Consider the following 211,082-nt stretch of genomic DNA (forward strand, 5'->3'; position numbering starts at 1 on the left):
CTCTGTTTCTTATTTGGGTCTCCCCTTACAGCATCTCCAGCGCTCTGCTTGAGGAAACAGGGTAGCTCAGCTCCCCTGAGAAACAGCTTCAACTTCTAGAGGCCATCCAGAAGTAGGGCATCCAGCTTTAGTATAACCAGGAGGCTATTTCTGTGAATTATAAAAGCACATGTCATAACATACAGCTGTAGGTACGTGATATAGGTGAACTGGGTGTGGAAGGTGATCTCTGGTAAGACACCTGTTGCACCCTATCAGTGAGCCTGTCAGGTTAAGTTTCAGCCATTTTTTTTAAGTAACATCCTGTGATCCATTTACTCTGACAGTTTTGCAAGAACAGTGCTAAACACTTCCATCACAACAGCTTCTCCTGAGAGGAAACTGGCGTCTTTGTGCCAGAGGTGGAGATCAAGTCTTCCTGCCAGCCTGATCTGATCCCTATCCTCTTCTATTATTATGTTAAAGCAAATAATGCTGTATTTTTTCCCCTCTGTTTAAGGGATTTACATTAAATTAATTTTCTCTGCGAGTCAACGAGGTACAGTATGGGCCCAGGTGAGAGAAGAACCTGCGCATGCCTATCCTGATGTAAGGCTTTAAATTAATCCTACACTTGCATGATAAATGAGCACCACGTCTATGATGCTGTACTCCCACTACTCCATCACAGCCACTCACACATGCATCAAATCTTGTCCTATTTCTAAAGGTGTTGACACATGTAAAACATGCAGAGGTATTACACTTTATTATATATTGATATATATTATTCTGCCCTTATCCAATATTAAAATGGAAGTGAATATATAGGATGGTTAAGACATCATAGCAATTTAGGGATTCTATAAAATACAGATTGTCACCACAGGCATCTTAAAATGGATATTGTCATCAAGCATGTGAGGGAAAAAATAATGTTGGTCAGGCATCTGCAGTACTGTAAGTAACAATTTATGGACAATGCAATCAGTGCGTCATGTTGTTCCTCTTATGTAACACAGAATATAATACAGTTTTGTGGATTCCAATCTTACTTATTGTTCATCATTCATCATCTTTCTTTACTCAAAAAGATATCAAACAAACATTGGTAACTTCCCAATTACAGTGTTGATTGTTGGGACATCTTGAATGAGAATTAATTGTATACCTGTACACTTTTAGCATCCTACATCTCTTGCACAAGCTCTTATTTATTATGGTCCTTCACTTGTATAGTGCCTTTCTAGTCTCCCAACTACTCAAAGTGCATTTTACACTACGAGTCACATTCACCCATTCACACACACATTCATTCATTGGTGACCAAGGCTACCACACAAGGTGCCACCTGCTACTGCTCACTTTTTAATACACTCACACACCAATGAAACAGCCATCAGGAGCAATATGGGGTTCAGTATCTTGCTCAAGGATACTTCAACATGCAGACTGGAGGAGCCGGGGATGGCACCACTGACCTTCCGATTAGTGGACAGCCCACTCTACCTTCTGAGCCACAGCTGCTCTTGTTTACTATGGATTTGAGTGTATCTGAGGTAAACTTGACCAAGAATCTTTGTGTATTTAAAATACATTTTATAATAATTTTAAATGCCCCATATTGTGAAAAGTCAGATTTATTTATTTATTTAAGTAAAGCAGGCAGGGGCTATATAAATACTGTGAAAATATCCAAATGCTCAGTCTGCAGAGAAATGCACACAGTTTGTATTGAGAAGCTGCATCTCAGCCTCTGCTAGGCCAATAACAAGGAAAATGAAAGTGCATATTGACATAAAAACAAACAAACAAAAACCATCAGCAAGTATAATGTACGTGTTTTTTTGATCTGGTGGAAGGATTTTTCAAAGGTGAAACAACAATGATATGATGGGTTAAAGTGTGACTTGTAGTACCTGCCCCATTCACTCCAATAGACCTGACACCAAAGTCTGGTTCCTTGAACACTGTCTCTGTCAGCATGAGCGTTTCTTCTTTTATACTTTCCTTGTCAGCTGACAGGAAGTAAACATGGACCCAAGCTTCTTTCTGGCAATGTTAGGCAAGAGCTTTGGTTTTGTTTGTTTGTTTATTTGTTTGTTTTTGAATGTTGTTTTGTAGTTTTCCTGTTTTTTGTTTGTATTTTGTTTCTTTTTGCCTTGGATTTTTAATTATATATTTGTTTTACTCTATGATGTAATCTTTGCTTGTGTAGACCCCAGGAAGAGTAGTTGCTGCCTTGGTAGTGACTAATGGGGATCCAAATTAACAAATAATTAAATAAATGCAGTTCCAGTGAGACAGCCTACAAAGATAGAAAAATGGAGCGTTTCAGACAAGGGGTGATAACAGCTATTTTCAGGCAGACAGTGTGAGAAAAATAATGTGCTTTTTGAACATTAGAGCACGTAAACATGTTCTTGTAGAGGCCCAAAATACAAGTATGAAGCTGAATATGAGAATTATATGGGAACTTTAATGTACAAATAAGTAAATAGAAAAAGTGAATACATATTAAACTGTAGTAAAAGTATCAATAGTAAAAAACAAAAAAATAGCACCTATTATGAAAATTTAAACAATGTTATATGGCGTGGGATAGTGTGATCTAAAACAATGCATCCTTTTTAATAAGATGATCATATGTTTCACATGTAAAGTCGTTATTTACAAAGATAACAAAGATGTACTTTTTGCCAGCTGAAATGCAGTACAGTAGAGCATTACAATTACAGCATAAAAATACAAATACTTCAAATTATAGTTACAGTTACATTCCACCATAAAGTATTACATAGTAAACCAAGAAAATCAATATCAGACAAGAGAAAACATCTGTACAAACTGGAACAGCTGCTGTGTCACTGTCTCTTTAAATATCCCTTCCAGTCCGTTGCCCCGGTAACCCGGAAGCTTCACGCTCTCCATGCTCCGCACTGCTCAGAGTCCTTCCTGTTTTAGAAATTTCAAGGAAGCAGCAGCAACTGGACAGTCGCAAATACTGATGGTGCGTGAGTCGAACAAAAAGCATGCATGCATCTACCGTAAACAGCTGTTCCTCTCCGAAACGTTTTGTTTCGTTCGGTTGACACGACTGTGAAATAAAAGCACGAGTGTTGTACTGTACCTGCTCGCAGTGACTCCATGTACAGCGACATGTCACACATTCCGGGAGTTGTTTGTGAGAGCACGAAACATTAAACAGATGTTGACTGTTGTTGGGAGAGTGACAGAGCAGTGTGAGGTAGCTAAGCGTGTGGAAATTAATGTGTTTTACTGCCTGCAGCGTGGGTTTGGAGCTAGAATAACTTTGCTGTGTTTGCATAATTAATTCAGTTGACGCACGTGTGCAAAGTTGGGGGACTACACGACTGCAGCCGTACCAGCAGTTACATGTTTCATAGCCATAACGTTGACAAATACTTGAACTTAGTTGGTAATGCAGTGTGTTATTGCATTGTGCATTATCACTGCCCCGCTTTATACAGTTAGCTATAAGCGTGTAGCCTGTGCAGGAGTGCAGGATTCAACGCTATGTTATAATATTTGGCTCACTGCCATCTTGCAGGTGCAACAAGCTTTGAGGCAGTTACCTTTATGGTCTGTGATAAATAAGGAAGGGACTCATTCTCTGACAGGTACAGGCATGTTAGAGTGTGATATAAGACAGCATATGTGCTGTATGTGTGATGATTTGTAGTCCTTATTGTCTCCTTTTCAATTAACCCATGTGACAGGATGCATGTCAGTGATCTTTGGGAGGGGAGGACCCATGCTCTCTCATCTTCGCACTGCCACACCAGCCCTGTACATATTGTGGATCACTATGGCCCAGATAGCTGGCCAGGAGGACAGAGAGAAAACAACTGCACTCAAAGGTAAATATAGCTAGAACAATACCCTGAAAATGTATTTTCAAAAAGGAGGGGGCAACTATACTGCAAGGGGAGAAAAGGTACTCAAAGGGCATGACATAAAATTATGATTACAGCTTACATGGCCTTATATCGTTACATGTTTCTAGTTTTAATTTAATGTATTTTTCAGTTTAACTTACCGTCTCCTATGTCGAAACTGTTGCTTGGATCATCTCCAGCAAAAAGTCTCCTAGTCTGCTGCTTTACCCCCTTCTTAAGTCTCTTATCTCAACCTGTAGGCAAACACACCAACATGCCTGTCTTGCCTAATAAGACACAGAAATAAATACGGATTTAATCTTATATCACTGACGATGTCCAGTCTACTTGTCCCTGTAGGAAAACTTTTCCGACTGTCTTGAAAACTACAGCAAAGAATGTGTAGTTCCTGCGAGATTACACCATCCTAGAATTAAAATGATAGATAGCATTATGAAAATGTGAAATCACACAATATTGTGCATAAGTCACAATTCAGTAAATGTGCCAGAAACACTAATTTTGTCTCACATTGTTACAAAGGAATGTGCAGTCCTTCTCACTCTGATGTGTGGCTGTATGCCTTTAAAGTTAATGTGGCCTATCTGATGCTAAATTATTTTTTTTTCTTTTGAATTATTTCCCACAAACTGAAAACTTTATTACCAGTTCATATTTAACTTGCCCCAATAATGGATGACATATGAGAGGAAATGTTGTACTTAACCTTGAGTCCAACATATTTATCAGCCATTTTTGCAGATCAATGTATGTGATTTTTTTCCCCCCACATTTTTTAATTAAGTGATATTTTTGCAAAAAAAAAAAAACATTGTTAATATGCATTATGTTGTGGTACTTATTTGATAGTAATATCATCTTTTCCATCTGCTATGCCACCTTAGGATAAGTGTAAGCATGTAGGAGGACTTTGGCGCAGCACTTGCTTGCTAAGTTAACCAAATGTGGGGACATAATTAAAATTTTAATGTAGGTGATGTTGCCAGGTTATGATGTCATGATTGAGGTCGTGTCATGGCATTTTGACTCTTGACATTCTTTGAAGAGAAGCAGCTGTGACTGTTGTCGCTAATGTCTGCTAACTGTTGATCTTCTGTGTTCTCCCATTCCTCAGATTTGCTGTCAAGAATAGACTTAGATGAACTGATGAAGAAAGATGAGCCTCCTTTCACTTTCCCCAAAACACTGGAGGAGTTTGAATATGCCTTCAATGAATGTAAGTACATATTTTAGTCTTCAAAGCACACAGCCTTCTGCTTTAACAAAGACAAAACAAAACTGAAAAGAAACAACAATAGAGAGCAGAACAACACTGTTGACAGTTCAGGCATAATAACTCAGCTTAGGTGAATAGAGAGTTAAATCTTGGCGCTGAGTTGTCGAAACCTCATGGGGTCTAGATATATACTGTAGGACGAATAACTTAAAGAAATGGGTTTGTTCTTACTACATAGCATATCATCCGTAGCGGTCTTTCTTAGTGTTTTTGGCTTGCCACCCCTTTAGTTCGAATATGTCCACCAAAAAGTGATTTTCCCTCTTGAAAGGTCTTTGATTGTTTGATTCAAATTGTTCATGACCTAAAGAGTTAAAACTCTCCTGTATTTAAAAAAAGCAAAGATTGAGGGAGTAGCAGAACTTTTTTTCCATCTCTGTCAGACATAAGCTTGGAGGGGATCATGTGTTTCTTTGTTTGTGCGTGAGTGTGTTTGTGTGTATCTGTCTGTTCGCAGGTAATCTGGCAAACTACTAGACCAGTCAGTCTAATATTTTGCATACACATGTATGACTTTATGCTCAAGGATCTCTCATGGTTGTGGTGATTCACAATTGTTGATAAGGTTTGTTTTATACTGCCATCCACTGCTCACTCCTCCTCTTAACCATTCGGTAGTTTTTTTTATACTTGTCTTGGCTAACCACAACAAGTCTTACCAAGTCTGTTGCAGGTCACATTTTGGCCTTCATCGTGACTGACAAAACTGGCATCCATAGGAAAGTTTGGTCTCATTTTGAACTGCAGCATCTGCAGATTGTTCCATACCAAATATGTTAGGCACATTATGAGATGAACTAGTCCCTGCTGCTATTATCTTCACTGATGTCTTAACTGTAAGAGAGCCAAGAGGGACATTTTCATTAGGTGCAGCTCTCTGCAGTGTTTCAGAAATGGAACGTTTTGTCTGCCAAATTTTGTTAACTTGCAGATTTTTTCATTGATATTTGTGCTCCTACCATCAGTATGTAAACAAGTTATGTAGTTAAATGGTTTCTTTTGTGTCTGTTTCAATTGTGTTAATTGTTATTATTTCCTACCATGTTGTGCTGTAGCCTACAGACAAAGTTAATACTAGTACAAGTCCAGTTACGAATTACATGGATCAAAGATTGGTGGCTGTGCTTTATCCATTTAAAATACATTCAACCTCATACTTACAGTGGTATCTATATTCCAAATACAGTGCCTGTTAGCAGGAAAACTTGATCTGCGCCGTGCAACGCACAGGGCTGTCAAAAACAGACAAACTGCATATTTTTATTAGCTTCTGAAAAACATTGCGGCGCGTCTGCTGAAATTAAAAGAGCCCGGGCGGCTGCCTGGTGGAGACGTTTTCTCCAGTGAGTGCATTTTTCTAGTTTTCTTCCTTTATTGACCTCTTATCATCTTGTGACCCCTCAGCTGAACTTTCAACTCACCCCACATTTCTGTTACTGGGTGAAGTAACTTCGAAGAATATACACTGATACTCTGTGGTAACAGGGGATAACTATTGATAGCTACTGGGGAAAACAAAAGTGCTGTCCTCTTCCTGTTTTGGTTGCAAAATAGTTGATGTACTTCCTTTGTGATGTAAATTGAGCTCTTTTTTTACCCGTAAGATCATACACATAGCAGACACAATTGCATAGTGAAAGCAAGGCTTATAGAGTGTGCCAGGGCTGACGTCAAAACCCGGAAGTTTAGCATCGCGCTGGTTCCCGGAAGAGAAAGTGAATGTGATTTTTGCATTGCGTTTTGGATTATGACAGAAAATAAGCTCTGTGGCTAACACAAGTTTATGATACTTACAGGTTTTGTTCAGCGAGATAATCTTCACATATGAACACTTTTCATACTGCATTTGAAGCTTAAATGTGATCGCCAGAAGTAAAAAGCTAACGTTAGGCTTTAACGGACTACATGACTACTCCACGGTCGCATGACTCTTTACGTCACCGCCACTAAGCTTTCAACTGATTTCGGCCGCTTTATTTTAAAAACATTGTATAATGGTGAAATCGGACTGTTTAAGCTAAATAAGAAGCCGTAATGGAAGTTTCACATTCATTAATCTAGAATCACTCAGACTAAACCTAATATAAATTTATTTCGTATCAAATTACAATATCTCTTTGCCTCTGTCTCCAAAATAACTAAAAACAAGAAAGCTTTTAAGACCTCTCAAATAATTGGTAAAATCCTATGTATTGAATGATCTAAATGTGTGATATATAACAAAACTGATCAGGCTGTTCAGCATATGGCATAGTTTTTCCCTCGAACACCTTATTGTTGGTACATGTTTTATTTCCTTCTTATGTTCTTAGCATGTTAGTTATTTTCTGTTCTTTTTCGTCCATTTTATGTTCCTTTTGGTTATGTAATTTTACGTGTTATTAATGTCTTTTTGAAGGCTGTTGCAGAGCAGCAACATGTTAATCAACAATATGTTGTTATAAATACACATCCAATGTTCTGTAACATGTTGTTATAATTGCACTTAATGTAATGCAATGCCAACTCTTTTAATAAAGGATTACAGAAAACAAAAAGGAAAAAAAAGAAGTTGTAATGGCGGACTGCCAGCACTCTCGCCTGTTCGGGGGTGATGACGTTTAATGTCCCCGACAAGGTTTGTAGTCATATTAAGCAACTTGTTAGCAACTGCCTTTTTTACGATACGTAAAAGCTTCAAAATTCACAAGTAGGGTATTTACTGACATGTTTTATGTCGTAGAACAAAACCTGAAACTCACTTAAGCTTTTGTTAACCACAGACCTTATTTTAGGCATTTTACCAAAATCCCATTCAAAAAACGTATTGACTTTTAGACGAGAGAATCGGAAGTGCTAAAAGCGCTAACGGAGTTCCGGGTTTACTGGCACACTCTATAGGGAACCAATCTAAACACTGGTGATGTCATTATTTGATAGCCATTACATTATGCAATCAATCATAATGATAAGTTAAAGCAAAAAAACGTGCCTATTTCCACTTTAATATTGTGACCTCAGGGTGGGTTCTGACACCTACTGGCCTACAGAGTTGGCTGCTTCCACTCGATTCATGTTAAAGCTTCTGTGTAGCTGACATGAAAACAAAATTACCATAATCCCTTATGAAACTAAGACAGCTTTAACATAAACCGTCTGTGTGTAATTACTGTTCTGCTCAGTGTAATGTCACTGTTTTGGAATTAATGACCTGAAACTGTCTCTGGTGTCACCTGGGACATTTTGGGTGTAAAGGTGTGTGTGTGTGTGAGTGTGTGTGTGTATGTGTGTATGTCAATTATTAGTGACAGAAAAGAGCAGAGCTGACCCAGCGTGGTGCGGGTCCAGATGATCTAAAAGTCTCTTTAGAATTCACTTGGCTCGCTTTAATCCAACCAGGTGGAGAGAAGGAGGAAGAGTTGGAAAGAGGGTGGTGATTTTGACTCTTAATATTCCCCTGTAGCCCCTCTCTCTCTCTCTCTCCCTCTCCCTCTCTTTCTCTGCGCCACCCCCTCTGTTCTCTGTCAGTGTCTCTGCTGGCTGTCTGGCTGGCTGAGTGGGGGACATGTTGTGTACTCTACGGCCCGTCAGTAACCTACTCAGCCTTGCCCTCCGCCTGACGGAGCATTTGCATAACCTCGCTGTGCCTAAGAACAGAGACACGGAGACTTACCCCCCACCCGCCACAGTGCCAACACCCGCCACCCCCCCTCCTCTACCCCAGCCTCAAGTCCCAGCTCAGTCTCCCATGGAGGGATGAACACATTCAGAGACCCTCCATCTCTTCTCCCTCACCTTGCTGTCTCCCCTGTTCTCCTCTCTCTCTCTCTCTCTCTGTATCTCTCTATTTCTGCCCCTGCCCTGCTTAAAATCCCCGACCGAAACACAGCTCACCCACACACACACACACACACACACACACACACACACTCTCTCTCTCTCTCTCTCTCTCTCTCTCTCTCTCTCTCTCTCTATCAATACACACCCATACCCATCTGTATGTCTTGTCAATTTCCACTCAGGCCTCTTTTTGAAGGATAGCATTTCACAGTAGCTCTGGCTGGCAGGCATTTCTATAGCTACACCCAGGCTACCTTTGCCCGAGACAGGTGGAACAAAAATGTTAATTTGACCATGTAATGATGTGAATACAGACGAGGCTGTGTACAATAGTTTGCAGGTATCTTAATCACTGAAGATGATGGCTTCATCTCGCTAGCCCTCCAGTTTTCCATTACTGGAAATCCAAGGTTATGTACACCTAATTAAGCGGCCAAATTGAGAACAGAATGCTAATTATGACAGAAAAGAGGAGAAAAGTTGAGAAAACGTTATTCCTCTGAGAGGATGTGTTGGGGGAGGCGATGGAGCTGATCACCCCTCTAGCTCACACACACACACACACACACACACACATGCATACACACACACTCCTTCTCTCCCTCCCTTCATGCACACACACACCCCTTTCCTACAGTAGGATTTCATTATAGCTCCTCTCTTCCTTCTCTTAGGCAGTAGTGTTTAGATCCTCACCCCTCCATGAATGCATAATTGATTTTCTTCAAGGTACTTTTTGTGCACACTGCTTTATCCTAACTTCTCACTCGTCTCCTGCTCTACCTCTCAGGCACACACGTCTGCTTCTTAATGCAACATGATGACAAACCTAGATTCAGGATTACATGTTGTCTAACGACAAACCATGAAAGCAAAGTGCTGCAATACACAGTGTGTTAGCAACGTAAGATTTATCACGTTGATAGAAGGGGTGAAAATGGTGGCAATTTAGAAGGAGATGAAAAAAGTGCTTATGCATTCTTTTATCTTGCAAAGATATTTTATTTATTTATATCTTAGATGGGTTTCTTCACATTGTGCAATAATTGAGAAAGTATGAGAGCCCCCTGGCTATTTGGGTTAAGTATGTGTACTTTTCAGTGGTTTAGCTCTTACAAATTTTGCAGTTATAAAGGTCAAAATTAAATTTAACACTGTTTAGTGTTTTATTGTGTTGTAGTGTCAACCACAGGATCGATGGGCTCATCGCTAAGGTATAAACGTGGTGGTTCCACAGCCACACAAGGGTAATTGTTTATTAAGAAAAAAAAGTAGCACCATTTCTTTACATCATTTTTCTGTCTTATGACTGTTTTATATCAAATAAAACCTGGATGTGTTGAAAACTCCTCTGTTTCCCCTGAATTATTATAAATCACTTAAACATTTCCCCAAAAAGCTTTTGTTTCTCCTCAGTCAACTCGTGTGTGTTGTAGTGGCGATGGGGCTCTCCTGCCACACGTATTCTTAAGCCTTGTGACACTTACTGTATGACCACACCTGGTCCTCCTGGCTGTGGCTGGAGCTGCTGGTGTGTATTTGTGTGTGTGTGTGTGTGTGTGTGTGTGTGTGTGTGTGTGTGTGTGTGTGTGTTTGGTATGTGTAAGCTGTGCTGGTTAGGGTGATTGGCTGATGCCCAGACAGCGTCCTCAAAGGAATTGCAAGGAGCAGTTGTTGTCGCGGCTAATGCGTGCCAGGCCACCTTTCTCTCTCGCACAAAACCACCCTGAGAACCTTTTTCACACCTCCTTTGGTCTTTGCTGTTGGAGATTTCAGGTGGAAAAGGCAGGGACAGACCTGTGGCCTGTGGCCAGAGCGAGCAGGGAAGGAAGGAGAGAGAGAGATTGACACAGTTAAAGAGGAAGGGGAGAGGCTTTTAGACGGATGAAAAGAGGGAGAGAGGGAAAGAGAATGTTTTGCCATACCAGCTGTCCAGCCCTGGCCTGCCAGACTACCCAGAAGGCCGTTGGAGTCGTGACTGGAAGAACGCTGCTGCATCCACAGGCCTTGTACTTGCCAGATGGGGGCGGTGGTGGGAGGGAGGGTTAGGAGGCGAAAAGACCACTAGAGGAAAAAACTGAGAAAATAAAAATAGGCAATATATAACTAAGAGGTCAAGCTTGATTTGCTTTATTTGGCAGATGTACTTTTGGATGTCTGGTCAGAAGTAGTAATCCACCCACTTCTTGTACACACACATGTACAAATATCCATTTTCATCACAGATGTGTTTACCTTCTATTATTCTTTCTCCCTAGATGGCCAGCTCAGGCATATAAAAACAGGAGAGCCCTTTGTCTTCAATGCCAGAGAGGATCTCCACCGCTGGAATCAGAAACGCTATGAAGCTCTTGGAGAGGTAACACACACGTTATTGTTTTTAAAGCTTCATGCAGGCCATCCATGTTCAGCAACTCAGTCTGTTAGGGTTTGCTGTCCTGACCAGTTTTTGTGACATATTTTTTGGAGAGTAAGGGGACATGGCGACACACATGCTTTAATTATGTAGGTGTAAGGCAGTATTCATTTGTACTCACATATACAGTTAGTTTCATGTCAACCCTTATTTTTTTTACTAACTATGTTGACAGCACTGTTGTGGAAGAGAGGTGAATAAGAAAATATGAACGCCTAAAATGAAGAGCTCAAACTTGATAAAGTCATGTTATATTGCCCCACCCCTTACTCAGGGAACTTTGTATATAAAAGGGGCTTTGGAGCTCTTGCAGATTTTTACCTCCGCCAAGGAGGTTATGTTTTTTCCAATATGAAATGGATAAAATGGGCCTTTTTTTTTTACAGCAGACATTTTGACATGTCATTGTAGGAAAAGCGTAGCTGAAATTGATGACAGTGGGGCGTCGGTGGCTTAGTGGTAGAGCAGGCGCCCCATGTACAAGGCTGTTGTCGCAGCGGCCCAGGTTCAAATCCAGCCTGTGGCCCTTTGCTGCATGTCATCCCCCCTTCTCTCTCTCCCCCTTCACGCTTACCAGGTCCTGTCCATTAAAGGCAAAATTCCCTAAAAAAAATCTTAAAAAAAAAAGAAAAGAAATTGATGACATTAACGATGGCTCACTTCCATTAAATGTCCCTGTAGTTATTCCGCTAAGCCAGCATGCACAATACCAGGGTCTCCCCTAAATGGAATGTAGCCATCATTTAGGTTGGTAAATACACCTGTGCTTGTCCTACTATGACATGTCAAAATGTCTTCTGTAAAAAGGTCTATCCCATTGTTACTTGATTTTAAAGCCAGTGCCACAGAACTGCTTCAACAGGAGTGTGTCTTCAAGTTTACAAGTATTTTAAAGGCCATAGCCCACTGAGGCATATGAGAACAGTGGATTCCCCCCTTAACATTTTCTTGTCAGCTTAGCTGAGGTATGAGTTGCGTTTGAGGTCGAAATATGAAATCCGAACTGGATAGTGGCACACCTACTGACTGAGCATCAGCCTCAATCAGATGTGAAGTCCGCACCAGAACCTGAGCATGGGTCTGACATTGAGCCTGCTGCTAGGATCCCCAACCTTCTCACCATAAAAAGGCCTTAACCAATTAATATTACATTAAAAAGATACAAGATGACACAGTGTAGATAAAACATTCTGCCTGTGATGCACATAATACTGGAGACTGTCTACATTGTCCTGACAGAGACTATAAGCCTGACACAGCATGTGCAGAAGAGAAATAACAACTGTCTTGACAGTTTTCAAACTGGTGTGAATGGGACATGACAGCATGGACACTGAAAGCTACTTTTTGTCTTTCATTTAGAGGATTTTATGCCACAAAATACCTTTGGCTTTAAAATGCTGTCGACACATTTTTGCGTAGTTCCTTGATGCGCTTATGAAGTTTTGTGATCGTCCAACTGCACCGCCATATATCCAAACATACACCATCCTAAGGTTCACCTTTAATTCACTCCCTCAGTACCACCACATGCAATATGCATTAAGATAATGAGACAAATGTTCTTTTGTAATCTGTTTTTTTATTTGCATCCCCTGCTATGTTGCTTTTAATTGTGTGTGTTCTTTGAAGTTCAAAGCAAAGTGATAGACCCGTTTGTGGGATTACCTGGGTGTTTTTATTATTTCTAATGCAGGTATACAGTCGCTCCTTTGAGAGCCAGCCTTCTGTGAAGGCTTTTTTCCCCTCTTTTCTTCTGCCTGCTCAGGCACTATCCACCAGCATCTAAAAAGGCTGCAGAAACAAACATTTGGTAGCATGCAAGCAGAGGCCCTGAAAGAACACACAGACATTTAAACTAACTGAACTCAGGCATCGGAGGGGGGCCAAACATTTGGAGAAAACAAATAATCATCAAGCAGGAAGTATGCAAATTTTATTCATCCTGTGATTAAAAAATTGACAGAAGCATCTTCTTTAGAGGAGAAAAAAGGAGAGCGTGTCAATCAGTGTTGATACAAGCTTGTGTAATAAGAACAGATACTGTATGAGTTGTGCTGCAGGAGATTAACTGGCTGAGAAGAAAGCAGCACTACCTGAATAAGCAGTATTATCTGTCTGTTGTTTTTAGGCCACAGATGATTCAAGAAAATGAATATTGTACCTCTCTCATACAGCTTTGCAAGTACAAATGCATTGTTTTTGCTGGTAAGAAATATGCTCCATTATAAATAGACACGGCTACTGAATTGTATGCCTTTGGTTGTAAAGTGGGTTATGCTGCTTAGTCAGCCTCTGTATGTGTGAGTTTATGAGTGTGTGTCACACGGGCTGATCTGCATGCTTATTTCTGTTTCTGTCTGGCCGACACATCCAGATGTATTTGTGCTTGAACTCATCTCTCTATGCCATTGTTTGTCAGATGTCAAGAAGGTAAATGTATGTCTGAAGTCTTTATTTATTTGTCTTTTGCACAACAATTACAGTCGAGCAGTCGCTGGCAATGAAATCCTTGTTCTCAGACTCCCTCCAACAAGGCTATTGCAAAATATATCAAAGAAAAATGCATGTAGTAAAAATGAGAAATCAAAATATGGACATAAAACACAAAATAGTGTACAAGTTAAAATAAGAATTAAACAAATATATATAAGACATAATGAAACAAAATAGATACAATAGGACATATAATGTAGAATTTACAATAAGCTTCTATGCAGACAGGGCTGTTATTGGCCAACACCATTCCACAACACACCCCAGTGCCCTCTATCAACTTGCCACCTGAGACAGTCTGAGAACTATCCACAGCTCAGCCTGAGAGCTGTGTGAGATGGCACAAGGATGTGGATGCATGTGTTTGCCCCCGGCAGTATGAATGGAAGGGTATCGTTATTGCCCCCTAATGTCCACTTGCATTCCTTTCTGTCCCTCTTTTCCTTCCTTCATACCTCTGGAGGACTGATGGCTACTTCTTGTTTTGCTACAGTGCAGACGCTCTTCTCACTTGCTGTCTAATTAGCTATTATTTTTTCAACTTTTTCATACTTTTTCCTGTTTGTCTCAAACTGCAAACACCTAAATCACTTGGAGGATAATTTATCACAACTCTGCATTGCAATTATGTACTTTGAACTACATTCTGCTACGCACAATGTTAATGTGACCCAAACAGAATTGAAGTGCACAGACGTGTCATTAATTGTTCAACGAATACTCATGAAACCATTTCTATGATTGTGTAACGGTTTGTACGCTGTTTTACAAATAAGCACTTCTACCAGTTAGGTTGAAGAAAAGAATCATGGTTTGGCGTTGTCACGTTACATACTTAAGGTAACACAACAATGTCGTGTTATGTATGTACGTAACTGAAAATCACTCAAAGTTGACCTTTAGTTTGAACAGCGGCCTATTTTAGTTGCATCAATTGAAAACTAATGTTTCAAAAAACTTTGATGTCAAAAACTTGCCTAAGGTCACATGATCACAACCTCCTGGCTCCTGATTACATGGTTTATTTGCAAATTATAGTGCATTACTTTTGATAGGTATAAATACCAACAGTGAATGAGACCAGCCTCAATTGTTACGCAAGATTGTCATAGTAAAGACAAGGGTATACACACTGGAGAAATCTTCTGAACTCCACTACATTCTGCCAGTGTCTTTGGTCCGTGAGTTAGCTCATCAGAGCTCAATTTGACAAGCTATCTCTCAATGATATTGTAACTTTCCCAAGACTCACCAAAACAAAACCAGTGAGTTCATGTGCTGCGAATGAGTGCTTGAGATGTGCACAATCTAAAGATAAGTGCAAGACTGTAATTTATGGATTTAGGTCAGCCAACTTTGACCTTGAACATCTGGCAGACAACCAAAGACATAGGCATAAAGGCATAAACACAAGACAACTGGAGAACAGGTTGAACCATTAATAAATGTCCCTGAGACAGAAGTGGAAATGGCTGCTGATAAGTTTAGACATGGGATTATTATGAAGAGTTCCAGCCAGCTGAAAAAGGCAAAGAGTGTCATGTGGAGCAAAGGCAACAAAACATCTGAAAAGACAATTGTAGTTGTGGGAGACACCTCTATCAGGAACATAGGCAGTTAACACACTGCACTCCAGATGTCATGGTTTGTAACGCAAAAGAGCAAGTTCTCAAATGATTTACACCCCAATTAATTGTTATCAATAATTGCTCCACATGTGATAGCCAATGATGTTTGCATAGAGCAATCAGAAGGGCTAAAGCAGGATTTCATTGAACTGTTTAATTGTCTGGACATTTTTTTATTGGGCAACGGTTGACAGACTAGTCAACAGGTTCAGCAGACTCTCTGCGCATGGCTTAGCAAAGCCACCAGACAGAAAGGGATCAACTGAATTGAGGACCTCAGTCTGTTTTGTGGACGTGGGCACCTTTTCAGGGCGGATGGCCTTCACCCAAGCAGGTCCCGAGTTAAAGTATTGATGGAGAATTTTCAGACCGAAAAGCTCATGGATCAGTCTCGTAATTCCTCCTCCCTTCGCTCTCCTCTGCCTCACCTCTTCTGGGACCCACTGATAAAAAATGAAGTGCTGATTAACGCTGGTATTAAATTCAGCCCCCGATCACTGCCATGCTGTCTGCCTCTTCCTCAACCAAGCACATTCTTCAACACCAACTTTGCTGATAATGAAGATGACAAAATGAGTCTGCCCAGGCTGATGAAGCCTGCAGAGTCACCAAAAGTTTGCCTCATCCATCTCCCTCACCTCACTTCTTCAGGATATCTCTAACAAACTGAGATCAGAGATTTAGCAACTTGTTGTGATGATGATGAATGCCACTAAGTTGCACTGCTGCATCTCAATTCCCCACCACTAAAATGTAAGGAAATCCGGAGAGATGGGCGAGAAGGAGGAGAGAAGATGCCCAGGACAGGCAGAGTCCCTGCCCCAGAAGCAGGCTGTTCCTCTGGACTTCATGTCCCTATTCCTGCTTTGATAAATAGTATAGAGGGAACAAAATGTACTTTACTAAATCTGTAGATTTATCAAATTGGATATCAGTTACTCATCAGCCACAGTCTGTCTTTATAAAAAAAACTTTAAATTGGCGAAGAATTCTTTCACTAGGGCAGGCTATGGGCAGAAACAAAATAGTTTACTATTATTATGCAGATGACACACAGATTTATAGGATTTATAGAACAATATCACCAGGTCTCACACAAGCACCGAGTCCTGTAAGCGCATCAAACAAATCAAAGATCGGATGTTTTCCAGTTAAAAAAGACATATCTTAAATCATAGTCTTTGAACCAAAAGAAGAAAAATTAAAAGTCATTGCGTAGCTTCAGTTGTTAATGTTAGATCACAAACCAGGCTAGAAATCTTGGTTATGGACTCAGACTCAAATTTTAACATCAACATGAAGACAGTTACACAATCAGCCTCCTGTCACCTTGCGAATAGATCAGATATTAAAGGACTTATGTCTCAGCAGGATTTAAAAAAAACTTGGATTCGTGCGTTATTTACAGCAGGCACTACTGTAATGCTGTCTTTTCAGGTTTCTCTAAAATATGATCAGAACTACAAGCAGAGAAGTCTGCTGCTCATGTCCTCACTAAGACCAGGAGAGTGGATAACATTAGTCTCGCCACCAGACAGTCAGAGATCTCCGCCTTCTGATAGTCTGGGGACACTCCTTTCTAAAGTGTGTTTAACACACCGGCGAAAAGGCCGGCAACAAAGCAACGCTTCTTGCATTTTTGAAAAGGACACAAACACACAGAGAGTTTGAAAATGGATGCTGAGAGATTAAACTTTTATCAAAAACTGAATAAATACCACACACAGCAACACAAAACTGCTTTGCTAGCTCAGTCATGTTGTAACTAAGATATCCACTGCAAAAGATATTTTTTTCACGGACCGTTTAATGAGTTATTACCTATTACAGACACCGCTAACGGCTAACAGGGCTAACAGCTAACGGTTAGCCCAGCTAAACATGCACACAGAAATAGTAATGTTTGTTCAATCATTGTGTTTATAGACTTTACAAACATCGGATTAGTCTTAACGGTGATACAGTGATGTGAAAAATGTGATTTTATATATATATATCTATATATATATATAGATATATATATGTATAGCTAAAAGCCCTGCTGGTTTTCTACCCGGACTATAGAGGGAATCACCTTGTTGTTTACAAGGCGATTCCCTCTATAGTCCGGCCGGACGGATGAGTCATGGCCTTGTAAAAGATTATGTTTGTTTCTTTTAGTTGCTGAGAATGTGTCGCCACAAACGCGACAAACACCCACTAACTTTGATGGTGTTTTCTGCAAGCACGACTGAGCCGTTTTGTACCGCTACAGGTGTTTCTAGTCAGACTATGTTTATGAGCACAAGAGTTCAGCGAGCCACCGAAGGACCGCCCTGCAGATTTACTATTGGTTCTGCAACGTAGGGAGTTTTTTTAAACTCTGAAATTGTATCCGCCCATCTAAACACAAAATCAGGGAGAAAGTCATCAGTCTTTAGTTAAGCAAAGCATCTAAAGACTGACTTGTGAGTCTAGGATAACATTACTTTAGTTCTCAGATCTTTTCACTGTCATCCTGTATGCCAAGGATTTTACTTTGAATTTCTACTGTTGGCTCATAAAGCACAGGATAGTTCAGGGCCAAAATACATTTGTGACATGCTGCTCCATTATGAGCCATTCAGACCTCTCAGATCATCTTACAGGGACAGGTCTGTTAAGTGTCAAAAAGCACCATTCAGTTTTTATGAGCCACATGTGCAACAAACTCCCAGAAAATGTAAAATCTGCTCCCAATCTCAGTTCTTTAAAACCGGGTTTTGCCACTGCAGTTTATCAACTTACTGTAAATTTGGGACTATTTATTCATATCTTGCACTGCATTGTAGCTGCCCCGTAATTTTTATTCTGCTGTTTCCTGTCTTGGTCTGTTTCATCTTCTATTTTACCTTGTTTTAATCCTTTTAAATCCTATTTATGTATGTCTTTTTATATTGTCTTTTTACTCATGTTTCTTTTATAGTTTGTCTTAATGCCGTTATGTCTTATGTAAAACACTTTGAATTCCCTTGTTGTTGAAAGTTGCTGTACAAATAAATTTGCCTTGCCTCTGTCCATCCCTGCTTCCTTTCTTCCTCTCTGTGTCTTTATATCGTCACTGTCCTGTATTTTGTGTGGAGGACTCTGTGTGTGTGCGAGTGTGTGTGTGTGTGTGTCTGTGTACATGTGTGAGAGGGCTGGGGGGTGGCGGCTGTATTGTCAGACACATCACAGCACCAGATGTCCAATTTGCACTTCAGCCTCGTCTGAATGGAGGGACAGATAGAAAGAGGGAGAACGAGGATGTTGGTGTGATGGCCTCCAAGCAAAAGAAAGGGATGGGAACAAAATTTGGGTTGAGCACAAGAGCAGTGAACACATTTTTCTCTCTTTTTTTTTTCTTATTTAAAAAATGATTTTAATTTTTTCCCCATATTTTTATGTTATAATGAGAGATTTGAAGATGCTATGTCTAAGAAGCTGCACCGGGCCACTTTGTTTGTATACCCTGGGCCAAGTGTACATACAGGTGAAGGGCCAAAGTGTGTGTGTGTGTGTGTGTGTGTGTGTGGACACCTGGGCTGCAGTTCACCTGAAATTACCTTTTACTCACAAAGTTACCACAGCCTAATCTGAAGGCTTCTTTATATTAGTAACATAGTAACAATTGTTAAACAAACTCAATTTAATACAAATTGAGATGGAATAACATAAGGTGCACAAAAGAAAAAACATAGCTCACAAAGTGTGCAACCATTAGAAAGAGACACCAAGAAAAGAGAGGAGAAGAGTGCGTTATCTGTTAAAAGTTGAACTGGAAGAGTGTTGTGCATACATAAACATGACAACTCATATACATCTGTTTGATCGCATAAATCAAACAAAAAATACATGAGATCATTTGCTAAATGGAGCAAACTTAATGTGTTCTTAAGAGTTGTACAAAATCATGGTGGAAAATGTAGGAAATCACTTGTTAGGGAAGAATTGCACAAGGCAGGTTGAGGAAAAGGAAAAAGCAGATCATAAAACAAAAAGTCTATTACATGAATTGAACTGTTTCAGTGTACTGTTTGAGTACAGTGTACTGACTCCATGGCAGATATACAGTAGGAGAATGATGTTCCTCAGAACCATAAGCTCTGGCATGAGAACCTTTGAATGTTGTCTGGGAAAGCTAGGTTATTTGGACAATAGACCTATATTTTCTTTTTACCCAGAGTCAGCCCACTCACTGATGCAATTTTATGTCTCTCTGTGTAGTCTGAATGTATAGCAATGGCATAAGAAAGGGCATCTGTGGTTATCTGTCTCTGGATAAGTAGGACATATACGAAGTCTGCAACTGAAATATCCTTTTATGTTCTGAGTGCACTCTATAAAGAGTTTAAGCACCGACTTAGAGGATCTTATTCTCTGTTATTTCCAGTTATCCCAGTTTGTAAATTGTTGTATTGATCTAATGTATTCTTTATTGTGTTCTTTTCTTCTTTTGTATTATGTTGTGTCATTCTCAAACTAAAACGCTACATGAGCCGAGACTGAAGAACCCCCAGACTGCTGGTGTTGTGACATTTTCCATCCTTGGCTCTGACTGTTATCATAATGGCTGTATTACAGCTGTAATATAGTGCACGCTATCTGCGCAGTGTTGCTCAGTGCAGCAGGGTCACCTCAGCCTGTGTAGGTGTCAGTTGTAGTCTAATTCCTGTGATTCAGTGATGAATCTCTCTGATAGAAGACAAGCATAGGGTCTGGCCCAGATGGAGCTCTATTAAGCTGTTAATAAATGAGGATTCTTCTCTGCTCTGCCTGCATCTGTGGAATGGAAGGCACTCACAAATTTGTAAACACACACACACACACACACACACACACACACACACACACACACACACACAGTCAGAATATTATAATGAAGTAAAGCTAGCCAGATGGCTGAATTAGAAAGCCGTCTCTCTCTCTCTCTCTCTCTCTCTCTCTCTCTCTCTCTCTCTCTCTCCCTGTTTCTTACCATCACTGCTGTCTCTCTGTTATCTTTTTTCTCTTCCTGTCTCCCTCTGTTTCCACATTATGGATGCTGGGCGTTGTCATAGTGGTGACCAGCTGGCCACGATTTAAGGCCCTACTGAAGTGCCCTTGAGCAAAACACTGAGGAGAATGGCAAAAGAAATTTGTGTGGTAAAGATAAATTATGACAAGCTTCATCTATTCTATTGTATTCTATTCTACTCTATTTCATAAGAAGCTGAGTTTCTTGTACTGAATGGTAACTTATGTTATACCTTTGCCATTGCATAAATTACAATATCATCTGCATACAGGTCAACACCGGTAAACTTTATTATCCCACAAGGAGAAATTCATTTGGTTATAAATGTACTGTGTAAAACACCAAAGTACACTGCATGTGCACTATCAAACACACACTCTGCAGTGCTGACAGTATAAAATACATATACTGTCTTGAGATACACAATGCCACTCTGAGCTAGTAATATAGGTGCACATGTTTCTTATTTAGTAGTCTAATTGTTGAAGGAACAAGCGATATGCTGTACCTTGTTGATGTGATCTTCTGCTGCAGGATTCTGCTGTGACTCTCTCAGAATTTCAGGTGTTTGAATTCTGATGATCCGACTGTTCTCACTGTCTTGATCATTCGCTGCCATTTGGCATGATGTTGAACATGCATATTTCCAAAGGTGCAGATCAGGCCAAGGGACAGAATGCTTTGCAAGACAGATTTGTAGAACATCTGGAGGTTATGGCGATTTATCCTGAAGTGATTCAATTTCCCATGAAAGAACAGCTTCTGTTGTAGTTTCTTCGGATGCTTTCATACCTAACTTGTTGGGGTTGATTAGAATGAACTCAGGCCAATTTGCCCAGTTTATACGGTTTGTTTGGGCTGGTGTGAAAGCTGTCAGCGAAACCGCGGTGAGGACCAAACAATCAAGACCACTTGAAAAGGCAGGTGTGAGACCATAGAAGTTATGACAGCAGATATGTGAGCAGAATTCAAAAGTTAAAAGACGAAATCCATCTGCTGGTCATGAAACCTGTCCACAATATTAAATATTGAATATTATAACTAATTCATGTAAAGGCCATGTATAGCCATATAACACATATAATAATACTTACGTGTAGCCATGGTACTATGGATGCACATCAGTGTGGGTATATCCCTTGATTAAAAAGCTGTCAAACCTCTGTGCTCATATCTGACACTGTGTACTTTGACAGTTCATTAAGTCCATTGAAAAGAGTGGGACAGTTGTCCCATAGTTAGTCTGAGTGGGCGGAAATTTGCTGCATAGATCAGCTTCTCATCCCGCCCTACCACCTTCGGTTGTGTAGCAGTTTTCAACTGTTTTCAACACGCCCTTTACTAACTCTTGCGGTGTTTGATCTTGCAGGGATGTAGCCTTTTTTCTGCATGGTTGGCGTCCTCTAGGCGATATTTTTGTGGGTGTGTTACACCAAAACCTGTTTCCCCCCGGCACTATTTTTGCAAGCGCACCATTGCTGTGGCACCGGTCAGAATGATTGTGATTGGTTGAAAGAAATACAAGCAGTCGGGGTTTTTTTTCTCCAATCTTAAAGTGAGAGTCAGCGCAGCCAGACCTTTCTTTTCTTGAGAAAGGTCTGGTGAGCGAGACTATCCCATAGTTAAAAGCCTCAGAGCATTACTGTTAAAGACGCAGGCTTTTTGTTGTGTTTTTATGTTAGTCATTTTTCATTATAACGATTGATTTGCAGTCTGATTATTACCAACCAATAATGCTTACAATCTGTTTTGTCTCTTTGAGCTCTTTGTGATACCAAAGAGCATAAGTATACACATCAGAAGCATTTTAGTACTGCCTACACTTTTGTCAGTCAATGGAATTTGATTTCGCGAGTTACCTGCAGGTCAGTGTAAGTTCATGTTTAGTCCTCTTTGTTGAAAGTCAATGTGAGAAGGAACTGGACAAGGGGCCTAGTTTATAAAACTCTGTGGATAATCTACACTAAATGTTTGCATATGTACAAATGAGGAAATTTCCGTACACCAAAAAATATTCCGATTTATAAAACCATGCATACGCCTGCCAGTACGCAATTTCCTTTTACAAACCCTAAATCAACTAGGAATTCTCTGCACGTGGATCAGCCTCATACCCCGCCCCCTACACAGCCACAATCAACCATAAACGGTCAAAGCAAGGCACCTCATGAATGTTCAGTGGTTTGAGAGGAAGACCAAGAAAACTTTTTTTTTTCTGACACAGAAACCAAGGTGCTCGTGGGTGAGGTGGAGGTGAGAAAGCACATACTGTTTGGTGATCAGTGGGGTCACAAACAAAAGGAATGGCAGGAAGTGGCAACATGCTGCTGCTGTGGTTAATGCAGTGAGTGCATCAAACAGGATAGTACCTGGACTTTAAAAAAAAAAAAAAATAGTTTGACCTAAAGGAGGAGGTAAAAAAAAATAAAAAATTGCACCCTGTCATCTGTGAAAAATGTAGATAATCTATATGTGCAGGTGGTGAGGATGTGCTGGGTGAGGTGCCTGGAGAAGTGGAATGTGTGTGGCAGCAGCACAGTGTCTCCAGGGCGCTCTGTGTACACACAGGCTTGCTCACTGTAGCGACTTTACACACAAAAACAGTCTTCAAACTAAAATTATACTTGGTGATATAAGGACAGTATTAAGACATGTTATTAAAAACTGTTCACACTGTGTACTGCAGTTCTTTAATTCAGTTTGAAGTTATTTTGGATTTCTTCAACCGACAAAGATCATTTCATCAGTTAGCCTAGTTGAGGTGAAAATCAATCAATCACCACCTGCCACATCCTGGCATCGTCCAGCTGACCATGAGTGTCAGCAGCATACAGTCCGGCCCAGACCCTTTCCTTTGCACCCCAGTGGTGGGGAACGTGGTGCTGAGACAACGCTAATGGATTATTCAGCAATATTTGATTTAAGATTTGAGTTTACTTCTATGTTTTACAATCTAAAGGTGCTTATGGACAAGTTATGGCTCACTGGCACAAGCACAAAAAAAAAACACTATTGCATTTGAATGTTTATGAAGTGGATCTATAAGTAATGTGTGATATTAGGTTAATTTGAATGTGTTAGAGACATCATTACACGTATAATGATTCCTCTCACATTTAATTTCTACAATCTGGCTTCAAATCACCACCTCACCATCTGTGTCGTCAATTTCCCCCATCTCCAAAATGTGTCTACACATGGGTCAAAGTTTCCCTAAATGTACGCACATTCCCCTGTCTTTTTTCTTGTTTTTTAAATAAATCCCAATTTATTCTTGGAAAGTGGCATATGCATATTACAAGCCCTTTTTTGTGTGTACACAATGGTGTTGAATTAGGCCCCAGAACTAAAGTGCAACAATGTATATATATTTATATGTTTTTTCCCAAGTCTGGACTAAATGAACCAACTACAGGTGTGAAAGCACCCATAGACTTAATCCCTGCCAGTTCCTTGAATCTTAGGTGGTAGGTAAGGTATTGAAAATGTGCAGATACCATGTCGCCTCTAGCACACGCCCCACAGAGGTTCATAGCTACATGCATTTGCATACTAGTCTCAGGACACAAATCATATGCAGTAAAAGATGTAGCATCAAATACAAAGCTGTAGAGATTCAGTGGCCAGCTTGTTAATGATTGTGTACTTGTTAATAGTTAACTTACAGTGACATCCATTAAGCTGAAATCATTCATTTGTTCACAGCGTTGCAATGCAAATTTCATCATCTGCCAATGTCTGTCTTGTAGTTTTTTGCATGTGCAGGTGCATGTGCAGCCATAAGACTGTTCCATTAGATGTGTTTGTGTGCTTTTCCACAGGAAGCAAGTATGTAGTATAGTGTTCAGCCCTTTAGATAATCCACATTAACCAAAAGGAGATGGATTATAGTTGTAAGTTGTGGAGGTCTTATGAATCACCTTTAAAGAGTCACTGTGCAGTCGTGAAGTGTTGTGTCAGGCCCACAGTGGGAACCCCGGAGACAGGCCTCCATACTGTACTTAAAGCACGAGGAGGCCCCATACCAGTCATGGAACATTTTGTTAGGAAGCTAATGGGATCTCTCTAAAGAGGAACTATAAATGACAGCTGTCTGCCCAGATTCACTGACTGCCATCACGTCTCCATTCCCAAAACACTTAAACACTGCTGCTGCAACTACTGCTGAGAGCACGAAGGAGGAAGCAGACACAGTCACACAAAAATGGTTGCAGGGAGTGGGTGAGGTGGATTAGAGTTGATGAAAGAGAAGGGAATTGGACAGGGGGTGGAGGTTTGAGGGGGGGTGTTAGAGAAAAGACAGGAAGGCTGGTAGTTACAGCGCTGGCATCTGTCGCTACCGCCGGCACCCAGGGTGGCATACAGTACTTTTCTTTGAATTAGACCTCTGCCGGCTTCTCAGTTAACACCTGAGGAGGTCATTATGATGCCATTAGGATGAGTAGTGCTGGGAGGGCGGAGTGGGAGTGAGAGAGAGGGATATCTACACTAAGTGTAAACAGTCTGTCTGTCAGTCTGTGTCTGAGAACTTTCTCTTCCCCTGGAGAGCCCTCTCTCCTCTGACAGAAGAATGACAGAGGCCTCATGGGAATTACACCAGTCTCTCTCTCTCTCTTTGTTTCCCACACGGACTGACAGATCACAAATTCACAACAATAGGCTCTATTTTAATACCACTTTTTGTTGGTACACAAGGCTGACTTAAAATAAACAACCTTTCTATTGCCTCATGCTCTCTCTCATTTTCGCAGTCTCTCTTTCTGAGTATGCTTTGCTGTTGTTGCCGCTGTTGTTGTGCTGCATTGTTCGGGGGGATTTTCTTCTTTTTTTCCCTTTTTCTTCCTCTCCTCTATTCTCTGGAGAAGAAGGAATGCTTTCCTGGGTGCAGTCAGTGATACGGCATGGAACAGCTCTTTCAGTTTCATTATATAAACAGCTTTGATGCCTCTTCTTGCTCTCTGGTTTCTATGGCTAAGTGGCTTTTGGAGAGGGCTCTGGACTACAAAGACAAGAGGTGTCTGTGTGTGTGTGTGTGTGTGTGTGTGTGTGTGTGTGTGTGTGTGTGTGTGTGTACACATGGGTTTCTTGTCTGTACATGAGTTTCTTGAGTATACTAGTGCAAATGGTGGACACTGACATACTGTAGTTTCATCAGATAAACCAGTGTGACTTCATCAGCCCCAGTAGGTGTTGGAAATGTCCCCAGTTACATAATGCAAACTGGACGCCTCACAAGGCCTTAAAACTGCTCTGTAACTATGACTTCTGATAAGGGATGTCCAAATCAAGGGTTTTTTTGTCCCTGATGCCACTCTGAGTCATTTAATGTCAAGTATCTGCAAATACTGACTCCAGATACCAATACAGCTGCACAATGCACACTTCAAGTACTTAGAAGTTATTGAAATCAGTCCTATGTAGTTTTAGTCTACACCTATGGTGTTTCACAAATTAAAATATAAAATAACAAACTCTTTAATCTTGAATCTTTTTGGCCTTGTCTCAAGGGAATTTCCCTCTCCTTTTAAGAGAGTATTGTCCAGTGTGTGCTGCTTGAATACATTCTTGCATGAGTCCGCCTACCTGAATGAACTGTATTTCACTGAGTGTTTATTTTCGTTCTTGTAGCTGTTGTGCGGATTAGGCTACAATAATAGATTACTCTTATTGGCTTTTTGCTCATGGGGTTTTGGTTGCACTTGCAATGGTGTGGTGAGAGTGGTTGTCATTAGTTCAGCACCGTTGTCTGGCTCTCCTCCTAGCAGGGTGGTGAAACACATGCGCCATGAACGGGAGCAAAATGCCAGAGACTAATACTGAGCGAAAATGACACAAGTGCTCATAACTTCGGTGAAAAACATAAAAGAGTTTCATACTGCATTTTGGTGTTTTGGTGTTTTGCCGTGGGAGAGGCTCAGCCACTGCTCTTACACACATGGGAGCTCAGCGGACTGGAGGACAGACAGACAGAAAAGAGTTGAGAGAGTGCTTCACAAGTAAAAACATGGGCAGACATGGAACAATTTAGCTGGTCTGGATCAGATAAAAAACACCTTGATTGGGCCTGATACTGATTTATCAGATCAGTTTGGGTCATCCCAACTAGTGTGTTTTCACAATTATTATATTATTTAATTCTGTTATTTTTATGTTTATTTTCATTTATAAATTAATTGTATATTTCACAGTGACTGGCATTAATTTGGTCTTAAAGAGGCTTTAATCTGCCTCGATGAAACTCGATTACATCAGGTCATGTTTCACGATCATCTCAGAGGGCAGGTTTCAGATCATTGCTCTCTCTTCCTCCTCTGTAATTACTCCAGATTCTCCATTGCCATTGACCATCCCAACCTTTTCCCTCCCTGCCTCCTCCTTATCATCCTCTGATCCTATCCTCCTGTTCTTTTCATATTCTGTATTCCCTTACTCCTGTTTCTCATCTCCTCATCTTCCCCACCTGTCTTCCTGTCCTGGCTCTCTTCCTCCTCACGTTTGGTTCTGTGCGTGCCTGGGAAAGATCATCTCCTCATCGCCTTGGGTGCGGTCAGCCAAACCAGGCGTGACTGTTGCAATCAGTGCGAGAACACACACACGCACGCACATGAACTGATACATGTGCACACATAATGTGGGAGGTCTCTCTCTGTAGTTAGTTTAAAAACATATCGGCTTGCAGCCACAATGGTCTTCATTAAGACATTGGCTTGCTGTGTGAGTGATGGTGATGAAGAGATTGTTATGGGGATGACCAGAGGTTTGCAAGGAGTTGATGTCACAGCCCACCCAGTTAAAGGCCTCTTATCGAGGACACATACTGTACTATTCTCTCCCCACCCATCCCTCCTTCCAGCGCTCCTTCTCCTCTCAGCTGTTCGCTGCAGTGGGAGCTGGCACAAACTTCTGGCTCCTGGGGATTACTTCTCCATGTCTCTCTTCTTGTCTTCTTTCTTTCCTCCCACTGAGCTCTCCTCTAAGTCCCTTCCTTCCTCCCTGATCCTGCTCCTCTTGCTTCATCGCCACAATGCTTCCTCTACACAAACAAACCACAGACACAGAGGTGACCTCAGCCGCACAAGGTCTGTTTCAGACTCTCCCACGACCGCTCTCACGGTCATGTAGAAAGCTCGCTGTTGTTCCAAGGATGCATCATCAGTCTGCTGTCTTAGCCGACAATTGAAACCCCACTTTTAACCGTTTTCGCTGTTTTACGTTATTGAAGGCTGACACTCTCTATCACAAGTGGAGTGAGGTTTACAATGGTTAACACTGTTCTGTAAACTGTCACTCATGGCCACTGCTCTGTTTTTTTGGAGGTGAAAATTGTACAGTCTGGGACTTCAGTCGCCACTCTTTATGATAGATAGAGAGAATCTAAGCTTACATCGACATTTCAGATAATGTTGGAACCACATCTTGTCAGCCTGAATGATATTACATATTTGTAGCAGATAAGAAGGACGTTGTAAGCATGTGTACGGCCATGAAACCTATTGATTTGAATTGATTTAGGTTGCTTTTATCTCTCTCTCTCTCTCTCTCTCTCTCTCTGGCTCTCTGGCTCTGTCTCCTCTCTCACCACCCTCCCTTCCCTTCTCTTTGTGTGCCTTAATATTATTTGCCAAATCCACTCCTCATGCTTCTCCTACCGTCCGATGCCGACAATGCAGGCACTCAGCGTTGCTTCCTGCAGGCATTTCATTAAAGCACTAATAACACATTGGTAATTAGGTGACAAAGAGGCTTTTCTTATTGTACTGATCAGCTGCTGAGACGTAGTCCTTAGAGGCCCACACAGAAGGAGGCTGGCTGTGTGTGTGTGTGCGTGCGCACATTTATGTGTGTGTGTCTGTGTTGTTGCTGAGTTTCTGAGATGTATGCATCTGCTCTGGGTGTATCCTTTTTTTTTTGTTTTGTTATGTTTTTTTTTTTTTATCCAGTGGAATGCTGGTGCTGTCCCTATTTCAACTCTTACTTTTGATCTTGTTTACTGAAAAGGTAATCCGGCTGCAGGTTTCATTACGAACTAAAGCATACAGATGACCACACAGCCTGTATACAAGATATATATTAGATTCTTATTTATGATCTACAATATTGTTTTATCAGGGGGAATGCATTTACACTGGGAAACTTGCATTCTTTCCACTTTTTTCCCCCTTCTCTTGTTCCCTATTAGTCTCTCTCCTTATTCTATATCAGATGGTTCTTGAGCCACCTGAGGCACTGAACAAATAACATAGTGCAAATGAAATTTCCTGTGAGGCTTATTGATGTCATTAAACACTAGCATACTGAGGCCCGGAATCATTTTAGTCTTCATCAGACCGCCTGACATTTTAGTGAATTAGCTGTTGGGAGGTTTGGTGGGTTGGGGTGAGGTAGGGTTGTTTTAGCTCCTCTAGCACCCCCCCCCCCCTTCACAGGGTCAAATGGTAGAATCGATCATCTCATTTGGTCCGTCTGCTGGCCTTTGATTGGCTGTCATAAGGCCAATATGTGTCCGCTGCGTAATGTTATTCTTGCATGTTGTTCTTTTAAGCAGTAAATCAAGTTAGCATTGAGTTTCTTTTCGGCATAAAAGAGCAAGGCAATATTGTGATTATCATGAGAATTCACGTTTACCTTAAAAGCAAACAACCCCCCTTTTTTTCTCGAGTAGTCTTAAGTTGCATTTGACCTTTTATTGTCTTTTTCTCTCTGTGTCAAAATGCCAATTCGTGCCATTTAAAAAGTGTTTGGGAATTTGGAACATGTAATTTAGGGATATGCATAATTCCATTGTCCCCCGGTTGACATTTCAGAGCGTGGTTTAAAAAAAAGAAGAAAAACATTTTGTTTAGTGTATGCCAAAAATTACAAAAGCTGAGCAGATCAGGGCCCAAAAGAATCTTTTTTTCATATTTTGTTACAAATCCTTACATTTTTGTTCAAGTCACATCAGCAGTGAGTTTCACTTCTCCTAGGAACTTGGAGAAATGTCATGTGATTTGAACTGGGTCCCCAGTCAATCAGTAAAGCAACATGCCAGCTGTTTTCTGAGAAAAACAAAGTTTTCTTCACAAATTCAAAGTAACACAGCATGACTAGTTCATTTATAAATGGTCATTTTGTGGGTGAAATATTCCTTTAACAATGTAGTCATATCACATAATCATTACTTACCTGCGTTACATTACAGATGTAGTTATTTTAACCCAAATTATGACAAAACCTAACCAACTACCAAGTAGTTTGGGTGACAAAACCTATGTTTCCTGTAAAAATGGAAGTTTATTTTGAAAAGATACTCTGAATTTAAGCAGCAGAAATTGAGAGATCATCCCTGAACATCCAAAACTGAGGCTAGAGGGGTACCTAGAGCGTCATAGTTGAAGCGTAGGGCTGCTGACCATTTGTATTTGACGAGTTTGAAGTGAGTACAGGTTGTTATTGTCATGTAGCTGTAGTACTGTTCTGTTCTACATACTGTAGCCAGAGCAAGTTTGCTTTTGATTAGCTCCAAAAACACAGCAGTGGCTTGTGAATGTCTCTGGTTTGTACTCAAGACTGCATATTTTTGTACAGTTTTACAGTTTTGCAGAGCTTTATATCAACTTTTAAAAGAAATCTGTTATTAGCCTTTTTACAAACATTGCATTTCTTTTTTTGGTGCAGATGTCTTTCATGACCCATCTGTATTATTTAATATGTAAATGACCTGTTATTAATCAATCTCAGTACAGTTTCCCCTCCTTTCCACACATTCATGAGATCTGAGCGTCATGCCACTCTGTGCAGTGAGACTGAAGGTCTTTGGTTAATCCTTGTTTGTGTTTGGGGTCAGCCAGTTGGTCAGTCTCGCTTTATAGCTGTGGCGCCACTGCGGACCTTTGGTTTCCTGAATTGGTAAGCCTAATTCCTCAAAAGCTAACCAAAGTGAGACTTCACTGCAAAGCAGGACAGCATGTTGCTCAGCTCCCCCTGTGGTCCACCCGCCCGTGGTTGTATTGGTATGACATGAACAGGACAGGGAGTCTGTCATCGCACGTGTTTGTGAAACATCATCAGAGCGGCAATAGCTCCAACACAGCTCACTGCCAGCAGCCGTGTGCCCTGTCATCTGTTATCACCCCTCCTATGTCTTTCTCTCACAACTGATCAAAGATCGAAATCTGCTCCACAAAACGCCCCTCTCTGTTCTCGGCTGAGCAGGACGTGGGGAGAAAGAAAAGAAGGAAAGAAGAAATAAGGAAAATGGAAAAGAAAGTTGTTAATGTCACTGAACCATGAAAGGCTTGGCCTGGGGTTGGAATGATTCGGTATACAAGGTTCTTTAGTGCTGTGGCTGCGGGGATAAACATAACTTACATCAGCCCTTCGCTTGTACAGGAGATTTCCTCTCCTGGCACTTACAACCTCAACACTCTAACTGCACTGTGATTCACACGCACGTCGCACACAGTACGATCCAGACCCTTTCAAGTAGCTCATGTACACACACATATACACACACACACACCAGAGGGCAAACGAGGGTTTTGAATAGTATTTTTTATTCTGTTTGCAAGCATGACAGTGGTTGCTATTACTTGTTCACACATACACTTAGAGTTTACTTGGCTTTTGTTGGATGGATTTGTATCAACAGCAATATGAATATATTAATTGCATTAGAGTGTATTGTTAATGTTTGATTGCATGTGTGTTCTGTGTGTGTTTTTTCTCTCTCCAGATCATCACTCAGTATGTTTATGAGCTGTTGGAGAAAAAGTGCAACATGACTAAAGCAATCCTGCCAGTAAGTACCCAGAGTGAAAAGAGGCATTTTCCTCTTTGATTTATGCCCTTGAAGATTAAAGGGAGCATTAAATATGAAAATTGACGTAAATGCTCAGGCTTCAGAGTGTGATTATGATATTGAGTGTCCTGTTTAAAAAAAATAAAGAAAGGGGGATTGTGAGGCGTCAGCTCTCCTCATTCTCTATCAGTCTTTGTCTTTCTCTTTCTATCTCACTCACTTTCTCTCTTACTCCCTCTCTTTCTTGTACCCCCTCCTCTGCCCGCATCCTTTGTGCAAAAGTGTCTCCTCAACAAATTAACTGTATTGTGACGTGTCATTTCAAAGGCGCAGAGGCACAGCATGCTGATGCTTAATCTGTTTTGCATTCATTTGCGCTGAAGGGGACTTTCTACTCTGCCATCATGGAGTTATTCTCTGCCCAGCTCATCCAGGCTCAGAGCACACACTTGATCCCTTTTATTTGTTGTTGGAAGCATGTTTGTCTCTTTTTGCCCCCCTTTACCCCTCCATCCCTGCTCTTTTGCTGTTTATAAAAGTTGGGATCATTTTTCAGGCTGCGTTTATAGGGATGTTAGGCAGCGCTGGTGTTTAGAAGCATAGCAGAGTTAGCTCCAGCTCTAACAGTGTCCATAAATCACCTAGCCAGGGACTCAGCGCCTTTCATTAGCCCCCATACACTTTTACTGGTTTATCTGCCTGGCCTATTTATCTCATTATTCCTCTGGAAAATTGCTCTGTTCTGCTTTTCTGCCGCCCACCCGCCTGCGTGTATACGGCATGTGTGTGTATGTGTATTTGTGTATTAGTGGTGGGTCCGTCCACCTGCGTGGCATTGAACTTGTGACCACAGATTTTAAGAAGATTAACCACAGCCAAGTATAGGGAGAGGGAATGAGGGAGCACAAGAGAATAAAGGGTAAGATTTTCTCCCCCACTCGGCTCTCTTTGTCTGCTTGGATTAAGTTTTTGCAGCTGCCACCCATGGCTTTTATGGACAGTGTTTGTCTCCTTAGAGATTCTTCCAGGCATACTTGGGAGGGATGCAAAGACGCATGGGATGTGGACAGAGCGCATGCATGCACACAAACACTCACTAACTCGCTTAGCCTCTCTTTCTTTCTCTATTACTTTCTGCTTCAGTTTTAATCACACAAAGGCTGTTTTCTAATCATGATTATTGATGATTAGTGTACTGATGCATGTGAGCTTCTTTAATTACAAAGGCCACAGAGGAGAAGACTGTTTGTCCTCAAACTTATACATGTTACATAAGAAAATTTCTCTCTTCATATTCATTATCAGGCGATTCTTTGAAGCAGCGCAAATCACAATTTGATCTTTTGCATTTGCTGATGTTGCATGGAAACATCAAAGATTTATTTTGATTGAGTTAACTGTCCCAAAAGTCTATGAATTCACATCAAAAACATGTAGAGCAGTTTCAAAAACAAATAAACATCATTGGGAAAGTCAAAATTTTTCTATATATGAGAGATTTGGGGATTTGACTGCAAAAATAATGTCCTGAAGTGACATGTGGTAACCTGTGTTTTCCTGAACGTTTAGGTGGATGCTACAGACGATGAACCCACCAGTTTTATCTACCTGAGCCCAGATGCCTTGTCCAACCCGTCTAAGCTGCTGGTGCTGATCCAGGGCAGTGGCGTGGTGCGGGCCGGTCAGTGGGCCCGCAGACTCATCATCAACCAGGACCTGGAGTCAGGGACACAGATCCCCTTCATCACCAGAGCCATGGAGGTAGGGGACACAACAAAAGGAGTTCAAGCTATTCTGTCAGATGTTGAACTGATTTTCTGATCTTTGATCCAAGATGTTCTGTTTTGATGTTTCACCAAGAGGGATGGGTGGGCTGAGTGCACTGAGGACACTGCACGTAAGATGTTTGTAAGATTTATTGTGCACCTAGTTCTAAATACTTTACCTTCTCTACTTTTTTATGCCTCCATGCTGGGGATAGCCATAGTACGAGGCATCATGTTTTTGGGTTGTCCATTCGTCCCATTCTTGTGAACATGATATCTCAAGAACGCCTTTAGGGAGTTTCTTCTAATTTGGCATAAATGTCTACTTGAACTCAGTGATGAAGAAATTTGATTTTGTTGCTCAAAGGTCAAAGGTCACTGTGACCTTGTCCTTGTCTCATTCTAGTAAATGTGATATCTCAAGAACACTTTGAGTAAATTTCCTCAGATTTGACACAAACGTCCACTTGGACTTAATGATGAACTGATCACGTTTTGGTGGTGAAAGCTAAAGGTCAGTGTGACCTCATATACAGTACAGGCCAAAAGTTTGGACACACCTTCTCATTCAATGCATTTTCTTTATTTTCATGACTATTTACATTGTAGATTCTCACTGAAGGCATCAAAACTATGAATGAACACATGTGGAGTTATGTACTTAACAAAAAAAGGTGAAATAACTGAAAACATGTTTTATATTCTAGTTTCTTCAAAATAGCCACCCTTTGCTCTGATTACTGCTTTGCACACTCTTGGCATTCTCTCCATGAGCTTCAAGAGGTAGTCACCTGAAATGGTTTTCCAACAGTCTTGAAGGAGTTCCCAGAGGTGTTTAGCATTTGTTGGCCCCTTTGCCTTCACTCTGCGGTCCAGCTCACCCCAAACCATCTCGATTGGGTTCAGGTCCGGTGACTGTGGAGGCCAGGTCATCTGCCGCAGCACTCCATCACTCTCCTTCTTGGTCAAATAGCCCTTACACAGCCTGGAGGTGTGTTTGGGGTCATTGTCCTGTTGAAAAATAAATGATCGTCCCAACTAAACGCAAACCGGATGGGATGGCATGTCGCTGCAGGATGCTGTGGTAGCCATGCTGGTTCAGTGTGCCTTCAATTTTGAATAAATCCCCAACAGTGTCACCAGCAAAACACCCCCACACCATCACACCTCCTCCTCCATGCTTCACAGTGGGAACCAGGCATGTGGAATCCATCCGTTCACCTTTTCTGCGTCTCACAAAGACACGGCGGTTGGAACCAAAGATCTCAAATTTGGACTCATCAGACCAAAGCACAGATTTCCACTGGTCTGATGTCCATTCCTTGTGTTTCTTGGCCCAAACAAATCTCTTCTGCTTGTTGCCTCTCCTTAGCAGTGGTTTCCTAGCAGCTATTTGACCATGAAGGCCTGATTCGCGCAGTCTCCTCTTAACAGTTGTTCTAGAGATGGGTCTGCTGCTAGAACTCTGTGTGGCATTCATCTGGTCTCTGATCTGAGCTGCTGTTAACTTGCGATTTCTGAGGCTGGTGACTCGGATGAACTTATCCTCAGAAGCAGAGGTGACTCTTGGTCTTCCTTTCCTGAGTCGGTCCTCATGTGTGCCAGTTTCGTTATAGCGCTTGATGGTTTTTGCGACTCCACTTGGGGACACATTTAAAGTTTTTGCAATTTTCCAGACTGACTGACCTTCATTTCTTAAAGTAATGATGGCCACTCGTTTTTCTTTAGTTAGCTGATTGGTTCTTGCCATAATATGAATTTTAACAGTTGTCCAATAGGGCTGTCAGCTGTGTATTAACCTGACTTCTGCACAACACAACTGATGGTCCCAACCCCATTGATAAAGCAAGAAATTCCACTAATTAACCCTGATAAGGCACACCTGTGAAGTGGAAACCATTTCAGGTGACTACCTCTTGAAGCTCATGGAGAGAATGCCAAGAGTGTGCAAAGCAGTAATCAGAGCAAAGGGTGGCTATTTTGAAGAAACTAGAATATAAAACATGTTTTCAGTTATTTCACCTTTTTTTGTTAAGTACATAACTCCACATGTGTTCATTCATAGTTTTGATGCCTTCAGTGAGAATCTACAATGTAAATAGTCATGAAAATAAAGAAAATGCATTGAATGAGAAGGTGTGTCCAAACTTTTGGCCTGTACTGTATATATCAAAAGTTTGTATGCTAAACATGACAAAAGCTCACAAAATGTCTGATAGGATGAAATGATGAAGCAAACCAATTTATATCCAGAAGGTCAAGATCCTCTGGGCTACCACGGTGAAGATGTGTGTGAAGCATCTATGTTTTGTAATAAGTAGCTTCTTTACAGTAATATCCATATTTGAAGCACTGTCAACTGCCATGACTACATTTGGGTCTGGGCGCACATGGATGTAAACCGTGACTGCAACTTGACTGGTTTGCGGAGGCACACAACCACAAGGGGGTAATTCTAGTTTTTCTTATAATTCTTCCCTTTGCATGGATTATAAATTGTGACATATCTTTGGTATGTAGATTTGTATGGGTCTGTGAGTGAGAAGGTCAAGCACTGTGTTCTTCTTGTGGTCGTTGGTACCAGCACTACCACAGTGGTTAGCCTGATGGGCTCTTGGTGTGACACACTGTTTATTTGAAAAGCAGGCTTGAATATTTGGGGCTTTGGAAGGTGCTGTGGCACAGTCAGAAGCAGAGTGTCATGGTATTTTGTTTTCTTGTATTTGAATGAAGGTTTGAATTGTGATTGTGGGTAATTTGTTGTTGCTTTCATAGGTCAGACTCTGAATGTACAACATCGACTTAATTCAGTTGGACATCCTTGTAATGTTTACAAGTGTGGAGTACAAGGAAACTTTGTCATGAGGTCGTATGAGAAATTATATGATTCTAAACAGTTTCTGTGCTCCATAGCATCTTGTAATCACAGAGGCAAATAATAACAAGCATACATTCATTAACAGATGTAAATATAGACTCTTAAATGATAATATTATTGTCCAGTCCTCAACCCATAATTAAGGCTTATATTGCTGTTGTTAGTGAAATGAAGCATATTCTTCAACATTATCATCATTATACAATCTCTTATCATGCATGATTCCTATATAGTCCTGTGTTGTCATGGGTGACTGAGCTGAAAGAGAAGAAGATATAATTTAATGTAAAATATATATTAGTTTTTCTTTCCCCACCATATGATCACACACAAGTGTATACATCTGTGTGTCAGCAAGCAAAAGGTGGCTCTGCCTGTCTTATTATTTTCAGCCCCATCTCTGTGCTCATTTGTCAGCCTGGCCACGACTACCTGTGTAATTTCATCGGCCCGCTGTTCAAATTGACTTAGGGGAGATCCTGCTCTCCCTCTCCCCTTGTTCCCTTGTTTCGTCCATCTGAATGCCATAAAGACTTTCACTGCTGTGTAAAGCCCGCTCCTGCTGTGTACAACAACGGGAGAGGTTTGGGTTGCGTGCGCGTGTGCACACGTGTGTGCTAACAGATGATTCGGCTACCCCGAGACTGTCTTTGAATTACAGTTACCCCGGCTGGTAGTGCAGTTGGAGAAGGCAGCGGTTGTGCTGCAGAAAGCCAAAGTGACAGCTTAGATATAGAGAACACGGTGTGTGTAGTGCAAGTGTTGCTCATTCATCATAGTAAACAAGAAATCGTGTTCTTACACCCTGACAAATCATCATCCAGGCATTTACCACACACAGGCCATGTACTCTGTGCGTGCACTGGCAAGACAGGCGCACACATTTACAGTCAGTTCATGCTGTCTGCATCTGTTCTGGGCATGTTTGTGGTTTATTATGTCATACCATGAAATTTGTGTGGATGCATTTTTTAAGTGCATGTACAGAAGTTACGCCTATTATATAGACTGAAGAGAGAAGCTAATCTAGTGATTCAGCACTAATATAAACAGATATAAAAGAGAGGAGACAGCTCTGTGACACAGCAAATACAGACTGCAAAATCCACAGTCAGTACAAGTTAGTGAATAGACCACCTCGAGGACCAACATCTAACGTTAATACAGTGTCGGTGCAAAAAGCCTCAGCCCTAATGTGGCATTTGCAGGTAATAATTTGCTTGTTTCCCTCTCAGTCTAACACACCATCGGCTGATTTTGATGATCGGTTCCAGATCATGTGGAGAGGGATGAGCTTACCAGTGAAATCAACAGTTTAGTCAGTAGGACTGGGGTGAGCTGCTTTGTCAGCATGCAGGTTGCACTTGAGCCATAATAGCTTGAAAATATGTGTACTTTGTGAGCTAGGTAAACTGTTATTTTGTGTTGACGCTACGAGCAACATAGCAACAGGCTTAAAGTTATTTTCAATGGAAGCCAGTGACATGAAGCTACAAATACCCGACACTGGGTGTGATGCACAACAAATCACAGCTGAGCTGGCCATAACTTTTTTTCAGTGCTCCAATGACACGGTAAAGCGTCAACCAATCATATGTTTTTTTTCTAGCTGTGGTTTTGTGTTGTTTAGGTTAGTAAGATGTTGCTACGCCAGCTTTCTTTGCATTGCAGTGCATAAAGGGATGCAGTTGGGTAGTGAAATGTGACACTAAAATTGGGCTCAGACATTAATAAATGATATATTTTTGACCAAATAGCAGACAAACACAAGCTTCTGACAAAATAACTACGTGAATGAGCACTTGAGCAACACTTAGCTTGACACACTTCTGTGTTGTTGCTTGTAGTGCGAACACAGCAATACTTACAGTTTTCAATACTTGCAGTTTTCAGGTGATTTGCCAAGCTTGTTGCTGATTTGTGACATACCAGTTTCCCTTTGCTTATCTGGCACTCAACTTTCAGGGGATCAGCTTCACACGTTTTGACACTATTTAAGATGCTCAGCCTTTTAGACAACTTGCTAGCGTATCTGTAAGCCTGTCACATGTGTTCAAACTGTCACAGTTGCAGCACTGGTGGACTGTTAGTGACTGGGTTAGATGAGAGTGAGACAAAACTGTGACTGAATTTAAATGTTCTTGTCTGAGAATAACTAAAATAATTAATGCTGCTGCATACTGAATAATGCTAGATAACTGTTTATTTAATTTATGAGCTATTTGGGATGTTCTGGGGTAATGCTCTAAATTTGAATACTCATTTTGACATTGATTACCACAGCAGCAATCAGTGCTACGAAGCTTCGAAGCATTCAGGTCAGCTTTACTAGTCAGCCCTATAAAACAATGAAAATTAAAATGGTAAGCCAACATATATCATGTAACTTTCCATATTTCTATTAGCGTAGTTATTTTGGCTGGTTTGTATCATGTGTTTGACATGTAATTGCCACAGGTTTCTGATGTTTGATGATCAGTAACACATTCTTTAAGTCATATACTTGCACAAGCTGCTAATTCATCACTCTGACAGAGAAATCCAATCTTGCTTTTTAAAGATACTGTCTTCTACCTGCAATACAGCACTAAGACAAACATGCACGGCAGCATGGCATGAGTTATGCATTCATTTAAATGTATCGCCAAAGTAAATGTTTACAGTGAGTGCCTGACTGGTCAGCCAAGTGGGTAGCTGACATCCAGCACATTATCTTTAATCTCCTTGTAGAAAGAAAGGTGCAGCAGAAATGGTGATGACTAGGTGAGGTCTGGCTACCTTGCGAAGAACTGGAAAGACACGGCTGATATCCAGCAGTGTGGAATCAGTCGTAGTCGTCAAGTTTGGTACAGAAGGTATATGTAAATTTTTCATTATAACAGTCCGATGCTGTTGGACTGTGTAAGAGCAACTCTGGCACCACGACAATTACACTTTATTTCTGATTTACAAATTTCGTTAAGTGGAGTTGTGGGTCAAATGTTGACATTTTGAGTGTACTTTATATTATATTTAAATTAGGCTCTATTTTCCCCAAATGTTTCATGGCAAGAATGCGTTGCCTCGAGTGCAGCTCATGTGAAGTTACTCATGGGAAGTTGATTGGAAATTCAAAGCCTGCAGCAAAGGGTCAACTGGAGTGCGTTCGGCAAATATGGGGGGGGGCTTGTGGCTTTGCAAAACACATGAGCTAGCACACACACATACACACATACACAGATAAAACAGTTCATTTGACTCCCTGCTAATGTAGTGTGTATGTGTGTTTGCATGCACATGCAGTACACTTCTATGGTGTGTATGGGCTTGCAAATACCTGCACTAAAGCACCACTCTAAAATTCTTAGCCATGTTCCTGGGAACTTCGAGTCAGCCTTTCCGCTCTTCCGATGGGAGAAATAGCTGATTGCACTAGTTAAGCACACACATAAACAATCACAGGGTGAATCTCGGGGCAGCCTTTCTCCTACACACCACACCCAATCGCCTGCCTTTTCCTCCCATATCCACCATACTCCCTACAGATATGAAAGTCTTTGTCATGTTGCTATATAATGATGACGCATAAGTAAAATGGCACAATGTACTGTTAAAAATAAGTCTAAAATATGCACGCACAGATCAGTGGGGTAGCAGAAGTTTATGGGGTCGATGGGTTACTGGGGAGATGCTCGTATGCTCTCCAATGTATTCTAAGGGCTTTTTAGCCGATAGGTTGGCGTACTATAAACGGTCAGATAAAGAAGTGGGTATACCCTCCAGTAGACCACTGTCAGATATGTGCACACAGAGAAATCATACACACACACACACACACACACACACACAGAAATGCATTTCATGGGGCAGAGGGTGCACTTGTGGCATTTGGCACAGTGTGCACAGTGACACCAGGTTAAGGGGAATCTTTGTGCTGTGTTTGCAGATCTCATGCATGTTGTTGTTATGCGCATGTGTGTGTGTGCACATGGAAGTGGTGCTATTCCCATAGCCTAGAGGTAGAATGACAGGTGAGAAGAGGATGCTCCAGCAACAACCAGAGAGTGGGGGGGGGTTGAGGGGAATTCTGAGAGGGAGAGGGGTTATGATTGGTTGGGAGAGGACAGAAGAGGGAAAGAAGGAGAGGGGTACAGAGAGGATTGAAGCAGGAAGAGAGAAATGAGAGGAGGACGAGGGAGTGACTGCAAATGGGGTGGGACTGGCAGAGGAGAGACGGGAGTATAGAGAAAGAGAGAGAGTAGGCAGAAGGCAGGCATCTGACAGCTCCACTACTGGGAGAGGGCCTCTTAATGACAGCTTATTCCTTCATGATTTCAATTCCTGACAGTCGACAGGTCTGCTTGTTGCATCATGGCAGCTGTATCATTACCTTCTGGCCCTGTCACTGCTCTGCATCCTGAGACTGAGATGGTGGAGGTGGAGGGTGGGCGCCATGGGGTTTGGAGGGGATGGGGGGATGGGAAAGAGAGAAAAAGAGAGTGTGAGAGAGAGAGAGAGATTGTGAGGGTACCGTCATAATAATTGAGGAAAGAGGGACTATGGAAAGGCGGGATCATTAGTTGTTGGAGTTAAGAGTAGGACTGTCGACTTGTGTAAGTTTGCGTCTAAACTGAAAGAAAACACACACATGCTTTTGTGAGGTTGAAGTTCTTCTTTATTACTTATATGGTCATGACACAACATAGTTGAGGAGCAAAAAGCCAAAATTGTGTGTGACTTCTTTTCTTTTTCTTCACTTTACATCACTTCTAAACCTGTCTCCCTCGACGTCTCCTTCAGTTTCCATCCTCCAGGTTTTGCACACGTTACTTATCGGCTACTATGTGGTTAGAAAAACTATATTTCAAAATACCTTGAATTCATATGTACAAATTCATCCACAATATCAAGCTTGACAACAACTTGTTAACTGCGTATACATTTGCACACTCCACACAGTCACACACAAGCCACAAGAATTATACGCTGTCCTCAAGAACTACTTAATTTAATTTGGAAGTTGCAAATACAAAAACAGATCTATACCCCCTCGTAATGCCTCCCCTCCTTCTCACCCTCCTTCTCTCCATCTTGCTCCATCTCTCTCTCCCCCTCTCTCTCGACAGTGAGTCAGGCTCGACACTGGAGACCCACTGGTAAGAAAGAGGGGGTGTGGTGTTTTCAAAAGTGTGTCAAAAGCCTAGGGGTTTGTATCTGCCCAGAATTTCAATGGGAGGCTGAAAGGGGGCAGTGAAGCAGACAAACTCAAACACAGAAATCCTCTTTTAATTTCTGTCATGCTGCCCACCCTCTTTCTTTTCTTTTTCTTTTTCTTTTTTTTTTTTTTAGCTGGATGATGTCCTCTTCAACATCGGCTGCACACTCTGGCATCTGCCTGTTGTGTCATGGCCCTGCGTGCTGTGAGGATATCTCTCTCTCTGTCTCTCCAATCACCATTCTTCCTCCTCCTCCTTTCTCATTAGTTCCTCTAATTCCCCCGGAGCTGTGAGTTAACCTGTTTGTATGTGTGTGGGTGTGTGTGCATGTGCGTGTGTAGCCCAGTGATAACATTGTACGTACAGTTTGTGTACAGCCTATCTTGGGGCATCAGGTGGCTACAGAGGCCAAACAGGTATCATTCTGTCCAGCCAGGGAGGTTTAGCCAGAGGACAGTTTGTGCGCATGTGTGTGTGTGTGTGTGTGTGTGTGTGTGTAGGGGTCAAAATATGCACCTTCTTGCCATGGCCTTGTAATAGCAGCCCTGCAAGCAACACACACACACACACACACACACACACACACACACACACACACCTCCAGGTGGGAAGGTCCCAGCACATCCCGCAGCTCAGATCAATGCACTTGACACCTTCAAAGGCGGGTGTGGGGCCTGGACTTGCTCTGGGGTTAAACCTCTTTTAAATAGCATCCCGCGGGAAGGCAGCTGTCAATAACCCACCATAATTACCGGGGCCAGGCCCGCCAAGGGCTCGGCTGCACAGGCCAAATTAAAAATTGATCAGAGGGAGAGAAAACATTATTTTGTGGTGGTATTCCCTGTCCTAACAGCACTGCTGCTGCCGTATGTGAAATCTCATCAATTGAGGTCCGAGCTAGATATCCAGAGAGCTATTTATCTATCTTTCTGCCCCCCTACGACCAGATGAACAATGGAGTGCTGTCCCTGTTGTAAAAAAAAATATATTTGCATATTAAGTGTCTTTCAGTGTGCGCGTCTGTGTGCATGCAGTAGGTGAGTGTGTGCGTGTGCATACTGTATGAGCATGCAGCTGATTGTTATGTGCTCCAGGTAATCGTACATCATCCCCTATCTGTGTAGTGTGTGTGTGTGTGTGTGTGTGTGTGTGTGTGTGTGTGTGTGCACCTTGTAGCAGTATATTGATTGTGGTCTCATTGAGTTTGTCTTGGCAGGGAGCCTTTATTTGTCAGTCAGAGAACGATATGAAGAAGATATGTTCATCCTCAGGCTTCCTCTAGGAAAACACACAGGCTATTGTTTCACAAGACACTGATAAATGAGAACGACAGTTTACACTGGGTTTGAGGTATTTTCTAAACACACACTGTAGGTAAAAGGTCATAGCACATGGTCATTATCATTGTTTCTGTATGTCATTGGCGTAGGACACGTTCTTCGCATTCCGCATTAGGCCCTGTTTAAAATAGATTTTCTTTTGGGAGGTCCTGTCATTATCGTAATTACCAGTGGCATCTGTAATTTGCATCAGCTGCAAATCTGCCAGATACATAATTCACATAAGTGTTTAAGGGGGAGCATGCGTTACGACATTTCACATTTGGGCTAAGAGCAGAGATTCAGGGCAAAACATAGCAAATTCTGTAGTGTTAATTAGTGTTGATTGACCTCCATAGACACAGGAAGTGTTGATTTTAACACTTTCAGAGTTACCGTAAATTAACTTTGGCAATGTTACTGTGCAGATATCATTTATTTTGTATGAACTTCCTCTGGATTTACACACATAGCACATGCAAATTGCATTAGAGGATTCCTCCTCTCAAAGTAATCCAATTTGAATAGTGTGACTTTAAACATAGCGCTTCAGATCAGTTGTTCCCAAAGTGGCTGCTGCGAAACCCCGGGGTGCCATTAAAACTGGCCAGGGATGTGGCAAGATTTGTTTCCAATTGTTTCTTTTCTTTTCTTTTGATAGCATTTTATCACAATTTTGTCACAGTAAATAGACCTAAAATAAATGCAGATAATAGATATTTACTACGACAGTCTCAGCTTTAAGGGGTGCATGAGGGTGTTGGTTTGTCACTGGGGCGCCATGGTTTAAAAAAGTTTGGGAACTACTGCTATAGATCCAAAAAGAGTTCAGATGTCGCAGTTAGTTTATACACACTCAGAGGGAAAAATAAACATTTACTTTTTGAATGTGCAGTATTTACACACACATTTATTTTGTTTTAATTGTACTCTTGACATCATTGTAAATGAGGGCATGTCCATCATATTGCTTGAGATTTAAATAAAGGTTGAATGAAAGGATGTTCAAGTATACTGTATATATACAGTACATAGTTGAAAAAGCTGCTGGAAGTTGTTTGGTGTGTCAGTTTCCAGGCTGCTCATGCCACCATGCTGCTTGGGGAAGGAGAGGATGGCAAAAAAAACAAGAGGATGAAAAACAAAAGAAAATGAGAGAGGAAGACTTTGATCTAATTGTGAAACATTATTCGGGAGTGTACATTTTTTAGCCCACGTGTGATAATTGACTTTATTTTTTCTCTTGAAATTAACAAATTATACCATCAAAAAGGCTTTGTCTCCATGAGGGTGTGTGTGTGTGTGTGTGTGTGTGTGTGTGTGTGTGTGTGTGTCTATGTGTGTGAGGTGGGTAGTAGGTCATTTGCAGCTGCAGGCTGTGTGTGCGCGTCCCAATGGGAAGGTCTTGTTTAGTCTCTCTTCCAGAGGGCCCCAGGCAGTGTGTGGTGGATACCTCTTCACTCTCTCACTGGGAACACTTCTCTATGGCCAATACACACGCACATAAATGACATGCACACACGCACAGAAAAATCCTCCACAATCTTTTGCACAATTCGTCAATTTGTGCGACGGAAACTTTTTTTGGTTACAGGTGGGCGTTTGTACCGTATATATTTGAGTCAGCTGATATTACACGCGGACACACACATGCAAAGGCTCCGTCCTCCACTGCAGCAGGTTTACAGAGGTTAAAAGTGCTTAGCTGTGGACGTTCCAGGAGGAAATTGAGTTTTGCGAGAGGCTAGTGGCGAGCAGATAGGTGACCCACCGTGAATTTACACTAGGCTGCAAACACACAGACACTCACTCACACACACAAGCACACACACACAATCAGCCACGGAGCATCTCTTAGGGTCAAAGTTGAAACCTGCTGTAAGCTTTCCAGTGCCAGTGTCATGCTCCTGGACTGTGTGCGCCACACTTTGATCGATGAGAGGAAACTCAGTGCTTAAATAGGGGTTACCAGGGTTCTGGGGGGTACACTAGGGTTAGAGGCAAACAACAACAAATCTTCCCGCTAATAGTTTTAGTGCCGACTCTGTGGTTAGAAATGAAAATAGATGCTGGAGGGCTGCTCTGGTTTTCCTGTAGACATTTGAAATGAAGTTTTGGAGACAGATTTTCTTTTGTAGCGTTTTATGGTAACAGCATGACGCCATTCAGACATCTAAACAAGCTTTTTATTATTATTTGTCATATACACATGATTAGTAATATGCCATACATTTATTTGAGGCTGCGCTTTTATCTGTGTTTACCCGTATGTGCTAGTGTCTTGTAGCTGTCTGCTTTTGTGTTTTCCCTTTCTCTGTATGTGACCAGACATCAAAGATGGAATCTGTATATGAAGGCTTATCTGTCATTTGAGACTGATATTGTCCTGCATTCGCCGTGGATGTGAAATGTACATTTCAGTACATCAGATCATGTTCAGCGATGGCAGTGTCTCAGCGTTTCAAGATATGTGTGCTTTTGTGTCGGCGCAAAAGAAGACAGACAATGAGGAGAGATGACATCGGTGATCAGATTTGTTCTGCAGCTCTTTTGTCTTCTGCAGCTCAGTGGGTCAGTGGATAACTGTTTGTGTCTGTGTATCTGTGCTACAATAGGCATCAGCATGCATCCTGGGTTGAACTTTAGCACAGAAATGCATTAAATCCACATGTGTAAATGATGCCATGTGGATGGTGGACAGCATTGTCAACTATAGACTTCTCCTATGAGGATACAGTTTATAGTACACCTGTGATTTATTATATTGTCTTTAATTAATAGCAGCAGCCTCCAGTTATAGATGCCCACAGAAGGAGGTGATGACAAATACATTAATAAACATTTAAATCTGCTTCTGACATCACAGTGCTTCATAAACCATGTATTCCATATTTATGTGCTGTTTTTAAATGCTAAATAGGAGGACCTAAAGTAAATGGCTATTGATATAGACACATGATGATGTGAGACCCACATTAATGTCAAGTGGGAAGCACTCTTACTTTTCTGCTCAGTATAATGCTACAAAATGCTGAGATCAGGATCTGAACTCTGTCACCACATAGCAACTATACAACACGTGTTTAGATCAGTTATAGTTCATCCATTACTTTTTTTTTTCAATGGTTTCATCTGAGTCAACACCAACCTGTGTATCTGGTCTGGTATTATGGTGCTCATGATAGGTGTTATTATCCCGCTGTATGCTGACAGCCTATCCCTTAACCCTCTTAGGAGCACACTATGCCACGCTTGGCTGACTTGTTTGCGCTGATGTCAAGTTTTAGCGGTTAGCAGGCGGTTACCATATGCCACTGTGCTGCTGTCGCCCCCGATGTCAGTCAAACGAATGTCAACCTGAGCTCAGAAACACAGTACGCCACGGCGCACACCCAGAAACACAGCGACAGCAACAAAAACACACACACACACACACACACACACACACACACACACACACACAGTCCCCTCATAGACGCATACTGTACACACCCAAATAAACTTGCCATAAAGTAAATGTGAGAGTACGAATAAAGGAATCACATCGTGCTTGGGAATGCCATGAGAGGACAGTGTAGGTTGTCACCTGACATGCTCTTTGTCAGCTGACTGAAAGTTGCTGCAACATCTGCAGTGGTCCTTGAAGTGAGTTAAGCCTGTAAAACATAAACATTGTTGTTTCAGAGTCTAATTTTGTTTGCTAATATTCTATCATTGTGATTTACCAAGCAAAAAGTTGACCCATTAATTGATTGAAGTGATTGACTTTATCATGACTTTCCAATAACAGTGGCTCAGTAAATCCACAACTTCAGCACAATTCTGATTGACCGTAGTCCCAATTATAAAAAAAAATAATAATTTAATCTCAGTGTGTGGACAACTGAGGTGTTGACTGACACACATGAACACTGCCATCTGTGTTTGTAACAGTGCACAACAAAGCCAGAGGTGCTGCTGCTGGGCACATAACCCCAGTCTCTGCCTCCAGTGGTGCGTATAGAAGTATCATGATTTGTGTCTGATAGATCAGCACATTTGATGATCATATCACCATCAGGATGCTCTGCTGACTGCGTCCATCAACTAAAACCTAAACCTCTTTTATCCTTCCTCCCCATCTGATCTCAATGGTCCAAATATTAGAGATGTAGGCGACATTCAGTATCTGTAATTCAGAGTCTGAGGTGGCTGAGCTGCCTAGCAGCTAACAGCTGTAACAGTACAAACAGTGGTGACTATGACAACAGTGCTGACAGAGTTAATGGTGTTAATGTGAGTGTGTATGTGGTGGTGTTATCAGCAGCCATATGAGTGCACCAACATGCACACATGGCAAGACCGTCTACCACAACGAAGAACAGGAAAACCGGGAATACAATACACAGAGGGAGCATGATTTCTTTCTCGGCTCAGGATGCAAATGTTTGCTACCATATTGATGCTCTGTATGTTGTTTATAGCACCTTTAAATACATTTCATTTCTATTTTTTTTATGCATCGTTGGTGATTGGTGGTTGCATCGCGTTTATAGTCTTAAAACAGAGTTCAGTATTACCTATTAGGAGCAGTTGTAGATAACTTAGTGGGTAGAAAATCCCACCATCATGTTTCAGCTTTTAAAGGAGATTGTCCTTTGTGCATAAATACACTTTGCTGTAAAGGCTAATAGAACAGTTTGTTTAGACATTGAAAGTTTTTTTCCTCTGCTGGCACTGTGTAAATCCTGTTAACAAATAAGTCTGTCAATGTAAGACCTCAATCAACATTTACTGTAACTTTAACGCTGTATAGGACCAGACTTTGTAAGATAACTGCCAGCTGCTGCAGGATAGCGGTTTGCTGCTTCCAACCTGGTCTTTGCTCAGTCAAAGAAATCCTGCTTCAGTTCACTACATTGCAAATGTGGTAAATTCTGCCCTTCAGTGAAGATTAATGCAGTGCAAAGAGAGTATATGTAGTGTTTGCATTAACATAAGAGAACACACATAAACACCACCTCTAGAGGCCACACAGCTGGATGTGCAGACACAAACATTTTTGCCCAAAACGCAAACATAGAGTTCATCTGTGCACAAAAGCAGACACACAGTGATACAAACTAACATTCATACAGTACACTCACATCTGCCCATAAGTGAAAGCTCTTTTATCATTCTCTAATATGTTTTCATATGCGTACTCCCATCACCAGAGAACATGATATAAGTCTGTGTGTGTGTGTGTGATGAAAGTGTACCTCCTCTGCCTTCCTGCCCCCTCCCCTGTATCCATCCTAAGATGTTGGTGGCTGTTTTCTGGTGTTAAGTGTTGTTGTGTTTTGCTCGGTGTTCAGAGAGGCAGCGTGGCCCCGCAGCTCTCTGTTCATTTTGACCTTGTTCAAACTTGCCCTTCCCTCTCCCTCCTGAGTTTTTTCATTCTTCCTTCCTCTCTATCCTTTCTCTTCTCTTTTTAAGGTTCTTGTTTCCTGTTCATCTCTCAAGGTGCCTCTGTGGCTGTTTTATCCAAAGTGTGGTGCAGTAGCCTTTGGAGTCACTGTCTCTTTGGCCTTTGACAGATCAGGATGGCAGTGTGTGACCATGGAGGATTTGGCTGTTTCTGCATTCTTCTTCTTGGTGTCTCTGCCTCTGCCTCCTCTCACTGCCTCGCTCCCTCTCTCTCTCTTTCGCCTCCCGTTCCTCTCACTCTGTGTCTAAATTAAACATTAGTTAAACTGCTGAGCACCAGCTTCGATGGACACTGATAAAGAAGTAACATTATAGTAACAGTAACATGACATGGTGCTGTACAACCCCAGGGAACGACAAGAGAGAAAGGCGCCATAATCCATTTTAATTTCACTGATATCATTGTATTGAGAGAGAGAGTGAGAGCGAGAGAGAGAGAGAGAGAGGCAGCGGCTGGCAGAGCGCGAGGGAGAGGGAAGGAGAGAGAAGTGAGATGTCTCAGACCAGAGACTGTGCTCTAGCTGACTGCAGTGTCTTGTGGTGACCTAGTTGCAACCCCTTTGAAGTCCACAGGCTGATCTCTCTCTATAGGCTGCAGAGGAGATCTGCTGCATACAGCTTTATTAGACTGGGATAGAAAAAGAGGGAGAGGTGAATCAAATTCATGGGGTCTTGAACCTGCCCTTCCTTGCCACAGATAGATGCATGTATATGTGTCACTTTGTACATGCTTTCAAGTGTGTTGTATGTGTGATTACGTGTTTTAAGATATGTTTCTGCAAGCTCTGTGTATGTGTCTCTCTGCGTATCTCTGTATGTAGCAGGTATTCCTTTTGGAACATGTTGCTGTAATGTCAGGCCAAACACAGCCTTTATCCTTTAGCCCACCACATTAGGAGACAGTGGTGCATTGTCAGGAGAGCTGACCTAGAATAGTCCAATCACTCTACATCCAGCCCCCTGTCTGCCCTCTCCTGTGATCACCATGCTGCCAATGCCGCAGTCTATACTGTGTGTGTGTGTGTGTGTGTGTGTGTGTATGCGTGTGTGTGTGTGTGTGACCCAGTTCAGTCGCTGGTGTCGCCAGGCTTGCCCCTGGTGAGGGCATGCGTGTTAGGGCACAAAACCCTCAGATGTGTGTGTTCTGTTCAAGCACAGCTGTAGATTTCTTATATCATCGGGGGTTTGGAAATCGAGCAAAATTACAATCCATATTCTCTCACTGGATTAGCAGCTTCTCAGTTTAACCCCTGCTTCTCTCCGTCTGTATGAAACTGGCTGCTGCTCTCATCAGTACTTTTTAATTAAATGTGCGACTAGAAAGTGCCCATTTTAAGTTCAGTGTCTGTCTAAGAAGGGACAGAGCAAGTACACACAGGTGTGTGTTTGTGCAGAGTTTGCCGTTGAGGGATATGGAGTTCATGGATACACACATGCATGCCGTATGACATGGCCGCTCAGTGAACTCTCTCAATTATTATCTGGAGCCTTTCTCCTGCACCCCTCCACCCCTCCATCCCTGCATCTTCCCACCTGCTCCCCATTGAGGAGCCTGTGTGTGCAGACCTACGCTGCTGGGGGCATGCTTAACCTTTTTGCTGCCGCACAACACGAGGAGACACAGACGCACATGCTCTTCTTCAAGTTGGGCTTCAATTAAAAAATCCACTTCACTTTTTTTTCTCCTTCTTTCTCCTTTTCCTCCTGTCTTTCATTCTCTTCCTTTGCCTTCTTTTTGAAGTTAGCCCGGGGCCTCACAGAGCCTCATCAACCCTTTGCCTTGGCGAGATTGCATACAGGTACCCTCTGTGGCTATTTCAAATGACTTAATTAGCTTCTGAGTGCAGCGGGTTGGTAGAAGCCTTCTCTCTCTCTTTCCCCTATTCCTCTCTCTCTCTGTCTCTGTCTCTCTCTCTCTGTCTTCAGAGAGAGAAAATGATTGAGCCCATGTGACACATTTAGTCCCTTGCCGTGTGGTTTCACTTTCTAGGTCATGCTCTGGCTGTGAAGCTGACTGCCTATTACCTCGTAGAATAAGACAGCACACACTGAGACATGCGGAGAGACATTGTGAACTGTGCGCACATATTCATGCACACACACATACACGCACACACACACACACACACACACACACACACACACACACACACTCCCCCATGCATGCACAAACACACATGCCTCATATGTTTAGTTTGATTGTCACTCTGCAATCTTTAGCTTAAGGCTACATCCACCCACCGTCATTTGTAATTGATCTACTTTTCATTGATGCAATATTTATTAATTCCATAGCCAAACAGCATACAAGCCAGACAAGTGAAATTTTGGTTGCTATTTGCTTAGCTAGTTTGGCACATGTTTGTTTGTTTGGAGGCTGAGACACAATCCAACACTGTTTTGTTGTGTTCAGTCCCCAGGCTTGAATTCCCAAACACACCAGTGATCAAGGTGTGTGCTTGTGTTCAGACTGTTGCTGCGTCTGTGTTTTTATCAGTGACAACAACGTCAAGGGCATGCCCCACTGCACTACAAAAATTCCATGTTGCCACATCCATCTCAGCCCCGATGCCACACGTGCACCACATATACATTACACATGGGTACTGCACACGCTCATATACACAGAGTAGCATGTCTTTTCTGCTCCCCTTCCAGGGGACATAGAGAAAACAGAAATATGTTGGATGTTTCCACCTTTGTTGTCCTCTGTTGTTGTTCATGGCTTAAAAGCAGAGTCTGTCATGCTGAATGCAGCAATGCAAGTGGTAGCAGTCTTCCAAAATGTCACTTCCCAAACAATCACAAACCATGTCAGAAGTTTTGTCAATGACAGCAGGATGGTCTCCGTACCTCTGTTAGCACTGTCAACTGTCAAGGTCTTGAAAGTCGGAGGGGAAAAGTTTTTGCTCCATAAAGCTTTATTGTAATGAAGTGCCTGACGGAAAGATATGACCACAAGGATGTGATCAGTGATGGTCATCAATGACTAAATGAGTTCTCTGGCCCCTCAGGCTGGGAGCGAGATCTCAGGGGGTTTAGGAGAGCAATGTGCCTGTTAACTTCTGGCTCTCTGGTCTAGCTATAGCTTGCTGGCTAGCTTCAGGCCTGTGTTAAAAACCCGGGCCTGCTAAATTAAGTTTGGCTGTGTGCACAGCCTGTGGCACCACACACATACACACATGCACACACAAGAGCAAGTGCACTTGCAGCCGCTTGAAGTCAGGCATTCACCCATACTGGTGTGCACGAGCACACACACATTCTCACATTCACTCTCCCATTACCCAATCTTAATTGGCTACCTTCCGTCTCCCTGTCTTCCTTGCTATCTCTCTCTTGGACAGGCCTACAGGCCTGTTGGTACGCTGGCACACAGCAGCGCAGTTTGGGCGTGCAAGCAGGTTTGGGGGCATGGATGAAATTGGAGAGAGAGGAGCGATACAGATGGGTGCTAGGATGAGGTTTAGATCAGGATCAGAGATGAGATGAGAGAGGGCAAATTATAGCCATGCCTCGATACAGAGTGATATTTCACACTAAATATCCTGAAAATATTAGTGTTACTGTATTTTCACCACCATATATTGAGGCCACTTGTTAAAGCCACAGTTAGAAAGTAGAGAAGGTAGGAGATGCCTTTCTCCTTTTTCACTAGCTGAGGAGTTGTCATGTGCTGTCAGCCAGCTTGTTCTCCATGTGCCTGTCACTGCTCTGGATAGGAGCTCTGGGTCCCAGCATCCTGCCAATTGGTGAACTGTGTGTGATTGTGTGGGTGTGTGCGCATGTATGTGTGCATGTTGCCCTCAGAGCACTTTGTTGATTCTGCTCTGCAGTGTCAGTGACACATTGAGCGGGTTCGGTGGGAGTCCCCTGGTTTCCCTCGTGCTGTGTTTACTCCATCTGTTTACTCCCCAAAAACACTCTCAAATCTATTACCCCTCTCTCTCTCTCTTTCCCTCTTTTTTTCTCCACTCTCTATATATCTCTCTTATTTACTCCTGACTTCTCTTGACTTGTCGTTTCAAATCAGTAGCTGTGTGGTAGTCAGGTGGTGTGCCTGTCGACAGCCAGCACTCGTCTCTCCCTCAGCAGGAGGCAGGATTGAGTTTCTCTCTCAGCCATCCAGCCAGCTATCTTTTTGCTTGAGGAGCCGAAGAACAATCTTTTTCTGGATGGATATTTTCACTTTTGTTTTTTTGATTAATAAAACAGTTGACTGAAAGACTGGATAAAATAAAATTAAATCAAGCACGCAGAAAGCCATAACAACAGGTGCCTAATTATAGGACTGTTGCTGATTACTTTAAATGTATTGTTTAGTCTATAAGATATCAGAAAATTGTGAAAACAAAACATCACAGCGTGTCAGAGCCAAGGTCATATCTTTAGATTCCTTGTTTTGTCCAACCAGTTCTCAACTTCAGGGATACCACTGATTATTTTTAATAAGTTTGTCCAATTGTTTACTCTGTAAAATATCAGAAAATTGCAGTCCAGAATCCAGATATTCAGTTTCCAATGATTTACAAATTTGAAAACAGCAAATCCTCGTATTTGACAAGCAGGACCCAATGAATGTTTGGTAATTCTTGATGAATGACCAGTTATCTAAAAAAATATCTAATATATGTACTGTAATATACACTATATGTACTATTGTCTTTCATGTCGAGTACTGTATTGTATTTATTCCAAAAGTAAATCCGTCTCTTTGTATTCTAGGAGTTACACAGTCCTGAAATCTGTTTTTCTGTAAATCAGAAGTAAAGATAACAAGGAGAAGACATGGCATGGTGTTATTTATTTGAGCTGGATTGGAGCCTGTGACCAGTGGTGCTGGTTAAACCAGTGTGCTGCAATTCACTTTTCAAGTCTTTCTCCAAAAGTGTGACCACAGGAAGTGGTCGCCATGTGGGCTTGGATTCAGAGTAACTGGGACTACTGAGCGTTTGAGTGTTGCCATATGATGACAGAGATAATGACTGAATAAATGATTTAGAGAGGAATGCTTATGCAGTTTACTTTATTCTAAGGAAACATAACAGTCTCCAAAGGTTATATTTGAAGTAACATCCAGAAAACTGCATTTAAATTCACATTAAATAAAATATGTCTCAGGATTGTGAAATAATCATTGATTTTTCTTTTCCACACAGCATCACCTCTGAAACAACTTCATTAAGCTGTGTGCTCATTATGCAACCTGTGCTACGGTTTTATAATGCCAGCCCTGAGTCTGTGTGTGATGGTATGAATTGATAGTTTACATACCCAATGCCAAGGGCACCACCAAGGGCTCATGAATGAGAGATGAAAAGAAGTAAAATTGGAGCAGGGGAGGAAGAGAGAGATATCTTTTTTTTCTTCTCATCCCTGCGACCGGCTAATTAGCCTGCTACACTACCAAGCCTCAGCTGCAGGGACAGGGTTCAATAGTTCACCTATCTACCACTGAGCTACAACGATGGTAAACCTGGATTACCTGCTCTACCGGCTACCGAACCCCAGTATTACAAGTACCTGTCTTGTTCAGCAGCCTGGAAATCAAATCAGTCCAAAGTGCTGGCCAGGTGGACTTACACTAAATCTGTTGTCCTGAGAAGAGACGTAGTTGCTTCCTCTCTAATCTCTGTGATTCATGGGAAAAAAAGAAGTTTGAGTGGCCTGGAAATTGAAGAGCTTGCATATTCAGCAGTAGGGACACTTTGGGAATGAAAGACACCCAAAGATTTGTTAATGGGATCAGATTTATGACTATTGTCATTTAAAATGGGATGTTATAAATGCTTTGTCCTAGATGTGTCAGCTCCGCCTGTAAATGATTAAAGGCTATTGATGATATGGACCGTCAATCAGTTTTTGTTGTGACAAGCTGAAGCATTTGAGATGAGCTCTCATCTCGATATTTGATATCTCAAGAATAAGTGAGGCTTCAGTCCGTCAGCCATTGATTGAGATTGGTTAAAGATTCTTTTTAATATATTTACTTTATATTCACATATGAAGCATTTAGCAAGCGAACAGTTTTCAGTTTTGAGTAGATCAAGACAATAATTGACACTTTTTCTGTCTATACCTTTAATTAGGTCTTAGTATTCTTTTAAAGTTCTACTGCAACGTAAACAAAAAAAGTAAATACATTACCACAGTGTCCCTATACATGTGCACCTAAAGTGCATCAACCAACCGTCTTCAAGGTTCAGTAAAAAAATGAAGAGGAGTAGGGATTAAAGCATATTCTGTGAGAAAGGAAACACAGGCTTTTAGTCTAACTAAGAGCAAAAATGCGCACACATCACATGCTGTAGCCGACACCTCCACTCTCACAACTTCATTTCAGTCTCAAACAGTGCACAATGTATGCTAATGTGTAGAGAAGAGGCAGCACTATATTTTTCATGAGTACAGGCTTGTGTGTGTATGTGTGTGTTTTTGTGAGAGGGAGAAGAAGAGACAGACTGATTGACAGAGACAGAGATGCCTTTAATGTATTCGAATAGCCATATAATAGAGGACAGCGAATTAAAATTCCATTCGTCTTTCTTCCTCATGTTCATTCCGCCTTATTCATCAGATAAAAAAATCATCAATTATTAGATAATAAAGGGATAGTATACCTCAGTGAATGCAGCATTAGGGCATATAGATCATAATATACTTTAAAAAAAAAAAGCCTTTGAGAATTTTTTACCATCATGATTTTTTTTTTTTTTTTTGAGAATCAGGAAAAGACTAATCATTACATGCAACCAAATGTGTTTGTTTTTCTTTGTGTTGTCTTCCTTCTTATCGCACTACTTGTTTTGTGCAGCTGTACCAGCGCTAGCTTCCTGTTGCTGGCAGAGCAGAGTATAGCAGAGTAGACTCGGAGGGTCGAGTCGGGCTAATGAAGTTGTCAGAGGCGTGTAGCATCGAGGCTGATGGGAGGGCCTGCCAGGCAGCCAATAGTGAGGCTGCGTCTGTGATCAGCCGAGCATGATGGGAGACCACCCTGCGCAGCGAGTGCTGAGGCCCGGCACAGTCCCCAGATCAAAGAGCTGGCCCTCTAATACACCAACAATTAGAGAGATGCTGCAGCCTAACGCGCACACACAAGCAGAAATGTGTTTCATACATGCGTACGTAGAAAATAACAAATACAGCAGCATGTGTAAATAGACTGAGAGAATATAACGAACAGTGAGGTAAAAAAAAAAAAAAAAGGAAGGACATGTCAGTTGTGTAGATATCTTCAGCCTGTCATTCACCTCTTCAGCCCCTTTTGCGCTCTCTACCAAAAAGTTCTGCTTCCCACTTCCAGGTCCATGCCTCTCCCCTCTCTTCCTCCATCGCCTCTCCTTCTCCCTGTTGCCCTCCTTTAGTTAAGATATCTCATTAATAACCACTTCTCTTGCCTGCCTCCTGTTAGCCTCCAGTGTTAGCTCGTTGCTCGTTCTCTCGCCCCGCCGCCTCTCTGTCTTCCCTCCTTTTCCTCTCCTCTGCTCTCTCCTCTGCTCTCTGCTCTGCCCAGGGTTCTTGTTTGAAATTCAAGAGTGGTGCAGTGAGACTGCAATAACCTACATACAGATCTCTCTCTCTCTTTCTCGTTTTCTTTCTCTCCATCTTTCTCCCTCTTTTCTCTCACTCTCTCATTTATTCCACCATCAGTCCTTTTCTTTTTAACCACTAATATCCTCCCCCCCCGCCACGCTCCAGTGTATTTTTGAAATAAATATCATTAAAGGTGTAATGTATGTGCATATATAAAAACGCTAATGAATATCTTTATCTTTTTTTTTCTTTGCTTCATCTTTTTTTACAAACATCTTTGTCAGTCTGGCAGAATGCTGCACTTTTTCCATGCTTTGTTCTTTTATTTTTCTCACCGCTACGGGAAGACATGCGGGGGGTTCTTGATGTCAAATCGTTCTCTGTTTACCATTGGTTAATTTAAAATGCTGATGCGTCCTACCTCCACCTCGCCTTGTTCCTCATTCCGCACCATCCCGCTCGGTGTCCCTCTAGCTCTGCGTGTACACGTGTGTATGTGTGTGCGTGTATGCGAGTGTTTGACGCTGGAGGCGCAACTCCTGTATGCCCCGCTGACTTCTTGGTGAACTCCTCTCCTGCAGATTAGAATAAAGACAAGGAGAGGAGGAGGCCAGATGAGAAGAACAAAGTTTGTGTGTGTGCATAAACAGCGTGGGGATGTCTGTGTGTTTATTAGAGGGATAGCGGTGTTAGCATGTATATTAATTTTCATATGTGCTTGTGTCTGTGTGTGTGTGTGTGTGTGTGTGTGTGTGTGTGTGTGCGCTTGTGTGTTGTTTGTGTACAGAGTCCTGGTGGTTTTACTTGTGTATGGATGTGGCATATGTTGGCAGTGGGTGGCAGTGCAGGAAAAGCAAGCTGGCTCGCTGGTGGGGAAACCTGAGTTGCAGCGTTCGGTTAAAAAAACAAAAGAAAAACATGTCCACCTTGTGCTGTGTATGAGATGCTGATGTTCATCATTCCTGTCTTTAAAGAACTTAAGTTGCCCTTTAATGACAGCAGCGACATTCTCTTTTTTCTTTTCTTTCTTAGTTGATTATATGCCAATTAATACAAATCAAAAGAAGTTTACTTAAAGTTATGCAAACTTTATTTTCTAACTGCTATAGACGATGCTTTGCACATTTTTAGGATTATATGTTTTAAAACAAAAATAAGTGAAACACGTAGAGAGTGGAGAGTCATGATCTCTGCACTGATTTTGTGGTTGTCATAAATATTGGATAACTCCAACCATAGCTAGCAGATGCAATCCAGTATAAACTCCACTTGATCGACTATCTGTGTGTGTGTGTGTGTGTGTGTGTGTGTGTGTGTGTGTGTGTGTGTGCATGCATGTGTGCGTGTGTGCGTGTGCGTGTGTGTGCCCACCTGATTAACCCTGATTAATACGTAGTAAAAACCACTTTGTATTACTTGGGGCAAGGGATGCCTATTCCCTTGCTCATATTTGTCTGTTTTATGTCCAGGAATTAATAATACACAAAGTACTTCTACAGATGTTGGCACATTTAAATATGCACGCTTAACTTTGCAGCAAGATCCTCAAAGTTAGTCAAATTGGCTGGTTAAAGGTTCAAAGCTTAGGGCAGTGTGCTTTTTTGTAGCTGGGGAGGCGCTGCAAAATGAGAGCGAAAGGCGAATGATTACTTGGCATGGATCTACACATAGGGTCAGAACATGGGTTTAAATGCTGCGGCGCTAACTCTCTGAGGGAGTTTTGTTAGTGTGTGTGTGTGCCTGTGTGTGTGTGTAAAAGAAAAAAGAGAGACAGGGAGGGAGGGAGAAGGGCAGATGTTATATTGATGGCACGCCACGCTTCTCTTCTCTGTCCTGAATAATCATGATCCTGAGCTGATGGGATGCTGCTTCAAAAAGATGAGAGTATGCGTGAACTGTGGATGAACTGGAACCTGCATATGAACCAAGGCTGGTGGTTGCCCAGCCCAGCAGCCATCCCTGTTCCCCAGCCGGGGAATTCCTAAACCGGATTTATGCTGATATCGACGAGAGGTGGAGTTGTGGTGGGGGGTGTGGAGGGGTGTGGAGGGGTGTGCACGTTTATATCTTCTTAGACGGGTGCACATGTTATGAAATTGTTGGTTTGATGTCAATTAAATGAAAAATGATAATTTGCTTTCGTGTGCATTTGGGTGTTTTTATGTGTGTGATGTGGGCGAGAGAGTGAGAGAGAGAGCGGGGGGGGGGGGGTTGGGTCCGACTGGGCTGGCAGGTGAGCAGACGTTTGCTCCAGGCTTCTATGCTACCTTTTGATACAACAGGCTTTGTGGAACAGACATGATTTTGCTCTTTTTTCCTCTCTCTATCTCTCTGTCCTCCTCTCTCTAAAACTGTCACTGTCTGCATGTAATCTCTTTAGGGCTTTCATCATTTCCCTGCCTCAGATCTTGCCTTTCTTATGGTTGTGTTTTTCTGAATAATATGAAACTTGAGCGACAGATCCTAGGACAGATGTGTGAAGAGCAGGGACTGTTGTACCAGATCAGACAGATGGGTGGCAGTATACTGTCAGGCTAGATCAACACTCTCTTTCCCTCTCTCCCCAGTGCTCCCCCCTCTCCCTCTGACTTAATTGGGCCCCATTCGGTGTCTATCTATCTATGTATCTATCTATCTATCTATCTAGGCTTGTATTATAATATGTACATATGTATGCATTCATGTCCATCTCTGAAAAAAATTCCACATTTTCACATTATCATATCAAGTCATGGATTGAACTGGATTTCTGCCATCATGGTCATCTCCAGCTCCTCACTATCACACTGTTTTCATCATTCATCTTTTGTTACATCTCGGCTCTCAATCTCCCTCCAGGCTATCTCTCCATTTCTGCGGACTCTTCCCTCATCACTGCCCGAGGTTACTCCCCTGCTTAAATGCTAAAATGCAGTGATGTTAGCACTTGTTAGCGCCGCCGCGGCTATTCATTCCCCTCCGTCCGATATAAGGTTTATAAAAGAGCGGATGGATAAGAAATTGTAGCGCTGCATACCAGCTGTGACTCAGTATCATCAACTTAGAAATGATGTGAGCAGATAAATGCCGACCCCCACACACACACACACACACACACACGCGCACACACACACACACACATGCACACACTGTTTGCCCAGATCAAGGCCGTGGCTCTGAGGGACTAGAGGGAGATCAGGCACGGAGAGCCTATGGAAATAGACAGCTTTGTCATCGAAACACCCACCACTCTTCCCCGGAGATGCGCTACTGTGGTGGTATCCTCAACTCATAGACTTTCTTCTTCTCTTTTTCTCTCCTCTTGTTCTCTAACCGGCATCTGACACGCACACACACACACACACACACACACACACACACACACACACACACACACACACACACACACAGAGGTCTCTCATCTTTTCAGTCTACCTTTTATTGTCCTTAAGCTCAGCAGCATTTACTCAGTGTTTGTACTAGTTTGTGTCCACTAACTTTAAGTCAGAATGAACTTTGCAATTTACAAATGAATCATTCATTTGTTTATGGACATTATGACATTTTACCAAAAAATATAAATGCTGACTAAGCAGAAATTGGCTTATATTAGCTGTTGTTAGCCAGTTATTGGATTTTGATAGTCACGGATTTAATTCTCAAAAATACCCACAAAGTCTGGGAATGTCAATTTTTTAACACTGTGGACTGTACAGTTTCTGATTTTACTTTATTTCTGGACCTATCCATTCCCTCCTTTTGTAACCATCCATATCTCCCTCCTCTTTTCTTTTGCTAAGCAACGTACTGTGGCGAGCACTCAGAGAATCCCTGTATTGTGAGTCTGCAGCAAAAGGGAGGATTACTAGCCAACTGTTTGCTGTGTCACTCTGAAAATTGCCCAGGATTCGATACTACTTAGAGTAAACGTACTGACTGCCTTGCCATTGTGTTATATTTTTTTTCCCCAACGTGTTTCTTTTTGTGTGCTTTTTGGATATGCTGCCAAAACACTCAAACAAAGATATATTATATCTGGTTATCAGGTTATTGTATGTTAGGCCTTGTAGAAATGAAAGTTTTTCTCCACTGAGATTTTCCGATACACAACATTTCACAATACAATAAAAAGATCTGGTGAAATTTCGATCCATCTATCAACAGGTCAGGGTTCCTTTCCAAACGTATTCATCCATCCTGCAGCTGAACAGGCAAGAAAACAGAAGCTCAACTTTTTATTTATCCTTTCCTTTTTGTTTACTCTTCTTTACACATCTGCTTTAGTCTGGCCCTCTTATTCTGTAAATGCTGGAGATTCTTTTCATTTATCCACCCTGTCTTTATTTCTTCCTGATATCCCTTGAAGCAGTTGTGTGAAACGTTAAAGCCTCAGTGTGTGGTGGATGAAAACAGGACAAAGTAAAACACACTACTATTACAGGACACCTGGAGACTGTCCTTTTTGTCTTTCAATCTCTCTCTCGTACTCGAGTCTCTTTCTCACTCTGGTGATGTTAGCAAACCCACCGTCGGCCAGCATCATAAGCAGATTATCAGTAATTGTAAGTGTGTATGTTTTTTGAAGGAGGGGTGGTGCGTAGGTGAATGGAGCGTCCCTCCCCCCATCAAGTGGCTTTGCCTTGCCTACCCGCCGCCCCACTGAGCTGGGGTTTGATTCTGGCAGTGGCAGCTCTGTCAGAGATCAACATGGGCACTCCCCCTATTGCATTCTCTCCCTCTGAGGGAAACCTATGTTGGTGAGTGGATGGGTCCTGTGCTTGCACACATGCTGGTAATTGTAAGCACATATGCATAAACACACACAGCAGCTTCCTACCTTTCACAGTGGTACCAAGCAGAGAGTAGTATTCATATTAAAACTCAATGCGGCAGGAGGCAGTGATGCAGCTTGCTTATTTATTATTTGTATTTGTGTTTTTACAGCACAAAATTCGTATTGTTTTTAAGTAAAAGTAAGGTGTTGAGGCAGCCCAAAGTCCTGTTTCTCCTCATTCCTCTCCCTCTGTTTTTCCATCCATTCCTAACCCACACCTGAGAGAGTCGAGGTTCTGCCGTGCCCAACTTGACCACATGTTTGCAGGGTCAGCCAGAGTATCTGGGTGAGAGCCAGCCCGCTGAGAGCCAGAGTCAGGGCAGGCCAGGGTTTGGTTTGACCAGCAACGAGACCTGGAGTGTGGGCAGACTGAGATGGAGGTGGGGGCGGGGACTGCTGCTCTTGTATCCTGCAGATTAGAGCGATACACCATCTATACACACAGGATGGGCTTTTCAACATACCGCACTACCCTGGCCATGACTGCTTGAACTGGGGAAGTGTGTGTTACAAGTGTGCAAGTGTGCGAGTGTGTGCGTGTGTGTGAAGGGGAGGGACGACGTCAGAAAGAGGCTTGCCCACTTTTTTCTGATATGTAATGGCAGCGTAAACTTTTCACCCCACTTTCTCATGTGATCTGACTAAAACAGCATTCCACAGAAAACGCATGCGCCTTGCACCTGTGTGAATGTGTGTGTGTGTGTGTGTGTGTGTGTGTGTGTGTGTGTGAGCAGCTTATGTGTGTTTCTGAGCTAATAGCAATAAGAGCGGTGGACTGTGGATTACCTCTAGTTCAGACAATTATCTTTCCACCAGTCAATTCAAGGTCAGTTTTACAAACCCATTTACTTGCCATCAAATATGCGTCAGTCGAGTGTCTCTGAATGAAAGTGCTGTTTCAAACATCTCTTTATATGACGTTTTATTGTATATCGTTTTTCTTACTCCATCATTTCCTACCTATGTATGTTTTTCTGTTTTTGTAATGGCTGGTATCATATATATTTTTTCTAGTGAAGAGAAGTTGGTTGCTTCTCACTTTTTGTACGCCAACCGCTGCAGTCACATGGGCTCTTCACATGTGTGTGTGTCTTCTTTGAGTTTGTTGCTCTGCCTAATAGCTCTGGCAAGTGAATGAGGCCTGATGTTTGGAGCTTATTTAATAGGCAGTGCGCGTGCATGTGTGGGCGCTTCTGTGTGCTCAGTCTTTAGCAGTGTGCCACGTCTCAAGCCCCTTATTCTTGGATAATTGTGCTGCAAGTCCTCAGCCTCCCCTTTAGCCTGAAAACCAAGCTCATTGCGGCCCCCAAAGAGCCCCCCGACAAGGTAGAGAAAAAAAAAAATCCCAAGTTGTCCTTGTGCATAAAAGTAGATTCTACTCTCCAACACCTTTTCAAATTAATATTTGTGATGGGCGCCATTCTGCCAGCCCCAGTTTCTGTTCCCCGCCTTTGTTCCTGCGTTTGATGTAATGGAGGCAAGGACAAAGAGGAGAGCAGGCAGAGTGTGTGAAAATGGTAGTTAAGTGGGCTTAAGGGCTCCTTCAGTACCTTCTGAAAGGCCTGGACCCTGAATAGGACCCTCGCACTGCTAAGCTGTAGTGCAGTAAACAAGACAGGTCCAGCACAAAGGTGCGTCTCAAATGAGCACAGACACCCTCCTCCTCTTTCGCCTCACCCCGTCTCACCCCGACCTCCCACCCGACTCTGACATCTGGCCAATCCCAAGATCTGTCTTGAGTCCTCGCGCATTCCCCTCCCCTTTTATTCCCCCTTCATTTTTTTGCTCTCCTTCATATCTTTTCTCTTGTTCTTTAGTGTTTCTCTGCACTCTCTTCTGGTGTTTGTGTTTTGTTGTGCTGGTCCCGGCTGGACGGCTTGCTCCCCCTAGCCAGCCTTGTCCCCAGTGCTTGGGCGGTTCGGCTCTTTTGTTTAGTTAATTGCAATGAGTATAATGTACTAGTCTCTCGGAGGTCCACGAAAGACAATTAGACAATCCCAAGAATTTAATGAGACACCACCAGCCCCAATCCCCCATACTCTCCTTTGAGAAACACCCTGCTCTCCGTTGGCACCGACTGTGATGTAGTGAGGAGGGGGTTGCCATGCAGGTCGCCTGTCTGTGTCTGTTTGTGTGTTTACCAGATTGTTGGTCTGCCCATCAGAGAAATCGCCAGAGAGAAAAGACCCAATGAGATGAAATAGAAAGAAAAAAAAAAACCAAAACAAAATAAAGTATTCCGTCTAGATTTTAATTCTGCATTTATATGGCACATTTCCAGGCCTGTTGCACCATGGGATTCTCATCTGAAGAATTGCTCTTCCCGGACAGGACAGACTTCCCGGGAATGTCCGTGTAATTATTAAGAGCGATTATCCTGTTCACCCAGTGAAGGGACAGAACACTTGACAGTGTCATCCCCGAAAGGAAGAGGGATTGCTGGGGGGCCTGGGTGATAGACGAAACCCTGGGTGGCCCTTTAAGGACTTCTCCCCACTCTTTTTCTCACTCTCTCCCTCTCTGTCTTTTTTCTGTCTCTATTATTTCTCCTAATGTATTCCCTTTCTCTGTCTCTCTTTCTGTCATACATTCCATCGTCAACTCTATCTAAGACCTCTCTCTGGATCATGCCAAGATAAAGCCGGCCTTTAAAACAGAGGAAATATCCATAAGTGATTCATTATATGTCTCTTCACCTCACATGGAGATTAATTAATAATATCGCAGTGCCATTGTCAAGTACCTGTAATTCACAACCTTAAAACCTACACTTGTACCACGTCATGAAGGAGAGACTTTTTTCTTATATTCCTTTTGTTTTCCCCTTCTCTCCTCCGTTCTTTCTCTTATTCTGTCATTCCTGTGCTTTTTTTCTCCCTGGCTAATCATGGTGTTACAACAAAAGACGGAGCTCCATTATTGCATGTGTGCGTCCCAGAAGAAAGGAAATGAGAACGGGACAGAGGGTGGCCATGGCCTGACACCGCACTATTAATCTTCCAGTAAAGCCTTGTCAGGCAGAAACGGACACAAATGGATCACTCCCATTAACTGGGGGAGTGTAGGTAAGGGCTTTAACAAGCGTTTACCAGAGTCCATTTTCTCACTAATGAAGAGGGGGAATACGCGACCTCCCAGCCAAAGCTGCCAGACCGCACTTAAAGGTCTGGATGGAGGAGAAAAGGAGGGAGGAAGAAGAGCCGGAGGAGGACAGAAGAAGAGAATATGTGAGCATGGATAAAAAGCTCTGTTCTCAGTGCTGACATGTCGGATCAGGCATGGTGAGAGGTTAAGGCTTACTCTTCATCCTCCATCCACTTGGTAGAGAAAGACCCTAGCCATGGGACAGCCGCATTCGTTTCTCCAAGACCTGTGAACTTCAGTCTGGGCTTTTATAGCAGACGAAGTTACATACCCTGAAAATCCTAACTCTCATCTAACCCCTTCCTTCTAGCACAACAACATGCAAGCCAAGTTGTGAACACCCATATGAGGCCATAGTAGATTCACACACACACACACACACACACACACACACACACACATGCACAGTTTGTGCTATGTGCTTTTTTTCCAATTCCTGTAATAGATATTCATGCACAAGGGCGCACAGTTGTCGCATTCTTTGACACCCCAATCTTTTGGGAGAAAGACAGAGGGCCACTATGGTAGGTGTCATCTCATAAGGGGTTTGCATTTATGCGCTATGTTTTAAACATGTGTCTGTCATCCTCCCGAGCTGTCTCCTGAGCTGTCATGTCTGTGGCCAGAGTTCTGTCCACACAGCTCTGAAACCTGCTGGTACCGTGGCACGGCTCTCCGGGATGTCTCGCCATCACAACCGCACTCCCAGAGGGGTTTGCGTCTGTGTGGTTTTGTATAAATGCGTATGTGTGTGCTGGATGTGTGTTTTTGTATCTGCGAGTTAGCAGGGGAGACTTGGACGCTGAATTTCTTATGCATGATGTCCCTTGTCCCTTGACGCGAGCTGGATGGGCAAGTGATGGTTTTTGAAAAAGCCACATGATAATAAGAGATGTGCTGGAAACATATCAAGGATCAAGCTGTGGTGGCACAGTGTAATTCATCACCGCCCCTCCAGATGTCAAAGTGTTTTAGTTTAAGCCAGTGAACAAACACATACTTAAAGAATCGTTGAATATCAGTTGTACTAAATGTGTCATTAACAGATCTTCTGATTTTTTTTTTTTTTTAATTTACTAACAATGTCTCTCTCCAAAATGATGTCAATGCATGTCATGTTACTGAATGATTGTCTTTGAGCTTATCCTTCCCCCCAGCCATGACACCCAAGTGTGAAACCCTCTGGATAGGTCAGTTGTGCATCCAATTGTTGATAAGGCAGTTATATCACTAGATGGTTGCATTTGGCTGTTGTTTTCCTCTGTGTCAAGTGGCTATTAACAATGGGACCAGTTTCCTGACTACAGCCACATCAGTGGAGCTCGCGTCATTAAAGAGATAGCAGCACACGCTGACCCGAGTGATACCGGGAAGTGAGCAAAAGAGGCAGAGGAAAGGGAGGCGCGGCCCAGCCCGTTTGTCTGTTATCACTGGCTCTGTGTTCCACAGGCTCCCAGGGGAAACTACCAGACGAGAGGAAGACTTCACCTTCCTCCTTCCAGACATCCCCCCCACCCTCCCCTCGCCCCGTCTTTCCTAGCACTCCCGCTCCTCAGCAGCCCTCCCCTCCCGCCCCCCACGCCCCAAACATTTTTAATTATATCTTCTCCCAAGTAGTGCGGCTCAGTAACCAAGGAGCTGACATTGATGCATGTGCTGATAAATCCGCAAACACTGGAAACAAGATTAACAAAGATTTTGAGGAAAGGGTGACAGCTAATTTTGCGCAATGGTCGGCGCCTCATTCAAGAGTGATGTTTTTGATAGAGCGAGCCACGCCTGAGAATTCATGCTCCACGCAGGGGAGGGGGACGCGAACGTAGCACGAGGAGTTCCGCGGCATTTGCACTTTTTAAATTGTTCTCTTTTTTTTTTTAATCTTATCCTCTCTCCGTCACTCCAGGGACTGTCCCAGTCTTTCATCCCCCCTATTGAGCATTTAGCTTCTTTGTTTATTTGTTTTTTTCATCCTGTTTGATTGTGCACACATAACTTCACATAACATATTCACACTCAACAGAATGAGATAATTCACTTTACTCGATTGTCAACACATTTTGCCACACATGCCATTCTATATATTACAAACTGAATCAGGAAGACATAAGAAAACATTAACCTGTTATTAACCTAATTTAATTATATTTATTTATTTATTATAATTTTTGAAAATGTACGAAATAGAATAACTTGCCCAGTGATGGCCAAAAAATAACTTGAGAATAGGCAGCTCATTCGTTCAGCTGCTCTGTCTGTCTGTGGGCATTTATTCGTGTGTGTGTGTGCGTGTGTGTGTGAGTGCGAGTGTGTGTATCTGTGCCAGTCTAATCAGTGGGATCTAATCAGCAGTGTGTATTGTGGAGTCGGTGACATGCCACTCCAGGCCCATGGTCCTGTCTCTGAACTGGCTCTTAACCCACTGAGACACCGATACACACTCCTCTGAGAGAGATATCAGTCTGCCTCATCACCCACACACACACACACACACACACACACACACACACACGCACACGCACACCAGGAGAGAGAACGAGATAACAATCATACTTCCACAGCTGATTCCCTATTTTCCCATCGAAGAAGCCACAGCACCCTACCTCCTTCTGTCCTCTTTCTCCTCTCTGCACCCAATTTCAGGTCTATACAGTAGAAACATCTTGTAGATTTCTTTTGTTCTTTTTTCATGCCTCTCTCTTTTTTCTCTTCCCTTTTTTCCACCTCTTTATGTGATGTCTCCCTTCTCAGAATCGCCTCCCCTGTCTTCATCTGAAGGCAGCTGACAGCTTCTTTCACTTTTCTTTGTCAATTTCTCCTTCTCCCTCTCTCTCTGTCTCTCTAGCTCTCTTTTTCATCTGTGTACCCCCCCCACCCCCACCCCCCCTCCTCCATCTGCTTTCGCTTTTGTTTGCCCGGCCCCTCTCCCATCCCAACTTGATAATGAGGAATGCGGTGTGACCCTGACCTCCATCGGCCCTGCAACCACCTCCGACCCCTCCAGGTGACCTCCGGTCCCTGTTTTGACAGCTTGATTAATTACAGAGTGTTATGATTTATGAGAAAAGCAGTATGTAAAAATAATAGACAACAGGTGGTCTTAAAAAAAAAAGTGGTAGATTTGAAAGAGCTTCTAGTGAGGATTGTGGTGGCGGTGGGGTTGAGGGGGTCTGTGTGTGTGTGTGTGCGCATGAGAGAGAGGATGTGTTTTACAGCCGCTTTCCATGGTAAATTGCTTTTCAACCGTTTTTGAGGGCTACATCGGGTTAATAGGAAAATGTCTATTGCTCCATGCATGGTTTCCTTAGTTGCCACAGCATGGCTTTCTCCACGTGTATTTGGCCGTATGGTGAGAGGATGAAGGGGATTCCAACATACATGCGTAGCTCCATGTGTGTGCTGTGAAGCATAAACCCAGCCATGTGGTAATGACACTATGGAAAATGTGCTGGAACACACAGACATACATGCATACCCACACACAGATACACTTTATTCTCCGTCACCTCTTTTCTAGGTTACATCCTGTGAAAATAAGCAGAGTAAATGGCAGGACAGAGCAGCCATAGTGTTTACCCTTCACACTTCAAACACAGCTTGTGATTGGCTGTGGCGACCTCCCCTGACTCATGGACCTGTGGTGCAGCTCCACTTAGAGAGGGGTCAGAGTCTCGGACTGTTGAAGTGTGTGTGTGTGTGTGTGTGTGTGTGTGTCTGCGTGTGTCATTGTGTTAGGGTGTCTGTGTGCTGATACTGTGGCATTCTGATTTATTGCCAGTTGCATGATGGTAGCCTGTTACACTCTGACAGTGTATGATACCACAGCAAGTTGAAATGAATATTTTACATGTAAGATAGCAAATTTCATCTCATGAAAGGTCACACTTGACATTACATATCAAACACACGCTCACACACACACCTCACATAGCAACAGTCAGCAACATCAGCAGGACCACCAGTTCTCTCTGTGGCCCCCCCTTCTTAGGTCACAATAACAGGGCAGGGGTGAAGGGATTCCTCTTTGACCTTTGACTCTTGGAGGTCATAGTGGTCCTGTGATGTTCAGTAAGATTAATACCCTGGGCGCAACAGCATGGTCTCATTATTTACCAACACAGTGCCATTTACTGGTAGATGACACCCAGCGCAGCACACCTACACATATTTCATCACGACAGTCAAAATCTGAATTTGGAAGTCATTTTTAAGCGTACATAAAATATAACAATCTACATAATGCATCAAATGTACTATAATATTTTTCTTTGTAATACACACATGTGCTTGTGTATTGAGTGTATGTGCCGAGGTCCGTGCATACACATGCATACATACAAATGCTCATGTGTCGACAATGTTTAGGTGTGTCCTGCCATTGACCCCGACCACCTCAGTCTGTACATATGGCCATGCGTCTCACACCCACTGTGTGTGTGTTCATGTGTGTTAACGCACTAACTACCTGTCCAGATGGTGAAGTAGAAACATTCATCGACAGCGCTCTTTAAGAATTTCACATGGTGGAGGAATTTCTCCACTTCAGTCGAACTGAAAGGCCCACTCACTTTTTTGGTGCCATTGTGAGTCATTGTTATCATCAGAGATGGATTTTGTACTGTCATTGTGGAGGTCAGATTTCTTATTTTTGTTCAGTTTTGCTCAGAAATGAGATGTTGAATAGCAGCCAAATATGCCTTTATAACCACCATCATTATAATCATCATCTTCATTTAGCAGTGAATTCCTTCCTTCCTAGGCCCATTGAACTCAGGCTTTGCCTTTCCTCCTTCCTTCCGCGCACAGTTATTAGTGGCCTTCAGGACAGGGTTGCTCCTGGGAAGCCTCCACTCCTCCTGTCTTCCCTATTTTTGTAGCTTCCCTGCCTCCCCCTCTGCTCTCACCTCTCTCCCTGATTTATACATTAAATAGTTAGGCAGGAGGGCAGGGAGGCACCTATCATTCCATGATCTATATCTCTCTGTGCCCTCATTAAAAATACATGTGTATGCTTAGGGGAGACAATATAGAATATATAAATCAAAATGCTAACGGCATCAGAATAAGCCTCCTGTATTTATTTCCCCATAGCTTTCCCTCTGTGGGCTGAGGACTCTTCCTGCTTACTGTATTTCCTTTGCTGCGTATGTGGCAACCGCATGTTTGATACTCTAATATTAAAGTATACTAGAAATATTGTTCATTTATTATGCAAGTGATTTAATAGTGTGCCGAAGAAACACTGCCGGCTGAGACGTGTGTTAGTATGATATTCCAGTTTTGAGTTTTTGTAATTGTTAAAGGTCAATAAAAAGATGTAATATCACTTTGAGAGACATTCAGATTTTTGGATGTGTGCTGAGCGGCCCTAAAATATCAGTGTTTGTGAGTTTACATTCACAGTTGCTTCTTTGTGAATGACATGCTGGTCTTCTGTAGAAAAAAAATTTGACAAATGACTTGTGTAACATTTACTTGCACAATCGATAGCTCTGACAATTTCCACCTGGACGGTGATTAATGCTACATCCACCCCCAATCTAGCAACCCCCACCCGCAACCCTGCACCTCCCTCTGCGTGTGTCGTGCTGAGAGCAGATGAAGCAGGCCTCCGAACTATGTGTGCGTTTCAGCGTACGTGTTTGTGTTTATGTGGCGCTGCCTGTCCAGACACTCGGATGCTTGATCAACCATCGAGCACGGATAGTGACTGAACAAATTCACAGATTCACAGACGTCGAGCACGGTAAATAATTGACGCATAAAGTGGCTTTGGCATTGCGCTGAGTGAGTTACTCAACAGTGCCTGTGTCTTTATGTCTATCCTTTCACTAAGGTGCTGAAAATAGACAGGTCGGGAGGAGCGAGACAGGAAGAGAGAAATAGAAAGTGTAACAGAGAGAAAGAAATGTAAATGCGAGCATGAAAAGAAGCTGAGGCATCAGGGATCAGAAGCTGTGCTATTCTCTTCACTTCCTCCACCCCACTGCTCCACTTTGAACTCATTTATAAATATTCAGCTCCACATATAAACAATATCCAAATGAGCCCAGACATTCATGCCAAGGTTAAAAACTCTGCTGCTTATTACAGACACAACTACTTGACTAGCTCAAAAGGTTAGCCTCTTATTCTGACCTAAACTATTTGTGCTCATTAAGATCAAGAAAAAGATAATCATTACCACAGAGTCTTATTTACTTTGACCAAATTAGTGTACGACTACATTAGTGGAAGCGAACGCAGAATGCAGTCTTTGAACTTGAAGTGAAAAGTTGAATTTAGAGAAACTTAATTAAATGTGTACTCTTTATTAGAGGAGAAACCCATGCAGTGGGCGATTTGTTTAAAATTAACTCAGAGGGCAGATGGGGAGATGAAGCTCCAGTTTGTCTTACTTTTCCTATGTAAACATTTGTGTTGGCTGTTCAATTGATTGCTTAAACATACATGGATGTGGGGTTAAGCACTGGATCCAAAAAAAGCAAGTTAAGCTCACGTATCTCATGTATGTAATGCAGTTTATGCCACCTAATTTAGATGTTATTTTAGTCCATTTTCTTGTTATTTTTTCTATATCAGCCGTTATGTTTGCTGTTTTTTAAAAGACACTGTGAGATAATAATGTTTAGTAACATTTAGGTCTTCTCCGCAAGCACTTGCATGGCCCCCTGGGTATCGCCAGTTATCAAGAGGATGATTGATTTTGTGCTGACAGGCTGATGACAATCCCGTCTCATCCCCTCTCACATCACCCCTAAGATCCACACATGTCTTTTCATAGCCCCAGTGGTACAGTAAGAACTCTCCCACCCTTCTGCTCTCAGAGCAACATAGCTGTGTGTTTGGTCGGGTATTTGGGGGGGGGGGATCTCAGACTGGTGCTGTGTTAAAATGAGAAAGGGGGCACCGTGACTTAATCTGACATTACTGTGCGATCTGTGTGGTATCTCAGCCTCAGGGAGAGGGGGAGTGGGAAAAAAAAGAGAGAAAGAGAGAGAAAAAAGGGGGATCGGATGGATAAAGGGGCCCTGCATGCAAAAAAAGCTCACGTAGAGAAGGAGACAGACAAGGTCACACAGAGCAGGGTGGCCCTGACAGAGAGGGAGAGTGAGAGTATACTTGTTATTACAGTATTTACCTTCCCTCCCAGCCCCTTCATACCTCTTCATTGAGGGACAGTCTGTGTTTTTTCTATCTCCCTCTTCCCTGTAAAGAGTTTTGTACTTATATTTGGTGTCGCTTCAGCCACAAGTAACTGGATTGCAAACAAACTGCAACGCCCATGCTTTGCTCTCGCTTATTTTCCAACTTAGCTTTTCTTCTCGGTCAGCCATTGTGCCTCGTTCAGATCTCAAACCAGACTGTAGCCTGCAGACATCCCTCCCCTCCTCCTCATCTTATTGGGTATGCCACGCAGGGTGACCCTTTCCCCCTTGTCAGTCAAGCCTGAGCAGCGAATCGGGAGCTGCGTTTTGCTGAAACAAGGAAGTGGAGCGAAGGCTGTTGAGAAAAAGGAGCGCCGTTTGCCCCGATCCTAACAGCCCCCCGACAGCAAACTAATAAAGTAAGCTGCCCGGGATCCAATTTCAGTGTAAACCTACAGACCGCACGCTGATTCTCAAGATGTAAGATGCATGTGCACAGATACATGAATGCACTAAAATCCGAGTGCGATGCGAAGAAGAGCATTTATATGCTAACAGCCACACACAACCTCAAATTCACGCAACCATACCATCCACTTTCCTCACTGCATGCACCCGTGACCGCTATCAGCCATGCTTTGTACCTGTCAAGTGCTGTCCTTTTCCCTGTGCCCAAAGCCCTGCTCACTACATGAGAGCTCTCACATCAAAGCTTCGCTGAGCTCCACACGCACAGATGAAACACCCTCTCACTCCGGCCGCCTCTCTCCCCGCTCCCGCACATTAGACACATTTCATTTCATTACAACGCCACTGGAAAAATAGAGGTGCTGCTGTCTTAAAGGGACATCTTATTTACTCTCTCTCTAACACTTGTGTACTCACGAACGTGGACACACACTCAGACACACACCCACACACACGCTCTCTGCTTTCTTTTCAAATAATGCGACTGGAAGGGAAAATAATGATCTGTTAGCATCAAAGTTCTAGTGGACAAGCGGCATCTAATTTGACCATAAAGAGGGCGCATCATCGTCATCAAAGAGTATTGACAGTATTGTTAAGACGGCGCAGTATGGCTCCAGCTCCGTCATCATGAATCACAAACAATGGTTAATATCACGATATTTATAATGCAGCTTCATATATGTTTTCTGTTTTTATACATTCATTTTCTCGGCATCTTGCAGATTGTAAGGAGATTTTGGGTTTTCACAGAACTTCACAATGCTGCATGTGGGGAGATTGGGCGATGACGGAGGAAGGGTTTCATCACGATGATGAGACAAGCCCTGGTTTCCTTAGCAGCGGCAGCCTTTGTTGTGCTATCTGGTATGGGACAGGCCGACAAAGGAGCGCTAAGGAGCGTCCGTAGCGGGGTGATAGGGGTCGGGGTGCCCCCCCTCGGAGGGGTCGGGGCGACCCTCTTGACCGCTGGCCCCGGGGCAGGGACTCAGTGTGGTGGTGGCACAGGGGCACCCACAGGGCATGGGAAGAGACTTAGCCTGCATACTGCAGCAGAAAGACGAGACTGACCCAACGCTAGAGGACCGTGTGTGTGTGTGTTTCGTTTGAGGCGGTGTGTGTGCGTATAGGACAAAGGCAAAGTGACCCAATGTTAGCAAAGTGTGAGAGAGAGATTTAGTGGTATAAAAAGCAGGGTGACCCAAGGTTTGCAGTGTGCATTTGTGTAAGATTCAGACTTTGACAGCACATCACAACACAAAGATCAGATTTAGCAGGTGTATCCAGTGTGTGTGTGTGTGCGTATGTGGGAGAGACTTAACAGTTAGCTGGAAACACAAAGAACAAATGACCTAACTCTACAAGGGAGTATGGCGAGATGTATGGAGAGATTTAGCTGTCACAAAACAACGCAGAGACTAGGATGGTGAACATTAGCTCTGTGGGAGAAATTAGTTCTGTGGGATTTTGGGTAAGCGCTGACACTGTGCTGTTCACTTTGAATATCGTTGGGGTTCTTCTAAAACGCTAGTTATATTTTATAAATTTGGTGTATACACAGTTAGACAATCATTATAGAAATTTATAATCTTGATTTTTTTTTCTTAACATAAGAAAAAATATAATAATTACATTCATAAAAGAGCCTTATTTCAGTTTAGGGTAAAATCATATTTAAAGAACATTTTTATATATATATATATTTTTTTTTTCCCACTTGCTTTGTTGTGCTCAGTCCATCAGCACCAGACACATTGTTACACATTTGCTTGATGGAGGGAAGAATAAGAGGAGGAAGTGTCTGGACAGGGAGAGCAGTGTTGCCCTGACACCAACACAGACCTCTCAGTGTTCAAATAAATGATGGTTTCCGACATGGAGGTGAACTCGGCGGCACTGCTCCTCCAGACTAAGTATGCCGACGACACTGGTCGCCTTTACAGCAATGTCCTTCTGGGTGACTGGACAGCTGAAAGGGTTAGCACTGTTAGCTCGGTTAGGTGTGTTAGCCTCTCTAAAGGAAAGGCCATAGGCTATAGGCCACTCAGGGTTAGCATAAAGACGCTAAAGGCTAGGAGCCGGGCCACTTGAGGTGACCGATAGTATGCTTAAGGCCAGGAAGGGTTACGGACCAGTAAAGGGTTAGGCAAAGAGCACTGAAGATGGACACGGCTGTAGGCCACTCAGGGTTAGCGTCAGAACACGTGGGTCAGTGTTGCTAAACCATTAACTTTTGGCCTTGTGAACCAGGATTAGGGGAAAGGAGAAATGCACACACAGTGATGTGATGGTGGGTAAGTGCAAGAGGCTTTTCCTGTTTTCTTTTCCTGTCACTCTTTCCTTTCTGTGGGAAATCTGTCGACAGCTCAGTGTGTTTTTCAGTCTGTCATTGTTTCGTTTTTTTGCATACATTTTATTTATCAGTATTGGATTTAATCATCCAAAGGTTGAAAATTGTATCTAGTTCATATGGTGTTGCTGCCATGGGCTGAACTGGTCCTGTCAGTTATTTTATCAGGCTGCCACCAGTGGGCAGTGGCACAAAGCTGGTGTGGATCTGGTTAGACTACATCTCTCTGTCTCCCCTTCACTCTCTATCTATCTTTGTCTTATCATTTGATCTATCTATCTATCCTTCTGTCTATTTATCTATATCTCTCCTCTCTGCTTCACGCTCTTTCTTCCCTCTCTGTCTCCCTCTGTCTCTTCCGCTCTCCTCTCTCCTCACCCGCTCCTATTTCTTTTTTAATCCAGCGATCCATCTGTCTGAATGTGCGCTTGTGTGTCTGAACTTCTGTATTTGTGTGCAAATGTCTCTGTGATGTCTGTTGGCTGAATTAAGTCTCCCTAATAGATCCTCATCCATTACCTCTTCAACTTTACTTTTTCTTCTGTACCTACACACACAGACTAATAAAAAATACAGGAGAAACATTATCTACCTAGAATTTGCATGCAAACTATGACGTGGACATGCAGTTTTTTTAAGTCATAAATCAATGGCTAAATTACCATTAGACTCACTGCGCCTTGGAGTAAAGTACAAAATGTTATTTTAAAGCAGATGCCATTAAGTAGCAGAACATTCTTTAAAGCTGAAATTTCAAAATACATCTGTTGAATTTTCAGTAAAAGCTGATGTAATAGTGAAATCATTTTTAAAACACACACTCTAAGTGTAATAAATAGGTATTTGATCATGTCCAATTTTTCTCACTTGAAAATGACATCTTGAGTTTATTATCTTTATATTATTAATAAGTTTTACGTTACAAATATGTCCAGCGAGGGAAGGAGAGCCTTGTCTGGGTTTGAAAGGGAGTGAGAATCAAACTAATTTCATAATCTGAATAAGTGAGAAAGTGTCATTTTGCCGTTGTCAACACACTGCAGGTGCTAAGGGAAGGGGTGTGTGGCAGGTTTGATGTCGATGGGCACAGGAGGGACACACACTCATGCTGCGTCAACGGAAGACAAGCACATTGTGTTAACACTTATTAAGGAAGAGGAGACGTGCTGCCTGGAGAAGACAGTGTGTGTGATGGCGATTTGCAGGGGAAGCTGAGCAACGCTGCCTCCCTTAACTCCCTCTCACATCTCCTAAAGGTCTTTTTGTCAGTGCTGATGTCTCATACTCCTTACTCTGTGCTGTGCGTATGTGTGTACAGGCGCATACCCATAAGTTTGAGTCTTGGTGTGTGTGTGTGTGTCACAATGGGGGTTATGTGTGAAGGCACAACCAAAGTGAAACAGGAATCCATCCATTTCCTGCTTTAGTTTCAGAGTGCTTGGGACAATAAACACAGTTAATTAAAATGGCTTCAAAGTTGAAGAAGTCACCAAAGGCTACAAGAAAACTTCCTTTTCTCCACAATAAGTTTCCTTTCTGTCATTTTTTCTTATTACAACCACTTGAGTTTCTTTTCTCTCTCTCTTTTGAACACTTCTTTGGCATTTTTAAGGAGTGCAGCGATTATTATTAATATTAATTCTGATATAATTTTCATGCCAAAACTTTGTTGGGCTTTTTTAAAAAAAAAAAAAAAAAAAGTCAGGCCTTTATCTGTAGAAGTTTGAAGTCCCGCATACACAGCAACATGCACATACACAGATACGTATGCAGTTGCGGCTAACTCTTTTGCTGAATGATGGTGGGATCGATTGGGTTTGATATTAAGTGACACATGGCCTTTGGAGTCACTAAATGCTACTCACTGACTGAAACCACCGGCGCTGAATTCCAATCCCCCAGTTACTTCTCAGGCTTGTCCCTTCAGTAACACTCTTTCCTCTGTCTCTTTCTCTGCCATTTCTTTCAGGCTAGATTTGCGTCATTCCCCCCAGTCATCTCACAATCTGTTGTTACGGTGTTATTTGCTCCTAGGCATCCACCACAGAGCTCTTTCTTAAACACCATGATCCCCGACCAGACATAGACTGAAAAGGGATAGTTTCTTATCTTAGCAGAGATTATCATGCAGACTTGTATCAACTTTCCTCGGTAACTCCGACAAAGTTAATATTGTTTTTTTCCGAAAGTAAAAAATAGCAACTAAGAGACAACAAAAACTGTTCTGTCAACATTGTGTTTTAGACTTAATCGTGTTTGTAAAGGCATTTTCAAAAGTTACAGAAAATAAATTGGGAAGTAAAATGAAAAAAAGATGCACAAGGAAACACAGTCTCATTTGGTGCTTGTTTAATATGTATTTTTAAGCATCTCTTTGTCACACACACATATCTGTCACACATTTATTTTATTGATAAACTATAAATATGAAGTCTTTTTTATGCACCTTTTCCTTTTGTTTTGCATTATAATGCACTTTGTTATAAAAAGCTCCACACAAATACATTTTTATATTATTCTACTTGGATAAAGAGAAATAAATAAACATATTAAATATGAAAAGTGTCTGATGTAGATGATGGCGATGCCATGGCTCTCTAACAAACAATGTTTCTTATCTGTTTTAGGAGGGCTACGGTGTGATGGTGCTCAACCCCAATGAGAACTACCTGGAGGTGGAGAAGCCCGCCATGTCCTCTCCCCTGCCCTCCCCCACTGAACCCTCGGACGAACCCGCAGAAAAGAGGGAGCGCAAAGATGACAAGGAGGGCAAGAAGAAGAGAGAATTTTATGAGAAGTACCGTAACCCACAGAAGGAGACAGAGACCGAACGGATCCCTATACGGGTAAGTCGGGGAGGGAGGGAGGGACGGAAGGATGGAGAGAGGGAGGAGAGACAGAAAAGGAAGGCAGGAAGGAAGTGTTCAGAGAACCAGGGCGGAGGGACAGAAGGATGGATGTTCATCAAAAGCAGACATGATGGGGGAGGTGGATGGAGTGACAGTTTAGGGTCGTGGGAGGAGGTAGGAGAAGAGACATAGGTGAGAAAATGGGAGGGAGGAATTTGGGCAAATTTGGAAGAGACAAAAGTGGCAAGAAGGTGCGGGGAGGAGGAAGGTGGGAGGCGGCTAGCGGAGAGGAAGCAAGGGAAGGAAATGTTAGGTAACAAGGGATGAAGGGAGGATGGGAGGCAGAGGGAGAAAGAGAGGCTCTTGTGTGGTCAGCCTGTGTGTGAAGAGGTTGGCCGGGCTCCAGTCGCCTCTCAGTGAGCAAGTGTTAACCACATGGCTACCTCCCTCTCTCCCTCTTCCTCTCCCTCTTTCCCTCTCTCTGTTTTTCTCTCTCAGATGGTGGGCTGGTCAGTGCAGCTCTGGCCCTTCACTCTTGTTGACCGCTGGGATTATTATCTCCCTAACACACACTCTGCAAACACACTGCAACATTCTTATCATGCTACACTGGCCGTACACCCCCTAATCATACACACACATACACATACACTTAGCTCAGCCAGTTTACGTCGTGGTCAAACAAAGGAAGCGACCCTTTGAATTAATCTAGTTCCATTGTAGAAACAAATATGGGCAAAGTGATGAGAAATTAAAACAATGTCGTCCTCTTCATAGATGCCTTTTGTTTCAACCCTGCCGACAAAATTCATAATTCACCTCCTCATTAGGGTTCAGCCATTTTTTTTAACTTTCTTTAAAGCTCTCATTCAGTAAGATTTTGAAGATGAAGGGCATGCGGAGGTAGGCTTTTTCCCCTCACAGGGTTTCATAGGAGAAGAGTGTCCCCATCGATTATCTATGTCTTACTTTGGTTGATGGCAGAAGCGTCACAGCAATGCGCGTACGTTTGTGTGCGTGGGTGTGTGTGTGAAATACGTCAGTCTCTGGTGTCTGACAAGAGTTAGGGCTGCTGTGGGACTAGCAGGCGGTGTGTGAGCTGTCAACGCAGGCTTTTTTGTTTTTTTTCTCACCCCCCTGGCAGTACCTTTACACACACTCTAATAAGGGATAATTAGCCGCAGTTCTATCTTACTCTATCACACTTCTTTACATGTGTGCTGGCTTCCCCAGCATACAGTTGATGAACTTGCTTTACACTATCTGACATGAAGGTCTCATGGTAAACAATCCATCATGACTAACTTGAATCTGTCACTTATGTGTATGTTTTATTTTAAATTAACACAAAAAATCCATTGTTTATTGCAGGTGAGTGTTATAGCATATCCCAGGAGTGTGTGTACAGAGAAATGCATGTGTTGCCTATACATTTTGTTTAACTTTAATAGGATAGACTGTCATTTTTTCTGAAGATGTAATTTCTATGGATCTCATATCACATAACTAGATAATTTTCTCCATTTCTCCTTTTCTCCATATAATATGTGTCTATCTTCTCCTCTTACTCCTCTCCTCTTGCTTTAAATCTTTAACACTCAGTAACGTTAGCAGTGCAAGATCGTTAACACAGTCCCAACCAAGGTTCCCCTATCCTACGAGGTAGCATGCAATGTAATTCACATCTCGATATTGGGCTCAGCTTGCTTTCCCCGTGCCTGCATAATGCATGCCGGACAGGGTCAGATGCATTGAGACAAGGGCGGTATGCAGCAGTGGTGTGTTTTTTTTGAGACTGCAGTGTCTTGGAAATACTGTCTTGGCTTTTTACAGCTCCGTGAGATGGAAGTCAGGACAGACATCGTAATGAGCAACTGAAGAAAATACCACACCGGCCCAGTGTCACGTCATGTCACTTTTCTTTTTAATATAAGCTAGCGCATTGATAATTGATTTAACAGCCCATACCAGCGCAGTATCCAGCGTTGTGCCATTTTAGGCCGGAGAGATGGATTAAAAAAAAAAAAAAGCTTTCTATGTGTGTTTTTTCAGACCAGCAGGCTAATACAAAATTATCCTCATTAACCAGAAAAGTAGGGGTCATGTAGAAGGTTTAGATTTTCCAGCCAAATACACTTGTCCTTAGATGCTGGGATTGCAAGACTCGGGATAAAGATTAACGAGTGAGCAGGTTGGCTCTGTGTTGGTGCCCCTTGAATTTTGACCTTTGACCCAGAAGTCAGCAGGATGTTAGTGTGTATGACCTCGCCTCTATCCTCCACGCCTCCTCCTGCACCGCTTTACTCTCCACTGCTCTGCCTCTGTCCGCCCAAGAGTAAGCTGTCACGCACACACACACATACACGCACGCACGTAAACACACGTGCAGATATGCAAAGGCACACACAAACTGACAGACAAAAGAGTAAAGGAGGTGGAAAAAGAACTAAGGTTTTGACATTCGTGTGTGTGTGTGTGTGTGTGTGTGTGTGTGTGTGTGTGTAGCCTTCTCCTTCACCTCCTCTAGTCGGGGTGGGTGGTGGATCAAATCAAACCTCTTTAGCAGGGCTGTTTTCATCTTTTTCAACAGCACCCACCCAAGACACGGGCACACACTCACACAAACCTTTTTTATTCACTACACCTCGCACTCTAACTCCCGCTGAGCTGCCAGACCACCTGCACACAGCCATTCAGAAACACACACACTCAAATATATACCCCCAACTCCACGTAATTTAATAAAATCCAATATTACACAAAAAATACTGTAAGCTTGAATTACGGCCTGTCTTTCTCTCCATTTGTACTTATGAGACTCATAAAATTACATTGTACATTTTCGTTTTTACCACATTTACTCACAAAGACTGACACACACACACACACACATATACACACACGGGCCCCCTGATAGAGTTGAGTTGATTAATACGCTTCCTTACACACATTAATAAGCTCTTAACTGCTTTTAGGATTCTTACTTTTTAGCCTTGGGTTCATAGTGTGCAACCTCTCAACCTTATCTAATCCCTCTCCTCTCTTCTCTTCTCCTCCGGATCACACAGCACTGGGCCATGTTTAGGGGGATGTCGGTGGAGGAGGGAGAGAGAAAGAGAGGACAGAGGGAATGATGGAAGGATAGAAAGTCTGATCGAAGGGATGCTGATGAGGATAGTGGAGGGGTGGGGAAGCGGAGGTGGGGGGGCGCTCTCTTAGCACTTTGCCATATAGAAGTTTGGGAGTTCACTTTACTCTGAATTTTAGCAGTAATCCAGTTAGCTATTTTCTGTCAGCCAAGCGGAGGAATGGCAGGAACAAAAGGCACATTCATGGGCTTAAGAAGCTTCCAAAGAGTTCACCCAAGGCTGGCTGGCTGGGATTAGGCCAGCAGGCCCTGGAAAGAAGAAGGGGAAAAAAAGAGCAAAGGGGACAAAAAACAGAGCTTCGCCTTTCTTTAAGCACCACTTATTTTTATAAATGACTGGAATACTTTTCTCTCTTTCTCTCTTAGTTTTTTTTATGCTTTTCCCTTTTAGCATCTCACATTATACATTGTTCAGAAGGAGAGAGATACAGAGAGGCCCTCTCTCCTATAGCATTTTGAAGCAGCAGATTCGGGCTGTTTCTTCTGTTCTTTTTCTTCCACTATATTTAGTTTCGGTTCAACTTTAAGAATGAGAGATCCATATGATTGAGACCGGACGTCAAATGATCTCACTATGATGCCACTTTGATTCTCTCTACAATTTTTCATTTGTTACAATTATACCGCAACGGAGGAAAAATCGGGGCTCTCCAGTGTGCTTGTGTTTCCACTCAAGGCATTGTTTAATTCCCCTGTGTTAAACCATTTGTTACCCCTCACTGTGGTTAGAGTCGATGTGAGACCCTCTCCTTAGGGTAGGGAATAAGATTATTGTTTTTGTTTTGCATATCATACCTTTAGTTTTTCTGTCTTCATTGCACATGCAGGACTCTGGAGTATTCTGGTCTCCAATTTCTTAGTGACAAATCTTTTGTACTGCCTTGTACTGATCTGACTGTTGTGGATTACAGTGTGTGTTTCCTAAAGGAAGGAGCATCCATTATTTAGGCCCTGCCTCTCCAAGACCCATTATTCCCAGCTGCAGCTGTCCACAGGGGCTGGCTGAGATCCTTGTCCTTGTCTGTGTTTAGCAGATGATGTCCTGTTTCCCCATGTTCGAGCTGTACTACAAAACGTCCTGAGGATTCACTAACGTACATGAACACACACTCACACACACACACACCAAAACTTGATTATAAACATTAAGACATGGACACAAAAGCACACACACTGGTAATTGTATTTGACATGGCGCTACAGTGTTTCTCTATGGGACTGGGTTTTTGCTCTTTGTCACCTTCACCCCTTTGCCCCAGTCTGTGGCCCACAAGCAATTATACAGACAGGGTTTATTTGACCTTTGACCTGTGGTCGTGCCAAGAAGTAAGCCTCAGCATATCTAAGGACAGGTAGGGACTTGATTAACCTCTGAACTTGGTCAGAGGAGAGGTCAATAAGCAGGGCTAGAGGGCAGCTCACCTGCTTGCTGCAGAGAACAAATTGGCTGGATGCCATCGTTGTATTTGGGTGTGTATTTCTGAGAGTGTGTGGTAGAGAAAACGCTTTGACCTGTGTGCATGTGTATCTGTCTTTATGAGCTAAGTTCTCATGTTTAGGGCCACAGTACAAGCACACTGTGGTGTGTGGCACATTTTAACTTAAGGTTTACCTTCCTGTGTTTGAATTTAGTGTAACTGATAATGCGTCTGACTTCTCAAAGTTTAAAGGAGGAGTGAGACTGTTAGATTTTGTGCTTGTTAGTGTGCGCGAGCATTTCTGGATGTGTTAGGTGCACTACATAACATCTGTGTGTGTACACATACCTGTGTGTTTGTGTGTTTGCTCAAGGCAGAACCCGTGTAGCTGGTCTCAGATCCCTGCTCCCAATCTTCTAGTCAGGTCAACCATCAAACACATCCATCCTGCCCTCCCTCGTACCTCCCCACCCACCCAGGTCCCTCTCTCTCTCTCTCGCTGTCTCTCCTTCCCTTTCTCTCTCTGCACACAACCCTGTTGTGGATACAGGCTGACCCGAATAAAGACATACACAGACACACACACGCACATACACACAAACACAGCACCTCAGGGTCATCCTGGAACAAACACAGCCTTGTCTGCCTGCCTGCTCTCCTTTGCCTTATGTCAATTAATGGCTCGCAGTAATTTCACCTGACAATCCGGGCGGCAGCGCGAGGCTAGCCGAGATGTCACAGCGATGACCTTTCTGGCCCGCAGCCGCTCTTTTCTAATAAAGAATCTCACAAACCCACAGCAACTTCCTTTGTACTTTGTTAATGAGTTATTGATTTGAAACAATGCCCTGGCAAATATTGTCAGAGCAGACTGACCCCGCCAAGGTCATGCTATTTCATTGTATACAGTCTGAGCACGCTAATCTGCACGTGGGATGACATGGACGCTATAGTTTTTCTCCTTCCTCTGGCTCCGGCTCTCTCTCCCCCTCTCTCTTTCTCTCTCTTCTACTTCCCCTCCACTTATACTGTATATCCCTTCATTGCAAAGTCGAATAACACACCTACACATTCATTTCTCCCTCTCGCTCTCACTCTCTTACACACACACGCGCACACAGTCACCCCCCCCCCCCCCTTGTTAGTCTTGCACACGTTTTTCACCTCGTTCTCCCTTTTCTCTGTCTCTTTCTCACATCATTATATTCCCAACTCTCCATAGGTACTATACCTGCTAATTACCCACAATGCCACAGTCATTATTTTCCCATCTCTGCCGCTAATTTGCTCCATACCTTCCTTTTCCCCCACTCTAGCAAGACCCATCAGCTCCCAGACAGCTTCTAGCTAACTTCAGCTCTCTGTCGGCCTTAAAAGAGAGTAAAGAAAGAAACAAAGACGAGAGGGGAAGGAAAAAAAGGAAAAGGGATGGCGAAGGAGTACACGTCCCAGACATTGATTAGAATGCAATTGCAAACAGGTGTCGTTGAGGTCCACTTTTTAATTGTGTGCACAGAGACCTGTACGCAGTCGCGCACGCACACACAAGCACAAACTAACTTACTCTAATAACCTCTTTGCTAACATCAAACATATAATTATGTACATTGCTTATTTAATTTCTAATCATTAGGCCAAATGAAAACAACCCTGTTCTGTGCTCATCAGGACATATTAAAGAGTATAATGACTGCGGCTGCAGTTTGGTTCACCTGGTGTGTGGCCCAAGAGCAGGAGAGGACTGAGAGGCTGAATGAGATCCATCAGTCAGTCAGACTTAGTGTGTGAGAAAACACCGGAGTAATTTGAGTAATTTGTTTCTACCCCTTCCTTTGCGAGAAGGAACTCTCGAATAATATTGTTTTGTGATGTGTGTTTGTAATACTTGTAACTTTACTTCGGCTCTCACTCTAACCCCTCGGAACACGTATTGACATTTTTGCAAGATTAAAACCAGCACTGCCCAAGCAAAAGAGTCCAAACTCAATAAAGTTGTTTAGGGATCCCGTGACACTGTCCTGACACTTCTGGCTCCCTCTGAAAAGTTTTTGAGCGTAAAAAGTATAATGGCTCCTATCCACTAGATTCCTTCCGGTCCACACTGCTCACCATCTCCCGACTTGCAATTCCAGCTCCCTCAGAAGTTTTCTGAAGTCCTGTATGTTTTGGATAAGGAGGAGGAGCAGAAGGGAGGTGCAGGGAGGTCTGAAGTGGTTGTTTGTCAGAGTGTGTTGATGTTGTTAGATTCATTGTTTCCTGTGTTGGTCAGACACTGGGTTTGTGTTGGCGTTGGGGCTGTTATTCTGGCTGCAGTGCACTCCTTTCCTCCACTCTCCTTTCCCTGCTTCTCATTACAGTGAATAAACACAGGGCAAGTATTGGACCGGACAACTTTTGAAGAAACAAGAGAAAGTGTGTGTGTGTGTGTGTGTGTGTGTGTGTGTGTGTGTGTGTGTGTGTGTGTGTGTACGAGTTTGCATCTGTGTGCATGCACTGGAGCATGTCTGTCGGTGTGTGTATGTGTGTGCGTGTGTGTGTGTGTGTGCAATTATGTGTGGTTTTGGAAAGGAGTGTGGGTTGTTATTGGGTAAGTAATGGAAAGAGCTAAATTGAACAAATTCTTGAAACTAGACAATTGGAAGGCAAACACTTTCAACAAAGGGGTAACAGTTGGAACCATTTATGGGCTAAAAGTGGGGTAGATAGTCATGCTTAATGTCATGTAACAGGTTGTCTAGCAGTTTAATGGTGACGTAGGGTTTAACACATAATCATAGTTCTGCTGATTGGAAAGCAGGAACTTGGAAAACCACATTTTGGTTAGTTGACTCACCGCAGCCTTTAGGGGGGTGTGTGTGTGTGTGTGTGTGTGTGTGTGTGTGTGTGTGGGGAGCCGTCTGCACTGAAGCCCATCATGACTGACAGTAAATGCACATTTGTTCTGTTAGCATGTACATAGCTATGTATATGTGCGCGTCTGTGTATGTGTACTATACATGGCAACATGTTTATGAATTCCAAGTCGATAGCTGAGAGAATCTGTCAGCCTTCTCCCATAGACTTCTGTCTTAGAGGACACATAGTGATATATTCTATACCTTCCATAGTATAGTATGTATGGCTCTCCCTCTCACTATCTCTGTCTTTTCTGTCTCCTTTTCTCAAGCTCACTCTTCCATTTTTATTTCTTTTTGATAATAGTTAGCTTTCAGCATCTGGAGACTGTCGGGTCCTGAGACTGTCTAGGGTGCAGATTTGTATTTTATATTCTCCGAGGGGACCGTATGGATCACTATATATTCAGTAAACACACAAACAGCACACACCCTCAAATGTCCCTTGACAGTCATGGCTGAAGGATGTTGGCAACAGGTGTGCAGTTGGGACGCTGTTCTGACAGTGCTGGCAGATGCACACACAACACAGACACAGACACACACACACACACACACACACACAATCAGAGAGAGGCACACACACACACACACACACACACACACACAGTGTAGAGAAACTGTGGAAAATAAATAAATAAACTAAGATACTGTGTGAGAGCTGGTGACAGGAATCCGGTCTCGCAGGGCGGTGTGCTCCACTGCAGCTAATTAACCCCAGGAAATAATTGCAACAATATGCAAATGCTGTTTAGATAATTCACTACACTGCCATGCCAGGTAGTCAGTCACTCTGTCGTCTGCCGCAGAGGGTGTAGGCAAAGAACGCGTGTTGTTGTGTGTGAGCTTGGGTGATGGAGTCAGGAGCACGGGGAGACTCATTTGCCACCATGAAGACATCAACTGTGCAGCGTGTGTCTTTAAATTATTGTTATTATTCATTATACGGAAACGAACAAAAATGTTCATCTTGTCTTCATGATGACTAAAAAGTGATAATTTGTCAGTTGTCACACACAGGAATGTTTTGTCTGCTGTCAGTTGATATCAGCAATATCAGAATTATTGATTAAGTTAATGTCACAGACACTCACACAGACATACAAGGGTGGTATGTACAGTTGCAAACCCTGCTTAATGTCTCCATGTCAGGCCAGGTATTGTCATGGGTGGGTGGAGAGGTGGACAAAACAGGAGACGGAGGAGTGTGAAGAAGAACAGGTGGCATCAGCAGAGGAGAAAAAGAAGGTAGAAGAGTGGGAAGGAGTGAGGGAGGGAGCCAGGCTAATGAAATGGGCTTCACAGATGAAGGGTGACACGGCGGAGGAGAGAGGAGGGAGACTTCAAAGGACTTTGATGTCACAGCCTTTCAGACAGACAACTCTGCTCCAGCCAGCCCCTCCGTGCACACAGGATAGCGCACACACACATGCACACACATGCACACAAGCACACGCAGAGCCCTGATGGCAGAAGGGCAGGGCAGAGCGGAGTTGCCTGCTCTTGCATCACACTCTGTGAATGGAGGTGGGTGCTGACACTACAACCCCCTCATGCTAATCTACCAGTAAACACAAACACTCTGACAGGTTAATTTACCTCTAGACAAACACAGCAACAAAAACGCACAGCGGCACATCATCAAATAGTGGAGGCACGCACGCACACACTGGCACACAAACTTGTACACACAGACATGCACGAGCGAAAACACCTCATCAAATCACAGGCTACTTTGCTTTCTTCTAAAGGTAAAGTTTAAACCACATTTTCTGCAGAGTGTGTGTGTGTGTGTGTGTGTGTGTGTGTGTGTGTGTGTGTGTGTGTGTGTGTGTTCTTCACTATCTCCTCAATTACCACCTTTAGGAGAGCGAGCGTTGAAGTAATTATCTTTCTGTGATAATATACTGTCTTACTTTGTAAAATGCAAACACATTTATGGAAACTAACAGCCAGAGAGTCTCTTAAGACACCTCCTCTGTCCTTTACCTCATATCTCTAATTATTTGTTTTGGAGTCACATGGAACATTTTGACACTCAATTAACAGATGAGTTTCCATTCTCTGTAGGCCATGTGTTTGTTTATTTTGAGATATTCTTTTCAATATACATCTGTACGCTAATTAAAAGGAAAGTGTGTGTATGTTTGTGTGCGTTCAGTATTGTGCTGTATCTTAAATACAGTGTGGTGTTGCGAGCTGGATACAGGTGTTTGTAGGCAACAAAGCTGCATGTGTACTGCAGCCTCTTGTGGGAATGTATTGTTGATTTCTATTGTGAACCAGACAGTTTGATAGGAAATCAAAGTCTAGAATCAATGTCACAAGTTCATTAATGGATGCCCTTTTCTCGCCTGTACTTTTACTATTGTTCTTTCCAGCCCTGGATAAGCGCTTACATCTCTGGTTAATTAAACATGTCTTCTGGTTGCATGTGCGTAAATCCTGCACGTGCGTGCGTGCGTGCGTGCGTGTGTGTGTGTGTGTGTGTGTGTGTGTGTTTGACCGTGTGCATGCAGATGAGAGTGAGAACATTCGTACTTCTGATTGTGTGCGTAGGTGCAGAACTGTGCTATTTTGTATATGCATGTGTATATCTCCTCTCTGTTGTTTTTTCCTTTGACCTTCCTCTAGTGTCTTCCCATTATGCCTCTACTGGTGTATGGATGGGCCATCGATTCAGCAACGGGGTACAAATTAAGATTTAAACGTTACGTCACCCAGCCTATTGAGTTTTACATTTAGGGCATTTGCAATATGCAAGACTTATTGATCTACTGAAGTGTGGCTCTTTATAGAATCCCCTCTGGCCACCACCACTTTTTTGTTTCTCTTTTAAACGTCTCTTTTTGGCTGGCCCCAAGGTGTACGTTTTGATGCTGTAGCAATAAATTAAGAGTTTGATGACTCTATTGATGCTTCAGTCTCATTGGATGGACACATATCTTAAATGTTTTGTAACTGTGCAACTGAGTTTGTTGACAGCCTTTGAGCTCATAAGATTTACATCAGTTTTCTTTGTTACGGGTGTAACATCAGAGCTTTTGCGTTGCAGGAAAACGGTTCCTCCGAGGAACACGTGCTGTACGTGTGGGACCACTTTGTGTCCAGAGCCGCAGCCAAGAATGTCTTCATCATGGCCCACAGCTACGGAGGGCTGTCTTTCGTCGAGCTGGTGAGTGTTTTAGTTTTCCGCTTATCCTTCCTACCTCCCACCGACAAAGAGACACACTGAGACGCACAATACACTCCTGTCAGCACAATCACTCACTTACATGTTTGTGTTGGAGAGGCTGCATAATAAAACTCTTATATGAACTAAAATTTAACTTTGCAATCCTACAGTACTTACAAACATCAGTACATGCACACAAACATGTTGGTATGCAAAAAAACTACATATTCTCAAACACACACACACGTACTTTATACACAAACATGCAGAGGAGTACAAGCACCGGTCACCTCAGGGAGACAGGCAGCAGAGTGATAGGGTGTGAAACATGGTGGAACGATTAAAAATAAATAGCATTTAGTTTCTTTAAAAAAGTACTGCTTCTGCAAACAATCTGGTTCATCCTTGTCCTTGGGCACTATCCACCTCCTCTACACATCACGAACAGAGGAAAAAAAAAACCAGGGGAAAACAGAAGGCTGGATAAAGAAATGTAGCGATGGCAATGCAACAACAGTTGTACTGTTAAACCAGATCTGCTGCAGAGCATGCAGATCTCCCAGCCTTGAGAGAGACAGAGGATAGGTTGAAAGATGGTGGGAGGGAAGTGGATTTGAAGGAATTAATGGTGCACAGGGGAGGGTGAAAGTAAAAGTTTGGCCAGTCTCTTGGCTTTATAACCGCACCCTTCAGCTAAATGGGCCTACAGTGTGTCTTTTGCGGGTTTTTGAAGGCTTCTGAGGTTAATGCTTTATTTTCTAGTCTTTGGTTTACTGTGATGTCCTAGTGGGCATCACATATTGATCATCACTTTCTCCACTGTTTGTGTTTTAATGACTAGAGATATCTAATAATAAAGCTCCAGTGTGCAGATAGCCAGTGCCATCATGACGAGTTATCCTTTTCCCTAGAAGTCTTGGCTGATGGAGGTTAAGTTTATGTTTATTTATGAAAAGACCATCTTTCCATCAGTGAAATATTTCTTTAATTCAATGTTTTTATCCTAAGTTCATGCCACAGTAACTTTAAGTTGAGCACACATAAATTACTTGCAAGCAGAGATGAGACCAAATCATTGTTTTGCAGGTCACAAGTGTCTCAAGCCTTTGCACTAAAGTCTCATGTCAAGTCCCTATAAGTTCCAAGTCAAGACAGACAAGTCTCAAGTGGAGTCTCCAGTTCTTAACTTTGAGTTCCGATTTCTTAACAAGTCATAATACGCCCTTCACCAAATGTGAGGCCATTTTAACAACAGTGAAAAATACATGAAATCATTAAAACAATCATGAATGCTTTTAAAAATTGTAGTTTGTTGAAAGTTTCTGTGCCTCTGTCTGTAATTTCCAACCCACACATTTTGCAAACTGCAAATTTTTTTTTGTTGAGCGCCACATAGGTTTGTATGGTTAGTAATGTATGGTCGTTCAGTAATGAAATGTTAGTTCTTCATGGTTCTCTTACGCAACTCGAGTGGATGCTATCAGATTGATTCAAACAAAGTGGATCTGGAGAATTAAGTGTTGATTTGCTGAGAATGAATAGTTTTAATGTTAGCTGATTCAGGGAAAGAAGGTAAATAAACTGATGTGTGGCATACATTTTAAATACCATATTTTAAATATTTGGGGTTCGGGGCAAGGTCTAGGGCCGGCCCTAGACTTTTGGGGCCCTTCCTCAATGTAATGTGTTGCCAATTCACATGGCTTTCACATTTTACTTTAAGCACTATTAATGCACAATTAAGTATATAACAACTAAAGCGGGACCTATTACAGTGGCAGCAACACCATATTTAAGCAGACTACAGTAAGTATTTGTCCATTACCCCCTGACCCAATGCATGGTCCTTCTCAGAGACTGGATCTTGTTAAAGTTTGACATACATGGTAAAGACGTGCATTTATTACAAATATCTAATAATATTGGGTGTAAGGAGCACTGTTTAAATCAAATATTAACACCAAATTGCCCAAAATTTTTAGTAACAGATAAAATATAAACATTTTAACAGTGACAGTATTTGTTGAAGCCAGCTGTACGCGGTCACTGTTAGTACTAATTCAGGCTGGATGTGGGTCTGCTAAATCTGTGATTGCACTGGCTGATGATTCAGAGTCTCCTCTGACAAACTTCAGCTTGTAGCTCCTGTAAATTATAGATCACAATCCCCCCAGATTTCCTTTTTTACATTTTCAAACATAAAATACTGTGTATACTATGGCTTGGCTGAATACTTATTATATACAGAGAGATGTGCAGTTTAAATTAAATATTTAAGAGATAATCTGTGTCAATTTATTGCTTTCCATCCCGCATTAGTCCAGAGTTGTAACTAAACCTTGACTGAGAGACTAGATAATTATTGTCTTGTTTTAAAATGTGTGCCATCACTCTCATATTAGTCTAGACTGGCCACAGAGGTTGCTGCTGAAGAGCACAAGTTTCTTTTCGTGCACATGCATGTGAATGCATGTTCACATGTGATGCAGTCATCTCTTTGGAACTCAGAGTTTATAACCACTGTTGCCCATTTGGCATTTATCAAATGCAATCAATGGATGTATTTCACTCTCACTTCTGTCATGTACAAAGCCACAGAACACAGCCTGGAGATGACTTGCAAACAAGTGAGCAAGATACAACCATACTGAGACATTCACTGCTGAGCTAAGTTTGCAAGACAGACTGACAGGCTAGAAAGAGATGTACTGCAAGCTAACACATCAACTTAACATTACTGTAATTTGCTAGCACCAAACTTTGGGACAGGAGAACACACCTGTTTGCTGTTCCAGTTCACTCTCATGGTGTTTTTGTCCCATTCCATGACCAGAAGGACACTTCCTCGCACACAAGTTGTAAACATTGACACCCACTTTCATACGAGGGGGGCCTTGCATTATTTGCGGAGCCTCAGCACCTTGCATAGTGAATGTATGGCCAGGCTCTGTTTGTGTGACATTTTAAGCACTCTTGGGAGCCCTTCGCTTACCATGGGGCCCTAAGCAGCCGCCTAGTTCGCTTATGCATCCGGCCGGCTCTGATCAAGTCAAAAGGCTCAAGTCTAAGTGAAGTCATGAGTCATTGGTGTTAAGTCCAGTTGCAAGTCTTTTTTGATTTTGTCAAGTCGAGTGTGAAGTCATCAAATTTGTGATCTGAGTCTGACTCGAGTTCACGTCACAGACTAAAGTCAACACCTCGGCTGGAAAGTAGTTAAGATTCAAGCTAGAGGGTTGTGATGTTTAGATTCCAGCATACAATAGCTCACTACAGTTTGATTAAAAAGGAAAAGAGCAACTAAAAGTCAAGTTCTGTTGTGTCTGCGGCTTCTGAAATTCCAAAACGATGTGTATGTAGTAATTTTGGCTCAATACCAGATGTATTGCAAAGATGCTTCGCTAGCTGCGTTAGCATTTAAAATACTTCACTGTATTAAGCTCTGCTAGCTAACATACGGTACTAGTTGTGTTTGCAAGCCTCTCTATGATCTGAGAGCTGGGTTACATTGCCAGTCTTCTGGTTTCTTGATCTGACGGATTTACTGCTAGACTCACCACATCCCATATTATTCAGGACATATCTCTTCTCTTTTCTTAGGAAGGGGAAGAGGAGGGAGGCGGCACAATGAGTATACGGCTAGTGGGGGATTAAAGGTGGGCACTTGTCCCACTGGTGTTTTCAGGAATATTTTATTTTCTTTCTTTCTCTTTCACCTACTCTTTTTTGTTTAGTATTTTGTAATTTTAATTTGGCTGCTAAATATTCATGCAGTGTTTTGTCCGTGACAGCCTCACAATCTCCTGGGCTTTCTCGCTGTGTGACGAAGACTTGCTATTCTCTCTATTTGTCTCTCTCTGTCTCTCTATGTTTCCTTCAGTCAGACTCCCTCTCTCTCTCTCTCTCTCTCTCTCTGTGTAAAGGCCTCAATGAGGTTCTAACTGCGTTCTTTTATGTGATGTCCTTGTCATGTGAAAAACCATCTTAAAAACACTCATATACAGTATGTGCATATATAAATCCATACCATATAGCAGATGCAGTATGGGGAAGGTAACATCAAAACAGAGACTTGAAAGATCTCTGTGTTCACTTTAAGTGACAAGGTGTTTGAATATGCCATTGTCAAGTTTCCCTGGAGGCCATTGCAGCTTCTGTTGTCTATCAGTGTAGAAACTCCTTCACCTCTTTCAATCTGACACAAACATGTACACATTCATAGTTTTTATAACTATCCTTAATGCATACCTGTATCAGCAATTTTGTCTACAGAGGGCAGTGTGTGGACTTCTCCAAGCCAATCATGGCCTCTCTTGTGTTTTTGTATCCGACTAAGTCAAATCAGATTTGGATGTGAGAGTTTGAACAGGGTTAGATTGGATATTCAGTGTAAATGGTAAATGGACTGCACTTGTATAGCGCCTGTCTAGTCTTCCAACCACTCAAAGTGCTTTTACACTATGTCACATTCAAACACTGATGGCCGCTACCATACATGATGCCACCTGCTACTCAGTAACCTTTCACACACTCTCACACACCGATGTAACAACCACCAGGAGCACTTTGGGGTTCAGTATATTGCCAAAGGATACTTAAACATGCAGACTGGAAGAGCTGGGGATCGAACCACTGGTTTTCTAATTAGTGGACAACCTGCTCTACCTCTGAGCCACAGCCGCCCCACAGCGACGTTCATGTAATGTAGTAAACAAGACAAGTTAGCCCTCTGAGCTATTGCAGGCTAACTATGCTGACAAAAGGTGGGAAATGTGCAACAACATTTCTTGCCTACATTAGACATCAAGCAAAAGCCAGACATTGTATTGTATTGAGTTGACGTAAGCCTTGAATTCACCACATCTAAGCAGTAGGCAGAAGATAACATTATCTCAGAGCCTGACTGGGCAAAGCCTCTCTTCCTCCAGGCAGCTGCCTCCGTCTCACTCAGGCTCACCCTGGGTCTGGGTCTGCAGATGCCTGTACTGAGAAGAAGCATCCTCAGAAGAACACTGCACTCAGACTGACCAAAAAACGAGACGAATCTCAGTTGATGGAGATGTCTCTGGCCAGTAATTCGAATATTCGACTTTGGGGGGGCAGCACTGATCTTTTAATACATGTTTTTTTAGGTGCATTGTTCCTAAAGTATTCCAGGCTGTTTGGCTTTTTATCCAAATACACTAAAACTACTTGCACAGGAGGACCGTATACACATGGGAGTTAAAGCAGCCACTATGCATTTCCTACTTGTTATTGCACTCCCTCACGCATAAGCATGCACACACTTAATGCACATACAAGCACACACACATACTGTACACGCACACATACATACATACATACATGCACACACCATCTACTTAATTGAGGAGAAAGTGGTCCAGCGGGACGGGATGGGAGGTGCGTGCGCATGAGCAGGCGAGTGGAGAGTGGAGCCTTGCGGGATGAGCCGTTTGACACATGAGAAGACCCAGAGAAAACAAGCTGTCTCTGGGTTAATTACTACTCCCCTTTGCAGTTAATAAATACATTTCTGATCAAGCACATCAAAAAGGCCCGCCATTAATTTCTCCTGCTCGCTCCCCTTGCTCCGGAGCATGTTAGCCCCTGTTTGGAGCGCTCAAGTGTTTCATTGCAATTTGATTTCTTTTAAAACACTTCACAGTGTGTACTGGCTAATTATAGATACATCAAAGAGTAGCTAACTGCCTTTGAATGAGAGTGTGAGAGAGGGAGAGAGACTTGCGCTGCAGGGGGAAGGCTGCTCGCTCTTTCTCGGCTGCGCCCCCACCTCTCTCACCCTTTTCCCCTCTCTATCATTCTTTAGCTATCACAGAATCCATCCATCCATCTCAGTTCACTGTTTTGCAGTTCTCTCTCCTTCTCTCTCTCGTGCTCCCTTAGAGTCTCTAGTCTCCTCTGACATCTGCTTTCATGCTTGGCCAGCCTGCTCCTCCCTGCTCCTCCTTCTCTGTCTCTCTCAGCTGTATAGTTTTAAAGAAAGCTGGGTCATGTTACCCCAGTCGTGCAACTTTGTTTTGAACCCAGTATTCCTATATTCCTTTCAAAGTCTAAGGGGTTTTTAGCCTGGCTGTGGACTATGTCTCACACACACAAAAACTGGCCATGCTCCTCTAGGTTCCATGTCTGCATTATCCTTTCTCCACCTGAGGACAAACTCTCACCCCACAACGTACCACAGAGAGCGTAAGGGGCCAGGGGGATGGAGCCATACAGAGAGAGGGCCCTGCCTCCATCTCTCCCTCTGCTCAGCCTGTCTTTTCATCTTCCTCCGTTGCCAGTAGTGTAGGGGGGGATGGACGTGTAAATGTAAGTGGTAGTGGTGGTTGTGTTGAGGAAGGGTTGTCTAACCTGCACTAACCTTCCCGCTCACAGAGCTAAAAAGGAGCACTCTTATTGGATAGGACAGGGCAGCATTATATAAGGTCTTATGTAAGAATGCATCTGTCTCCCAGTACACAAATGTGTGGGTGCCAACCAGACAACCAGCCAGCCGCCACAACGGCCCCTCAAGAACATGATTACAGATTTTAAGTGTCCTCTATGAACACGCCACATATATACAGTACATGCTTGCCTTCCTGTACACTTTCTGTATAGTGCCATCTGTTTCAATCTATAATGAATATAGCTAGTTTTCTCTCTGTCGTCCTTGAATTCATGTGTGTGTAAGTGTCTCTGTGTGTGTGTGTGTGTTGTGGCTAGGTGTCAGATGTGGGAAGAGATGCTTGAGGTGAGACAGATAGATATGGAGGATTTCTTCACTCCTTGTGGACTTCATTGCTATACCGGTGTGTGGAGGATGAGAAAGATGAAACACTGCCGGGTGAATCAGTCTGAGTTGGAGAAGTTAGTTTTACATAGCTCAGAGTTTAAAAAGTGATTGAGTTTCCTCGCCATGATATGGCATCCTCAGACTAAATGAGTGTTTTTTTATGTTGTATGGTATGGAGGATGCATAAAGAACAATAAGCATATATAACACTGTGCTTTGTTTGTGCCTCATCAGATTCACAAGTAGAATCACAAGTTAGGAAAAGTAGTTGCACTTATATTGTCTGTGCCTCTTTAAGATTTTCTGTTTATTTATCACAGTTTTCCAAACAAGCTCATTGCCATTTCTCTGTGGAATCCACCGAGCCCTTTCACCACAATATCTACCATTCCAAAATGGACTCTGCTTTATGTCCTGCTCTGTGTCCTCATTTCCTTCGTCCTCCTAATTCCCCCTCTCCCAGTCGCGGTGACCCTCAGGGCAGCAGCGGTGCCAACTATGCCCTCTGTGCAGGACTTTGGCTCTGGCAGTGGTCCGTACAGCTCCATGACTGGCATGGTAACAGCCCACTGAACACATGGCGCTGTGCAAACACTTCTGTTTCCAGTCCTCACCCTTTTTACAGCATGCCTCTGGAAAATCAAAAAAATGTACATATGTAAATATTAGAATACATTATTTGAAGTGCTGGCATTGTACCTGATCTTCGTTCTTACCTACACCATCAATATCTGGTGTTTTTGACACTTAAACACATGTAAAGCTCAGGCATACACATTCATAGCTGCACTGTAGTTCTGTAATGGCATACAGCTTTTTTCTTGTCTTGAGATTTTATGATGTCATGTCATGTTAATTGTCAACTTCCATGATTTTAAAGGAATACTATACTTTTTGGAAATATGCTTTTTTGCTTTCACCCTATAATTTTGTTTTCATGTTTCTTCTTGCGTATTTAATGTGCAGAAACAGAAAATCAGACACTGTGGTTTAAGGTGTTTCAGTTTTATGCATTAGAACTATTTAATGACCAACTGCAGTGAGAAATGACTGCAGTCCTTGCCCCATTGTAAAGTTGCTGGTGTTTCAGTATCTCCTACATCCTAACAGGATGCCAGGAAACACAGCACAAAATGTAAAAAAAAAGTTTTGTCGTTTCTCGGAAGTTAGCCTTTCCGTCCTGCCTCCAGTGTTTGTGCTCTCCCAGACTCAACACGTCCCAAACCAATCCCTCTCCTGCATGCACCGGCATGAAATTGATATTGATCTTCTTACAGTATCTAGATCCCAGTCAGATGGCAAACAGGTTTATTTCTCCTAAAATGTTGGAGTATTCCTTTAAACTGTGTCAAACTAAGTTCCACATTTTTATCTATCTGAAATTCTCTTCAAGGACCACTGCAACCTTCACCTGAGTTCATCACCACACAAGCAAAAAAAAAAAAAAATCACTTTAATTTGTTGACAAAATCATCCCAGCTGTGAAGACGTCCGTACACAGGCTCTGAAAATCCCCTCGTCTAATGCTGTATGCACGTCTCGGCTGCCTTCGAACTCTGAGTGCTAGCCTGTCTATTGCTTCTGGAGGGGATGAAGAGAAGGTTTGTTTTTATCTCAAGGTTCTCCATAGCTGGCGGGCTTGCAAGCGGTGCAGTAGTAGTGCAGTTTCCTGTGTGTATGTCTGTCTGCGTGTGCATGTGTGCGTATGTCTGCAAGTGGGTGCACGCATATTGTATGGGTGCAGTGTATGTGTGTGTGCACGTATGCATATGTGATCGCCTGTGTGTGTCAGCCCTAGCCTGGAGAAGCCTGTATCGTCCTGAGCAGAACAGCTTGGTGGAGAGCAGCTATCAGAGCCACGTTAGGGGAGGAGAGGAGGAGAGGGTGAGAGGCGATGATAAATGGCTGGGGCACACTAGCAGAAATTAGTGGAGCCGTATGCAAAGCTGTGGCGTTTTGTTTGATGTGAAACAAAAGGACCACCATGACAAAAGTGCCTGCCAGCCTGCACAGCAGGACAGCAGCCCTCAGGACATACACCATCGCCACTGAGAAAGTGTGTATGTGCGTTTGCGTGTGTGCACGTGTGTTGGTACGCACTCTCGCGTGTGCATGTGCGTGGTAATGCATGCATATCATGCATGGTGCTGTTTTCCAGTCCTGTCTATATTATGTATATTATCCCACTCTGTGTTTTTGTGCTGTGCTCGTAATGACAGACAATGCCTAGCCCTTTGTACACCATGAAAAGACATGGTTTCTTCCTCAGTACAGCTACAGCATATTTGCTCTATTAAGCGGCTGAAATATAGACGTCTAATTTTGTGAATGAATAGGCATCTTAGAGAGCGGCTCTCCTCTTAACATAAGGATGTAAATTGAACTGTTTAAATGTCACGGCTAGCAAGCTGATTTGATTTGAATTGATTTGCTTGTTTCTGGAAAAAAAGACCTCCCTTGCCAAACCTTAGCTGCGCTGGCTGCCACAGATAGACCAAGGTCTTTCTTTCCACCTCAACAACACATTGTAGGGCTTCTGAATTCTTCTATCTGCTGTGATTATGTACAAATGGCCTTCATTTGCCATCCATTTCAAAGCTGTAGTGCTGCATTGTGACTAGAGGCAGATGACGCAGACCAAATTACAGCGGGTTTGCTGTCTGAAAAGGATACTCGCACAATAGGCTTTGTGAAGTATTCCCTTCAATACGTCGCCATTATTCTCACCTTTGTTGGTGTTTCTCTCTATGTTTCAGGAGCATCTTTGGTTTCTAGATTACATTTGTGGTGTTGGTAAGGAGCGGGGTTTACTCACCTCTTGTCTCTCTTGTGCTGTTCCTTCAATATCGAGGGAGATTGATTTTGTGTGAGATTCGCTTTTTTTTTTTTTGTTTGCTGTCTTTTTTTGATTTCCTTCATTATTAATTCCGTCTTGTTTCATTGTTGCACCGTGGCAAGACAGTCGAGCTCCTGGAACATAAACACTATCTGTTGATGTTTTTGCTTTATTTGTCATAAATTCCCCTTTCCATTATACATAAACTGCATTCCTCTTTTTAGCCCGGTTGTTCCATTATGTCTCAGTTAACTGAAGGGAAGCAGCAAAAGGCAGCACAAAATTGTTACAGTTGGCAGGAATCTGTCGTGCTGTGGTAGAATATAGGCTGGGTCCCATTTATCTACCGAGTTACCCTCCTTCGTCATGTGTCCTTTTTGCTGCTAGCATCTTCCTGCCATCAGATTTTCTCATGCGCAGCAACAACAACCAACTAGCTTGCTTATTAGTCAGGAGTTGTTATCTTATCAATTAACAAAATGGGGTTTCAAGAGGATCTACAGTGTATATATATTATAAAGGACCATTCAGTCTCTTTCTCCAAAATGTGCAGTACGCAGTGGTGGAAAGTAACTAAATACATTTACTGAAGTACTGCACTGAAGTAAAATTTTGAGTTACTTGTACTTTACTGCTTTATACTTCCACTCACTACATATTTGAAGCAAAAATTGTACTTTTTACACCACTACATTTATTTGGTAAATTAGTTACTAGGTACTTTAGAGATTCAGATAATCAATTCAGATATTATCATGTATTAAGCAACCCAGCAGTGTATTAAGAGATCAAAACTAGCTCTAACTTCACCAGCTGCAGTGTTAAAGTGAAATGTACATTCATCTATCAATAATTGAAATCCAATAATGTAATATAAATTATTTTGGGCCATTCTGCATATTCAGTATTTCTACACTGTGGTACTGCTACTTTACTTATGTAAAGTATCTGAATACTTCTCTCACCTCTGCATGTAAGTCCCTGTGTTTTCCTACAGCTTTGGTAGCATCCACACTACTACACCCACAACCTGCTAACTTACAACTCCATGGACGCTACTCTGATCACTTGCCTTGTATATTCAGTCAGTGGATTAAGACAGACACTCCTGCAGGGCTCTTACAACACAGGAAAGGCAGACTGTCAAGACAGGTTCTGAGGGAAGTGATTCACCTAGTGTTCGGTGTTTTAACTGCTGTTTCCCTGAACTTTATTTCAGGAGTACTGCAGGTATAGCTGGATAAAGCACATATATGTCTCAAAACGTTTTTTTTTTCCTTGTTTCCCTAACTTTTTTATGGTCCGGGGTTAGACAGGTCATCAGAGACACTGCCAATAACCACAGGCAATTCAAGGCATCACTTTCATTTTCACACTATTTAAAAATCTTGGGGATATACGTGTCTTGTTTTGATCAAACTCTTCCTATAGTGTACTCAACAGCCCAGAGGCAGACATGGAGCTGTTGCTCCCACCTTAGGCTCTGGCGCAGGAACGGTCAATACGCTTCAGGATCACTTCCATACATCTTGGTTTCCATCGTCAGTTGAAGAATTCCTCTTTGTCTCTGTCTGTGTCTTTGACTGCCTTCAGAGTATCTCTATCTTTCTCTTTCTCTTTGTCTGTGGTAGTCAATAGTTTAAGTACACAGCTGACATTTTTCGTGAATAGTTCAGTAAGTTGCTGTTGATTATTTTCTGCTCACAGAGAGAAAGTTATCAGTCTGTGGATTGCCATGGTTACCTTGTACACAATTAAGCCGTGCACCACTTCTAATTGGTCTGTGATAGCTTTTGATTGATACGAGTTTCAGACTCCGTTATATGAGGACATTGGTAAATGTCAGCCATTCGTTTTGAATAGTTTGTCTTATCCAGTCCTTGGTCCGACCATCCATGGTTTTAAACGGTTGAGCATGCTTTCACCAGGTCGTCACGGTTACCCACTCGTCTCTTTCGTTCCTCAAAACACACACGTTGCCATGGTGATGTAATTGAAAATCATTACACCTCAAACAAGTATTGAGGTGACTATTCATAAGTCTCCTCTCACCTTTTTGTCTTCCTGGTTTTTTTCCCCTCCCTGGTGAAAAGGAAGTGAAAAATCCATCTGTCCTCAGTGCATCATTGTGCAACGGCTCTTTTTAATCTCTCTTGTCCTGCCCCACCCACCCCACACCCCACCTCTTCAACACGGGGTCTTTCTTGCCACTTTGTGATATAAGAAGCCAAGCTAGTTGAAGTTCATTTGAGTTCAGTTAAATCTTGAGGGATTCATCATTACATATTTACTGGCTGAGGCTGATCTTGCTGTAAGGTTCTACCCTCGTCCCATTGATCTAGTGCGCATGTTCACTCCCGAGGTTACGGGACGTGCTTCCATTTGCATAAGGCCCTGGGCAAGGTTCTTTCCACCATTGATTGGCCTGTCCATGAGCGCCCCGTGCCTTCTCACATTGATCACTTTGTTTTTTTCCCGGAGACAGTGCTACTCAGAGTTCAGCTGCAGCTCCGGCATATCAGACCTGCCGGAGGAAGAGAGACCGACAGGGAGAGAAGAGGGAGAGGAAAAAGAAAGAGAGAGCACAAGAGAGGGAGAAGTAGGAGTCAGAGGGGGTAGATAGAGAAACTTTAGAGCCAATATCTTAATAATTTTGCATACTTTTCCTTTGAATTTGACACTTAAGCTGAGAAAGTGAAACACAGTTTCACCCTGCCACCCTTGTCGACTCCTCCAGCCTCAGCTAGCTGCCTGAGTTGTATACACTGCTTTTACAGGAGTAAACACATGCATATATGCACCTAATCAGATTTACAATGAAACACACAGAACACTCAACACACAGACATTAGCATTTCCACTCATACCTGAATTGCGGCTAAAATTGAATAGCCCTCCTCCCTTCCTGTTTATCCTCACCCTCTGCTTCAACCCTGGTCTGCTTGTATCAGTGTGCTACGGAGAAGGCTCTCCTCTCCCTACACTGTCTTTCACTAAGTTTTTTTTTTTTTCCTCCTCTCGCCTGTTTCCACTCTTTTACCAACACTGTCTGCCTTGTAGCTGCTCGGACAGTCTTCCCTCTCTCCACCTACTCACTTGGTCAGTGAGGATGCTGTCTTGATTTACTCTGGGTTTCCTAGCTCTCTACCATATTTTAGCAGCATGTTATGCTATTGTAAGTTTTCTGTTTTGTTCTGAAGACAAACTTTAATGAAATTCCATATGCATCTATGTGGTATGCTTGTATATGATATGCACAATAGCTGATATGTGGTTGTGTTAGTTTTGCAAATTCTTGTATACATGTGTAGTTTTATAAAGGTTGAGGAGGCGCAGCACTAAAAGTAGGAAGCTGGCCGTCATGATTTTGCGTTTTGATTGTGCATATGTGCTATCGTGTGTTTATCCAGCATGGCGTCAGTGGCGGCGCAAGGCTCAGACTCCCATGATGCACCTCCTCTCTTTGTTCTGCTGTGTGAGAGCAGTGTGCAGCTTTGTCTGCCTCTCTCGTTCCTCTCGGCTCGTTGCCTCAGAGGCAAGGTCTCGCTCTCTTCCCTCTCCTCTGCTTCAGACCCCTCTCGCTCTTTCATTCACTCTTTAATACCCATTGGGCACTGCCGTCCACTTCTTTCGCTACTCTCTGTGGCGTTGGTTGTCTGTTACCCTCCTTCTTAATTCGCAACGAAACTCTGTCCTTCAGTCGCACATTCTTCCTTTGCCACTTGCCCTTGTTTTTTAAAAATGTCAAACCACTCCCTGTTTCCGTTTTTTTTTTTTTTTTTTTTTTTTTTGGTGACTCTTTTGTCATTCGTGAGCTTCTTCCGTCACCCTCCTACTCTCTCTTACCACTTATCTGTAAACTTACCTCTTGTTGTTTCCTTCCTTTTATCTCGTGTCCCGGTGTATACGGTCTTTGCTCTTCGTTTTTGCTTCCAAATTACTCACTTTCCTTTTCCCTTCTCTCTCTTAACCTCAACTTCACATCGGCCTTGCACCTTTATTCTTGCCGTCTTACTCCCATCCTACACTTGAGACTGACCTCACTTCTTTCTGTCTCCTTCACACTGTTTTTTATATTTTAACATCTCTGTCCAAGAACAGCACTTTTTTCCCACTGTTTCCTACCTTCTCACAGTCACTGCCTACTGTATTGAAAATACATTTGAAGCGCTGCTTATTTATTGTGTAAAAGTGCTGAACTTAATCATAATCTGAACTTTTTATTTCAATATAATCTTAAATGTCAAATTATCTGTAAAAGGCTTTTCTTTCCTTACCTGAAAATGCAAGATGCTCTCAGTTTACTTTGAAAAAGTATCCTCATTAGTTTCCTTTTTCTGAGCTGATGTCACAGTTTGCCACTTTTTGCTGTTTGTCCTCTTGCTCTGACTAACTTGCTTTTCATTCATGCATCTCCGCACTCGCTGTTCCCACTGTGGTATTTCCACGCATTCACCTGCTGTGTCTGGGTGTGTCAGCTGGTTACGACCTAGGTCACCTTCACCAGAGAGGGGATACGAGCGGTTGACGTGAGGTTTGAATGTGGTGAAGATGACATGTTGACAGCTCAAATGAATCGCTTGTCACATGTCATTTTTTTTTCCTCCCCCCGCCTTGCTAATTCTTCCATGAGAATGCATACAATATACGAGAGGAATCTTGAGGACATATGGGGCTGCAAATTGTCACTTGAATTCAATACATTGAATCCAGTTTGCTTTCCTATGTTTTTTTCCCCTTTCTCTCCCCCCAAGACTGTGAAAGGTCTCATTCTGCGGTGAATGTAGGAAGAATAAGTCTTAGGAACTGAAAGGAGAGTGTCGTTTCTGAAAAGCTGTGAGGAACAGCTAGGCGGATCCTGGTGCAAATGTCAGTGAACTCGGTGACTCTGAGGTTGAAGTTTAAATCCTCTCTCCTTCCTCTGCTTCATTTCTCTCATTTTCTCTCTCCTTTTTGCTTTTTCCTTCAAACTCTGCATCTCTATCCACGCCCGCCTCCTTCACTCTCAGCTCTCTGTCTTTCACTGCTTTTAAAGTTCATTGAATGCAGTGTTGGTATTCTCTGGTGTTTTTGCCTTGCCTACTCCAAACCCTCAGCACCAGGGTCACAGCATTCTTTTAGTGTATTTGTAAAGAATGTTTCAGTGTCAGTGCATCACCTGCAGACTGTGCTGTTTATTTCCTGCACATATCTCCAGTGTTTAAACGGCCGGGGTTGGTGGCAAAGGAAAGAAACAGGCAATTCCGCGGTTTCTCAGATACTTCATATTTCCTGCGCTTTAAGCTTGAAATACCGCATATTGGCTGTTCAGCTGATCTATACCCAACTATATAGCCTCCGATACTTATGGAAAGCTGAGTTTGAATCCTTTATGGCAATTTTTTTTTCCATGGGTGTGTTTTAGTTATGTACCTGCAGTAAAACATATTTAATTTTTTAAGCCTGGAAAGCTGACAGTGAAAAGAGATGAACTGTTTTATGTGCCATTTTAAGGCTTTATGTGCTGTGAAATACGATGGGGGTTATGAAAGAGCAAAAGGAAGGGAGAGAGAGGAAGGGAGAAGGAGAGCGAGCGAGAGACTCCTGGTGTGGAGCAGCCTTTGATGTCTTAGCTGGCTTGGAGCTGAATGCGGAACTCACTGAAGGGTAGGCCTTGTTTCATGGTGGGAATATGAGGCTGGATGTGCTGTCCGAGTAAAAAAAAAACAAACAAAAAAAACGCACGCATTTGCACAGATTTAAACGCATACATGTTTGTGTACACATTTTTATCTTTAAGCATGAGTGTGCATTTTGCTCCAAAGGCTTGTTTGTTGTCGTAGTAAGCTCGCATTTCTGTGCCCGTCATGTCACTCATTAGTTTGTGGTTCATGTTCAGATCAGTTATCAGGCCACATTGGGTGGCTCAGTAATTCACAGTCAGTGTGTGTGTGTGTGTGTGTGTGTGTGTGTGTGTGTGTGTCTGCGTGTGTGTGTCTGCGTGTGTGTGTCTGCGTGTGTGTGTCCCTGTCTCATATATATTCCGCTTTCCTATTAGATGGCTTCACACCCGACGATTCCTCTGGACTCCTCTGACATCGGCTTTCATGCATGGCCTGCCTGCCTCTCTCCCTTTCCTTCTCCCCCTCTCACTTTCTCGCTCTCTCGGCCTCGAACATTAAAAACATCTTGGTCGTGTCAAGACATCTTTTAACCCCCCACCCCACCACCACCACCCACCTACCACCACCACCAACCAGCTAACATGCACAATACACCCCCACCCCCCATACTCGCTCCCTAACTTCCTTTCCCTCCATCCCTCTCTTTCCTTTCCCCAGCATCTCGCTCCCTCCACCTTACTCACCCACCCCCACCCCCGTGCCTTCGACATGTGATGCCACTTCTCCCAGCCTATTCACCTCTTGCTTCTCCCCGTCCTCTCTCTCTCTTGCTCCCCTCCTGTATCTGTATTTGTCGCTTTGCTTGGGGGTGATGGTTAGTTGATTTGGTCTGATTTCTCTTTGATGAAAACACTAGGGGGCACTGCCTGTCCTTTGTTACCCCTCTCTTTCCCTGAGCAGGCTTCGATGCATGTGTATTTTTGTGTGCGTGTGTTTTGTCTGTGCTTGTGTGCCTGCGCATGTGCTTCTGTTTGTGTTTGTATTTTGTTAAAAAGCAGTCCCTTGTCTGTAATGGATGACACAGATCTGCATTCAGACAGACAGGAAGGCAGGCAGGCAGCAGGTCTCTGGTGGTCACCAGGGCTAGTGCACTGCACCCGTCCGCATCCCCCTCCCTCTCTGTCCCCACTTCCACCCCCTGTTTCTGTTTGGTGAACCCAGGGGTGTAGGTTAATGAAAAGGGCTTGGACCACCGAGAGGAGCGACAGTCATCTCCCAGACACCTCTGCTCACCTCCGGCCCTCTGAGACCCTTTCTCCATGACAGGCCCCCCTCTCCGCTCCTCTCTCCCCACATCAGCCCTCCTTCCCCTGGGTCACACCACATCGTCTGGCTGCCCGGTGGCCGCCACACCACAGTGTGGAATTAGACAAAGGTAGATCAACTAAAAGAAAGAGTGGGGCATTTCTTGAGTGTTTGAGAGTTTCTGTGTGTGAGGAAAAAGACAATGCATGAGAGCGACTAACCTCTTCATACAAAAGGACAGGGATTTAGACAAGTGACATTCGGTTTGGGTCAAGACAGAGTCGGCCCTGAAATAAAGATCAGCTCCAGACACCAGAGTGGAAAGGAGGAGACGGAGAGGACGCAGACCTTTGTCTCTACTCCACTGGTTGAAACCTTCTCATGCAATCCACCTCATGGTCACATCAGCAGGACTCTGTGCATCTTTTCTATACACACAATCCATACCATACAAGTAGTCATCAAGCGTACTTCTCTCACGTATCCTTAAGTCCGCTGATGAATGTGATTGTTTTTGAAGGAAACTCTGAATTATTGATTTGTTTTGGGATTTTTTTTCCTTTTTGTGGTAAGCAGACAGCTGATGAGGGGTGTTTGATAGTGCTAATTGGCAGCTCCCGTCCATGCAGTGTGTGGTTGGTGGTGGGTTGGGGCTGGGCGAAGTGAAGCGCTGCTATTGTTTAGAGGTGTCAAACCCAACACAGAACAAAGAGGACGGGAGAAATGTGCTGTGCTCGCCTATCAGTGTGCTGAAAGCAGCTAAAGTACACACATACACACTCATACACACACACACACACACACACACACACACGTATAAATATATATTGCATATATGTATGAATGCACATGTGTACGTCCGTCCACACACGTACACAAGCGCCACAGCACATTACCTGGAGTCACACACACCAGCTCTCACTCACACCGCCATGCACACACTCATACACACACAAACACCCACTAACGCACACATGCACACTCTTAGACAAACAGCCTGAAAATGACAAGATAATCACCACATTCAAACTTACCTTCAGCTCTGGGTAAATGCCTTTCTCTGAGATAAACTAATAAATATACTGTTTTCTTTTCAAATGTTCTCCACTGAAGGCCCTAATTACCATACGCTGACAAAGACCTGACAGAGGTGTAATAGTTAAAAAGGTAATTTGACTACAAGTAGGAGTTTGGGTGGGGAAAAGGGTCAGCGTGCTTTCCCCCCACCCCCACCATCCGCCTCTCTCTTTAATGGTTTATTCACGCTTTTTCGAGGACTTTTTGCATGATTGACTGACAAGGTCTTTTTCCGAAATAGCATCTTCAGTAATGAGAAATAATTGACTCCCTAATCAAAAAAAGGGTTCATGGAATCCACAAACCCAACTGTAATCTTCTGTGGCATTTCCAGCAGAATTGACAGTCCTCATAGCTTCAGGCTCTATACCACTTTGATTTAATTGCTTTTTTTTTTACAAGATTAATAATATACTTTATACTGAATTGCGTGTGTGTGTGTGTGTGTACACCCTGTATGTGCTTGTGTGTTTGTGTGTGTGTGTGTGTTCCTCACTCTTCTCTCAGGCTTTGTTTTTAATCAATAATATCACTTGAAAAGCACTTCAACTGGTGGACTACTTTTTACAGATTTTACATTTAATTCATTAAGGGATTCGCTGTGGTGATTTCATTATGTACTTTAAAGTATATTGTGGTTGTTGGGCACATTATTTTAATAAACTACAAAATAAAATGTTAGAATAACAAAAGTAAATTATTACTACGTACACATGGAAATGTTCTTATGTTTTATTCAAAATACAGCGTCTGCTTTACACAACAGCATAATAAGTATTATAATGATAACAATTCATTAGAAATGTTATTTTATCTATTTGAACGTCAATGTGCGGTATCTCATTAATTTAGATATTATTTTATTACTTTTTTACACTTTTTTCTCTTTCTTGAATAAAAGCCAGAGTTTTAATTTTTGTTTTTAACTTCGGACTATCTTTTACTATTTAAATTTGTGTTTAAAGTTAGAAGGGAAAGTGTTTTGCTGTTAAATCTGGTCCATCGGAACATTGTGATACAATTCAGGTACATGGTGTGGGTTTATTTTTTCCTTCTACCCTGCCAGTCTCACTGGCTAATTGAATTGCTTTGTGTTTTCTTACACTCTTCATTAGTATTATTTTTTAATCCTTTAGTCTTCTGTCTTGATTAATTTGGACATAAAAATAATAATTTAAGTGAGTGTGCCTTGAGAACTGCAAAGTTTTTACATGATGGGGCAAATTAACTTGTAGCTTCCTCCAGCCTGTCCAATTTGTAATATGGCCTCAACCCCTTCTCCCTCTCTTTCTTTTCTGACTCATCTTTCCTCTCGTTAAAAAGCTGTTTTAAATCATGGCTAGTGGCAATGAGAAGTTAATTTCAGATTGTTATATATTTCCATTAATTTCAGTTGGCCTTCTGTAGTTTCCCCTCCCTTACTCTCTCCTTCCTTTGAGTGCAGGGGGATCACAGAGCCTGCTTTTTCTTTTTTCTATTCTTTTTTTTTTTTTTTTTTTGCCCATTTCTGGGGCTCTCTCTTTCCCCCTTGCCCCACAGCACAGGAGACGAGCAAATATGAAGGAGCAGAGGATGATAACTGAAAGGAGGGACACTCTCTTTGTCACTTTCATTAGCACTGTCTTTTACCTCTCCTCCCCCCCAGATCCCCTAATTTTTTTTTTTTTTTTTTTTTTTTTTGGTTTGTCCATGAGCGGATTCTCACTCAGAGATGGGTCGAGTGGCCCTGGAAGTTTAAACAAAACAGAATCCAACTCCTGCAGCCCTGAAGGGACACACACACGCACACACACACACAGACACACACACACACACACACACCAAACACATACACACACTCGCTCACACACCTGATTTGCCAGTAATGTGCAGAGCAGCAGGCGCCTCCAGATTTGTTGTTTTTGTTTCATTTTCCTTCTCTTCTCCTCCCCCATTCACAGCTAAGGTGAAAAACAGTCCACCGAGATATTTGGTAGATTTCGCTATTAGCAGACTCCACCTTTTCAAAACACTTTCAGTAGCTGGACTTCACGTGTTGATTTGTGTAGTATGAAATTGAATTTGTCCACAACAGTGATGTATTAAAAGAAAAAAACAACAACAACATCAAGAAACGGGAATTTCTTGATAACAACAAGAAATGTGGAAAAAGTCACACAATAGTTAAAATTTAGCTCTACTTAAACCTCCTCACAACAAATTTAGAAGAACTGAGTGAAAATTCCACATCATAGCTTGTTGAAATTTTCTCACTGCACCCCAATTTAGAAATTTTGGCTTGGATACCAACTGTGGGCTCAGTTAGTACAAGGAATCAGTGTTTATCAGCCCCTAAGGCTGTGTGTGTGTGTGTGTGTGTGTGTGTGTGTGTGTGTGTGTGTGTGTGTGTGTGTGTGTGCGCGCGTGTGTGTGCGCGTGTGTGTGCGCGTGTGTGTGCGCATGTGTGTGCGCATGTGTGTGTGTGTGTGTGTGTCTCAGAAATGGACAGCAGTACCCAATGGATATTTAACACATTAGCTTTGGCAGAGCTGAGAGTGGTGTGAAAACACACTGATTTCCTAAGTGGCAATCATATCAGCCTCGCCGTCAGAGAGGCAGCAGAGAGCAAACATCTGTGTGTGTGTGTGTGTGTGTGTGTGTGTGTGTGTGTGTGCCCCAGAACATGCACGCAAACTGTTTGTGCACATCATTTAGACATTGACTCCAGCAGTGCTTTACAGTAAACTTTGTCTGTTTATTAGTGTGTGTTTATTGAATAGAATCTGTTTTCTTTGTCTCATTATATTCTGCTGTCTGTGTTTCTTCATGATTTATTTTATCCAACTACAGTTTCATCTGATGCTCAGAGTTGCTTTCTGTCTCTTTATACCTGTGTCTTTCTTGCCTTTCACTCCGCCAGCTCAGGGTTTACGTCTTCCTGTCAGTCTCTAAGTCTCTCCCTGTTGCTGTATTTGCCTGCTCTGCATGCGTGTGTCTTTCCCTGTCTGTCAGTGGTAAGCTGTCTCCTCCCTGCCAGGGTTCAGGGAGCCCTTGGTTCTCCTCGATGTCAGTATCACCCTGAGTTACGACACAAAGGTCTCAGCCTCCTCCTCCACCCACCCTTGTTAGGCCCTCTCGCTTGCTCCCTCCCTCCGTCACTCCCATTCTCCCTCGCCCTATCCATCCTCGTCTCCAGCCGAGAGTCACCCATCCGAAACTATGTTAAAACAGGGTCATCCCCCGGCGTGCACTTAAAGGCTGTCCCTTTAACCTGCTCTGAAATACTTACGGCTATTATTATAGCTTATAAATCATTAAGAAAGTTTAATTATACGAAAATTTCATGGTGGAAATGTGCAAGCTGACACATGGGAAGGGGAATTTAATGGGCCAGCAAGTCCCAGCACCGTGAGGGAAAATATTGAGGTTAGGTTTCTATTTTACAGCATTGCCGGAGGGTTGGGAGACAGGGAGAAAGACAAGAAAGAAGCACTTTCAGAGGGAGAGAGAGGGAGAGGAAAAGGCGAGTGGTGACAATGAGGCCTAGCCTGTATCCAATGCGCAAAAGTAACTTTCTCAATTCACTCTGTAGACCAAAGCCGCTAATATGGCCAGTTGATTTGGGAATGATGAAGATGTTGCCCACCGTACCTTGTGCTGGTTTTCTTAACTAAGATGTATTCCAATTAACACAAGACTTTAATTAGTCGCCATGCCGTAATTTCACTTCGTTAAGGAATGCTGCCTAATTAGAAATTACCATTTGGAGAATTTCTGTAATTGCTGTCGCCAAACAATATATGAACATCCCTAACTACTAATGTTACAAAACTTCCCCTGTCCACTTTCTTAATTGTGTCAATATCATTTCAATGTGAACATTATAGGGATATTATTGATATAGCTCGAGCAACAGCCTTTAATTGTGACAGAAATGTAAATTGATCAAACTGTTGGGAGTTAATATCATTAACACTTACCACTGTGCAGATGATGTTAATTAGAAATTAATTGAATTCTGTTGTGGTAACTATAAAATATAAAATGCTGCTACACATTGGAGCATCTGCTCGGGTGTGCGAGTCTGAGTGATTTGACTGTAATGTCTTTGCAATAAAAGAGTTGTCTGTCAAGTGAAAACCGATAGGAATTCAAGTGTTTTTTCAGGGACTCGTTATTATTTTATGGAAATATATATATCACTAGCAGGAAGGAAAAGATTTACATGGGAAATTGCGTCTGATTATGTGGACAAATGTGAAGAGAGATTCACTGAGCTACATACAGGAAAGCAGGGTAAGTTGAGATAGTAATGTAAATTTTTACATTTTGAAATAATAAATAAATGTATGATTGCACAAACCAACGCCCTCACTCTGTAAAACTCTTACTCAACTTCGTCTTGAAGAAACAACAGTTGCTTTGCACCAGACTGCTGTTTATGAGCACTCCCTTACCCACAACCCCATTCGTCCCTCCCCAATTCCCTCCCTCCATCCCATCCTCCTTGCCCTCTCTGTCTCTCCTTCATCCTCCCTTCCTGTCTTCCTCTTGTTTTCCATGTGGGCACAAGCAGGGCGCAGCGCCCGCAGCCGGCAGGTTTCCTGGCACGCCGCTCCTCATCCTCTGCCTTTTGTTTCCACCAGTGGACACCCCTTCTCCACTTCTGCTGTGTCAGTAAATATTTATTGGCCTTCCTTTTCCTCACCGCCCCCACTTGTTGGTGTGTATCTGTAGCTGTACACACACACACACACACACACACACACACACACACACACACACACACACATGGAGTCCTCCCCAACACGTACACAGCCATACACCACCTCCCACTACCCTGTGTCCGGTGCTGTCACTCACACAATCCAGCAATGCCCCCTCCTCACCCTTTAAAGTCTCACCCTGTCTCTCCACCCACCATCCTCCCTTTCTCTCTCTGTCTCTCCCTCTTCTTCCCTCCATCATGCATGTGGAGAACAGCCGTGACAGGAAAAAGGAAAGAGAGGAGGAAGTTATTGCAGTTTTCTCCTCTCTCTCGCCCTCCCTCTCTACACCCTCACCATGACCAGAGTTCATGCGCTGGAGAGTCAGAGGGGGGGAAAAAAACCCTGTAAATGCATGTGACCTCAGTGAGCAAAACCTCTGCACACTCCCACACCACTGAAAGATGCACACACACACACACACACACACACACACACACACAAACACACTCCCTCTCGCTCCCTAGGGCCCTGTGGCCTCGTGCTAGAGAGGGCTTCCTTCCTGCGGTTAAGACAAAGGAAACTGGGGACCGACAGGGGACCTGGGACCGCTGCTTCAAAGCCACAGGAAGCGCTGGTGTTGTCTCTTCCTGTGGAGGGTGTCGGAGCGTGGGGGGCCAGCTGCCTGTGTTTTCACAGCCAGGGACGAACAGGGATGAGTGTGTTTGTGTGTGTGTGTCATAGGCAGTGTAGGTAGAGTAGCTGAACACGTTGCACTCCCACTCCGATCCATCCTGTATGACCCAAGATCAGCTGCAAGCAACATGCAGTCATACACACATGCTGTAGGAATAAGAGACAACGCACACTGACATCATCTCTGTGGTGAATCCCGCAGTCGTTAAAAGCCAAATCCAGATGAGGATCATGAACTTAACCACTGTTGATCCACGAGTCTATTGTCCTTATTGATTTATGATAGAAAGAAAATCACTGCCAGAGCATCAGTCAGCCTTTATGTTTGTTTTTCCAGCCCTTGCCACTGTCTTTGCCGACTCTACACATGCTCGCAATGTGTACATGTCTGTGTGTGTTTGTGTTTGTGCTCCTGTTCCAATGTTGGCGTGTAGGGATTTATGGGGGTGTATGTGTTAGTGTGTCTGCGCCATGTGTTTTCCAACCTTCCGGTGTGCACCCGCATACATGTTTGTTTGTTTTTTCTGTGTTCGCCCTGGCTTCTCTGATGCTCTCCTCTTACTCTCTGGCAGCAACAGGACAGTTAATCAATCAAATATTTAAGCAGTGCTTCAGTGCTCAGTGGGTAGTCCTAGATTATCTGTGGCTGTTGGCAGTGCATGGCGCAGCCACATTATAAGCCTCGTCTCTGACTGGCATCGTCACGGGGCGCTTCGCTCGCTCTCTCTCTCTCTCCTCCTTCCCCTTGGCCTCTGCTCAGTCTTTGCTCACTCCCACTAGCGCTCAACATTTTGTCCTCTTCCTCATTCTCACTCATTTTCTGTCATTCTCTCTCTATCCCTTGTTTTCCTTCCTCTTGTTTGCTTCTCTCTATTCGCACTCTCTCTCTATGTATAATTGTGGCTTTTCACATTGACTATCTGACAGTGAGCAAGGCCCCTTAAAGAGCTCTCATCTTTATGTCTTTGGCTGTTTCTCTCTTTTCTCTCGCTCTGCATTCTTTCTAGGGATAAGTCTGCCTGTCTCCCCACGGGGATCTCCATTGTGGATTACCATTCAGTTTTCTCCCAATTATCTAGTGGCTTTCGCTGCCTTTGACACATAATTATCAAAGGCCTAAATAATTGTCTTTATTATTGCCGGTGTTTAGATGTAGCGTCAGCGGAGCAGTCGCGAGCAAGGGAGCGTCACGGGGAGAGGAGAGAAATGAAGTATTTATCTCGACCAGAGATTAGCTTAGCATGCTGTTAAATGATGTCTCGTCGCTTATTTCAACTCCTCGTCCAGATAAATAAACATGATTAATATGCTCCCCCTTCCCTCCTTCATGCGCACACCCTCACTTACATACACACACACACACACACACACACACACCCATCGCATATCACATTCTTCGTCAGTGGTGAAAATAAGATTATGCACAACAAAAAGTCTAGCAATTAGCTGGCTTTGTAGCAGGAAACAGCTTAAAGAGCTAAACACTGTACTTTGCTGAGGGCCATGTGAGAGGTCAGGTACAAGATACAGAGGTTAGAGGAAAGTCTCCGTGTGTGCGTGTGTTTGAGTGGCTCCAAATGCGGAGGGGATGGCTATTTCATAGAGCTTGTGAAAAGCTGGATTTAGTAGAATTGTGCCAACCGGGGGGTCAGAAATCTGTGATGTTTGCGGGTCTCTATAGCAACCAGACCCTCTGCAGAGAAGTCAGAAAAGAAATGGTTTATGAGGAAGAAACAGAGAGGAAGGGGGGGAAAGAGGGAGAAGGATTTCATAGTTCATCCAGAGTTTGAATGTATATTGGTTGGAGGGTGAACTCAAAGTCTGCATCATCAGTTGTGACTCAGCTTTGTTATCATGGCTCAGAGGAATGTGAGCGTGATGTGTAGCTGCGGTCAAATTAAATCCAAATCACAGTGAGGGAATGTGTTTAAAAACAGCGTGTTAGAAATGGGTTAAGAAATTTCTTTTACACCTTTCTTTTTGTGGCGCTAAATTATGAAAATGGCCTTGGTAATTTCATTGAATTCGATTTTTATAAGCCTCTAGTGGTACAGAAGATAGATGAAATGCATCAGACTTGTAATAAACATTTCATCAAGGTGCTCCAGTGAGTAAGGACGCCGCCCTTGAGACTGAGGACTTCGGTTCAGACCCCTGTGATGGGACGCATCATTTCCACTTAAGCTTAAGCTTCTACTTATGTTTTAGAGACAGTGAAAGCCCACTCGCTTCAGGGATGCTGTTCTGAAGCCGACCCTGTGGTCTGATCTCGCTGTGAAGTGGGCCAAGGGAAAAGAGAATTTTCCTCATGGGGATCAATAAAGCATTCATAAATATTCTTTGTTGTGCACATATGCCTGTCTGTCTCTCATCTGTCTTCTTTCTCTTCTCATTCCCTCCTTTTTCCTCCTAGTATACTACTCTTGATATCCACTCACCTTCCTCGTATAATCCTCTGCCTCTTTGCTCCCCTTTTCTTCAAAAATTTTTACACACAAGCCTCCCATGTCCAACCCCCACCCGAGCTTAACTTAGCATATCCAGCTGCTTTAGCGTTAAAGGAAAGGCCAGCAGAGAGGCGGCAAATGTCTCAACATCTGTGTGCTGGTTTTAACTCAACAAGTATTTCCACATGTTTCTCTTCCTATTTTCCCTGTCCGATACAAGACTGATCACAACAGCTGGCCTGTTTCCTTGTTAAAGCTGCAGTCTGCGGTTACATAGTGGATTAGCACATTTAACATTCTGGATAAAGATGGCTAACACTAACACACAAGCTAACATGGTGTAAAAAATTATAACATGATGAGTCATGATGAGACGGCTTAACATGACTACCCACTTGGGAGCATGTGGCTTTATGGTAACTGGTTTCTAAAGTTAACCATGAGTATCACCCACCTAGCAGAAGACATGGACATGCTTAGATCTAGCTTTCATCATGCAGCTAACCACAGTTGTCATTGTGGCTTGTGAAACATGGGACCCAGTGGTGTCAAAATCATTGTGGTTGAAGGCCACACTGCAGAGAGCACTCTCTCCTGGAGTCATTATTTGTCAACCTATTACCCCAACTGTTACCACAGCCTACCATATGTGTGTAGGCATTGCGGCAATGAGAGCTGTCAGAAGGGGTGATTGATATAGCCAGTGGTGGGAGATGGAGTTCTTTGGTCTTTAATCTCTGGTTAAGACGTCATCAGGAAAACAGACTTTGTTTGGTGAAAGTTGCTGATTTATTTCCGCCCTTCCTCATTTCAGAAAAAATAAAACACTGTCTTTGAATAGAAAATCACAGCGAAACTTGAGCAGAGAAGTTTGTTAAAGGAGGGCAGGGACAAAGTAGTTTTTTGTTGTATTTCAAACCAGTAAAATGTAGCGAGGGAGAACTTGGTTTTAACTCCGAAAAAGCATTCAGAGGTGCTGAATGTAATCAGTTTGAATGGCTGTGTTAGGATTTCCAAAGGTCTTGTTATCCCGTTTCTTGAAAAACATTTTCTCCCGTCACTCGTCTGCTTGATGAGACAGTCTGTCTACGCAAGATTAATCATGCACTGTCTAAATACTTAAGTCCGGTATTTAAGTTCCAGACGTATCCATCCAGCATCATCCACAACCTAGCTTCACTCCCACCTTACCAGCTGTGCCTCTTTCTTTGTACATCCCTTTATGTTTTTCTAACCGCTGTCTGTCATACACTTGCATCTACGGCAAACTGCCCCTCTGTTGAGCAGTGCTCTCATATCTGCGCACAGTCATTCCTGCTAACAAATGCACACAATGAAGTGCGTACCCACACACAAAAATAGTTTATTTTGGCATCAGTTACCAATTTTATTAAAGTTCAGTTCCACTTTTAATGTAGCAGTGATATCCAGTGAACCATTCTCATGTAAAGTACATTTTCCATTAAAAAAATGCAAAAAAAAAGTTGGACCCAGATGTTTTAAGGGGCATCCAATAGGAGCAAGTGGAGGCCTATTTATCCACTCGGAAAGTGAAAAAAAAAAATTCAGCTTTCTGCCCAGACTTGGGTGATGTTTTTGACTGGTCTGAAGTCATGTGCTTAGCGTTTTCCATGGGCAGTCAGTCCACTGTCTCCTGTTTCCTGGCCTCTGCTAGCAGCCCCTATACTCAGGGACTGGCCCGTTTGGCTAGCGCCAGAAAACAGGACCTTGACTGACACCTCCAGTTTTAAAAGGTTGACTTTGCTACTCCCACGGGCCCAGTTCTGCCAGAGGAAAGCTTTTCAACCAAGCGTGGATGAGGAGGGAGTACAGAGAGGAGTGTGTTTCCGTGTGTGTGTGTGTGAGTCTGTAGGATTTTGTGTGAGCGATCGAATGTGTCTGTGCATACATGTGCAGCGTCTGTCTTCTTTTGTTGTCTATCTCTACAGTTGTGCACTTTTTTTTTTTTATGCTTATGGTCGTACCTCCCCTCTCAGTCTGCTCTATCCTCCATCCCGGTGAAGACGCTCCAGTGGAAGCCTTATCAGCTGTATGATGTATGAGTCCTTAGCGCCTTAATAGATTCAATTTATCTCTATACACTCCCACTTTAATTTGGCTGGGCAAGGGAAGATGTATTCAAATGCCCACCGTCATTTTGATGCACAGCCAACCTACAGCCAATCTCGCTGGCTGTAGATGGCCGGCGTTACTTGTCTGTGAACGTGTATAAGATGAGTAATTTCTCCAGCCTCAGCCCCCTGTCTGAGTGTCAGGCTCAGATCTATATTAGCAGCAGCTTAAACCCTCCCAAACCATAGCTTTGGACTCCAGTCACAGCTCTATTTTGTTTTATTACAGTTGGACTTTTATAGCCCAATATTTATCCTGTCTTTACATGCAAGCACCACCTAAGCTCTGATATTCCAGTCCCTGCCTTGGCTTTAACATTACCTCGATCTCCCACTGAAGTGCTGGTCTTATTCTCAAGCTCCAAGCCATAAACACCATCATCATTTTAAGCCCCACACAAGTCCAGTAGTCCACGACAACGCCAAGTTTTTTCTTCCCCTAGATGACACTTAAGATGAAGCTTTAATGTAGTTAAAATTTGGTCTGTGTGGCCTTAGTGCCTTGTGTAGTTGATTAGTGTATCACCAAACTTAGGGCTATTGTGCAGCTCTGTGCCTTTACCCAGTCCACCAGTCTCTTTCCCAGCTTCACGAAACCTATACAGTAAGTGATTGTTAACCTATTGTTGCAAGTCCTGTTCTCTTTTCTTCCCGTTTTATCTTAAAGCAAAGCAGAGTGAAACGGCTCGTTCCCAGGGCCTGGCTTACGGTACTCCTTGGGGTGGGACCAGCGGTGTGGGAAGTCTATTGTAGTGCGGTAACAAGTCCTTTGCGTGACATTTTCCTTGGCGTTGACATTCAGAGGGGAATAGGAAGACGGGCCCGCCGAAGCCACATTCTCTGTGACATGTGAAGGGAAAGGGTATTACGAATGGGGACAGAGGTATTTGAACGTGCACAGGGAAGGACATTTGCACAGAACGTGACAAGGACACGCTATGGTGGAGCAGCTCTTTCATATTTCACTTTATAACATTATGCTATACACCAGGTTGAATCTGTATTCGCTGTCCACTGGGCCAGTGCTATCGTGGTCCGGGGAGTAGGCTGACAGTGTGATGGACAGGGAATACATTTTTTATTAGGCAAGTATCTACTGACACAGTGGGTATGCCATATTAAATAATTTTACTCACGTATATGCAATCAAATAGAAGATTTTTTTTTCCTCTAAAGAGGCTATTGTATGTCTTTAAGCTTAAGGTCTCTCTTTTGTCTGAAACAAATTGTTGTCATTAATTGTGATTGTGTCATTAACATGCTGCAAGGCTGACTAACACAAATTTGTTTGCTTTTTTGTGGCAGATGAATCAGAGGGAAATGCAGGTGAAGAATAGAGTGTGTGCCGTGGCTCTGACTGACTCTGCTCACAACATCTGGCTACAGGAGACCAGCAAAGGCACGCAGGACTGGATGCAGCAGGTGAAACAACCACATATGCGCAAACAACACACAAATGGAAGGCAAACAAAGACGCTGTAAACTGCACAGGGGTCCATTCCTGAGCTCCCATCTTATCATGTATATTCACCCAGCCGTGAGCTGAGGTCTTTCAGATTTCGCTCCTCTCTGATTTCTTCCCGCACAACCCCTCTGACCTTCACAGGTACCCCTGACCAACACCGAGCCTTAGAAGTCATAGAGAACCATTGTTTGCATGTTTTCCCTCCCTGTCTTTTTTTTTTTTTTTTTTTTTTTTTTTAAAACTTGCCCCCGCTTTTTTCTTCCTGGGTGCATGTCAATGAATAACTAAGACAGTCAACCCTCGCTTGTGCGTGTGTACGCGGCTGGGCATGCATATGTGCATGCATGCATGTGTTTATATGTGCTCGTGGGTAAGCGTGTGAGATAGAATGCACGTGCACATGTGCATTTGTGTTAGCTTCATTTTAGCACTTGCCCTTTCTGGTGTGACCTCTGCGCCATACGCAGCACCTGGGCTCACTCAGTATGCACATACAGATGAGGACCATCCAAGACCAGAGCTGCTTGAGAGCCAGGGATGCAAATGTCATGCACTCACACACACACACATACACACACACACACACACACACACACACACACCATACCTTTATTTGTCTTACATCCTCTTTTATATCCCTTGCCTTTTGTTTTTGCTATTTCTGTCATCTCCAATTTCGTGTGTGTGTTTAGTTTGTGCGCTCGAGTGTGTGTTACTTGTCTGTGAATGTGTATGTATGCTAGTTTGAGTGGTGGGGATTCAAGGTTGCACTGGCCCCCTTCTCCTTGTCTGGCATTTCCTATTTTTGATTCATCTAAGGGATGTTCGGGACACAGCATAATTGGAATGTTAAGTGATTTTCTATTTGTGATGATTACCCAGAACAATAAATCTGAAATAACCTTCTTTGTCCAGTCAGAGTAAGGGGACAGGCAAGGATTCACTCTCTCTCGTACTCATTAACCCATGGTCCTTTTTTGGCTGAATTAAGAGAGGAGCCCACCTAATTAAAGGGCATTTTTCTAGAGGGAAACAGTAACACACCTATGCTATGCTATGCCCTTCTCAATGATACAACAAAAGCAAATTTAAAAGGAAATGTGTAGATTTATAGATTTAACAAACTCTAGATTTATTTTGCTTTCAACCTCGTTTTTTTTCTCCCTCTTTTCCTTAAATTCTTAATTCTCTAACTTACCAAAGCAGTTTAGGTCTCACTATTCTAAAAGAGTGCTCATTACTTGTTGCTAATTCCAACAATGTTTATACTGTGTATTTCTCTCAGGGACCATTAAAATCATTATGTAAATCATTACTTCAGTTTTATTTAACATCAACAAAAAATGTGTTTTATCTTTTGAAACCCAAATTAACTTTAACTTAATTATCAGGAAAGCAAACTATGTCGATGCCTTTTATCCTCACCACGTCACTGATAGAAAAATTGGTACTCACAGTGTTTTAACACAAAAGTGTTTTGACATTTTCTGTCTTTGCTAATGTAGTGTCAGATGAAGACAGCTATTAATGATAAATGCCATAGATGAGATATACATGTTTTTTGGATATGTTAACATCTGATAGAGATTGAAGGGGGAACTAACAATAATATTGTTTTGTATTTTCAAAACTTCAATTCAGTATTTCATCACATCGCTGGCTTCTGGGCATGGATGGCAGTGCTAGTTAACAAGCCCCGGGTCAGCATGAGGATTGAGGTGAATCCAAAATCTAATCTGTCCCTATTCATTTACATTAGAAACCAACGCGGTGTATGTGCAGCGGTTCCACCAAAAGGTCAGACTCCCTTTGTGTTCCACCCAATATGCTAATGATCCAGGGCTTTCTATCACTGGCTCAGTTTCCTGATGTTTGGCTTTGAATGATCACACAGTGCACGTCCATGCAGTTTTTGGTTCAGTGCAAAACACAGACACTCAAGCACACACAGTCCTCGACAATAGATGCATACAGTGCCTCTTTTTAACATTTCTATACAGGTATAGATACATGTTTACATTTACACATCTTTACTTACTTTTGCTGCTAAACTAACCAATATCGGTCTTGTAGTGCAAATGCAAATGGATCAAACCCTGTCTTGCTGTGCTTCTCCCAGCAGTGCAGCTGTATCAGCAGACAGGTGCTAGCATCCTCGCCACTGTCGCCAAATTCGGGTTAGGCCATGCTTTAAACACAGAAATTTTAGCTTGATTTTCAGATGTTTGGAGTGGTCGATGTCTTTCCATCCTTGGTTTTTTTGGGACTTGCTTTTATTGTGTGTAAAATTAACGAGTTGTCATCAACTCGAGTAACATTCACTTCACCTGCCTCTCCTCTTCCATGCTCTACTCGGTGTAGGTGTGGACAGGCAAAGCACCACCCTCAGTGAAGCACAGAGTCTGTGATGACAGCATATCACATTAAAAACTAACACTGACTCTCACACAAATGCAAATCACTGATTTCCAAATAAATGCATATTGGAGTTATTTTGGCATTTAAAAAAAATATCTTTTTGACCTGGCTGGGGTTCCTGTATATCTACGACCATACACAGCTCAAACTTCAACATGAACAACAGTTGCATTGCACACTAAAATTCAGGCATACACAACACACACACACAGGAAGGGCAGCCCAGAAGGTGCTGCACATCACAGAGGGGAGCTAGCACTGAACCTGCATAATGCCCTGGGTGGTGTATAAATGTGGGTGCCCGTACGAGTGGGTGCATGTGAGGTCGAGGCACCCCAGCAGTGCACTGCTCTGTTCTCCTCGGACAAAGATAATTCCCTCCCTCCGGGGTTCAAGAGGTCACTGGATGGTAGGATGGAGCGATGAGAAGAGGCGAGTAAAAAAGAAGAGATAGGATTTAGAGATCAGCGCCTGCTGGGCCAGGTTATACAGACCAAATGGGTCAGACGAGGGGCAACTGACGTCACTGCCTGAAGACAAAATATAGAGTGAAGGTAAGAGAAAATATAAAAAAAGGCAGGAAATAAGCAGAGACAGAGGTAGAAAGACTCCATCCATTGACTGAGACAGAAAAAGAAATAAAGTATGGGAAACGTTCAATTATTTAGATCCCGTTGACTGCCGCCGAGAAACCACAGGTTAGAGCTGTGGAAAAGGAAAACAAAAAGACAGGTAGGATATGAATGGAGTGAATACAGATGGAGGAGAGAAGATGAAGAGATGTATGTGGAGATAGATGAGTAGCATAGTGAGGAGAAGTGAGTAAGGGAGAGAAATGCGAATGATGGTGTACAGCTGGCAGCCTGTCACAGTCTCCAAGGTGTCTCCTGTCACTGTGCTGGCCTGCTGTCACACTCTAGTGGCCTGCCCAGAGCACACACACACATACACGCACACACAGACATACACACATGCACACACACTCACATACAGAGTACACTATGGTCATGAATAAACCATCCTAATCCATAGAGATTATACAGCTACTGGAGGAGGTGGGAGAGAGACAGACACAGAGAGAGTGAGCAAAAATTGATACTCAGGACTACTTTCTGAGAAGTTAGGTTGCAGGCTGTCATGTGTGTTATGGTTTAGGAGACTTTTGTACACTTAGCACAGAGTTTCTATCATGGGACTCAGTGCTATGGAGAGGTGAAGATACTGTTTTACCACATATTTTTTGCTTAATATTTGCATTCAGATCTTTAATTTCCAAAAACAGTAAGAAAATTATGCAACTTATTTTGTAGTCTTTATAAAGCTGTTTTGTACTTATTGTGACGATACAAATCTGTTAGTGAACTCTGGCCAAACATGAGTTTGTAGTGTGTCACGTTATTCTGATGCAGCTTTGGAAGGTAGGAACTACACATCCCTTTTTAAAGGCTCCATGTGTGTATTCCTGTGACACTTGACTGTGTAGTGGATATGGACACCTATGAGAGACCTATTTGGTCCTTGTGAAGGCTCCATTAAATCACCCTGCCATCAGCTGAGTGCAGTGTTTTGTGTCCATTACTCTCTGAGCCTGTGTGTGTGTGTGTGTGTGTGTGTGTGTGTGTGTGTGTGTGTGTGTGTGCATATTTGTGTGTGTGTGTGTGTGTGTGTGTGTGTGTGTGTGTGTGTGTCTGTTGTTTATGTGAAAGAAGCAGGCTGGCTTCCACTGCGACTTGCAGAAGGCAGCAGGTGGTGGATTGCACACACACTCTCTCTCTCACACACACACATACATATACACATAAAAAGAAGACATCTTTTACACCCCCCTAGAGCATACTTTTAGCTTAATGGTTAGCTTTAGCACTTAGCTCTTGGCCTGTAACTCACCGCTTTTTAAGGATCTTTTAGAATTTAGTTTCTGCATAATGTTGGTGATGGGATTTAATCATAGACTGTATAAAAATAATGGACATAGCCACCATGACATCATTCACTGGATTGTAGACTCCCATTTTGAAGCCTTGAGTTTGCATTTTGGCAGTCACCATCTTGGATTTTTGGAGCCAGAAGTGACTGTATTTGATGAGGGGGTGGAGCTGACACATAGACTGTAGTGACTCCTCGCAGACAGCCTGTTGCTGAAAGCAGCCTTGTCCTTAATTTTGCCTAACATTAGCCTTTATAGAATTTTATAGATGAGTTATATAAAAATTCACCCACTGTACAGTTAGTCGTGAATAACAAAATTAGCTATAGAGACATAACATGAGGGTCAGTGGAGATTGACTCACTTTTAGAGCCAGCCTCAAGTGGCCATTCATGTAACTGCAGTTTTTGGCACCTCACGCTGACTTCATTTTTCAGCCCCCGAGGTTGCTGCTTGGATTTAAGTGAAACAAAAAGCACTCTGCAACAATATGTCTTACGGTGTGTGTGCAGTAGTACATGAATGAGTTCATATCTAGCACAAATCCAAACACAGACAGACAGACACACACATACAGACACACATACACAGAGCAGCAGAGGTGGGGGGAGAGTCAAATCTGTTTACATGTTTGTTTCTCTGTCTGCCTTTAGTTCAATGGCACCATTGATCGGCGGGCGAGCTGCTTGAAGTGATGATGCTATGCGTCAGAGGCAGCCGATGCGATGTGCCATCCTTTTGTCACGTCGCCCTCCTCTAATCCCAGCCAGCAGGCCTTGCCTTTATGTGACTGCTGTTATGCCTGCGGTCTCCCACAGCACTGGGGCTGTGTGTGCTATGTGTGCGTGTGAGTTTGCGTGCACATGTGTGTTGTTGCCTTGACAAATCTATTCAAACCCCGGCCTCCCCGCATCTATTGGTAGTGATGGTGGAGGTGAAGGGGGAGGGAGGAGGGCCCTTTGAAAGACTCCCCTCCTTCGCCTCTCTCCAGCCGCCTTCAGCCTACTGCTCCACAGCCCAGCTGACATCTTCCTCCAGACAGACTGAATGAATTAAAGGAGATACAATGAGACACTTGATGTAGCAGTCAAGGAGCCCCACTGCTTCTGTGCTGCTCTACACTGCTCTGCCCTCAAGCCCAGGCTCAGAGGAGAGCACATCTAGGGCACAGCAAAGGATCTAAAAATACACAATATGCCACTGTTTACCAAGATGACTTGTCGTCTTCTCCCGACACTAAACCCCCCCCAGTACTCCCCCCCTCCATCCCCCTTCATCTCTCTGCCGATCTTTCTTCAACCTCTTTGGCTCCTCTGTACTCCTTGTACGACTAGCACTTTTGATCGACAAGGCTGAAGAACTCAAATATAAGCAGAAGAGTGAAAGGGCATTTCTACTTATAAAGAGGCAGATTCAGTTTGTGCCTCAGTTGATTTTTATTTATTTTGATTAGATTGGAATAAATCACACATGAGCCAAACTTAAGTTAAATAACTGGCCTTGTTGTGCACTTTTCCCAACTGAATTTTGTTTACTAATTGATATCTGCTAAGGATTTGCGTATATGGGTCAGATGTTTCATCATGATCATCCCTCACAATGAGCCTCTGTATTTTTCTCCAAGCTTACAGTAGATAAATCACTGGGGGACAAAAATATACATGTCAAGCAGACAGTAACAGAAGAGATTTACTTTGACATAGCTGCAGAAATGTATGTAGACAAAAAAGTAACTGCCAAGACAAGCTCAATTTGGCATCAGTGTCCCTATGCACCTTTAGTTTTCACACAGAAAAACATAAACATGCCTGGGAGTAGGCTGTTTGTGTGGAGGGGTTAACTTGAGGGATGACAGCTGAGTAGAAGTGTGATGTGACCCCCCCTGAATTTTTTTGCATGTATGTAGTGTGTGTATGTGTTTTCTTGGAGGGGTTGGAGTGGGAGGCATTTCATAGATTTGTCTATCTACTCCCTCCTCTTACGGGGCCTTGGGAGTCAGGGTTGCTGAGGGCAAAAATGCAAAAACACATGTGTTTGCATGTGCCTTTGAGTCTGAGGAGTTCACAACGCTACACAACTTCTTGGGAGACCCCCCGTAATGCAATCACTGACCCACACAGGCGCACACACGCACACACACAAGCATGTGCAACACTGTAATGGCTGTCAGGGGGCCAGGGTGAAAGTAAACAAGGGCAGATAAGCAGTGATTCAGAAGGACGCCAGCTGCACATTCTAATCTCTTTACATTTTCTCTTTCTTCTATTGAACTTTTATCTTATCTGGAGAACGTCTTCTCCAAGCATTCCTCTCAGCCTCCCTCTCTCCCTTCTCCCTTGTTTTTGTACTAACCTTACAAGCCTCAGCATACCAATCCACATTGCACGGTCAGAAGGGAAAACACACTTTGATATGTTGTCATCTGTTGGCCCAGAGAATGAAAAGTTAAAGCACGGCAATTGTCAGTTGTTTTGAAGTGTGGCACTGATGCAGTTTATTAATTGTGCATTGGATTTAACCCTGATGTGTCTGAAACAATCTAGCAGGTAGGAAGACACAGACAAGACAGTGGCGCCCCCAGAATTTTTTCATAGGGGTGGCCAGATGGGGCCACTGAAAATCTTGGGGTGGCACACCAAAAACAAAAGCCATAACTGAATCTCTGTTATGTTGTTGTCGTACATAAGACATTGAGTTGGGTACCTGTTGAGTAACCAGCGAAAAAATATATTTCTGTGAAGTCATGGGTACAGGCACAGGTAAAAATGAGCTCAATGCAGATGGGCAGTGGGTGAGAACAAAAATTGTCACCTGTGCTCAAGCTGGCCGTGTGGACATTAAGCAGCTTCTGCCTGATCTGACAACTGTATCACACTGCAGCATGACAAAATATGCAGAGAGCATTCGACAAAACATCATTCCGGAGTTGAGGATGCAGCTGACTGATAGCAATGAGGCCGTTATTTTGGATATGTGGACAGATGATTTCCGCAAAATTGGTTAACCTTGTGTCACTTTGCACACATCAACAACAATTGGGAGCTGACTAAGCGAGTGCTTTGCACATCTGAATGGGACTGTACATTACACAAAATGGTGTAACAGCAAATCAGTGTGTTTAATCACGGGTTGGGTCACAAAACTTTTATTAAAAGGTTGGGTTGGGTCCGGATTTGACTTGAAGATAATTACATGTAACAGGTCGGCTCTGGTACTGAGCTTTACAGGTGCAGGATGGTGTGGGTTTGCAAAGTAGACCCATGCAGGATGGTTGAAAACTATATCCAATGAGAGTCAAGATATCACATACTGATACTTTGGTTTCTCATTTTACAGGATATATTGCTAATAAAATGATGTGCACAGACTTATACTGGCACAGTTACCATTTTTCCACAACAGTCCTCTTTTAATGTGTTATGTATGTGTATAAATATATGTTAAGCGATTATGTCAGGGTGGCCGTGGCCCTCCCGGCCACCCCTCGGCGGCGCTACTGAGACAGGAAGATGAAGACAACAAACCCGGATAAAGAGGTCTTCTCCTCTTTCTGACAGTAGAGTTGTCAACCACAGGGGGTTTGAGAGGACTAGGGGTGTTTGCAGGGGGTTATGGGTCAGCAAGCTGGGCAGACACCCTCCCCCAGGGCACCCACTGATCCACCATGGTAGAAGGCCTCAGCTATCCACCACAAACAAATGCCAAGCTGTCTGAGCAACATGTCACAGAGCTTTTAATTGCTTGTTCCTGTCTCTCTCTCTTTCTCTCCCCCCACCTTACTCAGACACACACACACACACACACCTCTTTCTCGATTATTGTCTCTCCCCCTTTTCTCCACACCTGTCCCCCTTTTCTTTGTCTCCTCATTGCTTCATGATTTTTCTCCTCTTTTTTCACCACATTCCTTTTTCTTTCTAATATCTCTTTCAGTTTTCAGTTAAACTTACTATATATCCATAAAGTGCAAAAAAACCCATATGTTTGAAGCATCAAGATAAAAGACATACATTTTTACATCAAATCCCTTCCCTTATTATATTTCCGTCTTTGAGCATATATTTCCTCTTGTGTGTGGGAGGAATAGCGGAGGATGCTGGTTGCCACTTACTCATTTCCCAAACCCTTCACATGCCATAAGTAGTCTATTGTGTTTGGAGGAGCCACATATAGCATATGATGTGAAATCTGTCCACAGAGTTTTCAGTTGTCAATGTCTTTCCTTTCCTCTTCTCCCTATACAGCACTGTTGTAACTGGGTATCGAGTCCAGAGCCCCTGGACACACCGCTGGACCCCATGCTGCCAGACTGCCCCCGAGTCTCTGCAGGTATTAAACAAACTGTATGAACACACTCCAACAGTTAGAAGTATTGGCACAGTAATTGTAGGTCAAAATGTAGCAGAATTCCACATGTAAGCAGTAGGTACTGTGTCAGTGTTAGCTAAACCAAGTGTTTGGTCTACTGTCAGTGTGTAGTATAGTTACAATAGTGGATGAAGTTTTGAATGGTGATTTTTAGAGTCATGGATATACTGAAAAATCAATAAAATGTAGATAGATAATTACTACAGATTCCTTAAAGATCCCCTCCTATGAAAATCATGTTTTTAATCTTGTAACATGTCCATATGTGTTTTTTATATTCTACTACACTGAACAAAAATATAAACGCAACACTTTTGTTTTTGCTCCCATTTTTTGTGAGCTGGACTCAAAGATCTAAAACTTTTTCTACATACACAAAAGACCATTTCCCTCGAATATTGTTCACGAATCTGTCTAAATCTGTGTTAGTGAGCACTTCTCCTTTGCCGAGATAATCCATCCCACCTCACAGGTGTGGCATATCAAGATGCTGATTAGACAGCATGATTATTGCACAAGTGTGCCTTAGGCTGGCCACAATAAAAGGCCACTCTAAAATGTTCAGTTTTATCACACAGCACAATGCCACAGATGTCGCAAGTTTTGAGGGAGCGCGCAATTGGCATGCTGACTGCAGGAATGTCCACCAGAGCTGTTGCCTGTGAATTGAATGTTCATTTCTCTACCATAAGCCGTCTCCAAAGGCGTTTCAGACAATTTGGCAGTACATCCAACCAGCTTCACAACCGCAGACCACACCAGCCCAGGACCTCCACATCCAGCATGTTCACCTCCAAGATCGTCTGAGACCAGCCACCCAGACAGCTGCTGCAACAATCGGTTTGCATAACCAAAGAATTTCTGCACAAACTGTCAGAAACCGTCTCAGGGAAGCTCATCTGCATGCTCGTCGTCCTCATCGGGGTCTCAACCTGACTGCAGTTCGTCGTTGTAACTGACTTGAGTGGGCAAATGCTCACATACGATGGCGTCTGGCGCGTTGGAGAGGTGTTCTCTTCATGGATGAATCCCGGTTTTCACTGTTCAGGGCAGATAGCAGACAGCGTGTGTGGCGTCGTGTGGGTGAGCGGTTTGCTAATGTCAATGTTGTGGATCGAGTGGCCCATGGTGGCGGTGGGATTATGGTATGGGCAGGCGTATGTTATGGACAATGAACACAGGTGCATTTTATTGATGGCATTTTGAATGCACAGAGATACCGTGACAAGATCCTGAGGCCCATTGTTGTGCCATTCATCCACGACCATCACCTCATGTTGCAGCATGATAATGCACAGCCCCATGTTGCAAGGATCTGTACACAATTCCTGGAAGCTGAAAACATCCCAGTTCTTGCATGGCCAGCATATTCACCGGACATGTCACCCATTGAGCATGTTTGGGATGCTCTGGATCGACGTATATGACAGCGTGTTCCAGTTCCTGCCAATATCCAGCAACTTCGTACAGCCATTGAAGAGGAGTGGACCAACATTCCACAGGCCACAATCAACAACCTGATCAACTCTATGCGAAGGAGATGTGTTGCACTGCGTGAGGCAAATGGTGGTCACACCAGATACTGACTGGTTTTCTGACCCCCCCCAATAAAGCAAAACTGCACATTTTAGAGTGGCCTTTCATTGTGGCCAGCCTAAGGCACACCTGTGCAATATTCATGCTGTCTAATCAGCATCTTGATATGCCACACCTGTGAGGTGGGATGGATTATCTCGGCAAAGGAGAAGTGCTCACTAACACAGATTTAGACAGATTCGTGAACAATGAAGTGTTGCGTTTATATTTTTGTTCAGTGTAGATAGATGATGAACAAAACAAGCAGTCAGTGCTATGGCTGATCTACGCCAGTGTACTTAAGTATACATAATAGTGCAGATTCAGGCAGCAAGGGTTTCATATGTCACAAACTGGGGGCGGCAGTAGCTCAGTCCATAAGGGAATTGGGTTGGGAACCAGAGGGTCGCCAGTTCACCTCCTGGACACTGCCGAGGTACCCTTGAGCAAGGCACCAAACCCCCCAACTGCTCGGGGCGCCTGACCAAGGCAGCCCCCTCACTCTGACATTTCACCACTTTGTGCATGTATAGGTCCTGTTTCTATTATTAGCATATCATTAGCATAATGCTAGTAGAGGAAAAGCTAGGTGTAGCTAGCTTTTCAGAAAGATGGAAAATCTAACCATGCACACACATATGTAGATATTTCTATGATATATACAGTACAGGCCAAAAGTTTGGACACACCTTCTCATTCAATGCGTTTTCTTTATTTTCATGGCTATTTACATTGTAGATTTTCACTGAAGGCATCAAAACTATGAATGAACACATGTGGAGTTATGTACTTAACAAAAAAAGGTGAAATAACTGAAAACATGTTTTATATTCTAGTTTCTTCAAAATAGCCACCCTTTGCTCTGATTACTGCTTTGCACACTCTTGGCATTCTCTCCATGAGCTTCAAGAGGTAGTCACCTGAAATGGTTTTCCAACAGTCTTGAAGGAGTTCCCAGAGGTGTTTAGCACTTGTTGGCCCCTTTGCCTTCACTCTGCGGTCCAGCTCACCCCAAACCATCTCGATTGGGTTCAGGTCCGGTGACTGTGGAGGCCAGGTCATCTGCCGCAGCACTCCATCACTCTCCTTCTTGGTCAAATAGCCCTTACACAGCCTGGAGGTGTGTTTGGGGTCATTGTCCTGTTGAAAAATAAATGATCGTCCAACTAAACGCAAACCGGATGGGATGGCATGTCGCTGCAGGATGCTGTGGTAGCCATGCTGGTTCAGTGTGCCTTCAATTTTGAATAAATCCCCAACAGTGTCACCAGCAAAACACCCCACACCATCACACCTCCTCCTCCATGCTTCACAGTGGGAACCAGGCATGTGGAATCCATCCGTTCACCTTTTCTGCGTCTCACAAAGACACGGCGGTTGAAACCAAAGATCTCAAATTTGGACTCATCAGACCAAAGCACAGATTTCCACTGGTCTAATGTCCATTCCTTGTGTTTCTTGGCCCAAACAAATCTCTTCTGCTTGTTGCCTCTCCTTAGCAGTGGTTTCCTAGCAGCTATTTGACCATGAAGGCCTGATTCGCGCAGTCTCCTCTTAACAGTTGTTCTAGAGATGGGTCTGCTGCTAGAACTCTGTGTGGCATTCATCTGGTCTCTGATCTGAGCTGCTGTTAACTTGCCATTTCTGAGGCTGGTGACTCGGATGAACTTATCCTCAGAAGCAGAGCTGACTCTTGGTCTTCCTTTCCTGGGTCGGTCCTCATGTGTGCCAGTTTCGTTGTAGCGCTTGATGGTTTTTGCGACTCCACTTGGGGACACATTTAAAGTTTTTGCAATTTTCCGGACTGACTGACCTTCATTTCTTAAAGTAATGATGGCCACTCGTTTTTCTTTAGTTAGCTGATTGGTTCTTGCCATAATATGAATTTTAACAGTTGTCCAATAGGGCTGTCGGCTGTGTATTAACCTGACTTCTGCACAACACAACTGATGGTCCCAACCCCATTGATAAAGCAAGAAATTCCACTAATTAACCCTGATAAGGCACACCTGTGAAGTGGAAACCATTTCAGGTGACTACCTCTTGAAGCTCATGGAGAGAATGCCAAGAGTGTGCAAAGCAGTAATCAGAGCAAAGGGTGGCTATTTTGAAGAAACTAGAATATAAAACATGTTTTCAGTTATTTCACCTTTTTTTGTTAAGTACATAACTCCACATGTGTTCATTCATAGTTTTGATGCCTTCAGTGAGAATCTACAATGTAAATAGTCATGAAAATAAAGAAAATGCATTGAATGAGAAGGTGTGTCCAAACTTTTGGCCTGTACTGTATATAATTACATAGTAAACAAAACTCCCTCTGCACAGTCGATATAGGGGATCAGGTGCTGGTCGATCACAGGAACGTCTATTTTTTATATAATATATAATGACATAATGTGACAACGTCAACAAACTGTGACATCATAGCATATATTGTTTGTTCCACAACCACAAACGTTGTGTCAGCTCTGCTAGTTACAAGCTGACAAATGACATAAACAAACAGAAGATGTTAACTACACTTACTTTTCTGATATGTCTGTTAGTCACCAACTTTGGTGTCCTCATCTGAGTCTGAGTTTCACTGAGGCTCAAACTTGTATGGCTGAATCTTTCGCTGGTCAATCTAGCATAAGCAGCAATGGTGGGCAGGGCATGATGCGATAATCAGAAAATCAGAATTTCTTAATGAGGAAGAAAGAGTGGATCTGCTTTCAGAAGTTTTTTTTTTTTTTTTGGTTTTTTTTTTTTTTTTTTACTTTTTTACTTCTTACGTTGGAAAACCATGTTAAATAGCAGAGTATTTTAAATGTGAGTAATCTCTCCTCTGGAAGAAGAAAAAGATGTGTGAATAGGTGGTTTTATTGAACAGTAGATAAGGTGGATACAATATACCGACTTGAGACGGTCATAAAGGATGTGCCAGTGCAGGTAGGTGTGATTACTTTACAGCAGAAATCTGCATAAATGACAGATGTGGAAAACACAAATACATTCCTCGATGTTTGCTTTACCTCTGTATACTGTATATGTTCATCAGTGGCTTATAGCAGTGCACATGTGCAGATTATCAGGGTTCAGTCAGTGCATGGTGGTGTGTATGTTTACCGTATTTGTTCATGTGTGTGTGATTGTGCACACATGCTTGTTGGGTGTTGGGTAGATCGGAGGTCTTAGTAGGGTTGATTGAGAAGGATCATTGTCAGAGAAACTGAAGCAGCAGCAGATTATCTTGCAACACAAGCACCGGCTGAAACAGATGCTGCAACAGAAATGTGCCGTTTGATTTCCTTTCCTATTTTCGTCTTCTTTGTCGCGCCCTCTTTCTGTCTCATCATCTACTCCGTCTCCTATATTCATTAATCCTCTCCTGTGGTGTTTGGCTTCCTGTCCCTGTGCCCTCTCTGTGGTTGACTGGCCTTGATGATGTCACGGCCATCATGAGAATGTGTCCTTAATGTAGGATTAGGGATGAAAGCTGTAATCCTCGACATGACCGTTGATAAGAGATGATGATTGCAGTGTTGTTTGAAGAGTGACACACATGCAGGCATGCACACACAGGCACTCACACACACACACTCACACAGAAACAAAAGAAAAGTCTTAACAGGAAATAATATATCTGTCACAAGTGTTGAATGCACCTGTTTTTACGACATGTGTATCGATTGTTTCATTTGTGCACACATACGAACACACGCACTCGTCTCATCACTCATTTCCATCATCACTCCGGATGTCTCGCTTTGTGATGTTATTCTTTTCAAAGCTCCTCTGTGACATCATGGTGAATGTATAGGTCATCTTACACATGCTCCACATGTTAGTGAATACATCTCCAACACTGCTATCTCATCTCTGCCACTAAAACACCATGTTCCACATGGAGCTGTGTGGGTGGGTGGCCTTAACATCTACCAGTGAATCAGCTCCTTGAAATGTCATCTAGTCTTCAATACAAAACCCCACACTGTATTTCATGTTCAAATGTCAGTTTTTTTCCTTGATGTTCTATGTCTCTTCTCTGTGACTGCTGATGGTCAGAAGACGGCAACCTTTGAGCCAAGATATCGCGGTCTACTTTTTGAAAAGTGCTGGCATGCCTGACATTGTCCAACCACAGACCTGTTTGACACAGTGTCCATCTGTATGTATGCACTATTGACTTGTGCTCTATTGACTTTTGCCACTTTAACCGAGCTGAATAGATCCGAGTCTCTGGCCTGTTAACAGAGCTGCCAACTCTGCTTGTCTCTGGTCTTTTGGTGGCAGCTTCTGATGTCAAAGGTTGTCTCAGTCGTCTTTGTGTCCTTGGCAGCCTGGCAGGTTCACAGGCAGCAGCCATTGTGGCGAGAGTCGCAGCGGAGCAACAGAGGTGACGAGGTTGAGAGAAGGTTGAGGGAAGGCTGTCAGGGCATCATGGCCGTGCACTTCAATCAACACAGATACAGCTCCCAACAGTCACCTCTTCTGATACCACGACCGCTGTTGACTGGGTTGCCATGGTACGAGTTTGTGCGTGTTTGTGTGTGCCTGCGTGTGTGTGTGTAGGTGGGGGTAATCAGGGTTGACCATAAAGTGTATCAGCAACAGAGAACAGACCGGTGAATCCGTGTTGTGCACACGCATACACATATGCAGACACACACATCACAGTGTGAAGCACCGCTCTTGTGTGGAGCCAGACTGAGCCAGGCCCGGGGCGACTCGGCTGCTGTTGAGAATGGCATGTGATCTGACGCACGCACACACTAAGATGTCTGAAGGCTAACAAAGTATTGGATGTGTGCTTAAATATGGGCACTGGGACTGGTCAGGGAGTATGATGGGAGAACGGGTTGAAGGACAAGTCTTGCCGTTGCTCTTTTTCTGTCTCTGCATCTGTTCTTCTCTCTCTCTTCATCCACTTCTGACTTTCTCTATACATCTGCCTCTCCCCTCCTCCACTTGCATTCTGCCTCCCTGTGTGGAGCAGTGATGATATGATGATTGTGTTTTTCATGCTGGTAGACTCTTGGCAGAAGGAGGTAGGGAGAAGTGGAGGCCGAGCTTGTCTGTTATTCTTAATCATCTGTGAAGCGACGTTGGTTTACCAGCATGGCACTCTGACTGGGCTGGAAGGACCCAGAGAGGGAGTGAGAGTAAAGCATAGCAGGAGTGTCCGCTAACGTCTCCATTTCTTGTTTTAAATGCGATAAAAACCTGGACCCATTCCCTTCGCATTTGACTGGCTAGCTTCCCTCCCTTTCATTTTTTTATATATTTTTTTGTCTTAATCTTTCTTCTTTTCACTCCATTCTTTTCCATCTTGCAAAAGGAATTTGTTTCCCCGAGAAGGTCATTGCTCTGGCGTTTGGCAGTGGCCTGGCACACTAGCAGAATTTTATCAGTTAGGAGCACGCTGAACACAGGCTAAATATGCAGATAAAGTGGAACCAATCTCCTGCTGGAAAAGCTCCCTTTGTGTGTGTGTGTGTGTGTGTGTGTGTGTGTGTGTGTGTGTGTGTGTGTGTGTGTGTGTGTGGTGGAGTAACTACAAGGCTGACAGAGAAATAAGTCCAGCAATGGGGTGCTGGTTAAGTGGGGTTGCTGAGGCCTTCCCAAGATGTGATCATTCCAAATCTACACTGCCATTTAGATACAAAGAGAGGGATAAACATAAGAAGGGAGAGAGAGTGACAACAAAAAGATGGATGAAAAGAAAAGAAAATCCCTGTCGTACAGTCATTTTTCTTATAAGGGCTCCTCTGTTTTTGCTGCTTAGTTTATTGACTTTTTTTCTCCCGAGATGGATGATCGGTTGTTTGATCAGTGAAGATGCTGTTTCAAAGGTGGGAAAACCCCCTTTGCAAATAACACACACACATACATAAGCGCACACACATGTACACACAACTTCCTCTTGGGTGATTACTCATTGTCCAAGCTGATTATTAATTACAAAGGGAGAGCTCTCTGAAGGTAAACACTGATTAATGGCTAACAAAAGTAAGTTAATGTCTTACCTGTACTTTAATTACCCACCCTGCTCTGTTACAAGCATCCCAACACAAGGCTGTAATTAACCCTAAAGGACTGCAGAAGGAGACTCACTTTTATTTTCTTTCTTTTTTGCTTTTTTTTTTTTTTTTTGATGTGCCCACCTTTCTTGCTTTTCTACTAGGTTTTCCATAATTAAAAGTGAGGATTTTGTTGAAAGGATTTCTTGATTTTTGTATCTTGAATGAAAATAGCGGGGAGTTGGCTGGAAAAGTGATGCAATATTGTTATAGGAATGAGAAATAATTCCTGTGCAATGACATGGGAGGTCACTCTGCCTTTCTTCTTTACCTAAGGCTCATACTTCTGTGGCTCAGTGTTATTAATGTACCAAGATACCACAGAGACACAAAAGAGCGCCTGAGAATAAAAGCTGATACAGAGCGTGCGCACATACACACACTCACAGACACACAGACACACAGACACACACACACACACACACACACACACTGTTATGCTCTTATTGCGAATGTGCTCCGTCCTGCTGCAGGTTTGACTTGATGGTAACCCTCACCTCCCTGATCCACGCACTGCTGACCGTGAAACACCTCTAGCTGTCTGCACCTCTTCACCACACACACACACACACACATGCTGTCTGATTGATGTTTGTGTGACTTAACGCTTTAAGAGGAAACTCAGGCCCACTCAAATTAACCTCTCCCCCTCCAACCACTGTTTTTTCAGCTTGGTGAGGTGGAAGTCCGCTGCCTCGATGGAAGATCACATGAAAATGTCTATGTGTTTGTGCCTGTGTTTTCACATATGTGCTTCAGTATTTTCTTAGCCTAACCGGCACACGCTGGGCTAGGGTTGCAGGAAATAGACAAGTAAACTCTGGTGAACCAGACCCTAACCTTTGACCTGGTTGGATCAGGCTATTGACTGGGTCACATTTGTGACAAACCATATCATAATGATGTGGAAAATGCTGAGACTGAGCCCTCCTGATATCTGGGATTGGTGTGTCTCTCAGAACTAGTAATAAAGTGCTGATTGTGAGATGGGATAACAGTTTGGTTCGATTTGTTATTATACTTTGATATCATAAATAACAATCATCTGATCAGAATACCAACTTGGATAGATTTCTTTTAGTTGAGCAGTGATTCTGGAGTACTCTTTGTATCATTTCCATTTCTGTAATATTTGCTTTTAATACCCAATAATCAAGCAATCACAATTTGTGATGATTTCTTTTTCCTTAGTGCCTGAGTAAATCTCCGACAACACTTCCCTGGTGGTGACTGGCTGATTGCACCAGCTAACCACCCTCAAACTAGAGGCAACAGTGTTCGGGTCATATTGAAGGCATGGAATTGAAAAGAGAAGAAAAGCTGTGTCAGAAGTGAGTGGTTGGTGGAGACTATAGAGCTGTGCAGAGACCTTTTTATCTATTCCCTTTTTTCCTTCCTTGAGTGATTTGTGTTTTGGAGACTCCGAAGGGCCAGGTTTAGTTGCAGAAGAGTTATGCCATGACATTACTTGGGAAACTAAATCTTCAGCAGCTTGAAGTCTTTTCAGCAGGAACAAAACAAACTTTCTTGACCTTGGTTTATAAAAAAAGAAAGAAACAAACAGCTTGATTTTACTATAACCAGCTGGACTTTATTAGAGATCTCAGCCAGGTGTTTTGTTTTTATTCTATTCTTTAGAGCAGTCTGCTTTTGAATCACAGCACGATATTTACACCATTTTAGAGCTGGAAAACAACTGCACAGTTTTCAAAATAACAAAAACTGCAAATGTCAAACTGAAGGTTCAGGCAGACAATGAGACCTCTTTGGCTGTGGATCATTCTGCAAACTCCCTTAAAGAAAGTAAACCTGTTTTGACAGGTAAACAAATGATTAAAAAGTTCTGTCGTCTCATGTCTTTGCAGAAAAAAAGCCTGGATTACTATCACGTTCTTAGTGCACTGATTATGTTTGGAAAGAACTAGAAAAAGCCGAAAGAGTATTGAGTATTGTTAAGATGAAAAATACTTTCATTTTCATTTATTTTCTTAATGTTCTACAGACATTAAGAATAAGATTTGGAGCATATATTGTATGTTACAGCTGGGAATGGACTGTTTCATTGCTTTATTTTATTGCTCTTGCTATGGCAACAGCTTTGTCTCTGTGTACTTCCTGTCAGCTACCAAGAAAATATAAAAAGGCAAAGGTCATGATGTCAGTGACAGCTTTTGAATTCTGCATTGGAGCAAGAGATTGGTGCCACTTCTATTGAAGTTAATGGGGTTGGTACGGCAAATCACAATATAAACTATAATATCTTTGTTGTTTCATCTTTAACTGAAAAATCCTTCTACAAAATGGGAAAACACACATTACATGATGTTGACTTGGAATTTTTTATCTACATGTGTCCATTTGTTTTCCTTGTTTTTGATGACCAAACACATCCTGACCCTGTCCAGCAGCTGCATAACGTCAAGCCACTGTTTGCTCTAATATAGCTACATCATGATACATAATCAAACGGTAAAAAAAACAACCTTGGACTCATTAAGAATTTTGAAATGGTCTATATGGAGCCTGTTGGTCCTGCATAATTGCTTTGATTTTCATGTTTAATAAGTAAATGGAAGGCCATGCATTTTAACCGTAGTTCAGTGAGCACAGGCAGGGAACTTCTGAAATTTGCATGTACTAGTCAAGCCAATAGGCATGGACCTGCTAATTCCTCACGGTGCTCACTGTTTGACTGGCAAACTTTAACATGGCATCCACAAGCAGGCCTATACAACATCCAAACCTGTGTATACAATCCAAAGCTGTGCAGCCAAACGTTGTTCAAATCCACAAAAATGTAAATTCTCATGTTGCCCCAATTATCCAAATTTAACAAATATATCTCGCTGAATTCTGGGGATTTTAGTAAATGAGGTGCAACACTTCTTGTAATTTTCTTTTAAGGAATGGTGCAGCTATGAAAAGATGGCCAGCAGTCTCGTAGGGGGTACTGAGTGGTAAGAGGTGAGGCAAAAACATTCATGTCTATAAAACCCAACCAAGACAAAATCTGGATCATGATGTCTGAATGTTGTTACCGTCTTTTGGTGGTCCACCTCTTGACACGAGTGCCATCATATCAAATGCTTGGAACATGAATGGGCCAACATATAGGATGTGTTGTATGGTGAAGCACCTGTGAAATAGAACGGATTGCAGTGTATTTAAATCTCAGCTGCCTTGGCTCGAGTTTTACCTTGGCTCATTATCAAGAGTCTGGTGTATAAGAGATAAACAGAGGATATGAGCAAAGGAGTGTAATGACTATACTGAATATCTTCCCTCTCAGCTTTAGTTTCTTTTACTTGAGTTTTTATTTGTATAGGTTTTCTGACATCCGATTTGGAGTCATTGAAAGGTTGCAGGAGTAGATGAAGACTTTTTAGGTCATGACAGCTAGAAGAAAGGAAAAAATCTGTTTGTCAACTTAAGGGTTCCTTTGCTAAATTTATTTCATCTGCGATTAAAGATGTGTGAATGTGATTCTTTATTAATGTGGAAACACATTTAGACACAAGACTTCAGCATAAATGAAGAATGACATTTAGCTGGATCTTTAGATGCAAACCGCATCTTGAAAAGAATATGGATTGCAATCCCATTTATATTTCACTTTGGCCTCAAGTGTGCATAGATTTCTTTATTAGGTGGTTATATGAAATGGCTCGGGCCATGGCAGGAGTATGAGGTTTTCTTTGCATCTTAGAACATTTTAGATTTGTTTATTTTTAACCCCTGTCTCAATACCCTGAGAGAGATACTACAAAGAAAATAAAGCAATAGAAATGTAGCCTTACATTAGGAACTTTTGCAGGAATTCATCATTGAAAACATCTGAACTAACCTTGATGGATTCTTCTGCCATATCTTCACTTTGTGTCTTGGATGTAACACTGCCCCCAGTCCTTTGTCAGGTCAAAGCATTGTTGCATGGTGACAGGGCAATCTGTTCCATCATGTAGGTTGGCATTTCTCATGGACATTTCCTTTAAATCAAAGGCTTAACCACTTTGATTCAGTTCTTTGATTCAATTCTCGAGGACTGTCCGTGTTTATTGATCTATTCCCATGTATTGCTTTCTGTCCGACATGAATCTTCACCCAGATCAGAATCAAAGATATGCCGACATAGTCAATAGACAAGCCTTTGCTACGGGTCCAAGACAAGAGTGTTGCCAACAGGAGGAAATGAAGTTGATCAATATGTCAAGCTAATAATTGTACAAGCTTGTCAAAGTTAAACACTATGTCATTCTTCAGCAGTGATGTGAGGTTCATGAAATGTTGACCGTTATCTTTACAACTTATTTAAGGTATGTGAAGATATTGCTGTCGTAGTAATACATTTTATTTTATTAATTTCAATAAGAAGCAGCACCAACAATAATATTAAGTGTTTGTTTTTAATGCAATACTATTTTTTATGTATTTGTGGTAGTATACAAAGATTGTTCAGAATTTGAGACCTGTGCATCTAATTTTCAACAGCTAAATTAGTGTAGTGTGACAACAATGACATTATTTATACCAAAAAAATTGGAAATAACCTCAGTAGTGTGATATTTAACATGGTGGACATTGCATGATTTGTTGAGAACAAAATGACGAAACAACAGTCAATGGAGACCAAAATCACACTGAAATTCAAAGTAAAAAATTGAAATCACAGCCTCATCCAGCTTCCATGAATTTTATCACAGCAGCTCATAATGGGACTCAGTAGTATGTATGACCCCTGTGTGCCTGTATGCCCTCCTGACACGACTGGGCAGGGCATCAGTGAGCTCCTGGACTGTCTGTGGTGATACTTGGCAGTGTTGGATGCACCAGTACATTGCGTCCCATAGGTGCTCAATTGGATTTAGGTCTGGGGAACTAGAGGGCCAGTCAGTGGCACCAATGCCTTCATCATCCAGGAACTGCCTACACACTCTGGCCACATGAGGCTGGGCATTGTCCTGCACCAGGAGGAACCCAGGGCCCACTGCACCAGCATAAGGTCTGACAATCACTCTGAGGATTTCATCCTGGTATCTATCAGCAGTCAGGGTACCATTGGCTATGACATGGAGGTCTGTGCAACCCTCCAAGGATATGCCTCCCCAGACCATCACTGACCCACCGCCAAACCGATCATGCTGGATGATGTTACAGGCATCATAACATTCACCACAGCTTCTCCAGACTCTGTCACATGTGTTCAGTGTGAACCTGCTCTCATGTGTGAACAGAATGGGGCGCCAGTAGTGAACCTGCCAATCCTGGTGTTCTCTGGCAAATGCCAATCGAGCTGCATGGTGCTGGGCTGTGAGCACAGGTCCCACTAGAGGACGTTGGGCCCTCATGCCACCCTCATGGAGTCTGTTTCTGATAGTTTGGTCAGAAACATGCACACCAGGAGCCTGCTGGAGGTCATTTTGTAGAGCTCTGGAAGTGCTCCTCCTGTTCCTCCTCACAAAAAGGAACAGGTAATGGTCCTGCTGCTGGGTTGATGCCCTTCTAAGGTCCTGTCTAGCTCTCTTCATGTAACAGCGGGTCTCTGGTATCTCCTCCATGCTCTTGAGACTGCTGTATGTGCCATCCTGGAGGAGCTGGACTACCTGTGCAACCTGACTGGGCTGCAGGTACTTCCTCATGCTACCAGTAGTGACAAGTAGTACCAGTAGAGAGCAATTGTCTGTGACTACCACATGCAAAACCATTTCCTTTTTGGGGGTTGTCTTGCTTTTGCCTCTCCATTGCACCTGTTGTAACATTAATTTACACCAAAACAGGTAAAGTTGATTCACAATCACTTGTGCTTCCTAAATGGACAGATTGATATCCCTGAAGTTTAACTGACTTGGTGTTAGACTGTGATGATTAAGTGTTCTGTTAATTTTTTTAAGCTGCATATGATGAGTCACATCCAAGTAAAGGACAGAGAGCAAAAAGATGAGTGTCATTAGAGTGTGAAAACACCTTATGTCATCTTTTGTTTTTATTTGGATTTCATTTTGTTTCTAAAGCCACTTTTTTTTTTCTTAAAATCATTTTCAGCAGTTTTCTTTTTCTCCCATCTTTTTTTTCCAAAGAAATTTTACATGAACCAGTGGCTGGACAACAATAAATGCTGCTTTTTCTTATTTTTTATTGTTGTCATTATCATTATTATTATTATTATTATCATTGTTGTTGTTGTTGTTGTTGTTATTATTTTACTCTTGCTCACCATACAACTTTGTTGACTGTTGTTCAGTGAAAGAAGATTCGAATTAAATATTGTGATACAGAAGTTCTTTTGGAACTGTCAGTTGTGCCACACTTCACTGTCACTGTTAAAACTGGTCCGGTAATTCCACAGACAAAAAAAAGCTTTGACATATAAGAATAATAATAATTCAAAAAATAAAAATAAAATACAAGTTCGTAAATATTAATGCTGTTGGCTTCCAGGTATATTTACGCCTTGGCATAAGTATTTTATAAATATGTATGTTTAAGTGACATGCATGCATGAAGGATGCTGACAAGATGTGAAGTGTGATTTATAATCACATCTCTCATGCCGAGCACTATTGCTTTACAGTTTAGGCTATTGTGATTATGCTAACTAGAAGCGTGTCTGGAAAAGCCCAGTCTGTGGTCTTCAGTTCACCCCTGCACTAGGTAAACTCTATCCAGGAGGCATTTTATCCTCTCTTCCTTTCTCCTACTCTACCCATCATCCCGGGGAAAAGAAGAAAGGGGAGAGACAAAAAGGGAAAAAGCCTGGCATGCATAAATGAAAGTTCAACAAGGTTCAATGAAACACTTATACAATTTGCTGCAATATAGTGGGGTTTTATAATCTCATTATCATCTTAGTGCCAGATTTGCCCATGAGGGCCGTTCCGTATTCACTCTTATTAGCTCCTCAGATTTGTCCATTTGTCCTTCCGCTACCCGCCTCGCAGCCAATCACTGGGACAGAATCTCTAATAAATACCCCCCTCCTTCTTGTTTTATCTCCACTTTTATTTTTTTCTGTTGCCATACCTCCTACTGCTTTATTTATCCTTTTTTTTTTTACTTCTACTTGCTGTGGGGCAAACACCAAGCATTTTATTCAGCGGTCTGCTAATAACTGTATATATTTCTTTCTATAGAAGTTATTTCCCTGCATTTGCAGTAAACAACAGTATCTAAGCCAATATGTTGGATATGCTTGACTTTAATCCTACTCATGTGTGACTTAAGGAAGTAACCTTTTCACCCACATCCAAGTAGTAAGGTTCAGACCACAGGAAGGATTGTTGAAACATCTAAGACACAAATTTCACGATACACATTTTTTAATATTGCCTACTAGAAATTTAAACCTGGTTACATTTGGGTGTATGGAAGCAATACCGTTGCACAGTGCACTGTGTTTGTTCACCCTGATAGTGTTTTAATCACTTTCATGCTTAGGGCCAGGCTCTTTCCTCTCCGAGTATGAAGGGTCAGATGGGGGAGCTAACGTACAGGGTACAGTAGAGCAGGTCACAGGCTGCTTTTGAATCCCCAAGCCTCTGAGCTGCTCTGGGTAGTGTCCATCCCTGGTCACTCAGAGGGCATCCCCAGATTAGTGCTTCACAGACATGGATCTCATTTGCCCATATGGCCTCCTCTCATTGACTCGATATAGGCTCTAATCCGCCCAGCCTTTACCCCTGACCTCCAACCACTTAGAAAAAAGAACACACAGACCGCGTATATACCGCATTTGACGGCTATGGGATCAAGTGTAAATATGAGGATGAAAAACGGTGGCCTGTGTATTCTTGATCACCAGTGGCCGTTTGGGATTCCACAGTGGTGACCAGTTCAGATTGTGGGTTCGTCACAAAACAGGAAATACTTTAATAACATGCTGGGTTCTTGTGGCTGTGGCACCGGTCATAGGTGCATTCCCTGTGGTGGAAGTAATCCAATAATCCCCAGTGGGGCACGGCAAATCCTAACCACAGCTAGCATTATAACTCTTAGCAATCACCTTCATCCCATAGTCTTGCAGTATCACCGTGCCCTCATTAACAAGGCATAAGTTGCCACCCAACAAGTGATACAGGGATGCTATCCATGTAGCCTCACCCCTCGGATGAAACGTATCATCATTAGTGGAATTGGCCTTGTCTATGACAAGATGAGAGGATAATGAAGCTGAATAAGAAAACCTCACACCTTAATAGCTCCATGTTCGCTCCTCATCACTGAAGGTCTTTAATATATATATAATTTTCATCAACTTATGCATGCATTGCTTCTGAAATACATATTCATATTTTTGTCCAAAGATTGTAAATGTTTTCGCAGTAATTGTAGTAACTCTCATAGCTGCTGCCACTAGGTGAACTTAGTTGATGGGATAAAGTAGATTAGAGCAGGGAGAGGTTAATCTATTAAGTAATCATATGAGAGTGTCACCATAAATCCTTGTAAGTTCACGCTGCCAAAAAAGAGAAGCTAATTCAGTGCTCCACAGCGTTTTTATTCAAAATCCAGAACGTGAATGTCACTGCATAGTTTACCATAAATGACAAGGCAGGAAGAATATATATCTATGTTTGTTTGTTTTTTGTTTTTTGTTATTTACTGCAAACAGTCCAGCTATATATTATAACCTGTTAATTCTTGGTGATTTCTAGCATTATACCAACCTGCTAATTTTTGGTTTTGTTTACCCTGCAAACAGGTCAGTCTGAGTTTAGTCTTATCTAAATTTACCTACAATGGTGAACAATTTGTCAACGACTCTAAATACAGATGTGGTAATTATATCGTGGTGCAAAGAGAATTTTGTTGCTTCTCACTTTTAATTAGATTTGATGATTGTGGTTCCCAGAAATGTGTTTTTACTGCAATTAAAGGGGTTTTTTTTTGTCATTCTACTGATCTTCCACTGAGCTCTGTTGGGTTTGTTATACATTTCTTTTTAAATGGAGACTGTTATTGTTATGGGTTCATGAGGTCAGTTCATAAGGTTTAGCTGTTAATTGATATACACACAAACACACACACGCAAACTCTATGCTCAACTACTGGAGTGAAGAACCCACGCTGAGATCTAGCATCTGCAAAAGCCAGTCAATTTAATATGTTGCTGTGTGCACACTGTAAGTAAGAGTGAAGGGTTTAGATTTTTCTTCCTTGAGTTTAAACCCACCACTCCTGTTAAGCTAAACCTTTTTTGATATATTGTGGCAGTAGTTTTACCCCCTCTCTTTGTTTCTGCACAATTAGGTTATAATTAAATGCACATTTAATATGATTGTTGTGAAATATAAAAAATAACAAACATGGAAGCTGTGAGAATGTATTTGGAATGCACATAATTGCCAAAGAGTTGATTAGGAAATGAAAGAAAAAAATCACCCTTGAAAGTCCTTGAGTCATAATCAGCCTCAAATTATAATGTTTATTTCTCTTTTTTTTTTTTTTTTTTTTGCTGCGAAAAGGAAATTACATCTTATTTATATAATTATGTAAACAAAAGTGATGGTCGATTCCACGACCAGCCAGGTTTTGAGTATGCAGCAGTGACCTTGGATCCTCCCCTGTGCTCCGTGTTGACAGATAAAAACTTTATTAACCAGCCATCTCCAGGACAGGAGACAAACCGCCCGTGAAACCGATGTGCGCTACTATTAGAGAAATGTGGCAATTAGAGGATGATTTTTTTCTCCAGTGAAAGCACCAAGGAGTAGAAAGGGGTGTAATAAACACAGCTTGTTTGTAGACTAGGAAGCAGCAATTATAAAGTGCTTGGAGAGTTGTTGTGCTTATTGTGCCTGGGAGTAATGAGATAGCCTGCGCTGATCCCTCACTGATGCTAAGGCTCCTAGTCCTTACCCCTATTTTCCTGCCTCTCTTGTTTATCCACCAACATCCTCTGACCATCGCTGGCCTGTCACCGCTCTGGGCAGCAACAGGTGACCTTTGGCCTGTGTGTCAGCTGACTTTTCAGCTCTGAAAACGGTCTGGCACTGAGTCGAAGCAACAGGGCAATAAATGTGTCATAAAGTGCAGGGTAGTGTGTTTTCCTCATTGTGCAACTAAGTGGGTTTGTTTGACCACCAATCCAGTTGCTCTGTAAACAATTGCCTTGATTTTTAGATGGTTTAATTTTACATTTTGTAAAGCCATGTTCAGACTGCAGGGAAAAGTGGCCCTTGTTTTTTGTTTTTTCCATTCTCATATTTGACTCAAATAGTTTATTTCTTCACAGCGTGAACAACACAAATCAAATGGAATCTAATCTTTTCAATTCTCATTTGGGCCACTGTCATATGTGGTCCTAAGTCAGGACTGATTTTTTGCTTTGTGACCTCAGTCAGTCATATCAGAATCATGTGACTTCATTCTAGATCAAATCACAATTCTGTGCTGGTGGGAGTCACTCTGGAACATGGAAGACAGCTGAGATGGACAAATGTTAAAGTACCACTTGACATCCTGAAATTTTGAATGAAATCTCTTTCAGTGTAGCCATTTATGTCACGATCCCACCACAATTGTTTTTTTGTTTTTCTCCTCATTTTTGTCCTTGTTATTATCTGCTCACTAATTCACTGGCTGCCACTGCAGTTCAAGTTATAACTAAAACTGTGACCGCTGCCTTCAGTGGCCCTGATGTTTCCGTACAACATTGTGCTATGTGTGCTGTCTTTGTTTTTGTAAATTTGCGCATGTGGTTCAGTTAAGGATTGTGATCAATACTCACTGGAATCTGATATTGGCCACATTTTAAAAAATAATGTGAACAGCCAAACAGAAAAAAAACTTATCTCAGCAATGAATCCAAATTGAGCACAAAGTTTTGAAGTTTAAATGTAGCCGTAGGGCCATGACACACCAAACCGACAGTCGGCAGTCAGTCAATGTCAGGCCAATGGTGAGCATCTGTCACCCTAGTTTTGGTGGTGTGTCCCTCACCATTGGCATTAGTCGGCCCATGTCAGCCCTTGTCGCCTGTTTATTGGCAGATTCAGCATGTTGAATTGGACCCAGCAGAGCCCGTCGGTAAATGAAATCAATCTGATTCGCAGTTCAGCTCAGTGTACAAGAAGAGAAACAGAAGTGAGGAAAACTAACAAAATGTCTGGAGTCAAGAGGTCGTGAGATAAAAAAAAAAAAACAACTTGTTATATGAGGTAAGATTTTAGCCACTGAGCTCTTTAGCAGAAATGGTTTGTGTTAATGTTCACTGGCACGCTGGCATATTTTGTTCTTTCAACATCGCGTTGTTTTGTAAATGTGCTAATGGCAAACGAGCATCTTGAATCTTTCCTGTTAGTCTTCTGGTTTCCCTATTTGTTATGATGAACGCAAACTACTCCTGGCTTTTAGTAATAAGAGTTATTATCTCTCATGCAGGCATAGAACATACGCGTTAGTTGGCCATTGGCTGGAGTCTTTGCAGTGTGTTCAGATGCAACTTTTTGGTCTGAGATGCAGGCAACGTGAGGTGATGCAACAGTTGGCACTAGTTCTTTGATATGGGTTCGGTATGTCTGGGCTTTTAGTCTCACCTGTTTTACTCTCCATTTTCTCCATGACACCAATGTACAAATTGGTCCCTCAAATGGAGTTGACTGACATATTTCAAGGCAGTTTTGTTATATGAGCATATTCTGTCGATATCATGAGATTCTGGAGTTCAGATTTTGTCCATCTGTATTGTTGTATCATTTATGTTTAAATCATTTTAGTCACCTACTGTCCATCCTTTAACTCTGCAGCTTTGGTTAAGTCCCCTAAGGCCTGCTGACTGTGTCATGTGTGGCAGGGTCATGTTGAGAGATATGGTTTTGTGTTGCGAGCCCTTATACTTGGGCGAAGATATGTGCGCATGCATTCCTGCACTTACAGATACTCACCTACACATGTGAGTATGTCCTCCCAAGAAGAAGAAGAATGCTGTGTGTACAGGCGTGTTATCTGAGTGACCTAGAGACAGAGACTGGTTATCACCTCTGTGAGCCTCTCAGGGCTAAACTACAAAGCCAGCGGAAAAACACCACTCCTGCCTTCCCCCCTGCCTCTGCATGTGTGTGCTGGTCAGCCAGTATGTCCACCTACTGCAGGGCTCACCTCCTATCTAATCAACGTAGACAGGCCACTTGTCTGCATACACACACACACACACACACACACACACACACACTAAATGTGTGCTCACAGATTCGAATGCACACGGACCTGCTCAGAGATAGCCCTACACATGTAGACACACTTAGTGATACACCCCTAAAGACACATGCACACAAGGCACACATACACGCACTTGCTGATAATGACAGACATACTCACATTGATTTGGGCCTGCTCTGGCTTCCCAGATATGACTAGCTGTTGCAGTGAGATGTGAGAGTGGCCCAGAGGGCACACAAGGGGGTCTAAGGCCAAGTGCTAGACATGCAGATCAGGTAGCAGAGGGCACCACAAGGTTGGACAGGGGGGGCCTTAGGGCAAAGAGGAAATAAATTGGGCCTCCTCACTCTGAAGGAAAGTTCCCTTCCTTATCCTTGAGCCCAAGTCACCTGACCGTTGTGTGGCTCTGGCCCTCCTTCCAACCACCTCCACCCTACCTCGTCCCGTGTTCATACCCTGACAGAATCTCCAGCAACAGAGGAGACAGTTTGAGACGCAAAAGGGTGGGGTCACTTTTCAGAGGCGCAAATTCCAAATCCATCTTTGGCGCCATTTTAATCCCCTTTTGTTTGGCTTATGAAATGCTTTTTTTTTTCCCTTCAGAGTGCATGCCAGCCGACCTTCTGATGTTACATAGTGCAGCTCCCCTTTGCCCCCAACCCTGCCCTCTGAACAACATGTGGCCAGATAACAAAACCCTAAACAAAAGAGGTAGATTGCCAGAGCAGAAGAAAGGTGGGGGCTTGCACTTTGTGTCTGCAACACTTCATGAGCGCTAAGCGAGGTTGGCACCAGCTGTTGGAGCAGAGTCGAGGAGAATCGGGGGGAAGTGAATTGCGTTTGGCACCAGGCGGCTATCAGGCAGTAATTAGTATAGCTAACATCCCAGATGAAGGAGTCAAGTCTAGGTCAGGGTAAAAAACTTCAAGGGTCTTAGCGGGTAAGGGTTGGAGGCCAAGCCATGCCCCCTCCTCTCCCTGAATATAAGCTCATGCCGTGCCTGCTCAGATTAGCTGAAATCTGTGTTGACCTTTGACCTTGAGGTGTCGCAACCAGTCACATGTCAGGCTGGCTCCTGTGGACCACGCTGGATGTGTTCATATTAGATTGGCTCAGTAGTTCCTACTCAAGACCTGCTCAACCCGACCCAACTCAGAGATTTAGTCTTACACACGATGAGGCTTTTGACATAGATGTTACCTTACAGCTTAAACCCATGCTTGGCATTCCTGCCCTGCTCTGGCCCCAGGATCAACCTTTTTCTGTCACACAGACAGAACCTAGAACCAATCAACAGAGAAACGAATGCATGTGTGAATGGACGGATGGATGAGAGAGAAATGAATTGTTTTGTACTACAGTTCTGGAAATCACATTGTAATCTCTCTCATATATGGCAAGTGTGGTGTGTATTTCTCTGTGTGGAACGTATGTGTGTATGGATGGTTGTGAGGGTCACTGTGCATTCATTCCTGGTTCCTTAAAAGACCTATAATCCTCTAATGCAACCATAATCTCTTTTAATACATTGAATATTAGTTGACAAATCACATGATAATAAAGTGATATGAAAATGTTTCTTTCGAATGACAGGATACACTAAGGGCTTAACCCGAGGGTCTAATCGTAGCTGACACTCAGTGCTTGCTGTGTTGACCATGTTGTAAGGTTTATGTCCCATGTCGGCCTGTAACCTTTACACAGCAGGGGCTAAACGCACACCAAGCATCTAAAATTGCCACTAACCCTTTGGAGACATAAACACAGACTTTGCTTAGCTTAAAATAAAACCTCATAACCTCAAACCATAAGCAATGTTATTACATATGAGCTATAAATTAGAATGCACAACACACATGTTTGTATGTTTTATATTTAATGAATCATAATCAGGGATTTCTGTGTGTTCTTATGTATCAAATACTTTCCTCTGAATAACTTTAGTCTCTGAGGAGTTAAGATAAACAAGGTTCTACTGCAGAAAAAAAAGAAGGTTTGAACTGTGTGAACTTTGGTGCATTTCATTTATCCTGTGTGCTATTTGTGGTGCTTTTCATCTCTTGAATCCTGGCCTAGTTTCTGTATCTTGTTTTTGGAAAACATGAGCTAAGCTGTGGTGCACAATCCAGACAGCCATTAGATCGCTGCACTGTAGGTCTGACCTCTGACCGGCTAAGCCCCTGCCCCATCCCTCTGGTAAACCTCTCACCCCAGCCCGCCCCGTGCCCTGCCCCATCCCCGTCCCTTCTTGGAAATGATATTATGGTGTTTGGATCATCCTCCTTGTCTTCCTCCATACTGTAATCCTATTTGCTCTGTCATGTGTTGGTGTTCACAGATGGTGAGTGTGTGTATGTGTGTGTGCGTGTGTGCATGTGTGTGTTTGTGTGTGTGCATGGAGGCGGTATGACACCCAGCACACTCACAGCTGTTTGGACGAGCTCACTGGCCCCATTGTCTCTCCCACACATCCCAGAGAGGGTGGTCCTGCACAAACACACACACACACACACACACACACACACACACACACACACACACACACACACAGAGCCATAACCAACCAGTCACCCAGAGGGGTGTTGAAATATAAATGAGTGTAATATTTTGGGTAACATCGCTATCAGAGTTCTAAAGTTCACCCCTCCGCCCTTCATTTCCCCCCCTCCTCCAGTGGTCTTCCTCCATCGTACCGTCTCTGCACTTGCCATAATGAACATGTTAAGCTGAATGACTGAATGAGTGCGAAATGGGGTAGGGGGATGCAGTGTGGCGGAGTTGGTGGGGGCAGGTGGAGTGGGGTTGTGGGGCGGGAGGCAGCGAGTTCCCACTCATTGTTGAGTCTCGGGCAAAAAGAGGGAGAGAAAGCGCAGCAGGGGGAGAGGTCCTTGGCAGCGCTCCAATAGTTGGCGTCTCAGCGTCCACATTTAGTTCCAGCTGAGTGCCCACAGTGGGCATGGCCGCACTGCCTTCACTCTGACCTCTCGACCGAGGACCACTGCTTGCCTGTTTCCACCACCCCTTTCGATTTATCCCTTTCTTCTCTCTCTAACCCCCCCTCCTCCTCCTTTGTATTTTAGAAATGGCTTCATAACAGCCAAAACAGAGATGTTTCGAAATTGATTTGTCAAAGCAATGGGATAGGTTTGTGATCAGACAACCAGTGGGACGCTTCTGGGGCTTTGTTTTTTTTTTAAATACAGTGCAACCTATCATTCACCTCTTGATCAAAACAAAAATCTTTAAACAATTTTATCTTTTTCTGATGTTCAAAAAAAAATAACTACAGGTGGGATTTTCTCATTAATTTGTTTCTGTCAAATATCCGAGAGCAGCGTTCAACAAAAGGGAAGATTTGTTTTGTGCTCTCATGTGAGTGGTAATTGGGATTTTCCCTGTTAGACCATTGAGTGCCATTTGTAGAGAAAAGGTAAGTGATGTTTAAATAGATAACCAGTGAGGATATACTAATATGTATATGAAAAAACAACATCATTATGTCTCTTGGCACAGTTTTACTGTGAAACTCTAAAATCAAGCATTTAATATTTTATGAGCTTTTTTTTCAATCTTGATTTCAATGTTTTGTTTATTACTTTTAGATAGAGACTGTCATCAGAATTGGATTCTTGCAGGAGAAAAAGGTTTGATTGTACAAACACAGCAATGTTTTTGCAGGAAAGGTGTTTGTTTCCCAAGGGAAGAGGTGATCAGTTTTATTTTATGAATAGCTACAATCGCAGGTCCCAAAGTGAAAGATCAGGGATCGCAGGGTTTCTCTTGTTGTTTGACCTCCTTCCCCTACACTTGAGGACTTTCTGTCACGGTAGTGCCCTTGACACTGACTGAGAATGTTAGTGTTGGGGCAATAACACTGTCAAGTGTTGTAGTCTGTTGGGAAGGAAAGGACTTTCAGTGAGAAACTCATAGAGTGCTCTATGAAGGTGAACTTCTGCCTGACGGCAGTTATCCCGTCCTTCTCCTCACTTTTTCACAGCTATCCATCTCTTTCCTTTCCATTTTTCTTCGACACACATCCAAGTCTCTTTTCTAAAAGTATACGAAGCAGAAATTGTCGGCTGCTGTTAAAATAGTGTAGCCAGTGAAAGTGAAAGCCAACTTCACCTTTTTTTATTGCTTGCTGTATTCGTGTTTTTTCGGGAATATGTCTGTGATTTTTGAAGCTTTCCCTTGGATGCATGCTGCTTATGGTCGGGCACCTGGTCGTACCTTTTTATCAAGTCCCAACCTCACCTGGGTGCTGTGCCCATGTTGACAACCATAGTTAAAAAGAAAAAAAGAAAAAATTACAGGCAGAGGGCAGAGTCTCTGCAGATAAATACACTGGCACACACTTCCAGTGGGTTATAAATGATGACTGAAGGGTTACTTTTGTATGAGTCTATACATTGTTTACTAGGAAAATTCTGCATAATATACCTTTAACCTTTGCTCGTCTGTCTCTCTTGTCTCCACTTTACTCATTTCTCAGTTCTTTTTTTTTTTATGTTTTCCGATGTCTCGATTCTGTAATTGTCAATATTAGATTACTGAAGTACAATTTCAGGTTATGCTTATGAACTATTCTCATTGCCCATTCCATCTCCAAGCTATGATTGCGTGTCTGTGTGTTTTATTTACCGGATACTTACCTCGTAAAGCTTTGTATGCGAATGGAGAATTTATAAGATACAAAGTATGTCCTTCAAATTTAATGTATTTTTTGTTTAGCAGAGGTCTTGTCTCGCATGATTCATGCCAGTGCTGCAAATAACAATTATTTTCATGTTATGTATAGTTCAAAATGATAGGTTTAAGTAATTCTCAATTTGAGAACTCATTGATACCTATTGCATGTAATTCCAAAATGTAGGAGATGTTTGAAATGTCATTCAAACTAAACTGGTTTGTGGATCATTTAAAATAATACAATTCTAAAAGAATATTTGTTTTATAAACAGAAATTCTTGTTTTTGGAGGTCATATTATCGTGGGGTTTTTTTTTTTTTTTCAAACTAAATCCATAATTTCAATTTCAGAAAGTTTGTTTCTGCTTCTGGAGCTCGCCGGTTGTGCTGCTGCACAGACATTGTACATTGAACAAGGCGGGCACAGGGCCAAACCTGGAAGAGTCGATAGCTGTTATACGGGCAAATGCTTGCAGACAAGCAGATTTTGGGAGCCCTAATGAATTGCACCTGTATTGATCTTCATGGGAAATGCTTGTATGATACAAGAATAATTTAAAGAAAGAAAAAAAATGCTGGGTTGGAGGGGATGGAGGAGGTGGAGGTGAGGTTGTTGGCAGTGTGTGGGGGGCAGACGTGTTTGTGCAGACTTTGTCAGGATGCAGATAGTAGGATCAAGATTGGGTATTGACGAGATAGGGGGCCGGGTGACTGAGCCACAGAAGCTTGAAATAAACTGTCGGAGGCACACGGCCAGTCATTACAGTGAAGCCGCCTGGCCCTGCTCAACCTTGAGCCAGTCGATAAGCTATTATAACCATGCAAATTGTGGCCAAATCAGAGACCTGACATATTGGTATTATATTTCTGTGCAGCCACCGGGTTATGCATCATTATTGGGAGCCGGCAACAATATGCATTATGCTCCCTTGTTGTTCAGTGTGTAGACTCATGAGGGGGAAACACTGCCACAGACAGCAGGACAATAATGTTGTGTATGTGTGTTTTGGGGGCATTTAATTTTTCTGTGTAGGGCACAAATTGAACACCCCAATAAGTTTCTACTCGCCAAGCTCTTGTGCTGTTTCTTTTTCACATTTTTTATCAGGCATATTTCTCTTTATCTGACTCCACCCCCCTCGTTGTCTCTGTGGCTCTCTCTGTTTCTCCTCTTTCAGCGGGACGGCAGCCTGCCAGGTCATTTACTCTCGGTGACAGTGTGATGCATCCAGCGGGCCACAGTTTGGATGATGTAATTTGGGCTAAAGGCTGTGTAAACACTGCTGTGACCTTGGTTTTAGATTTGTCAATAGGGCTGGGTTGGAGAACAGAGAAGAGGATTGTGTGGGATTGAGAGCAGTGTGCCCCGGCTATGATAGCTGGAAGTCTCTAGCTGACTGACTGATATGATAACCTGAGATACCTCAGCCTTACCTCTGACCCAAGCAACACTCCTTTAACCATCTCTCTGCTCTCTCTTGTTGTCAAAGCTCTCAGCTCACCTCTGCTCCTCTACTTTCTCTTTGATATTGGTGTACTTGCTTTCTCCTGAACACTCGTTATTGCCCTCTCCTCATGTTCCCACTACCCTTCTCTTTTCTCCTCTCCGACCCTGCTCCTTTCTGCTTTGATAGCAATGTCTCTGCCCTTCTCCCCGCAGCTTGTCCACTGTCTGCCCTCATCTTCTCTGCCATGGTGCTTTACTCTGTTTCTGCTGTCATCTGTCCTACGCTGCTCTTCATGAGCTCCAGAGGTCAACACAAGTAAACACTGGCCGACAGCCCAGACAACACAGAGCTATTGATCTGGTTTGGTGGGAGAGGTGATGGGTCTCCTGGTGGGTCTCGAAGAGGGTTATGACCTCCAGGTCTAGACTACACTATCCCAGGTCCTTCGGTTGGGGGAGGTTAGGAAAAAATTGAGTATCGGGCCAAGAACAGTCAGTCAATGCTGATCCACTGAGAATGCCGTAGGGCTACCAGGGCTGCAGGTGTACGGCCTCAAAATTTGGTCCAGGACAGGGTAAGCAATATAATACACAGGCAACAGTTAGAGGGTGGGTGGTTTTACGGACAGCGATGGGCAACACCATTTTTATTGTTACATTTTAAATTTGAGCTGCAATTTTTAGTGTAGAAACACTTCCTACATGTCATGATTTTATCATTATTGTAATATGATTTTTCATAACAAACAAATCAAGAGCTACAATAGCAAAGCAGCGGTGATTCATAAATCCAGAGCTCCTGTTCCCCTGTTACTGTGTTTTGTTAGAGCTTTAACAAGGTTCATTTATGGCTTGCAATATTTTAAACTCATCCACCAACAAGACAGTGCCAGAAATGATACAAATACAGATTTACATCGACTTTAATTGGACAGTTAGTGTTGGTAGCATGCTCCAGCACCTCCACATTGCATGGATACTGTGAAGCAGCTGCATGGAGTGTTGTCGCACATTTTTTGTGACATTTCTTTGAGATTTTTGTTCTTTTTGTCTTTTTTTTTTACAGCTGAAATAGTCAGGGTTAAAACAGCCTTTTTGATTTTAACAACACAATTTATTTGTCTGTCCACTCCCTATTGCTTCTCACTGTTCAATGAATTTATCATATATCAAATACTTTCCATCTTGTGCAGCTCTCATGTGCACTCGAAAACTCATAATGATTTTTAAAATTGCACAGCTGCAAGAAATTGACTTTTCCTGTGCTTTTCTTCATGATGCTCTTATTCCATTTACCGAATACTATCCTTACTACAGGCAATAGTATTCGCATCTGTTCTCTGTCAGAATCTTTAAGGTTAAAACAACAGTTGGCTAATGAGATGCGTTATTGATCTGCTAGGAGGTATTAAGGCCTCCATGAATAGTGGCGTGCTAGTCCAGAGTTAAGGTTAGGGTTGGTGGATCAATGCACCAGTGAGATTTCATTGTTTTTGGGCTGTGGTAGATTGCTGTTCCCTGCCTTTTGTCTTTTGCCTTTTGCCATTTTCTGTGAAGCTGCTTCATGTGACTTTCATCAGGATTTCCATGAGATCGACAGCCACTGTCTACTCTTTCTCCCACCTCAATTTTCTGTTTTAATCTCTTTACCTTCCTTAATCTTCATTATTCTACTTATTCACTCTTTGACTGCTGTCCTACATCCATATCATACTAGAACTGCTACTTTTTTTCTTCTAAACAATTTTAGTGTTAGGAGGTAGCCTCTGTTGCTAACCTGTTAGCATTGCTCAGAGCCCTACCACAGCGTACTAGCTTAGCATCTAGGCACCCACCTCTAACACAGCCTTCCTTACTGTTACGATAGTTTATGGCAACTGTTCCACCTTTGTCTGTTTTAGAGAGGTGCATGATGCATTTCGAACACTGTTGCCAGTTATTGAGTTTTTCTGCAGAAAATTATATGAGATTAGACACAAAATAGTTCTTCATCTACAGCTATATCTGCATAATTGGTAGTTCAATATCCCTATGTTAAATCCCAGATACTCCCTACTTTGAGATCTTTCTTGAAACTTTGTCAAAACTTCTGGCAGCTTCAAAATCAACTACCTCGTTGCCTTTGCACTTCCTTTCTCAGACTGACCTTTCAGTTTATGAAATGAGAATTCTCTACTAAATTCACTGAAAAATGAATAAACAAATAAATAAATAACAGCAGTATCAATTCAAATTGTTGATTTGAAAATAATCAAATCATTGATGTTGGCTTCTGAGCCTTGCGAAATGCACAGCTCTATGGGATCAGGGCACAAGCCAAATGTAAGGGCCACTCAGTGACTATTTTAGATAGAGGCCCATTCTACAGCTCAGGGCGGTGTTTGAGAATACACAAATTTGTTCCACCAAGTTCTGCGTGCAATGGCTCGCAGATGGGCAGCGATTAATCAGAGAGGTAACTGTGAAGTAGTTTGCAATTAGACTGGAAAGCTCTGAGGCATGCTAATTGAATCAGAAAATTAGCGACAGCTCTGCACTGAGCTGTAATAGGCTAGCTTCCGCTTGCAGCAGGTGCTAGCCCACTCAGCTGTGGAACAAGGTATTTAAGTCACATTAGCAGCAGTAAAAATATTCCTTGATATGGAACAGTTAGATTTTCTGCTCGTTTTCACCGCCCATGTCACCAGGAAGAGCCAAACAGCAAGCCCACCGGCTCAGCCAGCTTGTGGCACAAACACAACAGCCGCCGCCTTAACAAAATCTCAGAATGAGTGAGGAATTGGTTCATTGAAAGATAAAGGTAGACATTTAAATGATATATCACAGGAGATGAGCTTAATATCACATGTAAAAGAGATATGATGCATTCCTGTGTTAGAGCAGCGATGCTGTAGAAAAGCTATTTGTTCACACACTGTGATTGTAAACATTGGTTTGTGTTTTCAGCTCAATTGTTTCCCCTCCTCGTATCCACTGCTCCGCTCCGTTCTCCTCACCTGCACTTCCCTCATCTGCTACCACCCCCTCTTCCTCCTTCCTCTAGCCTCCCCAGGGCTCCTGTTTGCTGACATCTCTCTCTGACACAACATGAAAAAGTGGTGAGAAATTAAAAATTGATCACTTTTGAGCACGGGGTTGCTGTCTCTTCTGCTCTTTGGCTATGAGAGGGAGAGAAAGAGAGTGAGAGAGAAAGAGGGAGAGAGAGAGGTAGTCGCTTTTGTGGGAAGGCTGTGCAAGCAAAAGTTCTTTCAGGGTTTCCGTAGAGTCAGAGTTAGGGAGGAGAGTGAGGGAGTGGAGGAGCGAGGCAGAGAGATGTGCAAAGGAGGAGGGAGTGATGTAGAGGTAGAGAATTCCCTAGGCAGACAGTGTTGTGCCTCGTAGTTCTGGCTTTAAAGCATGCTGCGTGCCACACATACAGTAGGAGCAGAGGCCATGACAGAGAGAGGGAGGGTGTGTGTGAGAATGTTTGTGTATGTGTGAGGATGGGTGTGTGTGTGTGTGTGCGCGCGTGCATTTCAGGCAGACAGCATCCTCTTTTCTGCCTGTTGAGCCCCCCAGTCCTCCTCAACATTCCGATCCTGCCCTGACTCTGCTAACTCTGATATCTTCATCAGACACGCCTGCCTGCAAACACACACACACACACACACACACACACACACACACACACACACACACACACACACACACACACACACACACAGATTCACCCACAAGCACAAAGTGCATATATGCATGCTAAGACAAACACACAATCACACAAACATGCTAACATACAAGCTAATGCAGATGCCTCCCTGTGCAAGTTCACAGACACATTTTATTGCCTAGACTAACACACACTCCCACAAACATACACATAAAGCTGTTACACATTTTCAGCCGTGTTTGATCACGCTCATAAGGATGATTGTGTCTTCTGTATTGATTTGTGTGTTTTTGCCTGTGTTCATATGTTGTAGTGTCTGTGCTTAGCCTGAAATTAGAGAGGATGGAATGAGGTCTTAGGTTGATGAGAAGCCATCCGCTATAAACCAATGTCATGCATTGATTTTCTTGGTAATGAGTTCCCAGAATGTAGACATGCACAGAGGCGTTGAAACACACACACATGGTACACGTGCACATGTCACATGCACTCCTCTCTTCAGGGAAACATACATAAAAGATAGGTAATGAGAATATGTGTCTAAAATGTATCTAGAGAGGTTATAAAAATGTAATGTCTTGCAGATCAGTTTATGCTGAACATCTTTCAGGGTGTCATCAGAGCATCTTGCAAACAGTCATAACTAGAGAATTGCACCACATGCTGTTAAAATTTTAAAGTCATTTCATTTCATTGCTGTTTTTTTTTTAAAGGGAAAACATCCTTTTTTAGTCAATGTAATTGTTTTAGCTAACCATACACATCAAATCTGTAAGAGTGGCAGTTTGTAATGAATATCCCCATGCCTAACTGAGCTGTGGCATGTGCCTCCAGTTCCTGTTAATATTTGCTGAAGTGGTGCATGCGCTTTTATTGCAAATCGTGCTCTGGCACAAATCCGAACTCTGTACTGTTCACCCCTCCAAAATTAGTCAGGAGAGCCTCGCTTTCCTAAAGACTCTTTCTTTATCTCCACACCCCTCTCTCTCTTCCCCTGCTTCTTTCTCTCCCCTGCTGAGAGGATAAGGGCACTCCCACTCTTAGTCAACTGTAGAGCATTTACACTGAGGTAACTGTAAGGTTAGCTTGATCAGCTTTTAGTTTGGAAACTTTGGCACCTGCGGTGGAATGGGCCCTCAGGCACTTTTGCTTACTTCGCTGAAACTTTTCCTTTCAGTGTTTACCTCAGTTGCCCGGTCATTCTACATGTGACTGTGCAACCTTTCTTTTTTCAATCAATTATACAACAGAAAAGAGTCGCATCATGTGCTTTGTCCGAATGGATTCATTTTTATTCCTCGCTTTGATGCTCTGAAAATAATTTTCTCTGGCATAGGTCATGTGATTCTTCAGGAATCTAATCAAATCGCACATTCTAGCAATCTTTATACTTGTGAAGAGAAATTCCTCCGAGCATGTTCCCCTGCCTGTACAGCTGCAATTCAGTCAGCTCCGCTCCTGGCAGCATATTCCAACACCAGCTTGTTAAACAATTTCAAATCTCAACGCCAACTCTAGCCTATTCATACAGATACCCCCCCCAAGCCCTCCCTCCATCCTTCCATCCCTCCCTCTGTCCCTCCTCTGATCCCATTTCACAGTGGAACCATCAGGAGCTTATCCCGATCTCAGCCTTGGCCGGGGGCCCAAAGCAGTGCATGGCCCGCCTGAACTCAGCTGTGAACTCTCAACCTTTCCCTCAGCGCCCTTCCCTCTCTAGTTTGCTGGCTCCCCCTTTACCCCGACTCCAGCTCTGCCTTTTTTAGGAGGGTTTTGGATGAGGGCCTCGATATGCAGTGGATGCTCTTATGCACAGTTTACGGGGCACGTCTAAACACACTCAGGGTGTCGAGTAGAGCTCAACAATAACATAAACTCTCTGCTATTATCCAGACAGCAGCCAGCACACCAACCAGCCTCCCAGCTAGGCAGCCAGTCAGCTAGCTAGCCAGGGAGTCACTCTGCTACATGCTGTCAGTCAAATAACCATCATGGCAGTGGCCTCTCCCATCAGCCAGCCAACCATCATGAACATTAAAAAGCTGGGCTAACTAAGACAGCCCTGAAAAATGTGTCCCCCGAGCAGAAAAAGGCTATTGGGTTAATTTTCCTTTTTCTCACTTCATTTTTAAAAACACCAAGTATGTCAACTGGCACTGGCTGGTGGCTAACGATGGACATCCTGGCCAAAAAACTGTAAGTCTCTGTTTTAGTCATCACAGACACAAACCAGCAGCTTTAGACCCGACAAGACCTCTGCTTTCCACGTTGCCCTCGGCTTACTTCTTTTCTCCTTTTCTCTCTATCCCTCACAACCCCTTCCAGCCAGTGTTGGGAGTTACTGTAATGAGATTGGGGTTTTAAACAACTGAGCTTGGCCCATAGTAGTGTGTGCCACTGGATATGCTATTCTGGCCTCCGTGGCCCTCATTCTGCTTATTCTTTGCTGACCTTGAGGGGTCACAAGAGGGTCAGGACGAAGGCATTGTCCCGAGTTCGTACAGTAAACAGGGCTGAAAAATTATATTTATTAATCTAATAGTTAAAGTCAAAGCCAGAGGTTGGGACTTAAATTGGGAAGTCATGTGAGCTTCGAGTTTGAAGAGGATGTAAACTTCCAAAAGACTGGAAGTTGGTGTGTTCAGCATACTGGGCATTTACAGTGTATTTCTTTTCCAGATAGACATTTATGGTGGGGTTTCATCTATGAATGGACAATTTCATTTTTCCTTTGGAGTAAAAGTCAAACCGAATCCCAGACTTCAGATGATAGAAAGCACCACATTCCCAAGATTAGACATTTTCTCAACGGGTCCGGACATTGTCCAGCTTTCCTCTTAAAATGTTGCGAACAACAGGAGACTGTCTGTGTCAGAAGCGTACTCACCTATTGGAAATACTTCATTTGGTCCAGGGGAGCAGTGGTGCCTGGGTAGAGCATGCAGAGGCAGGGCATGGCGTGGGTTATACCGTGGCTGCGTAGCAAGTTTGTAATTTGGTCATAGATAACAGTCTCTTGCTGTTCTTTGAATTTGTCTGACAATTTTAGCTTTGGTCCTTACTGACAGAAGTTCCTGAATCTTATCATCTCTCCAGTTAGACTTTTTTTTTTGTGTGTGTGTGTCCAGCATTTTGTAAATGACCCTTCTTCTACACCCTCAGGTGTTTGTTCTCTTCTGGTTATATGTGAGCCACCTGATAGAAACATCATCAACACACCGACTCGCTCGTTGTGAATTTTCTGGACAGTTACCTGCTTTATTCTCACATGGGCTCAATCACACATTACAAGGACTCTGAACAAGGGAGCTGGCAGGATAAAGTCTATTTAGTGTCCAATTCAGCTGATTTGGACATTTGTGTTCTCACATGCAGCTCTTCCGGGTAATGTAGTGCATGTATGAAAGGGGCTAGTGATGCTGAAAAGTTTTCACAGGGATGACGGCTATGGCTCTGTGTCCACACTGGGCAGTGCTGGTGATGTTGGGCATGCTGCGCAGGTAATGTTAGATAACGTGGCTGACCCTGTCTGGGAGCAGCGTGCAGCCAAGGTGCTGACAGGACCGAGGTGCTCCGTAGCTGTAAACCCCTACCTCTGCCCGTGTCGCTGAATGTCAACCCAGCACAGGGAGCTGGAGCTAAAAGTGTCATCATATCAGCTCACGGCTGTGTTCACAGAGAGAGGTAAGGAGGGAAAGAAAGATAGGAAGGTAGGATTGGTCTGCTCCATGGGAAGGAACTGGCAAGGGTTTATGACACTCTGTTGGCTTCTCATATTTTGCTCTGAAGAGATTTGACCGTGTACATGTATACCCACACTTGTGTATGCTTGTGTATCTGAGTCTCCATGGGTATATGACTTTATCCTCTGTGTGTCTGTGTGTGCCTGTGTGTGTGTGTGATCTCAGTGACACACATCCCCTTTTATAAAAGAGACACATCACACTACAGATGACCCTGTTGGATGGCGATGGCCCTTTTAACTACAGCACCCTGATGCAATCCGCTGTAAATACATTAAACCAAGCTGCAGAGGAAGAAGCTGCTTATCCATCCTCTCTGCCTCCTTTTCCCTTTTTCTTTCCCTATCTTGCTTTTTCTCTATCTTTATCTCTTTCTCCCTCTCTCTTGGTCCCTCTCTCATTTGCTTTATATCTGTTTCACTGCATTTGTCTCATTCTCGTTTTTCTTTTATCCACTTTCTGGTTTCCCTCCCCTTTCGCTACCTCTATCTGAAAGCACTGCATGCAGACACTCCCCAGTCTCTAAGCTTCGCTGACTTAAACTCTGCCGATCTGGTTTAGCCCCCTCCTCTTAGCATTACTGCCTGCTACCCACCTTTACCACCAACCCCAGCCCTCACCGCCTCTCACCCCGGCTGGCCATAAGTCTCAGCCCAAACCTGCCTGCAGGTCACAGGGAGTGCCAAAGGTGTGATGAGTGACGTGGCACTCTGGCTGACCCCTGGCAGCTTGGCAGGGCTGCCTCCCTAATGAGATTAGCTGGGTAATGCCGACTCTGTGTCTGTTTCTCCTGCCGCCCAGCCCGGCCCACCCTGGGGCTCTTTATTTAGCCAGCAGCAGGACAGGGTGTGCCAGCATTCGCAGGTCGAGGGCAGGACAGGACCCACAAGCCCACTGCCCTCCCTCGTCCCTTCCCCCTACCCCATCTATCTGTACTGCCCAGCCTGGGTTTGTAGCTTTACCATTCTGCCGCTGCATTGTTTTTGTCTCTTGTTGCGGCTGTGTGTCAAACTCCCTCAATGTATCTCCGTCTGTCCCACTCTGTTTCTGTGACTTAGTGTCTGTCCGTCTCTCTCCATTGTTCTCTGCTCTCTCATCATTCATTAGACACACAGGTAAAAGTGCCCTTTAATGGCTCGACTGAACAATACTGGGCAATGATCAAACAATGCCCTGATCCCTTGAAACACACACATACACACACTCTGCCCCGAGCCAGGCGACCGAGCAAGAAACCCGGGAACCTCGGCTCCCATGCATACGTGTGACTGGCTTTGATGATTGCTCATAGCAGCGGAAAGTGCAAAGCTGCTCACTGTACCGCCCTGCGAAGACACACAGACTTAGACAGTATTACCAAAGCTGTGGCCACCAGCCTGGAACTAGTTAGGTGGCCAGACAACTAGTACGCAAATATAAAATTTGCCTCATTCAGAGCATGATGCTAAATTTACTTTCTCTGTATTACTGTAACCCTCTTTGCCTCTTCAGCCTCTTTTGTCCCTTTGTTTAGGTGGCTCTGAGAGATGTTATTAGTACCCTTATTAGCAGTGAGAGAGTTTAAGTGCCAATTAAACGCCTACAACTTTGTCACCATGACAGAGTGTTTTTATGAGAGGGTCCTCGACAGACAGGGGGCCTCCCGTGGCACAGGTGTGCCCCTCTCAGCTCTAGGGTCACTTTCATCCTGGAGTGTGTGACAGCTCCTGTGAGCTTGACAGTGCTGTGTAGCCCGGCCCAGGTGTCCAGGTGTTCTTACTTTCTGAATGTGATTGTGTATGTGTGTGTGTGTGTGTGTGTGTGTGTGTGTGTGTGCGTGTGTGTGTGTGTGCACCAACACCTGCTTGGCTGTGGCCCTGGGGCACAGACAGGTTCAAGTTCCACCCAAACAAACATCCTGTACCAATCGCTCATTAGACATGTGTGTGCATGTGCGTGTGTACGTGATTGTGTGCATGTATGTTTGTCTGCATACGCCTGGCAACAGTGTGTGTAGCCAACATACTAATACTATATGCCCTCTGTACTCATCATTTACACTGAGGGATTGTGTTACCTAAACGTGTCAAAGTCTGCTTTTGTGCCGACAGTCAGCCAGCTTGCTCTTCACCTTGTGATTGCTCTTGATCACATTGGCTTCAGGTTCTGACATTTTGTGTCCCAGCTCATCTCTAGCCACGTGAGAACACCATGGACAAATGTGTCATCCTCAGCCAAGAGCAATATTTAGAGAGGTGAATTAGCTTTAACCCGAATCCCATTCTTTGTGTTTCAGTTTAACACCTCTCTCTTTCACATAGACATGCCAGAATGTGCGCTGAAAAGACCTCGCTCTCTCTCCTTCTCCCTCTTTATCTATCGCTTCAGCACAGACAAGTCACAAAATGCACGCTGAAAAGAACAGAGATACACATGCACACACACACACACACGTGCACATATAAACACACACACACACACACACACACACACCGTCCCCCGCCCCCATATCACATTGCTGATATGAACCTTTAGAAAAGAGAAAAGAAATCCTGTTGAATGAAATGAAATTGTGAGGTGGATTTAGAGGCCTCCATGTTAATCTCCAAAGAGAGCTGCAAACATAATAGCCATGCAGTTGGATGTACAAGAAACTTAATTAACCGGAGACCTTGTCCATAGATGGCAGGTCAAGGGAATCTCACCCACACAGCACCTCATCTTTTCTAGTCGAGGCATTGCTCTGCATTTCTACAAACTGAAGATCTCCCTCAACCTTTAAAAGTCTGTTTACATCTTTATAAGTCCCATGAGCACATACAGTATTTCCCTGTATATGTATGTATTGGCATCATTATGTGAGTGGCTTATCCAAGCTGTGTTCCCATCTGTAGCTTTCACTTCTGAGTTGCCAGTTCCAAATTTCTAAGTGATGACATGCTTTCTAGCAGAGAGATATGGGTAATAAGGGGCACATCACATTTTAATCGTTATACGAGAACGCCGCCTTTGCACTCTCCCTCTGAAATGTATATTTAAACAGCATAGTGGATTTAATTGTATTGTTAAACTGGAGTCCAAGTTAATGTTTCTTTTACCCATTTTCCTGTCCCTCAATTTTTGTCAAGAAGGAAGTAAAATACATTAAAACATGCAAAAATGTCTTACAATAAACACGTGCATGGCATTAATATGAGAAAAGGGAATTTCTGTTCAGCTGGAGTTTAAGAAGTCATGCTTATATACATCTCAGATATTTCCTATGAACTGCAATGCACTGCAGGATGGTGTAGTGTGGCATTTCTAACGATCTGGCTCATTTCATGTTGGTGGTTGTATTTTGGCAGAATGGTTGGCTTGGTTAAGCTGAGGGAGGTTAGTTTAATTTAAACCGTCCGTTCTGTTTAGCTTCATTCCGAACAATTTTTACACTTACTTGAGCACTCCCAGTGACACCAATGAGAGCAAGCCCCACGAGTTTGTGAGAGACTTTTCGTAATGCACATGTGCACATCTGCAGTGCATGTCTTGTTGCGCAAGTGTGTGTTTGGGTTATCCATCTTTACCTCTGAGTGTGTGTCACGGCATGGTGCCCAGTTCAGGATCTGTGGGGTGGCCCATCATGGTGTGCCCCTACAGGGACACTGGAGCAGGACAGCCCCTAGCCATATGGCAGGGATCCCTGGTAGGTTGGCTGGCCAGTCACTTGGACCGCAGCGCACACACACACCAGCCACCTCCCTGGAGACTGAAGACTGAGGCTTTGTTCAGTATGCTAGCGCAAGGGGGTTTGTGGAGTCTTAGAGCTTCGGACTTTACTGTGCTTCAGGCCCCACACACTGTTGCATTAGAAGTAAAGGAACCCCACAGACTGTCATATTTAAAGATGGATGAGGTAGACGATAGAGCTTGCAACCAGACTTTCAAAAGACTTCCATTTCTGACCTCAGTCAATTGTGAATTTGAATTCTTTCTTTTTTTGTATTTTTTGGCAACATGTTCAAGATTTGCACTTCTAGCTGAGACTAGATCGGCCAATGCCAGAAAAGAATACAGGAAAAGAGAAAAGTAAACAGGAAAAAGGAGTAATTTTAAGTGTGTGAGTGTCAGTGGGGGTAGAGAGAAAGAGTGAGAGTGGAAGAGAGTGCATCTAAGGTGGAAAGTGTCAGAGGGTTAGAGTCAGATAAACAGATTAAGAAAGTAAGAGAGGGAGAGGAGGATAAAGTAGTCAGAGACAGGGGAAAAAATAAGGGCATGAACATCTTGTAGAGAGAGGGAGAAAAGAGCAGCCAGAGAGAGAGGAAGACAGAGAGAGGATCCCTCTGGATGTGGAGATTGTAACATCACACTGTAGGGTCCCTTATGGGACAGCCGCAGACGGAGCACACTCCCTGCTGCATGCAGGAAGAGGAAGCTTTGCCAGCATGGAAAACATACAAGAGAAGAACGAGAGACGAGCGGAGCAGAGAAAAACGCAGTTCCCCCCAGAGACGAAGTGGGAATTTTCTGCTAGCACAAACACTATGTAGGCAGATAGCTAAGGAAGAAGAGGGGAGGAGATGGTAGAGAATAAATAAAAAGAGGGAAGCTGGAGTAAGGGGAAAGGGAGCGGGATTATGCACAGTGGAAATGGTGGGAAAGTAGAGGGGAAAGGTTCAGAGAAGAAAAGCAAAGAGGTTATACTTTGCAGAAGTCAGATCAATTGCTTTGTAACATGACTGTGTAATGAGGAGGGACACAAGTTCACAGTGTGTGTCAGTAGAAGTGGGGTGATATAATAGTGTGTGAGGCACAAAGTCATCCCACGTGACTAAAGAGGGGTTTTTGCTTGGTTTGAAATCGTGATCGACATCATCACAGAGCTACATTTGTACAACAGTTAAAATTCTAGCATGACAGTCTCTATGGTAACGCACAGAAATTACCAATAGCAGAAATTACTATTAAAAAAAAAATTAATTAATGGTGAATACACCACAGTTTGCGCAGTGGTTGGCATTGTTGCCTCAAAGCAAGAGGGTTCCTGGTTCACATCCAAGGTAGAGGGTTCATACTCCGGGGTGGGGGAGCCCTTCTGTGTGGAGTTGCATGTTCTCCCCATGTCAGCGTGGGTTTTCTCCGGGTACTCCGGCTTCCTCCCACAGTCCAAAGACATGCAGGTTAGCTGGTGACTCTAAATTCCTCCTAGGTGTGAATGTGAGCGTAAATGGTTGTCTGTCTCTATGTGTCAGCCCTGTGATAGTCTGGCGACCTGTCCAGGGTGTACCCTGCCTCTGGCCCAGTGTCAGCTGGGATACGTTCCAGCCCTCCTGTGACCCCTAACAGGTTAAGGGGTTACAGATAATGAGAGAAAGAATGAATGTAATACAGATATCATGTTAATAATACACGTATGATAATATTGTCATAAGAAAAATACTTTGTCTCTCTCTTTCCACCTCCCTACACCTACATTTTGCACTAGATAAAACACACAATAAAACAAAGTTAAAGAAAATTGATGATAGCATAATTATTAATATTTTTAAAATTTATCGCAATAATAACATAATAATGTTAACATGTATTCTTTTGGCCATATAACTGTTTAGTGCAAATCTGATATCGGCCAGCCTTAGTTTATGCCTTCATTGGTTGAATTTTTGACCCTTAGTGCAATCACTGCGCTGATCACCATGGCGAACACTGTGGAAACCCATTAAGCCTTTATTATAGGGTGTAACCCTTGACAACCACTTTGTGTATTAGGACGCCTAACATTACCCAGAAGACCCCCCCACGCCAGTATGAGGTTCGATACAATATCTATATATATCTATAATGTCTGTGTGTGCGAGTGTGTGCACCGCAGGGTAAGTGTGGAGGGGGCAGATGAAAAGTGCCATTAAACCTGAGTAACCTAAGTGGTGTATTAGTGCAACTCAGCCGGAGCCATGGGGTCATCAGAGAGGCTCTGATCATAGGTCAGAGTGTGCTGCTGTGAAATGGGACATTACCGCTCACCAATACAGCAATAAATACAGAAAGAAACTTTAACTGCTGTAAAATATGAGGCAGCCCTCTCTTTTCGCAGCGTATAGGGTGTGCATAACTGAGGGTGTGTGCACACGCACGTAAGAACGCATGTGCTTAAGTGTGTGTCTCGGGTTGTGGTTGTGCTTGAGGGAGGGAAGAGGATGGGGTTAGGGAGGGGTTTAATATGCTACTTTAGCCCTCGGGGGGCTGTACAGTTGAAAGTCAGTGCATGAGGCGTGCAGAATCACACCAGCCCGCAATACAGAGGGACTGGGGGTGGTGGTGGATTGGATGGGGGGTGGTGGGGCTGCTGCTATAAAAAGTGAAATCATATCACTTAGCAGCTGAGTGCAGATAAAGCTGTGTTTGAACTGGGAGGCATAAATTATACATTGTAAACAGAGCGTTGGGAGACTACGGCTCGTTTAAATTATGACAGAGGGTAGTTTTTCTCCTCTCCCTTTTTCCTTCCCGCATAGTTTTCCTCCTGTCCTTTCTTCCTTCCCGCACTTGTGTTTCTGCTGCTCTCACTCACTTTTCTTCCCATCTCTCAGTCTAATCCTGCTGACTTTTTGTACTTCATGCCTCTGTTTTTCACTTTTCTCAATCACCAGGCACCTCCACGCACTGACATAACTCAATCACGTTCTTTAATTGTTTGCTGTTTGAAGGCTGAGGATAAGCCATTTTCGCCTAATGTGTCTGTTATCTCTTTTAAATGTTTTAATTTGCTGCTTAGTTATGGCTTCCCATTGTTAAATGGAATGATGCCTCCTTTCGCCTGCCCCCCCCACAAAAGCCCTCTCCTACAGTGTTATTGAGAAGTAGCGTTCCACACACATCATGGATGGTGGACAAAACCGGGTGAGCAAGGTGGCAGGGCTCTAGAAGATTTGATCAATGTTCCCCTCCTGCATAGTTCAAGTTGGGCTGAGGTTTTTTTTTTTTTTTTGGTTTTTTTTAAGGTGCCTCCGTCCCTCCTGACAAGTGCGAGGTTATTGATCAGTTTATTCTATTTGCCGTTGACCGCTCGGCACCGTCTCTGTGCTCACAAGTCAATAGTGGAGGATTGAGAGGGTGAGCGCCTCCCCTAACCTCCCCTCCCTCAATCTCTGACTCCTCTCGTCCACCTCACCACACATACACACACACATATGGAAGAACACACAGGCATGCACAAAATGAATGACTCTCTCTGCCCGTTGTACCCACACCTCTGATCCCAGCTACAATTTTGATTAGTCTTGAAGTGCTGCAAGGTCAGGGCAGGACTGTGTGTGTATCTGGTGTTAGCTGATGCTGTCAGATAAAGGTCTTAAGCTCTGTTGGGGTGGGTGCTCTGTTTTTTTTTTCCCTGTGTGTGTGTGTGTGTGTGTGTGTGTGTGTGTGTGTGTGTGTGTGTGTGTGTGTGTACACGTGTGTCTGTGCCAGGGTGGGTGTAGATTGCGTCTCCTCCAGAGGTGATTGTGGCCACTCTGTAACAGGGATCAGTGACCTTGCCCTGTTTGGCAGACGCTTCTCAAATTGTGTGTCTCTGTGTGTGTTTATGCATACATGTTTGTTCTTGTACTGATTAGGAAAGTAAGGGCTGTTGGACCGTGTTCAGATCAACAACAGCACTGCGTTGAAGAAAAACAGAGAAACACATGGACTCCGTTGGTTAGGGTGATTGCTCCAGGTGCAAGCGCACAGATGAAATACAAACCACAAAGACCAGTCTTTAAGTGTAACAGCAGTTTATGGTCCTTTGAGGCAGAAAATTTCAACTCGGATTTATCAAGGCAGCAATAGTGTGCTCCATTGTGTCAATACTTAGAGGGTAAATCATAGAATAAGCACAGTGCTTTACAGCGAAGCTACGTGGACTATGTGATGGTAGATATTTGGTTGACCAACAAAGTGCATTGTCAGGTGCCAACTTTCTTTTGCCAGACAACCCTGCTGGAGCCTTGCCAGGGAACCAGATGAATCTGCAGGCTCATGTTTTATTTGCTCTGGCAGATGCATCTCGTTATTGTGCTGTGATTGGCTGTTTTAACCAGGTGGACCTGGTGATCGCTCAGCACTACACAACTTGTTAATAACTTGCTGATAATAGCCCTTGGAAATCGGAAAATTTAACTGAGGGTTTCCAGATTCCAAATTTGGTCTGGCAACGTCCGGCTTACTGGAGCCCACTGAGACGACACCTTCATTGCACATATCACACAGTGCACACAGTGATCTCATTGAAATGAATATGAAAGGTGTAATATTTGAAGCAATGCTATCATCAGACAAAATGCAGCCTTACAGGTTTATGGGTTAGGTTTCTTAAAGTTATTTTAAAGTTATTACTGTGTTGGAATAAAAAAAATGGAGTGCAGATTCTGGGTGATTATTAAGTGAGTGGAACATCTCAATGCGTCTAGCAGCTCCAATATGTGTGCATCTCAACGCCTGTGCTTAACTGGGAAAATTGTAAATTTCCTTTATTTTTGGGTTACGAATTAGCATAACTCGGTTTCTCTCTCTGCTCATCAGCGCTGCTTCATTTCAGGACTTAGTTCATTTATGAAGACCAGACTGGGGGCTGCAACCCCTTGCCTCTCCATGGAGCGAGAGGAGATAATTATTCTCTTTCTGACTCACACATTTCGATGAAAAATGCATACAGCTGGGACTAGAAGCAGCTTATCAAAAGGTTAACTCTTCCCCACAGTTGTCTGTGCCTACAAAGGGGAGCATTTCCGACAACAGTGGCAGCGTCGGGGCCACTTTGTGTTTTCCTGCTGTTTTGTTTGGGTGTTTTCAACATTGTCGTGACCCGCCGCTGGCCCGATGCTTTGTTTTCCCGAAGTTAACTTTCAATCAAGAGACAAGCCAGCTGTTGTTTGTGTTGTGTTCTGTACATCATTTCTTAAGCAGTCGTCTGAGTGCAGACTCACAGCAAAATGATTCTAACATGAATTTATATACAGCACACACTTATTTCGTGTTATCAACTTTCAGCTTTTTCTATACAATTAAACACATGCAAACAACCATGCAAACCAGTTTAACAATAATAATAATCTCTGGCAACAATCATCGAGTCTGACGAAGCAGAACATTTTTTTCTGGCCAACGTACACAATGTGCTGTATTCAGTATGCACATCATTGTGCTTGATAGCTCTTTAGATCATCTCATTGAGATTCAAAAATCTTTTGCCTTTTTCACCTTCACGTACACTGTATTCCCACATACACTACTGTCACTCATTCATACACACGCATGCACACACGCAGAGTTAACACACACACTCACACTTGAGGCCTTATGTGGAAGGAGCGCTGCCTGGGAAAGTGATAGCAAGAGAAAAGAAGCTCTGGAGAGTGAGTTATCTCTTTAGATGTCATTGAGGGGCGCCTCTTTTCTCTCCCTCTCCTTCCCTCTATCATTTTTCCTCTTTCTTCCCCTCTCTCTGTCTCCCTCTCTCTTGTTCCCACTTGCTCTCTCAAATCATGCTCGCCTCCAGTGGTATTCAGACAGTCCAAGGACAAAGTAGAGATATGCTGGGAGCAATGGACTGTCCGTCAGTGTGTTTGTGTGCGTGCCTGAATGTGTGTGTGAGAGAGGGGTTGATGTTGAGTCTTTGAAGCTGTTCTCCCCTTGTCCTGACAGATCAGAGTCTCGTCCCACTCCGTTTAACCCCCTGATGCTACATCACACACTCACACACAAACAAAACACACTTTTCAGGCTGCTGAGGACACACATAACAACACAATGCACAGCTTGCTGTTGTCGAGGTCGTGCCCTTGTGTTTAAGGACTGTTACGTTGATTTCATGTGATATTTAGTGACTTGTCAAGGTGAGTGTAATGAAATTAAATGGTTCATTTTCATAAAGAGGTAAGATTTTTTTTTTTTTAGCTTATTCACAGGTCTGAGCCGTGTATTTGTGGGCACCAAGCCAGGGGTCTCTATATTATTAAGTCATGCAGTGTGTCAGTGTGGCCTTGGCTTGTCTGACTTAACCAGACTGAAGTAGATGGCCCCAGGGTCTGTGACCCTGACAGAGGCACACACTCACACACCTACACACAAAACCAACCAGATGCCTGACCTACTCCCCTCATGCCACACACATACACACACGAAATCCATCCCGGAGACAGATTTCTCCCTCTGTGTGTGTGACGCCCCTGCTGCGCTCCCTCAGACAAACAGGGGAAATCCTCCTTGTCTTGCCTTGTCCATCACAGGCCATCTCACTGTCCCAGCGCACGTGGGCTGTTGCAGACCCTCCCCCAACCAGGCTCCAATCCCAAGAGATTTAAGCAACACACACGTATCCACATGCACAGGCTGCTTGGCTCCAGCCAGGTTCCCCTGACGCAGGGACACACGCAGGCAGGAAGTTTGAGGAGAGGTTTGTGTCAGTTTGCTTCTCTTAGAACACTTCAGGTCTGACCCTCTCTTGACCAGGCGGCTTCCTCCTCCTCCATCTCTCCGTAAACAACCACATCCCCGCGACTGAAGGCGCGCCGGCTCGCCAAGTGTAATAACATCACTCATGTTTTGATGTGAGGCGGGACGTCTACGTGAGTTAGGGAGGTTGACTCACATAGATGTGTTTGTGTGTTGTTATGGTTGTGTGTAGCAGAAGAAACCTAATGTGTGTATGTGTTTCCGTCTGGGTTTTCTCTGATTGCAGGGATGGCAGAACTTCGTCATGGAGGAAACCATGTTAACCTGTCACCTTAGCAGTCTTCTCCTCCCACTATTTATCCATTGTAGTCTTTAAAACACACCCGCCCATGCACGCGCATGCACACATGCGCACACACATAAAGAGGGGTTGTCCACTGATCTTGTTGAGTGTGTGTCAACTCCATTAGCACATTCCCAGATAGGGCCAGAGCCCTCTTATCTGTGGCGACCCATTAATTACACTTTGTTCCCTTAAGTGATCTATTTCAGACCTGCCCCACCCTCAACACCCACTCTCTGCTATCTCCACCCCTGGCCTGCTCCTCCCCCTCTCCTCTCCTCTCCTCTCCTCCTCTATGTGATCCCATGCATGTGTTACAATGCATGGGATCACAAGGTCAGATGACAAGTAGCTCTGTACATGCATAGCAGGTGTATGTCTGTGCGTCTATGTGAGACAAAAATGTAAAACCTCTTATAAAGGACCTAGCTAGTGGATTTAGATGTTGAAATTCCCTTGCAGTGGACTCCAAACTATGTGGAGATCCCACAGTCTAGTATACCACATGCCCAACAACTCTATTGCTTGTTTGTTTGTATGTGCACCCTGCACCAGGGAGATGCTAAGCAGTGAGAGGTGTTCAACCAAGCAGTGTTCAAACTATTGCTGGTTAGCCCAAGTAGAAATCTGTTGGGTTAAAACCAGGGGGCTTGCATGCATATCATCTAACCTAAGGATCCCACAAGTGTATGTTTGTACATTTGAGTTTGTGTTTATTGTTGTGTACGCCTTCAATTCAGTACAATCCAAGGTGATAGAGAGAAATTCAAGCTAAGTAGAGATAGTTCCTTTTCATGTCCTAATGTCAGAAGGCAGCAGGTTTGTGTTAACGTAGATGTGTTTTCTCAGCTTTGTTGGAGATTGACACAGGTGACAAATCGTTGCATATCAATCATTCATGTCCACTGTGAAGCTTTTTTAATAGTTTGTTGTGCCAGCCATGTTGCTATAAGGTTATCAAATCTGCTTCATGCTTCTTTGTACCAAGTGTACAGCCTAGCATTGTACAGGACATGCAACAAGGCATTTTATTCCTCATTGTAAGCAAAAAAAAAAAAAGCAGCAATTGTGGTGCTGTATAAACAGCAGGAGACAGACTTATTTGGTGGAATATTAAGGAATCATTTTTAAAAGATTCCCTCACCCTGCTGCCAGTTTTTAATACCTTTAGATGCTTTGCAGTTATACCTTGCATTGCACAAAGCATGTGCCACTGGTGTTAATGGCTGTGCACTATAGAGCTCAGACAACCTGGTCAGTGAGGGAGGGCTGTATGTAAGGTGTGTGCAATCACTATGGCCTTGTGTAGATGGGGGTTCCCACACTCAAAGCTGTCTATTCTGTGACCATTGATTCTGAATGCGGCCTGTCTTTCTTACAGGTGCAAGGGGGCCTCTCTTACCCCTCTCCTCCTCCTCCACCTCTTTTGTGACTGAGTGATGTGTGTATGTCTGATATTGTAGAAGTGTTGGTGTTCGTGTGTGTGTGTGTGTGTGTGTGTGTGTGTGTGTGTGTGTTTCTATGCCTGGTATTGTCCTAAAGGTGCTAGGGAGCTGCATGTGCGGGTTTGTGTTTGTGTGTGTGTGTGTGTGTGTGTGTGTGTGTGTGCGTGTGTGCTTGTGTGCATGCATGTGTGTGCCAGACCTCATTGTGTTGAAGTGGAGCAGAGGTTGTGTGTTTATGTGAGTGAGGAGTGAGTGTAGTATAGTGAAGTGGTGTAGCGAGTGTGCAGGTTGGCTTGGATTTGGTTATATAGACTCTGTGCTTGTGTGTGTGTATGTGCTGGTGGAGATGTGCGCATGCTCCGTCTCAACCAGTGTCTTTGGCAAGGTTGTCTGTCCTGACCCTTGCCCAGGCGTCATGATGTGTATGTGTATGTGTGTGTGTCAGGGTGTGTATATACATGCACTTGTGCCTATGTGAGTGCACGTATACGCATGCATGCAGTGCCTCCACTAATGGACAGTCTTTGTGGGGGCCTCTCTTTTCAGCCATGCTGCTTTTGAGACACATTGTGCCTGGGCATAGAAACAGAAGCTCTCCATTGCCCCTCAATAGGCCAAAAACAAAACCGTGTCAGGCGAGCTAGCAGCCCCTGAGTGTTTGCCATTTAAGTCCCGACCAATGGTGGTGCAGATGGAACAAAGGGCCTGGACAGGGAAGGAGGCCTACACTGTTTACAGTGCTAATGTCTGGGTGGCACTCCCAACAAGGCCCCTCCATACACATACATGTGTACGCACACTCAGTCACTCAATCTCTCTCTTTCTACGTCTCTTTCTGTCACATACGTACACTGAATCAACAGGTACATGCGCACAACTTGTGCATGTTTAAAACAAAAAACTGCCAGTGAATCTTGGACATGCCGGAGTGAACATTTGTCCTCCATAATGGAGAACATGGATACGTCTCTAGAGGCAAGAGAAGAATGGCTTATAAGAAAAGGAACAGCAGAATGTGTGCTATGTGTGCATCTGATTGTTTTCCAAAGCTGCCACGAATTCCCTCTATCACAAAGACATTCTCACAATTGTGTCTTGCTCGATGTAGTCAAATAGATTTGTTAGTTATGAGCAAACACTGGGCTCAGACTGTCATTTCAAATTCTCCCTTTTAATCGAATAACTTACTTTATGTAATTTTGTCATTAACTCAACACAGATTTTTCTCTTTCTTTTTAGCCATGTCTAAAATAGTAATTCAGAGTTTTATCCCAGTGGCACCCAGGACACACTATCCTGTCTTTGATATGAGGAAAATCAGATTTGATTTGACTTTGAGTTTAATTAAAACTGTTTAATAGTCATTTTGGTTTTCATTTATTTCATATAATTGAGTGGTTTTACTGTAGAGACAGATTCCTATGAACATGTTTTCACATGCTGTATATTTACAGTGCTAACTAGAAAATTCAGTCTTAATATTTTAATGCACTTTGTAAATAAATCATTATTTAATGTCATTATTCCAATCCAAGAGGTAAATGTGATAAGGTGCAACTGAGCTGCCTCTCTTGTTCCAAAGTGTCTCATCGCATTTTGCTAGAGCAGAGTAAAACAACTGAATTGAGAGGTGCTGTCAGAGGCGAGGGCATGTTTGGGCTTTCGATTTTTACTGAAGAGGAGAGGGGAGAGTCTGACACTGGTATCAAATAGCTTGTGCTGTCCTTGGACCAGGGTTATCTTGTAAATACTGCGCTCCAAGTCTATAAAAGCGAGGGTCCTTTATGACGGCCAAGGCCACTCATTCACGTTAAAATAAAAAAGCACTCAGTGCAGTCTGGGTATGGAGGCGGCAAGTGGGGAAGGATAGATGAAGGGAGGGAACTGAAGGAGAAAGAAGTAGAAAGTACAGTCCCGCACTGTCTTTTGTATGGAGTCCTTGTTGTCACAAGTTTTACTCTTCCTGGGATTATTATACGGAATGAAAAGTAGCTTACGTTGGGTGATGATTTCAACAAGTTAATGTGATATTCTCCTCTCTCTGGGCTTTCACTCGATTTTGTTTCTCTATGTCCCTCTTCTGTTTGTGTTTTATTCTAAGTAAATACAGAGTCCCCTCAGCGGCCCCTGTAGCTAGTGATTCAGGTTCCTCATCTCTGGATGTGTAATGAGTTCTGCCTTGTTTTTGTCTGACAACAACACACAATAATAAGCAAAGTAATTAAAAGCAGTACGAGGGAGATGGGGGGGAGGGAGCAGACCCCGCTTACCGACGAGCATTAAAAATGAATTGCATTCAAGAAGCAGCAGTGGTATTACTGGTTTGATGAAATGAGCTCTGTTTTAGTCCTTTTTTTGGTTTAATTTTATTCTTTTGTAATGCATGTGTGTCTCTCCTGCCCCTGTAGACGTGTGAAGGCTTAGCACCATGTTGATTTTATTAAAAATGAAGACACATAGCGTAGCATAGCGAAAACAATGTCTGATTATACCTATGTTACACTGTCAGTGGGTTTGACGTGGATGTCTTCACCCTGAGTGGAAATTGAGGGGTGGTGATGGGGAGAGGAGTAAATTTAGATTTAATTAGCTTTTTGACTGAGGACAACAGCTCCATGTTTTGTTACAGAGGACAGAGTTGCTCTGGCAGTGTGGCTGACCGGCTGTCACCTGCCTGGGCTCTCTTTGACCTCATCTCCAGTGGCAACATGTCCTACTCCCTTCAACAGACAGCCACGTGGGACAAAATGACATTCTTGACCTTTACGCATGTCGGCAAGCAAGATGACAACACGCATAACTGACTGTACGCGCGTGTGCATCTCTCACGGACAGCCACACGCGTTTAGGAACTAATACACACACACATATGCACGCAGTATCTGCAACACACACTGTGCACATACTCTCACACACCATGGAAGATCATCTAATATCAGAGAGCGTCAGGGGCGGAAATCCGATCGTCTGACAACCAGGATACAGATAGCGATTCCCCACCGCTGATCCATGCAACAGATAGTTTCCACAAACAGCAGCCCGGCTAAGGTTACAGCCAGCCAGGGGCCCGCACCACCACGCACTGCTTTGCCTCACATCGAGATAAAACAAAAGCTTAGGTTACCATCGATAAGGAATCGATAAGAAAATACACTGTTTGTGTTTGAATTTTGATGAAAACTTTGACAAGAGGAAATGAGAAAATGTTTGCTTCTGCATGCAATAATATCATGCGCATCAGTCCTGTTAGGTATTCTGTTTTTGTAATTTTCGCCTCGTGATTATATCATTGTTCATCTCCCCTTTTTTTAATTGAAGCTCATTAAATGTTTAACCCAAATGTCAGTATATTTGATTAAGCACTCATAATTGTTTAAAGAAATTCAATTCACACAAAGAAAAGTATCATCACTTTACATTTCCCTTGCCTCAGAGTCCTCTTAATAATTTGAATATGTATTTATATTATAAATGAAGTAAAGAGATATGGCCCCCTTCACATCAATGTAATTACGAATCACAAAAAAAGTTTGATTCAAATAAAATAGGCCATTTGTACACAAGCAATTAACTGGTGCGGCTTTAAATAATGTAGCCCAGATGGAACCTAATTATAGTCGGCATGCTTTGATTCGGGCTTTCTGTCGGAGTATCACTCGGGGCGTCACTTTGGCTTTTCAGTCACCTAGCGTTTGTTTTGAAATTTGTGACAATCAGAGCCGATTACCATTTGTAACAGCATGCAGCGTTTGGTGCGGAGGGAAGAAAGCATGGCCCATAGCTATGGAGGAGTTTCCTTTTTAACAGCTCAAAACTCTGCTCCTCTGTTCCCTTACTTCACTGCACACAAATGATAACAACAGTGTGTGTTGGGGGGGAAGAGTGTTGGATTGTTTGGTGTTTTGGGGGAGGGAACAGTGCGTATGTGCTACATGATGTGTGAGTGAATGTATGTGTGAGTGTGTGTGCCAACCATTAGTAGATGCTTGCAAGTGACGATTGTGTTTGTGTGTGTGCGCGTGTGTCAGCGTCTTGTACCAGCGTAGAGTCAGAGGGAGATCAAACAGTCAGTCAATTACCTTGAGAGGGCTCCAGTGGCTGTGACAGAGTGGAGGAGGCTAAATATCCAGGATCAAATACTCTCCTCTGCCTGTCACATAATGAGGCAGTCTCATCAGGCTCAGACAACACACACAGAATGTTCAAACACAGGGCACGGGTTAGGCGCCGGCCTGAAACTCTGCCATGACCTGAGCAGAGGGCATGGAAGGGGAGCTCACAGTGCAGACCACATACCTGCTATTTCCTGCATTACAGCGAAACATCCTCGTGGAGCTGTGTGTGTTTGTGTGTTGCCTCACCTCAAGGTTACAGCCGTCATCATTCTACTTGCAGAAATAATCTCTGTTAAGCTTGCCATTGCCTAATGCTAATTACAAACACATTGTGAAAGTAAAGATAATTTTTTTCCCTGCACTTCCCATGACAATACCCAATGTTATGGAGCGCACAGTAACATCATTATTGCATTTACAATAAATGAGGACATAATTGCATTTACAATAAACTTTATTAAATTAATGCAGTGACAATGATCTTGTTAAAATTAGTACATGCAACTTAATTGATTCACAGTTGCAAGAGAGCACACATAAATACACAGGGCACTTTTATTTTTAAAGTTTCATCAATTAAACACAAGATACCAGTTGTAATTAAACTGATTAAAGTGGAACGGCTCTCCGTCCACTATACGGTGTTTTAACAATACATGAGATCAATTCTCGTAAAAAAAAAGAAATCTGCTTAGCAGCTGAAAAACTTTTTCAGTAAGAGACTGAAATTGAGGATAAAGTCGTACTCATTGGCTGTTTATGGGTTCACTTTACACACAAGACACAGCCAGATGACACCTCATCGATCCCCACATCTTTTAAAGATATTACTTTGATTTGTGGCATAGCTGAGGTAATTCTCTCTCTCTCTCTTCCCCTCCGTCTTTCTCTCTCCCTCTCTGTCTTTAGTGGCTAGTGAAGCCTGGTCATTGGGGTTCCTCCTCTAAATCAGTCGTCACATCTCGGCTTTGACAACATCCATTAGGTTCGACACACTTTGGCTATTAAAGGAAGAGTGGACATAAGCTGTTAAAGGCCTATTTAAGCCAGTGTGAGAGTGGGTTTATGTCTTTATGTGTGTGCGTGTTGTTGGGTGGGGGTGAGGCGGGGGGCTCCATCATATAGAGGGGTGGAGCTTAACGCCAGAGTCATTGGAGGGGCACAGGCTCATCTGCATATTGGCACAGAGACGCCCCCCTGGTGACCCCGGACTGCGATGGGATAGGGTGGAGAGGCTGGCGGCTGTTCCGGAGGAGTTCACCACCAGTTCAGGGTGAATGAGAGAGCGCTGCGGCATTGATCGCTTCTGCGGGAGAAAAAAGAGGACAAAACAGAAGTAAAAACACTAGTGAGGGAGAGGCCGATGAGACGGGGAAATTGAGGAGGAGTAGAAGGTGGAAAAAAGATCACAATACCTCAAATTGGATATAAATGATAGATTAGAGGTGTGAGAGGGCTGTGTCTTTGTTTTCCAGGGATGGGTGTTATGTTGAGCCCTACACAGGTAGTAGAGTCACTGAGAGTGCGGGGTTATTGACTCCCATGATTGCCAGGCCAGTAAATTTGACCCAAGGCACTGACTGCAGTCAGCTTGCTATATAGTCCGCAGCACACTCCCTTATCTCAGAGTGATCGAGAACCCCCTTACATACCCGTACACACAAATGACACACACACAAACACACCACCAGCAACTGAACCCAAACCCACTCTCAGCCAAAGACCCCTCGCTTACCCTCCGTCTAACAATCATACACACAAACACACACGTGCACGCACGCCATCTCCATTAATGCGTCCAGGCAGGGGTCAATCTAATAAACATGGGGTCAGTGCAGTGGTCATCAGAGGCCTGTCTATGGTGAGAGAGCCTTTAAGGTGCTTCCTAATTGTATCCCTGCGGCCTTCTAGTCTAGCTTTTTATAGCTGATCGTATGTACACAGAGGAGAAGGGAGGAGAAAGGCACTGAAGAGAGGAAGTGAAGGGGTATTTCTAATGTTCTACTGATTTGACTCATCCACAAGGGTAGAGGTTTTCAACCCTTTTCTGTCGGGACCAGTTGTTTTCACACAACCCTAACTGATTTCAGATACTAAGCTTATCCTTTTTCATTAATCCTCCCGAGAAAATTGTAGGGACACATTTTAATTTTCTTATCTTGTTGAAAACAAATGCAGGTCCCAATAAAAAAGTGTGCAAATAAGAATTCGGAAAAAGAAAACCCATTACTTCAAGGCTTGTGTTCACTCATCCCTCTGTCTGTAAACACATGTAAATTTTTCTTAGATCTATCTATCAAGGGATGAAACTCTTAATATCATCTTGCTGCAAACCTATTCTCCCTCTGGGAAACAAGAGGGCACCTCAATATGGCTTCTCAAGTCCAGTTACAGTAGTGTTGCTAAGCAGCTGAGCTGCTAGCCAGCGGCGGTAGAAACAAGCTATTATCTGTTAATGCTCCCGCTGAATGGTTAGCGAGCAGGAGTAGGAGATGAGTTGGGCAACAGCTGCAGCCACGATCTGTTCCCATCATGGGTGCTCCGATGCAGAGCCAAGGTTTTCTGTAGCAGGACTAGCTGGCGTAGGAGAAACATAGAAACTGCCACTGACTTTGCATCCAGCTAAAAAGCCAGCCAGCGATACCCTAACCCCCAAGGCGGGCAGGAACCCGAGGCGCATGTACCAAATTTCAAGCTCCAGTGTGACCCCAACTTGGGAACTGGCTAACCTGTAGGAGGTCAGAGGGAAACCCAGTACTGCTGCCTCCCCCCACCACCACCAGACCACTTGATATGCTCGCTGGTTACCTCTCTCCAGCTTCTGTCTTGCCTATCCTCAATCAGCCCTTTAGAATGAATGACTACCGCTCCACTGGTTTCACTTAGTGCCCCTATTGTGCATAACTCTGGTTTTGTTGGAAGGCCTGAGACGGAAAGAGGGACGTGCAGTGGTGTTGATTATCAGGTATCCACTTGGATAACATATTAAGGCTGTCCCATTGGACTAATAGGTCATAGGCTGGCATGGCTCTCATACATTATGTCCAAGACTAGCATGGAGCAATGCAAAGCATTGTGGGAGTGATGAGCCTCACAAGACTAAAAATCTCATCTAATGGTATTTATGTTCACCTTTTGTGTTGCCACAGTAGGCGTATGCAGAGCAATATTTTTAATAGCATACACTGTCTTCTGTCTGCAGCTTCACAGCACAGTTGTGAACTCATGCTTCTCTTTATGTGTGTGTCTTTGACATGTAGGCACAGAGCGGCATGAGCTGACCTCCTGGTTGAGTTTCAACTCCATCTTCAGGTTCTTCAGCGAGGTCCTGGAGGCAAAAGAGGACGAGGAGGCGGAGGAGACCTCCAACATTGTCACCACTCGCAGCAGCTCCCTCAAAAACAAACACCAAGATTTGTAGAGGATCGACAAAAATGACTTGGAACAAGAGGAGAACGAGGAGCAAGGGATCAGATGGGGGGGGGGGGGGGGGGTGCAAAAAGAGAGTCTAATGTTCCAGATCCTCTCTGCTGTTTTTTCTTTTTGTTCCTCCCTCTCCCCCTGTAACCTCCCTCCATCTTTTTCTCCTCACTCTTCTCCCCGAGTGTCATTTCTCCCTTCCAGCCCTCCCTGGCTCTGCACACACATAGCCTTGTTGTTGTAAGAGACAAGAGTACAGGGTCACCATGTATACATCACAATAACGTTTTGCATTACTTCTAGATGAGCGCAACTGTCAAAGCAATATGGGCCTGAGTGTTAGCGCTTCCCGTGGGCTGTGGCCTGGCTGCGGGTACGGGCCACGGCAGCAGAGATTAAGGCTGACAGGCGCTGTGCACAATGCGCTGTGGTGCACCTCTAATTGTCCTGACATCAGCCTGAACTGAGCTAATGCCCCGCCTGCCCTCCAGTCTGCACTACTCAGTCTCTCCCTCCTCTCCCTCTTCCCCCCTGGTCCTAAAGCCTGGGCTGCTTACCCCCGACATCAGCTCATGCTGTAAGGTATCCTCTGCTAAGGTCCAGTATCATTTCATCCTGATCAGTGCCCATCTTTTTTTGTTTTATAGCCCTTACGCCCTTACCCACCACAAATGTTTCTCCAAAGAGTGAACACACACACTCTTAACTGGTGACCATTTGTTTTGTTTTAACAAAGGGTGTTGTTTTTATGACCTCTTCATTCTCCAACTCCTCCGCACATGCAGTCAGCTTTTAAACCTGACTTTTCTCATTCAGCTTTGTGTAAAATGTGGTCCTAACCCGTGCCATGTATTTCTGGAATTGCAGTACTTATAATAAGAGAGATCTCTTTTTTTTTTTAATTTCTCAACTTTGAGCTAAATTTGAATGCAATGTCTCATACACACATTCACACTATGTGATTTTTTTTTTAATATTAAGCCAATATTTGAGCTGTAAGTGTTTACTTTAGAATATCTCCAGGATTGATTTGCAAAACTGTGGAGAGTCCATTTCTCTGTGTTTATTATAAATATATATCTTTTTTTTTTTTTTTTTTCAATTTGATATCCTTGAAATTGATGTCTCCGGGTGATTGAATATGATGAAACAAATAAAACAAACACAACCTGTGCTGAATATGGAAAAAATCCGGACACTGAGCATATTTAAAATTACTTAAAGTGAAGCATCAAAATGGGTTTGAGGGATATCTCATTTTAACAGGAGCCAGAAGTCAGCTCACAACACTCATAAAGCCTCAATATATCGCCTTACACATGTCAGGAAATCCAAGATTTCAATATTATTCTAAGCCTGAATGATATTTCCTTAGATGTTGGAGAAATGTAACATATCTATTTTTTCCTCCCACTGTAGTACTCTTCTTGTGTACTTAGAAGTGACAAAGTCAGCTCCCTGCTCAGCTGCACATAATCTCACTATGTGACACAAACATGATAAAAAAATTTCCACAAGGCTGCTGTGCTTTATAAACCACTCAAGGCTTAATGGAATACATTTCTAATGTGTCATGACATTAGTAAAAACTCAAACCGGATACTAAATCTTATGATACCTTAGACACATTCTCAAATATATACCTTTTCCCCCCCACTTCAAATAGTTGCCATTGTTTAACTTTTACACTGTGAAATCCTGCCTCTCCTGCCCACTGTGTGTGTGTGTGTGTGTGTGTGTGGTTTAAGGCTTTTGTGGATTATCTTTCCGCTGTAATGAGACAACTGTGGCTGATGGTTGCAGGCCTAATTTCCTTTTAATTTGATTCAGATCTCTCCAGGTTTCAGCAAAGAAGTTGGCTTATTATTTGATTTGATGAGTTTCGTTTCAAGATACCATTGCTCATCTTTCTGCTTTTCAGCTACAATCAGTTCATTTTTCACTCCATAATTTGTATATTGTTGCCTTAGGAATAAACAAGACTCTGTTCACTGTTTTAATAATATCCAGCAAGCCATATGTGAATGGAACTAAAGATGTAAGAGCAGCCTAAATCCAAAGCACAGTCTGCGAATAAAAGGAGACTAATTTTGCCAATTGCTCTTGAAGACTTTATTTTTTGCAGATGGTTTATATGTTGTATTGGTTTAGGGAACACGCCTATTTTCTTTTATCGCATAAGCCTTTGGATTTTATGAAACCGCGAGTGTCCTGCCTGGTCACATATTTTTCTTATATTCTCAAATGTTTGTCTCATTTCTCTTTTGATCCATTTTCGTTTTAAACGTCTGTCTTGAAATTATTTGAAAGCTGATTTTTGTAATTAACCCATTAAACCTGTCAAAAGCAAATAAAATGAACTTTTGTATCTTGCTTTTTAAACTGTACATATTTTCCTTTTTATTTTGTTTTGCTTTTTATTTACGCGCGAAGTATTTTGGTGATGCCGGTGCGCAATTGCGCAAAATGGGAATATGGTGGATAAAAAAAAAGAAGCAGTACTAAAAAGTCAGGTGCGATTGGAAAGAGAAACAGAGAGATGTGCCCGAAAGTGTAAAGCGAGTGCAGCGGGAGGAGAAAGTCGAACACCGAGTGAAAAATGACCTGAGTCATCATCTCACATGACATCTATGAAATCCAACCGAGAGGGAAGACCCACTAACATGTGCTGCCACACAATCGGCCAGAGTTAAGTGTCTTTTATAAACAGTCTAAAACACCTATTTCACTTTTTTTTACACTCTAACCTTTTTAAGTTAAGCTGTAAAAAAAAAGTTTGAACTTTTAAAACACGTCCTATAGGCCAATCTACTCTGAAAGACAGCAATATCTTTAAATGGATCGCATCGTTAGTGAGTGAGTAAGTAAGTCACTAAGTGTGTCAAAAGGAAAACAAACTATAAACAGTAATTCCCCTCTTTTTGGTCATTAATTTTGGCAAAGTGAGCCCCCCCTCCAACTCAGCGAGGTTTTACAGCATCATTTGTTTTCACACGGTGAAACCGATCAGGTCATTAAACGCCCCCTCAATAAATCTTTAGAAATCTTTTCCATTAACCCCTGAACAACAAGTGGAACCAGGCGAGTCCCCCTCACACCGTGTCAGGCCGCTGATTAAAGAGAGCCATTCAATCACACACACACTCACAGGCTCACACACACACGGGCACACACAATACTCAACTTTCTGTCTTGGAAAAAAAAGTGTTCTTATGGAGAGGACTATGTAACTTAACAATTCTTGTGATATTAAGAAAGGAAATATCTTGTATTAGTGAGAGTTTTCGGAGTTTAATTAAATAACCTGCCTTCTGTCCAAAGCTATGATGTATTGGTACCATAAATTATGACCTCCAGTCAGTGATCATCAAATGCAGGCGACTAATACACAGCGAAATGAATTAGATCTTCGCCCAGGAATTATGTTATGCCTTAAGACTTGTTCACTATCTAGTAAGTCTATTTTACAGATTATATGGTAACTTTAAAAGTTGCGTGAAGTAAGTTTAGCTCGTTTCAATGCGGAGAAAACTTGTGCGTAAAGATCTGTGATCCTGTTTCCAAGCATTTGGCTAAATAGAAACTATTACTACCCTGAAGTGATTCGCTGAGGGCCCTGCGTATTCAGGTTGACCACTCATGCATCGCTTTGTCACATGTAGCTGTCCCCCCACTTTTCTAAAGACAGAGATGATCTCTTCATGTTGAGGTTCCTCTCGGTGGCTCCCTAAAAGTCCCCGGGACCCTCCCAAGGAGGGATCCCCATAACCAAACGAGAAGCAGTCAGATGCGTCAGTGTTTTTACTCGCCAGAAGTTAGCACAGCGTGTGAATGTATAATAGGTATGACTGATTTGATTATAGGTTTCACTTTCCCAGCTATTGTCGTACAGACAGTTACAGACAGCTCCACACTGAATCATATCTACAACAGAAAATGGCATCAGCTGCGGAGCTTTAGGGTGAAATCCTGCCAAATGGGGGGTCTGTGCTGTTATGGCAGATTTTGGGGAGGAGTGGGTGGGTTGGGTAGGGCCCTTGACGTGAAAAAGTTGGGGAACCCCTGTGCTGCCACAGCCTGATATTTCAATTTTTACTTTAAGAGAGTCGTTGTCACGCTTGCTTGCTCCGGCCCCACTCTGATATGCACGCCATCCCTGCAGAAGATGAACTCTTTCCAAAGGAACCAGGCGTTAGGCAAAGTTGGAATGTCACCCCTCTGACAGCCTCCCCCCTCAAACACACACACACACAACACACACTCTCTCTCCTTCAGCACTCCTCCAGCGGATCACTGTCAGATCACTATTTGCATAATTATATGCTCAGCTCAGAAGAGAAAACTAACCCCCAAATTTTACGGGTCAACTAACTGCAACAATCAATGTTTTATCGGGTATACTAAGGGAGAAATATCTTTAACAATCATGGTGGAGGAACTCTCTTTCTCTCCTTCTCGCCCCTTCTCCATCAATTCAATTCAATTACTTTATTGGCATGACTGCTTATCAGAAACAATATTTCCAAAGCAGTTTAAAAAATGTAAATTCACACCCCACCCTTGCTTCAAGAAAGACTCCCCCCTCTCTCACCCTCTCCCTCTCTCACTCAGTACGTGAGCAAATACTTTTTCATCTATTGACTGAGGGAGAATGTCTGGCTTAAGCTCGGAGGTGCATTCAAGATTGTATCCCTTCTTCCCCTTCCCCTATTCTGCCCCTCTTTTCTCTGCCCCGGCTCTATACTGTGTTTTTCCTCAGGAGAAGAGGTCTTTAATATAGGGCCCTGTATACCCGAGCACAGGACTCACTGGCCGGTTTCGTTAGACATCATTACATATTCATTGACTTGCAGAGAAACCATTTAATCCAGTGGAAACAACTCCTCTTCAATCGCCTCCTCTCCTTCTCTATTCTAATAAGGAGTCGCAGACTGAGACAACACTTGGGGCCGCGGACGTCACATTTAGGGGAAGAGGGTGACTGGGCTTTTACTGTGCGGGGAGACAGGAAGGTGCAGCACCAGTGAGAGGTGCGCGTCTGGGCACAGGTGTTGCACCAAGTGGGGGAGTGCTGGGTCTCTTAAGGGGTGCAAGAAACCCCCATGGAAACATGCAAACATATATTTAATAATTTCTGTATAGATATGAAATTCACAACTGCGTGACAACAGCATTAAAAGTTTTTAAAGAGATAAGAACTTGTGAAAAACTTGCGTAATGATATCCTGAGCTTCCTCCTCTCGTGCGCACACACGCAGAAACATATAGGGTGACCCATTATCCCCCTGCCATAACCATAATGTGGGGAAATATGCAAAGCAAATCGGCTATCCCAGCAAAAATTGCATTTCCCAGGTTATTATAAGAAGAGCAAGGCTTGTAGAGAGGTGAAAAATGCCTTTGGAGACCTAAATCACCAAGACGCACAACTTAGGCTGAAGTCCCTATAGGAACATAATGCGAATATTACCGGGATATTCATGTGGTTATTCGTTGGTATTTTATTCTCTCAGCTTTGCTGTCTAATACTTCTAAGTAGCCACTACATCAGCAGCGTGGCCTAATGTGTGTGTGGTGCGTGCTTGAAGGATCCTGGCATATAAGACTCCGATTGTGGGACAGCTGTTGGCAGAGCCGTTTTACGGTGTTCAGTCCATTTGGCTTTAATGGCAGCTTTCAGGCGGACCGCTACTCTATCCCCTCACCGCCCCCTCAATTACACCTCCTCTGATACTCTGCTGGCCTAAAGACTCCTGCAGTAAAAAAAAACACCCTCTGAAATGCAATACATTTGAAGAATGGGCTCTGACTTTTAAGATTTGGGGCTATACTCTCATGATTTCAGGGGAGCAGTGTTAGGCAAGCGGTGATGAAGGAGGCAGGAAAGGAAGTATAACACAGCTCATTGGCCTAGTTTAACAGGCCACCGACGGCTTACTGGGGAAAATTGGTCATTTTGTCTTGATGAATGGCAGTCAGGATGAAGGGGCTCTAGGTAGGCCTGTGATCGGGGCCTTTCTCAGGCTGTAAAATGCGACTGGATATCGGAAAACTTCAGGCCAATAACGTGTGATATTTAGCACTCTGTAATTTGTCGAATTTCAAATATCATACTGACAAATGCCAATTTTAATTACACACGTGTGTGTAAGTGTGTGTACTCGTGTCTGTCTCTGAGATGTGCACACTTAGCCAACAAAAAGAAACTTCTATTGTGATGCGGAACACAAAGTCTCTCGGTGTTTCTTCATAACACACACAGAAAAAGTTGAAGGGAGAGTGAATTTACTGCTCATAGATCTCAGACTCATCTGTAAACTTCCTCGAAGTTTATCTATTATAATAATTATTTATTTTCTAACGAGCTGACTTTATGTTTTTCATTTTATTCCGTCGATTTAAATGCAAATTATGTTGGTAAACACAAGAGCAGTAATTGATCTTAAATAATGAAATGCACAAGAACTTTTTTTTTTCTATGAGCATTTACTAAATAATGACATTTCTATTTACATTAATAATAATACCGACCTAATACACTGCACTAAAATGTTTTAATAAATCAAATGATATTATAAAATGTTCATCAGACAATAAAGGCCCCCATTGTAAAATCTAAATGTGCTCTTAAACTAGTGTGTATTATACATCATAACAGGTAGCCAATTAAATTATTTTAATTGAAACGAAAACAAATACATTTAATAATTTCATAACCTCCTGAAAAATCCATTATTATTATAAAGGATGCATTTTGTTATTAGCTAACTGGATTTAATTTAAAAACAATTATAAAAACAATTATTAATCGAAAAAAAGTGCTTGTAATTGAGAATATGTATAAAATAATCCTAAACGAAAATATAAAAAGGAAAAAATGTTTAAATGGAATTCAATTAATAGTTTTCTCAAAGTTGATTGAGTTTGTCAGATGAGGGCAAGTGGAATTGCAATCGGAAAGTGGCCCATGGTCCATTATGGTTAAAAAAAAAAAAAAAGATCACATCTCCTTATTCACCATCTTATTAGTACTAACAACAACTGCAGGAGTGTTTTGCCATCCACAAGTAAAAGATTAAGAGCACAGTCGTATTTTAAGCCACCATAATAAATCGAAGGAAGTCGACTGTATTTGAAACAATATTTTCTTGCACTTAAAGCAACGAAATAATGAGGTATTTCCAGAAATCCTTAAAGTACAATCCTCCCTTGATCGATATCGCATTGGAGTCAGTGGGATATCGATTAGTTGGCGGTGAGAGAAAAGGCCTGACTTACACTGCAAAAAAATATCTAAAGAATCATCACCCACATTATTTTTTTGTTAAAATATTTTTACTTAAAATTAAAAAGAAAAGTCGAAAAGTTATTACACCTGACAGACTGTCAATTTAGTCAGTATTTCCGGTTTAATTTCCACCAGATCGGTGATATTGTTCACTTAAATATTTTTTTATATCGTGTCAAAAATAAGACAAATTACTCTGAGTTTAATACAGACAGAAATGTGTGCTGGAAACAAGTATTTTTTGCAGTGTATCTCCTGAGCTAAACCACACAGCAGCCCACCGTCTTCTCTCTTTTGGGTTTAAATTCTCTGAAAAACAGAGAGTGCAACGCGATATTAAATCACACATTATAGATGAGTTTCATCATGTGGACGCAGCCCTCCGAGGATAAACACGGCAGTGCGTGGGGTAAGAATAAGATCCAAGTTATTATTACTGTGGGAGCGGCCTTTCACTGGCAGCACCCTGCATCCTCATTACATCCAGCCCAAAAAGAGATGAAGGTCTAAATGAAATTATTGCCATCCAATGAACTCAAATTAGCCGGGCCACACCATGACAGACAGCTCGGATGGAGAGAGAGAGGGGGGAGGGAGGGGGGTCAGCGGGCTTGGAGGGAATATAGGTGGTGGGATTGGCAGGTGTATGTTTTGATGTGCATTTCATGGTTTGCAGGGCCCCTTAAGTGAAGTTGGGTTCATTTTGAATCTCCGTGGTTAAGCGAGTTAATATACTTGTGTTATTAAAGGCCCTGCAGTCACCTTGCAGCCTGCTCTCTGATGCCTCACCCCTCCTTCCCATCCCGACGGCTTAGACTTTGTTCCCATCTATTTCATTTCTTTATCAGCCATTCAAATATAACGTTTCTCTCCCTCTCTCCCGTGCACAATCTCTCCATCCGGTTGAATGGCTTTCTTTCTTGTCGCTAAGGTCCTCATTGTGTTTGCTACCTGAGTCAGCAGGGAGGATGAAAAGAGGAGAGTTTGACGGGAGGAAGGACGGGAGGAAGGGGTAGTTTGACATGCGGGGAGGGAGACAGAGGCGATGATAGGCGAGCGGGGCCCTGCGAGGAGTTGAGTGAATTTACCTGCTCCTCCGGTGGCGAGCTGTGCGCGCGTGATAGTGTGTGTGAAGTTAACGACACAGCGGCCAACTCGACTTTATTGCTGTTTATCCCCGCAGCAAAAGCTGTCAGGCGGTGACAGATTGGCAGCAGCTCTAATCAGTGCCCTCTTCCCTTCTCTCTGAGATCCCCTCTCTACTCATTCACTTCTGATCTTTCCCAAATGGATTGTTACTAATGCCATTTATTCTGTGGATAACACCACATATAATGCAACTATAGAGAAAGTGCAACTGTGCATTTATTTTCGAACAATATTGATAGTTATTTAGGTTCAGTTATTTAACGTGATACGATGAAAAAATTTCAAAAAATACAGCTGATATATATTTTAAAACTATTTCTAGAACACTTAGGAAAACGTATAATCTGCAGGTGTAAGCAAATTATTATTTTTTCTTTACAAACAGCTATTTTAGTCAATTACAATTAAAAAAAAATCTAATTAAAGCTAAAATATTTTCTAAATTCTGCAGAATCTGCTACAAATTAAAAGGAGCATGTTTGAGTGCAGAGGAAAATAACTTAATGACGACCTCCTGTTTGATCTGAAAATTACTAATATGAGTATTTTTTGCATTTTATGGATCAAAAAGATCCATAAAACATCCCATTCTTTGATCTTGTCAAGATGAAACGCATATTGTTAATGCTTCTGACCGTGCAACCCTTTTTTATACCCACAACTATACTTCATATTAATATTTATAGCATTGCATTCAATAAATGATACAAAAAGTTGTGCTTTCACCTAAACTTTCGACCTTCCATAAGAAAAAAAAATGTGCATGTATTTTATCATACACCAAGATGTGTGTTAGTGAGTGTGTCTGCTGGGGGGGCTTGATATTCCTCACAAACAGATGCACAACGACTATCGAATAAATCGGCGAGCACAAGAACTTCGAGTGTAGTAAAAAAAAAAAAAAAAAAAACTTTACAGAAGCACGACACCCAGCCTCAGCCTGCACGAGCCTCACGCAGAGCCCGCAGAATAACAGTGGACCTAAAGCTATATTTCACTTAGAGCCTTCAATGGGATTGGTGCTTATCTCGCCAACACAGCGCTGCTGACCTGTAGGCTGCAGCATCAGAGGTGTGTGTTTGTGTTGAGGTGTTGACCTGTCAGGGGGGACTTGTTAGGACTTTAACTCCGACTGCTGGCGGTCTCCAGACATCCGGGGGTGGCATCGATTTGAAACTTGTCCTGTCTAATTTGATGATAACATCCAGCCTGCCCCGCCGCAGCACCATGGACAGCGCACTGTCTTGACCTTGCCTTGCTATCAAATTACCCCCGTCTGGGCCACGGTGGGAGCCCAGCACCAACTTTACTATAGGCTGAGAGAGAGAGAGACAGAGAGAGGGAGGGAGAGGTTTTTTTTTTTTTTTTTTGCTTTTTTCACCAAAGACAAATCTCTCTGAAGCCAGTGCTTACACTCTGCAATACTGTGGTAAATCAAGAGGAGGTTGGCGGTTTGCATTGGCTGTTGCGCCAACCGCCTATGTAAACAATACTAGGTTACACTTACACAAAGACTTTATGTTTTTTATCCTTAAAGGACCCGTCCGTCCTTGTGTGACTCCCCTCAGTTTAATACTACTATATAGTCAACTTAATTCTTTTTAAGTGGATTTCAAACTGGCCAGGGTGATAAATAAAAACCTGAGGGTCCTAAAATAAACGTTTTCCACCAGTGGAGAAAGTATTCAGATCTTTTACTTGAGTAAAAGTAGCAGTGCTGCAATAAAATACTCATTTAAATTAAAGTCCTGCACTGAAAATGCCATATGCGTAAAAGTACATGAGTATTGCTTGTTGAATATACTCAAGTGAAAGTACTTATAGGTGATTAAAAAAATGGCCCCTGTGAGTGTTACCATTAGAAATTATATTATTGCATCATTATAGCTGACGCTTTAATGTGTAGTTGGTTGAGGTGGAACTCACTTTAACCATTTAATGCACCATTTGGTAGATTATTCTCTAACTGAATCATATGTTACATATGTTTTGTGGAGTTATAGTAACTTTACCTATCAAATAAATGGAGTAAAAAGTACATTTCCTTTAGTTACATTCAGCTACTGCCCTTTTCTGATACATATTTTTAAAATTTCAGTTAATAAAGTGTGTTTATAGATCAATCAGAGCATGTTTTGCAGGTTGGATGTGCGTAATTTAACATTTACGCAGCAGATTGAAAGATTGCATCCACTTTAACATGCCCCTATCACATGAGCCACGAAGAAAAGCAACAGTTCTTCCTGCAGCAGTCACGCTTGAAGTCAGACCCCCCCCAACAGAATATGTACAATATGTGGACGTTTGGTAAATAAACCGTATGCAGCGGTGCGCGTAAATAGATGCTGAGCAAGAAAAATAAGAGAAAACAAGCGATTTATATCTTTTGCAAATCTTCTCAGAGCAGTTACACTCTATCAGCTGGTGCACATACTGTGGTAACAAGTTGATTTGGGAACCAGAAAATGTCGAAAGTTTTGAGAGAGAGCCCAAGGCACTGACGGGAGGAGGATTTACTGGTGGAGAAAGAGAGAGGGGGAGAGAGAGAGAGAGAGAGAGAGAGAGAGAGAGAGAGAGAGAGAGAGAGAGAGGCTGTTTGATGGAGCTCTACAGCTTTGAGACAGCTTGTTAATTAAAACCCCAAGAGATGAGGCTCTGCAGCCACCGTCCATATCAGAGCACTGCTAACTATACTGACAGCAAGTTACTTAACAAGCGAGCGCCTCAATCCTATACCGTTTTTTATCACAGGCGAGCAGTGAGATATTTTAATTCGTTAAAATCCCACTGTGGCGCTGAAATATCTTGTTTTCTACTTAAGAAATTATGACAAACCTTCGTATTCTCTGTCAGTCCAGAGATGGAGCCCAAATGGCTGCTTATGCCTCAAAATCCACACGCCAGCTTAAATGTGGCAAATTCGATTAAAGCAGGAAAGAATGAAATGTCAAAAAAGGAGTGAATTAGTCTAGACATAGGTTGGGTGGTATTAAATGCTTAGCTTTATATTCGGGCGTTGGAATTATTTCTAAAAATCAAAGTAGCCTGTGATTTCAGAGGGGCAGATAGGTCTCAGTGCAGAGATACAAAGAGGCAACATTGAGTCAAAACAAAGAGGCTACTGTGTGTGTGTGCGAGTGTGTGTGTTTTTGGTGAATGCGTTTTCTGATCACTTTCAATCGAGGTCATCATACGCTTTGTCCCCATGCATTATTCCACCTTAATTGAACCCGCAACCCGCCCTTTGCCTGCGGGATCTCTGCGCAATTTCAATTCTATATGCATGTGTGAGATGATGGCTTGTTAAGTCGAGGAAAACAAATACCAAGAGAGCCTTACTCAAACATTCAAAATGTATGACGGGCCCATACCCATTGTTCAAAAAAAAAAAATAATAATAATAATAATTGAAATGCAGCTTCCCCCCTCTCCCCCAGCTCGCTAATAATGTGTTAGCAAAGTGTAGGCCAGCTCATGTAAATAGCAGTAAGAGAAGACGTGGATTTGGGGGGAATGAGGTGAAGCCTGACTGGGTTTGTGTCTTCTGGAGGGGGGGCTGCAGGTGGAGAAGCCCCGTATACAGTACAAGCGAACCTGCTGTGCCACACCACCCAGGATCCAACGGGGGAGGAGGTGTGATTGTGCGCAGGGGTGTGTGTAGGACAAATGGATAATACAGCTCAATCAACAATGAGATCTTGTTGTTGGAGAAATTGCTCTGCAAAGTAAAAGGTCCCAGCAAGATTCAAACTTTTGTATCCAGGAGTTGAAGCTCCCCTCTGCTCATCCATCCGCTGTGGCAGACATAAAAGTTCCAGAGCACTTCAGCTTGTAACATGTAAAATGTCTCCTTCTGTCGTTATCACCAGGATCAGCTATAAATACAGTATTTACCGAAATTAGCTGCTTTAATTCCCATACAATACTTCAACTGTCTCTGCGTTGTAATGCTGGAGTTTATATTTGTATTTCAGATGTCTTCACATGAGGAATAGATGGAGCCACAGTGAGGGAAAAAAAAAAACCTAAACCAACATTCACAGCCCACATGGGCTGCACTTACACTGTGTTTATCCTCAGCCACAAGAGGAAATCAATTCTCTGGATCTGTCAAGTGATCTATTGGCAAATTAAAAGATGGTTACAATACACAGTGATCATTATAAAGCAGCACAGCTACCAACATAAACTTACAATTTAGTCTTCATAAAAAAAAGATTAATCCTTGCACTCTTGTTTCCTCAAACGACCACATCTTTATATAATTTGCACCAGATTGATATTATTTCAATTTTTATACATCCCAAGAGTCAGCCGCAAAGGTGAGAGAGCTCGATTTCAAAATAAAAAAAAAAAAAAACCTTCGCAGAGTTGACTTTTCACTGCACAAGTGTCTTTCTTCCAAATGTGTGTGTAAAGTGCGTGTTTCTTTGTCATTGACTGCCGTGTTAAGGCCCCATGCACCTGATCTGTTTGTGGCTGGTCTGGGGCCACGGCGCTTTTTAAGACAGCTGTAAAAGGCTCTCCAAGTCTCCAACACATTCATCAACGTCAGACAACGACAAGCCGCTATTTAGTGAAAGTGTAACTGCAGCAGTATATCTTAGAGCAGAGTGGACCACTCAGCAAACAATACAATGGAGCGGTTTTTTTTCTCTCCTTGGTTGCAACCAATCTAAAACAGATTATAAAGTCGGACAGATGATCGTTGGATTATTTAAATAAAATAAAAATTGCTCAATTTTATGAAGGTTAATTTTCGATATTTTTAAAAATAGTTTTACCGTAAATAAAACGCCGTTTTTGCATCACTGCACCTAAAGCAGCATTTCTCAGATTACGTGTCAGTATACAGTAGTTCATTCAGAATATTTCCTGCAAAGCCAATTCGTTGCAGAAATATTCTGCTGTAGAGATTTTGCAATCCTCTGTTGCATCGTCACATTAAGTACGCCTGTCTTTACTTAAATTAATAAGACATTATTTATTTGAAAATGGATAATTAAAGCCCCTTTATTCCTTTCAACATAATTTAAATGTGAATGAGTGTATATATTCTGCAACGTTACATCGCTTAAACAAACAATTAATTATCTAAAGCTCAAATATTGAGCGATGGTCTGTGTTATTAACAGTTTACATTAAAATTAAATGCATTGCTGATCGCTGGCTTTAATCGATGCGATTCCGCAGCTTAACAAAACAAACAAAAATGTCAGTCGACATAGGATAATGCAATTATAAAACTCCCCCCGCTATATTCGCAGCGCTGGGGTTGCATTAGAGTGCTTTGCAGCTGCTGAAATTCCTGGTTAAAAAATGGCCCTGGAAGAGCTGCTGTGTGTGCTGCGCGGTGGACTGTGGGGCTGAGAGCAGAGCTGAGGAGAGAGGGAGAGGGTATGAGGCGGTTCTTGTGTCAGAGGGTCCCACAACGCAGAGCGCCATCTAGCAAACAAAGGTAGAAACAATAACAGCACGGAGGGTCTGAGACGGGAGAGGCAGTCTTTACGCACACGGCACACAGGGGCGCAGAGGGACGCCACAACAAGGCGCCGCGGTTTAATGCTCTCAAACACTAAAAAAAAACTTTGTGTTTGTTGCATGCCATGGCGCGATCCAGACCGGCCGTGTCATTTTTACAACATTAATATACCACCCAGCCAAAATCAATTAATCATGCTCAGTGTTGCGTCTGCTTTTTTAATTTTTTTCCACCGAATTAAATTTTAATGAGCATCCGAGGGGTCAAGGTGGCAAAGCAGCTGATCAGTGGTCAAGCCGAAAATGGGAGAACTTTTAATGTCAGAGTGGGTGAGGGAGAGGAAGGGCGGCAGGTGACTCCCCCACTTGACAAAATCAATCGATACTATCACTTTCAAGCTCCATCACAGCCAGCGTTTTACTGGGGATGTGTATGTGTACCACAAGCAAACAATACATCTTCTATCGAGTGTAGACTTGATTGCACTCATTGCGTGTGTGTGTGTGTGTGTGTGTGTGTGTGTGTATATATATATATATATATATATATATATATATATATATATGATGCTCCATATATATGCTCCACTGCTGCCGATAGGTATTAGGAGGAGGGTTTTGACCAAAGGAAAAAAAAGAAACAAGTGGAATCATGTGTTAAATGGTCAGTAATATGCTTCCAACTCTTCCATCCTCACCCACTCGCAGTAATCTCCCCTACTCATCCTACACCGCAGCCATTATTTCATATACAAAGACAGAGCTAAGTCGTCTTCCCTGTAACATCATTGCTGGTAATGATGGTGCAATAACAACAATAGCAGTTATAGCCACGTACAGTATAAGCAGTAATAATGATGAGTAATAATGATAGCTGTGGTAAAAGCCTGGTCGCTAGTATAGGGGCACAAGCACTATTAGTGCAGCAATCAATGCAGAGCCATATATCTAAAAATGATCGAGCTCCACTGTGCTTCAGTCAAACGGCGGATTCTACTTGCTGTTGTTCATCATATAACCAAACAGGTTAAAAAAAACCTTGCAGTGTATTAATCTTACACACAGAAGGTGCTGAACACTGGAAATCTTGTAAAATTCTATTTGATATAATTAAATTATATAATTAGCAAATACATAAAATAATTTGTGTTTGTTTTTTTAAAGCACTGGCAGGTTAAATAAATCTAAATTTACAATTTTGACACATCGCTTAAACATGATATTGAAGTGTAACAACACTAAAGACAACATGTGAGTGATTGGTCGGTTGCTGCAATGATATATGAACCGAGGTGTCAGGGGCAAAAATTCTCATATTCGTTATCTTGTCATTCGCCCCTCGACAACCAGCAATTTGTGACAATTTTCGCTCGGTTAAGGCGTCCAATAATCCCCCCACAGCCTCCACACTGAAAATAAAGTTTAGCCTGCATGGGCACACTTATAACTAGGCCACTAATGTAGTTTTAGAAATAATTATAATGAAATTGTGACGCCTTCCCCCTGCAACGTACCTCACCTAATTTTATTATATATACATAATGATGGAGTGATAAATGTGTGTGTGTGTGTGTGTGTGTGTGTGTGTGTGTGTGTGTGTGTGTGTGTGTGTGTGCGTGTGTGTGTGTGTGTGCGTGCGTGCGTGCGTGCGTGCGTACGCGCACGGTGGATGGTGACAGTGCCCTCGAAGTAAATTGGGGTATATGCACGCAGCAGGCGAGTGCATTAATTGATTTATTAATTAATGGGAAAATACATTTTCAGGTTTATTGTGTGTTGTGCCATTGTGTGATATTGTTTACATGCTCTCCTGCTGGTCACTGGTGATTTATTGCATTAAAAAACTAAATCATAGATTCATATAAAATGAGATAATTCTGTTATAAATATATGTGACAAATATTTCAGTTATTAATGTGACATACTTCCTGTGTTTTGTACTTTCCAGAGAACACTGAACGTCGTTTAGTGTCATTCACTTGCATTGTACAGCATACATTGCATCATGTTCATACTTTTCCCATATTTCCTTTCTTCCCTTTTTTCCTCAGAAGTGCATCCTTGACATTCTGCACTATTACCAAAATTGTAGCATATAGCCTAGTAATCAGAAAATTATAGGCTCGCTCCATAGCAAAGCCCTATTTTGGTGCCATAAAGAGTCTTTTCAGAAAGGTTCTCTATCTCTTCAGCATTATGGTGCTGTAGCCAACCCCGCGAGATTACATGAAATGCTCCACATAAGCAGCATTAAAGGAACTTTCTGACAACCACACTGGCCTCCTGATTTGAATTAATCCAGTATTTTATTTGCACAAATCAGGGGGAACCACTAAAAGGGAGAACACTGGAGACTCCCTTCTTTTGTACACCTAAACCTCTATGATCCACCTTGTCCTCCACGTGTTTTATTTTCTGCTTGCGTGTTCTGCAGGCCATGCCATAGCACTGAGACCCCACCTTCCTTATATACCCGCCGCCTGCATGGAAAGGAAAGAGTGAAGATGTGATGGGGCGTATTTGAAGTATGACGAGCTTTGTGGTCCACTCCTTTTCATTCCCCTTGCCTCAAATATACGCCCGCTTTCAAATAAGCCTCTTTGGCAATCCCATGCCGACCCCCCCAACACACACACCCCCTGCCACCTTGACATGAATGGGCGACTGACCTTTAGGGCCGTGTCCACTCTGCGGTCCAGTTTTATCCAAATAAGCCTTCTTCCCCCACCCTGCCTCATACGGTGCCAGCAATTCTTTACTGATATCATCAGCGGATGCAAATGAATTTGGACGGGGTGGGGGGTGCAGGAGCGGAGGGGGTGGTGTTGGTGGTGTAGTCATGGACAAAATACCACACTGGCTGCAGAATGCTGCATGTGGAGAGATGGGAATATTGAATACCCCGCCACACCAGAACCATCCCCGAATTCAATATATTGCAGGGGAAAAATACACACTCCCATTCCAGAAATATTGGCTGTGAAATACCACCAAGAAAAATCGCCATTCAAATGAGATGCGTTTATTTCTGCATGGCCTTTGAAGAGAAGAGAAGGGTCGTGTCACTCAAAAGAAGGAAAGGGCCACTCCGTTATAACCCCCCTCCTTTTTTCTCTCCCTCTCTCCCACCCTTCCCTTCTCCTCTTCTCTCTCTCCGAACCGACCCCCACTCACTCTTCCCCCACACGCGCGCGCCCGCGCACACGCACGCCCATTTTCACTATAGCACGCTGGCTTTGGGGGCGACACAGAGGCTAGATTAGAGCTTTGCTCCTTTAACAAGGGAGAGGAGGCACTTCTATAATCACAGCGGCGGTATGTGGGGCCACAAAGAGTTTGCAACCACAGGGCGACTGGTCTTCTGTAGAGTGGTCCAAGCCGTGGGCAAGCCAGAGAAATGCTCTATCCAACGTATTACTAGGATCAAAACACAGTGGTTATAGCGCGTGAAGAGGTTATTAACCCACAGAGCACAGCAAAAGACCACTTCTAAATCTCCAAACAGCATAACCCTGGCATCGCCTGACTTAAGACAATTCAGCACGTTAACATGACCAGAAACACAGCGCGAATGATCAAGTAATTATTTAGTATGTAGAGAGCAATGCATCCCTTGTTGACGATTTAGAGTGTGTTTCTGCACGACTGCTGACACCCCCCCCCCCCCCCCCCTCCCTCTTAAGCACAGCAGTGTAACATGGACATCCAAATTTGATGGATGGTGCTGAGTAAGATGGAAAAAAGACATGTATTTATCAACATGCCGCATGTCCTCTGAGGTGGCTGAGGGAGAGAGGGAGAGGGAGAGAGCACCAACCATGGAGACTAAAGGGAGTCAATGGGAAACCTTACCACTGTAAGGAGCGGTTCCCCGTGGCAAAGATGAAAAATACCCTTCAATGCATCGTTCCAGTCAATCATAATAGACCTACAGCAGCCTGTCTGAGCAACGCAGGTAAACACAGATAGCAACAATGTGAGCTGCAACTTTGACAGTTAAACAACCCATAACGCACCAGTGACAAGATAGATAGATAGATAGATAGATAGATAGATAGATAGATAGATAGATAGGTGTCTTAATGCGCACAGATACACATTTGTCACGCTTTTGTGTATGATTGGAATTGCTCCTGTTATTTTCAGTTAATATTTTATGACTATCTGCACACATGCACTAAAGAAAAATATATACATTTATTCTCCCGCAGACACACAGGCTTTTATCACGTCATAGTAAACCTAACATAGTCATAAAATGTAAACTGAATGAGTCTATTAACCAAATCCTTGGCAAATGACATTCACATGTGTTTAGTGGAGAGGTTAGATACCTGTTAAAAAGCTTGCCAACTCATTGTCAGTGGATAATATAGCAAAGGACTACAGAGGGTATAGGCTCAGTGGATTATATCTTTACAAGCATTATTCTGCCTGAGTGACTGGCTGGAAGAAAAAAACGCACAGGCTACAATAAAGATTGGTCAGGCATGAATGCGGCCTGTGTGTTTTGTCTTCTATTAATCCATCAAACCATGAAGTGGGGACTATTTGAGTATTTTTTTTTCTAACTTAATAGTAAACTTCAGAGCAGTTTTAGAAAAAAAAACTTCGCATGCACATAAAGCAGAGCTCACTAGTGGACCAAACTTTTTTTCCCCCAATTCCCTTTCTTGTTTTATTCTTTTATTTTTGCATATAATGCAGCGAAAATGGGTCACCAATAAATTCTGTCTCAGCATTGATGTAATTGCAACAAAATGCTGCTGAGTAAAAATTGAGGAGCTCGCTGGCTGCGGTGGCACAGTCACACACCATCTGGAGTGTATTAGAAAGAGAAGCCGTAAATATTACTGAAAAGCCCAGGCGTTATCAGGTATGTAAGCCCGGGCCTTGCTGCATGGCCTCCCATATGTTGACATAATCAGACTGTTGGGATGTCTATTAAAACGTATCTGAATTTAATAAATGAACACAATGATTAAATTCAGTTTGTTTGTGCAGATCTCCCAGTGACTCCCAGTGTTGGTCTGTTTACATTTTTGGAGAGGGTGGATTATTATGGGATGAAATGCTGCAGGGGCTCATGGGATGTTATCACAGTGTTGTGTTTGGATCGTGCGCAACAGGTTAACTGGCTCCAACTCCAACTTCCTCCTATTAACTTAGAATCTAATTATTAAACGCGCCGGCATTAGTTGTTATAAGTCGCTTTGTCTTTAATAATGGCATCACTGTGCCGCTGAGAAACACACGCGCATCCTCTCAAAAGTTGACAGAATGAATTAGGAGTTCCTCTTGAGCTGCAAACGCTCTGTTACATCCGATTCACACTTTTCCCCTTTAAAACCAAGCATTTCCTTTCCGACCATCCGGGTCTCTCTTTTTTTCCTAGTAGGTAGTGTGATTTATTCCGCACAGCATTTATATATGTGCACACGCGCGCGTGCGCACACAAGTAAACACCTCCATTCATGTTGGGTCCATACTGTACATACACCGTGCAACTGTGAGAAAACTTGCACTTTGGAGTTTAATGCCACGTGCTGATTAATTTCGTAGTGATGACAAGCACACAGACATGCATATATACGAACACACACACACAAACACAGACACACGTCCATCCTCTTTCACTTTATACGTATATATCCCTCCTCCCCTTTCTCTCACACTTCTCTCTCTCTTTCTCACTCACTCCCCCTGGCTTTATCCGTTTCAGTCTGAGGAACACACAAGAACACTGTGCAAAAGACGCACACACACATGAAGGAAAGAGAGAGAGGGAGAGGAGGAGAAGGAGAGACAGAGGGGGAGAGAGAGCGTCAAAATGAGGCTTACTTTTTTTCCTTTTCCTGCCGTGAATCTTCATCCATCCGTCGTTGACAGAGCTTGACTTGATCCAGCCACTTCTTCCCCAGTGCTAAAAAGTCTGTAGTAGTGCGCTTTAATTAATATATTTCTGGGCTGTGTCCCGAACCCAGAAGCTTTAGAGAGGGAAGAGGAGTGCAGATTGAGACATATTGAGCCCGCTTTAAAAGGATCATTTCATCATGTGGGAGGTTGGGACACACAAAGTTTGGACCCGTGACTGGCATTCCGGAGAGACATGCATATTTTAAAACAACAAAGCAAGACAGAGACCGGGGGCCCCGGGGTGGGAGGGGAGAAAACTTGGAAAGAAGTTACTATCAGATGAACAGCTGTCATTGTTGGGCAAGACTTGAATGCATATTAAGATATAGTCATCCGCAAAAAAAGGAGCTTGTCCAAATAAAGTCATTGATAGTCCCTGTACCACTCATTCAAATCTTTAAAGAATTTATTCACAAAACATATATTTTACTTTCTAAAATAGTAAATTTTTAAACTTATTTCTTTTTTAACATAAAGGCAAACTTTTAAGGTGTTTTTGCTCCAACAGCGTCATTAAGCCTGTTTGTTTTATTCTACAGATCACGTTGAAGTCGTACATAAAAGCTTTAATAGAAAACTATTAAATAAACGTTTCAAAGCTGAAACATTTTCTCCAAATGTGACATTAAATTGAACCAAACGTCCAAACCTAAGTGGAAAAATATTGACCTACTGTTGAAGTGGAAATAAAATATATCATCATTTACCTTCTCATAATGAAGCACACAGGCTGGAGGGTTTTTTCCCCCTATCCTCAAATATCTAAATAATAGCAGTTAAGGTTGCACTTTAAAACGTCTCCCACGTCTATTTTGTCAAGTCACACACAATTGTATATCTCTCCCAAGTAAAGCGAGTGTGCTTAGCGCTGTCACTTCTGCACAGCTTTTACAACATCACTCTCCCCCTCTCTTTTTTCTCTCCTCCTCTGCTTTACTAGAAGGTTTTCTCTCTTGTGCACAGGGTCCATTCGTGCAAAAAGAGTGGAGAAGGCATAAATAAAAATGTGTTGGCTGTGACGAGAGATCTGTCCGCTGGAAATGAAGGGCCAGGGGAAGAAGACAAAGGGGGGAAAATGCATGCAGTGGTGTAGAGCTGGATATCTCTGTTAGTTGTCAGCGTTTAGTCCATGGCTGTGGAATGCTAATGAGTGAGGTCTCTCTCCCTTTCTCTCTCCTTTTCTCTCCCTCTCTTTCTCAATCCCCCCTCCTCCTGTCCACCCCCCGCCCTCCCTCCCTCCATACATCCCCCCCTCCCTCCTCTCTCTCTCTCCCTCCCTCTCTCTCTCTCTCTCTCTCTCAGGGAGAAAAAGCGGATCGATAGCTGACCCGATGGTTTTGGCCAATGCTTTATTTATCTGGCCAGGCAATGATATTATCAGCCTTGAACGTTATATACAGCAAACGTCTTCCTAAATCAACACAAAGGGATCCGCTTACACAGCGATCCGGGCTTTCTCACAACCACCTCTCCTCTCGCGCTCTCTCTCGGCCAGTAGCGCGCGCACACACGCGTACACACGCTGGTAGATACACGCTTTTACGCACGGGCATGCAGAAGAACGCGCCCGCACACATACATACAGAAAGACCTCACACATATATTAAAATCAGACCATTGCCTATACACACTTTTGACAATCATGACAAACTTGCATGCACACACACACACACACACACACACACACACACACACACACACACACACACACACGGTCGCAGTGAGGCGTCCCCGGGAGGCGTCCCCTTATGTTACATTCACAACCAGGGATATTTTATACCCCGTAGGGCTGGATTTGATCCATGGCTTAAAGGTTGCCTATGAGGTCCGCGGACAGATCTCAGAACAGTACATTGTAATCATAAGATATGCCTCTCTCTCATTGACTGTGTACAGTCAATACAGCAAGAAACTCGGGCTGTTTGCTGAGATATAGCGCAAACATCTCACGGGAATCCATTTAATTTTGGACATTTGTCCTCGCTGTGCCGTTCCCAGCCATTTTGCAAGCTCGTGTGAGCGAGGTGCGTGGTAGACACGGCGAGGCACTTGTTGTCCCGTGTTGTCATCATTTTTACGCACAAGACAATATGAGAAATAAGCCGTGTCATACTTCAGAGGGCCCCCCCATTCATACGCGGAGCCGCTATTTGGAAATTGTTATTGTCTCAAACAACAGTATTTGTCAAATGTGACCGGGGAAAACTAGGCTACTATAAGTGAAATGAAGTGACGTGTGACGCCAATAGGACGTTTCCACTGCTGCATAAAACCATTGGCTTGCACTGAGGGTTTTGGAGAAATAGGTTCGCTGACAACTTAGGATAATAAATGTTTCGCTTTCAGACAGATATCTCAAACGTGAAATCGCACCCAGCTGCTTGTGTAAAGCAAACAAATAGCCCCCCGTGTTAGGAGTCCTCCACTTGTGGTTTGATGAATGAAACCAGACAAAGGTAAATGGTTATTTAACTCATTTCGTAGTAACACTTTGGTAACCGGAGTTTCCGAAATTACAGAGACACAAATGGGGCCCATAGTGTGCCACATATCCATCTCCCTTACCCACCGCAGCTATAGTCCAATCTGACAGTGAATCACTCCTCTCCTGCTGCAATTTGTACTTTTTCCTTTGCTTTTATTTAATTAAATATAAGCACTAATAATATTGTCATTACAGCAGAGGATGTGAAATTTGATGATAAATGTCTACGATAAATATAACTGATATTTGAAGCTTATTATTTCAGTATTTGAGGTGTTGCGTAATAAACTAATTTGAGCTCCTCTCAGAGTCAAAAAAAAAATGCTCCACAGCCTAAATAAAAAATATCAATTTTCCTAGAGTCCTCGTGTGCTTTGCTTGTATTGCTTTTACAGAAACGTTAATTAGCAACACATGCCACCATTTCATCTGTTTTTGAACTCCTGCTTTATATAGCCTGTAGTGTAACAATTGTATAACCGAATGCTCTCAGCAAGAGGATAAAAGATAGTTACTCTAGAGGGATTTAGAATACATTATGCGGAGACAACCAGCTGAAAGCTGCGTTTAATAACCCAACAAACAATTTAGTCCAGAGCTACATAAAACAAAAACGACCTGGACTGTTGTGATGGCCATGGTGAAGCCATATTCATTCCCTTTGAAGAACAAATATTTATTCTCACGTTCAGGCTTCCTCGCCGTCCAGGAAACGATCCTCTGGATTATTCCAAAAACACACCAGTTAAAGACAAACACGCTAAATAATTCCAGCTTCAGTAATTATCTGTTTTTTTTCCCAGCCTGCGTTTTAGTGCTTGTTGGTTATGTGTGTGTATCGTTCATTTTTGGTTAAATTCTGCCTCCAGTGCAAAGCAGAAAGGAAAGGCCCCACCAGATCATTATTCTGCAACTTTCACCTGACCTAAAGCTCCGGGAGAATCATATCCACATTAAGGAATCCAGCCTGGAGAAATATCACATATATGTTTGTACAGTAGGCAACAACAAGGCGCCTGACAACTGACCCAGTGCTTCAGACAGGTCGATTGGGAGCTAATAGGTACAATATGCCCGAACAGACATTAATCATGAGAATGAAAACTGTATCCCTGTGAGAGAGCATCTGAGGACAACCTAAAGCACAACCTATAGCATCATTCCAGCACGAGCGCGAACTAATTAATACCTTTAATATCGTAGCCTTTGAACGAGACAGGCAATACAAACAAATAAACCACTGGCACGGATACCCCTCCCCCCCAGGTCCCTATAAGGCAGATAGCAAATATGGCGATATCAAATTCAGACATTGCAACGTGCTACATGCAGTTCAGCTCCTGTCCTCCTGTCCCTCATCGCTGCCAGTCAGCAGATGAAGATGTGAGCAATATGGCACACAAGCAACACGTCTGATGATGAAGAGGGAGGGGAGGGAGGGGGGGGGCTAACAGGCAAATGTAATAATTGTCACACCGAAACCCCATTTTCTTCTTCATAACGCCTTCCAATTTATCACATTTTACCACTCTAGGTGTGAGTGTAACGCTGTAATGACAGTGATGGTAGGTCCAGGTCCATAACTGGGTTTCCTGTGTCATTTGTGGAGTATATGGAGACAAAACGCGCACACAGAGACAGACCAATGCAAGGACAGAAACTCTATGTAACCCATCTAACACATTGAGGACTTATCGATGTACTCATTACATTCTGAATGTATCAGGCAAACCAAGGCCACATCTCTTCTTTCTTTCTGTCTCTCTCCCTCACACACACACACACACACACACACACACACACACACACACTTGCCTTTCCTTCTCACACGTTCCCCTTCTCATTTGTCTTTGCACTGGCTCCACAGTTTCTCTACCCCTTCCTTTCTCTCTCCCTCTCTCTCTTTCTCTCCCTCTCTCTCCTTCCTCCTCTCTATTCCCACACAATGCATCACACTCGGTGTTCCTATCGACTGGCTTACATGCTGTAAAATACATTTTCCAGATTGATCACGCATATCACAGCAGCTTTGCAGCGGGGCCTAACCCTTTTGCCAAATGACGCCCACATCAATATTGAGGCATGCACTATCAAGGCAGAGTTTTTAAGAACGGGGGGGAGAAGAGAGGAGGGAATATTGTTTGGTTTGTGAAGAATCACCTTGATTAAGCCACAGGAGGTAGGATAGAGGTGGCTCTGTGTGGTGCGCAGGCTTTCCTTGCTGTCTGGGAAAAATATTAAACATTAATGCGCTCACAGGCTGGCAGAGAGCTCACTGCTGTAGTTCCTCACGTATAGCCTCCCCTCCTTTGTGTTAGCATCGCCAGTTATGTCAGTGGGTCTTTTAAAAATGTAAGGTATGCACCCATTGTGTAATTACCACTTAATACCGTGTATCACCTCGTTTTCACTGGTAGGTGTAATAGAGGCAAACAGTGTGTTTAGAATTATATGTTTCAGTGTAAGCCACTGAAGGAGCGTGACTCAGTAACTGTAGGCTGCACTTGCGCTTTTCTTATATGAACCATACAGCGCACAGGGGACAACAGATTCCCTCAGATTGTATAAAATGAGCCTGAGAATTTTGACATGTGCTTCCAGGAAAATGCTTGAGAATGAGACATTGTTGCCTATTTCTTTTTTTAATAGTACAGTCACCATCACACAACTTCATCAACCGACCCTTCTGCAAAAAGCTGCATCATGGAGTAAGCAAATTGAAGGCAACAACCAATAAAATTCAAGAAACAATGAAAATTTTCAAGACGAAACAAACAAAATGTATTTGAAATGATATATTAAAAGTGCTTTTGATTTTCATGTCTCTCCTCTTTGACTGATGATCGACTCCACACGCACTCATGGCCCGGGGAAAGGCGCCCCAGACGTCCTCTCAGTAAAAATGTCCTGGAGGTCAGTTTGCTGCTGTTGCAGGTCCATCGTATCAATTGGGAAAAAAGTTCAACCATCAGTGGTGATATTGTCATAGCGATTAGACTGTTTCTTATTTGTCTAAATTTCTTTATTTTTCTGTTTTTAAATTCTCACTTCAATTTTAATTCTTGGAGAACATAGCTTCGACAACATATATCGCACTCATTATAAGAAGCAAAAGGTTATATCAAAAAATTATTAGTATAGAATCACAGAAACCCTGGTTTAGAACCAGAAAAAATACAAAACAGAGAGGTACATAGACACAGGACAATTCTTATAATTGCTTGGAAACATTATTTTCCCGCTAAGTCTTGATTCTTTTTTTCTTACTGCGCATATGATGTTTTTCATTTTATTTGTATTTTTTACAAAAAAGGAAAATAAAGACTAGTATTTTACAAAATGAAGAGTATTGTTCTTGACGATGAGGGTGGATTTACACAGGTGTAAAGTCCAGTTCCAATATTTTTCTGTACATAATGTATTCCATCTCAGTCCCAGAAGACAGAAAAAAAGTAATGTCTTCCAAGTTTCTCAGAAAAGGTCCTATATATAGTCTTCTTGAAGGAGGATGGGGTGAGGGGTGCTGAATTTTGGTCCTTTTTTTCCTCTCTTTTTCCCACTTTCATATAAGGATCATTGGATGGACATGTAAGGCCAGTTGAAGCTGCTCCCGGATAATAGCATATCCCTGATGAGGGTTTCAATAGGAGTTTTACCTACCAAGCGGACGAAGAACAGCTGCTCGATTACCGACGATGAGACGGTGCGCAGAGAGGGCAGCCGCAGCAGGAGCTTCCCAAAGCGGCTGGGCTGGTTCGGGTACTGGCTTCTGACGTACTCCTCCAGGGCGCACTGGGATTTCTCTTGTAGGCTCTCGATGTGAGCAGCGTCCGACAGGCCGCAAGCGTCTGAGAAACACACACCAAAAAACACTGTGGTTAGGCTCGTCACGTCTCTGAAACCCCAAGGTACAACATGTTGTGGAAAAGTCCCTGAATCAGACATTATTTTGCTATTAAACGTCAACATTTCGAGAAACAAGTGAAACAATAACTGTCAGCTGCAAATGTATTATTAAAATATTATATTATTAAATCACATCCGACTCTCAGGTCACCAGGCTTGCAGAGAAACAGTGGCATGAAATACACTTATTACTTTCCCCATATTTTTAAATATATAAAACTCAAACTACATGGCTGACAATTTCGCTGATTGTTCCCTGCACAAAATATGAACACAAAAGCACATGGTCAATTTTAGCCTCACGTGGGGCTCAGCTTTGGCAAGTGCACACCTTGCCATGCCCAATTTATGTCCTGCAGAAGCACTCTGGTTATCATTCAACATCAGCCTTTACGTGTTATTGACAAAGTGGAATGAACAAACACACTGCCCAAACATGCTACATCACACTGAGCGAGTGGGACTGTCATACAGAATAAACAAGGGGGGCTTGCTGCTGGAGTAGGGGATGCACAACTCAGTGGAGGATATCTCTGCCTGCTCTCACAACAATCGACAAGAATATAGAGTTAAATGTCATGAAAACAGTGTTGTTAGCGTGTAAGGGGAAGAAGTGATGGGGGGCAATGGAGCAAAGGCGAAAGGTAGGGTATAGGCCTAAAGGCCGCTGCTCTTGTTGTCTGGACTCTGGGGATTCAAGTATAAGGAAACATAAACGGCACTGATGAATCTGAAATTACACTGGATGTAATGTGACCTAATTACTCTGCAGTAAGCTGTTAAGTCATTTCGCCGCTCTTCTCTCCATAGACCACTCTTGGCCTGTTTTCCGATGGAGCCTATAGGACAGGCCGCTGGAAGCAATCAAATTTATTAGAGGAGGTGAAGTCAATAGTCACGCAGAAGCGACATAAAATGTCAGAAAATGAGCCTGTGCAGCAACGCAGGCGAGGCGTGCGTTTTGGTGCTCACTGGTGGATTGTGCAGCCCTGTGCAGCCACGCTTCAGTATAGACAAAAGCATATAATGCTTGTTAGTGTCGTACGTTGTTTTACCCTGTTATAAAGAGGGAGAGGTTTTTTCTTTCTTTCACACAAGCCGAGCATGCGTGTTCTATAAACTGCTGTAAACGCAAAGCAGCATAACCGCTGGCATATATGGTCCCACATGGAGTCTAGGCTGTCCTCAAAAGAATCTGTATTGAGCTGTGCTTTGGTAGAAACTACACAGGGAAGACAGCTTTAGTTTTCAAGCACTAATACATTAAACACCGGACAGAGGCTTTTAAGCCTATTTGTGATTCCTCGGTGCTATAACTCACTATGGCCAGACACAATAACCTTATGAACCCGGGGGGCAACGTTGAGATCTCGGGGTGATTTACTGTGACCTTAGTCCGGCCGGTCAGAGCCCCATGTATGCAAATCCCCTTGGATTAACGCTGAGTGTCCCTTTTAAAAATCTACAGCAATCAATATGATGGGAATTAATTACATTTGGGAATTTCTGGTAAAATATAATACTTAAACGTAGCGATACAACAGAGTGTTGGAAGCATCGCAGCAAATAGGCTGCAGTTGAGCGTATGCGTCAAGAGAAAGCTGGTCAAAGACAGCCCATAGTTCTCCATTAGGGCCTGCCTGCAACCCTGCACCCCACTACCTCAATAGACTGAGACATGGAAGCAGATAGCTTCCAGATTCGCAAACGACTATTTCTGTGGTAGGTTAGGCAAAGGCACACACACTGCAGCGTGCACACGTGGATGAGGCCTTAATGTAAGACAATGATCCTGAACTGTGGTGAAATAGTGTAGCCTGGCCACCATTATTTATGCATCAAATACTGACAAGTCTGGTGTTATTAAAGGCAAACAATCCACGCTGGTCTTGGCAAAGTGCCACATGACTTGTTATAGCCAGCACCAGTTGTAACCTATCAACCTAACTAAATGATCTGTTAGAAAACATGGAGGATGTTAATGTGTGTATGAAGTTTCTCTGGGTAATCTGGGGTGAATTACTGCAACGCCGTGCAATAGGAAAATATGGCCAAATGTGTCAGTGCACACGGGAAAGGGAATCTAACAGGATGTCACATCACTTAAGTATGGTAACTGAGGCAAAGTGAGTATTTATTTGTGTTAAAACCTATATTTACCTCTCAGTGTGCCTTCAGAATTTGGCGTGTCAAATTAAACTAGTTGCCAAACCTCAAAACTGAAAAGTAGCTATTATGGCCCTTGAAACTAAAAATATAGAAAAATAAAAAGTTTTCTAACTGAAGGAAAAGCTATATGGTAATACTGTATCCGCCAAAAAAGGAAAACTGTATCCTAAAGGTGGTTTAGTATCTTAGAATACAATGTCTGAGTTCCTATTTACAAGTTTGGTTATCACTCAAAGTTTGGATAATTTAGATTGCACAGCTTATTATTACTTTAAACACACTATATAACGTTTCAATATAATGTTGCAGAATTAATCAATAATATTATATAATTTAAAAAATATGACATAATATAATATGCTATAATATAATGTAAAAAAAATAGTTAAAATAATGTATATGCAGCTGTGCATCCCTGTGACGTTAAGTAAATAATAAACAATAATTACTGAAATGTGCTCGAGGACAAGTGTAACCTCTAAATATAAGATGGAGTTATGACGCTTTCTAAGGATATTGAAAGTGTGAATTATATCAATATAACTCTAAATTTGAAAACTACAGCAAAACTGAATATTTTATCACAAACATGCCCAATTATAGGATATGTACAACTATGTTACATAATTTTGTAATGGGCCAAATGCGAGACAATGAGGTCAAATCTTTGAGGTAAGTCCTGAGGTAGTTTGGGGCCTGTGAGTGAGTTTTAGACTTCCCTTTTCCTTCCAATCATCACCAGACTCCCTTGACATAACAGGCCTAATGGCACCAAGCGTACACAAGCAACTCCAAAATAGCATCTAAATTACGCACCGAGAGTAAATGAGGACCTTTAGGACCTTGCCCCAGTCAGCCATCAATTAAGCTATCAACAATGTAGGTTACTTTTGGAAATTGCTGCTGATGACTTTTCAAAGCGTGCGCGACAAGAGCAACTATCCTCACTAAGTTGGAAAATTAATAGGTCAGCTCGGATTAATCTACAAACAATCTATACAGCAGTGCTGCTCTGAGTCCTACAGAAGCGATGCACTGACATATGAGTCAACTTCCATCAGCTTTTTTGATCTCAGCCTGCTAAGGATTATTTCCTGCCCCCCAAGACATGTGTTTGTGCGCGCAAAACAAGGATAAAAGCATGCACCAACAGTCATAAATGCATCAGCTGTCATATATCATCCAGTGATAGACTATTTCTTCTTTACGCTCGATTATTTGACACCTGTTCCAAAATTTATGGACGCGAACATACAGTCTCGCTCTCGGCTCAGACGTGTTCCAAAAAGTTTAAACTCAACAATTTAAAAATATTTACATGTATGATATTGTCAATTACATCCGATTTAAAGCGCAATGAACTGAGAGGTACACTGCAAAAACTTGATGCGCTCACTCAATCTGGATTTGTTTACACGTCTTATGCTGCGGCTACAACTGACATGGGAATGCATGTAAGTGGATATGTAGCAAGCTGTTGACAAAATAGCTATTCCATCGGCAACACAAACATCTCGTAAACTCAGATTTGTGACCAGCCTATACTTGACAGCCATATTCCTGATGCCACAGTGTTTCGCCCTGCGAGCCTCGCTCCCAGTAACATTACTGCAACTAGGCCTCATTTGATTATAGACGTGTTCCTGTGTGACATGTCGGACACCCACCTGATGTAAAAAGCACGATGGCCTTGAGGCAGCTGTACTCTGCCGAGTCTACGTGCAGGGTCTTAAGCTTCTCCACTTGCTCCTGGAAGATCCGGATGTGATCCATGAAAGCCACGACGCGGTCCGCAGACATCGGGGAGGCGTGGAGGCCCGCCGCGGCGAGCAGAGGGGCCACATGCAGAGGCATGGAGCACTGGGCCGCGTTAAGCACAAACAACTCGCTCCACGTCAGCCTGAGAAGGGACACCTGGTCGGTGATCTGCAGGTCGGGAAAGAAAGGGATGTTTCTCGCCCACTCCACGGCGCTGAAGAGCAACCGAGCCGCCAGCTCGCAGATGTTCTCGATGCCCATGATATTGTTGGGCTGCATGCACTGGCTCCCGTACCGGGACGTCGGGTAAGGCTCGGCCCGCAGCAATAACGAGATGTATCCGGACAGATAGCAATGGCCATTCAGAGGGTCCCCGTTCGTCAGCGCGTACTGGCCTGGGTTGGGCTGAGTTGGAGGCATTCGTCCTCGCTGAACCGCTGACAAAAAGAAAGAGAAAAAGAGGAAATGTGCATCCAGGACTGATAAACATTGTTCATAAGTAGTACAAGCGTAAAGCAAGCTGCAGCTTGTGTGTTTCTCCTCACTAAAAACGGCATGCACTGAAATCTAAATTCAGCACGCCTTTCAAAACATATTGACTAGTGTATGCCGTTTGTAAGACCAAATTATTATATCGACAGCATAAACATCTCATCAAAACAGATGTGCTGTGTCCCTCAGCCTTCACACTGTTTGCATTTGTATTTAGGGTTGCACGCTACATGAGCTGTATGCAAAATGAAAATCACTTTTATAAAGCATAAACACACATTTTCTGCTCTACAAAAGTACATTTACCAAATTTACTATTGTGACTATTTCAAGGCATATTGCACACAGCAGCCTACTTATATTACTTTACCCTTATATGTACGTGGGGTATTGTTTATATTAATAATTACTCATTGTGGCCAAACATATTACAAATATGATCGATAATTACGGGTAAATGCAATAATGTTTACACATTTTAGCCACATCAAAAGGACAGCTGGGAATAAAAGGAATTCTGCTATTGTTTATTATTAAAAATAAAATATTAATGCAACTCAGGCTACATTATACATGGGCTCGTTGTTTGCACTGCAAATAGCAGATTTTAATTGAGGGATGTTTGCATGAATTGGAATAAAACACTTGACATAGAGAGGAAAGTTACACGGCCTCTAATGCACCAGGCAAAACAATGAGCCATGAACAACTTCAGCGGCATTATTCAGTGTGTCTGAGCTGTCTAGTCAGCATACGGAGCTCGAGAGAGACGTGGGCTTGTAGTGTGTTGATTTTACATTCACACACACTGCTTACAAACCCTACTGTACAATTATAAATTAGTAAACTGCACATATAGTTACAGAAGGGACTATTAGCCCTGCACACTGTACACACACTCTCCCACACACACACATACACACACAGAGGACAGACAGACAGACATACATACATACAGGCACACACACACTCACATCCACACAACCCCTCTTCTGCTCTAAAACCTATACGTAAAAAGGGCCTGTTGGGCCGAATGCTTTTGCTTGATAATAGTAGAATTTAGGCTGCAAGAAAGACTAAATAAAAGGGTCAGCTAGACGAGCCGCTTTGTTCAGGCGACCTGTATTCACAAGCATAGCTGCACTGGCCTTTTACCCTCTCTTACATAGGCAAAAAGACTAATCATTCATGCAAACATCCCCAAAAAACATGGATGGAGACTGCAGTATGCCCAGCCATATGCCTGTGACCTTAATGCAACATGGCAGCCCTGTTCGTCTGCTACTAGGATGCGTAATCATGAGTGGCTTTAAAAATATATATTCACCTTCCCGCCGCATTCCCACTTTTAAACACTTCTTCAGCCGGCAGTATTGGCACTGATTTCGGTGGTGCTGGTCAATGGGACAGTTCCTATTGGCACGACATGAGTATGTTAAGTTCCTCCGTACACTCCTCTTGAAGAAACTTTTGCATCCCTCGCAGGTGAACTGGCCGTAGTGTTTGCCGCTCGATTTGTCTCCGCAAACCACACATTCAATATGCTGCTGACTCTGTCCAGAATTTTGACTCCCCTTGTCCCCAGCAGTCCCCGGTGTGGACGGCGGTCCCGGCTGACTGGGGGTCTGCGGAGTGTGCGGCGCCGCCGACGCCGCCTGCTGCTGCTCCCTCGCCGGCTGCGCTGCTGGGTTGGGGCCGCTCGGAGGTCCTCCGGCCACGTCTTCCTGCGGATCTCGCCAGACGCTAACTACCATTGCCATATCTCGGCCCCTGAAAGTGCTATAAAGCGAAATGATCGCCGGTGTTTATGAAGCGTTGAAGAGAGAAAAAAATGAGATCTCAAAAAGACGGGGCAGTGCAAAGTCAAATAGGAGCACGCAATCTCATATGGGGTAAGAAGGAGAGTACAACGCGATCAATACATTCAAAATACAGGGCGATTGAATAGGCACCCGATCAGGATATGCAAGTATCGGGAGGCCAGTTCCAAGGTAAATTGCAGTCAGCCATTCAGGAATCCCTAATCTTGTAGGAAAACCAGAGTCCAGTCGTAACAAATTGCAGTTTGATATAAAATAGCCACAAAGGAAAGGCAGGAGCGATTCACATGGACGCAGGAGCGAGTAAAAAAAAAAACCTTTTGCTGGAAAGACACGCGATCCAAAGTGCTGCGGAGATAAATTCCTTTCTCTTTTCTTCCCCTTGCTCCTTTACACTCCCGTCTTCGCCGTATAGGAGGGGAGGAAAAACTGAAGAGCCGGATTTTTACATCTATATTCTTAAATAAACCTCATCATCTCGCCCAGCAGCGAAAGAAAACCGCGTCGCCGAATGGAGTGCCCATGTATAGTTTCACCTCTCTCCAGCAGGAGGAATGGAGATACGAAGAGAAAAGATAAAAAAGAAGACCAACACCAACAACTAATAGAATATGCAAGAAGAAGGAGAGACCCAAAAATGAATGCGCTTAAACGGGAGGACCAGCAGAGCAATGTTTCCGAAACGGGGGATCTGCGCGAATGTCTGTATATAGTGAACTTTGACACTACTATTGAAACTGACACGTTTCTATGGAGATCGCTGCGCCTTATATGGTGCTCATGTCAAGGAGCCAAGAGAGGGGCTGCTGGAGACTGATAATCAAAGGCGACTGACTGGCCAGAGCCCTGCATAGAGGAGGAGGAGAGGAGGAGAGGGGGGAGATAGGGAGAGAGAGAAAATGGGAGGCTAAGGTTATAGCCAAGCCCTCTCTTTCTCTCCATTGGTTAGAGTCCCCCTCC

The 211,082-nt window shown here is 42.9% G+C and overlaps 2 protein-coding genes and 1 long non-coding RNA gene across 3 annotated transcripts; 1 reads left to right on the forward strand and 2 right to left on the reverse strand.

Moving 5' to 3' along the window:
* Window positions 1-2,894: 2,894 nt before the first annotated feature.
* fam172a (family with sequence similarity 172 member A) lies at window positions 2,895-178,763 on the forward strand. The gene is made up of 11 exons (XM_049578705.1): window positions 2,895-2,989; window positions 3,720-3,860; window positions 5,014-5,115; window positions 11,253-11,353; window positions 31,263-31,328; window positions 32,898-33,089; window positions 76,015-76,233; window positions 86,752-86,871; window positions 115,754-115,870; window positions 124,503-124,587; window positions 177,499-178,763. The coding sequence occupies exons 2-11, from the start codon at window positions 3,725-3,727 to the stop codon at window positions 177,657-177,659; spliced, it is 1,299 nt and encodes a 432-aa protein (XP_049434662.1). The 5' UTR covers window positions 2,895-2,989; window positions 3,720-3,724; the 3' UTR covers window positions 177,660-178,763.
* Window positions 174,656-198,608, reverse strand: LOC125890192 (uncharacterized). Its single transcript, XR_007449515.1, has 3 exons — window positions 198,200-198,608; window positions 197,418-197,563; window positions 174,656-175,544 (listed from the first exon to the last, which is right to left on the reverse strand). It is a non-coding gene; the product is annotated as an uncharacterized LOC125890192 (long non-coding RNA).
* Window positions 198,609-202,588: 3,980 nt separating this feature from the next.
* nr2f1a (nuclear receptor subfamily 2, group F, member 1a) lies at window positions 202,589-210,853 on the reverse strand. The gene is made up of 3 exons (XM_049578086.1): window positions 209,630-210,853; window positions 207,720-208,247; window positions 202,589-203,825 (listed from the first exon to the last, which is right to left on the reverse strand). The coding sequence occupies exons 1-3, from the start codon at window positions 210,060-210,062 to the stop codon at window positions 203,551-203,553; spliced, it is 1,236 nt and encodes a 411-aa protein (XP_049434043.1). The 5' UTR covers window positions 210,063-210,853; the 3' UTR covers window positions 202,589-203,550.
* Between the last annotated feature and the right edge of the window lie 229 nt (window positions 210,854-211,082).

Source organism: Epinephelus fuscoguttatus, linkage group LG6, assembly GCF_011397635.1.
Source record: "Epinephelus fuscoguttatus linkage group LG6, E.fuscoguttatus.final_Chr_v1".
NCBI classification, from domain to species: Eukaryota; Metazoa; Chordata; class Actinopteri; order Perciformes; family Serranidae; genus Epinephelus; species Epinephelus fuscoguttatus.

Excerpts from the sequence above, each read along its gene's own strand:
- nr2f1a (XM_049578086.1), bottom strand. The coding sequence starts at position 210,062 with ATGGCAATGGTAGTTAGCGTCTGGCGAGATCCGCAGGAAGACGTGGCC. Across the intron at positions 208,248-209,629 it reads AGTGGGAATGCGGCGGGAAG|CGGTTCAGCGAGGACGAATG; the intron begins GTGAATATATAT and ends TCTTTTTGTCAG. Across the intron at positions 203,826-207,719 it reads CATCGTGCTTTTTACATCAG|ACGCTTGCGGCCTGTCGGAC; the intron begins GTGGGTGTCCGA and ends TGTGTTTCTCAG.
- fam172a (XM_049578705.1), top strand. The coding sequence starts at position 3,725 with ATGTCAGTGATCTTTGGGAGGGGAGGACCCATGCTCTCTCATCTTCGC. Across the intron at positions 3,861-5,013 it reads GAAAACAACTGCACTCAAAG|ATTTGCTGTCAAGAATAGAC; the intron begins GTAAATATAGCT and ends CCCATTCCTCAG. Across the intron at positions 76,234-86,751 it reads CCGAACGGATCCCTATACGG|GAAAACGGTTCCTCCGAGGA; the intron begins GTAAGTCGGGGA and ends TTTGCGTTGCAG.